Source organism: Giraffa tippelskirchi, chromosome 9 (assembly GCF_054371585.1).
Source record: "Giraffa tippelskirchi isolate mGirTip1 chromosome 9, T2T-mGirTip1v1.2.pri, whole genome shotgun sequence".
Lineage (NCBI taxonomy): Eukaryota > Metazoa > Chordata > Mammalia > Artiodactyla > Giraffidae > Giraffa > Giraffa tippelskirchi.
Genome location: NC_137283.1, coordinates 56,000,376 through 56,282,533, shown reverse-complemented (window position 1 = coordinate 56,282,533; position 282,158 = coordinate 56,000,376). Strand labels below are relative to the sequence as shown.

The 282,158-nt window shown below is 52.2% G+C and overlaps 6 protein-coding genes and 4 long non-coding RNA genes across 26 annotated transcripts; 7 read left to right on the top strand and 3 right to left on the bottom strand.

Annotated features, from left to right (window-relative positions):
* The first annotated feature begins 19,530 nt into the window (after positions 1-19,530).
* Positions 19,531-22,799, top strand: LOC145520394 (uncharacterized). Its single transcript, XR_014064447.1, has 2 exons — positions 19,531-19,965; positions 20,051-22,799. It is a non-coding gene; the product is annotated as an uncharacterized LOC145520394 (long non-coding RNA).
* Positions 22,800-66,721: 43,922 nt separating this feature from the next.
* Positions 66,722-113,130, top strand: LOC145520386 (uncharacterized). Of its 2 annotated transcripts, XR_014064442.1 has the most exons (5): positions 66,722-66,852; positions 70,316-70,542; positions 71,014-71,090; positions 74,057-74,494; positions 75,038-75,449. XR_014064442.1 is itself a non-coding variant. In XM_081526688.1 (4 exons), the coding sequence occupies exons 2-4, from the start codon at positions 74,357-74,359 to the stop codon at positions 112,089-112,091; spliced, it is 339 nt and encodes a 112-aa protein (XP_081382814.1). In that variant the 5' UTR covers positions 66,759-66,852; positions 74,057-74,356; the 3' UTR covers positions 112,092-113,130. The 2 variants fall into 2 exon arrangements, 1 of the variants encoding a protein (XP_081382814.1); XM_081526688.1 differs by lacking the exons at positions 70,316-70,542; positions 71,014-71,090; positions 75,038-75,449 and adding exons at positions 104,313-104,478; positions 112,057-113,130 and having other exon boundaries at positions 66,759-66,852.
* WNT7A (Wnt family member 7A) lies at positions 95,745-160,111 on the bottom strand. Its single transcript, XM_081526687.1, has 4 exons — positions 159,717-160,111; positions 154,953-155,179; positions 137,936-138,207; positions 95,745-96,566 (listed from the first exon to the last, which is right to left on the bottom strand). The coding sequence occupies exons 1-4, from the start codon at positions 159,785-159,787 to the stop codon at positions 96,087-96,089; spliced, it is 1,050 nt and encodes a 349-aa protein (XP_081382813.1). The 5' UTR covers positions 159,788-160,111; the 3' UTR covers positions 95,745-96,086.
* LOC145520387 (uncharacterized) lies at positions 156,249-164,388 on the top strand. The gene is made up of 3 exons (XR_014064443.1): positions 156,249-156,384; positions 156,791-156,862; positions 164,103-164,388. It is a non-coding gene; the product is annotated as an uncharacterized LOC145520387 (long non-coding RNA).
* Positions 164,389-169,878: 5,490 nt separating this feature from the next.
* Positions 169,879-193,206, top strand: LOC145521801 (uncharacterized). The gene is made up of 3 exons (XR_014065705.1): positions 169,879-170,112; positions 184,535-184,614; positions 190,432-193,206. It is a non-coding gene; the product is annotated as an uncharacterized LOC145521801 (long non-coding RNA).
* CHCHD4 (coiled-coil-helix-coiled-coil-helix domain containing 4) lies at positions 190,360-196,989 on the bottom strand. Of its 2 annotated transcripts, XM_081530749.1 has the most exons (4): positions 196,812-196,989; positions 194,397-194,460; positions 192,109-192,207; positions 190,360-191,424 (listed from the first exon to the last, which is right to left on the bottom strand). In XM_081530749.1, exons 2-4 carry the CDS (start codon positions 194,416-194,418, stop codon positions 191,129-191,131), a joined length of 417 nt encoding a protein of 138 aa, XP_081386875.1. In that variant the 5' UTR covers positions 194,419-194,460; positions 196,812-196,989; the 3' UTR covers positions 190,360-191,128. The 2 variants fall into 2 exon arrangements, with proteins under 2 accessions (XP_081386875.1, XP_081386874.1); XM_081530748.1 differs by lacking the exon at positions 194,397-194,460.
* A 160-nt stretch (positions 196,990-197,149) lies between these two features.
* TMEM43 (transmembrane protein 43) lies at positions 197,150-216,441 on the top strand. 11 transcript variants are annotated; one of them, XM_081530747.1, is made up of 13 exons: positions 197,150-197,360; positions 205,702-205,856; positions 206,610-206,759; positions 207,721-207,855; positions 208,382-208,476; positions 208,871-208,920; positions 209,155-209,224; positions 209,953-210,023; positions 210,902-211,023; positions 211,302-211,376; positions 211,807-211,908; positions 212,512-212,629; positions 214,566-216,441. In XM_081530747.1, exons 3-13 carry the CDS (start codon positions 206,703-206,705, stop codon positions 214,766-214,768), a joined length of 1,098 nt encoding a protein of 365 aa, XP_081386873.1. In that variant the 5' UTR covers positions 197,150-197,360; positions 205,702-205,856; positions 206,610-206,702; the 3' UTR covers positions 214,769-216,441. The 11 variants fall into 11 exon arrangements, with proteins under 11 accessions (XP_081386873.1, XP_081386870.1, XP_081386869.1 ...); XM_081530744.1 differs by lacking the exon at positions 205,702-205,856 and having other exon boundaries at positions 211,302-211,373; positions 212,515-212,629; XM_081530743.1 differs by lacking the exon at positions 205,702-205,856 and having other exon boundaries at positions 211,302-211,373.
* Positions 216,442-217,794: 1,353 nt separating this feature from the next.
* Positions 217,795-241,092, bottom strand: XPC (XPC complex subunit, DNA damage recognition and repair factor). Of its 5 annotated transcripts, none has more exons than XM_081530732.1 (16): positions 240,927-241,092; positions 234,606-234,801; positions 232,396-232,514; positions 230,012-230,135; positions 229,048-229,132; positions 228,052-228,209; positions 227,674-227,794; positions 226,003-226,092; positions 224,321-225,196; positions 222,915-223,075; positions 221,692-221,773; positions 220,693-220,827; positions 220,441-220,610; positions 219,851-219,944; positions 219,365-219,454; positions 217,795-218,540 (listed from the first exon to the last, which is right to left on the bottom strand). In XM_081530732.1, the coding sequence occupies exons 1-16, from the start codon at positions 241,012-241,014 to the stop codon at positions 218,334-218,336; spliced, it is 2,796 nt and encodes a 931-aa protein (XP_081386858.1). In that variant the 5' UTR covers positions 241,015-241,092; the 3' UTR covers positions 217,795-218,333. The 5 variants fall into 5 exon arrangements, with proteins under 5 accessions (XP_081386858.1, XP_081386861.1, XP_081386860.1 ...); XM_081530735.1 differs by having other exon boundaries at positions 224,567-225,196; XM_081530734.1 differs by having other exon boundaries at positions 230,012-230,031; positions 232,403-232,514.
* A 211-nt stretch (positions 241,093-241,303) lies between these two features.
* Positions 241,304-249,476, top strand: LSM3 (LSM3 homolog, U6 small nuclear RNA and mRNA degradation associated). The gene is made up of 4 exons (XM_081530750.1): positions 241,304-241,348; positions 242,546-242,656; positions 244,751-244,846; positions 249,071-249,476. The coding sequence occupies exons 1-4, from the start codon at positions 241,328-241,330 to the stop codon at positions 249,149-249,151; spliced, it is 309 nt and encodes a 102-aa protein (XP_081386876.1). The 5' UTR covers positions 241,304-241,327; the 3' UTR covers positions 249,152-249,476.
* Positions 249,477-255,992: 6,516 nt separating this feature from the next.
* LOC145520215 (uncharacterized) lies at positions 255,993-261,437 on the top strand. The gene is made up of 2 exons (XR_014064317.1): positions 255,993-256,095; positions 258,865-261,437. It is a non-coding gene; the product is annotated as an uncharacterized LOC145520215 (long non-coding RNA).
* Positions 261,438-282,158: the final 20,721 nt, after the last annotated feature.

Here is a 282,158-nt window from a genome sequence, read left to right as displayed (position 1 = left end):
AGCTCAGAGAGGTCACTGGCCAAGGTCATGGAGGCTGGAGCTGGTATCCCATTGTGGAAAGCAGCCCCTTTGTCTACCCACTACCCAGCCTTGCCTGTTCTGTTTTTTATATTCATTTTATTAATTGTTTTACTTTTATTTATATTTATTTTCTTTATTTAAAATTTTTATTGAAGTATAGTTGATTTGCAATGTTGTGTGAATTTCTGCTGTACAGCAAAGAAATTCAGCATTTGTTCTTTTTTAATATTCTTTTCCACTGTGGTTTATCAAAGGATATTGAACATATTCCCTGTGCTATACAGTAGGACCTTGTTGTTTATTCATTCTGTGTATAAAAGCTTGCATCTGCTAACCCCAGCCTCCCATTCCATCCCCCCCAGCCTCTATCCCCTTGGTAACCATAAGTCTGATCTCTGTGTCCGTGATTCTCTTTCCATTTCATAGATAGGTTCTTCTGTGTGTTACTTTAAAGTCTTCATATAAGTGATATGATATCTGTCTTTCTCTTTCTGACTTGCTCCAGTCAGTATGATAATTTCTAGTTGCATCCATGTTGCTGCAAGCGCTGTTATTTTGTTCTTTTTCATGCCTGAGTAGTATTCCGTTGTATTTAAGTACCACATCTTTTTATCCATTCATCTGTTGACAGACCTTTAGGTTGTTTTCTTATCTTGGCTTTCATGAATAGTGTTGCTATGAACATAGGGGTGGCATATATCTTCTTGAATTATAGTTTTGTCTGGATATATGCCCAGGGGTGGGATTGCTTTTAACAAATCATATGGTAATTCTACCTTTAGTGTTTTGAGACACCTCCATGTGTTTTCCATGGTGGCTGGACCAATTTACCTTCCCAGCAGCAGTGAAGGAGGGCTCACTTTTCTCCATGCCCTCTCCAGCATTTGTTATTTATAGACTTTTTAATCATGGCCATTCTGACCTGTGTGAGATGGTACCTTATTGTAGTTCTGATTTGCGTTTCTCTAAAAATTAGCGATGTTGAGTATCTTTTCATGTGCCATTTGGCCATTTGTATGTCTTCTTTGGAGAAATGCCTGTTTAGATCTTCCACCCCCCCTTTTTTTTTGATTGGATTGTTTGTTTTTTTGTTATTAGTTGTATGAGCTGTTTGTATATTTTGGAAACCAGGCCCTTGTCAGTCATATCATATACAGATATCTTCTCCCACTCTATAGATTTTTTTTTTGCTTCTTTTGTGGTTTTCTTTGCCGTGCAAAAGCTTGTGAGTCTGATTAGGTCCCATTTATTTTTGTTTTCAAATCTGCAGCCCTGCATGTCCGGCAGTGGGGCCGCCCTCGCAGAGGTGGTGTCTGGTCTGGCCCTTGACGTTCTAGGAGACCTTGGGCGAAGAGCAGGTTCTCCAGAGGCCTGAGTGTCCCCGTCCGACCATGCATGTCAGTGGTTCTTGGGCGAGGAGTAGGGCTGCGACTTCGGGAAGCTTCTGGGGGATGGGGGCGGGGAGCTGCAGCCCTGAGTGTGAGACAAGAGAAAAACAGAGATGGGAAGAGGGAACACTTGGAGGGTGTTGAGAGTCGGGTTCAACTCAGCCCCTCGCCACGAGGACCCTGCCCTGCCCTCTGCTCCCCAGCGCCCAGTGGGCTGTGCCTCTTCTCCAGGGAAAATGCCACCATGTCCTGCCTGTAGCTAAGCCACAGATGGCCCAGAGCCATGGACAGACTCAGGGGTTGGAGTGGTCTTGACATGCTGGGAGGGAGGAATGGATGGGGCAAAGTGAATTAAATTAGAAATGAATGTCAGTTCCAGCACTTGCATCCCCAAAGCAAGTGGCAGGTGGCTAGGATCGGAGGAGCTGGCTTGGCGCTGTCCATGGTGGTCAGGGCTCAGTCCCTGTGCCGTGCAGACAAGCCCCGGGTCACATGACCTAAGGCAGAGAGCCTGGAAGGAGGAAGGTGGTCACTGCCTTCAGCCTGTACTTCACAGAATTCCTCAAATGCTGCAGCTGAGATCCTCGAGAAGAGGACAGGTTTAGGCTTGAGGGGGGTGTCCGGGGGGGGCAGCCAGGCAGCCATCCATCCATCTGTCCATCTGTCTGTCCATCCACCACCCATTCTTTCATCCATCTATCCACCCATCCATCCGTCCTTCTGTCTGTCTGTCTGACCATTCATCTGTCCATCTACTCACCAATCCATCCATCCGATATTTATCCACCCTCCTTGCAGTAGGCAAGTCACAGCAGTGGAAACAGGCTCCCTTTCTGCCCTTGCGAAGCTCACAGTCTGGAGTAAAGACTGAACAGGTAGCAATACCGAGAGGGGTGAGTGTTGGGAGAGGGGGCGCTCTGACCCTGGAGGTGTGAAGGAGGGTGGAGACTGTTTGCTGGGGAGGGGGGATTTAGCTGTCACATGGGAGGTGGGGCAGGATGACCTCGGGGTCTGTGTGTGGGAAAAGGACCTGTTGGCCCCTGATCTCAGGCTGTTGTTGGTGGAACAGACTGCATGGCTGAGCCCCTGAAGCCATGGAAGCATGCTTCTAGGGATCTGGTGGGTCCCTGGATATCCCCGCTGGGATGCTCGGAGCCGAGTAAGGTGATGCATGGACGGGTCCCGGACCTCCCGATTGCTTCCACCAAAGCTACCCGTGCTTTCTCGCACGTTGGGTGTTGAGCACCTGCCTGAGCTGTAGTTTGAAGTCAGGGTTTGTGCTTCCCCGAGCTGGACCCCATGTCTCTCTAGGGTCCTCTGTGGATGTGGTCTTCCCAGCACCCACATTGCCTTCTTGGGGAAGATTTATTGTCTTTGGGGGATAATGTGAGTTGATGGGGGAGTGGATTTGTCACTCCAGGCTGCAGTCTTGAGCGTGAGACTCAGGCCTGGCCAATCAAAGAAGAGCTGGTCTTGACCACACCAACGGGGGCTCAGGGGTGGTCACGTGACACGAGACTCATGAGGTCACATGGCCGCTCCATCAGTGCTGGCGCGGAGATTCTGCCTGGGCGAGGGGTGGCTTCCCGGGACTCTGGCTGGTGGCCGGCATCTTGCCACCGCAGGGGAGACCCTGCCTGAGGACAAGCCACACAGATCAACAGAGTGCTGCCGGGGGTCAAGAGACAGCCCGGAGGACACTTTGGGAAGGTGTCCAGCCTTGCCTGAGTCCGAATCCGTCACTGAGCTTTTCATTTACGTGCGCCAGCATTCTCCACGTCTCCATTTCTCAGTGTTCGTTTATTTTCCCAGCTCTACTGAGGCATAATTGACAAATAAAACTGATGATTTGCTGAACGTGTACATGGCGCCTCCCATCTGGTTGATTGACACACAGTCACCTCACGCGTGTATTGTTTTCTTGTGTGTGTGCTGAGAACATTGAAGTTCTTCGGTCTTAGCAGGTTTCATTTATACAACATAGCATTGTCAGTGCAGCCACCACATGCTTCATGGATAGATCCTTATTCATCTTATGGCTGGAAGTCTGTGCCCGTGGACCCCCGCTCCCTGATGCCCCCAGAAGTCTGTGCCCGTGGACCACCCTCTCCCTGATGCCCCCATGCCCATCTCTAGGCCACTTGTCTGCTTTCTGTTTCTGTGAGTTTGACTTCTTTTTTTTTTTCTTTAAAGATTCCCCATATAAGAGAGATCGTGCAGCATTCGACTTTCTCTGTCTGGTTTATTTCCCTTAGCATAATACCTTCAAGGTCCCTCCATGTTGTTGCAAATGGTAGGATTTCCTTCTTTATCATGGGTAATATTCCGTTGTATGTATGTGTATGTATCTATTAGTTCAGTTCAGTCACTCATTCATTTCTGACTCTTTGCGACCCCCTGGACTGCAGCAGGCCGGGCCTCCCTGTCTATCACCGACTCCTGGAGCTTGCTCAAACTCATGTCCATCGAGTCGGTGATGCCATCCAACCACCTCATCCTCTGTCATCCCCTTCTCCTCCTGCCCTCAATCTTTCCCAGCATCAGGGTCTTTTCCAGTGAGTCGGTTCTTTGTTCATACACCACACCTTCTTTATCTGTTCATCCATTGATGGACACTTACATTGTTTGCATAGCTTGGCTATCCTAAATAATGCTGCAATGAACATGAACTGATAGTATCTCTTTGAGATCCTGTTTCCATGTCTTTTGGATAAATACCCATGTCCACCGCCATTGTACAGGTGGAAAAGCAGGCTCCGGGCAGAGTCAGGACTCTGCCAGGGACCTTCGGGGGTTGGGGCAGCCCTGGCTCAGGACTCTGGTTTCCTGCCTCCTCCTGCAGCCTTGTGCTCCAGGCTTGCTGTGTGACAGCTGCCAGGCTCCATGCCCTCTCTGCGCCTTTGGGATGACGTGGTCTCTAGGAGCTCTCCAGCCTCCTGCTTCGCTGCCCTGGCCGCCTCCCGGGTTCTCCTGTCCTCACGGCCACCTTCAGCAAGGCAGGAAGTTATTTTGTCTTTACGGAAAGGACGGATGAATCAGAGGGTTGATCAGCAAGGGGAGAAATGCAGCACCTCAGCTGGCTTCGTCACTCCTGTGTGCCTTGAATGAAATTCCTCTTCTTTCAGAAAGAAAAAAAAAGAACGTAGGGTAAAGAATTCAGAGAGATGAATTGACCCGATAATATCAAACAGTTCATTTCTGAGCTCATTCCTGTGCTGTCAGGGGTCTGGAAGGCTTTCTGTAAGCCATAAATAACGCATTTTAATAACAGGGACTTTGATTCCTCTCTGGGGGCCAAAACCACACTGTGATTCGGGTGGCGGCTTGTCAGGGTGCCTGGGCAGGGTTTCTCCAGTGCTTATTAAGAGATTACATATTTTGGGCATGTTCGGGTCTTCATGGTCTACTGGAAACCCATCCTGGTGAAAAGCTTTTGACCCAAGAAAAGGGACTTGTGGTGGAAAACATTTCTTTTCCTTTTTTTCCCCCAGCTCTCAAGTTCATTGTTTGCCAGTTGCACCTGATTTTGGCTGAAAGTTATAGTCAATTATTTTCCCCACTCCCCTGACCGTATAGCAGTTGCAGGGCTCAGAGGTGACTCCAGACTGCCACCTCACTGGGACCCATGCATAAGGCTACTATGGATAATGGAATATCAGTGTCTCAGGGAATGAGAAAACCTGCGTTGGACAAACTTCATGGCTGAGATCTGTCCAGACCAGGTTCAGTCTGAAATGTAATCTTGAACAGATCCAGGCTCTAGCCTTTGCCCTGGATTTGCTGTTTGATCTTGGGCAAGGCACTTAACATCTCTGGGCCATGCCTCCTCCTCCATGGACTAATGACTTTAAGCCCAGTGACTGTGTGGTTTGATGTTGCTGAGTTCTGGAGAAGAGCTGCTTCCTCTCCTGTAAAGTGGGGATAATGCCACTTGCATGCAAGAGGTAGTTGGTTCCTCTTCAGGGGACTGAAGACAGAGCTACAGACACAGAGCTTATTGCTACCCTGAAAACTGTAGGGCTCTTACGCTCCATTCCAACCCCTGTATGCTTTTTAATTGTATAAAGGGTGAAAGAGAAAAATATGGATAACCATGACAGATAACTGCCGTGTACCTAACCAATATCCACAGCCCCCTTTTCTCAGTAATCGGACTGTGATTTTGTTCATAGCTGCACTGTGTGTATGTTAAGTTGCTTCAGTAGTGTCCGACTCTGCGACCCCGTGGACTATAGCTCACCAGGCTCCTCTATCCATGGGATTCTCCAGGCAAGAATACTGGAGTGGGTTGCCATTTCCTCCTCCAGGGGATCTTCCCGACCCGGGGATCGAACTTGCATCTCTTTATGACTCCTGCATTAGCAGGTGGGCTCTTTACCACTAGCACCACCTGATTTTGTTCAGAGCTGCACTAGGCCATTGCAAAGAGCTTTGTTTCTGGGCTTCCCTTGCAACTAGGAGTGGTCCTAGGGAACAGTCCTAGCCAGTGGGTTCTAAGCAGGTGGCATTGGGAGGGGCTTCTGGGAAACTCATTTGGCTACTCATCCTCTGGCAACTCTTTTCCTTTCTGCTTGGGATTTGGATGTGATGGCTGGAACTCTACAGCTACCTCGTGAGCATGAGGACAAAGGGCATACCTGAAAGAAGGTAGAGGATAATGTGGGCCTGGTCTGTATACCTCCTGGTTTTTAGTAATAAGCAAGAAAAATAAATCAGCATCATGTTTTAAGCCACAGTTATATTTAGATTTTCTATCAAATGCAGCCCCACAAAGAAAAGCAATGATGACCAAGAACTTCCAGGCAAGACAAAATGAAAACCTGTATGAGCTCAAGTCTGGGAAGAAAGTGAGCTACATGTAGCACAGAATTCTATACAGTTTTAGAGGCTGACCTTAAAATTTGGCTGTGAGCTTCCTAATAGCCAAGCAAAGGAGGGAACACAGACACTGATGTGATCCCCATGGGCCTCTGGCAGCCTCTCTGGGTTACCCCTCTCTTGTGTCTTGAACCCCCCGTCTCTCCTTGCTCACTTCCTTCCCTGGCAGCCTGTTTCTTTTCTCCCTTTCCCCATACTTCCTGAAGGAGTCCTCTATGCCCGCCTCTCCACTCTCCACCCTCATCTTTCTAGATTCCTGGCCGAACTCGGAGAGGACCATAGCAGGCCTCTCACACTTGACCATCTCTCATTCATTCATTCATTCAACAGATTTTCACTGACCACTTACTGTAATCCAGGAGTAACCGCAGTGAAGGGAGCAGACCCTAATTCCCACCCCAACTCTGAGCCGCTGGCCGCAGCAGCACCTAAAGTCTATGCCTGTGTCTGGTGTCCTGCTCACACCCCCAGGGAGTCGGATGACAACCAGGCTGTGGGTGTGTAGTGCTGCAGGAGGGGCTGGATTATATAATATAGGATAGCCAGGGAAGACCTCACCCAAGGGGTGGGGGGAATGATCTCCAGGAAACCTGTTGCCTTAGTGAGCACCACAAGTGCAAAGGCCCGGAGGTAGAAATATGTTTGGCTTGTTCGAGAAACAGCACAGAGGTAGCATGGCTGAAACTCAGGAGAGAGTAGTTGAAGATGAAGCTGGAGAGGGAATGGGGCTGAGGTCTTTGGAGCCTCAAAGGTGCTGTGAACCTCAGAGGGTGTGGAGCAGGGGAGGGGGCGTGACCTGGCTTAGCCTTTGTCAGGAACCCTCTTTGCATTTACCTCCTGCATTTCCTCTGACCTCTTTCTCTTCCCTCTGGGCTGGTTTCCTTCCCATCTCACGTGGTGGAGCCCAGGGGGCTCTGTCCTTGGTTCTCCTCTGCCCCAGCTCCTTCCCCTCACGTCTCCTCAGTCCTTGGATCACCAGGACTGTCTGTTCCTTCTTGCCTCCCTCCTCACCCTCTCACCTCCTGCCACCCTGGCCCTCCCGAGGTCTCACACTCTCTGCCTCCTCCCTGGCCTCTCCGCCTCAAGTCTCTCCCCACCAGCCCATCCCTACCCACAGTTCACCCTGTAACTCAAAACCAACTCTTCCGTAAAAAATGCTCCAATGTTCTGCCTCCCACTTCCCCCCATGACCTTCCCACAGATGGAGACAAAACCCCAGCACGTGGCCCTGTGTGCCAACCCGACGCTTGCCATCTCCGGTATCAGCTCTGGCTACCCCTCCCCCAGGAGACTCCCACTTCCCGGGAGGCAGCCTCCTCTCCCACACCTCTGTGCCCACACACGTCCCGTCCTTTCTGCTCAGAATGTGCTTGTGCATCCAGGTGACCTGGAAAGCTCTGACTCACTTGTGAATGAGAGTCACTCAGGGTGATTCTGACTGCAGGAAAGCTGGCCATCAAGGACACTGATTTTTACCTTATGAGAGTCTGGAGGGGAGGGAGGCAGTGTGTGTTCAAGGGCTCGACACAGACATCAGAGTTCTAGTTTTCTCCACCCTCCCACGTGGACTCCTCTGCATGTTCACTTTCCCTGCAGGGTTGACTCATGGCCCCAAAATGGCTGCCATAGCACCAGCCACACACAATAGATCCAAAGCAGGAAGAGATCAGGGTACCAAGATATTTTCTCCTCATGTGCTAGTCTCTTATCATGAAGGGAACGTTTTCCCAGAAGCCCCCAGCAGACCTCTCCTGATGTCTCATGGCCACTCCTTGACCAGCCACAGGCAAATAATGATAAGAATGTCGTGATTAGCATGGAGCTACCATCCTTTGTTTTCTTGGTCAATGCATTTTAGCAAAAATGAGACTCTTGTTACTAAAGAGAGAGAAGGAATGACGATAGGGTGGGACAACCAACCAGATCTGCCATGTGAAGTTGAGTTTAGATGCCCCCTCCCCTGTCACAGTCTTTCTCCCACCCTCCCCGCCCCACACATCTGGAGTTGCTGAGAACCTAAACTCCAGATCATGTTGCAGTGACTCCTGGCCCTGGAGTCAGTATTTCCTAGGCCCTGTCTCAGATATCTATTTCTCTAAGCTCTATCACCCCCAGTTTACAGAAGAGGAAGCTGAGGCCCGGAGCTGGGAAGGACAGGTAGGTGTTGAGGGTCATGGGGGAGGAGGAACTGGCCTGAGGTCTCACATCAAGTTCCTACTGGAAATCGGCTGGCTAGAGGGGCTCTGCAGGAATGAAGCTGTTACACGTCTGTGCTGGCCAGTGTGGTAGCCACAAGCCACATGGCTCCCGAGAGCTTGATCAGCCACCTGGTGCAGTACTAGAGCCAGGCCTGGATCCTCAGTGCTACTTCAGACGGGAGGTGGGCCGGCCGCAGACAGACGGATGGCCTCACCACGTGTGAGCTGGAGTTAGTCACATCCTGGCCCTCACTGGGGGCTAGGCTCTGTCCCTAGAAATACGATTAGTCTTGAAAAGGTGTGGCAGGGCGAGGAAATCATTCACCCACCCTAATGAGCTCTGGAAATCATTTACCCCAAAGACAAGGAGAAGCAAGGCCCTAAATTTGTTCTGCTCAGAGCATTTGCCTCTGGAGGCCGGTCCATCTCACAAGTGACAGGCGGTGGGCTCCAGGCTCCCACCTAAGACGCTGACTGGTTCATCAGGACCTGAGCTCTGAGCGTTGGGTGGGGGTCTAGAGATGCCATCCAAGCAGCCCCTCATATCCTTACAAGGGAAACCGAGGCCCAGAGACAGGTATGCTAGTGATAGAGGAAGTGGTCGCTAACCCGAGGTCTGTCATAGGGCTGGGCACTTGCCAAGGCCCTCATTGCAGCCACCTCAGCATCCATCCCTTCTTCTTTCCCGCTAACCTGTGGTCATGAGGGGCGAGAGGTCACTGTCTCCACCTTAGCTCTGCCACGGACACTCCAAGGCAGTGGGCACAATCCCACTTTTCTCATAGCGATGAACCAGTAATGAGCGCCTAGGCCAACCAGTGCATGGGGACGAGTCACCTTGAGGGCAAAGTCAGCAACCAAAGGACTGTCCAGAAGAAAGAGTCACAGAGAAACAAACCTGGAGCCTTGATCAAACCATGCCTGAATTCAACGCCTTTCGGGATTTCCATTATGTGATCTAGTAAATCCCCCTTATAGGTTGTTGTTATTCAGTCACTAAGTCACGTCTGATGCTTTGCAACCCCATGCATTGCAGCACACCAGGCTTCTCTGACCTTCACTATCTCCCAGAGTTTGCTCAAACTCATGTCCATTGAGTCAATGGTGCCATCCAACCATCTCATCCTCTGTTGCCCCTTTTTCCTCCTGCCCTCAGTCTTTTCCAGCATCAGGGTCTTTTTCAATCAATCGGCTCTTTGCATCAGGTGGCCTAAGTATTGAAGCTTCAGCATCAGTCCTTCCAAAGACTGTTCTGGGCTGATTTCCTTTAGGATGGACTGGTTGGATCTCCTTGCAGTCCAAGGAACCCTCAAGAGTCTTCTCCAGCACCACAGTTGGAAAGCATCAATTCTTCAGCTCTAAGCTTTATGGTCCAACTCTCACATCTGTATGTGACTAGTTAAAATAGGGTTTTAGGTTACTTGCCACCAAAAGCATTCTTCCTGATGCCACTTCTGACATCCCTTGTCATGCACCCTACCCGTTCTCCTGAGGTAGCAGTGATTAACCCCAAGCTACACGTGAAGAGGTCTGGAAAGTGACAGGCGTTTGTCCCAGGGTACTCAGTCTTTTGGGTCAGTGGACCTGAAAGACAGAAGCTGTGCCATGTCCTGTTCTTTGACTTACTTCTCATAACATGTCTGTGTGTTAGGGGTTGCTGCCCTTCCCAGGTGGCACTAGAGGTAAAGAACCCACCAGCCAGTGCAGGAGACGTAGGAGACCAAGGGTTCGATCCCTGGTTCGGGCACATCCCCTGGAGGAGGGCATGGCAACCCACTCCAGTATTCTTGCCTGGAGAATCCCACGGACAGAGGAGCCTGGCGGGCTGCAGTCCATGGGGTCGCAAAGAGTTGGACACGACTGAAGCGACTTAGCGCACACACAGCCCTGTTTTACAGACAGGGACACTGAAATTCAGAGATGGAAAGAGACTTGCCCAGCTTCTCACGATGACCCTGAAGGGGAGCTGGGACCACATAGCAGTTATTCTGAGCCCCAGTTTAGAGATGTCTTGTGAAGGGCTCTGACGGCACTCTTTTCTTGTGTGAGAATGCTCTAATTGTCTTTGCGAGGCTGCTGTAGAAGTGTGGGCTTCTCTGAGTCTTGGAGAACTTGTACCTAAAGGGCTGGATGGATGCTTTTTAGTTAGGAGCTGCACTGAGGTGACCCTCTGGGTCAGTGATCACCACGTAAGAAACCACCCCAGAAGTTAGCGACCTCAATCCACAGCCGTTTATTCTTGCTGTCCAGTCTGTGGTCAGCTGGTTGCTTCACCTCTAGACCGGGCTCCACTCTGGGTGACTTGAGAGAAGGGAGTTTAAACTGAAGGGCTAGTGGGGCTCACAGAATCACTGGAGTCTGTAGGACCTAGTTTGCAATGTGGGCCAGAACATGTAGGAATGTTGATGATGCACAGACTCTACTCCCGAAGTGACACCCACTTTGAGGGAATTTCTGGCTCGCATTTCTTGGCATTGTGAGATATGGTTGTGCTCTGCCACCCATGGTGAAATTGTATCAGTCAGCTGTTGCTGTGTAACAAAACAACCGCAAACCCATCTGCTGCAAACATAAGCTTGAGCTATTGTTCTGGAGTCTCTGGCTCACCTGGGCAGTTCTGATGTTGTCACATTTTGGAATAATCATATAGCTGTTAAAATGAATGAACTTGAACAACAAATGTCAACACGGATAAGTACAATGTTGCGTCTGAGAAGCCTATGCAGAAAGGATACTTATAATGATACATTTGTATAAAATGCAAGGACAGTGTTTATAAAAGGGGAGGACCCAGAGGACTCTCTGGAGAGCTGGCAGAGACCCTGTGGTCACTTCCTGACCACATGCCTGCCAGCTCTGCTTTGCTCAGACTTTGTCAGCCAGTGGGGGTTCCCTGGGCAAGAGAGGGAGATGCTGGTGGTGAGAGGTGGGCTTTCCCTTCTGCCAAGAGGACCCCCGAAATGGGAAAGGGGAGGCTCTGGAGGACATCTGGGGGCATTAGGGGAGAGTGGACGCTGCCCGCCCCAAACAAGAGCCCTGCCCTCCCCCACACCCAGGTCCTCTCCCCCTCTTGTCTCCATCTAAGCTTTTAACCCTTCTGACCCAGCATCTCTCTCTTCTGGGCTTTTCCGAAGTTCTTTGTCCTCGCTTCCTCCCTTAGGGACCCCAGACTTTTCAGCTGTTTGGTGTGCATCAGATCTGGTGTTGTCAGGATTTGGAAGGTGGAGGGGCTGAAAGATGGTCTGGAAAGAGGGACTGATGGAAGGGGGGAGGGCAGGAGAGGCTGAAAGGCTGAGACTCCTCGGTCGTGTGTTCTCTGCAGCACCCCAGTCCAGAGACGGCTGCCTTGTCTTGGGGACTGGCTGGCCATGGGATTTCTTCGGGGAGATGCTGACCGTCCCCTGAGCTTCCTCCCAACTGTCACCAAATGTCCTTTGACTTGGTGTCTGCTGGCACTCCTGGAGAGTAAATGACGCTGGTCCGTCATCTCTCCTGGGGTGTGTGTGGGATGAGCAAAAATGTTCCTGGCATTTACTTTCTAGTCTTGGGGTGCTTTCTCAGTAGAGGCGTGGCTGTGAGCTGGGGGGCTCACACAGTGGTCAGCAGATGGGTGCTCCCCATTCAGGGGGATCCGGGCTTGGCAGCAGCAGCACCCACGACCTTCGGCCGCAGACTGGGCATCGCATCGCCCAGGGAAGCATGTATCACGGGGGCAGGATGGGGGCGGGAGACCAAGAAGGGGCAGCGGTGTGGTCCAGGTGCGATGGTGGTTTGAACGGCAGTGGTTGCCGTGGCAACTGAGAGCTGGGGCCACATCGCAGACAGACCATCCCAGAGGGCTTGGCGGTGGTTGGCTGTGGGGCCAGGGGAGGTGGGCGGGACAGGTGCTGGCCGGGGTCCTGGGCTGACTCACAAACGAGCAGGTGAGGGTCCTAGAGGGAGCCTCTCCCACAACTGCCCCCTTGGCTGCCGACCATGTCCAGCCCCGCAGGGAGAGCACTCACTGAGCCAGACCAGAGCAGCCGGGCAGCGAGGCTTCACTGTGCCTGGCAGCGGGGGGTGGGCAGCCCGCCTCCAGGGCACAAAGACGCTGAGGCCCGTCCGGGGCCGTGTGGTCAGGCTCAGGGTTTGAGCCGTGACCGCCAACCCTGGGCTCGCCCCCGTGAGCCCGAGAGCCCTGGGATGCCAGGGCTCAGGAGCCAGCCCCTTTCCTCCGCCCTCAAGGCCCTGGGGGCCCCTGGGCTGAGACAAGTGCGCTGACGAGGCCGCCCCCTCCCTGCAGTCCTGACTTCACCTCCTGAGGGGGCTTCTGGGCTCTGTGTCTGGGAGATGAGCCCAGGGCTCTTCCTGCCTGGTGACGTCGCCCAGCCCCTGCCCATCCCTGGAGCTGAGGACCACAGCCCTGGGACGCCCTGTGTGCACGCACTCCGTCGCTCAGCCGTGTCTGACTCTGCGACCCCATGGACTGCACCCCACCAGGATCCTCTGTCCATGGGAGGCTCCAGGCAAGGACACTGGAGCAGGTTGCGGTGCCCTCCTCCAGGGGATCTTCCCGACCCTGGGATCGAACCTGCATCTTTCGCCTCCTGCACTGGCAGACTGGTTCTTTACCACCAGAGCCCCCTGGGAAGTGCCCAGAAGCCCCCTGCCCCTCCCTTTCACACTGCACACTCACACACTCTCATCACTCTCACACGTTATCACACTCACGTTGTCACACGTACCATAGGCGCACACAGCCTCCCACACCTGTGCTCAGGGTCCTGCCCTGCCGGCTGCAGTGCACGCATTACACACACACACACACACACACACACACTCTCACATGCACACCTGCCTTGCTGCACACTGTCCCTCAGACCCACATGCTCACGTGCCAAGGGCCACTCAGGGTCACACACACCATGCTTGCTTCTGCTCCCCCACCCACACATCCACCCATGAGTCCACAGCCCCGAGTCCAAATCTCCATGAGTACCCTTGTGCCCGAGTTCACACCTGCAAATCTGTAGGTCTCCCGTGACCGCCCCCCCTCAGCCGCCAATGGCTCTGAGCCCACAAGAGCCGCCCTAGGGGACTCTGTGGATCTATCTCTGCAAGGAGGAGGTGGCCCATGACCCCAAGCGGGGGCCAGCCCACAGCAGCAGAGGTGGGTGAGCCAGCCCCAAGCCTGTGGCAGAGAGAGCAGCGTATGGGTCGAGCTGGCTGAGTGTGGGAGTGGGCTCCCCATCACAGGAGGTGTGCAAGCAGGGTAGACGCCCCCTCAATGGGCAGAAGGGCCTCAGCCCAGAGACCCTGGGAGGCAGAGGGGCCAGGCTGCGGGCTCCAGGGCGACGGAGGGGCCGGCCGGGGCAGGAAAGGGGCAGGCGGGACCGGAGGGGCACGCAGGGGTGGGGCCGGCCAGCCCAGAGGGTGAGGGCTGTCTCGCTGTGGCCGCCATAACTCAGCTGGGGTGGACAGTTTCCTTTCTGCTGCCTGATTTACTGCCTGCTTCAGAGGGGAGAGGCCCATTCTTTGAACTTCAAAGGGAGCAGGGAGGGAAGCCAGGGCAGCAGTGACAGTCCGCTGAGCCCGGGGGCCTGTACCCAGCTGGCCAGGAGGCCCCCAGGCCTGGGTCTGCCGGCCGCTCGCTAAGCCTTGCCTCCTGGTCCATGAACGCGGGCCCAGAGAGGAGGGAGAAGGGGCCAGTCCTTCCCATGTTTTCAGTGTGGAGGGCGTGACACCGGGGGGTCTCTCCTAGGGTCCCAGGCCCATCAGGGCTGTCCAGAACCGAGGCGGGACCTGCCCTTCTCAGGTTTTTAGCCCATTGCTCCTTTACCACCTTTGCAAAGACAGAGATGAGAAGCAGCATTCTTATTCTTTTTCTTGCCCCATTTTGCAGGTGGATAAATCAAGGCCCAGAGACGTTAGGTGTGCTTGCCAGCCACAAGACGAGGCCTCTGGGCCCAATCCCTGGTGTCTCCCACAAGCTTCCCCGGGGCTCATGCCTGGGTGCGGAGTTGAGCAGCCTTTGTTGGTTGGGTTTTCCGTCTCTCTCACCGAAGGCCTGGCTGCCTGGGCTCAACCACAGTGACTGTGTAACCACAGGCTGCAGTTTCCACTGCTGGGCCCTGGTTTCCTACTGGGAATCCCAGGCTTCGTAGCAGTGGCCTCGGTGCCGGGGTCGGACGAACAGGTGCCTTTGCTCCACTCTGCCCTGTGTTACATCAAACGTTCAGAGCAGGTGTGCGCCAGCCTTCAAAATCGGTTTCTCAGAAGACGTCTGGGTTTCCACCTTCTTTTGAAGAGTCAGAAACTTGGATCATACTGGCATTGCTCCTGCCTGCCTGCTGACCCCCGGCCGGCTGGAGCTGACAGTGACTCCCTTATCCAGCCCTCCACACACCCTTCCAGGCAAGGCCCCTATGGAAATGCTCTGCCACTCCCTGGGACAGCTGGATTGGAGACCCCTAACTCGCCTAAACTGACCTGCTTGGAATCCCTGCCCCCATTTCTTCTCTGCTGTGTGACCTTGGGCAAGTCCCTCAGCCTCTCTGATCCTCAGCCTGAAGCATGTGGCACCTGGAGAGGGCACAGCACAATCGGCACGTCGTCTATGCTTTGGGGGCGCTGTGGCCAACAGCAGCTGAGCTGCTGGGGCAGGTGGGCAAGCTCAGGGCTCCCCGTCAAAGTGCACCCAGGAGGCAAGCAGCAACACCTAAAATGTCAGAGGGAGGTGGTGAGCGTGGGGAACGGCGTGGTTGGGAAGCCAGAGGGACGTGGAGTTGAGTCCTGCCTCCAGCACGTTCCAGCTGTGTGACCCTGAGAAAGTGTCTTAACCTCTCAGAGACTCTTCCCTGGATCCCACCCCTCAGGTTGGATGTGGGGAATTTGGGGGTTGGTGCGAGAAAATGCCTGGCACGTAGCTGGTGTTTGGTGGGTGCTGGGGAGTCGGGCCCCCCAGAGCACTGAGGGGAACCGCAGGCATCAAAAGGACCTCCCGGGAGACCAGGGATTGAGGAGAGTCTGGACAGGAAGATCTGAAGATGGGGTAATGGGAAAGAGAGAGGGGCGTGCCTGAGAAGACTGCAGCTCGACTCAGTGGTCGGGGGGTGGCTGTTGGGGGGCCAGGGGCTGGCAGAAAGCTGAGGACGTGGCCTCACATGCCCAGACCCCTCCAGGGAAGCCCCACAGTTCTTGGGCAAAGGGGGCACCTGCCTCCCTGTGACATCAGCAGTGATATAAATGGATGAACTTGCTCTCGCACCCCTCCCATGAGGGCGGACACCGAGTCTGTCCTCAGAGGTCCTGCCCAGGGCCGTGGAGAGGCTAGGGTCGCTGCAGCCTGGGACTGGGAACTTGGGCTCCAATCCTCGCCTGCCCACCCACCACTCAGCCCCAACCTGGGGCATCGAGCGCTCCCTGAAGACCTGCTGGGGTGAAATGAGCCAGGCCTTTGAGTTCACGTGGTGAGCAGGGGCTGCACCCCAGCTCCACCCCATGTGGCCCTGGCAGGACTCCTTGACTCCTCAAGCCTGGGTTTCCTCATGCATGTAGCTCCAGAATGAAGCTTCTGGAAGCTCACGGTGCCCTTTCAGTATCAAGGGGGAGTGTTTTCATAGAGGAAGGGAAGGACAGGTGCCTCCAGCCCTGTGGGCGCGCGAGAGGCTCGAGCTGGGGTCCTGTTTGTGGGGCCAGTTGGGGTGGGAGACGGGAACTCTAGCACACGGTCCTTTGGCGTGGCCACCTGGCAGACACAGAACAAGACAGACGTTGATTGAGCATTGACTACGTGCAGGGACCTCCCTGGGGCCCCGTCGAGCAGACGCTTCGGGCGGAAAGGCGTGACCAACACCCGGGACGCAGCTGCGTGGGGAGAGAGGCAGGTCGTCCCGAGGAAAACCCTCAGCTGGGAATGTGCGCTGTCTCTCAGGAATGATTTGGGGGCCATAAATTTTCAGTAGCAGAGCAATCTGCGGAGTTTTCATAACGCTGAAGAGTTTAGACTTGTCTCGAGGGGTAACAATTTCACCCGGGTAATACACCAGCTCCAGCTATTTGTTATTGCAAAGGTGGATTTTTTTTTTCCCCTTAAGGTGGAATCCTCCTCAGATTTCATGATCTGCTTTAACTTGTTTTGTTTCACCCGGAATATGAATAAAAATAGCCCAAGAGATGTAGGGCTGAAGGAGGAAGGAAGGACAGAAGGCGTGCTGAGCATTGGCTCTGGGTCGGGCCTGGCGCCGGCCTCCACAGCACCCCCTGTGCCGGGCGGGGCGGGGTGGACCCCCCTTTGGCTCCTTGGTCCTCAGGACAGGTCCCGCAGATGCAGCCCAGTCACAGACCAGGGCAGGGAGCCTCCGGCCGAGCCCCACATGTAGGCCTTGGGGAGCGAGATTCACACTCAGGGCCGTGTGACTTGAAAGTGCATTTTGGGAGCGGAGATCTCTTCGGTGGCCAATCTCTTGAAGCCCTGCTTGTTTCCATGGGCCAAGAAAGCTCTCTCTCTGCGGCTGGAGTGCTGACTTTGAGTGTGGACGAGATCGCAGGGAGAGGATATTTCACATACTTGATTCCTGGCTCCTCGAGCACCCTAGAAGCCCCGTTGCCATGCCGACCTTTGCCATGCTGCTCTCACGGGCGTTTTCATCCACTCACCAGGGCAAGCCCTAAAGCACGCCAAAGCTGCTGCTGCTGCTAAGTCGCTTCAGTCGTGTCTGACTCTGTGCGACCCCATAGACGGCAGCCCACCAGGCTCTGCCGTCCCTGGGATTCTCCAGGCAAGAATACTGGAGTGGGTTGCCATTTCCTTCTCCAGTGCATGAAAGGGAAAAGTGAAAGTGAAGTCGCTCAGTCGTGTCCGACTCTTAGCGACCCCATGGACTGCAGCCTACCAGGCTCCTCCATCCATGGGATTTTCCAGGCAAGAGTACTGGAGTGAGGTGCCATTGCCTTCTCCAAGCACGCCAAAGAGGACATGCCAAAGAAGTGGGTCGTTTGCATGTCGTTTGCATATCATTTGCATGTGCCGTGGTTTCGGGGGTTCTCCCCAGACCCGGGCCAGCTGACCCAGGGAGCGTGTGGTCTCCGGAGCCTGACTTGACAGCATAAAGGGGGGTCAGAGTTCCGCTCTGTGTCGACAGAGGAGCCGAGGCTGAGACGGAGGAGGGCGGACGCAGGGCCCAGTGGTTTATTTTGCGGTGGGATTCCCAGGACCAGGAGTGGGAGACTGGGGTGAGGCTGTCCAAGGGGGCACGCTGAGCTGGCCGCTGCTCTGGGCACCAGGGGCCCATCCTGCCGGGGCTGTGCCCTGAGGGGTGAGGAGGGGCTCCGTGGGGTGGTCTTTGTCCGAGGGCCAGCCTGGTTCTGGGTCGGCCGTGCCCTGCATGGCAGCTTCAGGAAGCCAGGACAGCTCGTGAGGGGCTCCAGCCACACCTGTGTGGAGCTGGGGGTCAGGCCACGTCCCAAGTGGACATGTGGCCAGAGCAGGCGAGGTGGGGGCCGGCAGGCTGACGACATCCTCCAGGCTGGCAAGAAGCTCAACGGATAGAACCACGTGCTTCAGGGAGTCAGTCCCCGCCGACGTCCGTGTTTTTGACCGAGGCTGACAAGTGTGTCTCCTGGGCTGGTCTGTGTGCTGGCCTCCTGGGGATGATGGGGACTTGGGAACACCCCCCAGGGGGCTCATTGAGGATCGGGGAGAAGTGATGCCCTCCACGTCCAGATCTGACCCGGAAGAGGCAGCGGCGTCCACGTGGCTCATGTCCACTCACCGGCTGGATCAGGCCAGGCCGCCTCCAGGTCACCCAGGTGCTCGTGCCCAAGGTGGGTCCCCAGGTGACCGCGTGAAGCTGAGCTCCTCGGCCGACCACAAGGGTGAGAAGAGGTCTTTGTCGTGATGAGACTTCGGGGCTGAGGCTTCGGGGCTGTTGTTTACAGCCGTCGGCCTTCCCTGACCGGGGCAGAGACCGCTCGTCGGAAGCGCAGGGTCAAGAAAAGACCTGGAGGATGGGGCATCGGCGTGGCTGTTGAGTGATAGAGCATGGACACTGACCGGTCTGTGAAATCTGGCGTCCATGTGATGAAGCGATGAGCCCTTTGGGAGCAGCGCTGCAGGGTAACTTGGAAGGCCGAGCACGTGGGCGCTGAGCCTGGAGCTCTGGGGGAAGTGGTTGAAAAGAATTAAGGGATTAGCATGTCTTGGCCACTACTGGCTGCATTTGGCAAGCTGCTGCAGGAAAAGAGGGGAGCTCAGGAGAGGAACAGCTGGCGTGAAGCAGAAACAAAAGGGAACGGAGGGGTGGTTTTCAGCGCTGGGAGAGCCAGCAGCTCGAGGACCTGAAACAGTAGGAAACCAGGCTGAGAAAAAAAACCGTGGGCCGCCTGAAGACTAGCTGAAGCATCTGGCGTTGCCACGCGAATATAGGCCCCAGGATTTGTCCGGACGAAGGGGAGATGGAGGGGCAGGGCAGCACGGAAGCAGTAAATGACCGGGCTCGACAGTCACGTCCAGGAGAGACCTCAGGCCTGATCGTGGGCGCCCAGAAAGTGGCTGGAAGCAGACAGATCAGAAGCTAGGTTCGGAGAGAATTGTACTGCTAAAGAGACATTGATCCTAGACTAAACAGAGGCTCCGACTGAAGCTTAAAATCGCCCGTGTGGCCCCAGCCCTCCTGGAACCCGTGGAAGAAGGTGGACCCTGAGAGCAAAGCTGGGTCTGGGTGGTGGGGGCTGTCCTGCGTGACCCCTGCCCCGCAAGCCCCCCGTAGACCCTCCTGCACCCTTCACTCTGCCCAATCGGAGCTTTCTCTGTTGTCTTAGCCTCACTCATCGCGTATGTGTGGGTGGGGGACAGACACGTTTCCTCTCTAGTTCAGAGGCCACCAGGCTGTGCGGTGACTGGATGGGACCTGGGGTGTCTCCTTGGGGAGAAGGTGAGATTTTTCTCTGTAGAAAGGACACCCATGGACGTATATTGGCTGGGGAGTGGGGAGTGTGGCAGAGACTAAGTGTGTGGAGACATCCGTGTCACTTCCTGTCCCCTGGGGGCTCCGTGAGGTCACCCTCCCTTTTGTGAGCCGAGGTCACATGGCAGAGTTATGGCCGAAGGAGTGTGGGCAGAGGGGTGTGCGCATCCTCTGGGCCTGGCCCCACACCTGCGTTATCCTGTGTCCCGGCCCGGCTGGATGAGGCCAGGGTGACCTTGGGGGTGATGTGTTGAAAGCCGGGAGTGCACAGAAGGAAAGGAACCAGGATTCCCAGGTGACCACACGGAGCCAAGCCCTGGGCCCCTTGCCCGAGCTGACGCCATGGAGAAGGATGTTACTTGGGGGCTGTTTGTTATGAGGCTGACGCATCCTGACTGATACGCACACCCGTGTTTCCCGTCTCCAAACCCGCCTGGTCTACAAAAGCCAACTCTTCTCCTGCGGAAACCTTGGGGATGGTTCTGTTGCTCCCAGGGCCATCATGACCCCTCATTGCAGCCTCTGCATTGGAAGGTGAAGTCTTAACCAGTGGACCACCAGGGAGGTCCCGGGCCCACCCTTGCTTTCCCTGAAACACGCTGTGCTGTCTTCCCCCCAGGCCTTCCTCCGGTGCCTCCTGCCTGGAAAGCCCCAGCCCTGCTTCGGCGTGTTCACATCCCTGCCATCAGGTGGTAGCCCCAAGTCACACCGTCGGGGAAGGGTCCTGGATTCAGTAGCCCCCCGCCATGTCAGTGGTGGATCTGAGTTAAGATCACCCCACAGCTGCCCTGGCTCGGGCAGAAGTGAGATGTTCTGGAAGCTGTCCTAATTAGATGCGGCTAAGCGCCTCCCGGGCCCTCCCTGCCTCCCGCCCTAGAACTGAGCCCCAGTTTGGTTCAGAGGGGCCGTGCACCCTTGTGGCCCCCTTCCCAGACTCTCTGGCCGTGGGTCCCAGTTCTGCCCGATGTGGTATAAGTGGGAGTCTGCGTGGTGGGTTCTTAAAAAGCTGTTGTTTTCCTGCAATTCCCAGCCAGGCCTCCTCCCACCTCCCGTCTTCTTCCTGCCTCCTCGGGGATGGTGGGCAGCGGCGGGCAGGAGTCTGTGCCCTGGGCAACTTCTTCCAGCAGCTACCCCAGCCCCGCCTGCCGCCCTTCGGAGGAACGCAAACCTGTCTAGGTAGGGTGGGGTGTTATTCGCTCAGTCATGTCTGACTCTGTGACCCCGTGGACTGTAGCCCACCAGGCTCCTCTGTCCATGAGACTCTCCAGGAAAGAGTACTGGAGTGGGTTGCCATTTCTTCCTCCGGAGGATCTTCCCGACCCAAGGATCGAACCTGCATCTCCTGGGTCTCCTGCATTGGCAGGCGGGTTCTTTACCCCTGCACCCCCCTGGGATGCTGTCGTACAACATAACGATTCAGTGTTTGTCTGTAGCAAAATGATCCCCACACTCAGTCTAGGTAGCATGCATCACCACAGTTACAAATTATTTTTTCTTTTGATGAGAACTTTGAAGACTTACGCTTTTATCCTCTGTCAAATAGACAATGAACTGTAGTTGCCATGGTGTGCATCACATCTCCGGGACTTCTTTATCTTGTAACTGGAAGTCTGTACCTTTTGATTCCTTCACCCGTTTCCCCCGCCCACTCCCTCCTCCTCCTGGCAATCACCAACCTGTTCTCTGTTTCTGTGGGTTCAGCTGTTTTATTATTCCATATACAAAAAAGGTCATGTGGTAATTGTCTTTCTCTGACTTATTTCCATTAGCCAAGTGCCCTCAGGGTCCATCCATGTTGTCATAAATGGCAAGATGTCATTTTTTGTGGCTAAGTAATACTCCACTGTGTCTGTGTGTCTGTGTGTGTGTGTGTGTATGACAATTTCTTTATCCACTCACTTGTTGACAGACCCTGAGGTTGTTTCTGTGTCTTGGCTGTTGTAAATGATGCTGCAATGAACTTGGGATGCAGGAAGCTTTGTGAGTCAGTGCTTTTGTTTCCTTGAGGTAAATACCCAGAAGTGGAATTGCCGGATCGTATGGTAGTTCTAGTTTTTGTTTTTTGAGGAACCTCCATACTGTTTTGCCTGGAGAATCCCAGGGACGGGAGAGCGTGGTAGGCTGCCGTCTATGGGGTCGCACAGAGTCGGACATGACTGAAGCGACTTAGCAGCAGCTGCAGCCATGCTGTTTTCCACACTGACTGAAGGCACACGGATGCACCTTCCCACCAGCAGTGCACGAGGGTTCCCTTTTCGCCACACCCCCTCCAACATGCTGTTTGTTTTTTGATGATAGTGGTTCTAACCGGTGTGAAGTGATATCTCACTGTGGTTTTCTTTTGCATTTTACTGACAATCAGTGACACTGAACATCTTTTCATGTACCTGTTCATCTTCTTTGGGAGAATACAGATCCTCTGCCGCTTTTTAATCAGGTTGTTCAGTGTTTTGCTGTTGAATTGTTGAGTTCGTACATAGTTTGGATATTAGCCCCTTTTCATGTATGTGATTTGCAAATGTCTCCTCCCATCAGATAGTTTGCCTTTTTATGTCATGGACAGTTCCTTCGCTGTACAGGGGCTTTTGAGTTTGATCTGGGAGCTCACCTTGGATGCCCACCTGCGGCTTGTGCTGCGGCCGTGTTCCTGAGACCACCCCAGGGAACGCTGCTCTCCCTGGCGCTGGCTCTCCTCACTTGCCTGCAGGCCTCCAGACCCCGTCAGCCCCACAGCCTTGTCCAGCTTCCACGCCGAGGTTGAGGCCGCGGGGGGCACTGGATTTGGAGATGGGTTTGCCCGACCCTCCAGTTCTCAGAAGATGAAGTGGGGAGCCGGAATCCAAGGGCGAGGAGGCTGGCGGCGGGGCCTGTGGTCCTCCTGGCCGTGGGTCCCGGCCCTGCAGTGGGCCCCGTGGAAGCAGCAATGCACACGCTTAGGGAGCCAAAGTCGCCGCAGCAGCTCTAACCCTCAGTGGGGTTTCCCCCTTCGGGGTGGCCGGGCCCCCAGCTCTATGTGGGCTGATGGGCCCTCTAGCAGATGGCGCCTAGCCTGCCGCCCCACGGGAGCAGTGGCTGGCAGGGTCTCTGGTGCAGGCAGAGGGCTGGCCTGGCAGGGAGCTGGCACACAGCCGTGCAGGAGAGCTGCTGGCCAGCGGGGCTTGGAGATAGGCCGGGGGTCCTCTCAAGACAGTGCCCGATTGAAGGGTACACATCTCCGGGCTCCGGGGGGTAAAGAGGATGTCCCCACGCTGACTGCGGCTCAGCTTCTGTCAGAGGAGACCTCAGAAATGAATTGGAGATATCGGAAAGTCTTTTCAAAAGTGTCTTGAACCTTGAGGCTGTGGAATAAACGTTATCCAGGCTCTGCACTCAGTTATGTCAAAGATTATTGTCTCATTACTGTTTCTTTTAGGTACAGAAGCAAAATGGGGTTTTGTGTGTGTGTGTGTGTGTGTGTGTGTACACCCCCGTGTGTGCACCTCCCCAGTGAGTGGTGAGTGTGTGGCCTGCACCCAGCCTGGCCGTGCCCAGCCCCCGCCGCCCTCCCTCCCCAGCCCCCAGGACCTGCTTTCTTTCCCACCCTTTCATATTCAAATGCCCGCCTGGCTCCCAGCATCCCGGGATTTATGGGCTGATTGTGTATTGTGAGCAGGGTGACTGGGTGAGCTCATCACTGGCTTGTGATGGTAATTCCTGCCTGAGCTGGAGACTGGGGCCCCCAGCTGCCTCGGAGGGGCCTGCCCACCCCCACCCCCCCATGCCCCTCATTGCCTGGGTGCCGAGCCCGCTTATTCAGCCCAGAAACAGGGAATAAAGCCCCAGAGACAACAGCAACAGCAGCGACGGTTGTTCCTGGGGCTGACGGTGTGGATCAGGGTTCTCGGCCCTGTTAAGGTTCACCTCGCTGTAGCTCCATCTGAATGGAGGAGAGGAAGACACCTTCAGGAGGCCTGGCCTGTGTGGGGGTGGAAAGGGCAGGGCCTCTGAGAAGCTGGGAAGCCTCCTTCCTGCTCCCCTGAGACCCATTTTCCACCGGGAGTCTCTCCCCTTGTCTGCAGCATTCTTCTTCGTCACATGGCTTGCTCTAGCCCGGTCCCTCTCCGGTGTGCGGGACCCTGGCCCAGCCTCGGGTCTGGCCCCTCTGCCTCCTGGAGGTGCCCCCATTCTCAGCTCAGCTGCTGGGATGTCCTTCCTGAAAACCCCCTCCATGGCTGGGCTCCTGCCTTGCGTGCCTCGCCTCTGTGCTGGAGCGAAGCTCAAATTTCTCCTGGCACTCAGAGCCCGCAGGGATCCGGTCCTGCTGGCCAGCTTCCGCAGGGCTGTTCTGGAGCTGGTGGAGCAGGCCGAGGGCAGGGCTAGGGCCGATACTGAGCTCCCCAGTGGGAGAGGCATGTAAGTGGGGCAGTGGCTGGACTTGGCCCTGACCCAGGTGTCCACCTTAGGGGGTGGCCACTCAGGCAGGAGCGAGCAGCTGCCCCCAGCCTCGGCTCTAGGGGGGCTGGGCCAGACCCTGCACACCCTGGGCCTCTCTGAGCACAGATGCCCTCATTCCAGCCCTGCCTGCAGAGGGAGGAGATGGGCTCTCCCCAGGACCAGGCTGTGGGCCACACAGAGGGAGCCAGAGATTCACGGACACGCAGGGCTAGATGGCCTCTTGCCACGGGGTGGGTGGAGGGTGGGGTGGGATGGAGCTTTGGAGTCAAAGTCTCCCGGGTTCCTCTCTCTTCTCTGCCAGCTGCCAAGTCAGGAAACCTCTTGGCTCCTCAGTTTCCCCATCCGAGAAATGGGACAGACCACTGAAACACAGAGTCGCTGCTAACACCAAGGTTTTCACTGGAGAAGGGCTTACGTTTTAGGGCTATTTCTTAATGGCATTCCTACAGCAGGCAGCTTGATCTGTACACTTGAGGGGGTCCCCATTTTTCTCAGTGGAATCTTGGGAAGCTGTCACTTTTTGCCAGTGTATCTCAGGCTCAGTTGTCCCATCCATGAAAAAGGCATAATGATGGCCCCGGCCTCCTTAAAGGGCTCTGAGCATTACCCAGCCAGCCTGCCTGCCTCTCTCTCCTCAACCTGAGGAAAAGACTGAGGATCCTGTTACTGTCGGGCGGGTCTAGCTCCCAGACAATGGGAATCACATTAACCTTGGCCGGGGAGATGGCCATCTGTCCAAACAGTGGGGACTAGGCGGCCCACTGCCCAGGCGTCTGGAGCACCAGGCAGCATCACCCACCCCTCCCAGATTCTGACCCCACACACTTGCCTGGGGCCTGCCCTCCCTGGAGTCGGCCCTCCCTGGAGTCCGCCCTCCCTGAGGTCCAGCCTCCCTGGGGTCCACCCTCCCTGACCTTGGTCCTCCTATCTGCACAAGAGTCTTGATGGATTTGTGCCGGTTTGCAGCCCCAAACAGTTTTGCCCCAGCCAAACAGATCGGATTCTTTACATCTTCATGTGGACCTATTTTCTGCCCATCCAGTGCTCTCAGCTGAGGATCCAGGGCCAGACCCCCAGCCTCTAACCAGAAGTGTTCCCCATCTCATTAGGGAGACAGAAAAGCTGTCACTGACGGTGTGAGGCGGTGAGGGCCGTGATGAGTACAAGGACCATAATTAATAAAATATGATGATGAGAAGTCATGTGTTCACCATATCTGAGGGTGTTTCTAAGCACTTTACATGTACGGTCTCGTGTAATTCTCACAACAGCCCTGGAGAGTCTTGTTTTTCTCATTCCAGATTTGCAGATGAGGAAACTGAGGCACAGAGAGGCTAGGAAACTTTCCTTGGGTCAGAAAGCCAGTCAGTGATGGATCTCAGAGCAGTGAGGGAGCCCAAGAGAAGGGGTTGATGATATCCTTCAGGTGGCAGGAGAAGGTTTTTCTTAGGAGGGGCCATCTGAGCTGGCCTTTGACGGGTGTGTAGGAGTCCACCAGACTGAGAAGCAGTGGGAAACGTGCACAAGCCTGAGGCAACGTGAAGCAGCTGGAGTTGGCCCAAGCAGGGCCATCATTCTAGATCGTTTCCAGAGGTCTGCCTTTTCCACCAGCACAAGAACCATGCAAGGGAGGGAATCACAGCCTGAGAGACAGAAATGGAGGGCCATGCAGGGGGCTGAGAAACCATTCCTGAAAATGAACCCTGGGTTAAGAGGAAAGTCATGGTGGTGAGGGTGCGGGGGGCGGGGATCAGACATACCCCTCCCAGCCACCCCAGGATCCTGGTCCTCGGTGAGGGGCAGCCTGCCCAGGAGAGGCACGGAGGCCAGTGGAGAAGAACAGACAGGGAACCCGGCTTTGGGAGAGCATGGCTCTGTTAGAGTCACTGTGTCTTTATCTAACGTTTTGATTGGGCTTCCCTGCTGGCTTACTTGGTAAAGAATCCACCTGCAATGCAGGAGACCTGGGTTCGATCCCTGGGTCGCAAAGATCCCTGGAGAAGGAAATGGCAACCCACTCCAGTACTCTTGCCTGGAGAATCCTATCGACAGAATCTGGTGGGCTACGGTCCATGGGGTCACAAAGGATCGGACACGACTGAGCATCTGAGCATATTGCTCATATTACTAGAGGGCATGTGTAGTTTTTCCTCTTAACTAGGGCAGTTTGAGCCCAAGTGGGACCCTGTGAATCGTCCCAGGTTGAAGGTGGTCCATCAGGATGCATAATCACACGGCACAGATGTCACCTACCGTGCGCTTTACCACCGTTAATGCATTTCCTTCTCCTGACAAACGTCATAAAGGGGGTTGCTATTACCCACCCCCACTTCATTTTCCAGATGAGGAAACTGAGGTATGGAAAAAAGAGACTCATCTACATTAGCACCCAGTCTGTCTTAGGCCCTGAGCTAGGCCATTTCACAGAAATCTGTGTCACCCTGACGACAGGTAAGTCCAGGACGTTTGGGAACCCCATTTACAGAGGAGGAGACCGAGGCTCTGAGGCCTGACCCGAGTCCAGGAGACCCCCAGTCTCAGCCCCCCTCACTGCCCAGCAGGGTCTCCGTTGCTGCAACCTTCCAGCCCAGATCTCCTGCCTGCTTCTGCCTTTTCTTTTCCATCCCCCACTCCCTCCCTGCACCCCCTCCCGCAGTGGATTGTAGCAGGGGGCTAGGTGTGGCGCCAGCAGAAAAATGCCTACGTTCTTTTAGGTGAGACGGGAACAATGGGGTGGAGGGGCTGTGTGGGCCGGGCTCAGGGTGGAGTGGGGAGTGGACAGTTGGCAGTGGAACTGCTGAGCTGGAAATCTGGGCTCACGCGTGGGGTTGCGTGTGCACGCGCACACACACACACACACACACACACATACACATACACATTCCCCCCCCAAAGGAAGCAGGAGCACAGACAGCAGCCGGGTGGACGAGCCCGTCTTTTCTGCAGGATCCCATCACCCAGGGCTGAGTTCTGACCTCCTGTGTGTCCTGGCCATCGCTGACTCGCTGTGTAACTTTAGGCCGGGTCCCTCCCTCTCTGGGCCTCCTTGTCCCATTTGTACTCCAGGGACTGAGAGTCAAGGCCCTGTTAGAGCCTCAGACTCTGCAGCTGGCTCTGTAGTGGTTAGGATCTCTGGATTCAGGGTTCGGTGGCCTAAGTTCAAATGTGGGCTCTGCCTTTTCAGATGTGTATCCTCAGGTTAGTTATTTAACCTACATCTGTGTGGTCACCTGGAAAACGGGCTGACGGTGATGATGCTAGTAATGACGGTGATGACGCTCTTGATGAAGGTGGTGATACCTTTGACGAAGGTGATGATGCGAGTGATGAAGGTGATGGCGTTGCACTGACTGTGCTGCGGTGCCTGGCACAGGGCAGGGGCAGGGCTGAGTTTGTTATTACTACCTTCTGGGGTGAACTTGAGAACAGAGACTCTGAGGGAGGAGGAGGCTGCCCTGGACAGGATCTCATGTCTAATGTTGACGAGTCGCTGCCCAAGGCTTGGGGGCCTGGGGGTCTGGGCGTACGGACGGGATGGAGTGCCTGCCCAGGACAGGTACAAGCGGACCAGGCTCCGGACAGACAGGACACTGTGCGGTGACGGGAGCCCCGCCGGCTAAGGAGTCTCACCCAGCCCTCCCTCCGGGACCCAGTGCTGGTGGAGGGGGGGCGGGCGGGCTGTGTGCCCGGGATCCTGACCCCACCACCATGCCCAGAGCTAGAGGGGACCGCCACCCCCGGCCAGCCAACCCAGCGACTCTCCAGTCTCAGCCTTGTGGGCGCCACCTTGGAGATTTTTGCCCTGTGAGTGAGCATCACTATAATTTATTTCACGCTTGTCTTAATTTTAAATTTATTTTTACATTTAATTTTGAGGGGGGACCTGAGTTACGCTCACATGGTTCAAAAATCAAAAAGTTTCATGAACGCTTTGGGGCGAGTCTGCCTCCGGTCCCCGTCTCCCGCCACCTGGTCCTTCCCCGTGGGCCAAGGCTATTATTCTACGTCAGGAAATACAATACAAACTATGTATTTGATGTACTTTCCCCATTTTAAAGACAATCCAAAAGCATGCAGTGTACACCATCGTACAGTGTGATTTTTTTTCCTCTTAGATTATTTTCAAAATCAACGTTTCTACGTAAATGAAGTTAAATGAAAAATGCATCCCACCACCTTGCATCAGGAGAAGGTAGCCATGCTAGACGGGGACAGAGCAAGGCTACTAAATCCTGGCATGGCCCTGTTGTTGGTGGGGACGCTGCCCTCGAGACCTACCTGCTTTCTGTTCCAGACAGACCAGCAAATGTTAGAGGGAAGCTGAGACGTCTAGCAGCAGGCTGACACTTTTTTGTGAGTGAGATAATCAAAAGAACTAAAAAGATTTGGATTTCCACCTTGGAATTTGGGAGTCTTTAATGCAGCGTTGTCATCTCATCCATGGTATAAGCTCACATTTTGGGAAAATTTCATCTGGTCCAGTAATGTGGTCATGTGAAACAGGGGTAAACTGAGGCTCAGCAGGTGGGGGAGGACTTAACACGACCCAGCTCATTTGTGGCAAAGCCTGAGAGAGATCAGAGGTCTCCAGGGCTCCATGCACACTCCCTGGGATGGGGGGAATGGGGTTTTCTTGGGAAACCTGTGCCCATTCCCTGCCCCCCTCCAAGTCCTCCACCCCCTGCCCACCTCACAGCATCATTTAGCCAACCTCTGCTGTTTAAGTCATCTCATTTGCTGGTATACAATGATTCATACTATTCCTTTTTATTTCTGTGCGGTTGGTCGGAATGTCCCCTCTTTCATTTCTTTTTTTTTTTTTTAACAGGAGTTCTTAACTTCTAAGTTATGTGTTTATTTACTTCTGGCTGTGCTGGGTTTTCGCTGCTGCACAAAGTCTTTCTTTAGTTGCGGTGAGTGGGGGCTACGCTCTAGGGCTGTGCAGGTTTCTGTTGCTGTGGCGTGTCTTGCTGCAGGATGTGGGCTTTGGGGCGTGCGGGCTTCAGCGGTCGTGGCTCCCAAGCTCTGCTCTAGAGCACAGGCCCAGTGGGATCCTCCTGGACCAAGGGACCGAACCTGCGTCTGCTGCATTGGCAGGCAGATTCTTTTATCACTCAGTCACCAGGGAAGCGCCCCCTCTTTCATTTCTGACTCTAGCAATTGGATCTTTCTCCATTTTTTTTCTGGTCCATCAGTCTAGCAGTTTGTCAATTTTGTTGGTTTTTTTTCTTTCTTTCCAGAGAACCAGCTTTGGTGTCATTGCTTTTCTCTCCTGGTTTTCTGTCCTCTGCTTCATTAATCTCTTTTTTAACCTTTATTATTTCCTTCCTTCTGCCTACTTTGGAAGAGTTTGTTCTTTTATCAGCGTCTTAAGGTCAGTTAGATTATTGATTTGAGACCCTTCCTCTTTCTAAATCTAGACATTCACAGCTCTGAATTTCCTCTCTTGACTTTCAGTCTGTTCAGTCTGATTTTATGGAGCCACTCTAGCTGTCTGGGCTGCTGTTTGTATGGCATATGTATGCCCATCCTTTCTCTTTCAACTTTTTTCTCTCTTTGCATCTAACATTTGTCTCTTGTCAACAGTTAATAATTGGATCTCACCTTTTTATCCAGTCTGACAATCTCTGTCTTTAGATTGGGATGTTTAAACCATTCACGTTTAATATGATGATCAGTATAGTTAGATTCACATTCGCCGTTTTACTGTTTTCCACGTCTCTTATCTTTCTTGTTTCTCTGTCTTCCTTAACTTCTGTCGTTTCTGTTCAATAAATATTTCTTAGTGTATGTTTTTAATTTTTAATTAGGGATTACTAATATGGGATTTTAATATGCATCTTAACTTAAAACAGTCTCCTTCAAATTATTACAGACTTAATACTAGTAAAATATAGATTTGCTCCATTATAACTCTGTTCTCCTCCCCCATAGATATTACATCTATATATGCTGTAAAAGACAACATGAGCTACATGTGCTAATAGAGTCCTTTATTAAATTATATATTTACTATTTCTAGTGTTTTTCTTTTCTTCCCATGGATTTGAATCACTCTGTGGAGTCATTTAGTTTCAGCCTGGAAGACTTCTTTCAGAATTTATTTTAAGATAAGCCGGTCAGTGATGAATTCTGTCAGTTTTTGCTTATCTGGGAATGTCTTAATTTTGCCTTTGTTGTTGAAGGATAGCTTTGCTGGTGATAGTAAATTTTGGCTGACAGCATTTTCCTCTTATCACTCGGAATATGGCATACCACTGCCTCGTGGTTTCCATCATTTCTGGTGAGAAGTCAGCCGTTCATCTTATTGTTACGCCTCCGTACATAACGAGTCGTTTCACTCGTACTGTTTCCAGGATTTTTGCTTTCTCCTTTTCTTTCAGCAGCTTTACTGTGATGTGTCTATGTGTGAATGTTTTTGTGTATTTCCAGCTTGGAGTTTGTTGAGCTTCTCTCCATCTCCACAGTTCGATTTTGATTTTTTTTTTCCCTATAATTCACATCTCCTAATCAGTAACCTTTGTGTTGATTCATTGTCATCATGCTTTCCTTTAGTTCTTTAAATTTGGTTTCTTTGGTTATTTGAACCTGTTTGTAGTAGTTTCTTTCAAGGCGTTTTCTGCTAAAGACAACGTCGCTTGGCACAGAGCGTCTTCCACGTGAGCCAGGGTGAAGGGGGCTCCGTCAGTCTGGAGCTGTGGGTGACGTCTGTGCTGGTGGGCACTGGCAATAGAAGTGATGATCTCAGAACTGAAACAGCAAGAAGGGTCAGGGACTCTGTTGTCCTGAGTTGTGGTTGCTGTTGGGGTAGACATATCCCTGTCTGAGGCTGCACATGTAAAGCATAGAATGGAAAAGGTCCAAGCTAGTCACACACAACTGGCCACCTGATTGGAGGAGACAGGAAATGGCCCAAACACAAAGACCAGCCCGCCTTCTCCTGTTCTCATCTCAACCTCACAGCTTTTCAAACAGAAGAGCTTCCTGCCTTTGGGGCAGTGATCGTGGGTAGGAGAGGCAGGGAAGTAGGTGCCCTTAAAGACCCACATGACCTGGCCTTCCTGGAGGAGAGAATTCCCAGTGATTTGGCTAGAGGGTCCCTCGCTGCCCCTTAGGACCACGGATGACATTGGTGTACCCACAGGGCTGAAACCACAGCTGTGGGAACTGAGGCCCAGGGTGGAGAAGGGGGTGCTGAGCAGGACACAGAACTAGGATGCTGGCTGCTCCCCCAGGGCAGGGACCATCTCCATGGCAACTGTGACCCGTGGCGTCTCTTGGTCCATGAGGAGAGCAGGCGCCCCTCCTCCCTGGCACCTGGCATCCCGCTTCAGCATGGGTGACACTGCCCCTCAGCTCCTTGGGGTCAGTTCTCTGTCTGACCCCACATGTGCTGGGCTTGTCCAGGGCCTCTGCACCTGCCTCTATCGGCCTGGGTGCTCCTGCCCGGACAGCGTCCTGACCACCTGGCATAAAGTGTGTCCCCTCCTGTTCTGCATCCCAAATCTGATTTCTCTTCTTTTTAAGTCTCTTATCCCCACCTGCAGTTACTGAAATTATTGATGCATTTGTTTCTGGTTTGCTTCTCTCTATGAAAGGAATGTCCCTAAGCTCGGGGACCTCACACCCAAGTTGCTGGCACTGGGGCTGGCAAGGAGACAAGTCACACCCGTGGATGTGGGGTGGGCAGGGTGAAGGCTCGGTGGGGAGGGAGCTGCTGAATGCCGTTCCCCCTGGGCACTGTCCTGTGAAACTCCTCTGTGAGGAGTCAGCTGTTCTAAGAGGAGGATGGCAGTGGGGCTGAACCCTGCTGAGAACAGGGAGGCAGCTCCGTGTCTGTGTAAACCCAGGCTATGTTAATTACGCAATGGAGCTCTGCTTACTGGAGGCCTGTAATATGCCAGGAGTGAACAAAACTGATGACCTCTGCTGCCACTCTGTACACGCAGAGTAAATAGCTCCATTATGTAATATCGTTTAATGTCTGATATGATAACTGTTGTTGTTCAGTCACTCGGTGTGTCCAACTCTTTGCAACCCCGTGGACTATGTAGCACACCAGGCTCCTCTGTCCTCCACTGTCTCCTGGAGTTTGCTCAAATTCATGTCCATTGAATCAGCGATGCTATCTAACCCTCTCATTCTCTGCTGCCCACTTTTCCTCCTGCCCTCAATCTTTCCCAGCATCAGGGTCTTTTACAATGAGTCGGCTCTTTGCATCAGGTGGCCAAAGGATTGGAGCTTCAGTTTCAGCATCAGCCCTTCCGATGAATATTCAGGGCTGATTTCCTTTAGGATTGACTGGTTTGATCTCCTTGATAATAACAATTAGAAATAAAACAGGGAGATGGAGAAAGTGTTGGGGGGACCAGCTGCTATTTAAGACAATCTACGTACAGTGAAATACTCTTGAGCCACAAGAAACAGGGGAACCCTGCCATTGCGAGCATGGATGGACCTGGAGGGCTTTATGCTAAGTGAGATAAGCCAGACAGAGAAGGACAGACACTGTGATGTCATTTATATGTGGAATCTAAAAAAGCCTAACTCATAAAAACAGAGTAGAAGGGTGGCTACCAGGGGCTGGAGGTGGGGGAAACGGGAAGATGTTGTTTAAGGCACAAACTTGCAACCAGTGGATAAATAAGACCTGAGAGCTGATACACAGGGAATCTCCTGACCCAGGGATCGAGCCCGGGTCTTCTGCATTGCAGGCAGATTCTGTACTGTCTGAGCCACCAGGGAAGCCCAATGCACAGCCGACTGATGGTTTTAGTCAACATTGTGTATGCGCTAAGTTGCTTCAGTCATGTAAATCTCTTTGTGACCCCATGGACTGTAGCCCGCCAGGCTCCTCTGTCCATGGGATTTTCCAGGCAAGAATACTGGAGTGGGTTGCTGTTTCCTTCTCCAATGTGTTGTGATAGAGGTATTGGCAAAGACCACTACTGATAGAATCCTGCTGCAGAATGGGACTGTACCCAGATCAACACTGGTACATCTCAAACTTACACAGTGTTTATGTACTGTATCCCAACTAAAAGCCGTAAGTTAGGAATTCCCTGGCGCTCCAGTGGTTAAGACTCTGCGCTCTTACTGCCGAGGGCCCGGGTTCGGTCCCTTGTTGGGGAACTAAGATCCCACAAGCTACATGGTGAAGCGAAAAAAAAGAACAAAAGAAACTCATCAGTTAATACCTCCCTGAGGTTATTGCATTCAAATATAGTAATATATAACACATTGTGTACCATGTTTATTCTATCTAATGTTATAAAATGTATTATGTCATATTTATACATGGTACAATGTTGCATCTAGCATATGATACCATATGTGTAATCATAATATGAAATTGTATCATGTGGTAAGTTATATGGTGATTGCACATATGTGATTTTCACATGTAACAATATCGGGTATTGTGTGTAAAGAGTGGTCAGAATTGGAGAGATGGCATAATCGTGACGCAGTTATGTCCCCTCTCACACCTCACCAGAGTCAAACGTCATCAAACTCACTGATCTTATTTCATCCTAAAGTCGAACCTCTGTGTGTGTGTGTATGTGTTGTGGGGGGTTAGGAGTCAGGGGATTACCTGGAATAAGTTCAAGGAAAGAAAATCCCAGACTTTACAGATACGAATTTTAAAAAGTAACCGCAAAACCATTATTGTGTCTGAAGAATGACAGTAATTCCTTAATATTTTCCAACTCAGAGTGTATCCACTGATTCCTGTTCATGTTAGGTGCCTTCCTCTCCCCACACCTCATTTAACCAAACGAGGATCCATACAAGACTCACATATTCCATTTGGTTTATAAGTCTCTTATGGGTCTTTGAATTTGTAACGTATCCCCCCTTTTTATTTCCATGTCTTTTATTTCTGAAACAAACGAGGTCGTTTGTCTGGCAGACCAGTAGTGCTTTGGAATGAATGAGTGAGTTAGTGAATGGTCACTCACGTCCTCTTAGGCACTTTTGCAAAAACAGTGGGAAAGAACTGAATTCAAACTGAGTCTTTGGAGGCTGTGTACACCCCCATGGGCCTTGAATTTACTTATTGATTGTTTTCTCCGGAAATCCTTATTTCCTGAAACTTGTCTAAGCAGCGGCAGACCTCTGGCAGGAAACGTGGAAACAGCAGCGCCTCCCGGAGCATCTGCAGCTCCTGGGAGAGGTGGGGGGTGCTCCCAGGGGCTGGGCGTTATTTATGGAGCCATCCGAGTGACGGGGAGCTTCTGGCCAGGGACTGCCCGTGGTGTCACATCCTTAACCTGCTGACATCGGAACGCCCTGGAGGGAGCATTTCTCCAGGAAAGGATGGCGGCTCAGGAGCCCCCACGGCGTCTTTTCAAAGCGATAATAAAGATATCAGAAGGGCGATCTGTCAGGTGCAGACGGCGGGGAGCGCGGCGGCTGGGCAGGTGGTGCAGGGAGAGGGACTGGGCCTGGAACCAGATGTTCCATTTCCTGAAAATAGACATGTCAGGTCTCCGGGGCTGTCAGGTGCCCCCTCATTAGCCCATCAGCCAGAGCAGAGCCACGGCATGCTGACATCTCACTTAGCCATGGACCTGGGCGGGGGGACCGGAGTCCAGCCTGGGACCCAGGCCCAGCTTTCAGAGAGGCTGGGAATGAACGTAGCGCTCCAACGGCCAGTCCTCTCCCCGGGGGGAAACTGAGGCTGAGACCCGAGCAGAAGACACCGCGGAGCCCGATGGGCCAGGGTTCAGCTCCAGGGACCAGGAGAGACGATTCTCTGTGTGACCGGTGCCCGTGGGTGGGGTGGTTTCCAGTGCCCAGTTTTCCCAGGCTCTGCTGAGTGGTCCCCGAGCTGCCTGGCCCCTCCCCATTTTTGCCATATTCTGGAGCACTTGTCCTTGGACTGACCTTTCTTTACACACACTCACTTTTTTTTTTAACACTTAAACAAGTGGACACTTGATAGACTATCTTAAAAACCCACACAAACCACCCTGGACTCACGTACTAAAAGTGAAAAGTCATGGTAGAAATAAGCTGAGTGAGTCCTACGCGTCCGCGCTGTGTGAGCAAGCAGGTCGGTCCCAGAATGCCTGGCCTGAGATCGCCTCTCTTGGCTCATGGCCATGGAGGGTGCTGAACACAGGCAGGCACCAGGCTCCCCAGGAGCCCTCGGGGGACGCCTAAGAGCCGGGACCCGCCCGCTGTCACCGTCCAGCCGGGAAGCTCCAAGGTCAGCGAGGAGCCCACCCAAGGCCGCAGCCGGCCCTGTGTCCAGGGAGGGCCCCCTGCTTCCTTGCGACCCGCCAGGCTGCTGTGACTGCTCTGTGGCCGTGACTCTGGGAAGACGGCCAGCTCTGGCAGGGCCTCGGTTTCCTCTTCCGCCCAGCAAGAACAGGAGCTCTCCCTTTTCCAGGTTGGGTGTGAGATGTCACTAAGAGGAACCCATTCATTCAGCAGAAACGAACTCAGCATTGTACGTCCAGCACCCAGTAGGCGTTCCATACACCGAACCCCTTCACCTCTTCCAAAGTGACTCTGTGGCACAATAGGAGATCCAACCAGTCCATCCTAAAGGACATCAGTCCTGAATATTCATTGGAAGGACTGATGCTGAAGCTGAAACTCCAATCCTTTGGCCACCTGATGAGAAGAGCTGACTCATTTGAAAAGACCCTGATGCTGAGAAAGATTGAAGGCAGGAGGAGAAGGGGACGACAGAGGATGAGATGGTTGGATGGCATCACCAACTCATGGACATGGGTTTGAGTAGACTCCAGGAGTTGGTGATGGACAGAGAGGCCTGGCATGCTGCAGTCCATGAGGTCGCGAAGAGTCAGACACGACTGAGCGACTGAACTGAACCAGCCCTTGCTTTGGGGCATCCATCACCCACTCTGCACACGGCAGGTATCACATAACCTAAACGGATGAGGAAGCAGAGACTCCCGCCTGGCACAGAGCTGCGCTTAGACCTGGAGAGGCCTGAGCTGCCCACGGCCTTGATGTGAGCATCCAAGGTGCCTGCCAGCGGCTGCAGAGGCAGGTTCTGAATTTCCAGCCCCTGGAGAAGAAGCAGGCCTGTCTCCAGCCCCTTGGGGGAGAAGATGTGTAATTATTTCGGGCAGATTGAATGCTTCTGACAGCAAGGAGGAGGGAGTGCTGAGCCCCGCTTTGCAGGCCGCCGGTATTTCTTTCGCAGCAAGCGCTGCAGCCCGAGACGCTGTAATTAGGCCTGGTAATAACAGGCTCTGTATCTCCTGCACCCTGTCAGGGAGAAGAATCCATCTTATCAGTAATTGTAGGGTTGGCGGTTTCTGAACGTCTCTTTCCGCTAGGCCGGGCCTCTCCCGGGGGGGCGCTGGCAGGGCTTTCTGAGCGAGCACTTGCCTGGGCTGGGGTGCAGGAAGGTGGCAGGGAGAGGGTGAGTCCAGAGGAGCCGGCCCAAGAGCTGAAGCAAGGAGCCCGAAGTGGCCGCCTGCGTCCTGGCCCCGGCCTCCCGGTGCCCACTCTCCCCCAACCCAGCCTCCACCAGCAGCCAGCAGGCCGCTGCCACTGGGAGTCAAAGCACAGCCCTGCTGTGCTCTCCCTGTCCCTGGTTCCTGTCTTCCCTGGAGGCAGCTGCAGAGCCCCTGGGTGGTCTGCAGGCCGGCCTCATCCGGCCCGGCCCTCCCTGCCCCGGGCTCTCTCTGCCCAGGCCAGCTGGCCTGCCCCCTGGGCTCCTGCTCACGGGGTCCTGCCTCAGGGCCTTTGCACCTACCATTCCCTCCGCCCGCAATGCTCTTCCTTCTGAGACTCCCTCCTTGGCCTCCTGCAGGTCCTGGCTTGGATGCTCCTGTCTCAGGAGCATCTGCTCGTGGGCCTCCAGCAGCTCCTGATTTGTATTTCTTCACCCTCTCCATCTCTCCTTACTCTCTTTCCCCCACAAGCCTCTCAGCTCCAGGCGGCCAGGGGTTTTGTCTGGCTGGCTCACTGCTGTGGTCCATGCAGCTGAAACAGTGCCTGCGACACAGCAGCTGCCCAGTGAGTGGTTTGCAGCTGGCTCAGCTTGCATGTCCTCTGCCTCACATGAAGTTTCTTTCCACAGTGGATCTCACATAGCCTCTGGGGTCTGTACATCCCATTTGGGAACAGAATATGCCATGAATGTGTGATGCCACGTACAAGGGAATGAGTGAATGCCCATGAACCACAGCCTTCAAGAGTCAAGGCTCTGGGGTCAGATCGATTGTTTGCCTTCTCCACTTACTAGCTGTGTGTCCTTGGGCAAGTTGCTTAACCTCTCTGAGCCGTAGTTTTCTTATCTATAAAATGGAGATGGACGTAGTCTTGGCTTTGCAGGGCTGTGGTGAGGACTAAATGAGACCCGTCAATATAAAGTGCTTATTAGAACAGGATCTAGTTAGCTATTACTCTTGGGAAAATAATTCTTCCTGTCAATAAGATTGAAAAGGCAGCCAGGGTGAGGAAGTCAAAGACTGAGGACCCTGGAGAGAAAGCTTGTCATCACGTTGTCTCTGCTCTCGGTCTACACTGACGTGAGCTGGAGTTGAAAGCCCTCTTTGCAGCCAGTGTGGGAGGGGAGGGTAGAGACTGAGAAAGGCTCAACTTGTGTGCGGCTGGATTGGGCTCCCGTTGGTACAGTGGGATGGACAGCAGGGTACCACGGCCGAGTGACTTAGTGGGGAGAACGTACTCTGCCAGCTGGAGGAAGATGTACTGGGCTTGGGGAGCCGTCTTTGGCCGAGGATGTTGCGTGTCAGGCTCATAACTCGTTCACGCTCTGCCCAAACCGGCAGCCTCAGTTCCTGGCTTCAGCCCACGTGTGGACAGACTACATCAGCATCCCCTGGTAGATGGTACGTGTATAAACCAGCATGCCTGGTTCTGTCTCAGCCTGGGCCCATTGGAATCGCAGGGGATGGACTCAGAACCCTGTGTTGTTGTTGTTCAGTTGCTCAGTCGTGTCCAATTCTTTGCGACCCCATGGACCGCAGCATGCCAGGCCTCCCTGTCCATCACCAACTCCCAGAGCTTGTTCAAACTCATGTCCATTGAGTTGGTGATACCATCCAACCATCTCATCCTCTTTTGCCCTCTTCTCCTCCTGCCCTCACTCTTTCCCAGCATCAGTGTCTTTTCCAAGGTCAGCTCTTCACATCAGGTGGCCAAAGAAAGTACTGGAGCTTCGGCATCAGGCCTTCCAATTAATATTCAGGACTTATTTCCTTTAGGATGGACTGGTTGGATCTTCTTGCAGTCCAAGGGACTCTCAAGAGTCTTCTCCAGCACCTCAGTTCAAAAGCATCATTTCTTCACGCCCAGCCTTCTGAGCAGAACTCTGTATGGATAACAGATTTCCCAGGATGCTACAACATGGCCAATTTGGAAATGGCTACATTACATAATCTACACTGCCTGTTTTATAATGTCTAAGGGACTCAGAATTTCTCTCTTTGAGGGGCTGTAGACCCCTAGGCAGGATCAGATGGGGCTAGGGTTCAAATTTACCAGCAGTGTGACTTTGGCTGATCTGCTTTGTAACTTAGCCTCAGTTTTCTCATCTGTAAACAGGGATGCTAAGGACACCTGTTTTCAGAGCGTCTAGCAGAGGCTGGCCTGGAAAGTCCTCAGTAAGTAGGAAGCATGATGATTGCTATAATAATAATAAAAATATTACTTTGGATGTAAGTCTATATAAAGTATAATATTATAATTATAAAATGCATGCTAAGTTGCTTCAGTCATGCCTGACTCTTTGTGACCCCATGGGCCATAGCCTGCCAGGCTTCTCCGTCCTTGGGATTCTCCAGGCAAGAATACTGGAGTGGGTAGCCATTCTCTTTTCCAGGGGATCTTCCCGACGCAGGCATCGAACCTGTGTCCCTGACGTCTCCTGCGTTGGCAAGCGAATTCTTTACCACTAATGCCACCAAAATAATTATGTATAACTGCTATAAAGAATTAATTGCTATTATCAGTGCCGCAGAATTGGCCCCTCCTCTGTCTTCAGTCGCCCCTAAGAGTGTAACGTGCTGTATGTGAGTGCCATTCCCCACAAACCATTTCATCTTCTTTTTCGTTAAGAAAATGGCTATGTCCCTAACAGCTGAAGTTGAAAAAATAATGTAGCAGCTTCTTTTCTTTGTTGTTTTTTAATTAATTTATTTTAATTGGAGGTTAATTTCTTTACAATATTGTGGTGGTTTTTGCCGTACATCGACATGAATCAGCCACGGGTGCACAGGCATCCCCGCATCCTGAACCCCCCTCCCACCTCCCTCCCCATCCCATCTCTCTGGGTTGTCCCAGAGCACCAGCTTTGAGTGCCCTGCTTCACGCATCGAACTTACACTGGTCATCTATTTTACATATGGTAATATACGTGCTGCAGTCCATGGGGTCGCAAAAGAGTCGGACATGACTGAGCAACTAAACTGAACTGAACTGAATATATATGTTTCATGGCTGTTCTCTCAAATCATCCCACCCTCACCTTCTCCCATAGAGTCCAAAAAGTCTGTTCTTTACATCTGCGTCTCTTTTACAGTAGAAGGGTAGCTCAGACGGTAAAGTGTCTGCCTACAATGCGGGAGACCTGGGTTCAATCCCTGGGTCGGGAAGATCTCCTGGAGAAGGAAATGGCAACCCACTCCAGTATTCTTGCCTGGAAAATCCCATGGACAGAGGAGCTGGTGGGCTACAGTCCATGGGGTCACAAAGCGTTGGACACAACTGAGCGACTTCACTTTCACTTAAAACACAGACACTTTTCAACGCAAACAGCATTTAAAAATATTCACATTAAAATCTTTGTCTTTAGTTAGTTTAAAAGACAGAAATGCTGGGGCTTCCTTTGTGGTCCAGGGCTGAAGATGCCACGATTCCTATGCCAGGTGTGGGTTCCATCCTTGGTCGGGGAGCTGAGATCTGATGTGCTGCATGTCATGGCCAGCAATGCTCTATAGTTCACACAGTATTTACAAAGCAGTTTAAAAGCCCTCTGATGAGTATGTAATGAAAACAAATTGACTGAAGGAAGGGTAGCAATGACTCCTTTTGCATTAACAATAATATTTGGAGGCTAGGTGGAGAAAATATCAAACAAGAGTGTGGACATTTAAAACTGCTTTTTATCCAGCCTTTCTCTTTTTGCTAAATCTTGTGTGTATTAGAAGATGTATTCGAGATACTCAGCTTCAGTCATACTTCAAATGCCCAAAGGACTTAGGTATCTTTTGATATCTGCAGAGTCATCAGTTGACACGTATAGTAGGGACTCTTAGATGTTTAGGGTTTTGATTGGCTAGAGTCTCTCAGCTGAGGAATCTGGTCTTGTAAAGCTTTTTATGGTCCTCCCTGGCGTGTTATAAATAATGTTTAGTTAGGTAAAAGGGCATCTTACTGTGGGTACCATGATGGCAGTTGTTCATGTTAAAATAAGAATGCACTTAAAAACTGGAACGTATGAGTCAGTATCATTAGAACATGCTAAGCAGACTCAAGGGTGGTTGTGAAGTTACTCCATGTGATTTTTTAAATGTTTCATGCAAAGCAGTCATCCCGAGAGTTCATTTGAAAATTTTCTTGTGCTTTCAAAAGCTAATACATTTGGAATACAATTGTAAATCGAATACTGAGCCCTTGAAATCTTGTTGATGACTGTATTTACAAAATCAAGCACTCAGTGAAAAAAATGCCTTGAAAACCTAGCCTAAGACCAGGGATTTGGCATCTGAGCTTTTCCCCTGGTGAATGCATGGAATTAGATGATGCAAGACATTTCTGTGGGCATTTTATCTTGAAGGGTCTTTGCTGGTTTCTATAGAGAAAGAGCTGCCTTTAATACCAGATGAGATTCAGTATGATCTCAGCTACCCCCGCTGATCATCGGAGGGCCTGGTTTCAAAGAACAGCACGGGAAGGATGTCCAGGGAGAATCCGCAGACATTTCATGATTATTTCTGCTACTGCATTTTTCATCATTCGTGGACTGGTGGCCATTTATGAAAGATATTGGAAGTCAAAAGAGATCTCTGCCACCAACTAGAAGAATTATCAGGGTGTGAGATTAACCAGGATTAAATTGAGCCTTTAGCAACGGAGAAACCAACAGATACCACCTCAGTATGACCTTTTATTAAACCTGAACATCTTTGGACCCTTTTAAAGTGTCTTGAACATTTTAAAATAGAAATAAATTCTGGGCTTAAAGACTTATTGAAAAAAAAAACAACTCACCAAATTCCTGTGACATCATCAAGCTTATCAAAATTTTGACCAAGGGAATTTGGGATGTGTGAAACACAGATTTTAAAAGCTTATTTCCATATCTTTGTGATCCCATGGACTGTAGCCTGTCAGGCTCCTCTGTCCATGGAATTCTCCAGGCAAGAATACTGGCGTGGGTTGCCGTTCCCTTCTCCAGGGGATCTTCCCAACCCAGGGATTGAACCTGGGTCTCCTCCATTACAGTCAAATTCTTTACCATCTGAGCCACCAGGGAGGCCCGTTTCTTAGAAGGGCAACGCTAGTGCTCTTTCAGTGGCCACGATTTCACCAAGTCCTGTCCATCCCTTCAGCAAAATGTCTGTCGACAGTCAACATCCGCGGATCATTTTGTCATCTCAGTTTTTTAAAAGGATTCTAAATCCTTTACTCCTTCAACACGCTGGAAAAAATACGTGTCCTAATTCTTTGCATTTTGAGGAAGTATAGGACGTTTCTCTCTTCCCGAATGATCTTCGGAGGAGTTGCAAGCCTGGACTGAGAAAGATGAACTTGACCAGGGGAGCATCCATCGTCATCACCTTTACAGCGTGGTCCTGACACTTCACACCCCCAGAGACGCTTGGCGCAGGAGGCCACGGACCCCACTTCGAGAAGCAGCTCTTTACAGCTCCTGTCTGGTTTTCCTTTGCTGCTGGGTGTGCCGCTGACAGCATGATTTATCACCTTGTGGGTCACTGGAATGAAAGGCGCACAGACGTCCGTGGAATGTCACTGGCGGTGTTTTCGTGGAGGCTCATCACTAACGTGGTATCGCCGGCGCCAGATCTCAGTGAAACCCCAGGCATCCTGGTCTTGATCGCTGCAGTTCTTAACACATCTGGGTATCCGATAAGGCAGGTCCTTGATCCTCTTCTTCAGGCGTGTCCTGGCCCTTCTTGGGTTCCACGTAATGGGTGTGTGTGCTGTTTGTTCCTTATTTAAATCTATATATAGTTCACATACAATAAAATCCATCATCCTAAAGTGATCAATTCAGGGGCTTTTTTGTTTGTTTGTTTTTAGTCTATTCACAGGGTTATGCTCTCATCACCACTATCTACTTCCAGAATGTACTCAACCTCCAGGTAAACCCTGAGCCCTTTAGCGGTCACTTCTCCTTGCCCCTCCCCCCAGGAAGCCACAAATCCACTTTCTGTCCCTATGGATTTGTCTGTCCTGGACCTTCAATACAAAAGGAATCACACGGTATGTGGCCTTAGTGTCTGACCTCTCTTGCTGAGCCTGAAGTTTTCCAGGTTCATTCCTGTTGTACCAGGTGCCAGGACTTCAGTCCTTTTTATGACTGAATAATATTCCATTGTAAGCATAGACAGCATCTTGTTTATCTATTCATCAGTATGGATGTTTGGGTTGTTTCCACCATCTGACTACTGTGAATAGTGCTTTTATGTACATCCATGTGCAAGGTTTTGTGTGATCATATGTTTTCCGTATATACCCAGGAGTAAAATTGCTGGGACGCATGATAATTTATGTTTAATTTTGTGAGGCCCCTCCAGACTGTCCACCACAGCAGCTGCACCATTGTCCATTCCCACTAGCGGTGTCTCAGGCTTTCAGTCTCTCCACATCCTCACCAGCACTCCTTGTTGTCTGTCTTTTTTTTAATGAGAACTGGCCCAGTGGGTGTGAAGTGGAATCTTCTGGTGGCTTTGATTTACTTTGCCTCATGACTAAGGATGTTGAGCATCTTTTCACATGTGGTTGACCCTCTGTACCTCTTCTGTGGAGTGGGTTCAGTGCATTTATGTCTGGATGTTGGACAAACCTCTCCACAGCTCCCCTTACCTCTTCTCTGCCGAGTGCCTGTCTTCCCCTGTGAAGTTGCTGCCTCTCTAGGAGTCTGCCCCACCCTGGTGCCTTCCACCCTGGCTCCAACCATGGCCAGTGTCAGTCTGTACATCACTGCCCCAGCCACAGTGATTGGATCCTGGGTTATCACATGACTGAGTCCTGGCCAATCAGAAAAACCAGACTCATCTCTGCATTCTCTTGCCCTCAAGGACCTATAAAGCTGGAAGATGGGTGTTGACGCCTCTGCACCCCTCTCTTCACCCCACAGGTGACCTGCCTGGGCAAATAGCCCGTGCATAGGTGACCCTGTGGAGGAGGTGAGAGAAACGGGTACCTGACCCCTGTAGTAAGCTTCACCTGAAGGCCGATCTACTCTTTGCCTTTTCAGTTAGTGAGGAAAAAAGTCCTATTTATGCTTAAGACAGCTTGGGAGCAGCGCCTGACAGTGTCCTAAACCATCGTTACGCCCAGCCTGTGTGACACACAAATTGACATATATTTCTACTTCTGTGTTTAAAAAGAATTGACTCCACAGCTTTGAAATACAGTGCAGCCAGTGCTGAAATCACAAGATAACTTGGCCTCTGACGAGCTTGTGAACACCTTTCTCCGCACCTCAGCTTCTGAAAACCTCTGGGCTGCCTGCTTCAACACCCTCCACACATCCTGAGCCGCAACCAAGCTGTTTCGTGCCAACACTGCCACCCTGTGGCCGAGCCGTATCAGAGCTGTGTCTTTTCACCCTTTTGCTGGGAGGAGTGGCCTCTCCCCCTTGTATCTCCCTTTATTAATGATCAACTCGGATCAATTCGGGCAGCCCCTTCCTGTGCTTCTCCTTGTCCACTCACTTCTGGAAATCACTCTCCAGAAACCAGTGACCTCTCCTTCCATTCCTCCATCCAGTTATGTACCTCCTCTCACCCCAGAGATGGTCTGCTCTCCTGGTTAAGGATCTGGGGGCCTTGAAGATGGTAGTGATACTGGCAGTGCTGTGGTTTGTTTTAGGAGCTCACCACGCCTCCCCCAAGCCCCAAGCCCCTCCCACGCCTGTTCCGTAGACATGAACCGCCTGTGTCATCCCGCCCTCACTCACAGAAGGTCTGACCCAGAGGAGACTAGCAGGGTCTGTCGAGGGAACACGTTGCAAGGCTCTGCCTGAGATCTGTACTGTTGCTTGGAGCTGAGACCCACGGCCTTCCCCTGCCCCACTCACGAGTATGCTGCTGTGGTTCCTCTTCTCTTACAAAATCAGATTCCTAGAGAGCATTACCTACTTGCAACCCATCATCTGAGCAAATCAATACAATGCCCAAGTTGTAATATGAAAGGAGAATCACCTGTCACAGAATGACACGTATGTCAGTACATGAATGCTCAGGCAGGACTGTATATACCAGGAGAGAGGGTCAAGTTCTCAAGTGATTGTACCTACTTGTTTTTTTTTTTAATTTTGGACGTGTTGGGGCTTTGCTGCCGCACGCGGGTGTTCTCAGGCTGTGCCCAGCCAGGGCTACTCTTGGCTGCAGCGTGCAGGCTTCTCACTGCTGTAGCTTCTCTTGTTGCGGAGCACAGGTTCTAGGGTGTGGGCAAAGTACATTTGGCACATGGGCTTAGTTGCCTCACGGCATGTGGGATCTTAGTTCCCAGACCAGGGATCGAACGTGTGCCCCCTGCACTGGCAAGCAAATTCTTAACCACTGGACCACTAGGGAAGTCCCCTTATTTAAAAAATTTTTTTTAATTTATGGCATGGGGGAATCTTAGTTCCCAGACTGGGGATTGAACCTGTGTCCCCTGCAGTGGAAGCACAGACTCTTAACCACTGGGACGCCATGGAAGTCCTTGATGTTACAATGAATGTGTTTAGGTCTGAGAGAAATAGGAGTCTCTATAACTGAAAAATGTGAGGCTAAAACATACATTTATGCACATGGGTAGAATGTACTGTGTATACAACACCCGCAGGTGCAAACTCAACCAGGTGTGGTTTACGGTAACTGGGGGCTGCAGGTGGTGTTATGAAACCGTGAGCAACTCTTGGCAAAGTCCGGGCAGACAGAAAGCATTGCCTTCCTTGATTTACACAGTGTTTCCACCCCTGGCAAGTTCATGTGTATTTAAAAAAATATAAAATAGCCTTGCAAGATATAATAAAACCGTCGTGTATTTAAATGCAAAATGGAGTGAGATTCTAGACTGTGGAGATCACAAACAGGGTGCCGACAGGTCTGCCTGGTGGGACGGACCTGTGTGTTGAGATGTCCAGCTTCTGGGATCCTGTCTGCTGAGTGGGAGTAGCCCCGCCCTCCCAGCTACCGGAATGAACATAAACACCCCGTAAAAGTCCACATGCCCCTGGGGTATAAAACTCCCTTTGAGAAATCTAAGTTTAGAAAGGAGTCTGGCAGCTGCAGGGGCCAGGCTTGGCTTGACTCTGCAGCCTTGGATAAAGGGTTCCCTGAACCTCAGTTTTGTCCTCTATTAAATGGGGCTTTTTGCTGTGAGGTAAGAGGGTGCATTCACACGTGGCAGGCAGCTCTCTCTTCCCTCCCCTGCCGTCCTCGGCCAGACCTCGAAGCCCTCACTCTTCCTCCCACTCGAAGAAGCTGGGCTGCCAGCCCGCTTAGCCCTATTTGCTTCCAGATGCTTCTGTGGGCTGGTCTTGCATTGCATCTGTGATCCCTCACGTTCCTAAAGCCTCTGCCCTCCAGAAGCCTGACTTTCTCTAGGCCTCCGATTCCTTCATGCACATGTTGCTGGGACACCGGCTTGCTGTGGGCATGGGAACACCCGGGGAGGGTGTGAAAGGAGCACAGACTGGGGCGCAGATCTAAGGTGCAGCAGAGAGGGCTTCCTGGAGGAGAGGGTATCTGAGCAGAGCTCGGCAAGTGGGGAGACTTTGGACATGGAGCTCTGAGGACAAGAGCATTGTGAATAGAGTGGGCTGGGGTCAGTGTCTAGGGGCTGGGACGTGGGAGGTGGTCAGATAGTCACTCTGTTGGTCAGGGCTGAGTTCAGGTCCTCTGTGCTCTGCCTTGCACACAGTATCTCCGCTCCCAGGTCTCCCAGCCTCAAGCACACTCCTCTGATCCTTCTGCCAAGAGAAATCTTCCCCAGATTTACCATTAACCTTGTCTAGCCCTGCTCAGATCCTCCGTGGCTTCCGGCTCCCACAGGACATTCAGGTCTTGACGAGTTGGACTGACTTCTATACTTGCTCACACCATCTGGTTTATTTGTTTCTTCACTCAGTATGTACTGAGCACATGCTGTGTACCAGATCCTGCTGAGAGTGCTCAGTCGTGTCCGACTCTTTGCAATCCCGTGGACTGTAGCCCGCCAGGCTGCTATTTCCGTGGGATTTCGCAGGCAAGAATACTGGAGTGGGTTGCCATTTCCTACTCCAGGGGACCATCCCAACCCAGGGATTGAACCCTGGGTGTCTATTGCATCTCCTGCATTGCAGCAACATTCTTTACCATCTGAGCCACCAGGGAAGCCCAGTCCTGCTCTAAAGGCCAGGCAATTAGTAAAACCAAACAGAGAGGTTCCTGGCCGAATGGGGTTAACAATTTGATGAGGAAACAGACAGTAAAGAAAAGACAAAAATGTTAAGATGACAGAGTTAAAAGCATGTCGGGCTTCCAGGTGGCTCAGGGGTAAAGAATCTGCCTGCCAATGCAGGAGAGTCAGGAGACGCAGGCTTGATCCCTGGGTTGGGAAGATCCCCTGGATTAGGAAATGGCAACCCACTCCAGGATTCTTGGCCTGGAGAATCCCATGGACAGAGGAGCCTGGTGAGCTACAGCCCATGGGATTGCAAAGAGTCAGATATGACTGAGCGACTGGGTAGGTAGAAAGAAAAATGGTCAGGGTACAGAGAGCGGGGAAGGAGTTTTCTTAAATATGTATGTTAAACATGTCTTAAATAAATATGTATTAAGGGTTGATCAGATACCATTTTTGTCCTTTCTGGTTTAAAAAAAAAATCCAGAGTTTGTTCCTGTGAAAATTTGTGTGTAATTCTGAGGATGAATTCTGATCAGACTTGGTTGATCTTCACTGTCCCACTTCCTTTGCTCAGGGATTCGGTTGGGGATGGGCACAAGTTCATTTTGGCTATAGTATTTACAGGAACTTCTGTCAGGGACTTCTGGGAACAATTTTCCTAGAAAGAGATGTGTATAGAGAAAGGCTTTTAGCCATAGCTTCCCTTCATTTTTGAGTGAGCTGCTATCATGAGGGGATGTGACATTGGGGCTGTGGCAGCCGTCTTGTGACCATGAGGGGAGATGGCATGGCATGTAAAGAATCACAGAGTGGCAACATAGAAAACCTTGTTACTTCAGTGACATCACTGAGTCCCTGGACAAGAGCAGGACCCTTACCTTGGGGTTTTTTGTTTGGTCAAAACTGATGTCTCAGGCAACACTTTTTTATTTCTGTGTTACTGGTTATAGCTGTGTTGAGTTATGACTTCCCTCAGGCCTGAGGCACATAGAACAGGCTGAGTGGCTGGAGCCCCAGGCTGGTAGCTTCCAACTTCAACAGTGCCTTCTGTTTCCGCAGCAGCTGACCCACACTAACACACTCTGCACACCCTGGAGGGATGGGGCAAAGGTTGGGAAGACTTTCTTGAGGTCCGATAATTCCAGTCCTACTATTGACAACCAAGCCCATCCTCAGTAATCACCCTCTGCTCCAATCGTTTGGAATTACTCATGGTTCCCCAGACATCCCAGGCCCTGTCTAGCTCCATGCTTTTGTACTTGCTGTTCTCTCTGCCTGAATGCCCTTTCTGGCAAACTCCTACTCACCCTTCAAAACCCAGTTTGAGATGAAACGTTGCCTGTGGTGTGAAACTTCTCCAAGCTGCTGCTCCAGTGTCCCCTTTGTGCTTGGTGGGTGGTCTCTCCTGCTGTGGACTGGGCCTTCCACAAGTCCACAGATTCAGTTTCCTTTATACCTATGGTCCCTGTTCCTAAATCAAGGACTGGCGAGACAGTGAGCAAGTGAGTGTTCTCAGCCGGCAGAGCAAGGGCAGGGGTGGTACCGGCACCACGGCTGTTCCGAGGTGACTCTGCGCGAAGGTGGCCGGGGCGGCCTGTGGCTCTCGGGGCAGGTAGAGGCCCGCCTGCCTTTCTCTAATCTCTGCTCTTCTCTGCATCTCGCCAGGTAGCCTCCCAGGGGCTGGTCCCTCCCTTGTCCTCCCTTAGGCCTCTGCCAGCTAAGTTACCCTCTCTGCCATCTCTGGGATTCTGGGAACACCCACCCCACCCCGTCCTTCATGTGTGCTTGGACATCGTAGGGGGGAGGCAGGTGACAGTCCTCCCCACTTTGGGGAAAATTAATTAGGCTGGGTTCTGCGAACCACTTTGAAGGGGGGAGAAAAATAATCCACGTGGTAGTCGCTTATCAGAACAGTTATTACCTGGAGGCTTGCCTCTCCCCTCTGCTGGGGCAGGCTGTGTCCCCATTCCACTACATACCTGTTTTTCTAGAAAATCCAACTTCTGAAAGCCAAGCCACCGAGGAAGCTGAGTTCAGGTTCCCTCTAGGTGGGGCCCTGGCCACTGAGAACCGGTTCCCAGTCGCCCCGAGGATGCTGTGCTTCAGGGAGGAGGTAGGGCTTCCAGGCCAGTGACCCCAGCGGGGCCTCTGCATCTCAGCACAGTGAGGGAGGTGCTTCTGGGTCCCTCGGAACCGGGGCACGACAGGTCCTAAGAGCTCAGAGCTCCCGCCTCTGCTGACTGTCAGGACAGGGCACACGGGGTCTCCACCGCCCCCAGGCAGAGGCTGGGTAGGGATCTGGGCTTGCTTCCCCAGGGACCACCCAGCCCGCTGGCCTGCTATGGGGCAGACTCCAGCTCAGAGCCGCAGAGCCAGCTGGAGGCTGCGAGGATGCCAGCTTCGGTTGGAAAGGCCCTGCCAGGCCATGGGCAGGCAGTGCGGTGAACCCTTGGACCAGCAGAGCTGTCCCCTTGAGATGCCCGACAGGTTCCCTTTGCCCTGTCCTGAGCTGGGAGCAGAGGCTCAGAGGGGTCTGGCCTCTGGTTAACGGACCCCCAGGTGGGCAAGGGGAGGAGGTGGCCGCCGGGCAGGCAGGTGAGGCTTGGCAGAGGGAAGCTCTCTGAGCTTTTATGGGCCTTCAGAAGTTTGGCATGGTGCAGCTCGTGGTGGGCAACGCTTCCTTCTCGGGGCGGGGGGAGGACCCCTCCCTGTCTTGGGTCCTGGCGTACCTGCCAGGCAACAGGTGGGTCTCAGAAGCAGCTCATTGATGGCTCCAGGTGGGTGATGGGGGGGGGCCCCCACTGAGGCCTGCGGGGAGGAGCCTCTGGTTCCAGACGAAAGGCCAGAGGTACCCCTCGTCTCCCCAGCCCCCCACCTGGAGCCCGGGACCCCAGAGCCTTCTGGGAAACCGAAGTGATTTTGTCTCCCTCTGTGTCCCGCCTGCTGCGTCCTCTCAGCCTCGGAAACGGCATCCCAGCTGGGCGTGCCGGGTGCTGTAGGGGCCCCCAGATAGGAGGGCGCCGTTGGTGGGTGTGCTCCCTCACCTCTCTGAGCCTCAGGGTCCCCTTCTATAAAATGGGGGCGAGAACGCACACCCCCCACCCCGGCATCCCGCGAGTGTCTTGGAGGAGAATAAACAAGGTGAGGCACGGCTGAATCAGGGGCTCCCTGGCGCTGGCCCGGCTCGTGCAGACCTTGAGGATGGAGAGAGTGAGCCTGGGGACACCGCGTCCTGAGGGTGGGCGGCAGGCCAGGCCTTGCTGGCGTCTGCCTACCAACAGACTCTGAGCCCGTGTTTGTCCCCCGAGGAACCCTCAAAAGCGAGTGTCGAGGGAGATTGAAGTCCGGGAGGACGCCGGCAGTGGGGTGATGGCAGGGACCAGGTGTCTCGAGGGCTCGCTATGTGCCGGCCCCCCCCACCCATCTCAAATGCTTTACGTGTCCTGACTCATCGAATGCCTGCCCGCCCCATCCAGGAGGCTGGTGTTTTACGGCCGTTATCAACCCGGAGGTGAGGACTTGAAGCCCAGGGAGGTGGAGTCACGGCCTGCGGACGTCGCATGTAGCCACAGAGCACAGCCCAGGGGTCTGAGCTGGCCAAGCTCCGCAGCCACCGCTTCTAACCCCAGGGTCATGCTGCCATCTGGAGCGCAAGCGCTCGGGATCTTTATACCTCACAGAAGCGTAGGATCAACGTTGCAAAGCGGGAGAAAGGAACCTGGGAGATGCCTGCTGTCCTTCCCAAACTCAGCCTTCTGCTCACATGCCATCCATGGCTCCCCAGGGCCTGCGGGACTAATGGAGGGCCCTGGGTCCCCTGACCCTACTTGGTTCTCACCCTCCGCCACCCACGTTGCCGGCCAGCCACGCCTTGTCCAGCCTGGCCCTCCCGGCCCCCTTGCTCCCTGGCACTGTGCCCAGCCCCTCTCCCCCTTTCCACACGCCCAGCTCAAGGCCACCTTGACTCCCAAGTCACCAATCCCCTTACCCCTCCTTGGCTGGGGATTTCCCAGTCCTGCCAGCGAGACACAGTACTGTGGGAGGCTGACACGACTGGGTTTAATACTGTGACCGTCCAGTAGACGCTGAAGGGTCGTAGAAAGTCTGGAGAACGGGAAAACAAAGGCAGCGAAAGGTCTTAGGCAGCTCCCTCCCCGGGAGGTGGGTGCTGTTATTATACACAGGCTCTATTTGGTTTCAGAGCATTTCCTTCAACTTCCACAGAAAGTGGAAAGCCCCACCTTTTCATTTCTTATTTCAGATCTATCCCAGGGGATCAGTAAATCCCCCGTCGAGCCTAAGCCCTTCTCCTGGGGTTCACGATGGGTCCTGTCCTCCAAAGCAGTGGACCCCCCAAGAAGCTGTCATCTTGCGTTGTAGAGGTGGATGAGAAAGAGGGTCTTCACTGGATTCTGGTCAGAAGGGTCAGGGGCTCTGGGCACCCCATAAAATGAGGGGTGTGTGTGTGTGTGTGTGGATAGTGCTCAGGCATGTCTGACTCTTTGCAACCCCTTGGATTGTAGCCCATCAGGTTCTTCTGTCCAGGGATTCTCCAGGCAAGGATACTGGAGTGGGTTGCCATTTCCTTCTCCAGGGGATCTTCCCAACCCAGGGATCAAACCCGGGTCTCTTATGTCTCCTGCACCGTCAGGCAATTCTGTACTGGCACACCACTTGGGCAAAAAATGAAGTTTGCAGGGTCACTAAGTAACCCCGGCAGCCCAGAGGTCCAGCTCCTCGGAGGCGAGTGCCTCTGCCCGTTGGGTACTCCCCGCACCCCATGGGCTGCAGCACGGCTGCTCAGGGCAGGTGCTCTTGCTGGTGAATGAAAGAGGGAAGAAGCGCGGTGTGCAGAGGCAGGAGGATGGAGCAGACCAGGGAGGGCGGAGCCTCACCCACCGTCCAGGCTGGAGCCTTGGGGGGGCCGGGCTGTCCCCCTGGGTCGGGGCCGGGAGAGCCCAGGGCCCAGAGACTGGAGGGGCTCCCTGGCGGCCCCCCAGCCAGCACCGTGGAGGAAGTGGAGGCTACCAAGTCAGAAGGACTGCGGGCAGCCTGGCTTCGGAGCCATTCATCATCTGCAGCAATTCCAAGAATGCGAAGCCAGAGGAGAAGGGAGGCGGCTGGGGTGGGGGGCTGGGATGGGGGTGCTCCGCCTTTCCCCGGGGAAGCAGAGAACGCAGAGAACGCAGAGCCTCGGCATCTGGAGAAGACTCAGACCCACAGGGCAGTGGGGGACGCTCGCTTGTAGGGGATGCCCACTGCCTGCCAGGAGCTGCCGTGAGCCTCATAGCACTGCGTGCTGCCACAGGCCCCACGGTCACACCGCTGGGGCCCAGCAGGGCCAGGACCCACACCCGCGCTCACGCTGATGGGCAGCGCTCTGCGGGAACCTCTGCGGGCAGGCCTGCTGTCTGTTCAGCTCCCCGCGTGGCTCAGAGGAGCTGCCAAGGCCCTCAGAGGGGTCACTTCAGCCTCTCGCTCACTCTCTCCAGCTGCAGGCACGTGCTGCCTCAGGGCCTTTGCACTTGCTGACCCCTCTGCCTGGGATTGATGTTGTTCGGTTGCTCAGTCATGTCCGACTCTGTGTGACCCCATGGACTGCAGCACGCCAGGCCTCCCTGTCTATCACCAGCTCCTGGAGCTTGCTCACACTCACATCCATCGAGTCAGTGATGCCATCCAGCCATTTCATCCTCTGTCACCCCTTCTGCCTGGGATGCTCCTGCTCTATTATCTGCTCGGCTCACTCTGTCTTCCTCCGGAAGAGCCGGTGACTTGGGCAGGAGGTCTGCACAGTTTTTGGGCTGGAGGCAGGGGTCAGGGGGACACACGGGTGGACATGCCCTTGTCCCCACCCTTGAGAGGAGTCTCGAGAATTCCAGTGAAGTGAGGCAGGGGCTGAGGGTGGGCAGAGAGGGGCCATGGGGTTCCAGAGGTGAGCGTGGCCTTGGCCTGCCTTGAGCAGAGGGTTCCTGGGTGAAGTGATGTTTCCTCCTGGCTGGGAGGCTGACTGGGGCCTGAGGGCAGCTGAGCAAATGCGTGGAGGGAGCCTGGTTGTCAGGGGCCCGGGAGCCCTCGAGGGGACCCGGCCTGTTTCCGGGCTCTGTGGCCATGGAGGGTGTGGCGGCTGCTGCTCCGGGTCTGCTCGCAGCCCGACCCGGGGGCCCGGCCTCCCTGCTGAGAGGGTGCCCGGAAGTCAGCCAGCCAGCGGTTCAGCTCCGGTACCGGACAGAAGCTTTGTCCCGTTGCAGCTTACTCACACCCCTCCAGGGTGGCCCATAGCTGGGAAAACCATCTCCTCTCCTCTCCTCGGATATTTTAGGGGGATCTTAGCAGGAGGGGAGAACGCTGAGCTGAGTTACAACTTCTGAGTGTCTTGGTTTTTGAAGAACCATTCCAATCCTCGTGTGTTCAGATGTCTTAGAGCATCCTTGTCTCTACCAACCTGGGACTCGTCTTGGGTCTTTTGTCATTGCTTTTATGTTTTGAGAGCATGCCCGTCAATTACTTTGTTGACTGACCTCCAGGGTGAATCTTTGGAAGAAAGTGCGGCGTTATGGGCCAGGATGTCCCAGACAGCGCTTCTCAGGGCGTTTTATCAGGCGTGTCCCAGGGGGCGGGTCACCGTCCACCTCTGCTCTCCTTTGTTGCTGTTTGGTTGCTCAGTCATGTCCGACTCTCTGCGACCCCATGGGCTGTAGCCCACCTGGCTCCCCTGTCCATGGGGTCTCCCAGGCAGGAGTACTGGAGTGGGTTGCCCTTTCCTCCTCCAGGGGAATGTTCCTGACCCCAGGATCGAGCCCGGGTCTCCTGCCTTGGCTTCTTTACCTCTGAGCCACCGGGGAAGCCCCAGCTGGGCTGCTGTAGTTCCCTACTAACCGCGGGGCACGGATGTACCTGAAGGCGGTCCTGCATCATCAGGTGCTTACCCTGTGGTTCTGCTGTCAGCACCTCAGAAACCTCTGTTTTAGGCATTCCAGGCTGCTTTCCCACTCAGTCCAGTGACAGGGACCAGTCAGACTGTGAAGCGTCTGGTGGGAGAATACGGGGCGTTTCCTGGGGCGGGGGTGTCAGACAGCAGCCTCATAGACCCCACCTGAGCCAGGTTTGACCACAGCTGCCTCAGGGACTGGGGAGGCGGGCTGGGGTCTCCGAAGACTCACTCGGGTCTCTCTCACCCCCCCTGCCCGAGCCCCTGCCGGCTGCCGTCCAGGGAGCCAGGCCAGTTCTGGGCCTGGAGTGAGGGGAGGGCAGTCTGGTGGGGCTGCCAGAGATGCTCTGTCTCTCGGGGATGTGGAAGGGTATGGCGTAGAGAAGGGGCACAGCTGTGCAGGCGGTGGAGGAGACCCGAGGCGCCCTTTCCCTACTTGGTGGGGCGGTGGGGACTCGGGGGTGTGCCTCGGGGGTGCGGGGAAGCCAGTTCCCAGGAAACAGCTTCAGGCCTGTGTGGCCTGACATCCTGGGCAGGTGACGCTCCTGCAAGATGCTCACACGCAGAACCTGCAGGTCAGGCGTCAGGGAGCCCGCCTCTGGGTACCACGTCTGAAACTCATGTTCATCTTCCTCTTCAGCTCCACTGTGGCTCCAACACACCAGGCACCCCAGACACATTACTCGGTTTTGCGGTTGCTCTCCGACTATCGGCTCCAGCCAGACAGGGTTTGGGGGACCTGTTTGTTTATCTAATACATTCACTGCCATCACTTCCGCCGCTCATGCCCCTAGAAGGTTCTCAACAAAGATGGACGGAATGAACTCGTGCCATGCGCTTGGAGTAAGGATGTGGGAAGCTGTGTCTGTCCTCAGCGGGGCGGGGGATGGGAGGACACAGGCACTGGTGATGACCAGCCAGGAGGTGGCAGAGCCTCTGGCCGAAGCCAGCCCAGAGCTCAGAAGAGTCCAGGGGTCACTTGGGCCACCGGCTGGCAGGGGCCAGGGCAGGGGAGTCGGGGGGGGAGCACAACGTGGAAATCTGACATTAATACCGCAGGACCTAATTCATGAAAACATCTAATTACAGGGTGCCGGCGTTTAATTGTAATTTTGGTAATGACCTGCAACTGCATACAAATTATAGGGTAATCGACTAGAAACATGCTTACAGCTGCCGTAAATGCCGTTTAATCTAATGCGGAGCACCCCGGCCAGTGTCTGCGGGGCACGGACAAGGGCACGGTGCTGGGAATGTCCCTCCGTCTGGCTTGTGATGTCCCCGCCAGGGAGGCGAATAGCGTGGAGCTGGGCTGCGAAGGCCAGCTGCTCTGCACCCCCAGCCCCCGGACATGAAGGGGGGCCTGCACACAGGCTCCAGTTTAGACTGCAACAGGAGAGGCTGAGGTCAAACCCAGGCTGATCCAGAAGAGATCGGAGGACGAGCAGGAAGGTTGACCTGCTGGCTGGTCTCGGCAGGTGGGAGCCCTGAGACAAGGGCTTGGCTGTGAAGGCCTCCTTTGTACCTGCAGGGAAGACCAGTTAGAGGTTGGAGTGCCTGCGGGTGTGTTTTATTTGGGCTGCTTCCCAGGTGGCAGTAGTGGTAAAGAACCCGCCTGCCAATGCAGGAAATGTAAGAGACGCGGGTTCAATCCCTGGGTTGGGGAGATCCCCTGGAGGAGGGCATGGCAACCCGCTCCAGTATTCTGGCCTGGAGAATCCCATGGACAGAGGAGCCTGGCGGGGTGCAGTCCATGGGGTCGCAAAGAGTCGGACACGACCGAGGTGACTTCATACGCACAGCGCTCTCAAGGGGCAGACGTGAGCGTCTTGGACCGGGCTCCCACGTTCTCGTAACCACATCCCACCTCACCCCCTGTGGTCGTCCTGCAGTGCCCTGTCTCTCACGCTCACTTGCAACTTTACTGCCTGAATCTTGGCGATACTGAGTCGCCTGCACGTGTCCAGAGGCAGTGCCCCTGCTGAGAGGGAGGTGGGCTTCGGGGCCGATCACCCAAGGACTGAACTCTGCCCACTTGCCTGCTAAGTGGCCTCGGGCGTGAGGTTATGCACGTGCATAGAATGCTCAGCTTGCAGGCTCAGGCAGCATATTCTCCAGCTGCAAGGGTGGCCTAGCATCCTGGGTAAGAACGTGGGCTCTGGAGCCAGCCACCTGGCTTCCCATCCCAGCCCTGGCACCCGTGAGCTTCCTGAACTTGCATCCCCTTGGACAACCCTTGTTTCTCTGTCTGTAAAACTAGGGATGATTGTAAGGACTGCTGCCAAGCTCAGAGAGTCTGTGGAATGAGTTCATAAATAGGAAAGGCTTCAATATAAAGAAATGTCAGCTTTGAGTCTGCACTGTGTGCTGGGAGCTGTGGGTAAATGGGAGGACAAGCTAGCCCATGTTCCTGCACAGGCACACACATCTCCCCTCCCTCTTCTGGATAACTTTCCCTTGCTGATCTGCCTGGCGAACTCTTATTCATCCTTCAAAACCCAGCTGGTTTCCCCCTCTTTGGTCCAATGTTGGCTGCTCTCCTCCTCCTCAGGGGCATCATCTATTTGGTGCGGCCTGTTTTGGTGGCATCATGTTCACAAGGCCATTGGCTTGTTTCTTTCTCCGAGTGGAAGTGTTTAGGGGCACATGGGTGGCTGGCATCATAACTGCGATGGGCGTGGCCACTCAGAAGAACTTCCTAAATGTTGGTTGAACTGATCTGATTGAATTAGCGAGCAAGGAGAGGAGGGACTCGGGGGACTCCGTGCCAAGGTAGACGCTTTTGGATTTTTTGTTTAAAAAAGGAAACATTCATAAGGGGAAATATATATATATAAAGCAGTAAATAATTACGTTGAGTAAAAGTAATATTTTCCTTGTCAACTTCTCGAATCCTCTAGAGGCAGCTACTGTTGATAGTCTCTGGTTCTTCACTGCACACATTTTCTGTGCTTCTCACAATATATACTTCTCTCTACAAATGGGCCCTTGAGACACACTTGTCTGCGTCTCCTCTTTTCATTTGCTAGTGTTTCTTGACCATCCTGCCGCTTCGGAGTTCACAGACCACCCCGCTGGTTTTCGTGGTGCGTGGTGTTCCAAGGCCCGGGTGCCTCATGATTTATTTAGCAGCCCCCCCTCCTCCATGTAGAGACAATGGGCAGTTTCTGGTGTTCATTCCCTCGGGCCAGGCTGCATGAGCATGTCTGTACGACCCCCCGGCATGCATGTCTGCTGGGCAGCAGTGAGGCCCCCCGAGTGGCCGGGCCTGCCCCGCACTGTTGGGCCTTTCCGTTGCTTTCAATCCTTCGCTCTTTCCGCAGATCTTTGAGCGGTTGTTCTGCACTGCTTTAGAGAGTCTAGAAGCCTTACCTATCCCGTGGCTCCCTTCCCAGTTCAGGGCTCTGATGGGAAATGCCATCGAGGGTGAGAAGAGGGACAGATGGGCTTGTCCCTGCCACTTCCACCCCGATTGGCACCAGCCAGCTGGGGCAACGCCACTCCGTCTAGTTTTAGATGGGTATCTTTTACTGCAGATGTGGAGTTTCTCAGCTACAGAACCATGTCTGAAGGCCCTTCTCTCTCCGTGTTCTAGATCCTGGGACACTGAAATCCCGGCAGAGGGGCTTGGAGGGAGAGGCTCTGCCTGGAGTGGGGTGGGGGGGGCGTTTGGGGGCAGCAGTCGACACTCCCTTTCCCCGGGGGGGCCCCCTATTGGGGACCTGGAGCCCCATCCCTCAGCCTAATCCCGTTTTCTGCCCAGCTGAACAGAGGAGAAGGCTTATTTCTCGTCCCATTTTAATGCAAAGGAGGCTGCCAGGCCTGGCTTGTTCTGAGCTCGGTGACAGTGGCCGTGAATGGGGGCCCCAGTAACCGGGACAAAAATGTGACAGGGCCCTCCATCATGGCATTGTCCGATAGCCGGGACATTACGGCTGCTCCCAGAGCCCTCCGGGGGGGTGGGCCGGGGGCCTCCGCCTGGTATGCTAAGCAGACAGGGGCCACCCGGCCTCGGTCCGGTCAGTACTTCCATTGTGTCAGGAGCTTGGACCTGAACAATTCAGACGTCCCCCCATCTGCTCCCCCCCTTCCACCCTCCTCCTGACACAAGGCCTGGACGTGCGGGTGTGGGTAGAGGGGCTCCCAGACCGCCACCCTGGAGAGGCCGCTGCCGCTGCTGGACACCAGGGCGGGCGCTCACCTCTGGGGCTCGGTGACACTTGCACCCCAACAGGAGCATTTGCGAGTGTTCGCCAGGAGCACCTGCCAGGCGGGCCCTGCTCTGAGCCCCACAGTGACCTGGGCTGGACCCGGCACTGCCTCCAGCTTGCGACAGTCACACCACAGGCCAAGTCACCAGGCCTTGGGGGGGCCCAGGAGGCGTGGCGGGGGACTGCGGGGGGTGAGGAGGGCAGCGCTGTCCGGCAGAAACGGGGTGCAGGCCAGGCAGCTCATGATGCGTGTGGCTTCCACGCAGTCACAGTAAAAGAAAGGAAAGGGAAACAGGTGAAATGAATTTCAGGAGTACGGTTCACGGGACTTGCCCGAAATCTCACTTCAGCACATAACCTCTATCGGAAATGCTGTTAACGAGATTTTGTATTTATGAGACATACCAGGCTTTTGAAATCTGGTGGGTGTCGGACCCCGCAACCGCATGTCTCAGTCCTCTTGTATCTGCTGAGGCTCCACACGTGGCTGGTGGCTGTCGGGCTGGGTGGCTCAGGTCCGCAGGGGGCCAGCGGGCACGCCTATCCTCCCTGGTGACCCCAGTGGGCCACTCCCCCTCTCTGGGGATCGGTTCCCCTCTGGAGCTGCCTTCACAGCCTGGTGATGGAGAGGAACAAGGCGATCCCCAGGGCCCTGGTTGGTGGCTCCTCAGGGGTAGGCATGCTAGTAGGGCTTCCCTGGCCCTCCCCGATCGTTCTGCAGCCGCCACCCACCCCAGGGTGTCCCCCAGACCCTGGCCAGGGCAGCCCCTCCTCTCTTCAGGCACCAGCAGAGCCCCCGCAGCTCCTGTCCTGCCCCTCTGGGGGGCTGAGTGGGGGCGCCGGGGTAGTGCAGGTGGGGGTGAACTATATGGGTATCTCCCAAGCCAGGCAGCAGTCCCTTTGCTGGACTTGCCCTTGCTGCACCCATTTTGCAGATGTGAAAACAGAGGCCCGTTCACACAGAGATGCAGAGGGAGGGCGCAGCTGAGCCACTCTCTGACCTGCTCCTCGTCAACATTTAGCTAGGAGAGTCCTCCCCACTGCAGTCTGTTCAAAGATCTGTGAAGCTCCTTCACCTACAAACTGAAAGTGCTACTACCGCCCCAGGAGAGAAAAGCTGGGATGAGGGGCAGCTGGGTGGGGCGGCCTCTGGTACGTGTGTGCTGAGCAGCTGCAGGGAAGTCACTGCCCTCCCCATACAGTTTCCAGCGCGCACGTCCAGGGTCTCTGCACCCACGGCGGCAAGGCGGACACTTGCAAGGTTTGAAGGGCGGTTCCCAGGCCAGGGGTGGGAGAGCAGAGGGGGCGGGTGTGGACACTGCGCCCCTCTCCTCCCCCTGCCACCCTCACCAGACCCCATTGATCACAGGAGGCTCCCGTTCTCAGAGCCACAGGCTCGCCTGCTCAGCCAGCGCATTTGTGACTGGACACCTTCCAGGGCCGGAGTGGGGGCGGCTGGTAATGGACCGCAGACTGAGTTATGCAGCCGCCAGACACGGGGGGTGCGAGCCAGGAGGAGGCGATGGGGGCTGGGACACGCAGGTGTGGGACGCTCCGGCCCTCCGCCTCCCTGCCCCTCTTCTCCCCGACGCCCCAGCCTCTGAGCCTCCCTCCAGCCCCCGTCCGCCACCACTTAGATGGGCCAAGCAGCTCCGTTATGCGGAGTTGGAGACTGAGGCCTGGAGGAGGGAAGGGGCTTGTCCACGGTCACAGAATAAGTGACCTCTAGAGGCCAGGACCCTTTCTCCTGGCCTGGAGGTGCCTGGGGACTGTCCTAGCAGCCTGAGCCACAAGCTGTCATCCACCTGCTCCAGCACTTGGGAGGTCCAGCCTCGAGGCTCCCAAGTCTGCCCTCTCCCTGGCCTTGGATTTGCTCTGCCTGCCGTAGGAGGCAGGGCACACTGCTTCACCTTTACGTGCTCCGTGATGCTAACCCAGTCGATTCCCACTGAGTCTGTTTCCTCATCTATAACATGGAGAGTGAATTTTACAGCTGCTTTCTGGAGAAGGAAATGGCAACCCCCACTCCAGTATTCTTGCCTGGGAAATCCAATGGATAGAGAAGGCTGGCGGGCTACAGTCCATGAATTTGTAAGAGTTGGACATGACTTAGCAACTAAACCAGCACAGAGCAGTTGGGGACCATGTGAGAAAGACCGTTAGAGCCTCAGCCCTTCAGGACACACTTGTCTGACCCTCCACCCTGGGCATCCTAGGTCCTGGCCTGACCGGGAAGACCTAGGGGACAGTGAGGGGTTCCATGCTGGCCTCGTCCAGGGAGACCTTCAAGGACAGGACACGCAGGCAGTGGGAGCCCTGATCTTACCAGGATGGGTGAGACCACCTGGACTCAGACACGGAGAGAGCAGGGAGAATGGGCTCATAGCTGGGCCGACTTGAACCCGGGTCCCATTAATCAAGGTCTATGCCTGGAAGAAGGGAGGTGAAGTTGTGCTTAGGTTGCCCAGCCCCTCTTGGGTCCTGTGCCTGGAGCTGGGTGAGAGGAGCCAAGCAGGTTTGGGAGGTGACTGCACACACCGTTTGGTGAGTGAGGCTGGGGAGATGCCCAGCTCTGTCTGAGGCTCTGCCCGTTGCTCCGGGTAGGGGAGGACCAGGTGGGACTCCGGTGGCCAGCGCACAGAGTCGGGTTCCAGCTCGGTGTGAGGGCGCGTGTCCTCCCAGGCAGGCTTGGCAGGATGGGACGGGCTGGCACCTAGAGGGGAAGCGCCACGTTCAAGGAGCCTCACGTGGAGGGCGATGCATGCAAGTGGGCTCTGGTGTTGAGTGGGGGAGGGACTCCGGGGTCCACAGGGCCCCTCCTGCTCAGAGATGCGGGCCTCCAGCAGGGAACAGTGTTCCCAGGGAGCAGCGGGAACCACTGCTGATTACAAATTGCTCTGTGATTTTTCTGCCGTTACCAGGGTGATGGCAGGCTGAGCATCTTAAGCAGCAGCGGGAGGCAGCCGGATCTTTTAAAGCCGTAGATGGTTTCCCTTCAGGGCTATACACATCCTTTCTCCACCTCTCACCCTCCCTTCCCCTTGCACCTCCTGGTCTCCTTAACACTGTTCCCTCCCTCCCTCCCTCTTTCCTTCTCCCTCTACCTCCCTCTTACCAACCTGTACTCACATGAGGGGTCATGCCTTTTCCCCACACACCTTCAAATACTGTGCCTCATCCCCGCAGTTCAGGGCTTTTTGCTGTCAGATTCTCTGAGCCTCAGTTTCTACATCTGTAGAATGGGAAGGGCACGCGCCTGGGTGATGCCTACCCCATCCTCACAGGGTCATATCAACTCACCCTGCAATTCCAGGGCCAGTGCCTCCTCCTGCAGGAAGTCTCTGGAGGGTTCCAGTTTGCAGCAAACCCTCCTTGATTCATTCATGTTTGCATGCGTTCTTTAACCTGTGCCGTTCTGTGCAGTAGCCAGTGGCCAACGTGTGGCTACTGAGTCCTTAACATGTGGCCAGTACTGTGTTTTAAGACAGTGTTGGGGCTATATTGGGTTAAACAACATATATTATTAGAGATGCTTGCATTGGTTTCTTTTCACTTTAAAAAAATTTTAAGCCAACTGTGGTTTACATTGTATTTCTACTGCAAATGGCATTAAATTAACAGATGTAACCAGGGAGCAGCAATGACAGTGGCAGCTGCTGTGGATGGAGGTGGGGGCTCATTTCACCCGAGCAGAACCCCGTGATGTCATGTCCATACTGTCTGACCACCAGGGAGAAGGAGGCTCAGAGGAGGAAGTTGCTGGCAGACAGCACGCTGTTGGGTGGTTGTGCTGGGACCCTGTCTTGGTGGGTGGGGAGGGGAGCTTGTCTGGAAAACAAAGCCCACAGATGCTGGGGTTTAAGGCAGAGAGCGGGTAGCTTCAGAGCCAAGTGGGGCTGAGCGGGCAGCTGCAGGATGTTCAGGTCGGTGGCAATGCCAGTGGCCGCCCCCACGTCTGGGGTGTCAGGTCGTGGTAAGTGCTGAGATAGTCCTCCCTGAGCCTGGAGCCCCTTGCCCACCTCATCGCCCCAAAACTCTGGCATCATCACCTTGTCTGACTGGATCTAACACCCAGGTCCCACCTGCTGCTGTGTCCCGAACCCACACATGTGCAGCCTCAAAGCGGCTTCTGTGTCTCCCTCATCTGCAAGCTTGGTATATTCAAGCTTGCATATCTAGCACACATATATCCATGGACTGTAGCCTGACAGGCTCCGCTGTCCATGGATGTGTGTGTGTGTGTGTGTGTGTGTGTGTGTGTGTATGGCTTCCCAGGTAGTTCAGTGGAATTTTCCAGGCAAGAATACTGGAGTGGGTTGCCATTTCCTCCTCCAGGGACTCTTCCCGACCCAGGGATCAAACCTGCATATCCTGTAGCTTCTGCATTGGCAGGCAGATTCTTTATCCCTGAGCCACCTGGGAAGCCATAGTCACAGACACACACACACACATATCCACTGTGTGCACACACGTACACGTGTCTACATATAATCACACAGATACCACATGCATGTGCATACACACATCTGTATGCATCCACATAGTAGGCATATAGATACGTATACGTATGTATGCATCTATGTATATAAACTGGTGTTGTCAGGGCATCTTCAGTTTGTAAAAACTGTTAGAAAATGCCAGTTGGATGCCCAGGTGAGGCGGCGTGACGTGGACAGAGGGGGGAGGGCTTTCTGTAGCCTCCAGGGCTTACGTGGGTCACTCTGTGCCCAGCAGGCATCCAGCACAGTGCCCGCAGCCCCCAGGGCAGGAAGACACGTTTAGTAAATGGATGAAGACGCTGCGAGACAGGGGCCCTGCACCCAGGACTCTGCATTATCTCTGTGGCCAGCACCAGGCCTGAACGCTGGGCCTGGCTCCTGGCAGCATGGCGAGCTGGGGACCAACGGGACAGGCGCCTGTGTGCGGGCAGGTCGTGCGCCCTGTGGAGCCCCGGCTTGGCCATCATCCGCTCTGTGCAGACGGCTGGGCTGGCCCTTCTACATCGGGCCCTGCAGACCACCTGGTGGCCCTGCTCCAGGCCCTGGGGGCTGACCCCGGGGCAGCTTCCACAGCCTCCCAGCCACTGGGCAGAGGGTGAGCGGGGCTTCCTGCCCCTCCTGCAGGCTGGCAGCGGGGCAGAGGGCACTGCGTCCACAAGGGCTAGTGGCTCCTGCCTGACAGCCCGCTGCTCCCCAGGCCACTGGTTCCAGGAACAGCTTTTCCGAGCCTCAGACCTCAGAGAGAACATCTCCCCACCTCTGCCGCCTCCCCCCCCGCCCTGCCTGCACCCCTATTTCCTCCTGACTTCTCTAGCCAGCGCCTCTGAAACTGTGTGAATCACCCACCCACGGGGCTGCCCGTTCCCCACCAGGACCCTGTCCGACACACCAGGCAAGTCCTCCTGCATAGTTGAGTCTCGGTTTCTGTGAAATGGGAGTGCTCACAGGCGCCACACCCTGCCGAACAGGTTAAGGGAGAGAATTCGCCCAGCGGCGTGGCCAACCCATCGCCCACGCATGGCAGACAGCCCTTGTTTAACGCGGCAGCGGGGGGCGGGGGCGGAGGGCTCTGCCATGGTCAACAGCTTGGACACTGGAGCTGGACAGTCTGGACTCCCAGATAGCGTCTCGGCTGTGTGGCAGCTGTGTGACCCTGGGCCAGTGACGCAGCCTCTCTGAGCCTCGCCTGTAAATCGGGAGTGGTAGTTACTAGAGCACCTCACACATGAGGACTCCGCACGCTCACCAGCCGGGCTGTCCCTGCCCTTCCCGAGTGGCCACGGATGCCCACGTGTGCGGGGGAGAGCGGGGAGCAACAGGCGCCCCCCCACCCCCCGCATTTGCAGAGTGGAAGCTGACGACCCCAGCACGTGGGGCCTCATCCGCCTCTCCGGTCATCCACCTCGACTTCCTCTGCCACGTGGCTGGTGGGTGGACATGGCCAAGTGCTCCCGGAGGCTGCGTGTGGGTCCTGTCTTCTCGGAGGGAGGGGTGTCGGTCTCGGGGCTCCTGTAGCCTCAGGGTATGCTCCCTTCCTTCTGGGAGGGTGGGGGGGTCACTGCATCCGCCCTTGGGGACACATGGGGCCTCCCGCCAGGCCAGTGGCATCACGGCCCCTCCCGGGATGGGCGTCCCCCACCCCACCCCACTCCAGGCATGTAACCAGAGCCGCGGCGCTGGGAGCCCGGTCGGGCCGATCGCACAGGTATCAGCTGACCGCCTGGGTCCCGTTTCCCTTCACACGAGGGCGGCTAACAATGGCCGACAGTCCCCTCGGGGGGCCCGGCCCCCCCCGCCCAGGGAGAGGCCCCGGCGAGCTATCGGGCCACACGATCTCGCCCCTTGGAGAGGCAGCCCTCCCCTGCCGACAGGGCACACAAACGGGGCCTTCAGCAGCTGCCAGCGCAGGGGAGTGGCCGGACCCGGCCCCCCATGCCAGCCAGGCCACCTCTTCCCCTCCGTGTGAACCTGCCCCCCCACACCCGGGCCTGGGTTACACCCCGTGAAAGCCCTTTGTTCCCGGCCTGGACGAAACTGGGCCGGGTGGGGCGAGGGGCTGCCCTGCCTCTGCCCATGGAGCCCGTTGCCCCCCAAGGCCCCTGAGACCGCTGGCTGGCTGGGGCACCAGGCCCAGGAGGCAGGCAGGCTCGGGGGGTGGGGGGTACCGCTGGGCGAGGGGGACGAGGCTGCTGTCACCTCAGGTGGCCTTGGTTTTGTCTCTTTCCTGCCCCCCTGGAAACCGGGCTCCTTTGCTCTAGAAGCTTCTCTGCAGCGGTGCACGGAAGGCCAGGATTTGTGGTCCAGCAGGGCAGGGCCAGGCCTTCCTGAGGGACCCGGGAGCCTCTCTGGCCCTCGCGGAGCCCTCTCGGCTCTTCACCTGTGGGTCTGAGGTGATGGCGGCCGCTGGCCCCATCGCTACAGGCTGTGGTTTGCCCCAGTGCACGCTGGCATTGGTGGCATCAGGCCGGGCAGTACTATAGCCAGGTGTGAGGGAGTCCCCAAGAGGCCAGGCTACCCTGAGACCTTCCCAGCCACACCTTTCAGGGGCGTGGGGAAGTACCCTGAAGACGTCCAGTTGCAGGCCGAGACTTGGGGTTCTTTTTTTTTTTAATATTTGTTTGTCTGCACCGGGTCTTCATTGTGGCATATAGGGTCTTGGATCTTGGTTGCGTTATCTTTTTAAGTTGCGGCATGCGACCTCTTAGTTGTGGCATGCGGAATCTAGTTCCCTGAGCGGGGAGCACAGAATCTCGGCCACTGAGCCACTAGGGAGGTCCCAGGACTTGGGGTTCTTGAGGGAATTCAGCCCACACAGTGGCCTGTCCCCCCCAAGAAAAGCAGGCTGTGAGTCTGGGCGGGCTAGGTGCTGGGTGAGCCAGACTATCCATGAAGTCGCTGCTTGCCCCGTGCGGTGACTCACATTTGAGAAAGATGAAATAGCATTTCCTCCGTCGCACTGGCCGCATTTCACGTGCTCCTGGCCGGGCGTGGCCATGGCTGCCACACTGTTCCACGTGGAACAGTCTCTGCGCGGTGCGGCCGTCGAGCCTGGGGGCAGTGGGCTAACACACACCTGCCGGGCACCTGCCCGTATGCCAGGCCCCGCCCCAGCTGTCCGTGGGCCGGCGGGTCAGAGGTGCCCTCTGAGCCTCGCTGTTCACTCTCCCCGTGTGCGCGTGTGGGGCGGGCACGCTGCTGGCACCACAGAGAGCAGGGCCCCAGCCAAGCTCACGGCACACGGCAGAGCCTGTGGGGCAATACAGGCCTGGGGGTAATGACCCCCGAGGGAGGTGCAGGCCGGGTGCTGGGAGCTGGTGCGGAGGAGTCCTCCCTCAGCTGGGGCAAGGGATGCTTCTGTTTCTCTGCCCCGAAATGTGCAGGCTGGGCTGAGAGTGAGTGCCAAGGTTTCGGGTCTGAGGTGAGCACCCACGACTCCCACCACCCGGGTTCTGCGTGGACCCGAGATGTGCTTCGTGCATCCGGGGACGGGGAGGGCACTGCCTCCTCTCTAGTAAGACGCAGCCCAACCTGCTAATGGCTGTGGCAGGCAGGATAACGGCCCCCCAAATCACCTGTGTCCTGGTACCTGGAGCCTGAATGTGTTAACCTCAAGTGGCAGAAGGGCTTTGAATATGCAGATAAATTTAGGGTGTTGAGATGGGGGATGAGCCTCAGTTGCACAGATGGCCCTGATGTCATCACCATGGCTTCATGAGGAAGGCAGGATGTGAGGGGCTCCACAGACAGAGGAAGGGGCCAGGAGCCAAGGAGTGCAGGCGGCCGCCAGAAGCTGAAAAAGGCAAAGGCATGAGTCCTCCTCTCAGAGGCCCCAGAAGGGACCAACCCAGCTGGCACCTGCCTCCAGCCCAGGGAAAGTGACTGCAGACTTCTGACCTCCAGAGCTGGAAGCGGTTAAGTCTCTGTTGTTTTCAGCCACTCAGTTTGTGGTCATTTGTTGCAGCAGCAAGAGGAATCTCATACACCAGCACAGTGGGCAGCATCGCCGGATGGAAACAGGTTTGAGTCCCAGCTGCTACCTTTTCTAAGTGCGTAATCTCGGGCAAATGGCTCCATTTCTCTGTGCCTCAGTTTACTTTAGCTGGAAAATGGGTCTCCTAATGACGTCCACCTAATAGGGTTCAGTGCAAGCAGCTTATTCAGAAAACGCCCCCTGTTGGCATCATTGTCAGAATCTCTTGAAAGGCAGTGTGTGGTTTGTGACAGTGTGGTATCCAGGACAGGACCATCTGGGCTGTAGAAGTACTCTGTCCTGCCTCAATATGTTTATGCGTAAAATTGCAGTAGTGATGGAATACTGTGAAGATTAAATGAAATACTCTGCATACCTCACTAAGCATAGAGCCCGGCCCCTGGTAAGCATTTTGTTGTTCAGTCTCCAAGACGTGTCCGACTCTTTGCAGCCCCATGGACTGCAGCACCCCAGACTCCTCTGTCTTCCACCGTCTCCCAGAGACGCTCAAATTCATGTCCATTGAGTCGGTGAAACGATCCCCTTCATGGATCACAGCCTTGTCGTGGTGAAGGGGCCAGTGTAACTCAATGAAGCTATAAGCCATGCCGCGCAGGGCCACCCAAGACGGACGGGTCATAGTGAGGCATTCTGACACAACGTGGTCACTGCAGGAGGAAGTGACAACCCACTCCAGTATTCTTGCCTGGAAAAGCCCATGAACAGTAGGAAAAGACAAAAAGATATGCTGGAAGATGAGGTGCCCCCCCCCCTCCCCAGGTTGGAAGACGTTCAGTGGTAAGCATTTAACCAATGCTAGTTATTATTATGGGCTTCCCTTGTAGCTCAGGTGGTAAAGAATCTGCCTGCAATGCAGGAGACTCGGGTTCGATTCCTGGGTCAGGAAGATCCCCCAGAGAAGGAAATGGAGAAGAAAATAATTATTATTATTATTGATGTTATTGGATACCCAGCCTCAGCGCCCCATCCTGGGAGCCCCACAGTCCCAGCTGAGTGTGTAGCCAGGAGGACTGCCCAGGGTGCCCTGCCCAGGGGATGGGCAGGGTGGGGCGCGCTGGCCTGGCCGGGCCTGGCTCTCTGCATCTCCGTTTGCTCTGCCCCCGCGCCCCTCAAGTTGTCCAAACACAGGCCGGGCGCCCCAGGAGGACCCCAAGCAGCAGCCCTGGGAAGGACCAGTGTCCGCAGTGTGCGGCTGGAGGAAGCGGCCCTTGTTTGCTCTCTCGCAGCCCCCGGGAGCTCCCTTCCCTCTGCATGTTTGCTTAGCTTCCCGGCAGCTGTTGGCTACGGAGGGCCAGCCGCTCGGCGGACCCGGGCCCCGGAGCTCAGTCCCCAACCTCACCTCCCAGACTCGGTTCTTGTCCTCCTGGCCATTGAGAGTCATTAAGGAGCGGCCGAACCCAGCCTTGCCGAGCACTCATTGTGTGCCTGGCCCTCTTCACCGCGGCCCATGGAGGTCGGTTCCTCAAATCTTCCCTGGGACACTTTGAGCTGGTACCCTCTCTCCCCATCAACCAGCCAGGAAACCGAGGCACAGAGCCTCCAGGTAGAGCCCCAAATTCTCGCCACTCCTGGGGGTTAGATCTGATCTCCAGCAACCTCAGCCCAAAGCCACCTGCTCTGTGTGGCCCCCTCGGAAGCTGTCACATAGAATCAGTGGCTCAGAATCGGAGCATTTTAAAGCAGAGTTGGATACAGGAGACCGAAGACAGAAATTCTCAATGGCACTATGAGATCTTACGGGGAAATCAGAGATCCTTATTGTCAGGCTCCTTACGTCTCACTGCCGGGAGCCCCCGAACGTCCTGGGGTCCCCCACCTGTTCAGTCCTTCCTAGGAGGCTAGGAAAGACTGAAGGCAAATGGAAAAGGGGGCGGCAGAGGCTGAGATGGTTGGATGGCATCACCGATGCAATGAACATGAGTTTGATCAAGCTTTGGGTATGGTGATGGACAGGGAAGCCCGGTGTGCTGCAGTCCATGGGATCACAGAGTCAGCCACGACTGAGCGACTGAACAGCAACAAACACGGATGCATGTCCTTGCCCAGCCCCAGCATGGGACTCTCTCGCCTCCCTAACCTGCGCATCCTCCTCGAAGCCCCCTTCCCACTTGCCTGAATAAATTAGCACCCCTGCCTCAGAGCACCTGGTGACAAACAGTGGCACTGATTCTGCAAGGTGGTGTGGTTCTCCTGTGGATTTCACAGGGCCGTCCCGGGGGAGGGCGGGGGAGTGTCAACCCCAGGCTGAGGCGGTTCTACTTCCCTCCGCAGACGGCCCCCTCCCCACCTTCACACCGTGGCTGTGAAGCGACCTCACGCAGATCTCACCCTGGGGGGTGGGAGCGGCTTAAAAATCCCTTGAATTCCTCCTAACAAAGGGAAGCTCACTACCTCAGGGGCTCTCCAGGGCTGAGCCAGAGTCATCCTGGGGGAACACCACCCCCCTTGTGGCGGTCCCATCAAAATGTAAAAGCCACCACCATTTGACCCAGAACCCCCACTTTTAGGAGGCAGGAAAGCTATGACCAACCTAGACAGTGTATTAGAAAAGCAGAGACATCATTTTGCCGGCAAAGGTCCGTCTAGTCAAAGCTGTGGTTTTTCCAGTAGTCACGTGCTGGAATGTGAGAGTTGGACCATAAAGAAGGCTGAGCGCTGAAGAATGGATGCTTTCGAACTCTGGTGCTGGAGAAGACTCTACAGAGTCCCTTGGACTGCAAGGAAATCTCTTCCCTTTTCACAGAGGCTGCCCCCGCTTCATGCAACTGAGGCCGGCTCCTTGCTTTTCCTGAGTCTGCAGAAGGCTCATGGTGGGGCAGGCGGGGGCAGCCTCTGTGGACAGGAACCGGCCCGGAGGGAGTGACAGGCAGAGTCCCCAGGGTGGGGATGAGCACGGCAGGTCAAGCCAGCCTGGAAGTCCCAGCTTAGGCAGCCTGCAGGCCGGTCAGGAGAGGTGGGCTGCAGTAGGAGCCCCTTCCTGGGGCCCCTCTGGCCACGGTAAGGAGTTTGAATTTATTACAGTTTGATGACAAACTGTCACAGTGGCTGAATGAAGGAGGCAAACGAGCAGGTGGGGGTGAGAATGCAGTGAGTCCTGTCCCAGCAGGGAGAGCCAAGCGCAGCCAACCACCTGAATCCAGATGCCCCGCGGACGTGGGACCCCTGCCAGCTTCCTCAGGAGACGATGCCTCGGAGCAGGGAGGTTGGCCAGGCCGGGGACCCGGGAGGGTTTCTCAGGTAGTAGCCACGGTAGAAAGGGAGTCATGGGTGTGAGCAAGCCATTCACAGCAGAGACGGAAAAGGCCCAGATGGGCAAACTCACTGGTGACCAGGGAAGCCCAGGTCTCGCCTGCATCCACTAGACTGGGGAGGATGGGGCTGGGCTGTGCCAGATGTGGACGTGGGCGTGCGGGCCCCCTGGTGCCCTGTGTGGGAACAGTAGCTGGGGGGGCAGTCGGAGGGCCACCTCCGGGGCTCATGCACGTGAAGCGCCCCCTCCCTGGGACTCAGCAATTCTGCTCCTGGAACTGGTCCCCAGACTTGCTCACAGGACCCTGTGAAGCCCCCCACCCTGCAGTGCTCTCTGGGGCAGTGAGCTTACAGGCAGCTGGGTGCCTGTGACTCACAGGCATGTGCCCTTGACCTCATGATTCCACTGCAGAAAGAAGCTCTGTTGTTGTACCCATTGTACAGCCCAGAAGACTGAGGCTCAGCAGGTCAGAGCCCTGGTGCCCGAGGCACCAAGTGTCAGGAGCTGAGGTCTGACCCTGAGGCACATGTCGTGTGTCTTCAGCTCCTGACCCAGTTCCCATCACGGGGGCGGCTTCTGCACAGACAGTGGCCGAGAGGCGGGCAGGAGGTGGGCGTGCAGGCTGCACTCTGTCCATCATCAGGACAAGGGGGCGGCAGAGGCTGAGATCGTTGGATGGCATCTCCGACTCAATGGACATGAGTTTGAGCAAGCCCCGGGAGTTGGTGATGGACAGGGAAGCCTGGAGTGCTGCAGTCCATGGGGTCACAAAGAGTCAGCCACGACTGAGCGAGTGAACAAGATCCCGGTATGAGTCCTGGCTCTGCCATTCAGCAGCCGTACGACTTCAGACGGGTCGCCCCTTTGCTCGGCATCCTCCAGCTTCCCATCTATGAGATGGGCACAGGGAACCCACCTCAGAGGCCTCAGTGAGGTTTCCTGGACCAAACCCTGACACAACTCTTTCTTTTCCTTCTCCCCACTCCCCAGGCACATGGGGGAACTCTCATCACCACCCCAAAATTCAATAAGGAAGCCTTCTCAGAGGGGCAGGGGTCATGGAAACTCGTTTTGCAGACGTTGAACCCAGGCCTTCACTCCGGCTGCCATCCCTCCTGTTAGGCAGACAGTCCAGCAGGGCTGCAGACTCTCTCTACCCAAGCAATGCTGCCTATTAGGGGCCAAGAGTCCTGGGGGCTCTGGATGGAAGAGCCGAGGTAGGTGAGAGGCAGACTCCCCAGGGGAGTGTGGGCAAACCTGTACCTGGAGCTGAGGGCGTGTTGAGGGGTTCGCAGCAACCAGGGGCCCCAGCCCTTTTCTGAGCAGCAGAGCCACACCCACGTAACTGCCTGAGCAAAGACCCTAGAACCTGTCACCCTTGCTCAGCCTGGGCCCAAACCGAGCGGAGAGGCCAGGCCCTGAGCCGACAGGCTTCCTTGGGGTCAAGCTGGCTGCTGGGCTGGGGCGGTTGGAACCTTCCGACCATCAGAGTCAGGGACAGGAACCAGTGGGGCCCAGCTCACAGCCTGCCTACCACCCGGGGCTCCCCGGGCAAGTGTCCTGCCCGCCTGTGCCCCCAGCAGGGCAGCAGTGGCGCCTGGTCACTGGATGGCTGCGCCCGTGCGGCGAGGCGCTCGGGGCATTAGACACACAACACGGATAAGCCCCTGGCTTTGTTATTCCTGCAGATCCTCCAGGGAGCGTGTGGGCCGTGGAATCCCATTCGTCAGGACCATCAAGTCAGGAGAGCCCAAGTTTTGCTGTGGTAACAAAAGCCCCAAATCCCCAGCAGCTTTACTACAACAAAAGTTTCCTTTTCACCCATTCAACATGCCCCAAATGGGCCAGCTGTGACTTTGCTGTGTGCCGTCGAGTCAGGCTGACGGGGCAGCTGGCGTCGGGAACGCTGCCAGTCTCTGTGGCAGAGAGAAGGAAGCAGGGGCTGCTGCTGGCTCCCAGGGTGTCTGCCTGGACACGAGACACATGACTTCCCCTGCAAACTGTCCAGTGCGGGTCACACGGCCAGCCGCAAGGCAGGAGCACGGCCGTGGACGCACCCGAGGGGTGGAGAGGCAGCTTATGTGTGAGCAGTGCCAGTGACCACCTGCCTGCCCACCCAATCTCCTTTATTACTTTTCAGTCACTCAGTTTCGTCCAACTCTTTGTGACCCCATGGACTGCAGCACGCCAGGCTCCTCTGTCCTTCACTATCTCCTGGAGCTTGCTCAAACTCATGTCCATTGAGTGGGTGATGCCATCCAACCACCTCATCCTCTGTCGTCCCCTTTTCCTCCCACCTTCAATCTTTCCCAGCATCAGGGTCTTTTCCAGTGAGTCAGTTCTTCGCATCAGGTGGCCAAAGTATTGGAGTTTCAGCTTCAGCATCAGTCCTTGATTTCCTTTACGATGGACTGGTTGGATCTCTTTGCAGTCCAAGGGACTCTCAAGAGTCTTCTGAAGCAACAGTTTGAAAGCATCCATTCTTCGGTTCTCAGCCTTCTTTATGGTCCAACTCTCACATCCATACATGACTACTGGAAAAACCATGGCTTTGACTAGACAGACCTTTGTTGACAAAGGACTGTTGGCAGTATGACTGGAGTCCTTATGAAAAGAGGAAATTTGGACACAGACATGTGTTGAGGGCAGACAGTGTGGAGAGGGTCATATACAAGCTGAGGAGAGAGGCCTGAGCAGATAGTCTGTCACAGCCACAGAAGGAACCCGCCTGCTGATGCCCTGATTTAGGATTTCCAGCCTCCAGAACTGAGAGGTAATAAATCTCTGTTGCTTAAGCCACCAAGCCTGTGGTACTCATACCAAGGCTGATAAAAGTACTGTCTCATATGGAGAGAAGTACATCAGAGAAAATGTGCAAAGTGCTTAGAAAAGGGCCTCACTCCATCATAGATGAGACAACTAAAACCCAGAGAGGTTAAGCAACTTGCCCTGGATCACACAGCTCCTGGGTGCCTGATCTCTTGATGACCCTACTGAGCTCCAGTCTTAAGTCCCCTCCCGAGGGCGCTTTGCTGGGTTCCTGCCACCCTGGGCCTTCTTTGCCCATGGCTGGGGCTTAACCACACCAACTGATCATCCTTTCAGAGGTCAAGGGAAAAAAACAAAACAGCGGAGAAGGGGGCCAGGCTGGTGGAGGAAGGCTCCTACTCAAGGAAATAATTATGTACTAAGTGGAAGAGTCCACCGGTGTGTTTAGTGATTCAGCATCGCCGAGTCCCTGATGGATATGCCGCCCTGGCTGCCTTCCATTGGCAAGAGATGCGTCAGCATGTCCACCAGTAGTCACCTCTCTGCCACCATCCAGGTGTGCTGGCTGGCAGGGGCCAGAGGCAGTGGACTGAAGGCCGCTCCAGGCAGAAGACCTTCCCCTGGAGAGAGGGCCTGGCGTTTCAGGATGCAGTGGCCTGGCACCTAATTGAGCACTAAATCACAGGCCCTAAGAGCTGAGCCTCAGTTTCTTTGTCTGTAAAATGGGTATCTCTCTGATGTGGAAGCTCCAGGACCTGTGGCCTTTCAAGAACCTGTTGCCGGGTGGCCCCTCCCCAGCCACTCCCTGTGGGAGGTCAGAGAGGGTCAGGGTGAGGCTGCAGAGCGCACAGTCCTTCTGGGGCACCAGGGTGGGGGCAGGGGCGCATTGTGCAACAGTCCTGGGACGACCCCTCCAAGTAGCCCTGACCGGCTTTAGGCGGGGAGACTGGGCAGGTGTGTGGAGTGGGTGAGTGGATGCTGTGGGCACTGAATTTTAGGGGAAAGTTTACTAGAATGAAAAGCACCCGTAATCACTACAATTCTGCTCCCAGCACCCCTCCATCTTGGCCTTGGGGAGGGGGACCATAAGGCAGATCAGAGAGGGGAAGGGACTGCCCCTAGGGTGCACAGCCAGAAAGTGGCCAGGCCATGCTGCCCGGGACGGAGGTCCGGGAGGCAGGGACCCTGAGCACCCAGAGCAGGCCCGGCACAGCTCGAGTCACCAGATTTAGCAAATGAGCATGTAGGACACCAGTTAAATCTGAACTTCAGACAAACGATGAATTAGTCCCATGTCATGCTGGGTACATGCTTGTACTAAATGTTCTGCTTATCTGAAATTCAGAGCTACCTGGGCACCTTGTATCTTATTTGGGACAGGGAGGGGTGGGAGATGGTGGGGTTTCGACTTGGGGTCTCTCAGGCCAGAAGGCCTAAGTTTCAGTTCTGACTCTGCCACTCAGTGGTCCCACAACCCTGTCGGGTTACTCAAGGCTCAGCCTGGGTTTCCTCCTCGGTCTTGACATTACCCCCCACATAAGGCTGGTGTGAGGATTCCCTGAGATGACCTTCTAAAGCCTTCAGCTGGGGCCTGGGCACAGTAAGAACTCAATACGTGCTCCCTGTGTGTGTGACTCACTGAATTTGGGTGCACAGAGGAACTGTAATCAACTCATTAGCCACGTGTCTAAGGCAGCAGGTCTCAAACACTGGGGATCTCAGGACCCCTTAGCATTTAAAAAAATCATTGCAGACCCAGAGCTGTTGTGTATGTGTGTATCAATATTTACAGTGATGGAAATTAAAGCTGAGAAAAAATAGAGATCTTTATGCATTTAAAATGACAACAAACCCACTGTGCTTTCAGAAATAATGCCTTTTTTTTTTTTTTTTTATGAAAAATAGCTCTGCTTTAAAACCAGCAAAGCAGCCCAGAGAGCGGCCTTGTGCTTCACTTTGCAGGTCTCTTGAACGCGAGGTTAACAAGAGGCCAGCTGGGTTCTCACACCTGCCACGGCTTTGAACCTCTCGCGAGATCACGCCTCACGTAGCCTCTGGAAAACTCCATGGAACGCCTGCCTGCGAGAAGCTGAGAGTGAAAAATGCAAATATCTTAGTATCATCAAGCAAGTAGTTTTGACCGTTTGATGTCTGGATCCCCTGAGAGGTTCCGGGACCTCGCTTTGAGAATCACTGTCTGGGACTCCTTTTGGGAAGACGCCGCGCCTCCCCCCGCCGACCCCTGAGCCTCACCCGGCCGCGATGGCGCTGTGGCTGCCTCAGGCCTGGGTGTCAAGGTCTGGGCACTGCCCGCTCCGCGGTGGGCCTTCACAGCTGCTGTCGGCGCTGAAGGCAACGGGTGTCACGCCGGTGCCTGCATCCGTCCAGCCATCTCTCCAGGTAACAGGGGCGAGTGGTTGGAAGCCTGCGTCCTGGGTTCAGAGCCCGGGCTTGGTGGGGGTGAGTTGCAGGGCCGGGGTGGGGGGGTGGGCACTGCCCTGTGAGGGGCAGGGCTCGGGCCTCGGAGGTTGTCTCTCTTTACACACCTGCAGACACACACGCACACACTGTGCACACACTCGCTGGGGGCCTGCACGGCGTGGGCTCCGGGGACCCCAGGTGATGCTGGGGGCCTGGTCCACGTCTGGCCGCTGGGTGGGTGTGCGTCTCGTGAGGGGCGGGGGGCCTCTCGTGGGGGTCGTCTGGGGTCTGGTCTGGGCGGGTGCGTGTGTGCCCTCGCCCTGTGGGCGTCTGTTCTCTCCCTTGATGTGAGCCCCTTCGGTGTGTGCAGGTCCCTCTGGGTGTCTGGCTCATCCCGCGTGTGGCTGCGGGTCTGTGCGTGCCTGCCCACGAGCACGTGTGTGACACTTCCTTTCGTCAGAGGCGGCTTGCCGTCCCGGGGACTGAGCTGGGGGTGACTGCAGGCTCTCCCCTTGTCTCCAGCACATTCTTCTGGGGCCAGGAGCGTCGTCGTGGCAACCAGTGGCCACCTTGTCAATGGAGCAGATGTGCCTGTGACCACGTCCGGGGGCTCCAGCTGTCCCTGCCACCCCCCTGAGCAGCCTCCAGGACAGGCCACCTCTTGTCCCCCAGGCCTGGGCCCCAGAAGCCCACCTGAGCCCTCTGTCCCCCAACCTGGGCCTGGGTAGGGGCCTGGCACATCTGGGACTGGATGCGGGTCTTCGTTCTTTTTTATTCCTGTCTTTATTTTTTTTTTAATTTTTTTTTTATTGAGACAGAGTTGGTATACAATATTATGTAAGTTTCATGTGTACAACATAGTGGTTCACAGGTTTTACAGGTTACAGTCCACTTACAGTTATTATAAAATGCTGGCGATAGTCCCTGTGCTGCACACGGTGTCTTTGTGGCTCATTTATTTTATACCCAGCAGTCAGTCCCTCTTAACCCACAGCCCCTGTCTTGCCCTTCCCCACTCCGCTCTCCCACGAGCCAGCCACCCGCTTGTTCTCTGTATGTGAGAGTGTTTCCTGTTTGTTATATTCACTAGTTGTATTTTTTAGATTCCACGTATGAGTGATATCGTACACTATTTGTCTCTCTCTGACTCATTTCACTGAGGGTAATGCCCTCCAGGTCTCTGACTCATTTCACTGAGGGTAATGCCTTCCAGGTCCATTCATGTTGCTCTGAATGGCAAAATTTCATTCCTTTTTATGACTGAGAAGGATTCCAGTGTGTGTGTGTGTGTGTGTGTGTGTGTGTGTGTGTGTGTGTGTGTGTGTGTGTGTGTGTGTGTGTGTGTGTGTGTGTGTGTGTGTGTGTGTGTGTGTGTGTGTGTGTGTGTGTGTGTGTGTGTGTGTGTGTGTGTGTGTGTGTGTGTGTGTGTGTGTGTGTGTGTGTGTGTACACACATGTATGTACCATGGCTCCTTTATCCATTCATCTATTGATGGACACTTAGGTTGCTCCATATCTTGGCAATTGTAAATAGTGTTGCTATGAACATTGGAGTGTGTGCATCTTTTTTCAATTACTGTTTTCATTTTTTTTGGATGTATACCCAGACGTGGAATTGCTAGGTCGTATGGTAGTTCTGCTTTTAGTTTTTTGAGGAACCTCCATATTATTTTGCAGGGTCTGCACCAATTTACATTCCCACCAAGAGTATACAAGGGCCCTGTTTTCCTGCATCCTCACCAACATTTGTTATTTGCAGTCCTTTTGATGATAGCCATTCTGACAGCTATGAGGTGATAGCTCATTATAGTTTTAATTTGTATTTCTCTGGTGATTAATGATATTGAACATCTTTTTGTGTGCCTGATGGCCACCTGTATATTTTCTTTGGAAAAATGTCTATTCAAGTCTTCTCCCTGTTTTTTTTTTTTAATTAGATCAGTTTTTTTGTTTGTTTGTTTCCAGTACAAGCTGTTTATATACTTTGGATATTAACCCCTTATCAGTCATATTTGCAAATATTTTCTCCCATTCAGTAGATGGTCTTTTCATGTTGCTGATGGTTTTCTTTGCCGTATAAAATTTTTATGTTTAATTAGGTCCCATTTGTTTGTTTTTTGCTTTAGGAGACAGATCCAAAAAACATATTGCTACCATTTATATCAAACAGTGTTCTGCCTGTGTTTTCTTCTAGGAGATTTATGGGTTTTGGTCTTATATTTAAGTCTTTTAATCCATTTTGAGTTTATTTTTGTATATGGTGTGAAAAAATGTCCTCATTTCATTCTTTTACACATAGCTGTCCAATTTTCCCATCACCACTTATTGAAGAGACTGTCTTTCCTCTGTTGTGTAGTCTTGCCTCCTTTGTTGTAGAATAATTGGCCATAAGTGTGTGGTTTTATTTCTGGGCTGTGTATTCTGTTACATTGATATATGCATCTGTTTTTTGCTAGTACCAGACAGCTTTGATTACTGTAGCTTTGTAGTATAGTCTGAAATCAAGAAGCATGATTCCTCCAGTTCTATTCTTCTTTCTCAAATTGTTTTGGCTACTTGGGGTCTCCTATGTTTCCATACAAATATTAAAATTCTTTGCTCTAATTCTGTGAAAAATGCCTTTGGCATTTTGATACACATTTTGATAGGGATTGCCTTGAATCTGTAGATTGCCTTGAGTAGTGTGGTCACCTTAACAGTATATGTATATTTTAAATACTTTAATTTTATTGGAGTAGAGTTGATTTACAATGTTGTGTTAGTTTCAAGTGCACAGCAAAGTGATTCTGTTATACATATACATCTATTCGGGCTTCCTTGGTGACTGAGCAGTAAAAAGAACCTGCCTGCAATGCAGGAGACTTGCAGGAGACTTGCAGGAGGTGCAGGCTTGAGCCCTGGGTGGGAAAGGTCCCCTGGAGAAGAGAATGGCAACCCACTCCAGTAGTCTTGGCCTGGAGAACCCCATGGAGCCTGGTGGGCTACAGTCCATGGAGTCTCAGAGTCGGACTCAACTGAGCAACTAAACAACACCTCCAAATACATATATTCATTATTTTTAAGATTCTTTTCTCATCTCGGTTATCACAGAATATTGAGGAGCGTTCCTGGTTGGTTTTCTCTCTTACATATAGTGGTGTGTATATGTATATCCCAAGCACCTGATGCATCCTTCCCCAGCATGTTCCCCCTTTGGTAACCATAAGTTTGTCTTCTATGTCTTTAAGTCTGTTTCTGTTTTGTAAACAAGTTCATTGGTATCTCTTTTTTAAAAGTTATATTCCGCGTATGGGTGATATCATATGACACTTTAACAATATTAATTCTTCCAGTCCATTGTGTGCCTTCTCATCTGTTTGTGTTGTCTTCGCTTTCTTTCATCAGATTCTTAAAGTTTTCTGAGCACAGGTCTTTTGCCTCCTTAGGTAGCTTTATTGCCATGTACTTTAACCTTTTTGATGCAGTGGTAAATGGGATTATTTCCTTAAATTCTTCCTGTAGTTTGTTGTTAGTGTATAGAAATGCAACAGATTCCTGTATATTAATTTTGTATCCTGCAGCTTTACTGAATTCATTGATTAGCTCCAGTAGTTTTCTGGTGGCGTCTTTCGGATTTTTCTATGTATAGTAGCATGTCATCTGCAAACAGTGAACATTTTACTTCTTTTCCAACTTGAATTTCTTTTATTTTTCTTCTCTGAATGCCATGGCTAGGACCTCCAAAACTATGCTGAATAAAAGTGGTGAGGGTGGATGGGCATGCTTGTCTTGTCTCTGATCTTAGAGGAAATGTCTTCAGTTTTTCAACACTGAGAATGCTGTTTGCTGTGGGTTTGTCATATATGGCCTTTATTATGTTGAGGTATGTTCCCTCTATACCCACTTTCTGAAGAGTTGTTTTTTTTTTAATCATAAATGGATGTTGAACTTTGTCACAAGTTTTTTCTGCATCTAGTAAGATGATCACGTGATTTTAATCCTTCAATTTGTCAATGTGATGTGTCATACCGATTGATTTATGGATACTGAAAAAGCCTTGCATCCCTGGGATAAATCCTACTGATCATGGGGTCTGACCCTTTATTGTTGGATTCGGTTTGCCACATATGTTCATCAATGACATTGGCCTGTAATTTTCTTTTTGTGAGATCTTTGTCTGGTTTGGGTATCAGGGTAATGCTGGCCTCCTAGAATAAGTTCCTTCCTCTGTGAATTTTTTTTTTAATAGTTTGAGAAGGATAGGTGTTCACTCTTCTCTAAATGTTTGGTAGAATTCACTTCTACAGCCATCTAGTCCTGGACTTTTGTGTTTTGGGAGTTTTAAAATTACTGATTCAATTTCATTACTGGTAATTTGTATGTTTATATTTTCTATTTCTTCCTGACTCAGTCTTGGGAGATTGTACACTTTTAGGAGTTTGTCCATTTCTCCTAGGTTGTCCATTTTATCATCATTCATTCTTAGTTAACAAATATTAACCCTCAGCTATGTGCTGGGCACTGGAGACCCGGTGGCCACAAAGACAAAGTCCTGCCCTCAGGAAATTGAATAGCATGTTAATTAAACCTCATGCTTCCTCAGTCCTTATAGTGCACTAGGCCCTGTGTTTTGCAATTTACATGTGTTAGTTCATTCAATCATTGTGATAGTTCTATCACTGCTCCCATTTTATAAATAGAGACAGGCAGGCACAGAGAGGTTATGTTGCTTGCCCTAAACCACACAGCAATAAATAACAGAGGCAGGCTTTAACACAGGGTATCTGGCTCCACAGTCCATGCTTTTAACCACCACTATACTGCACAGGCTCTAGGAAATGAGAAGTAACATTTCAGATCGTGGTACAGGCCATAAAGAGACAAAAATGGAGGATGAGGGGTGCTGGAAGCCAGGGTGGTTGGCGCTGTGTCCTTGAAGTGTTGCCGATTGAACTGAGTCTTATGAACCCGAAAGAGCCAGCCATGCAGAAGTCAGAGGGACGAGCATGTGCAAAGGCCCAGAGGCAGAGCAGAACACGGCATGCTGGGAATGGATTCCCCTGGCTGTAGCTTGGAGGCTGGCTTGACGGAACCTGGGTGGAGGCAGAGAGGCCTGGGAGGAGGCTGTGACTTCCTCGGGGGAGAGATGACAGCAGGTCAGTGAAGAGGGTGGGCAGACAGAGGGGCGCCCAGGGAAGCAGGGGCAGAGCTTGGTGACCTGTCGGAGGCACCTGTTAAGGTGGCTGAATCCACTCTGTCTTCCTTGAGCCTCTTTGGAACTGGAGCGCACTCGGGACCGAGTGTGTGGGCTGACGTGGGACAGCCTCCATCAGAGCCCTCGTCCCCCCTCCTCCTGGTGGTGGGGCCTTGAAGCTGTCAATTCTCATCCCCGAGACTGGCCTCCCCTGACCCTGGGGATGAGCGACTTCCTAGGGGCTCAGGGATCATGTCACCGTTTCTTCTGAAGCTGGAGGGCTCGGCTGCAACTCAGGTGGAGAAAAATGTCTCCCTGGGACTCCCCTGACCCGGGTCTCGCTGAGGGAGTCCCTTGAGTGGAGGGGCAGGGAGTCTGGGAGGATTGGGGTCCCTGGGCCTTCTGCTGGGCACAGCCCATCCCTGTGAGACCTTGGGAAGGCCCAGTTCCTACCCTGGAGAACCTTGAGCTGGTTTTAAACTTAACTGCAGAGGACCTATGAGTGCGTGCACACAGACATGTGCTCATGTATGTACGTCTGAACAACACATGGGAACTTTATCCTCCCAACCTGCATGCGGATGACTCTGCCGCCTCTGGGGTGCCCTGTGTTGGGAAAGGGCTCCCCCAGGAGGCATGAGTTCTGGCCTTGGCGGTCCCTCTGCTGTGTGGTCTGGGGTAGAAGCCCGTGCCTCTCTGGACCTCAGTTTCTCTGTCTTGAAAAGAAGAGATATGGTCCATGTCCCAGGCTGTGTGCTGCTTTACTCCTTCCTCGTGGTGTTTGTCAACATACAGAAAAAGGAGGAGGTTTCACTCTGAAAACCTCAATACTCAGCCCTTCTGGAAAAATCCCACGGTCTGGCCACAGGGTGGCCCACATTCCCACGTGGTCGCAGTGGGCCTGTGCTGAGCCGCTCACTTCCTGCAGGTTTGTTACACGTGGGCCTTCAACACCATAGTCCTGGACTTCCTAATTCTTGATTTGGCCTCTTAGGTTTTGCACCTATTTAGAGTCTGTTTTGTTGAAAAGCCACTTCAGAAATAAACCAAAGAGGGAAAAGATACCTTTGCCCAACACAGAGCCAAGTACTTACTATCCTATGTCATGTTAGGAATCTCATCCTCATGGGAAGAATAGCAATAATAGTAGTAGCAGTGGGTTTTTTTAAGTTTCATTGGAATGTAGGTGCTTTACAATGCTGTGTTGGTTTCTGCCGTACAGCAAAGTGAATCACCTGTACGTATACGTGCACCCCCTTTTTTGGATTTCCTTCCCACTTCGGGCCCCACAGGGCGCTGAATAGAGTTCTCTGTGTAACAGTAGGTTCTCCTTAGTTATCCGTGTCATATGGAGTAGTATTCATGTGCTCATCCTCATCTCCAATCCTTCCCACCTCCCCTTCCTCCCCGCTCTCCGTACGTTTGTTCTCTAACCCTGTGTCTCTGCTTTGCATGTGTGTTCATCTGTACCACTTTTGTAGATGCCATATATATGTGTGTGTGTGTGTGTGTGTGTGTGTTAATGTATGGTATTTGTTTTTCTTCCTGACTTGCTTCACTTTGTATGATAGTCTCTAGGTCCATTCATGTCTCTGCAAATTAACCAGTTTCGTTCCTATTGATGGCTGAGTAATATCCCATTGTATTATGTTCCACATCTTCTTTATCCATTCATCTGCTGATGGACATTTAGGTTTCTTCCACGTCCTGCCTATCATAAAGAGTGCTGCAGTCAACACTGGGCTACGTGTGTCGTTTTGAATTATGGTTTTCTCAGGGTATAACCATCCAGTAGTGGGATTGCTGAGTCAATGGTAGTTTTCTTAATTTTTTCTGGAACCTCCACACTGTTCTCCATAGTGGCTGTATCAATTTACATGTCAACCAGCAGTGAAAGAGGGTTACCTTTTTCTGCAGTAAATCCTCTCCAGCATTTATTGTTCATAAATTTTTGGATGATGGCCATTCTGACTAGTGTGAGGTGATACCTCATTGTGGTTTTGGTTTGCACGTCTGTAATAAAAAGCAATATTGAGCATCTTTTCATGTGCTTGTTGGCCATCTCTGTGTTCTCTTTAGAGAAATGTCTGTTGAGGTCTTCTGTCCTATTTTTGATTGTGTTGTTTGCTGCTGTTGTTACTTTTAAATTGAGCTGCATGAGCTGTTTGTACATTTTGGAGATTAATCCCTGTCAGTTTCTTCATTTGAAAATATTTTCTCCCATTCTGATGGTTGTCTTTTCATCTCTTTTTCAATATAAAATATATTGACTATCTATTGTCTTAAAAAATTATTTTATTTAGTTACTTTTGGCTGTGCTGGGTCTTCACTGCTGCACATGGGCCTTCTCTAGTTGCAGCAAGCAGGAGCTAGTCTCTACTGGTGATGCGTGGACTTCTCGTTGCGGTGGCTTCTGTGGAGCGCGGCTGTGGGGTCCTGTGGAGCATGGATCTCGAGTGCACAGGCTTCACTAGTTATGGCTTGCAGGCTCTAGAGCGTGAGCTCAGTCGCTGTGGCACATGGGCTTAGTTGCTCTGTGGCATGTGGGATCTTCCCAGACCAGGGATCGAACTGGTGTCCCTTGCACTGCAAGGCAGACTCTTAAACCACTGGACCACCAGGGAAGCCCTATTGTCTTTTACAATGTTGTGTTAGTTTCTGCTGTACAACGTCATCAATCAGCTATATGAATACATATGTCCCCTCCTCGTGAATCTCCCTCCCACCCCATCTCACCCCTCTAGGTCAGCATAGAGCACTGAGATGAATTCCTTGTGTTATACAGCAGGTTCGCACTCAGTTCAGTCGCTCAGTCGTGTCTGACTCTTCACAACCCCATGGGCTGCAGCATGCCAGATTTCCCTGTCCATCACCAACTCTCCCGGAGCTTACTCAAATTCATGTCCATTGAGTCAGTGATGCCATCCAACCAATCATCCTCTGCCGTCCCCTTCTCCCGCCTTCAGTTTTTCCCAGCATCAGGGTATTTTCCAATGAGTTAGTTCTTCACATCAGATGGCCAAAATATTGCAGTTTCAGCTTCAGCATCAGTCCTTCCAGTGAACACCCAGGACTGATTTCCTTTAGGATGGACTGGTTGGATCTCCTTGCAGTCCAAGGGACTCTCAAGAGTCTTCTCCACACCGCAGTTCGAAAGCATCAATTCTTCAGTGCTCAGCTTTCTTTATGGTCCAACTCTCACATCCATACATGACTACTGGAAAGACCATAGCTTTAACTAGATGGACCTTTGTTGGCAAAGTAATGTCTCTGCTTTTTAATATGCTGTCTAGGTTGGTCATAGCTTTTCTTCCAAGGAGCAAGTGTCTTTTAATTTCATGGCTGCAGTCACCATCTGCAGTGATTTTGGAGTCCCCACAAATAAAATCTCTCACTGTTTCCATTGTTTTCCCATCTATTTGCCATGAAGTGATGGGACCAGATGCCATGATCTTAGTTTTCTGAATGTTGAGTTCAGAGTGTGAACTCAAAAAGCCAACTTTTTCACTCTCAGAGCTTTTTCACTTTCATCAAGAGGCTCTTTAGTTCTTCTTCACTTTCTGCCATATGGGTGGTGTCATCTGTACATCTGAGGTTATTGATATTTCTCCTGGCAATCTTGATTCCAGCTTGTACTTCATCCAGCCTGGCATTTCACATCATGTACTCTGCATATAAGTTAAATAAGCAGGGTGACAATATATAACCTTGACGTACTCCTTTCCAAGTCTGCCTGCAATGCACGAGACCCCGGTTTGATCTCTGGGTCAAAAGATCCCCTGGAGAAGGAAATGTCAATCCACTCATAGTGGATTCACCCATAGTCATAATGCACTGTTATCTAGAGCATAAAAATGCTTTCCCACTAGCTAGTTCCCCACTAGCTATCTATTTTACACATGGTAGTGTATGGAACCTAGAAAAATGGTACCGATGAACCTATTTGCAGGGTGGGAATAGAGACACAGATGTAGAGAAAGGACTTGAGGACACAGAGCGGGGAAGGAGAGAATGGCATGAATGGAGAGACTAGCACTGACATGCGTAAACTAACATGTAAAACAGACAGCTAGTGAGAAGCTGGTGCACAGCACAGGCGGTTCATCTCAGTGCTCTATGATGACTACAAATGACCCAGTTTTATACCTTTTTATGGCTGCGTAATACTCCACTGTGTATATGTACCACATCTTCTTTATCCACTCATCTGTCGATGGACATCCAGGTTGCTTCTGTGTCCTGGCTGTTGTAAATAGTGCTGCAGTGAACCTTGGGGTACATGTGTCTTTTTCAGTTTTGGTTTCCTCAGGGTATGTGCCTAGGAGTGGGATTGCTGGGTCATGCGGTGATTTTATTTTTAGTTTTTTCAGGAACCTCCATACTGTTCTCCACAGTGCTTGTATCAGTTTACATTTCCACCACCAGTGAAAGAGGGTGCTCTTTTTCTCCAATAAATCCTCTCCAGCATTTATTGTTTGTAAATTTTTGGATGATGGCCATTCTGACCAGTGTGAGGTAATATACCTCATTGTAGTTTTGATTTGTGTTTCTCTAATAATTAGGGATGTTGAGCATCTTTTCATACGGCCATCTGTATGCCTTCTTTAGAGAAGAAGTTTAGGTCTTCTGCCCATTTTTTGATTGAGTTGTTGGTTTTGTTTTTGATATTGAGCTGCATGAACTGTTTGTATATTTTGGAGATTAATTCCTGTCTGTTGCTTCGTTTGCAAATATTTTATCCTATTCAGAGGAGAATATGATGTTTCATCTTAATGGCTTTCTTTGCTGTGAAAAAGCTTTTAAGTTTAAGTCCCATTTGTTTATTTTGTTTTTATTTTCATTACTCTAGGAGGTGGGTCAGAAATATTTTGCTGTGATTTACCTCAAAAAGTGTTCTGCCTATGTTTTCCTCTAAGAATTTTATAGTGTAGTCTTACATTTAGGTCTTTAATCCATTTTGAGTTTATTTTCGTGTATGGTGTTAGGAGGTGTTGTTATTTCATTCTTTTATATGTAGCTGTCCAATTTCCCCAGCACCACTTACTGAAGAGAGTGTCTTGTGTCCATTGTGTATTCTAGCCTCCTCTGTCAGATTAGGTGATTAGAGGTGTGTGGGTTTGTCTCTGGGCTTTCTATCCTGTTCGATAGATCTGTCTGTCTGTTTTTGTGTCAATACCAGACAGTTTTGATGACCGTAGCTTTGTAGTATTGTCTGAAGTCAGGGAGCCTGACTCTCCAGCTCTGTTTTTCTTTCTCAAGATTGTTTGACTATTTGGCATCTTTTGTGTTTCCATACAAAATGTCAGTTTTTAAAATCTAATTCTGTGAAAAATGCCATTAGTAATTTGATAGGGATTACACTGAATCTGTAGATAGCTTTGGGTAGTATAGTCATTTTCACAATATTGATTCTTCCAATCCAGCAACATGATATATCTTGCCATCTGTTTGTGTCTTCATCCATATCTTATAGTTTTCTGAGTTCAGGTCTTTTGCCTCCTTAGGTAGGTTTATTCCTAGGTATCTTTTTTTTTGCAATTGTAAATGGAATTGTTTCCTTAATTTCTCTTTCTGATCTTTCATTGTTAGTGTATAGGAAAGCAAGAGATTTCTGTGCATTAATTTTGTATCCTGCAACTTTACCAGATTCATTGATTAGCACCAGTAGTTCTCTGGTAGCATGTTTGGGATTTTCTACATAAAGTATCATGTCATCTTCAAACAGTGACAGTTTTCTTTTCCAATTTGGATTTCCTTTATTTCTTTTTCTTCTCTGATTGTCATGGCTGGACTTCCAAAACTAAAGTGAATAATAGTGGTGAGAGTGGACATGCTTGTCTTGTTCCTGATCTTAGAGGAAAGGCTTTCAGTTTTTCACCATTGAGAATGATGTTTGCTGTGGGTTTTATTATGTTGAGGTACAGGAGACAGGGATCAACACCATCCCCAAGAAAAAGAAATGCAAAAAAGCAAAATGGCTGTCTGAGGAGGCCTTACAAATAGCTGTGAAAAGAGGAGAAGCAAAAAGCAAAGGAGAAAAGGAAAGATATACCCATTTGAATGCAGAGTTCCAAAGAATAGCAAGGAGAGATAAGAAAGCCTTCCTCAGTGATCAGTGCAAAGAAATAGAGGAAAAATCAATAGAATGGGAAAGACTAGAGATCTCTTCAAGAAAATTAGAGATACCAAGGGAACATTTCACGCAAAGATGGGTTCAATAAAGGACAGAAATGGTATGGACCTAACAGAAGCAGAAGATATTAAGAAGAGGTAGCAAGAATATACAGAAGAACTGTACAAAAAAGATCTTCACGACCCAGATAATCATGATGGTGTGATCACTCTCCTAGAGCCAGACATCCTGGAATGTGAAGTCAAGTGGGCCTTAGGAAGCATGACTATGAACAAAGCTAGTGGAGGTGATGGAATTCCAGTTGAGCTATTGCAGATCCTCAAAGATGGTGCTATGAAAGTGCTGCACTCAATATGCCAGCAAATTTGGAAAACTCAGCAGTGGCCACAGGATTGGAAGAGGTCAGTTTTCACTCCCATCTCAAAGAAAGGCAATGCCAAAGAATGCTCAAACTACCGCACAATTGCACTCATCTCACACGCTAGTAAAGTAACACTCAAAATTCTCCAAGCCAGGCTTCACCAATACGTGAACTGAAATTCCAGATGTTCAAGCTGGTTTTAGAAAAGGCAGAGGAACCAGAGATCAATTGCCAACATCCACTGGATCATTGAAAAAGCAAGAAAGTTCCAGAAAAACATCTATTTCTGCTTTATTGACTATGCCAAAGCCTTTGACTGTGTGGATCACAATAAACTGTTGAAAATTCTGAAAGAAATGGGAATACCAGACCACCTGACCTGCCTTTTGAGAAATCTGTATGCAGGTCAGAAAGCAACAGTTAGAACTGGACATGGAACAACAGACTGGTTCCAAATAGGAAAAGGAGTACGTCAAGGCTATATATTGTCACTCTGCTTATTTAACTTATGCAGAGTACATCATGAGAAACGCTGGGCTGGATGAAGCACAAGCTGGAATCAAGATTGCCAGGAGAAACATCAATAACGTCAGAAATGCAGATGACACCACCCTTATGGCAGAAAGTGAAGAAGAACTAAAGAACCTCTTGATCAAAGTGAAAGAGGCGAGTGAAAAAGTTGGCTTAAAGCTCAACGTTCAGAAAACTAAAATCATGGCATCCAGTTCCATCATTTCGTGGCAAATAGATAGGGAAACAGTGGCTGACTTTATTTTGGGGGGCTCCAAAATCACTGCAGATGGTGACTGTAGCCATGAAATTAAAAGACACTTACTCCTTGTCAGGAAGCAACAGTTAGAACTGGACATGGAACAACAGACTGGTTCCAAATAGGAAAAGGAGTACGTCAATGCTGTATATTGTCACCCTGCTTATTTAACTTATATGCAGAGTACATCATGTGAAATGCTGGGCTGGAAGAAACACAAGCTGGAATCAAGATTGCTGGGAGAAATATCAATAACCTCAGATATGCAGATGACACCACCCTTATGGCAGAAAGTGAAGAAGAACTAAGGAGACTGCTGATGAAAGTGAAAGAGGAGAGTGAAAAATTTGGCTTAAAGCTCAATGTTCAGAAAACTAGGATCATGGCATCTGGTCCCATCACTTCATGGGAAATAGATGGGGAAACAGTGGAAACAGTGTCAGACTTTATTTTGGGGGGCTCCAAAATCACTGCTGATGGTGATTGCAGCCATGAAATTAAAAGACGCTTACTCCTTGGAAGGAAGGTTATGACCAACCTAGATAGCCTATTTATAAGCAGAGACATTACTTTGCCAACAAAGGTCTGTCTAATCAAGGCTATGATTTTTCCAGTGGTCATGTATGGATGTGAGAGTTGGATGGTGAAGAAAGCTGAGCGCCGAAGAATTGATGCTTTTGAACTGTGGTGTTGGAGAAGACTCTTGAGAGTCCCTTGGACTGCAAGGAGATCCAACCAGTCCATCCTAAAGGAGATAGTCCTGGGTGTTCACTGGAAGGACTGATGTTGAAGCTGAAACTCCAATACTTTGGCCACCTCATGTGAAGAGTTGACTCATTGGAAAAGACCCTAATGCTGGGAAGGATTGGGGGCAGGAGGAGAAGGGGACGACAGAGGATGAGATGGTTGGATGGCATCACTGACTCAATGGACATGGGTTTGGGTAAACTCCGAGAGTTGGTGATGGACAGGGAGGCCTGGTGTGCTGCGATTCATGGGGTCGCAAAGAGTCGGACACGACTGAGCGACTGAACTGAACTGAACTGATTCCTTGGAAGAAAAGGTATGACCAACCTAGACAGCATATTAAAAAGTAGAGGCATTACTTTGTCAACAAATGTCCGTCTAGTCAAGGCTATGGTTTTTCCAGTAGTCATGTATGGATGTGAGAGTTGGACCATAAAGAAAGCTGGTGCCAAAGAATTGATGCTTTTGAACTGTGGTGTTGGAGAAGACTCTTGAGAGTCCCTTGGACTGCAAGGAGATCCAACCAGTCCATCCTAAAGGAGATCAGTCCTGGGTGTTCACTGGAAGGACTGATGTTGAAGCTGAAACTCCAAATACTTTGGCCACCTGATGCGAAGAGCTGACTCATTGGAAAAGACCCTGATGCTGGGAAAAATTGAGGGCAGGAGGAGAAGGGGACGACAGAGGATAAGATGGTTGGATGGCATCACCGACTCAATGGACATGAGTTTGGGTAGGCTCCAGGAGTTGGTAATGGACAGGGAGGCCTGGCATGCCGCAGTTCATGGGGTTGCAAAGAGTAGGACACGACTGAATGACTGAACTGAACTGAGTATTGCTACCCCAGGTTTCTTTTGATTTCCATTTGCATGGAATATCTTTTTTCAGTCCCTCGCTTTCAGTCTCTATGTGTCCATAGGTCTGAAGTGGGTGTCTTGTATGGGTCTTATTTTTGTATCCATTCAGCCAGTCCATGTATTTTGGTTGGAGCATTTAATCCATTTACATTTAAGGTAATTATTGATTGTATGTTCATGGGTTTGGGTGGACTCTGGGAGTTGGTGTTGGACAGGGAGGCCTGGTGTGCTGCGGTTCATGGGGTTGCAAAGAGTCGGACACAACTGAGCCACTGACTGAACTGAACTGAACTGATGTTCCTATTACTGTTTTCTTAATTGTTTTAGGTTTGCTTTTGTGGGTCTTTTTCTTCACTTGTGTTTCCCACTGAGAGACGTTCCTTTAGCATTTGTTGTAAAGCTAGTTTGGTGCTGCTGAATTTTTTTTAGCTTTTGCTTGTCTGTAAAGCTTTTGATTTCTCCATGAGATCCAAATGATATCCTTGATGGGTAGAGTAATCTTGGTTTGTAGGTTTTTCCCTTTCATAACTTTAAATATATCTGGCCACTCCCTTCTGGCCTGCAGAGTTTCTGCTGAAAGATCAGCTGATAAACTTTTGGGGATTCCCTTGTGTGTTATTTGTTGCTTTTCCCTTGCTGCTTTTAATATTTTTTGCTTTGAATATAATTTTTGTTAGTTTGATTAATATGTGTCTTGATGAGTTTCTCCCTGGGTTTGTCCTGTGTGGGACTCTCTGTGCCTCCCGGACTTGGGTGACTGCCGTGGGCCTGTGCTGAGAGGCTCACTTCCCTCGGTCTTGTTACACCTGGGCCCCAGCATCTGAGCATTCAACACCATAGTCCTGGATTTTCTAAGTTTTGATTCAGCTTCTTATGATTTTGGCCTTTTTAGAGTCAGTTTTATTGAAAAGCCACATTAGAAATAAGAGGGAAAAAATACCTTTGCCCAACACAGAGCCAAATATTTATTACTCTATACTGTATTTGAAGAATCTCACCCTTATGGGGTGAATAGTAGTAACAGCAATAGTAATAACTAATAATACTAATATTTAGCATTGATCCATTGCTCTGCCGCTGAAAGGGCCATGCAGTTTTTACTGGGAGAGAGAACCTTCAAAACAGCTCTGTGAAGTAGGGATTATTCCCCACTTTTCAGATGAAGAAGCTGGGGCTCAGAGCACAGCTGAGCTGGGCATCTTGGAGAGAAAGCAGGCCCCAGGCTTGGGAATTAACATTATTCTAAGGTGCCACAACTGTGGTGTTGGAGAAGACTCGTGAGAGTCCCTTGGACTGCAAGGAGATCCAACCAGTCCATCCTAAAGGAGATTAGTCCTGGGTGTTCATTGGAACGACTGATGTTGAAGCTGAAACTCCAAATACTTTGGCCACCTGATGCGAAGAGCTGACTCATTTGAAAAGACCCTGATGCTGGGAAAGATTGAGGGCAGGAGGAGAAGGGGATGACAGAGGATGAGATGGTTGGATGGCATCACCGACTCAATGGACATGAGTTTGGGTAAACTCCGGGAGTTGGTGATGGACAGGGAGGCCTGGCGTGCTCCAGTCCATGGGGTCGCTAAAAGTCGGACATGACTGAGCGACTGAACTGAACTGAAGGTGCCACATGAAGGCTGGTATTCTTCTCAAAGGCCTAGTTGTCCTCATGCCAGGCCCATTCCTTATGCAGAGAGAAGGGAAGTCATGGGGTGACTTCTGATATCATCTTGTGTGATTAACATTAAATCATCTGGGGAGTCTGGTCAGAACCTCCCCCTTTCTCAGGTGCTATGAGACCAGGAGCAGAAGAACCGTAGAACTGGGGAGCCTCTACTCACGGTAGATGCTGTAGGTTTTTCAAGGTAGAGATAAAACTGTGACATGGGGTGAGGTGCCAGAAACTTCTGTATGTTTCCTCTCTCTAATCCCATCTATCCACCCACCTACCCACACATTCATCAGTCCATCCACTTACCCTGCCACCCATCAGCTCATTTATCCACCCAGACTCATTCACCCAACCATCTACCTATCCATCCATCCATCCACACATCCATCTACCAACCCACCCTCTCACCCCTCCATCCATTACCCAACCATCTACCTATCCATCCACCCATCCACACATCCATCTACCCACCCACCCTCTCACCCCTCCATCCATTACCCAGCCATCTATCTATCCATCCAGCCATCCACACATCCATCTACCAACCCACCCTCTCACCCCTCCATCCATTACCCAACCATCTACCTATCCATCCACCCATCCACACATCCATCTACCCACTCACCCTCTCACCCCTCCATCCATTACCCAACCATCTATCTATACATCCATCCATCCACACATCCATCTACCAACCTACCCTCTCACCCCTCCATCCATTACCCAACCATCTACCTATCCATCCATCCATCCACACATCCATCTACCAACCCACCCTCTCACCCCTCCATCCATTACCCAACCATCTATCTATCCACTTATCCATCCATCTGTCCACTTATCCATACATCCATCTACCCATTTACTCACCCACCCACTTACCCACTCATCCATTAACATCCATCTGTCCATCAATTGGGCTTCGCAGGTGGCTCAGTGGTAAAGAATGCACCTGCCAAGCAGGAGGCTTGGGTTCAATCCCTGGGTCCATAAGATCCCCTAGAGAAGAAAATGGCAACCCACTCCAGTATTCTTGGCTGGAAAATTCCATGCACAGAGGAGCCTGGCAGGCTATAGTCCATGGAGTCACAAAGTTGGACATGACTTAGTGACTAGCAGCAGCATCTATTTACTTATCCATCCCCCATCTACTGACCCCTTTATCTGCCCATCCATTAGCCATCTATCTGTTCACCCATTCACTCACTCATCTATCCATCCATCTACCTATCCACCCTCCATCCACCCATTCACTGACCCACCCATCCATTATCCATCTATCCATCCACACATCCACCCATCCACTTATCCATCTGCCCACCAACCCATTCACTCACCTAGCCATTATCTGTCCATCTGTTCATCCACTGATCCATCCATCTAGCTACTAATCCATCCATCCAACTACCCACCCACTTACCTATCCATCCATTATCCATCCATTCACCCATCTTCCATCCACTCACTCATCTCTCCACCCACCCATCCATCTACCATTCTAGTGACCCTCCCGCTTACCCACCTATCCATTATCCATCCATCTGTCCATCCACCTATCCACTCCCATCCATCCATCCATCCATCTACCCATCCACTCACCCACCTATCCATTATTTATCCATCTACCCATATACCCATCTACTCACTCATCCATCCATTCATCTTTCTACCCACCCACCCATTAACCACTCACTTATCCATCCACCTAGCTACTAATCCGTTCATTCATCTACCCACCCACTTACCTAACTATCCATTATCCATCCAGTTATTCATCCACCATCCACTCATTCATCCATCCACCCATCCATCTGCCCATGCACCCACCCTCACCCACTTACCCACCCACCCATTATCCATCCACCTATTCATCTACCCACTCATCCATCCATCTAGCCATCCACTGACTCACCCACCTACCCACCCATCATCCATCCACCCATCAACCTACTCATCCATCCCTCCAGCTATCCATCTATCCATCCACCTACCCACCATCCTTTATCCATCCATCCACCCAATTACCCATCCCCACCCATCAGCTCACTCGTCTACCCATTCACTCATCCATCCATCCATCTACCCATCCACCAACCCACCCACTTACCCATATATCCATTATCCAACCATCTAACTATCCATTTATCCATCCACCCATCCACTCACTCATCCATCCATCCATCCATCCATCTACCCACCTACCCACCCATCCATTAACATCCATCTGTCCATCCAATTGGGCTTCCCAGGTGACTCAGTAGTAAAGAATCCACCTGCCAAGCAGGAGATGCAGGTTCAGTCCCTGGGTCTGGAAGATCCCCTGGAGAAGGAAATGGCAACCCACTCCAGTATTCTTGCCTGGAAAATTCCATGCACAGAGGAACCTGACAGGCTTCAATCCATGGAGTCAGAGTCAGACATGACTTAGTGACTAAATAGCAGCAGCATCCATCCATCCACTTATCCATCCAGTCATCAGCTCACTCATCCATCCACCCATCTACCCATCCACCCACTCACCTCTTTCCCACCCATTATCCATCCATCTGTCCATCCACTTACCCATCCATCCATATATCCACCTACCTATCCTTTCATCCACCCATCCATCCACCTATCTATCTACCCATCCAGTGACCTCCCCACTTACCTACCTATCCATTATCCATCCATCTAGCCACTCACTCATCCATCTCCCATCCACCCACCCACTCACTCACCCACCCATTATCCATCCATCCATCCACTTATCCATCCTACTAGCCAATAATACATCCAACTATCTACCCACTCACTTACCTATCCATCCATTATCTATCCACTTACCCATCCTCCATCCACTCACTCATCCCTCCATCCACCCACCTATCCCTTCACCCATCCATGTGCCCATCCAGTGACCCACTTACATACCCACCTATCCATTAGCATCCATCAATCCATCCACCCACCTATCCACTTACTCATCCATCCTTCTATCTACCCATCCAGCCACATACCCACCTATCTACTATTTATCCATTTATCCATCCACCCATCTACTCATTCATCTATTCATCCATCTACTCATCCACCAACTCACTCACTTACCCACCCATTATCCATCCATCTGTCCATCCACCTAGTCACTAAATCCACCCATCCATCTACCTACCCACTTATCTATTCATCCACTTACCCATCTTCCATCCACTTACTCATACCTCCATCTACCTATCCATTCATCCACCTATCCATCCACCCATCCCTCTCCCCATCGAGTGACCACCCATGTACCCACCTATCCATTATCCATGCATCCATCCACCCATCTACTCACTCACCCATCCATCCATCCATCTACCTACCCACTTACCTGTCCATCTACCATCCTCCATCCACTCACTGATTCATCCATTCACCTATCCATCTAGTGACCCACTCACCCACCTATCCATTATTCACCCATCTATACATCCACCTATCTACTCACTCATCCACCACCCACCCACTTACCCACCCATCCATTACCATCCACTTATTCATCCACTTATTCATCCACCCACTCACCCATCCATTACCATCCACTTATTCATCCACCCACTCACCCATCCATCTAACCATTCACTGACCCACCCACCTACCCACCCATCTATTATCCATCCATTTATCCTTCCACTTACCCATCCATCCACCCATCTACCTATTCATCCATCCATCTATTCATTCACCGATCCATCCACCTACCCACTGACCTCCCACCTACCCATCCATCCATTATCCATCTGTCTATCCATCCACTCATCCATCCATCTAGTTATCCATCTACCCATTCACTTACCCACTCATCCATTATCCATCCATCTTTCTATCCACCCATCCACTCATTCATCCGTCCATCCACTCATCCCTTTACATGCCTACACATCCAGACACCCATGTAAAGAAGACAAAAAAGGTCCAAGGGAAGAAGTCAAGCAACTGTCCAGTCATTTTATTTGTCCACGCTGTGATCCAGGCCCGGTGCTAACACTGGGGAGTCTGACACTGCCTATAGACACTGAGGGGGTCCCAGTGTGTGGGGCCAGGGGACTGTTGTCTCAAAGGTATCTGAGTTTCATCAGTGTCTGTGGGCAAACAGTTCAGAGGTGCCATCTCTTGGTGGCTCAACACAATCGCCAAAGGTCCCAGCAACCTGCTTCACACCACAAGCCCTCACCCTCAAGCAGACACCCCCAGGACCAGCAGATCAAGAGGCAGACAGCACCCTGAATCTCCCAGGCACATGGAGAGAGATACACAGATAGCCATGTACATGCAGGAGCGCACAAGACGTACACGTCAGCACCTGGAAGGTGCTCGAGGGGGCGGTCACACAACAGTGCTGAGGGTCCCTAAAGTGTCTCTATCTCTCTCTCTCTCTCTCTCACACACACACACACACACACACACACACACACACACACACACACACACACACACACACACACACACACACACAGGGAAATGCAAACAGACACGCATTAGAACACCCACACCCTCCTGGAGGAGAGACTTCCAGGTTGAGAGGCACTGGACATCGGTGGACCCAGTGCAGAGGCCTCATCCACACCTCTCTGCGCTCTGGGACCGTGCCATCCAGGAAGCCCTGCTGCTTGAGGGAGCCCCTTGCCCAGCTCTGCTGGCCCATAGCTGAGGATGCCCAGCAGCGGCAGGGCATCCCAAGGAGGAGCGGGCTCCCTTAGCTGGCTTCTGCCAGGCGGTTATAACGTGTCCCCGTGACATGAGCCTGCCCTCCACACGGCTCCTCTCGAGGCCACCACTCGGGGGCCCTGCTCAAAAGGCCGGAGCTCAACAGGCCGGGGCCAGGGACCCGCTTCCTTCTCGGGGAAACTGATGCCAGCAGGGCCTTGGCGTCTGGGGCCGCTCCTGCCCACTTGGCCACCAGGGCTGGAGAACCCAGCCATGTAAATCAGGGTCACCCCACACCCAGGCCTGGCCCCTCCTCACCCCAAAGGGAGTACCAGAATTGAGAAGGAGCACAGGCCGTGGGATGATACAGGCAGACTCAATATAAATAAAATATTCATATAAAAATAGTCTCTTACAAAATATTCTCTCTTATCCAGTGGCTCACTTTCCAGAAGGTGGGAACTGCTAGGGGTTTTAGCATTACCTTTCCTCTCTCTCTCTGTTCCAAACTGGACTTTTCTAAAGGGGAGGTTTGAGCTGGGGAGGACTACAGGCTGGGAACCGTATTCTAGAAAACGTGTCCCAATTCCGGACCAGCTTAAATCTCTGGAGAATTAGCAGCAAACAGCAAAAAAGTGTGTGTGTGTGTGTGTCTATATATGCAGAAAGGATGTCTGCCCTTGCACTTGAATATCTAGTGCGGCAAGGGGGTCCTCGCGAAATCAGCTAGTAAAAAGATCTGCCTGAAGAATCACTATGTACACCTCTACTCCACTCCTTGTCCCAGCGGCAGAACCATCCCACAGGGAAAGCCAACGGTCCACGTTGATTGCAGAAAACGGATCCCGACGAGGTGGAAGGGTTCTTTTTTAATTAAATAAATTAATATTATTTTTTTATCAGAATAAATTGTTAAATATTGCTATTACTGTTGAGGCCCCCGGGGTCTGGTGTTTCGGGCGCGCAGGCTCTGCTCCGGCCGAGGGTGGCGTCTGGGTGCGGCGTGGACGACTTGGGGCCCGGGAGGGGCCCCCACAGCAGACAAGACAAGCTCAGCGCGGCTGGGGAGGCCGGGGCCGGGCCCGGGGCGGGGAACGCGAATGGTCCCCCGCCGCCCCGCCGCTCCCTTGCACGTGTAGACCTCCGCCGCACCCCGCGTGCGCCGCCCGGGGACCGCCGTCCGCTCCGCCGCTCACTTGCACGTGTAGACCTCGGTGCGCTCACTGCACGTGTTGCACTTGACGTAGCAGCACCAGTGGAACTTGCAGTTGCACTGCCACACTCGCGCGTACTGGTGGGTGTTGTAGCCACGGCCACAGCACATGAGGTCGCAGCCGCTGGCCTGGGGCGCCGTCTTGTTGCAGGCGCGGCCCTGCGTGCCCACGCTGCCCGTCACCGGGTCCTCCTCGCAGTAGTTGGGCGACTTCTCGATGTACACCAGGTCGGTGTCCATGGGCTTGCGGTAGGACAGTGGCTTCTTGATCTTGAGGAAGGTGGGCCGCTTGTTGCGGCTGGCGCGCACGGGCTCCACGTGGACCGCCTCGTTGTACTTGTCCTTGAGCACGTAGCCCAGCTCTCGGAACTGCGGCAGCGTGGTCCAGCAGGTCTTGGTGGTGCAGGAGCCCGAAACGCCGTGGCATTTGCACTCCAGCTTCATGTTCTCCTCCAGGATCTGCGGGGGCGGAGGGGAGAGCACAGCGTGTCACGGCAGGGCCCCCCTGGGCCCCCGAGCCCCCCCACCCCCACCCCCCCGCCCGGCTGGGTTTGGCCTGCGGTTTTCTTTCTGGGGGGCTTCCCTGGTGGCTCAGCTGGTAAAAAAAGAATCCGCCGGCAATGAGGGAGACCTGGGTTCCATCCCAAGGTTGGGAAGATCCCCTGGAGAAGGGCAAGGCTACCCACTCCAGTACACTGGGCCTGGAGAATTCCAGGGACTATGTAGTCCAGTGGGCCGCAAAGAGGTGGACAGACTGAGTGACTTCCACTTTCACTGTCTTTCTGGTGCCAGAAGCTCAGACCTGGATGTGAAGCCCCGCCCCCGCCCGCTCCCAGGGACTCTCCTGCCCTCCCTGGCTCCCGACCCGCAGGGGCCTCACACCAGTGCTTAGATCCGTTCAGGCGTTCAGGCCCGTCTCAACCACACGTGGGTTCTCTCAGGCTGCACCAGCTTAAAAATCACTTCGGAACCAACGTTTAAAAGCCAGGAGGAGACTTTCAAAGACAGGCTGCCAGGTGTTCTGCCAGGCCAACAGAACAGGTACCTGGCAACTCCGGAGTGATGCTCAAAATTATTTCATAACCAGAGCAGCTGGGCCCTGACCTTCTGGCATGGGAGCTGGCCACAGAGGCCACCACAGCAGTCCAGCTGTGTCTGGCTCACCTCGGCCAGCTCGGCCACCCGGGCAGTGAGACCTGGAGCTGTGCCAGCCTTCACCTCCCTCCCAGGCCTGCAGCCCTCAGCTCACCCCAGTCCTTATTGTTCCCTGGAGCCATAAGGACTGGTTTAAGTCCCAGATCTAACATGAACCTGCTGCGCGCCCTCAGGCAGCTTGCTTGTTTCCCTACGTGCAGAACCAGGGTGATGGTTATACTTCATAATAATCCTCCACTGGGATGCTGGTCAGAAAGAGAGGGTGGACTTCTGAGACACACAGGAAGCTCAGCTAAGATGCAATGTGGCATGGAAGAAGCTGGGTGCAAAAGAGAGTCTACTATGTGAGGGCAGTGACAGGAAGTCCTAGGATAGGCAAAGCTAACGACTGGGTTCCACGTAATCTTTATTTTCAGATACAGGCTGAGATGGCCCATGGCCTGGATTTTGCTGGCCCTTGCTACAGACATGACTGAGCAACTCTTTGCGACCCCATGGACTGCAGCATGCCAGGCTTCCCTATCCTTCCCCGTCTCCCAGAGTTTGTTCAAACTCACATCCATTGAGTTGATGAGGCCATCCAACCATCTCATCCTCCGTCACCTCCTTCCCCTCCTGCCCTCAATCTTTCCCAACATCAGGGCCTCTTCCAATGAGGTGGCTCTTGGAATAGCCCAACAATTAAAGAAGACAGCATTTACCAACCCCCCCCCATAGGACAGGATATTTATATTGCTATCTAGGTTTTCTTTTTCCCCCCAGTCTTTGTCTCCTTCCCTCCCTCCTTCCTTTCTGTTGTTCATTGGTTTAAACTCTGTGTGTGAAGAGGCATCCTTAGAGCTAAAGTGTCTCCTACTTCCAGGTCATCTTCAGCCTGCTGTCATCCTAACAGACCCTTGTAGCTGTGTGCCAGGCACTGGGATGGCAATATGCTGGTGAACATCATTTCTGGGTCATTGTGTGTGAGCATGTTCGTGGTCCTTCATCCACACTGTCACGTTGCTTTTGCCTGTTCCAGTGACAGACTAAGTGAATGAGGGAGTGAATGACCTGGGTACACTCTGGTGCGTTTATGTTGTTGTTTTGTTGCTAAGTTGCGTCCGACTCTTTGCAACTCCACAGACTGCAGCCCATTAGACTCCTCTGTCCGTGGGATCCTCCAGGCAAGCAGACTGGAGTGGGTTGCCATTCCATTCTCCAGGGGATCTTCCCAACCCAGGGATCAAACCTGCGTCTCCTACGCTGGCAGGCGGGTTCTTTACCCCTGAGCCACCAGGGAAGCCCGTGCACTGGCATCTTATTTAACTCTGTGGGGTTAGTAGGGTTCTATTTAACGAGGCAAAAACCAAGGGTCGGCTGACTCCTAGAGTGGGTCTGTGAGGTGCTCGGAGGCCAGGGTCTTATTGCCGAGGGGTGCGAGTCGAGGGCTTTGTGGCTGCTTACTTGCTGTGTCACTCCCCCTCTCTGAGCCTCAGCTGCCTTCAGTGAACATGGAGTGACGGCAGTTCCATCTTCTCTGACAAAAGTTAAGGGGGCTGTGATAGAATCTTGATGTTCCAAAAGCAGCCATTAGTTCTGCCTCTGGGCTGAGCCTGTGTGGGTGCTGGGGACACAGAGGTGACCAGGTCAGAGCCCCGTCTCCAAGGACAGGCCAGGGTCCTCTCGGCCCTAGATGCTCCAAGAGGTGATTGGTCACGATACTCAACAGAAGGGAGGCCCAGTGTCGGCACTCAAACACCCCAGCGAGGCCGGGGCGCCAGAGTGTTCTGGGACTCAGCTGAACGCCTGCTTCCAGGACGACTGGTGCGACAGAGTACGTACTGTGGTGTGACCTCCACGTGGTGCAGCTGGTGGGGGGAGCAGCCCCCCAAGTCACACAGATGTCCCTCACGGTCATCTGTGGGCAGACAGCCCCCAAGGGTCACCTTTCTGTGTTGGCCTAAAAAACAGAGGTGTCGTGTGTGTTGGGGGCAGAGTTCAGCAGGCGTTTCTGAGGCCTGATACCCCAGCCGGTGGGTCTTAGAGCATCAGAGCCTCCCACACGGATGCCTAGGGTGAGGGGCATTCAGAACAGGTGCTGACAGAGTGGGGTGAGGATGCGGAGTGCCTGGAACGCTGACACGCAGAGCTCTGGCTTGGAAGGGTCCCTTCCGAGGTGTTTGCCCTGGAACTCGCATGCTCACAAACAGGTTCAGAGATGTTCCTGCCAGCAGCGTTCGTGACGGCTTTGTGGGCACGATCTGACGTCTGTCCACGGTAAGATGGATAACCGGCAGAGGTCAACCTCGGAACACAGTGGGGAGGGAAGGGGGCAGTCATGGGAGCTTTGCTCGGAATGACTGCGTGTGTATCAAGTTCAGAGGCGGCAAAACTGGACTGCAGAGAAAGGCGGGTCACAGATATACCAAGACAGTGGTTGTCCCTGGGGTAGGAGGCGAGGGACTGGGGCTGGCCAGGGTAACCCAAGGGGGCCCCTGGGGTCCTGGCAGCTTCCTGTTCCTTGATATGGGTGCTTTATCTTTATTCCTTTAAACCCTCGTGGACAATCTGAGAGCTTTTTTTGTACGTAAGCTGTGCTTGCGATTTATAAAAATGCAGCAGGCGCTGGCGCCCATATGCACATGAAGAGACAATGCACATCAGTAGCTCTGGGAAAACAGGAACGAGCACCGCAGTGAGTCAGCACGTGCACCCCACCGGGACGCCGCGGAGGAAATAGGACTGTTGTTGCAGGAGGATGTGGAGAAGTGGGAACCCGCGTATGCTCCTGGGCTGGGGGGATGTGAACGGGCGCAGCCCCCGTGGAAACAGCCTGGCAGCTCCTCCGTGTTAAGCACACAGCTACCAAATGACCCGGGACCGTGCTCCCGGCGTCTGGGTCTCCCCCTCCCCACCCCTCATCTCACAGGTTGAAATCCTAGCCCCCAAAGGGAGAGTAGTGGGGGTCCTTTGGGAGGGTCTTCAGTCACACGTGAAGCCCTCATGAATGCTATTAGTGCCTCGTGAAGGAAGCTCCAGAGAGCCCCTTCCAACCCAGGAGGACAGGGAGAAGGTCCCAGCCATGAGCCAGGAAGTGGGTCCTTATCAGGGCACAAGACGCACCTCAGGCTCCCCGCTCCCAGAACTGGGAGAAGCACATTTCTGTTGTTTTGTTCACGTGCCGCCCAGTCTGGGGCATTATGCTGGAGCTGCTTGGGCACCCCGAGATACCCAGCAATTCTCCCTCTAGGGGTTGGGTTGGCCACAGAGTTCATTTCAGCTTTCCCGTAAGATGTTAGGGCAAGGATAACTAGACATCTGCTTATCACCTGTGTACAACCTGGGTCCATGCTTTTATATGTGGTGTCTTAACTCCACGATTCCACTTAACAAGGCAAAATCTAAGGGTCGGCTGACTCCTAGAGTGGGTCTGTGAGGTGCTCGGAGGCCAGGGTCTTATTGCCGAGGGGTGCGAGTCGAGGGCTTGGTGGCTGCTTATTTGCTGTGTGACCCTGGGGTTGTCATTCCCCCTCTCTGAGCCTCAAGTGCCTTCAGTAAACATGGAGTGACGGCAGTTTGATCTTTTGTGGCAAAAGTTGGGGGGGCTGGGAGAGAATCAGATATTCCAAAAGTTGCCATAGTTCTATCTCTGGGCTGGGCCTCTGTGGGTTCTGGGGCCAGAGAGGTGACCAGATCAGATCCCCAGCTCCAGGGATGCTCCCGTGTCCAGGGTCCTCTCGGCCCCAGATGCTTGGCCTCCAGGAGGAGGTAACCCCGGTGAGTCAATATAGTCAACAGAAGGGACGCTCACAAACACACATCTACATAAAAAAAACTGATTAAAACAATGTTTACAGCAGCATCCTTTACAATAGCCCCAAAGTGGAAACAACCCAAATGACCACCAACGGGTGAACAGATAAAGTGTAGTCCATCCATACAGCAGAAAAATATCCATAAAAAGGGACGAGGTGCCGACCCCTCCCGCACCACAGGTGGGCCCTGACAACGTGGCACTCAGTGACCGAAGCCAGACACTCAGGACCAGGTCTGGGCTGATCGCGTTTACCGGCAACGTCTGGCAGAGGCAGCGCTATGCAGACAGAAGGCAGACCAGAGAAGTGGGGAGTGAGAGCGGAAGGGTGCAGGGCTCTTCTGGGGGTAAGCTGACTGTGGTGATGACTGCACATATATGTGAAGATATCAAACCGTTGAACTGTACCCTTTGAGTGAGGGCCACACCATGGTGTACCCAATAGACTGTAACTAAGTTGGCTTTAAAAAAAAAAAAAGTTCTTGGTCGGTTGTGAGGAAGCACTGGGTGGCACCGAGCGTGTCCTTGGTGGTGGCCCCCTGGGCAGCGAGCCCCATCACCAGGGCCAGACGCCCGGGCGACTGCCTCCAGCTCACTGCCTCCCTCCTCCTCTGGGGCCACCATGGCCTGCGGCCCTGGCAGCATTGTATGGGCCCCGCTCGCATGACACGCAGCCCATTAATTAACCCTGCATGCAGAGTCTGCATTTTGAGACCTCGGTGATTGCACTAAGTCCGCGTTAAGCTGGGCGTAATCACAGCTGCACTGGCCAGGACTGGTCACTCGGACGGGCACCGAGCCCTCTCCCCCAGGCAAGGGGGCACGAGCAGAGGAAATGCGTGTGGGACAAAGCCCCCTCGGCTCCCACCCCTGAGGCCAGGCTGGCTGCCAGCTTCCGAGCCGGCGGGGGGCCTTCCGGGGCCCCTCCCACTTGGAGCCTGGGTTGCAGTTCTGGGTCAGGCAGTCATGGTTCTGCAGGTTCTGGGAACACATGGCTCCGTGCACCTTCCCAGTGGCCTGGCCCACGGCCAGTGCTCTCAGGAGATGGCCAGAGAGAAGTCAGCAACAGGTGCCTTCAAACCCTAGCATAGCTGGTACCCCGGGCTCAAGCACCCAGCCCGAGCGTCTGGTGTCCTGGGGACCCTGCATTGCCGGATGGAGGGGAAGTCAGAGGCTCCGGGGAGGAGCAGTGAGGGGCCTGGAGCTGCCTGAATGGACTGCTGTCAGTAGTTTCTGCCTGTGGCTGCACTTCTGGGTCCTTCCTGGCTTAAAGACCATGCCCCCGAGACTGCCCGGGCGATGCCACATTACCATCCTTGATGCAGAGACCTCTCAGGATGAAAGGAAAGGCCAACGAGAAAGCAGATCACGAGGCCCTCCGAGTTCTCCTCCTGCCCCTCACCCCATCTGTCACCGCTGGTCAGGCAGGGCAGGGACTGGCCTTCATGGAAGCGGCTCTGGGTGAGGACCGGGGACTCACCTGGTGAGTAACATTGAGCCGATGAAGCTGCACCCTTGCAAAGAGCACATGAGGAAGCAGGCCGCAGGCACCCGCCTCATATAATAGAATAAGCGAGACGAAGGTTGCTGGATCAGGGGTGCAGAGCGTGGGGAGTGGGAGGTAGGTGGCCATGTGACACCGCCGGGCAGGGACATTCTCTCTTAAGGAGGGGACGCTCAAGCAGAAGGCAGAGGCCCAGGGCAGGCCAGGAAGGGGCAGCACAGGCCCGCTCCCTCGTTTCGTTCTCCCCTGAAGGATGGACACCGGGGCCAGTGGCTGGAGGGCAGAGGGCCCGAGGCTTCCGCTGAACAGGACCAGGGCCGTGCGGAGCCCAGGCAGCCGGAGGGGGGCATCCCACAGGCTCTGCTGACCACACTAAGGAGGTGTGGCTTGGTTTTTCTGTTTTTAGCGGAACATGATGTGAGTTCCTGGTGTACAGCATCGTCCATCAGCCATACGTACAAAGTGATGTGGGTGAACCTAGAGCCTGTCGCACAGAGGGAAATCAGTCAGAAAAACAAACACGTGTTTACGCACATATATGGAATCTAGAAAAACGGTGCTGATGCACCCCTACGGCAGGGCAGGAATAGAGACGCAGCTGGAAAGAACGGACTTGTGGACACAGTGGGGCAGAGACAGGGTGGGACGAACCACGCGAGTAGCACTGACGTGTATACACTCCCGTGTGCAAAACAGGTGCCTAACTGCCGTACAGCACAGGGAGCTCAGCTCGGAGCTCTGTGATGACCCAGAGGGCTGGGATGGGGGGTGGATGGGTGGGAGGGAGAGAAGCTCAAAGAAGTTCTATGTTTACTGCAGAAGTGTGAAAATAGTACTGAGGGTCCCAGTACATCCTTTACCCCGTTTTGCCTATAACTAACATCTCACCTCAGTACAATGTAAACTTATTAGCACGGTAAATAAATGAATGAACTAAGGGCTTCCCTGGTGGCTCAGCTGGCAAAGCATCTGCCCGCGATGCGGGAGACCTGGGTTCGATCCCTGGGTCGGGAAGACCCCCTGGAGAAGGGAAAGGCTACCCGCTCCAGTATTCTGGCCTGGAGAATCCCATGGACTGTATGGTCCATGGGGTCGCAAAGAGTCGGACACGACTGAGCAACTTTCTTCTTATAATGTTCACTTATTAACTGAAATCCATACTTCCTTCGGATCCCCTGGGTTGGTACCTTCTGTCCCCTTCCTGTTCCAGGAGCCCATCCAGGCCACCCCACAGCATTCAGTCCGCCTGTCTCCCTGGGCCGGGAGATGGGGTTTTATTGTGTGAGGACAGGACAGCCAGTGGCGGCCAGGAGCAGGATTTATGATTTTTAAAAGTCCTCTCATTGGCTGTAACAAAGGCAACACTCACTCCAGTGCCGGGAGACTGTGTGTGTGTGTGTGTGTGAGAGAGAGTCCAGGGGTATTTGGGAAAGTTCTGCACCTTCCGCTCAATTTCACTGTGAACCTTAAACTTGTCTGAAACATAATCGTTAATAAAAAAATCCCAGGAGAGAGGCTGTACGCAGGGAGTATCCCTGGAGTCCAGACTTGTTTGATTCTGCTGCCGACGGGCTGGGGTCCTCCCTGGACCTGGGTTTCCCCATTTCAAACTCAAGGGTTTGAACTAAATGATTCCCAAGGCTGCTTCTGACTCTAAGAATCCTGACCTCGTACCGACACTGCTCTTCAACCCAAAGTGTTTTCGGAGGCCTGACACTTGCTGAGAGATGGGCACTTCCATCCCATTTCACAGGTGAGGAAACTGAGGCTCAGAGAAAGAAAGGGACTCAAGACCACAGCGCAAGCTGCATCTCCTCCATATGTCTGTCTGGAGCACTCCCCACCCTCCACCTCCTACCCCCCGCCCCAGGAGACTGGCCCAGAAGGCTGTACCCCTGAGCTGGCTCTCGTTCTTAGAGGTGAGTGGTCTGGCCCTGAGCACACCTGCCTTGGGATGGTGTGAATGCAGGGGGGTCTGGCCAGTGGAAGGCCCCGAAGGGGGCCCTGGGGGCAGAGCCAAGTCCTGGTACTGATTCCTCCCGTTCCTCCCTGCCGGCCCCATGGGGTGGCCGCGTCCCCCTTGCAAAGGTCACAGGTCACAGCTCCTGCTCCCACGTCCTCTGTGCATCCACTGGGTTCCAGGAGCCCGACCCCCTGACCCATCGGCCTGAGGAGTAACAGACCCCCTGCTGCCAGCCCCAGGGGGCTGCACCCTCCCTCTGGGTTCCCTTACCTGTGTCCTCTGTTCTATTAGCCCCCTCTCTTTTATTGAACAGCTTTCCTGCAGTATAATGCACAAGCCACACAATCCACCCTCTTAAACGTGTATGCGTCAATGGCCTTAGGATATGCAGAGCGTTTCATCACCCGAGAGAAAGCCCATGCTGCCCAGCAGTAGTCACTCCAATTTCTCCCTCCTCTCGGGCCCTGGCAACTGCTCATCTGCTTTCTCTCTTTATAGGTTTTCTTTTTGGCCTGTTCCAGACATTTCGTATAAACAGACTCACACAGTGTGTGGCCTTTTGTGTGTCCAGTTCCCTGAGCTCAGCATAATGCTTTCAAAGCTCACCCACGGTGCAGCAGCTCTCAGCATCCTGCTCCTTTTCATGGCCGAATAATATTCCATTGTCGGGCCGTGCACTGCTCTAGCCTCCCAGTCATCACTCATTGGCCTTCAGGCTCTCTGGTTAAAACTGCCCTGGATTTCCTGATTGGAGCATGTAGGCCACCCGGCCCTGACCCCGGTGCTACACCCTGATTCCTCAAAGCAGGCCCGGGCACGAGCCGCCCCTCGATTCCCAGCCTGCGTGCTCTCCCCTCCCTCCAGCTCTGGGCCCTGCACCTGCCGGCCCTTATCTGGAAGGCCAATCTTTACTGCCATTACGGAGGCTCGACCCAGCAATTCCACTGCAGAATATGTACCCTCTGGGGTAGGCGCATGCATGTGTAAAATGACAGCCTCGGAGAGGCGTTATCTGCAATATCAAAAGGCCGAAAGGCTCTCGGGATCCACCAATGGGACCGGTTCTGCAAATCATGGGGCACCGATAAACTGGAATGTCCTGAGCTGCCAGAGAGGACGAGGCGGCCCTGTGCTTTCCAGTGAGATGCAACGGTGGAGAGAACAGAGGTGCGCAAAGTATGCGGAGCACGAGCTGTTTGTGCGAGAGAGAAAGACCTGTGTGTGTGTGTACTTGAGAGAACAGAGTACATGCCCTGAGGAGCAGGGAGACACTGGGAAGAGTAGCTGCCTCCGGAGAGGGCACCTGGTACCTTCCTTGTCATAGGATTGTTCTTGGTGCCATCTGAATATTCTACCAGGTCAGAAAAACATAACCTCCTCCACAGAGCCTTCCCTGATTGCCAGGGAAGTCATATACTCCCCCATGGTTTCCATCACTGTCCTGAGCTGTTGGGTAATTTTCACTTTGTCCCTCTGGTGACTGTGAGCCAGTTATTAATAGCCTTTGGCATCAGACCAGCAGCTCGCTGCAATAGACATGGAGCTGTGCCACCCAGACCACTTGCCTGTAGTGGTGTGCTGGTAAACCGGCTCCCAAGAGAAGAAAAAGCCCAGTTTGGGATAAATGCTCCCACCATGGCCAATTTTAAGCTACCAATGGTTTAACAATCAGCTTGCACATCTCCAATATTTAATATGGGGTCTTGTGAGTGCTAGGAGCTAGTTCCAGCACCCCACGGGACCGGGAAGCCCCCAGCTGTGAGATCCTGCAGGGTCCGTCCCAGCCCCACATACCTGCCGCCTTCCCTGCAGCCGAGAACAGAGAAAGGCAGGGGTCCCAAGGTCCGGCCGCTCTGACGGGCAGTACCCGCTCTGGAGCTCCCAGCAAGGCTCTGTCGGGCCAGCATTGCAGGAACACTTCTGCCCCTACCCTGTTCCTCTCCACTCCCTTCATGTGTGTGCGCTCAGTAGTGTCTGACTTTTTGTGACCCCACGGACTGTAGCCCACCAGGCTCCTCTGTTCATGGGATTCTCCAGGCAAGGATACTGGAATGGGTTGCCATTTCCTCCTCCAAAGGATCTTCCTGACCCAGGGATTGAACCAGAGTCTCCTGCATTGGCAGGCAGATTCTTTACCACTGAGCCACCTGGGACCTCCCCTTCACTGATTCCTCATGATCAGCTTGGACCAAACTCCATCTCAGCCTCTGCTCCTGGGGCTGAGAGAATGAGGAGACCCCCCCCAGCTGTGACACTCCTCGGGGGGCTGGGGCCAGGATACTCCCCTCCACCCCCAGCCTCGGGCAGAGAGCCTGGTGCGGAGTAGGTGTCGGCAGCCGCAAGGGGAGAGGGGGACTCGCAGGGTGTCTGCTCCCATGTGCGTTTCTTCAGTCCTCACTCGTGCACTGAGCAACTGCTCACCTCTGCTGCAGAGGCCCCGGGGGGACCATGAGACAGACACAGGCCGTCCTGCCCGCCCTGAGCCTGCGGACCCAGACGGAGCAGCCCTGGAATTAACACTGCCCCGCCCCCCCGACCCAGAGCTGGAGAGTGCTGCGAAGGAGCGAGACAAAGAGCAAACAAAACTTGACCCAGGAGGGGCTGCTCTGGGTGTAGCAAGGACCAGAAACGAAGCAGGACACGTTCGAATCCAGCAAACTCAAGACTACACAAAGGAGGAAAGACAGTCCCCTCAGTAAAAGGTTCTGGGAGGACAGCAACGTGAAAAAAAATGAACGCAGAACACTCTTTAACACCACGCACAAAAGTAAACCCAAAATGGATTAAAGATCTAAATGACAGACTGGATACTATAAAAGCCTTAGAGAAAAACATAAGTAGAACACTCTTTGACATAAATTGCAGCCATATCTTTTTGGATCCACCTCCTAGAGTAACAGAAATAAAACAAATGGGACCTAGTTAAACTCAAAAGCTCTTGCACAGCAAAGGAAATCATGAACAAAATGAAAAGACACAGAGAAATGCAAATTAAAGCTACAAAGAGGTATTACCTCACATTGGTCAGAATGGCCATCATCAAAAAAATCTACAGGAATTGCTGGAGAGAGTGTGGAGAAGAGAGAACCCTCCCGCACTGTTAGTAGGAATGTAAATTGGTACGTCCACTATGGAGAACATATGGAGGTTCCGTGACAAACTAAAAATAGAACTTACCATATGACCCAGCAATCCCACTGCTGGGCATATGCTCAGAGAAAACCATAAATCCAAGAGACACATGGACCCCAATCTTCACTGAAGCACTACTTACAACAGGCAGGACATGGAAGCAACCTAGATGTCCATCAACAAAGGAATGGATAAAGAAGATGTGGTACGTATATACAATGGAATATTACTCAGCCATTAAAAGGAACAAAATTGTTCCATTTGCAAAGACATGGGTGGACCTAGAGACTGTCATACAGAGTGAAGTAAAACATCATTTAGTATCACCTATAGGTGGAATGTAGAAAAATGGTTCGTGTGAACTTATTTGCAAAGCAGAGATAAAGACACAGACATAGAGAACAAACGAATGGATACCAAGCGGGTAAGGGGGTGTGGGATGAATTGGGAAATTGGAATTGACAAATACACACCACTACGTATAAAGCAGATGACTAATAAGAACCTACTGTATAGCCCAGGGATCTCTACTCAGTGCTTTGTAGTGACCTAAATGGGAAGGAAGTCCATAGCAGAAAGGATATACGTGTAACTGATTCACCTTGGTGTAAGTAGAAACTAACAGAACACTGGAAAGCAACTAGACTCCAATAAAATTTTTGGAAAAAAACAAAAGGACAACCCACAGAATGGAAGGAAATATTTGCAAACAGTGCAACTGACAAGGGATTCATTTCCAAAACTGACAAACAGCTCATAGGGTTCGATATTAAATAAAACAACCAATGATCCTATCCAAAATTGGGCAGAGAAACCCAATAGACATTTCTCCAAGGAAAACACACAGATGGCCAAGAGGCACATGAAAAGATGCTGAACACAGATGATTATTAAGAGAAATGCCAATCAAAACTACAATGTGGTATCACCTCACACCAGTCAGAATGACCATCATCGAAAAGTCCACAGACAATAAATGCTGGAGAGGGTGTGGAGAGAAGGGAACCCTCCCACACTGTCGGTGGGAATGTAAACCCCTACATCCACTATGGAAAACAGTATGGCGGTTCCTTGAGAAGCTAAAAATAGAGCTACCCTATGACGCAGCCGTCCCACTACTGGGTGTATATCTGGAGAAAACCATAATTCCAAACACACATGCACCCCAGTGTTCCCTGCAGCACTACTTAACAATCGCCAGGACATGGACGCAACCTGGATGTCCACCAACAGATGCATGGATAAACAAGGAGTGGTACATATATACAGTGGAACACTTCCGTTCAGTCGTGTCCGACTCTGCGACCCCATGGACTGCAGCACGCCAGGCCTCCCTGTCCATCACCAACTCCCGGAGTCCACCCAAACCCATGTCCATTGAGTTGGTGATGCCACCCAACCATCTCATCCTCTGTCGTCCCCTTCTCCTCCCGCCCTCAATCTTTCCCAGCATCAGGGTCTTTTCCAGTGAGTCAACTCTTTGCATCAGGTGGCCAAAGTATTGGAGTTTCAGCTTCAACATCAGTCCTTCCAGTGAATATTCAGGACTGATTTCCTTTAGGACTACTACTCAGCCGTAAAAAAATGAAATAATGCTATTTGCAGCAGCATGGATGGACCTGGAGATTATCATACGAAGTGAAGAAAGACAGAGAAAGACAGATACCATATGATACTGCTTATATGTGGAATCTAAAATATGACACAAATGAACTTATTTACAAACAGAAGCAGAACAAACAGATGAATACTGATGAGGAAGGAGGGGGGAGGGACAGATTGGGAGTTTGGGATGGACATGTGCACACTGCTATATTTAAAATAGATAACCAACAAGGACCTACTGTACAGCCCAGGGAACTCTGCTCAAGATTCTGTAATAACCCAAATGGGAAAAGAATTTGAAAAATAGAAACATGTGTATGTTTAGGTGGGTCATTCTGCTATATACCTGAAACGAACAGAACGCTGTGAAGCAAGAACACTTCAATAAAAAGTTTAAAACAGTCGAGCTCAGGGGAGATGGAGGAATGGCAGTTAAGGCCAGGGAACAGCACGTGCCAAAGCCCGGGGGTGGGCGGCGTGTGGACAGCCCCCTGGAGGAGCGGGTGGAGACAGGGCTGCGGCCACGTGTGGGGGCAGCGGGGCTGGGCGCTTAGGGCAGGGGCACTCCTGATGACCTGTGGGCACAGGGGTTCCTGGAAGGGGCCTTCCTGCAGGGAGGGATGAGGTCTGGCTGACACCCTGAGAGACGACTCCAGAGAGAGTGGAAATGAGGTCAGAGAGGCAGGACGGAGGGAAGCCGTCCCCATCACCCAGGCCGGAGACGCTGGAGGCCCCGATGGAGGCGGTGGCAGTAGGGGGAAGGGGTGGTGACACCCAGTGGGGAGGAGCGCGGGGCCCTGGGCTGACTCACGGGCCTCTGATGGACACGGAGGCCGTGCACTGGGACCAGGGACCAGGCCAGGAGCCAGGCTCGGGGAAGGGCAGGTGTCGAGGACATGATGAGGACATTTCAGGCTCGGTGAGCGGTCAGGAAGAGGGGCCTCTGGGGGAGCAGAAATCTGAAATCCAGCCCCGGTCAGCTTGAGTGACCACAGCAGACGATCCCGGTCAGGATTCAGTCACTTCCAAAGACTCGATAAAACGTGGATGAAAACAGCCAGACGTAGGACACCCACCTCTATCATTTTGGGTATTAATAAAAGATTACAAAAGCACAAGAAACAAGAGACTGAGAAAGATGACCGCCAGCTAACTATGAATTAAGAGGCTGCTAAAAAGGCAACCGTCTGAAGCCATATTAACAGAGGTCTGACATTCATAACATAGGAGGAGACAGTCTGGCTGTATGACTTTCAGAACTGGGCTATGCCCCCACCGATGGACAGAACCAGAGAGCACCTGTACGTGAGGGGCTGGAGAGAAGGCAGATTCTGGGGCCCTGGGCAGCACCCCCTACACTCTGCTGGCCTGTCCTCGGGTGGGGCTAATGGGAGGGGCTGTGTGTCCAGGAGTCAGAACCGGGACCCTAGCTGGAGGGGAGTCATGGGCAGCAGATCCCAGCTCTGTGCGAAGCCAGGCGACCCCACCACGCTGACCAGCACTGGAAGGGCGACGGGAGGTGGGGACCTCCTGTCCTGGGAGGTGGGGGGGGCATTCCTGAACCGGGTGGGGCGGGGCTGCTCTTAACCTGCTCCTCTGTCCCCCAGCCCAGCAACCAAACCTGTCTGGAGTAGTAGGAAGGATTTTCTGCACCGCTGGAGGGAGAAAAATCAATCTCTCTCTGACAGGTCCCCCAGGAAGTGCCAACAATGTACCAGGTGCTGCCCAGAGCCCGGAATTACCAGGGCGGGGCTCCCAGGCCTGGGAGGGGCCTCGGGAGAAACTCAGCTCCAGAAAAAATTCCTGATTCATGACACCCAACAGATACTATCGAGGTTGGTCTCCTGGGCCACCCCAGACTTTTGGGGCTGCCTGGATGATCTGGGGGTGGACTTTCTGGAGGAGGAAGGGGTCCTCCGGGGAGGGAGGTCAGGCAGTGACCAAGGGCCTCTGTCACCCTCCACATTGCAGCCCTCGCCTGGGGAAATACGCAGCCCAGGACGATTTCCCCACCTCTCAGTAACCGGCCCTCCTCCAGGAATGCACCTCCATTCATCCCCGCATGGCCAGGCCCAGCCCAGCCCTCCTGGGGCCTCTGCAAATGCCACCTCCTCCACCTCCAAGCGCCCTGCCTCTGCCCCACCCAGCCCAGGAGGACTCCTCCAGCACGGACCTCTCCCACGCCCGACACCCTTCTCTTTGTGCCCCTGTTTACCGCCACCCTGCGTGGCCTCCAAGCTCTGCAAACTTGGACTCCTCGGCAAGGCTTTCTCCAGCCACGGAAACTGAAGTGGCCCCAGCCAGTCCTCACTGCCACTTGCCACCAGTCATCTCTCCAGTTCCCACTGGTCACCGCTAAGTCCGGGCTGGTGACTCAGGCAAGAAGGGACCAATCAGAGGGAGTCCTCGGGGTTCGGCAAGAGACTGAGAAAGATGAACCGCTTTAGACGACCGCTGTGAACTAAGAGGCTGCTAAAAAGGCAACCGTCTGAAGCCATATTAGCAGTGGTCTAATGTTCATAATACAGGAGGAGACGGCCTGGCCGTGTGACTTTCAGAACAAGAACTGTAATTTCCCACCAGAGGAGCAGGAGGGGCTACAGGGGGCAGAGCCACGGATGGGCGTCTCGCAGCCACGTGGTCTAACCAGGAAGACAGAGCTGAGAAAGAGAGGGGGGGGGGGTGTGGACTTGATTCCTGGGAGTATCATTTGTGCCCTGGATCAAGCTGGCCCTGAATCCGCTACCCCAGGACCAGCTGCTTCCGTGAACTAATAAATTCCCTTTTTGTTTTTAAGCTGGCTTGAGTTGGGTTTCTGTCCTTGTGGATTAAAACGTTCTACCTGGCCGAGAGGTCCTTTTGCCTGTGCAGCACGATGCTTCATGTAAACCCCAAAGCCAGTCCCTAGCTGGTGGGTTTGAAGTCACAGCAGGAAGCGGCCCTGAGAGCCTCGGGCATCTCCAGCTTCGGTCCATCTGAGCCCCGCCTCCCCTGTCGGCCCGCCAGGCGGCTCTGCAGGGAGACCTCAGTTCTGGACTGTCTGTACCCCAGCTGGTGAGCAGTGACCCAGGCAATCAGACTCAGTCTCAGCGCAGCAGTACGGTGTGACGAGGGCAGCCTGAAGCAGGGAAGAAGGCACCAGAGCAAGGCAGCCCAAGAACCTGCTTCAAATCCCACCTCCGGCCACCACACGCTGGTGGTGGCAGAAACGCCCACAGGGAACAGGGCACACTGCTTGCCTGTCCAGCCCTCCATGACCTGATCACGGCTGGCCGCTTCTGACCACAAAGGGGAAAATACTGGACCCTCCCTGATAAAGAGAGACCTGAGAACGCAACTTCCATTTTCTATCTTTGGATGCTGTGGTGTGAAAGCGTGATTGCGGGAGCTTAGGCAGCTGCCTTGTGACCCAAAAGCAAGAGAACCAGAGGCCAACAAGGTGACAAGGGCAGACGGAAGGATGGAAACAGCTGGGGCTTCAAAGAGTCTGCAGAGCCTCTGAAAGAAACTGTATCCAGACTTTCATTTTGCAGGAAAAAGCCAACTCCTATCATCGAAGCCACACCTAATAAGGTATTCTGGTACTTGGCACCTCGCACCTTCAGAGATCTGTTCCTTGTCATCAAGCAGGAGCAAGTCTTTCCTCAGAGGAAAAGGTGGAGATTAAGGAGAGAAGGGCGGGGCTTCCCTGGTGACCCGTTGGCTAAGACGCTGAGCTCCCATTGCAGGGGGCCCCGGGTTCGATCTCTGGTGGGGAAAGTAGATCTCACAGGCGGCAACCAAGAGTTCACACACCACAACTACAGATATCTCACGCCACAGGGAAGATCAGAGATCCCGAGTGCAGCCAAATAAATATTTTTTTAAAAAATCTCTTTGAGTTTTCCTTGTTCTGCACAATGAATGCTGGGGTGAGCCGGCATGGAGCTGGAGGGGTGGAGGGCAGGGTTGTGGGGTGGAGGGAGAAGGCAGGCCCAAGTCCTGGTTCTGCCCCTATGTTGCTGTGTGGCTGCTGGCAAGTCCCTTTCCTTCTCTGGGCCCCAGTCTCCTCTGCCTCTACGACGAAGGCACCAGAGGGGACTTCCCAAGAGAGAAGACAGGGACACAGGGGGACAAGACAGGCACGTTCTCCCAGGTGTTTCTGGGGCAGGAGTCAAGCTCTGGGTGGTGCCGGAGCAGATACAGAAGTGAGGGAGTGACCATTCCCCACGGGGTGGGGTGCACTGTGAGTGCCCACTGCAGCCTGTCCCCTCCCTCCGGCCTCCTCCCACACCTGGACACTTCTCCTGTCAGAACCCCATGGCCAGCTCCTGCCCCCTGCCCGGGTGCACCCCCACGATCGCCACCTCCTCCCCGCGCGCCGTCTGCTCCGGCCCCTGCCGCGTCCTTGCCCATCATCCATGTGGACACTGTGCCTCCCACCAGGAGACCTGGTTCCGGAACTTTCTCCAAGCCCCCCCAAGGCGGCTGACCACCTGGGAGAGGCTGCACCAGTCGGGGGGAGCAGAGAGCAGGGGGCAGAGCTGCTGGGCATGGAGGCCTCCTCTCTCAGGGCCAGGCTGGACCGAGGGAGGGGACGTGGGCAGGAGGATGGTCCCCGGGCCCCGGCTGCCTGTCTCCAGGCAGCGCATGACCCACACGGCCAGCTGCAGGGAGGCCAGCACAGGGCCCTCCACCTCTGCATGTGATCCAAGGTGTCCCTCACTGTACATGCTAGGGCCACGCCCTGTGCTGGGCACCCCGTGCCTACTTCCTAAGGAGCCCAACAAGGTGGGGGCCCTGCTGGAGTCAAGGCCAAGGGTCTGGGTGTGCTGGGCACCTCCGTGTCCCCTTCTCCATCCCCCGAGGCCGACCTGTGTATGCTGCACCCACAGATGCCCTGTGCCCAGCCTCCAGCCAGGCCCAGTCGGGGGAGCCTCAGTCGCCAGCATCAGCTCCCCCGAGTCACCAGCCCGGGTGCTGAAGCGCCTTGATGCCACCCGCGCCTGGAAGTAACCCCTTCATTCAACTCCCCTGTGTCACCCCAACTGTGCCGTCCACCAGGCCACCCCCCCGAGCTGGGACCCGGGGTGAGCCGCCCCGCCACAGGCTTCGGTTCTGTCTCTGTGTTCAAGGGGACACGGCCCGTGGTGGCTGCATCAGGACCGGTGACCCACAGCGAGGTGCCGTGTCCAAGGAGCCCTCGGAAGGGCAGCTGTGTTGCCGGGCACTTAGACACGAAGTTCCCATGTCGCCCGAGGGTGAGTGTAGGGGCGACTGCCCACATCAGGGCCCTGCGCCCACTCCATGCCAAGCTGCCCCGCGTCACAACTTCCCATCTGTGCACCGCCCACCCCCCCCGAGGGCAGGCACCACCGTGTCCAACTCCAATCCGAGCTGCTGACAGCATTGGCTGGCATCCTGAGCGCTCAACAGACAGCAACTCACTGAAGCCGCGGGGTAACCCCACCAGGCACATTCATCCTCGTCACCCCCACTTTATAGGGGAGAAAGTGGAGGCACCAGGGCCTCATAGGTGGGCAGCGCTGGGCTGGCGTGAACCCAGGCAGTTGGGCTGCAGGATACAGCTGAACCGAAGGAAGGAAGGCGCGCATGCTGGATCGGCTTTATCCCCCCAGGCCACGGTCACAGGGCTGGACAGTGCAGTGGATACCACGGTGCCCACCCAGGCCCTCTTCCAGGACTGAGCACTCACCAGCCAGCTGCCCAGGGTGTCGGCCTGTGAGGCCCACAGCCTCCTGGAATCATCCTCCCGGAACATCCCCTGGAGGAGGGCATGGCCACCCACTCCAGCACTCCTGCCTGGAGAATCCCTTGGACAGAGGAGCCCAGTGGGCTATGGTCCATGCGGTCGCGAAGAGTCCGACATGACTGATGCAACTCAGCACGCGTAGGAGCCCCCGCACCCGAGCTCATGGCCCCTCGTCAGGGCAGCCGTGGCCAGTGCCTGGTTGATGCTGGGTCCCTGGGTGGGTTCCCTGCCTCCCCCCTGGGATGACGCTAAAGGGACGTTTGGAGCCCAGAGCTGCTCCCAGGACCCACCGGAGCCTCTGCAGCTGCAGCACCCCCGCCTGGCTTCTCCCTCGCTACCCGGGAAATGCCTGGTGGGCCAGTGTCCACGTCGGGGGCCCTTTCCGAGGACCCTGATCTAGGGCACCGTGGAACCCAGTGGGCAGGACGCCACCCCCCAGACATGGGTGGTGCCATAGGTGTGAGCGCCGCCCTGGGAGGGGGCTGCAGGCCCCCCGTCCCCCAACTCCCACACCTTTCTCCACTGCCCCTCCTCCCCGCACGTCCATCCATCATGAGCAGAAAAGCTTCATTTCACTCAGCTGCAGCTGTGTTCCTCTGGGCGACTCAGATGAAAGAGGGGGAAAGACAGCTTTTTTTTGGGGGGGGGTAAACACGTGGAGTATTTTCTCCTTGGTCACATTCTTTGAGTCACTCTGGATGCACTGACTCCAAGCAAGGATTCCTGCCTGCCTCTGGTGGGGATGGCCGGGGAGGCCGAGTTCCACAGAGCAGGGCTGCTGGAATGCGGCCGGGTTGGCCCGAGGAGGGGCGCGGACTCCGGCCAGGGCCTCCGGAACGAGGAGCGTCAGCCCTGTCCCCGAGGGAGACTCTCCCAGGCCTGGACTGGGTCCTTCTGAGATGAGCGTTGGCCGGGTGACGGCCGCTCAGACGCCTGGCTCCCTGTCATCCTGGGGTTGAAGCCTGGGGTCTGGGGCCTGCCAGCCTCTGCCCACGGTGGGGTCTGGGAGGAACTGCTTCTCGGGGACACACGGCCCTCACCCCAGACCCGTCTCTTTCTTGACTTGACTCTCACACACTCAGAGCAGACGTGTTACCACTTCCCGCGCAAGCTCAGTGCCCTGGGGTGTGGACTGTGGACCCCAAGTGAGGCAGTCAGGTACCCCCAACTATAGGGTGAGGGGCAAGGAGGTTGATGGGAGCGAGCGGAGCCACAGAAACACGTTCCTGCCGGCTTCTGACACATCACTGGATTGGCCTTGGCATTCATTCATTCACCCATCATTTAGTCACTGAGCCATTGTTCAACTCTTTGCGACCCCATGGACGGCACCCCACCAGGCTCCTCTGTCCATGGGATTTTCCAGGCAAGAAGGCTGCAGTGGGTTGCCATTTCCTCCTTCAGGGGATCTTCCCGACCCAGGGATCGAACTTGCATCTCCTGCATTGCAGGCAGATTCTTTACTGCTGAGCCACCAGGGAAGCCCATCCATTCTCTCACTCACTCACTCATTTCAACTTCCTACCACATGTTCATTGAATCAGTGCCCCGGGCAGGCCTGAGGTCGGTGACCAGGTGGCAGAAAGAGGCCAGGCCCCTCTCACCAGAAGCTGACGCCCTGGGCGGGGAGGTGGCTGTGCACCCGACTGTCACACGGGCACGAGGCTGACGCTGCCCTCCCCTGCCAGCAGCTCTGAAGAGGGGTGCCTGCGGACCCCCAGCAGTGGCCCCGGCCCCCCCCACAGCCCAACTGGAAAGTGCTTCCAAGACGATGGGAGCAGCTGAGTCAGGTGGGGTGTCACGCGGTATGGAGGGCTGTTCCAGCTGCTCCAGGTTTGGGGGAGCTTGGGGAGGACAGTGGAACCAGGATGATGGCTGCCGGCCAAGTGCTGAGTCTGTGGGTTCCCCATCCGCCGCCTCCACCCCGCGGTCACTGCCACCGCTTTGGCCTCATCCGCACCTCCTCTGTCCACCCTGATCGCTGTAGGTTCCTTGCGGTTCCTCCCACACCCCCAGCATGCTCCTGCCTCAGGGCCTTTGCACAGCCCACTCTCACCACAGCTCCCGCCCTCGCTTCTTGGGGGCCTTAGGCTCAGATCTCACCTCTGCCAGGACTCTCCCTGAGCCCTGCCCTGGTTCGTCCTGCTCCCCGCGGGCATCGGTATCTGACATAGCACACATTGCTGTCCTCTGTTTCTCTTGTTTACCACGAGAACGCCACCTGCCCGAGGGCAGGGACTCAGTCTGTTCACTCCTGCCGCGGCCCCGGCACCCAGACTGGCGTCCAGAGCACGGCCGGTGCTCAGTAACTGAGTGAATGGCTGACCACAGGCCCGGCCGGAGCGAGGGGGGTGAGGAAACAACCCCCGAGCTGAGACGGGACGAGGAGGGCCAGGCTGGGCAGAGAGGAGGAAAGGAATGGCACGGGCGGAAGGGAGCCGGGGAGCCCAGGAATGGGGAGGAAGCCGGTGGTCTAGCTGCAGAGCCACCCACCTCCCGTGGGACGGGGACTTGGCATTGCAGCGGCTCCCTGTGGCCACCACGTGGAGGACAGACCCGAGCGGATGCGGGGAGGAGGAGAACGCGGCTCAGCCAGGGGCAACTGCAGAGGGAAGCCAGGAAGCAGAGATGCTGGACGACCGCTCGCCTCCCTCCAGGGGCAGCCCCCACGGACCCAGCCTGAGTCCACGGCACCTGTCGGGCTGCATGGCCCCGGCCAGCCCCGCAAAGAGGCAGGGCTGGAGCACCCAGGGTACAGGTCCTGCCTGCGTCCATCCAGACCCTTCCTCTCTCTTGACCCAGAGACCTGGGCTCTTTCAGGGACGGCTCCGAAGATGGACTTCAAGGATGTGTGGTGCCTGGGCACAAGGATGGTGCACACTATTCCAGCAGCCAGGAGGCAAACAACCCAAATGGCCATCACTGGGTGAGCAGATAAACAGGACGTGGTCTAGACTGCAGGGGAGCATTACTCAGCCCTACAAAGGGACGGAGTGGAGACCTCCCTGGTGGTCCAGCGGCTGAGACTCTGCACTCCCGATGCAGGAGGCCTGGGTTCGATCTCTGGTCAGGGAACTAGATTCCACATGCTACAACTAAAAGGACCCCTCATGCCACAGTGAAGATAGAAGATCCATGTGCCACCCCTAAGACCCAGCACGGGCAAAAGAATTTAAGAACGGTTTTTTTAAAGGGGTGAAGTGCCCACACCTGCTACAACATGGATGGACCTTGAAAACGTGATGCTCGGTGACAGAAGCCAGACCCCTAAGGTCATTATTGTAACAGTTCCATCTGCACAAAAGGTCCTGACTAGGTGAATCCATAGAGACAAGAAGCAGACTGCTGGCTGCCTCGGACTGAGGGACGGGGAGCAGGGAGTCGCCGCTAAAAGGCACGGGGGTTCCTTTCAAGGCAGTAAAAAGTTCTAGAATGGACTGTGATGATGGCTGTGCGGCTCCAGGAAGCCCTCTGTGTGCATTTCACGTCAGGCCACTCTGAACCACTCCAACCCTTGGGGCTTCGGCACCTGCGGTCCCCTCTGCCTGCGACACCCTTCCTCGGTTCCTCGTCTGTCCTGTTCAGGAGGCATCCAGAGGGGGCCAAGGTGTTCAGCAAGCATTTGCAGAGTGAATGAATAAATGAATGAATGAGTGCATGAATGAGTGAATTAATGCATGAGCGGGTGCATGAGTGAATCAATGAGTGAGTGAATGAATGAAGGCGCCCTGGCTGGGGAGCCTGGATGGCCTTTTCCTTCATGGCTGGGTCTGATAGGCCCCTGACTTAGTCCACAGAAGACCAAGCTGAAGCCCCAGGGAGCAGCTTTGGGACACAGGACACAGGCGCGGACTCCCCAGAGTACTGAGACAGGGCCCAGGTCCTGCTGCCTGGACACCCTCTGTGCCCTTGGTCACCCCCAGATAAAGTGCCTGGACCACTGCGAGGTCCTGCCCGGGTAACTAGGTACGGCTGAAGCCCTCTGAATGCCCTGTCCTGCAGTGGAAGCGCCCTCTGCGTCGGCGTCCAGGCGGGCAGGCGGGCCTGGTCTGCAGCCCCCTGCTGTCCAGCAGCCCGCCCAGGGGACACAGCGCGGGGACACCTCCCCTGAGATAGCCTCTTTCCTGTCCCCGCTGGAGGCAGGTTTTTTTCCAGGCTGACAAGAGGGAAAAACACCCCGGGTTATCTCTGTCCCAGGGCAGTTTCCTGCAGCGGTGGGGGGCTCTCCCCCTGGACAGGGGGCAGGCGTGGTGCAGGGAGAGCCGGCTCCTTACTGCTCTGTGGCGCCAGGTGACCAGGCACGACTGAAGCCCCCCAAATGCCCCGTCCCAGAGCAGAAGCTTCCTTTGTGCTGGTGTCCAGGAGGGCTGTCAGCGCAGGTGGGCGGCCAGGAGGTCCACTGAAACTGTGTCACACCAAAGACCTGGAGCTCTTACAGCAGAGAGGAGAGGCGTCAGCGTCCTGACTTGGAGCCCCAGCTCTGCCGCATCCTGGCCAGGTGATCGGGGGATAACACTTAAAATCCCCGAGCCTGGTTCAACGAGAAGGAACAGCAGCAGAGACCACAGCTGGGGTAGGGCACCGAGGGGCCCGCCCGTAGTGGGGAGCTGGAGGAGGGGACCTCCACACATTTGCAGGACTGTTTATTCCCTGCAGAGGATGCCAACCAGCCTGGGAGAGCAGGGAGTGAGGCTGGGTTCTTCCTGGTTGGCCTGGGGGCAACTCCCCAACTAAGAGCCCGTGAGGATGGAGTGAACGTCCAGGAGGGAGTGAGCACCCTGTCACCAGAGGTATTCAAGCCAGACTGAGATTTGTGTCGTCCAAGAGGGGGGCCACCTGGCACACGAACTGGGGCTAGTCTGAACAGAGATGTGCTCTAAGTGTAAAGTGATGGCCAGATTTCCAAGACTCATTATGGGTAGGGGGCGGGGAAGGAAAGTTGAGTAAACCCTCCCAGTGTTTTCATATTGCATGCGTGCTCAGTCACTTCAGTCGTGTCTGACTGTGCGACCCTCTGAACTGTAGCCCGCCAGGCTCCTCTGTCCATGGCATTCTCCAGGCAAGGATACTGGAGTGGGTTGCCATTTCCTCCTCCAGAGGATCTTCCTGACCCAAGAATCAAACCTGTGTCGTCTCATATGTCTCCTGCACTGATTGGCAGGCGAGTTCTTTACCCCTAGTGCCACCTGGGAAGCCCACTTTCATATTGATAGCATATTAAATAAATGACAGTATTTTGGACATATTAAAGATATTATTAAGTTTAATGTCATCCCCTCTACCTTTTTGATGGGGCTACTAGAAAATTGAAATTACATATGTGGTTCATATTAGTTTCTATTGGACAGCACTGGTCAGAATCCCTGAACTGTACCTTCACACACCCCTCAGGTGATGTGTATGCGAATGAAAATCTGAGAAGCCCTGCAGACGCCTTGACCCAGGGTCTGGGGGACTTGGCTTAGGGGCACTGAGAGTGAACAACCTGAAGTCCAGCCGTGTTCCATGGAATATTAAATAATCGATACCTTGGCCCCTGAGTCACATGCTCGGTCTGCAGTGTCCTTTCTACCAGCTGGCTCTCACCAAGAACAAACACAAACTTTCAAGAGAAAAGGGTAGTTTAGCAGGGACTGGGCTCTCCTCGAGACAAACCATGTCCCAAATCCACCATTCGCTGGCATCCTGTAACTTGGTGAAAAAGTTACTCAGTCGTGTCCGACTCTTTGTGACCCCATGGACTATACAGTCCATGGAATTCTCCAGGCCAGGATACTGGAGTGGGTAGCCTTTCCCTTCTCCAGGGGATCTTCCCAACCCAGGGATCGAACTCAGGTCTCCTGCATTGCAGGTGGATTCTATACCAACTGAGCTACCAGGGAAGCCCTGTAATTTGGTAAAGGCTGGGAAATAATCTCAGAAAACAACTGAAAAATGGATCTGCATGTTTAAAAAAAAAACACAGGTAACCAACTCTCCCTAAATTCCTCCTCCTCTTTCTCTCTGAAAACTTGGCCCCGAGGTGTTCAACAGCACTAAATATAGAGCTGGTGAGCGAGTGAATCACTCGAGGGGCCGTGGCCCAGGGCTGTTTCACGGTTGAGCTGTAAACCACTGAGCGCTGGGCGCTGGAATCAAAATGCCGACAGGCCTCCCGACGGTGAACAAGCCGGGGGTGCGGGGGAGCAGGGCTGGGACCTGCCAGGGGAATAGGCAGGGCGGGGCCTCTCTACACGCAAAGCAGCCCAGGTTCAGAGTCTGCCCTTGGTTTTCCAAGACAGAAGCCGTGCCACACACACTCCTTCCAGGGCCCAGGAGGTGATCTGCCCATCTCGCCCACCCCAGACCCCAAACCCACCATCTGGGACCTCATCTCCTGTCTCCCTCAGTCAGTGAGCGACACTGGCGTCCTGGCCTCAAGCTCTTACACTTGCCGTTCCCTCTGTGTGGGATGCTGTTCCCCACGCGGCTTGCCTCCTGACCTCCCATTCAGCAGAGGCCTCCCCTGACTCCCTAATAGAAAATGCTCCCCCCACCTCCGGTCATCTCTGCCCTCTCACCCGGCTTTCCCTTCTCATCACAGCACTGATTACACTCTGACAGTCAAGTCTATATACATGTGATTATTTGTTTGTCCCCTGCTTGCTCTCTGGAATGTCAGCTCCATAAAGGCAAGTACCATTTAATCCCAGAGCTTACAACAGTACCAGACACAGAAATAGGTGCTTGATAAACATTTGTTGAAAGAGTGAATGCATGGATTTCCATCCCTTTCTTTCAGCTGGTCTTGTGATCTCACTGGGATAATGTCCAACTTGCCAGCCATGAGCTCAGCTTTTCACCCGTCCACTCAACACAGCCTTCTTCTGAATATCTATCCATCCATCCATCCAACTGTCTATCCATATAACTGTTCATCCAAACATCCTTCCAAATACTTCCTATATATCTTACCTTCCCTGGTGGCTCAGTGGTAAAGAATCCACCTGCAATGCAGGAGATGCAGGTTCGATCCCTGGGTCAGGAAGATCCCCTGGAGAAGGAAATGGCAACCCACTCCAGTGTTCTTGCCTGGAAAATCTCATGGACAGAGGGGCCTGGCAGGCTGCATGGGGTGGCAGAGTCAAACTTGACTGAGTGACAAAACAACAACAACCTACCCTTCCAAATATCTGTCCGTCCATCCACGTATCCATCCACCTGACCACTTTCTAATATCTATCCATCTAATCATAAATATAGGACTGGGGAGCAAGTGAACCACTCCGAGGTGCTGTGGTTATTATTCATCCATACCTATATCCATGCCGTGCCTATATTATTCATCCATCCAACCAACCATTCGACCATCCACCTAACCATCTTTTAATACCTGTCCATCTAATCACACATCCGTCCATCCATATAACCATTCATCTGACCATCCTTCCAAATACAACCCATCATCTATTTATCCATCCAACTATCCACATATAGAATGGATGCTTTTGAACTGTGGTGCTGGAGAAGACTCTTGAGAGTCCGTTGGACTGAAGGGAGCTCAAACCAGTCCATCCTAAAGGAAATCAGTCCTGAATATTCATTGGCAGGACTGAGGTTGAAGTTGAAACTCTAATACTTTGGCCACCTGATGCAAAGAACTGACTCACTGGAAAAGACCCTGATGCTGGGAAAGATTGAAGGCGGGAGGAGAAGGGGACAACAGAGGATGAGATGGTTGGATGGCATCACCGACTCAATGGACATGAGTTTGAGTTGATGAGCTTGAATTTGAGCTCCGGGAGTTGGTGATGGACAGGGAGGCCTGGTGTGCTGCAGTCCATGGGGTCGCAAAGAGTCAGACAGGACTGAATGACTGAACTGAACTGATCCACAAATCCACCTGCCCAACTACTCAGTCACCCGCCCACCCAAACCAGCCCCAGATGCTGGGACCTCCTACTGTCAGGTCCCACAGCCTCCCACCCTGTCCTTTACCGAGTTCAGGTCATGCTGCCATGAGTCCATGCAGTAACTCACTCTTTCCCTCTGCTATTAGAATGTCAGCACCTTGGAAGCACACACTGTGTCTTACCTCTGATCTCCAGTGCCTAACAGACGGCTGGCATTTAGTAGACATCAGTGAACATTTGCTGAATGGGTATATTTTTCTTTTCCCCGTATTTATTTGTTTTGCACTTTCTACTAGACTGTGAGCTCCCTGATGGCCGAGACCATTTTCTAGTCATCTGCTGCTCTCTAAAATCTCACACCTGACGCAAAGAATACTCACCCATACTGAATGAATGAGTCAATGAAGGCACACGAGAGAATTATGGCAAGAGTAGAGATTCTGGAGCCATACTTTCTGGAGGCAGATCCTGGCTATTTTTTTTTTTTTTAAGCGGTATGACCTTGGGTGAGTTAATGAAACTCTCTGTGTCTCAGTGTCCTTATTTGTAAAAGGGAGATCACAGTACTTCCTTCCTAAGTCAGAAGGAGAAAGACAAACACCGCGTGACATCACCTATACGTGCAATCTAAAATAGGACACGTGAACCCGTCTACGAAACAGAGACGGACTCGCGGACAGAGAGCAGACGTGGCTGCCAAGCGTTGGGGGAGGGAAGGATTGGGAGTTTGGGATTAACAGACACAGACTGTTATATATAGGATGGAGAGACAAAAAGGCCCTACTGTGTAGCACAGGGAACTATGTTCAATGTCCTGTGATAAACCATAGTGGAAAAGAATACGAAAAAGACTGTGTGTATATACAAGTTAATGACTCTGCTATGCAGCAGAAATTAACACAACATTGTAAATCAACTACAGTATTTTTAAATATAGTACTTCACTAGGCTCTTATGAGATTTGTATGACTTAATATACATCAAGTACTTAGAACAGAGACTGGAGTAAGATAAGGGTGGGCTTCCCAGGTGGTGCTAGTGGTAAAGAACCTGCCTGCCAATGCAGAGATGCAGGAGATGAGGGTTTGATCCCTGGGCCGGGAAGATCCCCTGGAGGAGGGCATGGCAACCCGCTCCAAGATTCTAGCCTGGAGACTCCCATGGACAGGGGAACCTGGCAGGCTACAGTCCACAGGGTCACAAAGAGTCGAACACGACTGAAGTGACTTAGCACACACAAGCACTCACACAGGCAGAACAGAGTGAGCAAAGGGAAAGAGGAGATGAGGTCAGAGGGTCCCTGGGGTCCGGGTCGCAAATAGCCTTGCCGGCCCTTGTGAAAACTTCAGCTTCTGCTCTGAGTGAGTTGGGGGCTGATGTAAGGTTGGGAGTGGAGAGTAGATAAGGTAACTTACATTTGAAGGGCTTCCCTGGTGGTCCAGCGGTTTAAGAGTGTGCCTTGCAATGCCAGGGACGCTGGTTCAATCCCTAGTCCGAGAAGACCACACATGCCACGGAGCAACTGAACCCGTGCACCACAACTGCTGAGCGCTCCCTCCGGAGCCCGTGAGCCCCAAGGATGGAGGCCCATGTGCGCCTGGAGCCGCGCTCTGCAGCAAGAGAAGCCACCGCAGTGAGAATCCTGCGCACCCCAACTGGAGAGTGGCCTCTGCTTGCTGCAACTAGAGGAAGCCCACGCACAGCAACGGAGACCCAGCACAGCCCCAAATAAATCAATAAATGTTAAAAAAAAAAAAAAAAAAAAAAAACCAACACCTTCCATTTGAAGAGGCTGCTGGGGCATGGTGGCAGCAGGGAGATGCGTTAGGAGGCTGCTGTACTACGCCAGGGAGGAGGTGGTGGGGTGTGGACAGTGAATGCCACGCGCGAAGGCAGAACCTGACATGCCGGATGTAGGGAGTGACAGGGGTCAGGATCCAGCCCGGGTCTGGGGAGGACGGGGCTGCTCCCCACCGAGCTGGCGGGCGGATGGAGGCAGGGGCGTGTCTGTGGGAGAAGGAGCAGCAGTGAGGGTTGAGGCAGGTGGGCTCCGGGCCAGCAGACCCCCTGGAGCAGGGAGGGGGAGCTGAGGCTCAAGTCTGGGCAGACATCTGTGCAGGACACTGGACTCCATGGACAGCTCTGCAGGTCCCGGGATGTGGTGGGTGCCTGGGTACCTCTGGGTGGGCTAGGAAAGGCCTGGGCAGAGCTCTCTCCTGGCTACTCTGACACTCCTGAGAGATCCAGGGGGACCTCACCTGCCATGGAGGGGGAGGGCCCGTGCCATGGGCTCTGAGCCTAGTGACCCCCACTCCTCGGTCCAGTGAAGTGACCAATCTCCACGAGTTCCCGCACACTCCTCCCCAAGTCCCCGGCGGGCCACACAAATGGTCCATGGGAAACACGGAGCTTCAGAGCTAGAAAGAGCCTAAGGAATTTCGAATATAGGAATTAAAACCCAACTGGGGCTTTAAAATGACCACTGCTGCTACCACCACTGATCATGGGAAAAACAATGTTCATGACAGCGTCGCTGTCTTCCGAGCGCCCGTCACAGCAGAGCATGGGACTCATCCTCACTCCACACGACGGCTCCGGGGTGCAGGTTATCACTGCCTCTCTCCCGGAGAGGAAACCAAGGCTGAGGCGGGGAGACCACCCAAGGTCACGTGGCGAACCGCAAAGTCGGGATCTTCCGACTTCTTTCCTCAGCCTGTGATTCCCACCTCCCAGTGCAGAACAGAAGCCCAGTGTCCCCTCTTGGGTCAAGAGCTTGGTGTGGTGAGGAGCCTTTGACCTGCCCCTGACCCAGGACTCGATGCCCTGCAGAACTGCCCAGCCCGCAGGGCAGAGCCTCAAGTAGGTCGCCTGCAAAATGGGCACAGTTACTCCACTCGCTTGGAGGAAAACTGAGGCTTGACCAAGGAAACGTGTTAGAAAGTTCAGTTGCTCAGTCGTGTCCGACTCTTTGTGACCCCATGGACTGCAGCCCACCAGGCCCCTCCATCCATGGGATTCTCCAGGCAAGAATACTGGAGTGGGTTGCCATTTCCTTCTCCAGGGGGTCTTCCCAACCCAGGGATCGAACCCAAGTCTCCTGCACTGCAGGGGGATTCTTTACTGCCTGAGCCACCAGGAGGCTTTGCAAATTATAAAGTGTTTTACAAACGTTGTTAGAATCATTATTATTTCAAAATACTACCAATCCTTCCAGGTCTAAAATACACACACAGAGACACACACACACACACACACACACTCTCTCTCTCTCACTCTCTCGGGCTAAGAAGAGATCCAGAGAGGATGGGCAGAGCATGGGCTGCAGAGGCAGGTGGCTGAGAGGGAAGCTTGCTTCCATGTTTTCTGCCTGGGCAACCTCAGTCCATCCCTTAATCACCTGTGCCTCCACTCTCCCCATCTGTAAAATGGGACCAACACCACCTTCCCCGGGGGGCGGGGGCTCATTTATGGACACCAGTGGCACTAGGGCAATACACGTTGCGACAGACCTTGGATGAGGCGCGCTGAGCAGGAGGCTGGGCTGGCCCTGTCCACCACCAGGGGCCCTGCTTGGTCCGTGCCCTCCCCACAACGTCCCGGGGTGGCCCTGAGGTCAGGTGAGCCCCCGACCTGTGGCAGCCCTCCAGCCAGGGCCTCAGCTGCCCATCTGCGAAATGGAGCTCACGAGGACCCCCCAAGGTGGTCAAGCCAGTGAAACAGACCCCCTCGTGTAGACAGAGCACAGGTTTCATGTCTGAAAGCACGTTGCAGAGTGAGGACTTGAAGAAGCCCTTTGTCAGGCCAGGGGTCCTTTTGGGGAGACACGACAGCACCTTGATTGCTCCTCAAAGGACACACAAGTGTCAGGATCAGGGCAAGTGACACTGCCGCCCGGGTGCCAAGTCCTCCACCCCCCACCACCCCGCTCCCCCTCCCCTGCCTGGGCAGATTTGATAACACCCGGAGTCCTACTCCCCCCGCAGAGCACAAAGGTGGCAATTGTCCCCAGTGGGCGCCTTTTGACTTGGTCTCGCCGTGCGGAAACCAAGCCCCCTCTGTTGCGCCCCACCTGGGAGGCCTCACGGGGCCTTGCCAGGCCGCCCCCTCCCACCTCAGCCGGTTTCAAATGCGTGTTGTACCCTCCACCCAGTGCCCCCAGAGGGCCCGCAGCCACGCTGGGGACTCCTCCCAAGAGAACCGCCACGCACGGCCCCTCTGCGAGGCCCTGTCCTGGGCGGGCCGGGGCCCAGGGAGGCAGCAGGATTGTGCTCCTCACTGCCAGACCTTTCCAGGTCTCCAGGGAAGTGACACTGAGGTGTGAGCCCAGCGCCCGCCGCCCCAAGCCAGCCTGTCCACCGGGCCTTCCTGCCTGAGTCACAAGCCATGTGGCTGCCTAGCCCTGGAAATGTGGACTGAGGGACATGCTTCATCTTATTCACTGACAATTAATTCAAACTTCAACAGCCACAGGGAGCCAGTGGCAACCACGCAGGACAGCAGGGCTATGAGCACTTTCAATTCCTCTGCTCTTTCAACCCTCAATATGAAGCGATCATCCTCTCCGTGTTGCAGGTGGAGACACTGTGGCACAGAGAGGCATGTTAAGATGCCCAAGGTCACACAGCCCGGAAACAGGAAAGCTGGGCACCATCTCCAGAGCCCACCCCTCACACCAGGACAAGCCAGCCTCAGCCCACCCCCTCCGCTACACGGCTGTGCACAGGAAGGCAGGGGACAGGCACTTGCAACCCCCGAGCCCCCCAGGACCCCTTCTGGACATCGGGCCTGACACTCAGGTCACCCTACCTCACTGAGCACACCCACTGGGTGCCGGCCTCCAGGGTGGGCTCCAGGAGGTGCTGAGGTGGCTCTCACGCCCACTCGGAGGGACGAGAGGAGTCAGCAGGGGGACAGGATGGGGGTCCCCGGCCAGCTTCCCTAGGCTGAGCCAGCCCAGAGGTCCCACGACGGCAGGAGGTGTGCTGAGTCCCGGCACGGGCCTGGGCACCCCTGGGCACCTCCTTGTCCAGCTCCTGTACCCCTGGGATGGCCCAGGCCCCTCTCCCACTGGCGGTGGACAACGGGCACAACTTCCTCTCCACATGGTCCAGCTCCCTCCTGACCCATTAGAGTCCTCTCCCAGGATGAGGGCAGGGCTGCCCCAGGGCTGCAGTGACCAGGACAGGAGAGGACAAGGGGTGCCCGAATAACCTATGATCCCCAAACCACAGACACTGGGGCCTTCTGGGGGGGCGGGGGACTCCAGAGCCTCCGAAGTGCCTCAAATAGGGGACTGGAGAATCTCAGGACAATGTCTTGGAACCATGGGATGGAAGAACTGGGGAGAAACATGTCTGGGTCCAAGAGGTCCTGGGGTGGGAGAAGCTGTCAGAGGTTAAGAGCCGGGTCTGGAGCCGGACTGCTCAGATCCAGAGCCAAGGCAGCGCCTGCCTGCTGTGTGGCCTGGCTCGTGTCTTGACCTCTCTGGGCCTCTGTTTTCCCATTTGTAAGATGGAGACGACAACGGAGAATGGCAGCCTCACGGACTCATGGGGATGAAGTCAGCGAGAACGCAGAACCCAGCCCCCATCTTCTCCCAGCAACCAGGCACCTGCCCTTTGGCTCATCCCATCATCAGAGCTGCGACCAGCCTCTTCCCAGCCTCCTCTGCCCTGTGGTCCTCCCGGCTGCCTCCCCACGTCACCACCCCGGGCCCCTCGCTGACCAGGGGACAGTGACAGCCTCCCCGAGGTCACCCTCCTGAGGCTGAGGTCCTAAGCTCCTCCCAAGACCTCTGGGCCTGCCTGTGCCCACCCATGGGAAGGCGTCTCAGCAACCCAGAGCTAAGCGGGGTGCTGAGGACCAGGCCCCGTGGAGCTGGGGGCCCAGAGACATCTCCCTTCTCCAGGGAAGGGCTGTGGCTGCCCCCCGCCCCCCCATCGCCTCCCCTGCCCCTCCCACTGCTATCGCCAGGGCAGCATCGCCCACGGGACCTGACTGTGCCCTGCCCTTGCTGTGTCATCACAGAGAACTGGAAAAAAGCCCTCAGGCCTCCCAGGCATCCCCCCTCCCCCGGCCCCCTGGCGGGTTCCGCTCCAGCCCCTCCTCGCAGCTTCCGCTCCGGACCTGCCTGACTCCTTCCTCTGGGCCTGCACATCCCAGCCTGGCCATCCCAGCGGGCTGTCCCCGGGGCCTCCCAGCCCCATGGCAGCACCCCATCCAGCCCACCCCCCGCGTTGGCCGGTCACGGTGAGGGGTGGGGGTCAGCAGAGCAAGGCGGGGCTGAGCTGGGAGCTGGCCTGGGTGCACATCCTGCCCCCACCCCTGCTGTGTGTGGCCTCCGCCGGGTCTCTGTGATGAGGACCGTCTCCCATCTATTAAATGGGCACAGTTCTCAGCACCATCTGGAGACCAGGGCAGTAGAGGCTGAGGACCAAAGTAGGGGCTTTGGTTTTTGAGTTTTACTTCGTAACAGATACGTTATGAAAATACTTAAAATTATGTGTGTACGTTAAATCGCTCAGTCGTGTCCAACTCTTTGCAACCCCATGGACTGTAGCCCACTAGCCTCCTCTGTCCATGGAATTTCCCAGGCTAGAAACCTGGAGTAGAAACCCCTTCTCCAGGGTATCTTCCCAACCCAGGGATCGAACCCAGGTCTCCTGCATTGCAAGGCAGATTCTTCACCATCTGAGCCCACCAGGGAAGGCCCCCCAAAAGGCAGATTCAAATGTAAAACTACAAAGCTTTTAGAGATAAAAAACACAAGGTAAAACTTCCAGGACCGAGGGCTCAGCCGAGAGTTCTCAGTACAAAAGCACTATTTGTAAAAGGGAGAACTGATAAATCGCACCTTATTAAAATTGAAAACTTTTGCTCTGCCAAAGAATCTGTGAAAAGGAGGAAAGGACAGGCATAAACTGCAGCAGGGGGCACTGCAAACCGCGTGTCAACAGAAGACTAGCATCCAGAACATACAAGGAATTCTCAAAACTCAGCAGTCAAAAACCTAATCGAATCAGAAAATGGCACAAGGCACGAAGAGACATTCCCTGGAAGAGGATGTGCATTTGGCAAATACACACGTGGAAAGATGGTCCACGTCACTAGCTATGAAGGAAACAGTTGTTCAAACCACAGTGAGAAACCGCACACACCTCTCAGAAGGGCAAAACCGAAAGACAGTGACAACTCCCAATGCTGGAGAGGAGGCAGTCAAACAGGTTCCCTTGTACACCGCTGGCTGTAACCTAAGATGACACAGCTGTTCTGCAAAAGTGTAGCCCTTCTTCACAAAGCTCAACAGACAACTACGGCACGACCCAGCGGGTAAGCTCTTGGGCACTGACCGCAGAGACCTGGAACCTTGTGTTCACACCAAACCCTGCCCACCCATGTGCACAGCCGCCTCGTGGGTCATAGCCCCCACCCGGAAACTACCCAGACAGCCTTCAACAGGGGAAGGGTTCCATATCGTGAAACCACCCTCCGTCATAAAAAGGAACAAACTCTCCATCGACGCAACAAGTTGAATGAATCATGAGGTGATTATGCTGAGCCAAAAAAGCCGATCCCAATTGGTTACCTACTGTGCAACTCCATTTATGTAACAATCTTGAAATGATAAAATGCGGAAATGGACAAGAGATTAGTGGCTGCCAGGGCCTAGGAAGGCCATAAAGAAGGCTGAGCACCAAAGAATTGATGCTTTTGAACTGTGGTGTTGGAGAAGACTCTTGAGTGTTCCTTGGACTGCAAAGGGATCCAACCAGTCCATCCTAAAGGAGATCAACCCTGAATATTCATTGGAAGGACTGATGCTGAAGCTCCAATCTTCTGGCCACCTGATGCGAAGAGCTGACTCACTGGGAAAGACTCTGATGCTGGGAAAGACTGAAGGCGGGAGAAGAGGGAGACAGAGGATGAGATGGTTGGATGGCGTCATTGACTCCACGGACATGAGCTTGAGCAAACTCTGGACAGTTGAAGACAAGGAAGGCTGGTGTGCTACAGTCCACTCTTTGTTCATGGCAAAGACAGGGACATGACTGAGTGACTGAACAACCACCACAAGGGCTGAGGAGGGTATATGGAGGGAGGGAAGCATATCCGGCTGCCAAAGGGAAGCACAGGAATCCACAGGAATCCTCGCCACGGAACGTTCCGTGTCCTGACTGTGCTGACCCACACCCGGCTGGGATGCCGTGTTAGATAATTTTATGAGCTGCCAGGGAACAGCAAGCAAAGGGCACACAGGAGCCCTCTGAATTCTTACAACCGCACATGGGTTGACATCTCAACATAAACATTTTAATTTAAAAACGCAAGAAATCCATTGAAGTTTTAATGTGAGATACGCAACGAATACATATTTGCTTTAAGTATGCCCCACACAATACTGGAGACACATCTGTACTAAAAAACCATTCGTTATCTCGAATAGGACTGGGAGGCCTGTTCTTTATCTGGCAACCCTACGCCTGGGAAATTCTCCCAGGTGAGAGGAGACACCTGGCATGTCACTCATCGGTCCACAAATATTGGTTGAGCACTTACTATGTGCCAGGCCCCGTTCTAGGCATGGAGGACACAGCTGCAAACTCAGGCCACCCCATCCCTCGTGGTGCTGATGCTGGAGCAGGAGGAGACGGGGAACAGAGACATGAACTGTGTGCTTAGTCAGTCAGCCGTGTCCGACTCTTTGCACACCTCTGGACCATAGCTCCCCAGGCTCCTCTGTCCATGGGATTCTCCAGGCAAGAATACTGGCATGGGTAGCCATTTCCTCCTCCAGGGGATCTTCCCAACCCAGGGGATCAAACCCGTGTCTCCCGTGTCTCCTGCGTTGCAGGCAGATTCTTTACCCACTGAGCCATTCAGGGAAGCCCTGCACAGAGACGTAGAGAGCTGTGTAAATAAGATGATTTCATGCGGCGGTAAGTGTGACAAAGAAAATAAGCAGGTCGGTGTACAGAGCTGAGCTGGACAGATGGGTGGAAAGTCAAGGAGGGATTCACCAGGAAGGGGACCTCTGAGCAGAGACCAGCAGGAATCAGCAACGCAGACATTTGAGGGAAGGGCATTCCAGCCCGGGGAAGCAGCATGCGCAAAGGTCCTGAGGCAGGAACACAAGCTTGGCGGACTCCCGGAGCATACGGCCAGGGACACGGCCGGTGTCCAGTCTGTGCTGAGCACCTTGTACTCCCCCCATCCCCTCACGTCAAAACTAGAAGACCCTTCTGACACTCAAGGTCCCGCCATGGAAGACATGGAGGCCCTGGAGGGTCGGGGTTCGCCCATAGCCACCCTTGGTCCACGTCCCTCAAGTTGCAGTTGGAAGCCGTCGCATCTGGAAAGGGAAGAACCCACATGGGCGCCAGACCCGGAGCTGGGAGGAAGGACACAGCGGCCCTCGGAGGCGTCCCCAGAGCCCAGCCTGGGCGGCCGGCCGGCTCCGGGGCTGGCGGGACCTGGCCGCTCAGGCCCTCGGCGTGCCACCTGACCACTCCATCCGATCAAATATGCAAGTGGCCCTCAGGACGGCAGAGGGGAGCATAGCTGAGCAGCCTTATCTGGGCCCCGCCCCAGCTGCCGGAGGCCAGCGCCCTGCTTTCCCCGGACTCCCCGGCCTCAGGGCAGGGTGGGAAGCCCGCTCCCGGGAGCACCCAGACCAGACAGGGCAGGGCAGGAAGGGACAAGACCGGCACCCTCAGCGGGCAGGGACTGGGAGGTGACTCCCCTTCGGGTGGAATTCCATCTCCCTGAGCTCACCTCCCTTGGAGCAAGCGGCACATTCCAGTGAGACCAGCCCCGTCCCGGCTGGGCCCCCATCCTCAGGGCTGCCTCCGTGGGGCTCAGGCACCGCGCACCCAGGAAGGGCCCCCAGAGCTCCTGCACGCATGGCCCCTAGGGTCCAGCGAGGCCTCGAAGGCACGCCTGGCCTGGTGCAGGAGCATCACGGAGGCACAGAGACTGACCCCCAGGCCCCCAGCAGAAAGCCGGCTCCAAGTGCAGTGATCAGGGACCATCCACAAGGCCCACCTCCCCACCTTCTGCGGCCCATACGTTCCTGTGCCAGTGCCCGTTTCCCCGGGGCTGAGCCCAGCTCTGGGCCTTCTCAGTACAATCTTCAGGCTAGCCTATCCTGCTAAAACCCCAGCGCGTCGGCTCTAGCCTCCTGTTGGTGGCTCAGAAGTGGCTCCAACCAATACCTCCCTCCAGGCACCCACGGCCCTGGGCTTCCCCACCTGCTGCTCATGGGGTCCCCCATTTCCATGCCCAAGAGCACCCTCATAACCATCACCCCTCATGTCCAGTCTCCCCCCGCCCCAGTGCCTGACCCCAGGGAGGTGGGGCTCCCACCCATCCATCCCAGATGCAACCCGAGGTGGGTTCCCGCCCATTATGCCCCCTAAACAGCAGTTCCTCCTGCCCACCCGTGGGCCCTGCGGGGCTGGGGCACCGGCTGCCACCCTGCCGCCTGTACTGTGTTTTCCACCTGGTCCCAGAGACCTGCCCCCCGGCACCCCTCCTGCAAAGCCTCTGCAAGAACCGCCAGCCCAAGGGGGATGCCCACTCCTGGGCCTGCACTTGACCCCAGCCCCTCTGCAGCCCCGTCACCCATGGGCCCCTTTCCCCATGTGTACGCAGTCTGCGCCCACGTTCCCATGCTTCTGTAGGACTTCATGCCCCTGTAGAGCTTTCCTGGTGGCTCGGACAGTAAAGAATCTGCCTGCAACTCAGGAGACCCGGGTCTGATCCCTGGAGGAGGGCATGGCAACTCACTCTAGTATTCTTGCCTGGAGAATCCCATGGACAGAGGAGCCTGGCGGGCTACAGTCCATGGGGTCGTAAAGAGTCGGTATGACTGAGCAACAAACACCATGCTTTTACAGTGGCCGTGACTTCTCTCCGAACTCCCTCCCTCCCACCTGCCTTGTCCACGTGGAGGACTCCTACGTATCCTTCAAAGCCCTGCTCAAGGGTCCCTCCTTTTTGCCCCAGAGGTGTCCGGACTTCGAGAAGAAACTGCTCCTGCCTCTGAGCCCTTATGAGCCTCCTGAACAGCTGCGTGTCTCCTGCGCCGTTCAGTCCCGAATCATCATCTTTGCTCCTCTACCCACCTGTCTCACTGGACTGAGCACCTTGAGGGCAAAAAGAGTGGTGAGCTCATCCCCTCACTGCCCAAAAGGCGGGAAAGAGATAACACAAAGCCACAAAGATCCCAACACCATTCAGAGATTCCAACCCACCGCTTCGGACGCGGACGCCTCTCTCCCTCCCAAAGACCTTGATTTCAAACCCAAAGTGTGAGGGTGTAAACATTAACATTCTACAGCCCCAACCTCAACAGTCTGTGATTTCAATCCCAAAATACGGTGACCCTAAAATTTCAAAATATCGTGACCTGGTGCTAGGAAAACTTGAAGGCAAGAGGAGAAGGGGACAACAGAGGATGAGATGGTTGGATGGCATCACCGACTTGATGGACATGAGTTTGAGTAAACTCCGGGAGATAGTGAAGGACAGGGAAGCCTGGCGTGCTGCAGTCCATGGGGTCGCAGAGATTCAGACACGACTTAACGACTGAACAACAACAAAATCCCAATAGCGACTCTGATTGGAACATCACATCCCCAAAGGATCTGCTGGCTGTGTCTTCTCTGACCCCTCTGATTCGACACTGCTGACCACACGATTGCCCGAGACAGCGGGACACGGGAGGCAGGGGTGCCCCCCCCCCAACAGCGCAGCCCCTCGGACACATCTGCAGGTGAAAGCCTGGCTCAGCGCCCCTCGGACCAAGCTGGAGACCCATGGGGACAGGGTGCTCCCCGCGTGTTATTCTTCCTCGTCAGCTGGGTCGGGGGCGTCCCTGCAGCCCCAGGGGCCACCCCTTGTCAGGTCTGCCACCGCCCCGGCCCCCGGGACGCACACCCTGCCCCCCTTCCCCTTTTCTCTCGCACCAGCCGCCAGCAAGCCTAGAGCCCGTGGTCAGGTTGAGTCTTGTCTCCTCTCAGCAGGGGGAGGGAGCCGGTGATAAACACATCTGTGCCTCCTTCCAAGACGCTCAGCAGGACTTCCAGCTCCACTGCACCTGGGGCCCACGGAAGCCTGGGGTGGGCAGAGTTTCTGGCTCAGGGTCCCATGCCTGCAGGCTGCAGGGTCCTGGGGGTCCCCCAACTGCGCCCCTGCCAGGCCCCGAACAAACGGAGGCTCATTGTACCGTTGGACAGATGAGGAAACCAAGGCCCCCAGAGGGGTGGGCCTCAGCTGCCCAGGGTTAGGCGCTGCTCCTGGCCGCTTGGATCTGGGTCCGGGCACTTGGGGTGCCTCGGTTCTGGGGGTGAGGCGCTGGGCAGGGAGACCCCCTTTCTGCGGTGCTCTGACTGAGTGGCGTGGCCACTGCCCTGGGTAGCTGAAGGCTAGTCAGGACCCACTCCGGGCCTCGCTTGCACCCCCCAAACCGCAAAGCGGCTGCACTGGTAGTTAATCTGTGTACACTGGGGAGTCCCAGATTCTACCTCTTGGCTCTGGAAAATACAGCATCTGGGTGAACGGCCATCCAGGAAGCCACCCTCAAGTGTCCTCTCAAACCAGAGTGGAGCTGGGGGGGGAGTGGAGGGGGGTGGATATGGGGATGCAGAGGGCACCCCTGAGCTGGGACAACCATTCCTGCTAGGAAGTGTCAAGTCAGGCCCAACCCGCACTCTGCCAAGATGCCCAGATCCCACTCCTGACCCCAGCCCAAGGCCTTAGTCTCTGTGATTCTGCCCTCCCCTGCTCTGGAACCATCAGGGGCTCCCCAGGGGCCGTCGGGGACCTACCCCTTCACGCCAGATGGACACAAAGCCCCTCTGTCCACCAGGCCCTGGGGCGCAGCTGCGAACGTGACACACGAGGTCTCTGACCTCAAGCCTGGGGTCTGGAGGGGAGAAGGCCCCAGAACGAGGCACTGTGCAGGAAAAGGCCAGGAAGGGGCTGAAAGGGAAGCCTCTCTGAAGAGGGCACAGCTGAGCTGTCCAATAAGGGTGGAGCAGCTACAAGAGGAAACCCACCGCTCTCACCTCCCTGGCCTGCAAGGCGACCACGCACCCTCCCGGCTGCTGTTACCCACTCAGGGACCCACCAACCAGCCAGACTGGGCCCCTGAGCTGACCCCAAGCCCCTTCCTCTGGGCCTTTGACCATGATCTCTCCACACGAGACCTGGCTTGCCTCCATCTCTCTTCTCTGCTGAGCCAAACCTCACTTGCTTCCTGGGGTTCACCTACTCCAGGGAGCCCCCTGAGGTTGATCTCATGATGTCAGACGGCTCCGGTCCGCTGCCTCACCCCGGAGCCACTCTGAAGAGCACGCACAGCCGTCTCACCTGCTGGAGCTGGCGGCTCAGGGAACCATCTCCAGCTGCCTTCCGCCAGGCGAGCCACTCTCTCCTTTCGCCCTCACCATGGCCAGACCAGGTAGCCACACAGGAGGAAACGGGAGTTGGAGGGAAGCCACTTTGCCTTCTCCTGTCCACCCCCCAGGGATGGGAGCATCAAGGTTAGGAGGGAGCCCATGACCTGTGACCTCAGCCCTAAGAAGTGCTCTGACCGTAGCAAGTGGGAGGGATAGACTGCCCTGGGCAGGTGCTCCCGGCACAGGGCTGGACCAGAAGGGCCTTCAATCTAACCCCCCACCCCACCATCATCACCGGGACAGACCAGCTGAGCGCCTGCCCCTGTGACTCACCAAGGCCAGCCAGGAGGCTCTGACACAGCGGATGTGGCCGAAGACTTCAGCAGGAGGGAGGGAGGGTCGCTGGTACCTCTTCCTTGTCTGCCTGCAGGGAGCCCAGCTCCCCTCTGAGACGGGCGGGCCACCCCCAACATCGGTACCAGACAGCTCCCTCCTACGCAACACATACGCACAGTCTGCAGTCACACCCACCCCGTGCTGAGGACCAGCCGTGTGCCAGGCCCTGGGAAGGGCTCCCCTGCCCCCTCCCCGTCCCTCCTCGCCCTAGACCGAGGACACTCCCGCCAGCTCCGCTTCCTTCCAGGGAGGAAGAGAGTGGCAAAGGCCATGATCAGAACCCAGGGGGCCCACTGCCAGCCCACGCTGTGCAGAGGATGCCAATCCGTGAGCCAGACTCCAGGCTTCACATTCTGGCTTTGACCCTGAAGAGCACGTCAGTCAACCCTTCTGTGCCTCAATCTCTTCACCTGCAAAATGGGGTGACAGTGCTACCGTTCACAGGGACGCCTTGAGGAGGGAGGGAGAAGACCGCTGGCCCCTAGACACGCTCGAGCAAAGCAAGGCGCCCTGGCACCCAAACGGGCAGCGCCAGGCCACCCTCGCCAAGACATGTGTTTGAGCCCCTGGAGTAATCTTCTTTCTCTTTTCCCCCTTGCACATTTTTCAAGAGTCACTGGTGACGACCAGTTTTAAAAACAAACAGTGAAAAAATGAAGTGCTTGTGCATGAAAATCTGGGTCTAAAAACCAAAGGATGTGGCCACCTTGGGACACCCCGGACCATCTTCCAAGCCGAGCCCAGACTCTCGCAGGACGTGAGGAGGCAGTGAAGAGAGAGTGGTCACCTCCATCATTTTGAGCTCCAGATCTTGGTTAAGATGACCAAGGATGTGTTACTAGCGCCAGCAACTACCCCACGGGGATGACTTCTACTGAACTCAACCTCGACTCCCGAGCACCCCCCACCCCACAGTCTGAGTTTTTATAGCTGATTTTGTGGATCCCAGGATGAGAATTCATATCCGCCCCTAGTTGCATCTTGCTGAGTTACAGTCAATGTTCTAACAGGGACACAATTGCTCAGCCTTGTCGGTAACTGACAAGCATCATCCCACACAGAACCCCCGACCGGCAGCGAATCGACCACAGGCTCCAGCTGAACGAGGCTAAGGGCAGAGCCCGGTGGCCCATCACTGGACACCCAACCCCAGCCACCCAGCCCCAGCCGTTAATAAAGAAGCCGTTTCACGGCATCTGCGCCAGAGCCGCCCGGCTCCCCTCCCTGGCTGCCTACCTTTCGGCCTGCCTCGTTATTGTGTAAGTTCATGAGAGTCCGGGCATTCTGCTTGATCTCCCGGGCATCCACAAAGACCTTGGCGAAGCCGATGCCGTAGCGGATGTCGGCAGAGCAGCCACCCCACTTCCAGCCCTCGTCCCGGTGGTACTGGCCTTGCTTCTCCTTGTCGCAGCCGCAGTCGCTCAGGTTGCCCTGGGTGCAGGCTGCCGTGATGGCATGGGCCACGCCCGCGGCAATGATGGCATAAGTGAAGGCGGCCTCCCGGCTCCCTGCGGGGACAAGAGCGGAAACACTGGGCTCAGGTCTGGGCGTCTGGGGTGACGAGGAAGGCTGAGCTCTGCTGGGGTCTGCCAAGACTGACACAGCGCCCATCCCTCGCCCCCGGGCCCCCCCATCACGTGCACCCCCATTCAATCCCCAGTCACTGAAGGCCCTGGGGGGTGGACGGGGGCAGCGGAGGAGGGGGGCACCTAGTTGCCTGGCCCCTGTGATGTCAGAGGAGGGACCCCCCCACCATACCGATTACCACCCACTCTCCACACTGATGTGGCTGCGTCCACGGCATGCACACACACGCACACAGAGGACCTGGTGACCGTCAAGCAGCACTTTGAACACCCACAGTGTGCAAAGGCTCTGGAGCCACAGGCCTGGGCTGAAACCCCAGAACATCAGTCTCTGCTCTGTCACTTTCAGCTGCCGCCACCCCTTCCCTCGGTCTCGGCTTCCCCCCCACCATAAAGTGGGGGCCCAGCCACAGTGCCTTTCTCATGGAGACCCCAGGGAATAAGAGGCCAGAGTTTATTACCAGTGTCTGACGGTGGAGAACACCTGCTATGAGATTGATTCGAGCCTGCGAAAGTGAACTGAGAGTGACGACTCGATGCCACTTTGAGCCTTCAGGTAACGGACAGAAGGACCTCTTGCAAAATGTGGTGTGCAAATTTATACTTATGCTTCAATATATATTTTGTTATTTTTTGAACAATAATGTTTAAATAGAACTACTTAATAACTCAACCAAATATAATACAAGCAAAATTTTCAGTCAATAAATAAGTAATCTAAGGATTCAAAGAAGAGAGAGAGAGAGAGATTAGAGTGTGTCCGCAGCTCTGGGCGCCCACCTGGCCTGCGGCACCTGCCTGAACAGCAGCTCCTATGCTTGGGGTCTTGCTCCTGCTGCTACTGGGTCACCTGTGGTCCAGAGGTCCAGCCCACGAGCAGACAAGGCTGGGACCTGCATCCTCAGCCTCCATCTGATGTGGACATCAGGGCTGGGGGAGGGGAGAGGGACCGCCCGCAGGGACGGGAGGACAGGCTGGCTTTGGGAAGCGGGGTCCTGGGGACCCCGCTCAAAGTGGCATTGAGTCCTCACTCTCAGTTCACTTTCACAGGCTCGAATCAATCCCGTAGCAGGTGTGCTCCACCGTCAGACACTGGTCTAAACTCTGACCTCTTATTCCCTGGGGTCCCCACCTTACGGGGGAGGCCGGGACCCAGTGCTGAGGGGTCGCTTCCCCACACGCTTTCCCAGCTACGTGGAGATGGGGCCTGGCTGGAGGGTGGCTGGAGACCCCATGGAAGGAGGTACACAAGCCCAGCAGGAGGGTGCTGGGGTGGTCAGCGGGGCGCAAGGGTCCTGCGTAGCTGGCGGGCAGGAGACAGAACCCAGGGAGGGGAGTCACTCGGGCTGGTGACTCAGCCTCCCGGCCCCTCTGGGTCTGAGAGCAGCACCGACTGCCCAGGAAGGAGAGGAACCCAGGCCCCGTGTGCGGTGTGGGCGCTCAGAGCCAGGATGGGTGGGGGTCAGGGAAGCCCCCTGGAGGAAGAGGCCCTGGGGGCAGAGAAGCATTTCAGGAACCAGGGGGTGGGGGGTGGTAGCTGAAGTGGGGGGCTGGGGAGGTGGAGGAGGCAGCGACCTCCAAGCTGCTTCAAGTCCCAGGTCACTGTCACCTGACTCAGGTAGACCTTTTCTCACATCCACCCCGCACCTTCACTGCACAGCCCCCTCGCCCAGGCTGCCAGGACATGAGCACCCTGCCCCCCCAGCCACCTTCCTCCGCCGGCCCCCGCTCCCCCCAACCCTCCAGACACGCAGGCCTGTCCACCTGCCAGACCCTGACATTCCACGACAGCCCTGCTCACACTGGGGCTCCGGAGCCCAAACCCCAGCTTGGCCACAGAGTGATCGCAACGCGGGCAAGTTCCTCCTCATCCTGAGGCTCAAGCTCCAGCTCCTGCTACTGAGCATCAGACCCAGAAGGAAACGACACACGGGAGCAGACAGACGACACACAGGCAGCAGAGAATCACCAGGTGGAGGGAACACAGAGAATAAGATGGGGGAAAGCCCCGTTCCGCCACTTTCTGGCTGTGTGACCTCAGCCAGGTCACCTAACTGCCCTGTGCTCCAGTGCCTCCACTACAAAATAGGAGAAAGACCACCCACTTTGTCAGGGAGGTTGAGAAGACTTGGCAGAATTAACAAAGAATTTAGCAAAGAGCCTGGCATGAGAAAGTGTGTGTTAGTCGCATTTGACTCTTTGCGGCCCCGTGGGCTGCAGCCCACCAGGCTCCTCTGTCCATGGGATTCTCCAGGCAAGAATACTGCAGTGGGTTGCCATTTCCTTCTCCAGGGGATCTTCTCAACCCAGGGATCGAACTCAGCTCTCCTGCGTTGCAGGCAGACCCTTTACCATCTGAGCCACCAGGGAAGCCCTGCATGAGAAAGTGACCCCAGGAATCAGATTGATTACAATTTTTACTGATGATGGTAGTTAACAGTTTCTTAGGAGAAGGCTGTGAGGTAAGGAGTAGGAGTCTTCATTTGTTGAAGAAACCAGGGCCGAGAGAAAAGTCTGGCTCGTTCAGGCCACCCAACTGGTGGGGCGGCAGTGCTGAGCTGTGCAGACCAGGAACTGTCCCTGGTGATCAAATGACCGCAAAGTGCGGAGGCCCGGCTGGTGAACGTTCACTATGTCTCCTTTATCAGCCCCAGAGGAGAGCAGCAAATTGAGGAGGGGTGGGGGCCTGGCCTGCCACTTGAGACTTGCCTGCCCCCCAGGGGTGGGGTGGGGCTGGGGACAGTGGGCGGGGCTGGGGACAGGGGCGGGGCTCTCCCACTCAGTGGGCGGGGTCCCGGGTCTCTGAGGCCCCTGTGCAACACAGGGCAACTCAGACGCTCAGGGAAGACATGTTCCCAAAACCAACAGCGATGCTGATGGCTTCCGTTCCCACCCAGATCCCCTAGCATATCCCAGAGGGGTGGGAGAAGGGCGGCTACCCCTGTACACACACAGCTCCCCTGAGTTCAAGGTTACACCCTGACCAGGATGAAGTCTATCACGGGCCATGGCCCCCACCCCCAAGCTGGCCCTCACCTCTGCACCCACTGCCCCCAGGAAACAAAGTGACCATTACTCTTAGCTTCCAAGCCCCCAGGACCCAGGTACTGGCTGCTCAAGTCCAGATGCGGAAGGGCTGCTGCTGACTCCTGCCGTTGACCTTGACCTAGACCTTGCCCACCAGTGTGAGACTAGGACTGCCCAGTCCCCCTGCTTCCCTCTCGTCACTGACCACCAGGGAAGCTGCCTTGGGCAGGGGGCTGGCCGTGTAACTCCTGTCAAGCCTGTTCACCTGTCGAGGCCTCTATTGCTCCCTCTGTGAAATGGGTGTAAGAGTATCTGTGAGTCATGAGATGGCAAGTAGCTGACTCACTGCACCCGGCACAGAGCGACTGTTTCGTAAACAGTTGACATTGCCGCTGTGACTATTATTAAAGCTCTTTCTTAAAAGAATATACGTATTTGGCTGTGCTGGGTTTCAGCTGAAGCATGCGGAAACTGTAGCTGTGGCATGTGAACTCTAAGTTGCAGTGGGATCTTAGTTCTCTGACCAGGGATCGAACCCGGGCCTCCTTCATTGGGAGGGCCGAGTCTCAGCCACTGGACCACCAGGGCTGAAGAACACGGCCGCCTCATGCGGAGGCCGGTGTGTGGGAATGACCCAGCGTCAGGCTGCCCGGCCAGACTTGGGGTTCCCTGCCTGTTTGGCACCCACTGTTGACAGCCCCCACGACAGCGTGTGAGGGCTGAATGAACAAGCAGCTCCACCCTGCCAGAAGCTGGGTGACCCTGGGCAAGTCGCTGAGCCTCTCTGAACCTCTGTTTCCGTATCTGTGAATCTCACCCACCTGGCCCGTGGCCAGCGCATGTATAAGCGGGGGCGAGTATTATGATAATTGTAACAGATGGAATCCCAGGCCTCCCAGGAAGAACGGAGAGAAACTTCCCCGACTCGGCATTCTCCATCGCCCTCCTGCCGTGTTAGGCTTGGCTGTTGCTCACACCGCACCGACCACTCCTGCTATCTCTGAGCTTCACCCCCTGGAAGGCAGCGCCGTCTCGTGTCCCAGGGGGCTATCGTGGAGCAGGTGCTCAGGACGTCATCTGTTTAATGAAATGAATGAATGAAGGCAGGCTCCAAACAGTGGCCAAAAACCGAGGGAGCTCCGTCAAGTGCTTATTATCGGCTCGGCGCTTTGGGGAAGAGCTCTGCTCAGCTGTGGGTGGGGAACCCAGCCGACCGGGGTCCAGAGAGGCTCTGACCCGGCAGGTGCAGGGCAGAGATGGGCCGCACCTGCTTGCCACGACCTCCAGGTCCCCCCACTCGGGGTGTCGGCACAGAGTCTGCCCGAGGCCTGGGGTTTGGGGGCTTTGGGGGATCGAGGGAGAGGCTAGAAGGAAAGGGACCTTGGTGAAGCACCTGCTCTGTTCCAGAGCTACACTTGAGGGTGTTTCCCAATGGCCCTGCGGGAGGCCACCATTCTCCACAATGTTACCAAGGAGGAGGAGACCGAGGCTCTGAGAAGCAAACTGGCTTCCTGAGGCCACCGATCCAGAAACCAGCCCGGACTGGGATTCTGGGGCCTGGACAGTCGGCAGGGTCCTCCCTCAGTCCCAGCCCCCACCTCCCTTCCTGGCTCCTCACTGCGTGGGAAAGCCCACGGTTGAGAGAGATTCTTTTCGCATAAGGCATCAACCCTGATCAAAATGCCTTTATTTCTGCCATTCAGTGGTTATCGGCTAAAACATCAATAAATCACTTATAAGACCCATTCAAATGGGATGGGCTGCTGAGAACAGGGTTGACGGCAGAAAGGAGGTAGACAAGGATCCCAAAATCTTAAAATCTTAGACTCTCCACGTGAGAGGCCACCTTAAACACCGCCCGCCCACGCCCCCTCCGCCCGCCCCAGGTGAACAGCAATTCCTGATTGTGTCTGTGGGTAACTGGGGCTCGGGGAGGGGACTTGCCCAGGGGGAGCCAGGATGCCATCCCGGAGGTCACGGGCCACCTCGAAGGACGCCCCCGACCCCGACCACATGCGCACTCCCAGGACCATCCCTCTCTCAGCCTGGGGAAGGCCCTCCAGTGGGGCGGTTCCTGAAGCTGTGTACGTGTGTCTCACTGCACGTCTGTGAGGGGTCCTGGGGTGACGGCTTTACTGCTGCAGAAACAGGACGAGGCGGTGACCCAACGGCACCCGCTTCATAAGAAGAAAAGCAAAGTCATGAAACCCTTACTATCTGCCAGGCTCTTTCCTAAACGCTCGATACAGATCAACTTCCCTCATTCTGGCAAGAACCCCAGGAGGTGTGCAATGTCGTTATCTCCACTTGACAGATGTGAACACTGAGGTCCAGAAGCGTGGTGTGCCCTGACAAGGACCCAAACCCGGTCAGCCTGGTCCCAGAGTCTGACCCTCTCTCCTGCCTTGAGGTCAGGACACTCACTCCAGTCCTACCGACCCCCGGCCAGGCTCTTTCCGGATTCTTCCTCGTGGGGCCAGTGAGCAGACGACACTGGGCTTGGCCATCGCTGACCGTCTCCTCCAGGGGCGGACCCGGCCCCCTCTCGCCTTGACCACCTCCCTCTCCCTCCGGTCCCTGAGCAGAGGAAGAGCCTCCGTCTGCCCCGCCTCACCTCGCCCCCCCCGACCAAGCCAAGTGCCCGTTCCTTCACTCAACACCTATTTCCTGAGCACCTCCTGGGTGAGGGTTACTATGCTGGGGACTGAGGAACCTGACAGGAGGGATCCAGGTATAGCTTTGACTTCCGGGGGGACAGACAGCAAGATCGCATCACTCAGTGGCAGCCCAGGACCCTGCAGAGTGTAGGACAGGGAGGTGACAGGGGCAGGGACCTCTGGGGCAGGGCTTCTGCACAGGAAGAGAAGGCTCCCGGCCACCAGGGTCAGGTGGCCCTGCCCTGGTGTGGGCAGTGGTGGGAGCAGGCATGGGAGGAGGTCCTGCCAGCCTCACCGCCCAGTCCGGGCAGACGGCCCTCTGTCTTCAGAACCAGAGAAAAGTACCCAGCACCACAGACATAAAGCCTAGGGTTCCTCCTGGACCCAGAGCTTCACAGAGGCTGGGAGACTTGTCCAGGTCACCAGTGACTCAGCAAGACCTGAGGGTTAGGACCAGGGTCTCCTGGCTACCAGCAGGAGTCCTGCCCTCACCTCCGCCTCTGGCTCCTCCACTAGGCCACCTGCATCTCCAGGTAATTTTCCACCCAGAAGCCCAGGTGGCCTCAGCTCTGAACTTGGCCACGATGGAGCCTCTGCATCCCTCCTACCTGCTCCCTACTCAGCGGGGTGACCCTCAGCAAGGACTCTGGCTCCCCAGCCTCAGCTTCCCAGTCAGGGAAGTGGGAACCGCCCAGAGGACATGATCCAGCTGCCCTGAAGATGAAACGGAACCTCTGTGTTCAGAGAGGCCCAGTTCCCTGGGAGGCTCTTCGTAAAGACTGGAGTTATCAGGGAGATGAACCCGGGGAGCCCGGCTGACGCCCTCCCCGCATTCCAGCTCCCTAATGATCCCGGCGGGGACAGAGGAAATGAACTGGTGTCCAAGCCTGCCCGAAAGATTCCATTCCACCGCCCTGCGCAGCCGCTGCAAATGGTCTGCACCGGAATATTATCTGGGTGTATTTACGGTATCTTACTGGAAACCACAAAGTGCACTGTATTTTTTTTTCTCTTTTGCTATTTAAAGCCGACAGGTCAGAAAGTGAGCAATCTGCAGTGACACCAGCCGAAATATATGATGATTTGGAAAACATACAGATGGAAAAAGCTGGCCTCTACCAGCCCCGTGGCATGGCGCTCACAGCCCTCCCTGGGCTCAGAATGCCACACCTGGCTGTCTCCGAGCTGAGGAACTGGGGGGGGCCTCTGGATGAACGGAAGAGTGGGGGCTTCAGCAGCATGTGTCTTGGCTGAGCCCGGCTGAAGGGACAGGCCCACAGAGCTGATCTCTGGTCCCCAGCCTCCGCCCTTCTCTCCTGCCTCCACTGCAGCATCTCTTCCCAGTGAGCAAGGCTGGAGCGCACTGCTGCCGCTGGTCAAGGGTCAACAACAAACCTGCAGAAGATTATCCAAACACCTGAGGGTTTTTTTTTTAATACTTGTACAGTGCAGTAAATAGGCCCATAGATGTATCAGAATCTAATTCAAAATAGCCATACGATTGACTGATACTGGCTCAGATGGTAAAGAATCTGCCTGCAATGCAGGAATTCCTGGGTTGGGAAGATCCCCTGGAGAAGGAATTGGCAACCCACTCCAGTATTCTTGCCTGGAGAATCCCATGGACAGAGGAGCCTGGTGGCTACAGAGTCTCACAGAGTCGGACATGACAGAGCAGTTAACACACACATGCGTACTATATCTTCCTATGATTTAACTGTAAATACATTTATAAAACAAAGCAACGCTCATGGCATCCCTCCTCCTCCAGACTTTCTGCCTTCAGTCTGCAGATACCCTTCCTCTCCCCCCGACTCAGTAAGAGGCCGAGTCGCCGAGGGGTCTCAGAGCAGGGCTGGGGCAGGGCAGGGCCGATCCAGCTGGGTTGACATCCCAGCTCCACTTCCTAGGGGTGGGGCCTGGGGTGAGTTGTCTGACCTCTCAAGGCCTCAGTTTCCTCCTCTGTGGAATGGGAATAATAAAGCACCTGCCTCCTAAGGCTGTTAGGAAGATGAAACAAGCCAAGGCACCAGCCAGGAAACCAAGAGCGCGCCTGGGAGGGGTGGGTGAGCAGTGGCGCTTCCTAGGAGGGTTAGTGGTTACCATCTCCCTCAAGGCGCAGCTTGGGGTCCCCTCCGAGCGGCCTGCCTGACATCCCCTCCATGGCTTGCGGCTCAGCACCTTCACCATCCTTATTCTGTGTTGAATTCAAAGATCAGTTCAACACATAGGACCCAGATTACTCATCTGCGACGCCTTGGCAGTTGAATGAATGAACGTGCGTGTAAAGGCGTGCGAGAGGGTGAGAGTGTGTCTGTCGACCAGAGGAAAGCTGGCAAGAGAACGTTTTAACAAAAGAGTCATCTCAAAGAATAGTGTCAGGAGAGCTAAAACCCAGGATGAACTGAGGCTTGCAAAAAAAAAAAAAAAGATGCACACGAGACAAAAAGTCCTTTGTTAGCTGCGTTCTAAACAAGAATAGGGAAAGAATAGGTCTTTTGCTCTGGCAAGATGGCGTATTGTTAAGAAATGGCAGAGAGAAAGTGGAGCTGGCCTGCCCCTTGCTTCTGTCTGTCTCTCTGGAAAGGTCTTCAAATCACCCCTCCAAGCAGTCATCCACTCACCAGACATGGGCTCCATCCACCCTCCCAGCCTGAGATGGGGGGAAAGACGGAGCCATTGTGCAAGGCATGCGGATTCCCAGACCCAGGATCCTGGGCCCAGCCGGTCACCCTGGGGAGAGGGGCAAGCTACTCTAGACCACCAGGGAGGAGAAGCAGTGAAACAGGACAGGAGCAGAAGCCCTGTCCACGTTGCCCGGCTGGTAGGCAGAGGAGGGTGGCCCCCAGCGCCTGAGGCCTAGGTCACCGCTGCCCTTCCCTGGAAAAATTCCGCAGGGGCGTACCAAACAGGAGGTCGTGAGTATTTGAAAAAGAATGCAGCCGTCCCCAGGAGCGCATGTCAGGAAATCACCATTTCTCTGTTGACGATAATGCTGGACGCCTAGCAGATTTCTGTATGTGCTAAGAATCTGATCGTTCCCACATCCTGTCTCTTCCCTGGACACAGAGGAGAGAGGGTCTTCAGAGAGCTCTCTGCACCCCCTTCCCCTGGCAGGCCCTGCGGGAAGGATCCATCCCCACCCCCGTCCCCCAGTGTCCAGCTGGTGCCCAGGTCAGTCTGCCCCCTTCTCCCCCGCCCTCCGCTCTGGCCGGGGTCACACCTGCAGGCCTCCTGTGACTGCCCCTCCCCACCACGCCCTTCCTCTCCCAGGTTGCAGCGGCCCATTTTAGGTGACCCAGCGGGCAGCCTTCCACGCTCCAGTCCAGTGCCATCCGCCCGGTGCCCAGCCCTCTTCTGGCAGACTCCCAGGGCACACTCCAGCCCCAACTTCGCTGTCTGTCCCCAGCAGATGGTGGGCACCCTGAGGGCAGGCCCAGTGGCCGATTCATCAGCCGTTTATCACACGGAAGACTCCAGTAAATATCTGTGGGGCCAATGAATGAATGAGTGGGTGGACACAAGGGGCAGGGGAGACCCACGAGCACTTAACTCACATGAATTCAACCAAATGCACCTAAAATAAAGTTAGCATACTGTACGGGTGGGACTGTTACCTGGTGCAGCCGCTATGGAAAAAGAGTGTGGAGAGTCCTCAGAAAACTAAAAATAGGGACTTCCTGGTGGTCCAGCGGCTAAGACACAGTGCTCCCAAGACAGAGGGCCTGAGTTCCATCCCTGGTCAGGGAACCAGATCCGTAGGATGCAACTAAGCATTCACACACCACAACTAGGGACCCTGCATCATGCCACAACCAAGACCCGGCTGCTGCTGCTGCTGCTAAGTCGCGGCAGTCGTGTCCGACTCTGTGCGACCCCATAGACGGCAGCCCACCAGGCTCCCCCGTCCCTGGGATTCTCCAGGCAAGAGTACTGGAGTGGGTTGCCATTTCCTTCTCCAGGGCATGAAAGTGAAAAGTGAAAGTGGAGTCGCTCAGTCGTGTCCGACTCAGTGACCCCATGGACTGCAGCCCGCCAGGCTCCTCCGTTCATGGGATTTTCCAGGCAAGAGTACTGGAGTGGGGTGCCATTGCCTTCTCCAAAGACCCGGCACAGCCAAATAAATAGATAAATATGTTTTTAAAAAATTAAAAATAGAACCAGCATATAGCAATTCTACTTCTGGGTATATAGCCAAAGAAAATGAAAGTGCTAACTCAAAAATATTTGTACCCTCAAGTTCATCACAGCATTATTTACAATAGCCAAGACATGCAAATATCCTGAGAATCTATTGACAGACGAATGGATAAAGAAGTGATACATACATACAGGTAGGGGTGTGTGTGTGTGTGTGTGTGTGTGTGTGTGTGTGTGTGTGTGTGTGTGTGTGTGTGTGTGTGTGTGTGTGTGTGTGTGTGTGTACGCGTGTGCGCACATGAAAAGAAGTGAAGGTGTTTGTCACTTAGTCGTGTCTGACTCTTTTGCGACCCTATGGACCAAGAATACTGGAGTGGGTTGCCATTCTCTCCTCCATGGGATCTTCCAACCCAGGGATCAAACCCGAGTCTCCTGCACTGCAGGCAGATTCTTTACTATCTGAGCCACCAGGGGAGCCCATACATATACATATATAAATATACATATACATACACACACGTGTATACATACAACAGAATATTATTCAGCCACAAAAAAGAAGGAAATCCTGCCATCTGCAACATCATGGATGGACCATGAGGGCAGAGAAAGACAAATACGATATGATCTCACTTATATATGGAATTGTAAAAAAATATGAAAAAAATACTGTGTGAATACTTTGCAGACAGCACATCTTCATTCTATCTGCTGTACACAAGTTACACACGCACAGAAATGTTTTCCTGTACTTGTATAAAGAACCAGGTATTCTGAATGTTATGGCTGATTTAAGGGACTTTGGAGACTGATGCTGATGGAATGGATCTCACCGTCCACGTCCACATCAGACACTGGAGCGTGGCCCTGCTGTGTCCTTGGGAAAGGATGCTGGACTTGCAGGCGGGTGAATACACTTTTGGTGGATTCCCGGTTAGTCTGAAAGCCCTGGGACAAGCATGGCCCATCTATGAGGGTCCCCAGAGCACCGTTTTCTGGGGTGGGTGCCTTGGAAAAGCAGTTCCAGCAGACTGCCAGTGAGCCCGAGGTCTGGGGTGAGGGGACCCCCCAGGGAAGCCTGCTCCAGGTGCTCTCTTGTCTGCAGGACTCCTCAGAGCCTCTAATGCAGGGAGCACAGCATGCTGAGTTCCCAAACTGATCATCCAGGGAGCCCTCCTTCTCACCCCAGGGGGAAGGGCTAGAGATCTGTGTTCCCCCGAACAGATGGAGTAACTGGTCCTCCTGAGTCGCACCTTGGTGGGGGGCACTCTCCCCTAGGCAGTGACCTAGACAACACTCATTCTACTTGAAGCAATGCAAACGTGGGAAGAGAGCTAACAGAAAGCTGGGCTAAGACAGGTCAGAACGACCACGTGCAGGAATGAACAATCAGGGTTGTATTTTGGGTCAGAAACGGAAACCATTCGCTCAAAGAGGACAGAGCGCGTCCCCGTGTGCGGTGCACCCAGACCTGGGGCGGGAAGACGAGCAAGACCCTCGAGGGCTCAGAGCGGCTGGAGGTGGAGGGCAGTGTGGAGAGGGCCTGCCTGGGAAGCAAGCATGTCTCCACGTGTTTCCTGAGCACCTACTGTGTCCCAGGCCTTGGGGGTCACAGAGAGAAGATGGTTGACAGGTCCATGCTTCCAGGGTCGGGGACTGATGTCAGACACACACCGCCTCGCCAAAGCACGCAGTCACTTCTGAAAGTGGTAAGTGCTGTGAAGACAACAGCACGAGTGACCTGCGGGGGAGGCTGTCATGACCAGGTGGTCAAAGAAGGCCTCCTGGAGGAGGTGGCATCTGGGTGGAGGGCTGCACAGCGCTGGGCTATGCGAGGTCCCCACCATCGCTCAGCAGCTTGGCCCTGTCGCCCTTCTGCTCTGACTCCTCTTCCAGGAGGAACTGGGGGGGCGTCTGCACAGGTACCCCGGCGGGCCCCCACATCCACTGAGTTGCCCTGGAGTAGCAAGTGATGCGAAGAAAACCACGGAAGGCGAGGGGCAACTAGGGACGGGCAGTCTACACTACACAGCAGGTCCTGGCGAGCAGCGGGCACGCGAGCTGAGGGTGGAAGGACCAGAGGGCGTCCAGGTTGAGGACCAGCCGGGGCAAAGGCTCCGAGGGGGGAAGGACTTGTTACGCGTGAGGGTAGGGGGTGGGGAGACAGGGTCAGGATGCAAGTCACGGAGGTCAGCAAAGGACCAGGGGAGGGTCAGCATCTTGTTCCCAGAGTAACAGGGAGGGTTTTCCAAAGGGAGACACCGTGGTCAAAGCAACAGAGAGGAGAGGCTTTGCTGGGAGCCGTGTGGTTGGGGGTGGGGGCAGCGTATTAGGGGCTGATGGAGTTGGGTGACATCTCTGAAGATGGAGATTCGAACCAGGAGGTGATGGTGGAGGTGGGGAGAAGGAGACAGACTGGGGGATATGCTTCGTAGGATCAAAACGATGAGCTCAGGTTAGAAACGGGAGCAACAGCCTCTCCCCTTTCTATTCCACATCTTCTTTTTCTGGAATAACCAGGAATAAAATCCAGAGCACCCCCAGTTCCTTGAGTTTGTCTTCATATCAGAGAGGCACGGGGGCCTCCTGGGAGGGTGAAGGGACGCCCCCCAAGGGCCCACACCCTTTGGGTGCCAGGGCTTTACGTCCAGGGGGTGCTGCCGCCTGCCACCTGGCAAGGTGGGCCATGGGACGTGGACGCCAGCTCATTTGGACACCCCACGGCCCACTGGCACAACCAGCCTGTTGGATACACGGCGGCCTCGAGAGTCGTACAGTCTGTTAGGACCACACAAACAAGAATCTCTGCAGCTACAGGAAACTCGTCACCCATCTCAGTCTTGCCATAAAACAGCCACATGACATGGTCAGCCTCCACCTGGTGCTGCGCTGAGATGCAGATGCAAGAAGCCAACAAGGTGATGGGTGAGGAAGGGCTGCCTTGACTCTGCCCACCCCCCCCCACCCCCATCAAGGCTCAACGAGAAGATGAAAGACGGGGGTGAGGCCCCAGGTGACCCACCCTCCCTGGGGCCCTATGCAGGGACTGGGATGCAGCCCTCACCCCCTACCTACGACATGACACGACCACGTACAACCTGACGGAAAATGGGCAACAAGAATGAATGGGCAACTCACCCAAGACTAAACCTGCTCAGCCAGCAAATACAGGAAGAGATTTCAACCCCGTGACTTCAAGGACATGCAAATCACGATAATGGTGAGAAAGCATTTCACATCACCCCGCAGGCAACAAGGAAGACCTCTGGACAATCCTTAGTGCTGGAGAGGCCACGGGTCAACACTGCGGGCTGGGGGAGTGGCACGTGGCGCAATCACTGGGGCAAGCAGGCTTGTCCTCACCCGCTGCCACCAGCAACTCCACAGCTCATTATAGACGCCAAAGACACACACAGGGGCCCGGGACATGCGCACAGGGAGGCCTGCAGGGGCCCTGTTAGTAACAGCCAGACACCCCCCAGCCAGCGTGTGGGCGCACAGACGGGGTCTATTCACCATGGCTGTCATGAATCAACCACAGCAACAAACGGGACTTCCCTGGTGGTCCAGCGGTTAAGAATCCGCCTTGCAATGCAGGGGACGCAGGTTTGAACCCTGGTCAGGGGAACTAAGATCCCACATGCCATGGAGCAGCTAAGCCTGCACACCACAGCTACTGAGCCCTAGTACTCTGCAGCCCGAGCACAAGTAGAAGCGTCACATACAGCAACGAAAGATCCCGATGCCGCAACTAAGACCCGATGCAGCCAAATAAAAAATATGTTTTTAAAAAGACAGCTACAAGGAACAACACATACGAGCTTTGTTAATGGTGATGGGGAAAAAAAGTAAATTCCAAAAGACCGCATATTATGTGATGCCTTTCCTCTGTAAAATTAACCACAACTCAAAATAATGTGCTTCCGGGGAATCTATCAGGATAAATCAGACATCAAGATTCAGGAGAGACAAAGTGTGACTTGGGAGGCAGAGACAGAAGTCGCCTGAGAAATGCTCACAAGAGGTATAAACTGAACTTGCTCTCCTTGTCATCTTGGTGGATTCGAGGGGGAGTTCATCCTTTTATTTAAGCAGAGAAAAAGCCTGGAGTGAGGGCTGAATGCCTTCTTGGGTCCCCCAGGGCCACACTGTTGATAAACCTGATGAGGGGTCACGTAATGCCTGGCACGTAAGGCCCTTGATAGCTGGCCTGTGGTCTCACCTGAGGCTACTGACCCCTTGCCTCCTGAGGCCGCAGACCCCCGCTGCCCCCCTCCCTTAGCAATCACACGTCCATGTCTTTTCCCCACTCTTCCCTCCGCCTGGGATCCCATTCACTGACCAGTGAAATTCCTCCCACCCTTCAAGACCCAGAGCAAGCCCATCTCCACTGTCCAGTCTGCTCTTTCCACCTGGGCGTCTCGCCTCTGAGCACCCAGCACTCCTCACATGCTTTTCCCTAAAGTGCAGACCATCCTGCTGTCTGGGTTGCTTGTTAAGGGCTCCACTGGGTCCCCCAAACTTCATACGCTCAGCCCTAACCCCCAGGGCCTCAGAACATGTCTGTATTTGGAGGCATGGCCTGTAAAGAGGGGGTTGAGTTACAAGGAGGCCACTAGGCTGAGCCGTCCTCCAACCTGACCGGTGTCCTTAGAAGAGGAGATTAGGGCAGAGACATCAGGGCACCTGCAAAGACCAAGTGAGCTCACAGGAAGACGGCGACCACCTACACACCAAGCACAGGGGCCTCAGAAGAAGCCGAGCCTGCCTGCGCCCTGATCGCAGCCTCCATCCCCAGGATGTGCGTGGAACCTGCCCAGTCTGCGGCCCTTATACGCCGCCCAAGCTGCCCCCCTCCCTGGAAGATGGTCGGAGTGCGGCTCCCAGGCCTGTACAACATCAGCCCTGTTGCCTGTGGTCCCTGTGATGGTTTGGGATGGACGTTCGCTCCCGAGTCAGGCCCCAGATTCCACCAGAGTGAGCCCCAGGCCGCTCGCAGGCCTGTCGCTCTCAAACTGCAATCCCAGGGTTTTTCTTGGAGCCTCTGTTTGCTTAAAACCCCTGAGGCCACCTCTCCTACTGGAGCCTCCTCTGCAAGAATGCTCCTTGCCCCAGGCCTCTGCTCCTGCTGGGAATATACTGGTAGTATAAAGGAGAAATGCAGACTGATGGTATTCCCCCACCCCTGCCGCCTCAGCCTGCAACAGACCCCTCAATTCCGCAGCTCTGGGCAGCTGGGGAGCCGCTGGCCAGCAGGGCCTCCTTCGTTCCGGGGCTCCCTACACTGGAGCCCCACTTTTGCACCATGCCTGGCACTATCACAATGCCACCAACGGGCTAGCTATTCCAAGACTATCAGTGAGACTGGGATCAGCCCAGCCCCAGAAGACCATGCCACTCACTGTTGCTGACCTTGGGCAAGTCCCCCTGAGCCTTAGTTTCCCCATACGTAACACCTCACTTGTTAACAAAGATCCAGCTAAAATGCCAGCACCCAGGCCTGGGTCCCCAAAACAGAGGGTAGAGACATGGGCAAGAGAAGGCGAGAAAAGCACGAGGGACCACGAGCAAGAGCTCAGAAGACGGTGGGAGAGGAGGCGAGGCGCAAGGGATGTGTGGTACCAAGGCCCCTGAGCAGGACCCAGGGAACAGGGTGAAGCTGGGTGGGCGAGAGGATGAGAAGGTGGGAACAGATGAGGACAGGGGGCCGCGGTAGACGGAGAAGCAGGTGGGATTTCATTCTGAGGCCGGGAGAGCCTCCCAAGGAGGTTAAGCGGGAGACAAGGGATTCCGGTTTCCATTTACAAGGGTCAGTCCCGCCCATAGGAGGTCTTCAGGGCGGCCGGGGGCAGGTAGGGGGCTGGGGGTGCCTGGGGAGCCCTGAGGTGCTCCCAAAGGCTGGGGTGAGGACATGGAGCAGTGGGCAGATCCGGGTGGATCTTTCCGACATGAACTAGATTTGCTGCTGTCAGGGCCACGGGACATGGAGAACCCAGGGGTGTCCCTAGAGCAGTCGAGCGGGCTGGGGTGAACCACTGCGGCCCAGGGACCCCAAGCTGACCTCACTTCCAGAGAAGTGCCCCGCTTCTCGGCTCAGCAGTGGGCCTGCATGGTTCCCGGCCCCCCAGGTCCAGACGCACACAAGCGAGAAGACACACAACACGGCCTTCCCCACCCGGTGCGGGCCTCCCGGCCACCAACACTGCTCCGATGCCCTTTCCACCAGGCTTCCTTATCGCCTTGGAGACCAGATGTGTGGCCCGGTACTGTGTGTGTGTCTGTGTGTGTTTAACTGCACAATGCACCATTCCCATAAAACAGGGGCTGGAAATCCGAATGCCCACAGAGGCCAGGCAGGTCGTATCAGGGCAGCGGATGGACATGCGTAGGGGCGGGCCCTGTGGCAGTGACTGGGCTGCCCAGGCTCCATCGGCAGGGCGCTGCATTCTCAGCTGCAGCCCATCACTAGCTCAGTGGACACAGGTATAAGCTATCAGTAGCTCTTCCAAGTTTTGCAAAAGAAGCCAGAAGTTCATGTTTTTAGGTGAAACGGATAACTTGAAAATTCGGGCGTCAACTTACAGACCGGTATCAGTGCTCTATCAGCCAGTTAGCCTTTGGGCCCCTGGTCTGCAGCTCCACCGTGAACAGATGGTGGCTGGATTCAAACCAGAGAGCTGACTCCCCTACCCCCTCACCGGACCTGAATTCTGCACCTGCAGGATCCCAGAGCTGGGGCGTTCCAACCTGGGGCAGGGGAAGGGGGTCCCGGAGCACTCCCGAGGCCTCCTGGTCTCCCCACGGCTTGTCAGACCCCGCTCAGGGCGCCTGGGTAGCACATACCCACTTTGAGCTCCTTGCCGAAGACGGTGCGCTCCCCCAGCGCTGAGCAGTTCCAGCGGCCATTGCGGAATTGAAACTGACACTCGTCCAGGCCCATTTGCGAGCCTTCTCCTATGACGATGATGGCGTCGGGCCGGCTCTGGCAGATCGCCCGCTGTCTGGGAGCCAGGCCTGGGATCTTGTTACAGATGATGCTTGCGCCCAGAGCTACCACCGAGGAGAAGCCACTGGAGCAGGGGACACAGAGAGACGGAGCGTTAGGCCAGCAAGGTGGAGGGGCAGGGCCCAGCCTGCAGACCCTCCCTGGGTGTCCAGCCCTGCCTCCCCCCACCACCACTCCCATCACGGGTCTCTCAGCTTCTGATACTGCACGCCCAACCCATGTTCGCGCATTTATCATCCCCATCAGCACCTGGGTATGTTCAATATTAGGAGTAATTTCCTTTTTAGACACAAAGAAAGATGACGCTGGTCACAAACATACTGCCACACGAACTCAGCCAGCTTCCTCTGTATCTTTGGGAGGTTTCAATCGAGATGAAGTTTAGAATCATGCAAAATGGAACTGATAACTGTTTAGGGATCATCTCTGTGTGATGAAACTGCAAAGGTAACCCCTCAGTTCCACAAAGCAGTTGCCTCTAAAAAGGCAGCGGGTGCACAGATATTCGTTAAAGAAAAAAACATTTAGATGTGTTATATATGTATTGTGGATGTACGTGTTTCATTATAAACACATCTTTAAAAAGCAACTCTAAAGAGAAAAAAAGAATGAAAAAGAAACAAATAAGAAAAAAACAGGAAAAACATTTTTTAATGGGAGAAAAAGAAAAAAATAGGAAAAACAGAAAACAATAAAAAGCAATTGTGAATAAAAGTTGCAGTCTTTCCTTCCTGCAAGCCCATGGAGTATGTGGATCCCCCTCCGGACACAAGTGGCCTAGAGGATGCTCACGACCAGGGCAGCGAGGTTCCTGTCTTCCTCACTCACTCGCTGCACGGGTCCATACCAGACACCTGTCAGGGCACCAGGCTCAGACAGGCGAGGCCCTGCCCTCGAGGGAGCCACCAAAGGACACAATGTACACACCAGATAAACTCAACAGGCCATTCAGTGATGCACACTACTAAGAAAATAAGGGAAGATGCTGTGACAGCAAGTAGGGGAGGGGAGGGGTGGGGCCGCTTCAGCTGGAGTGATCAAGGAGGGCCTCCCTGAGGAGGTGACAGTGCAGCGGAACCCTGAAGGGTTGGGAACCAGCCGTGGGAAGGTCTGAGGCAGAGTATTCCGGGCGGGGGTGGGGGGGCGTGGCGGGAACAAAAGATGCGAAGTTCCGGGAGGGGGACAAACTTGGGATCTCCAAGGAACAGAAAGAAGCCACAGAAGCCAGCTGGGAACCAGGGCTCAGGGAAGGGGAGAGCCTGGAGAGAGGTGACGGCTGGCGGTGGGGGCATTGCCAAGCACGGGAGGGCTGGAAGCTGGTCACTGGCAGGGTCCCCCCACCTCCAGCCCTAGGCAGGAGAGCACTGTGGGACTCCAGGACGAGGGCAGGGAACGTGGGCAGGCCAGAGGTGGCAGTGGCTTGGCCTTGGTGGCAGCAGTGCGGGGTGGCTGCGGATGGAGTGATCCAACGCTGCCAGTGGGCTCGGGCAAGGGCACAGGGAAAGACAGGCGATGGTGTGAGCCATGGGCATCTGGCCTGAGCGTGGGGCCGCTTCCTAGCATCAAGGTAACCCCAGAGAGGCTCCGATGGCAGTGCTGACCGTGGAGCCAGCCCTCTCCTTACACAAAGATGGCCCACTTGTCTGAGGGTCTTGTTGTGTGTAATCCTTGAAAGGTCATCAAGCATCCTCTGAACAAGAAGACCTCTCTCGGGTTGTAGTAACAAGCTCCGGTGGACACGGCCAAGGTCAGTGCCCTCGCCGAGCTGAGCGCCTCATCCTTCCTGCCCAGGCTCAGCTGTGGGAAGTCGGTCCAGGATTGGGATTCGCCAAGGGGAGGGGCCCCCACTGCTCTCCAAGCGTGTAACAAACCACCCCTGCCCTCTTTCCCACCACCCCTGCCACACACCAGCCCTCCTCCTTCCGCCTCGGGTCCTTGATCCTCGCCGGCCCCTTTCCCGGGAAGCTCTCGCCCCCTGAGCTTTCCGTGCATGGCCTCTTGCCATCAGCCATGTGACCTTGAGGGTCCCCTCCCTGACCATCCCGCTTAAAGGAGCCTGCCTCCCCACTCCATCCCTCCTAACTTTCCATCCCAATCGTGAGCTTCAGAAATGTCCCTCAGGCTGCGTGCCTGCCACACAGAGGCACCCCAGCTATGCCTTGGACGCATCCGTGAGCTTTGCAGGATGCCTACTATATACACAAAGGCAGTGTGGCCAGTGCCGCCACACACACTGGCCCACTAGGTCTTTCTGAACAGCCCTCCTGGGCAGGGACCATCGCGTTCATTTCACGTGTCCACTCTGCACAGCTGAAAGAGGCTCACAGAGGGTGAGACCTGGAGACTGGCAAGTGCTCTCGGTCATTTGCCTCAGCCACTAAAACACAGAGCTAGAAGGTTTGCACTATTTGAGAGAGAGGCAGCATAAAAAGAGTAAGTCAAGTGGCGATGCTCTGGCCACAAGATGGGAGAGACCTCTGAACACCTAGCTGACCACCAGGAAACCCCCTCCACCGGCAGAGAGTGAAATTATATATTTGGGTAAAAAAAAAAATTCACAGGCACAAATAGTCTCAAAGCTAAGCGTTCAGGCCTAGGGTGCCACCGAAGCTTCCTTCACCTAGAAGCTGTGTGACCTTGGGCAGGTTATATTTCCTCTCTGCCCTTCGGTTTCCGCATTGCTAAAATGAGGGTATTAACTAGACCTCGTCTCAAAGGGCGGCTGAAAAATTTAACATGGGAAGTGCTCCAAAGGTGTCAGGCACACAGTGAGCACTCAATAAATGAGCGGCTGTAGTAGTTACTGTTATAGGGTCTGACTGTTACAAAAGGTTTGTGCCTGAGTCACCAGAACTATCCAGATAAGAATACACAGGTGCCTTGCCATCCATCGGAACCGGAGGGCCTCTCCCGCCGAGAGAGCCGTCAAACTTCACCCTTCGTGCCCATTTTACAGATGGATAAGCCGAGGTGCAGAGAGCAGCAGGGCCTGGCCCCAAACCACCCTGCCACTCCCCGCCTGACCCGGCCCTCTCTCCCCACCCCAAAGGGCGGCCGCCCGACGGAAGGCGGGCGCCCTCCCTGGCTCCAGCGCTCCCTCCCTCCGTCCCTCTGGGCAGCTGGATCCCTGCGGGGACGGTGAGGTCTCGGCGCCGGCGGCGGGAGGTCGGGCGGGCGGGGCGGCCAGGGGAGGTTATTTTCTGTTTTCCCTTTCTCTCTCCCCTCCCGGCTCCCTCCGCCCCGCTTCTAATTAAAAAGGAGATAAAGCCGCACGCGGCCAGCGCCAATCAGCCCCACCGGCTTCCTGGATGCGCGCGGGGCGGCGGGGCGCGGGCCAAGATGAAGATTAAAGCAGGGGGGAAAAAAAAGCCACCCAGACGCGGGCGAATCAATAACACTTAAAACAGCCGCAGGCAGGCAGCGCGCGAGCCCCGCAGCCGCCTCCCGGCCCGCGGTCACGGCTGGCAGCCGCCCGGGCCGCTCCGTGCGCACCTGCTGGCCGCCTCGGCCGGTCAACTTGCGAGATCGCCGGAGCCGCGGGGCGGGGAGGCGGGGGAAGCCAGTGACAAAACACAAAGGATCCATCTCACACACACACACACACACACCGCCGCAGACCCTGCAGTCCGCCCCCTCCCCAAGCGGAGCTGGGGGCGCCGCTCGTGTGAAACCTGCCAAGGTGGCCCCGGCGCGTCGGAACCCCCTATCCATCCCTGGAGCCCCCGCCCCCACGCTTCACGCGCAGTATCTCCGAAGTACAAAGGGTGACTGGCCCTGCAAACGCAGCTCCGAGACGCGTCCCGGGCCGCCCCCTCCCACCTTCCAGCCCGAGCGCCGCCCCCGGCCCACCTCCTAGAAACGCCGGGGTGAGGCGGGGAAGGCCGCTCGGCGGATGCGCCGGCCGCCTCGGGTGCCCAGCTTTAGGGGGCGGGCTGTCCCGCCTCTCGCCGGCGCTGGCTCGCGAGCTGGCGTCCCTGGGTGTCTAGGGCCAGCTCCAGCTCTACCCTTGTGTGCGTCTGCTCGGGTGGCTGGCGCTGTCCCCTCGGCCTGGGGGTCTGAGGGTCCCTGGAAACGCGTGGTGCCCAGGCCTCTCTCTGTGCTTTGGCCCAGCGAACGTCCCTCCCTCCGGGTACCTGTTCCCTGCTCGCAGACCCGCCCCGCCTGCCACCCGGGGACTGCCCTGCACTAGGAGCGGCTGTGCCCGCCCCTCTGTGGACACTTTCTCTCGGGCTCTGGGGGCTGAGCTCCCTGGAAGTGGCTGTGGTCCTGGCTGGTGTTCCCATGCCCCGGTCTGAGTGTGCCTGAGAGGCGCTGACCCTTTGCAGCGGGGGACCCTCTTCAGAGTCCTTGGCTCGGAGGTGGGGGGCTTCCTCCTCGGGCATTCCCAGGACTGCCGGTCCCCCTGCCCGCGTCTCCGGAGCTGTGCGCGCCCCTGGGGCTCGAGTCTGCGGGGGCCCTTTGTGCGCCCACCGCTCCCGCACCTCACCCCCTCGGCCTCTCTGCGGAGCCAAGGAAGTTGGCGGCCGGCGGCGGCTCAACCCCTCCCCGAGACACGCCAACTTTGCCGGGACGCGCGTGCAGGGGGTGCGAGCGGCCCTTACCCGATCCGGAGGTAGACCATGCCCAGGCTGAGAAAGAGGTGGCCCAGGCAGCGCCGCGCTTTCCGATTCATAGTCCCCGCTGGCCGCCGGGGCCGCGGGCCGGGCCGGGCTGATCCCGCGGGCCGGCCCTGGCGGGGCAATCCACATAGCCCGCCCTGGAGGAGCGGGCCGAGGCTTCCCGAGGCCGTCTGTCGTGCGCCCGTCCGCGCGCTCGGCGCCGGAGCCTCACCGGGAGCGCGGGAGCCACCGAGCCCCGGGGAGGAGGGAGGAGCGAGCGCGGCGCGGGGCGACGCCGGGCTGCGCGCGAGCGGCCCGGGCGAGTGTGCGAGGCGCGGGGCGTGCGGGGGCGCTCCAGCCGCCCGCCCCCGCCCCTCCCACCGTCCCCCGCCCCCTCCCCCCCCGCCTCCCCGGAGCGCCCGCCCCGCGCCCCCGCGCCCGCGGGACCGGGCCGCCTGCTCCGAGCGCGCTCGCGCTTGCCCCACGCGCTCCCGCGGCGCCCCCTCCCGGCTCCGGGGCGCCCAGCCGGGTTGGGGGCAACGGGAGTCGGCACAAGCCGCCCCTCCGGCGCCAACTCGCGAACTGCGGGGCGAACGGACCCGCGGGGACAGCCCTCGGGTTGGGGGCGAATCGGGGTTCGGCCGAGAACCCTCGCTCGCGCCCGGGCCTGCCTCCCCGTCCCGCCTAGTGCTCGGAGCTGGGGGGTCGTGGAGAGCTCACCCCGGTCCCACCCTCTCCCCAGCTTCGGGGGAGGGCGCCCCCTTTCGCAGGGATAGTGGCGGAGGCGGATGACTTGGCTCAGCGTATGCCTCCTCACCCCCGTCTATTCCAGGCGGGGCGGCAGGTGGGTGCCCAGGTGAGACAGCCTCCGCTGGGATCCCGCTCCTGAGGACAGTCAGAGTCAGGTGGAGGCCTGGGCGCCCCGCTCGCAACCGCCCGAGGGCTCTGGGCGCAGCCGGCGGCTCAGCGCGCGCTCGCGGCGACACCTGGCGGGCGGTGCAGGTCGGCCTGGCTCGCTCGCGGGGACAGCGTCCAAGAGGTGCTGACCCCTTCCCGTGATACACAGCCCAGTCCAGTGAGCTAGGGGCTTTGGGACTCAGATTGCAACGAAAGAAATCGAGGCTGAGGGCAGCGAAGGTGTTTTCCCAAAGACACCAGCTGGTGGAGTGACCGAGCCAGATTGCAAACAAGGCGTGCGTGATTCTAGTGAACAGCTCCCGGCTCTCCAGGGTTATTACTTCTGAATGGCTTTTCTAAATCACACAAGGTCCATGAAAACCACTATTTTAGCGTCCATTCCCGTTGCACAGATGTCTGTGCCACGCCCCCGGAGGGGGGTGGCGCCGCGGATATTTTAGGGAATAAGTACAACATCCTCTCCCAGCTGGTGGGGGAGGCAGACCCGAAGTAAACAAGTGCATAATTGGAGACGTCAGAGGGGCAGGTGCAGATGTTAAGACAGAGTGATGGGGAGAGACAGCACTGGGGCTGGAGGGTTGATTTTAGACGTGAGACCTGAAGGGCAGGGAGGAGAGGGTCCAGCAGTGCAGGAAGCAGGAAGGCAGGACAGAGGTTCACGGGTGGGCAGGAGCCCCAGGAGGGGAGGAGGGCTGTGCTCCAGAGAGAAGGAAGGTCAGCGAGGCGGGAGGGGGGAAATGGCGTAGGGACCCCATGGAGCTCCCTGGGCAGGCGAGCAGCCATCCCCCTCCTGTCTCTCCCAGCCCTGAGCAGCCTGCCTCCAGAAGGTCACTCAAATGTGCTCTTTCTTTTCTACACGCACTGTCATTCTTAGACCAAAGACACACTCAGGTCACAAATATTAGGGGACATTCACAACCAAGGACTGGTTCACAGCCAGGACGTTGGGGCAGGTAGATCAAATAAATCATTCAGTGTCTGTCCTCCAGAAGCAAGTAGTTTGAGGACCAGTTTAATCATCACATAGGTAGCACGTGCTGCATGCCAGGTGTGATAATTAAGAACTTTACAGCATATTAACTCATTTAGTCCTCTCAGGATACTATGGTGTTACTCTTCTTGCTAATATGAATGGAGTGTTGAAGGGAATGGGGTGGGGAGGGCTGCAGAGATGAGGCCCAAGAGGAGGTCTGGGGATAAATTCAGGGTACAAGCTCTGCGAGATGGTGAGGGACAGGGAAGCCTGGTGTGCTGCAATCCGTGGGGTTTGAAAGAGTCAGAATGGCTCAGCGACTGAACAAGGAAAGTGCATAAGTATGGGCCTTCTCCGGAAGAGAAGCGGGGGTGTGACAGCCTCCGATTTGTGCTTCAGAAGGCACATGGCAGCTGTTATGGGACCAGTAGAGGGAGGCAGGACAGGAGGTGGGAGGTCATTGAGGGGAGAGAAGGCTCAGGTTGGACAAGGCTCAAGGAGACCAGTGGATGGAGACAGTCTGAAGGCAGGGGAGACGGGGTGAAGAGGCCCCAGGATGGGATTCTGCCCTGGGAGACAGGGTGGTTGATGAGGACAACATGGAGCGGGCACAGGAGAAGCTGGTCTGAGGCCCATGAACTTGGTTTTGGAGGTAATGAGTTTGATGTGCCTGTAGACCACTGATCGGACAGGTGAACGTGTGTGCCGGGAGTGAGGGTGTGAGCTTCCGAGGGTGACTGAGGTCTCTGCAGCTAGCAGTGGGCAGTCAGTTAAGCCAAGGCGGGGATGGGACGCTGCCTTGGGAGGCAGAGAGGCTGAAAGTGAAAGTGTTAGTCCGACTCTTTGCCGCCCCATAGACTGCAGCCCACCAGGCTCCTCTGTCCATGGAATCCTCCAGGCAAGAACACTGGAGTGGACTGCCGTTCCCTTCTCCAGGGGATCTTCCCAACCCAGGGATCGAACTCAGGTCTCCTGCGTTGCAGGCAGATTCCTTACTGTTTGAGGCACAAGGGAAGCCCCCAAAGAGAGGCTGAGTATGATGGAAAGAACCAGCTGGGAGCGGGAGCAGCTGGAGTGGCTTGGAAGTCACTGAGAGAGCCGGGAAGGAGCAAGGAGCTTGCAGGGTCAGACTCTGCAGGGGAGGTGAGGGCATTTGGCATTTAGAGACCCTCTCTTGAGCCACTTCCCACGGGCCTGGGGCGGGGCTGGGGGCTTTGGCGCCCCCTGCTGGAGTCAGAGGCTGCTTGGTTCCCAAGGCTTGCAGTAATGGGTCCTAACCTGGTGGGGTGGTTGCCAGACTAACTCTTAAGTGTGGGCTCTTAGAGGGGGTCAAAGCCTGGCTCCACATTTGTCTCTGTGACCTTGGGAAAGGTCCTCACATCTCTTCTTGGCGTGTCTGTAAACTAGGGGTGGCAACAGGTTCTACCTCCGAGCATCGTGAGGTTTGAGCACCTCACATAAGGTGCTCAGAAGGCGGCCTGGAGCACGGTAAGGGCCGTGGACGCATTTGGGATGTTAAATCAATGGAGGTGGCCACAGACGCCACTTGGTGACACCACTAATCATGAAAGGACATTGTGTGTAAGACAGTCCCTACCTTCATTTGTGCTTACAAGAAAAATGTCAGCAATGCAAACCAGAGGCGAAGCTTTCATCACTAAAGTATTTGGAGGGCGTGGAGATTCCCAAGAGCCAGGCTCCCAGTGACCTGCTGCCTGGGGCATCCTGTGGGGGCAAGTTGGGCCCTTTCCAGCACGAGGAGCACAGAGCCGTGGGGCATGGAGCAGAGCGCTCTTGTGGGAGCCAGGAGGATGACATTCTCCTTGGTCACTACTCTGCGTGGCTCCGAGGAAGTCACTGCATGTCACCTCCTCTGCAAACTGGGGTGAGGATGATAACGCTCCCTCATGAATTATATGCAGTCCTGTATGTGAGCATTTAGCAGAGCGTCTGGTAGATATCATGCACGCAGCATGTGATAGCTACTTGATGCTGATGAAGATGATTTCGGTGATAATATTGTATATTGGGATCCAGCCCTTTCAGGCCTTCAGGAATCTTAAAGGTCATCTAGATCAGTGTTTTTCAAACTTCCAGGTGCAACAGAATGACTTGGTTACCAAAAAAAAGTGCCCAGGTCCTCTCCTGGATTTCCTGGTGGAGGTGGGCATCGCTTCTCTGCTTATAACCAGCTCCCAAGGTACCAGCCAAGTCTGGCTTCATTGGAGCCCAGGCCTCACACAGAGCCTATCCCCCTTTGGACCTTTCCTGGCTGAGTGGTGGCCACTGTGCCCGGAGCTCTCAGCAGGAGGCAGCTCACTTCGATTCAGGTAAGGGAAGAGCAGGTCTCCACCATCTCTGGGCCTTGATGTCTCCAGCTCAGACACGGCTGCCCTATGTCTGCATCTCCCCCAAAGGAACTTCTGCAGACCCTTAGTTTTCCAGAGACAAGCTCAAGGGTCCAAGAGGGAGAATTTTAAAATTGTCTTTTATTTCAGTGCAACGTGAATAGAACATCCACGGATCTTGGACGATTGGGGATGACAGCTTTCTGACTGAAGGCCACCCTCTGCTGACTACCCTGCTTGAGTTTATCTCTGTGTTGACTGCCATTGACTATATTTAATCTTTAACTTGCTGACTTTAGAAGAGCCTATACTTCGTTTTATAACAGTATATGCTAAACAATGTAATACAGGCAGACCTCTGAGTTATCGTGGGTTTGGTTCCAGACCACCAGTGATCCAGACAGTAATGCAAATATCTCAATAAAGCAAGTCACAAGAATTTTTTGGTTTCCCAGTGCATATAAAGCTATGTTTATACTGTACTATATGATAGTCTGTTACATGTGCAATAGCATTATGTCCAAAAAAAGTACACACTTTAATTTAAAAATACTTTGCTGCTAAAAAATGCTAACCATCATCTGACCCTTCAGTGAGCTGTGGCCTTTTTGCAACAGTAATGTAATGCCCACCCATCAGAGACCACCTTAGCAAATATAATAATGTTGAAAAAGTTGAAATATTTCGAGAATTACCAGAATGTGGCACAGAGACCCAAAGCAAGCAAATGCCATTGGAAAATGGGTGTTGATAGATTTACTGAACACAGGGTTGCCACAAACCTTCAATTTGTAAAAAAAAATCTTTGAACCACACTACAGCGAGGTATGTCTGTAACAAAAATTGGTCAAATGGACATTTGGTGCAGAGGAGGAGCACAAAGCCTTCTCAAGCTTAAGAAACCCTGTCCATGTTTGTTTCCAAGGACTGTCATGGTTTGTGAGCCCATAGGTGGATCCTCACATGGGATTTTCCACTGACCTTGGGGTTAAAGTCATTACAAGGCCATTGTACACTAACTGTAGTGTGTGGGAGGGGATGGGGAGCTTGGAGCTTGGTGGTACCAGAATCCCCTTTGTCCCTTCTGGACTCCATCCTTCCCGTTTGTACGTTGAGCAGTTTGGACAAGTCTAGTGCATCTTCCAGAGGCAAGTATAAGACCTGACACCTGGTTTGCCATGAGGAGTCTACAGCCAGTGGTTTTATCTGTGAGGCTTCACATCCAGGCCAGAGTGCCAAGAACAGGAGGAGCTGGTGGGGACAGATGAAAAAGCCAAGTCCCCCTTCAGAGCCCATTTCTACCCGCGTGACCTTGAACGAGCGACTCATCCCCAAGGCCCTGTTTTCTCATCTTCCTGCCATAGGCACTCATCCTTCTGCCATAAGGTCCCTGAGAAGCCCCTTCTGGAAAGCACCTAGAGCTATTCTTACACACAACTGAGTGCTCCAGCCACATGAGCCTCACTGACTGCTGGCAGCTCACGTGGGCTTCTGGTCACCTTGGGAGGAAGGTGCTTATCACAATTCCGCCCCCAAGGTCTTCCTCAGGATAATCTGTCCCTGGTGATTCATCTCGTGGGCTGGGTCCTTCCTATTGGGCCTGAAATATCTCCCTCCCTGCACCATTCCTGGGTCAGGCCTGTGACCCCCCCCCCATGTGACTTCCTCCAGGGACTGGCCATGGGCCCCTGCCCACCAGCCAGTCCTCCAGTCCCTGGCTGGGGACCCATTTTGGGCCTGACATATCCGACAGGGCTCAGTCGGGGCGGAGGAAACCCACAGCGTGTTGTGCTGGGGAAAAAGTGCATTCCTGTGTCCAGCCCCCACCCTGGTCCAGCCGCACCTCTGCTTTCAGTGGGCTGGGCTTCCGCTGCACATCCTGGCCCAGCCCAGCCCTTTATCACCCGGCTGCCACGTGGTGCCCTACCCCTCGGGCACACACATCTCCAGGGAGGCTTCTGGGCTGGCTGGGGCAGAGGGCTTGGCCAGTGTGGTAGCTTCCCCCCAAGTTTGTGGAAGCAATCTTTTTCTGGAGCCAAGGACAGCTCTTTGGAGAAGGTCAGGAGAGGGGCACGCACCTCCCAGCTCCACTGAGAACTTGTTCTGTGACTTTGGGAAAGTGAGTCTACCTCTCTGGATCTTAGCTTCCCCAATTTTAAATAGAGAGAAAATACCATCTCCAGTTGCTGTGAGACTAAAGAAGGTAATACAAGTACACTGATGCCCAGGTTCTACCTCCAACCAGTAAATCAGCATTTCTGAGGGGTAGGTCCCAGGCATTGAACACAGGGTGGGATGGAAAAAATGGTGAATAGCCAAAGCTTTAAAGCAGACCAACATGGGTTTGAATTCTGGCTCTGTTATATGACGGTGCCTTGAATAGATCATTAGCATCTCAGAGCCTCCGCTGACTTGTCCATCAGATGGGAAACTAGTACTCACTTCCCAGTGCTGTTAGGAGAATTAAAGGGAGTGACTGCTACCAGCTGCTTAGCACTTAGGGAGCACTCAAGTGACCCTGTGAGGACAGCCCCTTTTCGAGTCGCCACTAAACATCCAGCAAGTCTGTGCCTGACCCACAGCTGGCACTTCAAACAAACATCTATGAGTGAATGATGAGGCTGTTGTGACTATAGATTAAAAAGTGATGAAGAAATACAAGTTACCATTGAAGATGAAGCTTCTGTCTTTTGACTTAAACCGCATTTCCCGGCATCGTCCGCAGAGCGCCCTTCTGCCCAGAGACTCAGGTGCACGTCTCCAGGCTCCTAGTTCCTCAGGTTCCTCCTCGTTTGCCGACCTCTGGCTACCATTCTGAGAAGGATGGCAGTCTGGAAAACAAGAAGCGTCGGGGGATATGGTCAAGCTGCCATTGCAGCTCAGGCTGCCCAACTCTGGGCTTTATTATTTTCCCCCAAGTGAAAGAAACTTGTCATTGTTTAGACCCCGGTTGCGGATTTTTGTTTCTACAATAGGAAAGGAGATGCTTCCCTCATTGTCCTACTTTCGGTCCACAGTTCTCAGCCTCCGGGTAAGTCTAGGACAAGACTAGCAGCCTGTGTCACTCATTCCCTCCTCAGACCTCTGGGGCTGGGTTAGAGGCACCACAGGGAATGTGCCCAGCTCTGAAACTGAGCCCTGGGGCAGAATTAGCTGTGTGTCTTGTCCAGCCCCCTCTGGCCTCCCCAGAAGGTTCCCCCTCCCCTTCCCCAGATGCCAACCTCGTACCAAAGCTCCTGTCTCCTGGGTAGTCTTTGGAGTTAGGAAAATCTAACTCAGAATCTTGACTCCTCCACTGATCTGCCACAGGCAACATGTCTTTCAACAAACCTCGAGGTTCACATTCGTCAGTTGAGGCTATGCCCACCAAGAGATAAAACTAAACATGGAACTCAGAGGGGGGAAAGCCAAGGTAATAGGGCTAGAGGTGAGTAATGCTCCCAAATAAACCCAGAACTAGCACTAAATATCCAAGGGAAGGGATGTGGCAGAGTAAATGTAATATTGAAGACCTTGGCATTACGAAAACAATAGCCCAACAGCAGAATGTTGGGTGTAGGCATGAAGAAAGTGTGAGGAACTTACTTTTTTCATCCTTCATAGTAGGGAAAAGGGCTCCCCTGGTGGCTCAGAGGGTAAAGCGTCTGCCTGCAATGCGGGAGACCTGGGTTCGATCCCTAGGTCGGAAAGATTCCCCTGGAGAAAGAAATGGCAACCCACTCCAGTACTTTTGCCTGGAAAATGCCATGGACAGAGGAGCCTGGTAGAGTACAGTCAATGGGACTTTCATAGTCAGGAAAAATTGAGCCAAGAGCAAAACGTGTAACTTAAAGAGAACCAATAACCCCCAACTTCTCAATGTTCTTTATAATCTTGGGTGGGGAGTCTTGTAGGAAATATCTGTCATGGTAGCAAACAATAAATCAAATTAGCAACTGCTTTTATTTCATTTATATTCTTTTTATTTTGTTAAATTCAAGTATAATAAGCTTCATATATTTTATTTTAAAATTTAACAAATAGTGTGATCCCCCTTCACAGAATTCTTTCTTTGATTCCTTTTGCCCTCCCTCCCTTCCATCCAACCTCCCTCCAGTCTTTTCTCCTTCTTGCCTCCTGCCATATATAGGCCTACAAAGATATCTGTGATGATGTTTCTAATATTAATCTTGGACATTTGGGGTACTAGAATTTGCTATGATTACCCCTACCCCCATCCCCAAATTTTGCAGCATTTTGCTATCTAGCTTGAATTCTTTAGAAAAGCATTTAGCAATTTTATGAAGAAGATAAAATCATGCCCCCCCCCAAATTAACCGCACTTAGTTCGTAGGGTTTGTGAGCATTGAATAAGATGACCAGGAAAGCACCTGGCATAGTGTGGCCCCCAGATCCCTGCCCTGTCATAACATGTCCTGTCCCTGCTCCTCCTACATGGAAGCCCCATTCTTCTCCCTTTGGCAAACTTCTATTCATCCTTCAAAATGGATTCCAAAGTGAAGAATTTCCTGACACCTATGTCCCATTAATCAGATCCTCTACTCTGGACACAGTCCACGTAGTGACAGCTCAGCCTCCAGGGGTTCAGAGGTCTTGGGTACGGAGACCACCTGGGGCAGCCCAGCTCCTGTTTTACTGACTTCTACTGTTTTTTGGCCTTCAGGCCTCCCTTAATTCCCCAATCTTTCAGTATATCCTTTCAAACAATTGTTTTCATTTAAATTCCTAAATCCAGTTTCTGCAGCTTGCAATTCAAGTACCCACCTGTTGCCCTGCCTCCCTAGCTCTGAGTTCCAGGCTAGGAAACGTTTGTGGATGAATCTCATTGGAGGCCGTGGACTATCCTTTCCTCAACCCAACCTTCTGAAGGACACGGAATGGGACTGACACCTGTGCAACCTCATTCTTCCAGGTCCTGGGCAGGGGCGCCCACAGAGAGTTCTTGCTTGTAAAGGAACTGGTCCTTTACTGAGAGGAAACTGGGCGACTTGCTGGAAGACACACAGCTATGGACGGACAGGCAGCGGGCCGGGTCTCCAGGCATGTCTCCGCACTCAGGGCCGGACCCTAGCTGTCCTGTCCCCGGCTCTCCCCTGCGTCCAACCTCCGTCTAGCTCACAGAGCGACACGCGCTCCCCAGCTCCTCAGCCCCGCCACGAGCCCCGGGACGACGGGGTTATCAGCAGCTCCAGTCTGCAGATGCAGAGACCGAGACTCGGCGGGGAGGGGTCGGCCCCAAGGTCCTCCGGTTGCAATGTGGGGGCCTGGACACGAGACGAGGCCGCGACGGTCCAAAACCCAGGGGCTGCCCCTCAGCCCGCGTGGCCTCTGCGACGCGGAAACCCGGGCGGACCCTGCGGGGTGGTGTACGACCGGCTCCCTCAGAGCGGCCCGGCCGCTGACCGGTGGGCAGGGGCAGGGGGAGGGGGCTCCTCGGGTGACCGGAGAAGGCGACAAGGCTGCGGGTGGAGACGGCTGTGAGGGACACAAGCCGAAGGGGGGCCGAATAGGGCTGAGCTGGACCCGTCAAGGACTGTACCGCCCAGCCAGGGAGCGCGCGGATCGCGATTGTTCCACGGGTCGATAGCGGCAGAGCAGGTGGGCCGAGCGGAGCCGAGCGGAGCCGAGCAGGTGGACAGAGCCCGTCGGGTAGAGCCGAGCGGGGCCGAGTGGGGCCGACGGAGCCGAGCGGGGCCGGGCGGGGCTGAGAAGAGCCGAGCGGAGCCGAGCAGGTGGACAGAGCCCGTCGGGTAGAGCCGAACGGAGCCGAGTGGAGCCGAGCGGGGCTGAGGAGAGCCGAGCGGAGCCGAGCAGGTGGACAGAGCCCGTCGGGTAGAGCCGAGCAGGGCCGAGCGGAGCCGAGCGGGGCTGAGGAGAGCCGAGCGGAGCCGAGCAGGTGGACAGAGCCTGTCGGGTAGAGCCGAGCGGAGCCGAGTGGAGCCGAGCGGGACTGAGGAGAGCCGAGCGGAGCCGAGCAGGTGGACAGAGCCTGTCGGGTAGAGCCGAGTGGGGCCGAGAGGGGCTGAGGAGAGCCGAGCGGAGCCGAGCAGGTGGACAGAGCCTGTCGGGTAGAGCGGAGCGAGGCGAGCGGAGCCGAGCGGAGCTGAGGAGAGCCAAGCGGAGCCGAACGGGGCCGAGCTAGTCCCCGCGAGCGGAGCAGGTGACCGCAGGGTGATTGAGTGGGTCCCGCCTAGTGGAGGCGGTGGCGGAACTTGGTAGGGGTGAAGCTGCTCTGGAAGTCCTGTGGTCCTTCGCGTTTAGACCCCGCCTTTTCAGGCTAAACAGGGGAAGCGGGGCGTTTCGTTCGCCAGGCCCGTGAGGTAACGTCAGAGGAGTCTTTTCCTGTGGCGGCTTCGGTTTCTCCGTTTGCACAGCTCGGGCGGTGGATGGTGGAGACCTTGTGCCCTGTCTGCTGGGACTGGGTGTCACCTCTCTGGGTTGGGGCCCTCGGGTCCGGTTAACCTGGGAGGGGTTCTGAGGGATAGGTCTCCTGGGGCTGAAATTGCCCGTCAGGTTGTTCGGAAAAGCGCGTCTCCGCCTCGTCGGCTGGTGGATGTGTCCCCGGTCCGGAGCGGGGGTGGGACGGACAGACGACCCCAGCCGAGCCTGGGCTGCGCCGGCGTTTGGACCTGAGGCGGGAGGCGCTCCCTAGGCTCCGGGCGGTGAAGGAGTCCGGAGTCGGAGGATGGCCTTGGCCCGGGCGGGGGACGGCCTCACTGAGCCCGGTTGTCACTTGTGAGATGGGGGGGACACGCCCGCCTCTCGGAATGTTCAGAAAGGGGCTTGGGGGATGCTTGGGGTAAGGACTTCGGCAGTATTATCCTGTGGTCTTTATGTGGTAAGATGTCACCCCTTTTAATTCCTAATAAAAAGTGTTATGTGCAAGGCACTGTTTAAGCCGGGGGTTGGGCGGGGCGGGGGGGTGGGGAGGCGAGGCTTAGACACGAACATATAACCCAGTAATCCCTGCTTGTATTCTGGTAGGAAGCAGCTATTCCTGTGATCTGGCCCCAAAATTCAGGCAGAAGCACAGCTTGGACCAGCTGTCCACGTGGCCATCTGATCCCTTCTCACAGTCCGTGCCTGTATTCCTAGGATGGTTTGTTCTAAAACACACATTTGATCGTGTCACTTAGGTGCTAAGAGCCCTTCAGTGCCAATGAGATAAAGGCCCCCCTCAGAGCTGGCCCCAGCCTGCCTTTCCAGACGCATCTCCTTTCCCTCCCCAGATTTTCAGGAACGCTTAGCTACATCCCTCTGCTCTTTGCTCCCCCCCGCCCCTCTTGTTTAGAATATTTAGAAGTGCTCGGCTCAGTGTTGACACGAGATGGCGCCAGAACTGTGCGCAAGGCTTTCTCTAGCGCCCGCTGAACATGGGAACTGGCTCGGTTGTTGGGCTTTTTGCTGCTAAGTCGCTTCAGTCGTGTCCGACTCTGTGCGACCCCATAGACGGCAGCCCACCAGGCTCCGCCATCCCTGGGATTCTCCAGGAAAGAATACTGGAGTGGGTTGCCATTTCCTTCTCCAGTGCATGAACGGGAAAAGTGAAAGTGAAGTTGCTCAGTCGTGTCCGACTCTTAGCGACCCCATGGACTGTAGCCTACCAGGCTCCTCCGTCCATGGGATTTTCCAGGCAAGAGTACTGGAGTGGGGTGCCATTGCCTTCTCCGTTGGGCTTTTTAGAAAGCCGCTTAAAACTTGTTTTATTAGCAGCTTGTATCTTTTTAGCACACCTCTCAATGAAGTTTATGTATCTAACTAATTTTCCAGATATAAACATAAATGGGCTTCCCAGATGGCGCTAGTGGTAAAGAACCTGCCTGCCAATGCAGAAGACTTAAGAGATGCAGGTTGGATTCCTGGGTCGGGAAGATCCCCTAGAGGAGGAAATGGCAACCCACTCCGGTATTCTTGCTTGGAGAATCCCATAGACAGAGGAGCCTAGAGGTCTACAGTCCATGAGGTCACAAAGAGTCAGACACGAATGAATGGACATAGCGTGCATGCACGCCCAGGCTTGAACACATATTAGTTTATTCTCTCACAGCTCAGCAAATAAACCTGAAGCTGAAAAACAGGTGTAGTTGAGGTTAGTTCCTCGTGAAGGTTCTGAGGGGTCTGTCCCATGCCTCTTTCCCAGCCTTCCGGATCACCGGTAACCTTCAGCTTCCTTCCTTGGTGTTGTTCTTCCTTATGTGTCTGTGTGTCCTCTTGCTTCTTTTAAGGAAACCAGTCAGTGGAGTTAGGACCCACCCTTGTCTAGTACGACTTTATCGTAAATAATTATATCTTCAAAGACTTCATTTCCAAATAGGATAACCTTCTGAAGTTCTGGGTGAATTTTGGAGGTTACTGTTTAACCAACTATAAAACCTCTGAATTTGAAGGGGACACCATTCAATCCATTAAACTATGAACGTAGTAAATGTGGGAAATCCTTCAGCTATAGCCCAACTCTTTTTCAGCAGTTGTAAGAACTCTGTTGGGTGCAGACAGTGTAGGAAAGTCTTCAACTCTAAATGATCCTCATTAGGAATTGGAAAATTCATCCTGGAGGGAAATCATCTATACCTGCAATTAATGGGGAAAAACTTTTCAAAATAAATTCTCCCTTATTCAATAAGAAAAATTCATAATGTATATAAATCTTCTGAATGTAATCAATGTTTAAAAGCTTTCAGATGCCTCATTAACCACAGAGAATGCACTCTGGACAGAAATCCCAAGAGTATAATGTCAACAAAACCTTAGCTGGAAAGTGAAGCTCATTTACCTCAAAGATTTCATACTTATTAATATAGTTTTATGTTTATACTGAGGTAAAATTAGCATATAACATATTACTTTCAGGTGCACAACATAATGGTCTGTTATCCGTATATATTGCAAAATAAGTTTAGGTAACATCTGCTACCATACATAGTTACAAATGCTTTGTTTTCTTGTGATAAGGACTTTGAAGATTTACTCTTTTAACAGCAGTCAAATTGCAATACAGCATTATTAACTATAGTCACCATGCTCTACATTATATCCCCCGGACTTATTTATTTCATAACTGGAAATTTATGCCCTTTGACCCCCTTCACCCATTTTGCCCCCCAACCCTCACTTCTGATAATCACATCTGTTCTCTGTAGAGAGCTGGGGTGTTGGGGGTTGTTTTGTTTCTTTGTTTTTTTTTTTTAGATTCCACATATAAGTGAAACTACATAGTATTTGTACAATCCTTCTCTGTCTGACTTATTTTACTTAGCATAATGCCATCAAGGTCCATCTATGTCACGAAGACAAGATTTAATTCCTTATTATGACTGGATAATATTTCATTATATATATTTCATATATATATCACATTTTAAAAATCTGTTCATGTATAGGTGGAGACAGGGTTTTTTCCTATATCTTGGCTATTGTAAATAATGCTGCAGTGGACATGGAGGTACAGATATCTTTTCAAATTAGTGTTTTTGTTTTCTTCGAGTGAATACCCAGAAGTGGAATTGCTGGATCATATGGTAGTTCTATTTTAATTTTTTGAGGAACCTCCTTGCTGTTTTCTATAATGGCTGCATTTTTTACCACTTGAGACACCTGGGAAGCCACACTACCCTTACTAATGTACTAAATTTATCAGAATGTGTGCAAGCACCTAAGTTCCTTACCATGCAAGAACTCATGCATGTGAATAAAAAAAAGGTGAGATGCATGTAGGTGGAAAAACCAGTCTGGGAAAATCATCTGGAAATGAAATCTCTTTGTGCATCACTAAATTTCTTTTGTGTACAAACCTAATTATTTTATTAATTTGGAAAATGTGAAACTCATATAAACATATTCAAAAGTTGATATTGTTTGATACCAAACTAAAGAGAAAAACTTATAAGACGATGAGCCTTCAGGATAAAGTTTATAATTTTTTCCATGTTAAATAATTCAGGTAACAGAGTAAAAATTCCATATATTTGAATGGAATAGGAATATAATAGGATATAACTTCAGTTATATTTTTCAGTGATAACTGGAAGTTATAACTTTCAGTATCTTCACTTTTAAACAGCAAATTTAAAGAGATGTATTTTTATAAGGGTCATGTACCGCATATTATCAAACTAGAATTGCTACATATTTTAAGAAATAACATGATTTTATGTATCACTAAGACTTTTAAAAAAAATTTTCCCAATTAAGCTGTGTCAGTTCAATGATTATAAGATCCAACATGATTCAGAGATGTTGAGATGTGGGTCATAAGTGAGTCACAGAGTCGCTCATCTACATGGCAATTCCGTAATATTTCCTTACATATAGAGAGAAAGAGCATTGAATTTGAGCCCTAATTCACAAAATGAAGTCTTTCTCATTCTACCAAAAATCTGGAATAGTGCTGAAATGTGAATTGGACTTCTTTCTGTAATTTCGTGCTTTTCATTAAATCCATTTTTGAAATCTGATCTTCTGATATAACAAATGTCTAATATTTTCAGCATCTGTATGGTGAAGGTTTGGCATCCACTGATCATGTTTATCCCATAAAATTGGTCACATTATCCTGATTCTTTGTATAGTGAATAACTTTAAATTATATTTAGACATTTTGAATGTTGTATTGTATTTTCAGTCCTGTTCTCTCCCTCTTGAGATGTTTTGCTGTAGAAGGCAGTTAGCCTGGTGTGGTTCAACCTATGTGTCTAGTTCAGCTTCTGTGTGTTGGACCCACTAGCTCTTGTTGTGGGTGTGAGCTGTGTGTTCAGGGTTAGGCTGAGACACCTGCAGGCACATACACGGAATTAGGACCCCTCTGTGGGTCCTCCCCTCTGGAATTCCCTCCCATATTCTCTGGCCCTCAATGGCATCTCTTCTGTATCCTCCGGCCAGATGGATATGGTTCCTATTACTACTTCCAGGCCAATTCATGGGTGAAAAAAAATCCATGAGACAGAAGAAATGGGAACCTTACTTATTTTTATGTATTTTTAAAGTCTTTTGACCTCTGCTCATGTTTTAATTCCCGTACTTACTTCTTTAATGTTTTTTATGCTTATGTTACATACATGATCGTTACAGGATCTATACTTTTAGAGATATATAGTTCTTTCCTCTTTAATTTCAACAGCTATTTGATTTTTCTGTGTACTGAAATTTTAGTTTTTTTCTCTCATATATAGCTCATCTTCCCCTGGAGAATGTTTTATGATTGAATTGTTATTTGCTTCTTTCTTGCTCTGGAGGACTAACAACTAGAGAATATATATTCTTTATCACATACGTTTGTTAATCTGAAGTCAAAAATAACATAAAGGAAAACTTTCATCACTACCAGATCCACATGATAATTCTAGAAATTAAATGAAAAGTTAAAAAACTGAAGTGAAAATGCAGTGGAAAAGTTTCACTTGTGCTATGGTGAAACCCACTGCTCTTGCTAATTGCAGATAAAAATCTTTGGACAAAGTATAAAAGACAACTCTGAAAAACTCTGAAAAGTAAACAAAAGTGGGCCAGTTATGGAGGGAGCGCTATGGAGATGCACACTGCATGAGGGTGAGTTTCCCATTTCTTTTCTCTCATGAAGTGATAACAGAAACCGTGTGTTCTGACAAAGAGCAAACAAGAGGAGGGGCCTCTGAGAGTCGGAAGGAAATTCTGATTCCTGCTGCAGTGAGGATGAGCCTTGAGGACGTTGTGATGAGTGACATAAGCCAGACACAAAAGGACGAATACTGAGTGATTCCACTTACATGAGGACCTAGAGTAGTGAATGTCATAGAGACAGAAAGTACTGATAGGATGGTGGGTGCCAGGAGTTGAGGAAGTGGATAGGAAATTGTGTTTAATGGGGACAGAGCTTCAGTTATTCAAAGCGCAGAGAGTTCTGGAGATGGGTGGTGTGTATGCTTGCACAGCAATATGTCTGTACTTAATGCCTCTATACTATATATTTAAACATGGTGAACATGTTACATTTTTTGTTTTGTGTATTTTATCCCAGTTTTTAAAAAGTAAATGCATTGACCCTATGTTTATTTTGCCTGACATTAAAAAGAAACTTCTCCTGCTCACTCTTTATGTGGTATCTGTCTCACTCTGTATTAAAGTGTTCCTATCTTAGGATACAGATAATATGGACTTCCAAAAATCATTCTTCATCTTTGCATTTATTTGGATGCTTTAGATGATCTTAACATTTTGGGATCTATCATTTTTTATGTGTTTTCTATTTTTCTCCTCTGTTTATTTTTCTCTCTCCTCTGCTTTCTTTTGAATATTTGAATAATATATGTTTTTAATTTTTTTTTTGGCTGCACCGTGTGCATGAGGCATCTTAGTCCCCTGACCGGGAACCAAACCTTTTCCCCTTGCATTGAAAGCACAGAGTCTTAACCACTGGATCGCTGGGGAAGTCCCTATTTGAACAATATTAATATTCTATTAACAAATGACATTTTGGCAATATGTCTTTGAACATTTTTATTTGCTGTAGCCCAGGGTATTACAATATACATATTTAATTTTTCCAATCAGTTTAGAATTAACATAGTAGCACTTCATGTAATTTCTCAAAACCTCAATACCCTATAGGTTTATCACAGCACCATTGCTGTTACATTTATTACACATAGTGAAACTCCCACTAGTCTGTGTTACATGTTTTGCTTTAAACTGTTCTGTGTATTTGAATGAAAATCTAAGAAGAGATAAAAGTAATCTTTCCTAGGCACCCAGGTGTTTACCATTTCTGCGCTCTCCTTTAATTTCTGAGGTACCATGTTTCCCTTCGGCATGAAGTTCTTCAGCATTCCTCCAGGAGCCGATTGGTTGGCAAATCCTCTCAGTTGTACTTTGAGAATTAATTCATTTTACTGTTGTTCCTGAAGTATATTGTTTCTGGGTATGAAACAGGGTTTTTCGTCTTCTTTTTTTCCCTTGTGGCTCTTAAAAATATCTTCTGCTGCCTTTTGATGTCTGTTATTGCTGAGGAGAAATCTATGGTCATTTGAATCATTGTTTCCCAATATGTATCTATTATTTTTATCTTTAGTTTAATCATGATCTGCCCAGGGATGGTTTTCTTTGAATTTTTCCTGCTTGAAGTTTGCTGAAATTCCATATTTGTAATCACATTTGGGTAGTTTTATGATGATCATCTATTTATTTTTAAAAATATAGTAAGAGTAAGTTATTTATTATGTTTACTCTTTACATTTTGCAAGTCTTCCAATATCTTTTCTTTTCTTTCAGTTTTTTGAGATATAATTGACACACAGCACTATAAAAATTTAAGGTGTACAGCAAATGATTTCAGTTACATACATCATGAAATGATGACCACAGTAAGTTTAGTGAACATCCATCATTTCATACACTACAAAGTTAAAGAAATGGAAAAAATGTTTCCCTTCTGATGGGAACTCTTCTTACTCTCTTAACAACTTTCCTATATAACATACAGCAGCATTAATTATATTATCATGTCGTACATTACATCTCAAGTACTTACCTGTCTTATAACTGAAATTTTATACCTTTTAACTACCTTCATCCCATTCACACTTCCCCTCCTCCCACTCACCTCTGATAACCACAGATCTCATCTCTTGTTCCATGCGTTTGTTTGTTTAGTTTTGAAGTACAGTTGGCCTACAGCACTATGTTAGTTCCAGATGCACAACACAGTGACTTTATATTTCTATACATTTCAAAATGATCACCACAATAATCTAGTTACCATCTGTCAACATACCAAGATATTATGTAATTATTGACTATAATCTCTACACTTTACATTTCATCCCTATGACTCATTTATTTTGTAACTGCAAGCTTGTACCTCTAATTTCCCTCACTTATTTCTCTCTTTTCCCCCACCCCTTCCCCTCTGGCAAGCACCTGTTTGTTCCCCGTGTCTATGATTCTGCTTCTGTTTTGTTAGGTTTGTTCATCTGTTTTGTTTTTTAGGTTCCACATATAACTGAAATCATACAGTATTTGATTTTCTCTGATTTATTTCCCCTTACCCTCTTGGTACAACCATGCCTTGTAAATGGCAAGATTTCATTCTTATTTTATGGCTGAGTAAAACTCTGTTGTGTATATATAAACCACATGGGCACTTGGGTTACTTCCATATCTTGGTTATTATGAAAATAATGCTGCAATGAACATAAAGTGCATATATCTTTTCTAATTAGTGTTTGTGTCTTCTTTGGATAAATATCTCAGAGTGGAATTGCTGGGTCATATGGCAGTTGTCTTTTTAGTTTTTTGAGGAACCTCCTTACTGTTTTCCACAGTGGCTGCAGCAATTTACATTCCCACCATGAGGGTTCCCTTTTCTCCACATCATCACCAACACTTTTTATTTATTGTGTTTTTGACAGTAGCCAGGTGTGAAATATCTTATGGTTTTGATTTGCCTTTGCCTTACAATGAGGATGTTGACTATCTTTCATTGTGCCTGTTGGCCATTTGTATGTCTTCTTTGGGAAAATGTCTATTCAGTTCCTCTGCCCATTTTTTAACTGGTTTGTTTATTTTTTGATGTTGAGTTGTATGAGTTCTTTGTATATTTGGGGCATTAACCTGTTATCTGATATGGCACTGGCAAATATTTTCTCCTATTCAATAAGTGGTCTCTTTGGGTTTTTGCACAGAATATTTTTAGTTTGTAGTCCTATTTGTTTACTTTTGCTTTAGTTTCCCTTACCTGAGGAGATATATATATATATATATATATATATTTTTTTTTTTTTTTTTGCTGAGACTTTCACTTTTCACTTTCATGCACTGGAGGAGGAAATGGCAACCCACTCCAATATTCTTGCCTGGAGAATCCCAGGGAGGGAGGAGCCTGGTGGGCTCCCGTCTATGGGGTTGCACAGAGTCGGACACGACTGACGCAACTTAGCAGCAGCAGCAGCTAAGACCAATATCAAAGAGTATACTGCTTGTGTTTTCTTCAAGAAGTTTTGTGATTTCAGGTCTTATATTTAAGTCTATAATCCATTTTGAGTTTACTTTTGTATATGTTGGGAGAAAATGTTCCAATTTCATTCTTTTAGATGTAGCTGTCCAGTTTCCCAAGCACCATTTATTGAGGAGACTGTCTTTTCCCCATTGAGTATTCTTGCCTCCTTGTCCTAGACTAACTGACTATAGGTGTATGGGTTTATTTCTGAGCTCTCTGTGATATGTATGTCTGTTTTTGTCCCTGTACCAGGCAGTTTTGTTTACTATAGCTTTGTAGTATAGTTCGAAGTCAGAGAGCATGGTATCGTCAGCTTTCTTTTTTTCCCTAAGTTTGCTTTGGCCATGCAGGGTCTTTTGTGGTTCAATATACATTAAAATCCTAAAGGCTTACTTGTTTTAATTCTGCAAACAAAAATATCATGAGTATTTTGATAAGAATGGTATTAAACCTGTAGATTCTTTTGGGTAGTATGAACATTTTAACAATATGATTTCTTCCAATTCGTTAAGACAGAACATCTTTCCGCTTCTTTGTCATCATCTTCAGTTCCCTTCATCAGTGTCTTACCATTGCCAATGTATAGGTGTTTCACCTCCTCGGGTATGTTTATTTCTAGGCATTTTCTCTTTTTTTTTTTTTTTTTGATGTAATTTTAAATGGCATTGTTTTCTTGCTCTCTCTTCCTATAGTTCATTATTGTGTATAGAAAAACAACAGATTTTGTATGTTAATCTTGTATCCTGCAACTTTACCAATTCATTCATTAGTTCTAATAGTTTTTTGATGGAAACTCTAGTGTGTTCTCTAGATAGTATCATGTCATCAGAAAATAGTGACTTTTTTACTTCTTCCCTTTCTAATCTGAGTGCTTTTTATTTCTTGTCTGATTACTGTGCCTGGAACTTCTAATACTATGTTAAATACAAGCAGCAGGTGTAACCATCCTTGTCTTGTTTCTAATTTTAAAGAAAAAGATTTCGGCTTTTCACCATTGAGTATGCTGATAACTGTGGGTTTGTCATAACCTTTATTTTATTGAGGTTTGTTCCCTCTATACCCAGTTTGATAGGAGAGTTTATTATGAATGGATGTTGAATTTTGTCTAATGATTTTTCTGCATCTATTGAGATGATTGTGTGATTTTTTTTCCTGTCCTTTTGTTAATGTGGTGTCCTACATTGATTGATTTCTGAAATATCGAACCATTCTTACATCCCTGGGAAAATAATCCTCCTTGATCATGGTGCGTGATTTTTTTTTTAATGTAATGTTGAATTTGGTTTGCTAATATTTTGTTGAGGATTTTTATATCTCTATTTATCAGAGATATTGGTCTGCAATTTTCTTTTTTTGTAATCTCTTTGTCTGCTTTCGGTAACAACATAATAATGGTGGCCTTGTAGAATGAATTTGGGAGTGTTCCCTCCTCCCAAATAGTTTCGAATCATTTGAAAAGAATAGGTAGTAGCTCCTCATTAAAAGTTTGGTGGAAGTTCCCTGTGAAGCATCCTGGTCTCGGACATTGTTAGGAGTGTTTTGATTACTATAATTACTATATAATAGTAATCGGTCTTTTCAGATTTTCTATTTGTCCTGATTCAGTGTTGGAAGATTATCTATTTCTAGGAATCTATTTCTTTTTGATTGTCCAATTTATTGTCATATGACTATTTATAGAGTTCTCTTATGACTCTTTGTGTTTCTGTGATATTAGTTATAACTTTTCCTTTATCATGTATTATTCCATTTATTTGGGTCCTCCTTCTTTTTTTTAAATGAGGGTGCCTAAAAGCTTACCAATCCCAAAGAATGGCAATGCCAAAGAATGTTCAGACTACCGCACAGCTGCACTCATCTCACATGCTAGTAAAGTAATGCTCAAAATTCTCCAAGCCATGCTTCAACAGAACGTGAACCGTGAACTTCCAGATGTTCAAGCTGGGTTTAGAAAAGGCAGAGGAACTAGAGATCAAATTGCCAACATCCGCTGGATCATTAAAAAGCAAGAGTTCCAGAAAAACATCTACTTCTGCTTTATTGATTATGCCAAAGCCTTTGACTGTGTAGATCACAACAAACTGTGGAAAATTCTTAAAGAGATGGGAATACCAGACCACCTTACCTGCCTCCTGAGAGATCTGTATGCAGATCAAGAACCAACAGTTAGAACTGGACATGGAACAACAGACTGGTTACAAATGGGGAAAGGAGAACGTCAAGGCTGTATATTGTCACCCTGCTTGTTTAACTTATACTCAGAGTACATCATGCGAAATGCTGGGCTGAATGAAGCACAAGCTGGAATCAAGATTGCCGGGAGAAATATTAATAACCTCAGATATGCAGATGACATCACCCTTATGGCAGAAAGCGAAGAGGAACTAAAGAGCCTCTTGATGAAAGTAAAAGAGGAAAGTGAAAAAGCTGGCTTAAAACTCAACATTCAAAAAACAAAGATCATGGCATCCGGTCCCATCATTCCACGGCAAATAGATGGAAAGACAATGGAAACAGTGACAGACTTTATTTTGGGGGGCTCCAAAATCACTGCAGATGGTGACTACAGCCATGAAATTTAAAGACACTTGCTCCTTGGAAGAAGAGCTATGACCAACCTAGACAGCATATTAAAAAGCAGAGACATTAGTTTTCCAACAAAAGTCCATCTAGTCAAAGCTATGGTTTTTCCAGTAGTCACGTATGGATGTGAGTTTGACTATAAAGAAAGCTGAGCACCGAAGAATTGATGCTTTTGAACTGTGGTGTTGGAGAAGACTCTTGAGAGACCCTTGGGCAGCAAGGAGATCCAACCAGTCCATCCTAAAGGAAATCAGTCCTGAATATTCATTGGAAGGACCGATGCTGAAGCTGAAGTTTCAACACTTGGCCACCTGATGCAAAAAACTGACTCATTAGAAAAGATGCTGATGGTGGGGAAGATTGAAGGCAGAAGAAGGGGACGACAGAGGATGAGATTGTTGGATGGCATCACCGACTCAATGTATATGAGTTTGAGTAAGCTCCGGGAGATAGTGAAGAACAGGGAAGCCTAGTGTGCTGCAGTCCATGGGGTTGCAAAGAGTTGGACACGACTGAGTGACTGAAATAACTGAACTGAACTAAATTCTGTGTTTGCCCCTCACAAGTCTTGGTACAACTGGGTACACACACTGGACAGACCTGAACCAACACAGCTGAGACTGGAACAGACCAAAGAGAAGATGAAGCAGAACTTTCAGTTTTCCTCTAAAACAAAAGCATAAACATTCCCCAGAGGATTGTAACAGGACTGAAAACATAGTACAATATTCAGAAGTCCAAAACACAATTCAAAATTACTCAACATATAAAGAAACAGGAAAATGTGACCAATATACTAAGGCACAATAAATACATAGATGCCAAAACCAAGATAACACAGATATTGATGTTACAGACTCAAAGAAGCTCTCAGAAGTTATAAGTAAAATAACACAATTTGTTCATGCATTCACTACTTAAAGGACACTGTAATTTGAATATTGTTTCCTCTACACAAAATGCATAGTTTTCCCCTGATAGACTTCAAAATATTTTCTTTGCCTTTAGTTTTAAGAAGTTTGTTTGTTAAGTATTTGTCCTGTATGGGATTCACTGAGCTTTCTAAACTGGTGCTTGCTAAAGGCGAGGGTGTGGGTGGGCAAAATGGGTGAAGGGCATCAAAAGATACAAATTTCCAGTTATAAAGTAGATGCAGGAGATGTAATGTAGAGTATGGTGACTATAGTTAATAATACTGTATTACGTATTTGATGAAAGTTGCTCAGAGTAGATCTTAAAACTTAAAATCACAAGAAAAAAATGTGTAACAATTATGGATATGGGTGTTAAGTAAACTCACTGTGGTGATCGTTTCACAGTATATTCATATATCAAATCATTATGTCGTACACCTGAAACTAACATAATGTTGCATGTATGCATGCTCAGTCACTCAGTCGTGTCCAACTCTTTGCGACCCCATGGACTGTAGCCCACCAGGCTCCTCTCTCCATGGGATTCTTCAGGCAACAGTACTGGAGTGGGTTGCCATTCCCTCCTCCAGGGGATCTTCCTGACCCAGGGATGGAACCTGTGTCTCCTGGAGCTCCTTCACTGCAGGCATATTCTTTACCACTGAGCCACCAGGGAAGCCCGACCTAATGTTATATGTCAATTATATCTCTATAAAAAATAACGTATATTAAATATAGCAGATTTAGGAGAATTCCCGGCTTGGCCATGCACAACTTGAGGACCAGCTCTTGTTCAGTGAACACAGGTGACTGTATAGAGCCTTGGTTACCTGCACAAACTCCGCCTTCCTTTTAGTTTCCGTTTGAGGTCTTGCTGGCCCTTTCCAATCATCAGGTCAACCAAATCCATTTTTACAGTTTACACTCTAGTTTTAGTCAGTAAGTAGTGTCTGTCTCTTTGCAGCCCCATGGACTGTAGCTTGCCAGAATCCTCTGTCCATGAGATTTCCCAGGCAAGAATACTGGAGTGGGTTGCCATTTCTTCCTCCAGGGGATCTTCCTGACCAAGGAATCAAACACTGGCAGGAGGGTTCTTTACCACTGCGCTACCTGGGAAGCTGGGCTAGCCATTAGCTTCCCTTACTTTTGTTTTTGCCAGTGTTAACAGGTAAGTGAAAGTTACTCAGTCATGTCTGACTCATTGCGACCCCATGGACTATACAGTACATGGAATTCTCCAGGCCAGAATACTGGAGTGGGTAGCCTTTCCCTTCTCCAGGAAATCTTCCCAACCCAGGGATCAAACCCAACCCAGGGATCAAACCCAGGGATCAAACCCAGCAGGTGGATTCTTTACCAGCTGAGCCACCAGGGAAGTAAAGATGCTGTCTTATGCTGTGACTATGCTGGTAGGGAGAGTCTCAGGTGACTGGCATCCAGTGTTGTCACATCCCCTCTGGGCTAATTTGGAGTCTCCAGGAGCTGGTGAATTTCTTTCAAAGAACAAAGTTGGCTGATGTAATTTCCATAATGGTTTTTCTCTTTAATAATGAAAAAATATCAGCTAATTACTATAATCAACCTCCTCTATCTTCTGGAAGAAGATAAAACAATTAAAGCTCTAGCTAAAGCCTTAATTGGATCAAGTTAAACCCTTTCAGCAATAATGCTTCATGGAGGCCGTGCCTTATACCAGGAATCCACCTGGAGTCTGGGGCTGGGGTTGCCCTGCTGAGGGCAGCAGTCAAAGCTGGCCACTCCCTTTGCAGCTGTCCACACACCTTGCAGTGCCCGAGGTTCTAAAATCACTTACTGGAGAATATTCCATGATGGTCCCCTGATGAGAAACCCACATTCATACGGCCTTGGACACTGAGAACTATACACAAAAAAGTTTTCATCTACATGTTGCTTCTGTATCATTTTCTGAGGATGAAAGAAGTCTTTTACTTTGGGGACTCCCTCCTTCCCTGTGACATGACAGGTACTGTCAGACTTTTGATGCAACAGCAAAATTACTGGTCTGTGGAGAGATGAGCTAAAGCCATCTTTCCATATAAGCACACCTGGTGGCCTCAACGCAGAGAGATCCAGCTGAGTGTCTCTTGATTTTTCAGATTTGGAAAATCTAAGTGGAAGAGGAAGCAGAGGAGGCATCCTAAATTCTGACTTTCACTGAATCAGAACCTGGACATAGGTATTTATCTCTAAATGCACCATGGAATGTCTTTGAACTTTGATAGAATTAGTATTTAGTGAAGCTTGTCTTAGATGAGTGACTCTTCTTGAATAAAGGCTCACGTAAGTAAAACCATTTCAAAAAGCCAGGAATTCCTAGGCTTACATTCATTTCTATGACGTAAAACTTTTCATATCCTGTTTTGGTAATTCACAAGTTAAGAGAGAAACCTGAATACTAGAAATGCTATTAATGTAACCTGATTTTCTGTATAGAATGTATTTCCATGAAACTGACATTGCATTCTCATAAAATGTTTTTGGCTTCTCTATATTAGAATGATTTCATCTTCCTTTTCACTGGTTTATTTGCTAAGTTGTGTCCAACTCTTTGCAATCCCTTGGACTGTAGCCCACCAGGCTCTTCTGTCGATGAGATTTTCCAGGCAAGAATACTGGAGTGGGTTGCCATTTCCTTCTCCAGGAGATCTTCCTGACCATGGAATCAAACCTGGGTCTCCGGCACTGCAGGCATATTCTTTACCAATTGAGCTACCAGGGAAGGCTTTTCACTACCACGCAGATATTTTTTTAAACTTAGGCCAGGCACATATTACGCTTTTTAAAACATTCCAGGATGTAAGGAGATGCTAAAATGGTAGATTAAGTTTAAATTTGTGGGTAAAATAAAGCATGGTGTTTTTCATGGTTCAGCATAGGAATATTATCATAGATAAGCACAGGGGTCCATCTATCTAACTACATTTTATATGTCCTTAGGGAAATTTTTCCTTGATATCTGGGGCTTCCCAGTGGTAAAAATTCCTCCTGCCAATGCAGGAGATGCAAGAGACTCAGGTTCGATCCCTGGGTTGGGAAGATTCCCTGGAGAAGGGAATGGCACCCCCTCCAATATTCTTGCCTGTAAAACCCCATGGACAGAGGAGCCTGGTGGGCTACAGGCCATGGGTCGCAGAGTCAGACACGACTGGGTGACTGAGCACACAAACACACAGCATCTTCTCTTAGCTGATCTGTTAACCTTAGAGTTATTCTTTACTAACTCATCAGCATGGAGGAGAGGGTATTGAATTTAACTCCAGATACTATTTAAAAGATTTCATTACGTTAAATTTATTAAAGCCTCTAGAACTAAGAAATTTCTTTGTTGTAGTCTCACTGAATTTTCTGTAATAAATAAGAAAATTTATTGTAGTTTAGACAAGCTTATTTTATCTCTTGCTCAATAATAGTTTATCTTCTAAAGGATTTTTCACTGCTCCTTCCCCCCAAATGTTAAGTGATGATGTTCTCACTGAGAGCTTTCTTCCCAAAATATTAGCTAAGTAGAATTTTAATCCAGTCATTGAATTATCACAGATTTCAAATTTGGGGTACATGAATCAGGTAAATTAAGTATATTTTCCATTAAGTGATTTTGAAGGAGAAGAAAATGACTCAGTAGTCCCACTCTGAAGTGGATGGGGAAAGATATATGCCAAGGCCCCCAGTGGATACCTCAAATGTCCTCTACCTATACTACGCTTTTTCCTATACAAACATAACTATGAAGATGTTAAATTTATAAATTAGACATAGTAAGACAATATCCAATTTGCCAGAGTATCACTACTCTTGCACTTTGGGGACATTGTTAAGTAAAATAAGGGTTACTTGAACACAAACATTGTGATACCGTGGATCTGATAACAGAGACTGCTAGGTAACCAGCATGGATGTGCTGGACAGAGGAATGATTCACTTCCTGGGCAGGAGGGAACAGGATGGTACAAAACTTCATCATGCTGTTCAGAACTGTGCACAGTTTAAAACTTATGAATAAGTTTTTTATTTGTGGAATTTTTTAATTTAATATTTTTGGACTGAGATTGACAGTGGTAACTAAAAGCAAAAAGTGAAATTTCAGATAAGGAGGAATCACTATAATGTGTCATCATAATGGAAAGTCTTCCCTTCTTGGTTCCAAATATCTGACCATATAAATTGGCAGAGCAACTTTATAGGGAAATTCAGAAAATCAAATAAAATAGGAATGTGTACATTCTACAACTGAGTACTTCTGTCTCTGAAGAGGTATCTGTGCACAGGGAGACTGTACAGGGCTGTCCCCACCAGCATGACTTTCAATAGGTTAGAAATAAGTCAGAAACTATCTAAAGCCATCGAGAGAATAAATGCATAAAATTTAAAAGATATATTAAAATTTTAATAAGGTATACTTACCTTATGTTGTAAGAATGCCATCAAAAGTCAAAGTGTTAGTCACTCAGTCATGTTTGACTCTTTACGACCCCATGGACTGTAGGCCACTAGGCTACTCTGTCTATGGGATTTCCCAGGCAAGAATCCCCAGGGACTCTTCCCGACCCAGGAGTAGAACCCAGGTCTCCTGCACTGCAGGCAGATTCTTTACCACCTGAGCCACCAGAGAAGACCAGAAGAATGCCATATGTTACTCAAAATGACCTAGCAGTACACAGACTTTACAAATAATGTGAATGACAAAAGTTGGCTCTAAGACATTGATTGTGTCTAGCGTGTTAGTGTCAAATTTTTAAAAATTTAGTATTGGTGACAGATATGTTAAAAATAGATTGGAAGGTGGACATGGCAGCACTAGAACGGCAGCACTGTTCACAGAAGCCGAAAGGTGGGAACAACCCAAGTGTCCGTGTGACAGCATGGATGAACCTGGAGGACGTTATGCCAAGTGAGATAAGCCAGTCACAGAAAGACAAACGTTATGTGACCCCACTCATGTGAGGTCCCTAGAGGAGTCCAAGCCATAGTCATAGACAGTGGGAGGGGCAGGGAGAGGAGCTGCTGTTTAATGGGGACAGGGCTTCAGTTTGGGAAGGTGAAACAGCCCTGGAGATGAATAGTGATGTCGGCTACACAGTGTGAGTGGACTTAATGCCACAGACTTGAAAAAGGTGAAAATGACAAACTTTCTGTTACGTTTATTTTTCCACAGCTTTTTAAAAAGCAGAAAAATAGGGACTTTCCTGGTGGTCCAGTGGTTAAGAGCTGCTTGCTTTTGCTTTTCTGTATAAACTTTTGATTTCTCTATCAAATCTGAACAGGAGACTTGTTGGGTAGAGTATTCTTGGTTGTAGGTTTTTCCCTTGCATCACTGTAAATATATCATGCCACTCCCTTCTGTCAGATTTCTCTGGTGGCTCAGTGGGAAAGAATCTGCCTGCCAAGGCAGGAAATGGGGTTTCGATCCCTGGGCCGGAAAGATCCCCTGGAGAAGGAAATGACAACCCACTCCAGTATTCCTGCCTGGGAAATCTCACGGACAGAGGAGCCTGACGGCTACAGTCCATGGAGTCGCAAAGAGCTGGACACAACTGAGCAAGTAAACAACAACAACACTCCCTTCTAGCCTGAGTTTCTGCTGAAAAACCAGTTGTTAACCTTATAGGTATTCTCTTGTATGTTCTTTTTCCTTTGTTGCTTTTAATATTTTTCTCTTTGTCATGAATTTTTATTAATAGCAATTTATTACTATGTGTCTTGGAGTGTTCCTCCTTGGGTTTATCCTGCCTGGGATTAACTGTACTTCCTAGACTTGGGTGACTATTTCCTTTCCCAGTTAGGGAAGTTTCTAGCTATTATCTGTTCTGAGTATTTTCTCAGGCTCTTTCTCTCTCTCTTCTCCTTCTGGGACCCCTATAATGTGAACGCTGGTGCATTCAATGTTGTCCCAGAGGGCTCTTAAACTGTCCTCATTTCATTTTTTTTCTTTTATTCTGTTCCATAGCAGTGATTGCCACTATTGTCTTCCAGCTCACTTTTCCATCCTGCTGCCTCATTTATTCTATTGATTCCTTCTGCTGTATTTTTCATTGCAGTTATTGTTCAGTTCTGTTTGTTCTTTAAATCTTCTAGCTCACTGTTAAACGTTTCATGTATCTTCTTAGTCTGGGCTTCCATTCTTTTTGTGAGATCTTAGATCATCTTTACTATCATTACTCTGAATTCTCTTTCAGGTAGATTGTCTATCTGCACTGTATTTAGTCATTCTTCTGGGGTTTTATCTTGTTCTATCGTCTGACACATATTCCTCTGCCATCTTATTTTGTCTAATCCTCTGTGTTTGAGGTCTCCATTCTGCAGCCTGCAAGATAGTAGTTCCTCTTGCTTCAGGTGTCTGCCCTCTGGTGGGTGAGGCTAGTCAGAGAAGCTTGTGCAGGCTTCCTGGTGGGAGGGACTGGTGCTTGCCCACTGGTGGGCAGAGCTGGGTCTTGACTCCCCTGGTGGACAGCGTCATGTCAAGGATTGTTTAGAGGTGGCTGAGGGCTCAGGAAGACTTGAAGCAGTCTGCCTGCTGACGGCTGGGGCTGTGATCCCACTCTGTTGGTTGTTTGGCCTGAGGCAACCCAGCACTTGAGCCTAAGGGCTGATGGGTGGGGTTAGGTCTCAGTGCCAAAATGGTGACCTCCAGGGCAGCTCACACCAATGATTACTCCCCAGTACCTGTGTCACTAGTGTCCTCATCCCTGCAGTGAGCCACACCACCTCCCGCCTCCCAGAAGACCCTCTGGGACCAGCAGGTAGGTCTGGCCCAGGCTCCTATGAAGTCAGTTTTTCCCCCAGGTCCCAGTGTGCACGAGACTTGTGTGTGCCCTCTAAGAGTGGCATTTGTTACCTCCAGTCCTATGGAGTTCTTGTGATCAAGCCCTACTGGCCCTCAAAGCCAAATGTTCTTGGGGCTCCTCCTCCCAATGCCAGACCCCCAGGCTCTCAGAACTCTAACTCCTGTGGGAGAACCTCTGCGATATATTCCAGTTTGTAAGTCACTCAGTGGAGAAGGAAATGGCAACCCACTCCAGTATTCTTGCCTGGAGAATCCCAGGGACTGGGGAGCCTGGTGGGCTGCCATCTATGGGGTCGCACAGAGTCAGACACGACTGAAGCGACTTAGCAGTGGGTGTGATACTTGATTATATTGTGAATGCACCCCTCCCTACCATCTTGCAGTGGCTTCATTTTCTTTGGACATAGACTATCCTTTTTCGTCAAAGGTTGTTCAGCAGTTATTTGTGATTTTGGTGTTTTCATGAGAGAAGGTGAGCTCAGGTCCTTCTACTTGGACATTTTGTCCTAACCCCCGGGATCTGCGTTTCTCCTTACTTTTCTGCTTTTAAGTAAATGCTGACCCCTGGCTAGACTGTATCTTCATGCAGTTGGGGACAAGATGGGTCACCTTCCTGTATCCCTAGGACATGGACCGTAGAGGTTCCCTGAATGCATGCAATCCGAGACATGGTCACAGATCAGTGACGTCTTGGTCAAAATGTTTCCAGAAAAAGTATGACTGTTAAACGTGCAAGGCTCTGCCTGCGGTTCAAAGAAGTCCCAGGGCTTCTGCAGGTGTCACGGCTTCCAAACCTGGCCACTCCAGCTTCCTGCCCCCACGCCCTCGCCCTGAGCTGGGCCTGCAGGCTTACTCTCTGGTGTCAGAGGCAGCCTCCTGTGCTGTGTCTCCATGTCCCTTGGGCACTGTGGGCTGTGACTCACTTCTGACAAATACAACAGAAACGTTGACGGCAATGCCCATGTGAGAGCATCTGTTCACAGACAAAATCACCTGAGCTTTGTTTGAATGCAATACAGAAAACTTGACTCAAACTGACCTACCGGTGTCTTCAGAGAATTTCAATTGAGTTTTTCACAATTCCCATTTCCTTGTATCAGAAATACTTTTAATTAGTAAAAACAGAGGACACACTCACAGTCAGGTAGAAACCATGTTTTCCTTTTAATCGATACTGTTTCCTCTCTTGCCTCCTACTCTGGTGATGATTAGGTCCCCACCTCTCAGGAGCACTGCATCTGAACAGGCTGAGACAGAACCAGTGTCAACACGGTCCCGGAGCAGAGCTTTTGGAATAATAAGAACATCAAAAATCAGCCTTTATTTCCACTTACAAAAGGGATTCACTCAGAGGGTCCAAAGCTCTGCTTTCTAACCACAGAAAACCTGGAGCTCAAGGCAAACCTGGAAACCAGAAGGAACCGGAAATGAAGCATAGTGCCTCCTCAAATACTCGGGGTCTGATCATCTCACCTCTGCTACAAGGAATGGCCCCACTCCAGCATTTGTAAGGGAAAACGTTTTGTTTCTATTTCACTTTCCAACTGGGTATAAAATCTACTAAAAGGAACACAAAGAATCAAAACAAATCAGCTTACTCACAAGAGTCACTCCCAGATAGTGATTTCTGGTTGCTGAGATTATTCAGCACATTATTTTCAAGTGGCAAAATTCAGGACAATCTGAGAACTCAAAAGTGGCAGCTACATTCACCAATAGGTTCATGTGAGATACACATACATACAGCCCCATTTTCCAGTGTATATATGGCAAGGGGCCAAGACCCCCAATCAGCACAATAACTTATTTTGTACATTACAGTGCACAGAACAACGGAGGGGAAAGACACTTTCTTGGAGAGGTTCGTCTGGGCTCTGAAGGCAGCTGGAGCCCAGTGCCCCAGCCATCATTAGCTCGACGCCTCCTCCTCTTTGGTTGCGCTGGCCTCGGAGGCAGCTGCTTCCTGTAAGGGACCTGCTGGCTTCTCCTCCTCCTCCTCTTCTTCCTGGGGGTAGAGGTCTGGGTACTTCTGCATGCACTCCTGCATGGCCCGGAACTGGTCCACACAGTCCGATCCCTTGACATCCTCCTTGCTGTAGTGGAAGCAGGAAAAGGCCGCCTTGAACTGTTCCCCGCACGGGCCACTGGCCATTCCCCCAAGGCATGGGCAGTTCCAGTTGATGTCTCCATTTGGCAGGATCAGTCCTGGGACAGGAAGATGGGCAAGGAAGTGAGACAGGTTTCAAAAAAAGCAAACCCAAGCCCAGGCCTCATAGGAAATAACAGTAAGACGAACTGCTGCCTGGCCGGCACTGGCTGGTGGCCCTGCTTCTCCCTCGGGATGGGGTTTAAACTCCCGGCACAAACCCACCGAGTGTTCTCGGCTCAGTCGGAGAGAAGTCACTGTGGGAGACTTTCTCCAGGTACAGCACTGACAGGTGTGCTAAGCTGCCTCCCAGGGCTGTGGTCGTGCCTGTGCTCAGGACTACACGGGGGAAACCGTTTAGTCCAAGGGCTTGAAGGAGGAGTCCTGGTCTTCCCCTTCCACACAGATGGGTCAGGACCCCCCACGCCCTCCCTTCCAACCCCTCCTGCTCCTCGGCTGCTCTCAGCTCAGGACAGCGTGAGGACTGGAAAAGCAAGGCTGGATGGTGTCCAAGGGGCAGTGGGCATGTCAGAGCACTGAGGCTCCTCCATTTTGTCAAAGTGGAAAACTGTTCAAAACTCAGAAGCAACTCCTAGGTTTGGCCTGATGGCCAGGTCCGTGCATGGCCCCTCCCACCCGAGGGAGACGCACTTGTGTCCTGGGAGCAGTGGTGGCTGAGGCGGACACCCAGCCGTGGCCAGGAACATCGGACTGCCACCCCCGACCCTGGCCCCCGCGCTCACCATGCTCCTCGTACGGATCATTGGGGTCATCGGCCACCAGCTCTGCGTTGCTTGGAGTCTCATGGTCTTCTTTGGTCACAAATATGATTCGATCCTTCCCTAGAGTTTGGAGAACAGAGAGAGCCACGTTTCACCAGGAGCTGTGACTCAGCCTGAACCCAAGCAGCCATGGAAGCCTCGTGTGAAGCCTGTCCCACCTGAAACCTTGATGCGCTCCCCTCGGGACCCGCTCACTGCCGACCTGGGGGACAGTCTAGCGGCCACCAGTGCACCACGCGCCTGTGGCTGGAATAGGGAGGAGGGAGACGGGACCTATCGGTGCCACTGTGCATCCTCAGGTGGGAGACGAGACGCCCCAACCCCTCAAATGCAGCTTCCCCCAGTCTCCACGTCTGCTGACATCTAACAGGCGGTCTTGCCCTGCTCAGAACTCCCATGGCTCCCACAGCTTTGTTCCTTCCCGTCGCCTATGAGCACCACGTCCAGGCCCCGAGGGACCTGCCAGCAGGCGCCTTCAGATGACACTCCGCCCACCGGGCTCCTCCGGCAGAGGCTTGGGAAGAGCACCAGGGTGACCGTATGAAGCTCAGAGAGGCGTGCGGGTGGGGACAGCGGGAAGGTGTGGGGGTGGTACAGCCTCCCCTCACAGTCTCCCAGGCAGGGGACAGCGATGACAGCTGACACTCCGCACACACAGGACCACGGCCCGCTCCAGAACACTTGGGGTTTCTGCTCCAGCACCCCACATTTGACCTCAGAGAAGGCGTCTTGTCCCATATGGCCTGGGAGAGGATTGGGGCCAGGCAGCCAGGGCACGCTGAAGAACCTAAAGACCTCGGTGATCCCGGCTAGAGTTCAGAACACTCGAAAGCAGTCCACAAAAGTGCTGTGCTAAGCAGAAGACATACACTGACACAACTGCTCAGCTCAGCTCTGACAGTTTTGTTTACCAAGGTCTCAGCCAGGCCCAGCCCAGTGCGGAAGCTGGTGTTAGGCCCAGAGCCAAGGGGTCCAAGCCTGGGCAGTGACTTATCTTTGTATCTCCAGCCCTGGTACCCGATGGTCATGCTGGTTGAATAGACCAGTTAACAGTCAGGGCTCGACACCATCTGCAGGAAGACCACAAGCACGGCCCGGTGCAGGCGAGGTAAGGCCAGTGTGGGGGGTCCTGGCTCCCGGTGCCAGCCGTATCCCAGAGGCTCAGGACTGGGGTTCAAGTCCGGGTTCAAGCACACAACAGCTGTGTGATCTCAGGTACCTCCCAGCTCAACCCACTTCCCTCCCTCGTTAGGGCAAGGGTCAAGAGACTTCGGGGAAAACAAGGAGGTGAAGTGAGTTTCTACTTGCACCTGAAATTCCGCTCAAAACACAGTAACTTTTTCAGCGGCATCAAATGACAAACATCTCTGGGAAGAGAGAAGGGGGGGGCGGAGATGTCAGGAAGGATTGGAAGTGGGAAAACGGGTAGAGAAGTGCTCTTGCCTGAAAGACTGAAGAAAGGTGCCCGCAGAGTCCCCAGAAGGGGCAGTCCCCACCCAGAGCCTGGAAGCGCTGGGAGTCGGAGGCCCTGGGGGTTCTCAAAGCAGGAGCTCAGGGGTGGCTGAGGACAGAGGAAGGACGGAGTGGTGAGACAGGCAACACCCCGGATCTGCAGCTGTATTCTGTGCCTTCAAGTCCATCCACAAAGACCCACATCCCTCACCTGCAGGACACCACCATCCCCACCCGCTCCCTCCATTCAGCATTTCCTTGCTTCTACTCTACTTGAAGACGCTGAGCACACGCCTACCTCGGGGACCTGCCAGGCCATTCTGTTGTCCAGGAGCGTATTCAGATACCTCACAGCCACCTCTCCCTGACTTCAGACCTCCTGTTTAGGTGGCATCTTCCTTCATTTCTCCCCATTGCCCTTACCCCACCTTTTCTCACCCACAATTTCGTATCTGTTTACCACCCATCTCCCCAGCTGAAATGTCAGCTCCTCAGGGGCAAGGATGTGTCTGTTCCATTCACTGCAGTCCCTCAGAGCCTAGTACAGTGCCCGAGACATAGTGAGTAATCAGTATTTGTTGGAAAAGTGAATGGGGAAATGAACTCTGAGTTCAGACATGAAGACCCCAGACCCGGCAAAGTATGGAGGATAGATGGCTATCACCATGAAGTAGGTTACAGGAAAAAAAATAAAACCTTTCTTGGGTGGTCTCAATTCCCCTAGAACACATCATCTCTCGGCACATCCAACCTGCCCCCTCCACTGCCTCCACCATGCCACAGGGCAGACTACCCACCTGTGCCAACTGCCTCTGCCATGTGATCAGGGATGGCACATCACAGGTGCTCAGTAACTGTTTGCTGACAGAAGAAGAAAGAGCAGGACCAGCATTAGAAAAGGAGGAACAAAGACGGAAGCAGTGTGGCCCTGGGCCAGGGAGCCAGCCTGAGTCCATGCTGCCCAACACCTTGAATGACCAACTATGGCCTTCAGGGGGCGGACCCCTGAAGACAAGTGCACGGGCAAGTGATTCCCTCAGAACAGAGGGCAGCAGTGTGTCCCGGTTCACTGGGTAATGCTGCCAGGGATGTGGCCCATCTAATGCTCTCAGCCTGCTGCAACACAAACAAGCCGAAAGAGGACAAAAATACACCAGATAACTTCAGAGAGTTTAGGATGTGGAAGACACAAAGGCCAGGGAGGACCTCACTGAGGAGGTGGCATCTGCACTGAATCTTAAAGGATGAGGGAGCAGCCGTGAGAAGAGCTGGGGGAGGGATGCACCAGCCAAAGGGGACAGCCAGAGGCCAGCCTGGCTGGACAGGGACAGGTGCGCAGAGACTGGCAGGAGCCAGATCAGGCCTCCATCACATAAGCCTTAATCAGGAAGGAGCTGGGATCCATTCTCTAGTCCCATGGGAAGCATAAAGAATCTGTGGGTAGAAAAACAAGAAGTTGGGGACAGAAGGGAAAGCGGCATGGATAGATAAAAACTAGACAAGGCCTAAAGTAAGTGCTTTTAATTCTTATTCCCAAAGAAAGAAAGAGATCTTTGATCCAGGAAAAGATACGGGTCTGAACACTTACCTCTACTTCCCAGATAACATGTGACTGTTAGAAACCCACAAGAATGAGGATTATAGCCTCATTATACCCAAAAGGCTAAAAAAAATTTGCTACATAAAGGAGTAAATTAGACTCAGAAGGATGAAATCAAAAACAAGAGACCTACTCTAACAAAACTGGTGAGGGCAGAGGACTTCTGCTCATGGCAGAGTTCAATATCAATTAATGGAAACTACTTCTCAGAGACATCACTGAGTATTATGGCTTTGCGACCCAGGGAAGGAGGGTTCCAGAAGCAGAATGGGGTACTGGGAAATTGTTTGGTCGCTGAGTCGTGTCTGACTCTTTGCAACCCCATGGACTGTTGCTCTGTCCATGGGATTTTCCAGGCAGGAATACTGGAGTGGGTTGCCATTTATTAGAATTCCATGGACTGTATAGTCCATGCGGTCCCAAAGAGTTGGACAGGACTGAGCGACTTTCACTTTCCTCCTCCAGGAGATCTTCCCCACCCAGGGATGGAACTCCAGTCTCCTGCACTGGCATCTGAGCCACCAGGGGAGGCCACTGGTAAAAGGCTTAGCATTTTAAATTGAGCCGTGAGCTGAAGCTTGACACGCTTCTCCTAACTGAAGCATGACCTTGGGCAGGTCACCTCCATCTCTGGGCTTAGGATTTCCTGAAATAACTGAGGGAGCTACAGTATTCACTAGAGAATTTCCGGGGAGTTCCACTTCTCTGGAACTTCAGTCTCAGATATCCACCCCGCCCCCGCCACACACACCTGGCATGGAGACGGTATTTCATGAATATCTGCGGAATGAATGAAGACTAACTTCTCATTTTACAAGACTGGACAACTGGGCCCTGGAGGGTTTGGGTGTCAGCTCAGGGACAGTTCGTGGTTGCGCGGGGAGGCCTTCGGCCTGGAGACTTCCTAGGTTGAGAGACCGTAGGCGGGGACCAACTTTTGTTTTTTTTCTGCGGGATGTCTTCCCAGCGGAGGGCTCCCTGGAGTCCACTGGGCACCAGACGGGGAAGCTCTGGAATCAGACCGCGGGGCTCCAAGCCCAGCTCCGCGAGTAGCCGGCCGCGTGGCTCAGCCAAGTCACCTCTGGGTCTTGGTTTACTCTCGGGTAAGAGCAGAGCCTGACTTAGGAAAGTCGCTGCGAGACAGGCCACTCAAGGCTCCTGGAGCAGGGCCTGATCCGTGCCCTCCGGCGGCACTCCACCGCCAGCGCCGCGCCCACCGAGGGGCGACCTTTCCGGACGGTTAGAGGCGGTGCAAAAGGGAACACGTGGTGTGTGGCGAGCGGCGTAACAACATAATTAGTAATCAACACACTTCCCGTTACCAGCCACAGGCAGCGCGCTCGCGCCGCCCTAATCCCCGGGCCTAGTTTACGAGTGCCCCCCACGTGCTGTTCCCTCCGAAGTCCGGGTTCGAGGCTCTCGGGGACCCCAGACAGCCTTGCTCCTCCGCGGGCCTCGGTATTCTCATCCGAAAAGTGGGGCTGGCGACCCCGCCGCCAACCCGCACCCTCCTCCCGAGAACTTGTGCCCCGCGCCCTCAGTGGGGGGCTGCACGGACCGCGTGTCCCCTGCAGGCCCTCGGAGGCCGTCTCCACGCAGCCCGCCATCCTACCTTCCTGCCGGCAGTAGGCCATGATGCAGCCCGGCGTTCCGACCTAGCGGCGATCGCGGCGGCGGCCTCACGCCGTGACCTCTCCGCGGCGGGGCGGGTGGCTCGGAGGCCCGCGCGGACCCGCCCCCCAGGCCTGCCCGCCGCGCGCCTGCCTCGGCGCTTCCAGTTCGGCGCTCTCAGCCGGTAACTACATTTCCCGGCAGGCTGCACGCCTCGCGGCCACGCCTCAGGCAGTAGGAACTACATTTCCCAGAATGGCTTGCAGTGCGCGGGCGCGTCAGTGAGGTGTCGGTAGGTTGCAACTTTCGGAAAGCACCCGACGCAGAACTACGTTTCCCAGGAGGCAGTGCGGCACGGCGAGCGAGAGCCAAAAAAGCTTGGGCTCCCTGGGCGGTAGCTCTGTGGCGCGTCCCGGGCGCTGGGCTTGCGCCGCTCTCTGCCGCTTTCGGGCGGGCGAGAGGTCGCGGACTCAGGGCTGCGGGCGTAAACCCTACTCCGCGCTGAGCCGAGCGAGACGGGCGGCGACCAAGCCCCACCATGGCCGCGAACGTGAGTGTCTCCTGGCCCGCCGGCCACACCCAGGCCTCCCGGTCCTCCGGCCCCCTCTTCCCGCGGGCGTGTCGCGGCCCCCTGCCCGGTGGTCCCCTCCGTCCGGCCCGCCCGCCTCCCTCTCACACCCGTGTCCGCGCCTTCCGGCAGCTGTGCTGTCTGTCTTGCTCAGCCCGGCCCGACTCCTTGGGTCCCGCCGTGTTGGGGACCGGGCCTCTGGTCCCGTGGTTCCGGCTCGGGGTCCCCTGGTGCGCGGCCCCTCCCCGCAGCCCTTCCCTTCGTTCCTGGTTCCCTCCTGGACCCTCGGGGTTGTCACGTGTGCGGACTTGCAGGGCCAGACGGGGCGGCAGAGAGGTGGCCAGTCCACGGGGGCGGTGGGGAAGCCGATCCGCCCGGGTGGAGCTGTCCAGCGACGCGCTGTCCGGGGAGGGCGGTGAGCTGCTTGCCCAGCGGGGTATGTAAAACCAGTGCTGTGATGATGCACAGGGGCGCAGGCCAGGTGGGGAGCGGAAAATTCAGGGCGGCGGGCAGAAGGGGGCATTTCCCTACGGCTGGGCGCTCGTCCTCCTAGCAGGGATTTAGTTGCAGAGACCCTCGCTGAAGGTGGTGCCCCTGGAAAGGCTGCTGGCTTCCTCCCAGCAGCCAGCCTTTCTCAGGAACCTTTCTATTTAAGCCAAACATTCATTCAACAAACCGAGGGGCACCTCCCACCAGGGTGTTGGGCGAAAAAGGAGCTGGTGACTCAGGCTCCGCTTCTCGGTGAAAGTGTCTGGAGCCAGCTCGGAGCCCTGCCAGCCTGGGCACTCCCTCCCTCTTGCTTTGGTTGAGTGTCCTAGCCATTCTCCGCTGCTAGGAGAATGCCGGTGTAACAACACCCTTTCCAGGCTCCTCCTCTGTCCCCAAGCGTCCTTTCTGCCTCCCACACCCCCCCGAGAAGCCAGGGCTTTCGTCACTCACAGCCCCAGCACACTCTGTTTGGTTTAGAGTTGTTTGGGAGGCCGAGAAGCCTTAAGTGGTGCACCTAGAGGTGGTCCCCCAGATGCAGGGTCTGCCAGGGGAGGCCTGGGCTGTGTCAGGGGACAGGCGTGCCCCCATACCACCACCACGATATCTTACAAATGGGAACTTCCCAACAGAGGAATGCACTTGCCCAGGGCCTCACAGCCAGCTTGGCAGGTCATGGGAAGGTGTGGCAGGCTTTGGAGTCAGGCCCACCTGCGGAAAGATCCAGATTCTTCCCCAGTAGCTATGTGGCCTTAATTTCTTGGAATTTTTGTTTCCTCATGGGCTCAGTTACTGTGAAGTTTAAGGAAGACCTAAGGTTTAAGGTACACAGTGCCTGGTGTACCATAGGTACTTAATACATTAAAACACAGTTTATCTTCAGTCCTGATGGGCAGAGAACCTCTTGGATAAGTAGGGTCCTGATCTTTGCCAAGGAGTGTAGATGAATTTGGGTATCCTCTGCCACCAAACCTTCGTTGATTCACCCAGTAGTGGGGTGCGCATTTACAGAGACCGAGAGGCCCCATGCTGAAGAAAGATCTGAAGATGCTGGGCTGGAGCAGGAAGGACACAGGGTTCTTAATCACTGGAACCTCCCTCCAGTAATGGAGTTAGTGTGGCCATCTGTGCTCTATAAATGAATAAACAGGATCAGAGGGGTAGAGCAGCTTACCCAGGGTTACACAGGAAGTGATTTTCAGGACCTGTAGGTCAGCCCCTATCCCGCCACGCACTGCTCATTGCTTCTAAGCCTGGAGTAGGGGAGTGGGCAGGGAGGAAATCACCACCACCATCCTTGTTTACTGGGAATTTGGTCTAGAGTGTGGGCCGGGTGTGTTACGCCAGCCTGAGGACCACCTTCTTTCTTCTCTTCAAGGCCATCTTTGAGCCCCTTGTCTCGATGTTGGCTCTTAGGGCGGCCGGGGGGAGGCCCAGGAGGAAGCCAGGCCTTCCCGTGCCCAAGTTGGGGACTGGCTTCTTCTCCTGTCCTGCGTGACTCGGGCTCCCAGCGTTCAGCTCCTGTTGTGGCCCCAGGCGTGAGGAAGGCAGTCCGGAGTAGAGGGGTAGAGCGTGGCCCCCAGGCTGCCCGGATATGAGTCCTGAATCCACCTCTTAGAGGCTGTGTGATGTGGACTGGTGGTGTTGTAACTGCTGACCCCGTTTTCCCATCTGTGAAATAAGGTCGTGATAGTGCCCACCTCCGCGGGCTTGTGCAGGACTGGCTTCTGATGGACTGGGAGTGTTTGCCATCGCCATCATCATCATGGCTGATGGTCACCTATCTTCCTGTAGCAAATTGCTCCCCTGACGTTTCCAAATGGCCTAGAAAGTCAAGACCATTGGTGATGCTTGTGTTAGAGGAAGCTGGGTGTAGAAACAGGGGTCGACGTCCATTCAGGTGGAGGGGCCTTTTCAAAATGAGACTTGAATCCATGAATTAATGTTCAATTTGGCTGAGCAGAGATAAGTTAACAACAGATAAGGCACCTATGTCTGTCGTGGTTGCAAAGAATCATTTATTTGATGTCCTTTCCAGTAGACAAAATTTCTGTTATAATCCATGATCGGTAGGGTTTTCTGGAAGCTGACTGTAAAAAGAACTTGTTACCAGTTTTTTTTTAAGTGTCTCAATAAGACCCTGACAGTAATGTAATGTTTCCCTTGAACCACTGTGGGGGAAAGTTTCCAAAAATACTGTTTTCCCCCATGAACCATTTTCTCAGGTGCACAGTGAGTTAAAGGAGATACACGCTGGAGTAATGGCAGTTGTGCTCCAGGCATGAGGCTGGTGTGTTGTCTGGTTTTTAAATCAGGTCTAAACCGTATTTGTGTGGCAGAGTCAAACTTCCCCTTTTTGTGGCCGTGTCTGTTTCTGTTCTTTAGTGTCCGTTTCTTGAGCCTGTGGAAGGAACGCTTCCGCTGGGTTAGGAGCGGTACCTGAGAGCAGCGGACACTCTGGAGGGTGGACAGCTCGGGGATTTAAATCTTCACACGAAGATGGGGTGGCATCGTGGCCTCAGCGAGCTGATGGCCTTTAGCTTCCGTAGCGGTGAAGTTAGAATGCCTAGTGTTTTCAGTAGTTACTAACTGTTTTGGCGGTGGTATAACAATAACTCTTCTATTTGTTTTTTTATTAGGTTGTCCTGAAGAGGTTAAACACCTCACTGTTTCCATAGCATTCCAGAGTCGTGTGTCACTCCAGAGGCACAGCGACTGTCAGTGTAAATATGTGTCACCGGGTCGTTAGCTAGAGTTAAGGCAGTTCATTCAGCTGTGCTTTGTGTCTGGTAAATAAAAGCTTTTAATAATGTCCACTGTGGGCGTTACTGCATATCCATCTTGGTAATGTCCCTGCTCATCCCTTAACTAGGACCATCTGTAAATTAAATTAGATCGGCATTTTTGATATGGGCCTCCCGGAAACAAGACGATGATCTAACCGGTTCACAAAATGCAGTCGTGGCTGGTTTTTTCCTGTGGTGCTAGAAGCAGAGCTGCAGGTTAGGGTTATTCCATGGAACCCAGGGAGCACAAAGCGGCAACACCTCACAGGAGACAGCTCACAGGACAGCGCTGAGGCTGCGGAGAGTTCAGAAGAGACTCGCCCGAGTGCGGGATGCAAACCGAGAAAGGAGACCTGTTCCTGCTGCTTCAGTGGCCTTACGGGAGAGCTGGGGCTGAAATAGCCCTTGGACAGGAGGAAGTCCTTTGGCTACCGAGTCTAGTTTAGTTTGAGACCCTAAAGCAAGTCATGAAACAGTTGTGTAAAAGCGTCAGTTACTGTGTAGACATAACTGTGTATAAATGACAAAAGACTTAAAATTTTGGTTAAAGACTTGATTACAATACAGTTATCAAGGAAACTGACTATTTCTATAGCATACAACGTTTTAAGAGAGTAGCTAGAATCATGACTGACACATACCAGGAGATTTCAAATTATAGGAACTTCCTACAGTTTCTAGAATGTTTATATTAATATATTTATCCATATAATATGACCTAAGAATTTCTCATTACTCAGTGTTTGCCATGTAATGTAACATACCAAATGAGCCCAATTAGTTTAATATTTCTCTTTGAGATGTTTAGGGGTTTTCTGAAGCATCCCAGAGTTAGCTGGACGTCAGAAAAGCTTCATTAAGAATTTGATTTGAGGAAGTTTGTGAAAGATAGCAAAAGGTTTTAAATGTTTGACTAAGGAGGATCATAAGTCACTGTGAAACTATTTATTCACTTAACCAAAGTGATAATAAAAAGATTTCAAAAGGAAATAACAGAAAGCTACAGCAGATAAGTTAAAAGGTAAAGAAACTTTATAATCTGTTACCAAAAACAGATTACTATTTCGAGAACGCTTTGTCCTCTACACAGAAGAAAAAGTTGGTTTTCACCATTTTACCTTTATTATTAAAATTCATTCATTTAATTAAATTCAGTCTGATCTTAGTAAGTCCTGGCCACGTACAAAACTTTTCTCAGGGTTCCCTTTTTAAAATTAATGTTTAAAAGTATATGTTACTTCATCGTTCAGTCCTTGAGTAAAGCGCAGAGTATATTTATTAAGAGTCTCAAACATGTTTAGGTTCTGTGTGTGGGTAGGTTGCTCAGTTGTGTCCTCCTCTCTGCAACCCTGTGGACTGCAGCCCGCCAGTCCCCCCCCGTCCATGGGGTTCTCCAGGCAAGAACACTGGAGTGGGGTGCCATAAAAGTAGGTAATTAAAGACTTATTTAGCAATTAATCTTTCAGTATTTTCTTATTAAGAAAATCATCTAGACATTCAATGAATTCCATCATTTGACTTAATTTAGCAGAACTCTAACTCTAAAATTTCAAATCCCCCCAAATTGGGAGAAACTGTTTTTAGTTGTGAAAGTGACAGTCACTTGGTTGTGTCTGACTCTTTGTGACCCCATGGACTATACGTTCCATGGAATTCTCTAGGCCAGAATACTGGAGTGGGTAGCCTTTCCCTTCTCCAGGGGATCTTCCCAACTCAGGAATCAAACCAGGGTCTCCTGCATTATAGGCGAATTCTTTAGCAACTGAGCTCTCAGGGAAGCCCGTTTTTAGGTACACATACCCTAAAACAAAATTATTCTTAAAGAATTCACCCCAAAACTTATTCGTTATTTATGAAAATATTACCATACCAAGTTAATTTTCTTGTTGACACATTTATAACCATGATAACGTGAGCATATTAACTTTCAGGAAACCTGGGTACAGTTAAAGTACTACACTTAATGATGACTGTAAAGCCATGTCTGTATGAATTAGACCATCAATTTTAACTTGTTTTCTTCCATTAAAGATTAATCCTAGATTATGTGATTCTTTGACAATTTGGGCTAGTTTAAGTGAAATATTTGATTTGTAAACATTTACTTTTAAATCAATTAAGTAGAACCCTTTTACAGTAATGTTGTTAGTAACCTCTGAAGTTAGAGATGGATCATACGTGTATATACAGACATACATACATCCAGATACACACAGAAATAGCTGTCCTGCTTGAGTTTTACAAAGATCTGTTTTCACACACACATACACACACCCTTTTTTTTTCTTTCAAGTCTACTAATTAAGCCAAATAGACTCTAAAACTGGAAAGAAGAAAAAAAGGTCAATCTTTTTTCCCAAAAAGGTCAATCCCAGTTCCCAAGAAGAAAAGGACTAAAGAATATTCAGACTATTGGATGATTGCACTCACTTCCAGTGCTAGTAAGGTTATGCTGAAAATACTTTAAGCCAGGCTTCAGAAGTACTTGAATTGAGGACTTCCAGATGTACCAGCTTAGAAAAGGCAGAAGAACCAGAGATCAAATTGACAACATTCACTGGATCATAGAGAAAGCAAGGGAATTCCAGAAAAACATCTACTTCTGTTTCATTGACTACATTTAAAGCCTTTGACTGTGTGGATCATAACAAACTGTGACAAACTCTGAAAAAAAATGGGAATATCAGGCCATCTTACTCGTCTGTTGAGAAACTTGTATGCAGGTCAAGAAGCAATAGTTAGAACCTTATATGGAACAACTGACTGGTTCAAAATTGAGAAAGGAGTATGACAAGGCTGTTTACCGTTACCCTGCTTATTTAACTTATGTACAGAGTACACCACACGAAATGCCGGGCTAAATGAGTTACAAGCCGGAATCAATATTGCTAGGAGAAATATCAACAACCTCAGATACACAGATAATACCACTCTTTACCAGCTGAGCCACAAGGGAAGCCCCCAGATGATACCACTCTAATGGCAGAAAGCAAAGAGGAACTAAAGAGCCTCTTGATGAGGGTGAAAGAGGAGAGTGAAAAAGCTGGTTTAATACTTTGGCCATCTGATGCGAAGAGCCGACTCATTGGAAAAGACCCTGGTGCCGGGAAAGATTGAAGACGGGAGGAGAAGGGGATGACAGAGGATGAGATGGTTGGATGGCATCATCGACTCAATGGACATGAGTTTGAGTAAGCTCCGGGAGCTGGTGATGGACAGGGAAATCTGGTGTGCTGCCGTCCATGGGATCACAAAGAGTTAGACGTGACTGAGCAACTAAACTGACTGAAAGCTCAATATTAAAGAAACTAAGATCATAGCATCAGTCCCATCACTTCATGGCAAATGGAGGGGTAGGAAAGGTGGAAGCCGTGACAGATTTCCTCTTCTCAGGCTCTAAAATCACTGTGGATGGTGACTGCAGCCATGAAATTAGGAGACAATTTCTTCTTGGAAGGAAAGCTGTGACAAACCTAGATAGTGTTTTAAAAAGCAAAGACGTCACTTTGCTGACAAAGGTCCATATAGCCAAAGCTATGGTCTTTCTAGTAGTTATGTACAGATGTGAGAGTTGGATCATAAAGAAGGCAGAGTGCCAAGGAATTGATGCCTTTGAACTGTGGTGCTGGAGAAGACTCTTGAGAGTCCCTTGGACTGCAAGGAGATCCGACCAGTCAATCTGAAAGGAAATCAACCCTGAATACTCATTGGAAGGACTGCTGTTGAAGCTGAAACTCCAGTACTTTGGCCACCTGATGTGAAGAGCCGACTCACTGGAAAAGACCCTGATGCTGGGAAAGATTGAAGGCAGGAGGAGAAGGGGGCAACAGAGGATGAGATGTCTGGATGGCATCACTGACTCAATGGACATGAACTTGGGCAAACTCCAGGAGATGGAGAAGGACAGAGAGGCCTGGCACGCTTTAGTCCACGGGGTTGCAAGGAGTCGGACACGACTTGGCAACTGAACCACAACAATTAAGCCAAGACTATAGACTCAAGGCAGTGTGGGCGGTGTTTACATTTCAAGAACATAATAAGGGTTATAACTTCAGGCTTTCTCCTAGGAATACTTCTGTTCCCTCAAGGTCTGAATTTGGAAAAGATGTTTTATCAAGCCAGCTTTCTCTACAGTGTTGGAACATCTAAGGAGCTCCTTCCTGGCCATTTAAGAGTTAAAGTGTTGGCAGGCATTGGTTTTGTCATGAAGCCAGCCAGGAGGCCTTTCGGCCTTTGAGGGATGGTTTCCCATTATTACTTTGGCAGCCCAATTCAGATAGGATCTCAGCAACTTTCTGAGGGCCCTGTGATGGAACGAATGTGCGTCTGGCTCCCTAAGGGGTTCCCCTTGGGTTGGCTTGACTCTTCCTGTGTCTCGACTTCTCCCTCCAACGGTTAAAACTGCCGTCGGTGCTGGGAGTGCTGGGTGGTCAGCCGTTACGGTGCTCCCCAGCGAGCAGAGTTTACTTAGTGGTTGTAGCGGGGCTCCCTGTGGGCCCGCTGCACGTCTCGAGGATTGATGCTCAGGCACCTCCACTAGGCTCTCAGCCGCCGGAGAACTGCTCCTGGCTGAAGGAGCAAGCATCCCTTGACTGTGGAGCTGCGCAGGCTCAGTCTCTCATTCCACTGGCAGTTTGTTCACACCATATATACAACAGTCTTTCCAGTTTAAGTCAGTCTGTTAAGAAAGACCAGTGAGCCCCGTTCACTCCAAAGCGCATCCCAGGTCTCTGCCTAGGAGACAGTCCAGTAACCCCTTTAAGACTCCAAGACCCAAGAGGAACAGCTTGAGTAAAACTCAGAGTGGGATTTAAAGCAATGATGTCCAGGTGTCGGGAGAACTCGGGAGAACTCACTGAAGCACCGAAGGAATACAGAGAAGCAGGTGGCGCTCCAGGGGCCCATGCTGGTACCGGGGAACTGGTTTGGGGTGGACTCCAGGTGTCCTCTGGTGGATGACAGCCCCCCAATTACGCCAATCAGATGTGGATGAAAGTTTAGTTAACAATCAAATCAAGAATATAAAAGGGTATTTTGTTTGAGCCAAACAGGATTATAACCCTGGAGACAGCCTCTCAGAAGCTCTGAGAACTTTCACCTGCTAGAAGTTGAAGACACAGTTGTGTGCATTTGTGGGACAAAGGATCATACATGAAAATGGCATACGGATGTTTTACATACGGTTCACCAGGGATACATAGTCCAGGTGGGCATGTGTACACAGCGAGCAGTGAGTCCCCATGGCCCCTTGCAGAGCTGTGAAAGAACGCTGCTCTTTTAAGAAGTTTCATTGCTGGTGTCAGAAGAAAGGGGAAAAGGTCCTTACGGTTGAGCAGGCACTCCCATCTTGAGAAGGTCTGGTCAGTAACGCAGATGCAGGCTAGATGTTAGGGAGGGACGGGCACAGAATTTTATGTTCAAATTTTCATGTCCTGCCCTCAGATGTAAATTAACATTTCACCAACTTGTAAATGCGTGTTCACAGAAGCATTGTTCGTAATCGCTAGGAACTGGAAATATCCAAAGTATCCATCGACTGGTGAGTAAACTGACAGGTGTGGAATGCTACTCGGCCATAAAAAGAAGCAGACTACTGATACCATGACATAGATGACCCCAAAGCGTTACACTGAGTCCGAGAATCTGTACAGAAGGAGCTCATGCTGTGTCATGATCCCTTCGTACCACGTTCTGGAAGAGGCAGAACTGAATCGTAGTGATACAGATTCAGATCACTGTTACCTCTAGACAGTAGGGAGACAGAGTATTGGCAGGGAGAGGGCACAGGGAGCTTTCGGCTGAGAGATGTGGTTTGTGTGTTGACGAACACAGCTATGCACTTCTCAAAACTGGACACTCTGTCTGTGCATTTTTAATATATAGAATTAAAACTCAGTAAGAACAGAGTGTAAATGCAATTTGTTTTTTGAAAACCAGTTTTCTTTTTGTGTTTTTTCAGTATTCCAGTACGAGTAACAAAAAAGATCACGTCAGAATCACAAACAAGTCCCAGCCGGGCTTCTTGGAGCGGCTAAGCGAGACCTCGGGAGGAATGTTTGTGGGGCTCATGACCTTCCTGGTCTCCTTCTACTTAATCTTCACCAATGAGGTATGATGTTCGGGGTCCCTCTGTGCAGAGTGAGGGTCCCTGCGGTATCTCAGTGCAGAGGCTGGATGTGGTAATAAGGGTAAAGATTTTATGGGGATGAGGGTTGAATTAGTCAATTCTTTCTGTTGTGCCCCGCCTCACGACTAACATAAGCAGAAAGGGAAATGGATCAGTTCACATACCTGAAATGGGGGGGCGAAAGAAAAAGTGAAAGTCGCTCAGTCGTGTTTGACTCTTTGCAACCCCACGGACTATACAGTCCATGGAATTCTCCCGGCCAGAATACCGGAGTGAGTAGCCTATCCCTTCTCCAGCAGATCTTCCCTACCTGGGAGTTAAACCAGGGTCTCCTGCTTTGCAGGTGCATTCTTTACCACCTGAGCTATCAGGGAAGCCCCGAAGTGGGGATAGCATCAGCTTCAGGCATGGTTGGATCCAGGCATTCATACTGGGTCACCAGGAACCTCTGTTTCTCCATGTGTTGCCCATTTTTCTCTGTTGTTCAGCAGGCTCTTCCCCTGTGGTGGCAAAGGTGGCCCAGCAACTCTCCTGTCACATCCAAGCAGCTTAGCAACCCCAGAGGAAAGAGGAAGCATCTCTGTTTCTAAATCAGTTTAGCCAGAGTCAAGGGAGATCTCTGAGCGTCCTCAGTCCTCTCTGAGCCACTCCTTGTGGCCAGTGGACACAGGATGCGGTTGGCGAGGCCTGGGTCACATCTGAACAGCTGCACGATCAGCGCTAGTGAAGCACATGGATGTAGGGAAGGGGAGGGGAGGGGAGGCGGAGGGAGAGAAAAATAGGGGAGAGGTGCAGGGCAGAGGCAGCCGCTGTCCTTCCTGGCACGGCTGGTGCTGCGTGGGGTGCGGGGAGGCATGGAGGGTGGGCGTCCTGGGTTCTCCTTGCCCAGGGCAGCAGGTGCTGCTGTGTCCAGCAGCTAAAATCCTCTCTCCGACACGCACAGGGCCGCGCGTTGAGGACGGCGACCTCGCTGGCCGAGGGGCTCTCGCTGGTGGTGTCTCCCAGCAGCATCCACAGCGTGGCTCCGGAGAACGAGGGGAGGCTGGTGCACATTGTTGGGGCCCTGCGGACGTCCAAGGTAGGCTGGCAGCGCTCGCTGACTGCGGCGCTCGGGGCACCTCGTGGGCGTCGTCTGAGGCCCGGGCCTCAGAAGCAGAGACTCAGTGTGAGTCCCACTGCTCCGCTCGGCAGCTGTGGACCTGCCTCTCCCGAGCCTCGGAGGCTTCGTCTGTCAAACAACCTGAGTGGGCTCTGCAGATCGGCCCGGATTCAGGAGCTCCCCTCCTGGCACAATAGCCCTTGGCCTGAGCCTCACACAGAGGCGCTTTAACGGTGATGATGGCGTGCGTGCCTGGGGCAGAGTCTCCTGTCTGAACACCCCACGTGCTGCCCAGCCCTGCACCCCCAGGCCTCGCAGCCTGAGCCGTGCGTGCAGCTTGGGTCACAGGCTTAGCTCTTGGGGCCGGTGGCTCCCCTTGGCTCCCATGCGAGCAGCGCAGAGTTCTCCAGGCTGTCCTGCCCTCTGGACCTGTTTCTCCCCAGCCTGGCTTCCCCTGAGCTGAGCGTTCTTGTCCTTTGTTTTCCTGGTCTGTTTCTCTGTGAAGCTCTTGTCTGATCCTAACTATGGGGTCCACCTCCCGGCTGTGAAGCTGCGGCGGCACGTGGAGATGTATCAGTGGGTGGAGACTGAGGAGTCCAGGTGAGGGGCCGGCTGGGGCTGCGGGAGGCACGGGGTTAGGGTGACTGCGGGAGGCACGGGGTTAGGGTGACGCGCCGCAGGCTTTCGCTGCGGCACTGCTGAAGGTTACCATGGGAACTCTTCCTTTCGAAGGAATGTCAGATTATCCCCCAGGGGTTGGCCCATGGTGTCGTTTGGAGGTGGCAGGGGTCTCCTGCAGAGTGCCTGGGGGAAGAAAGTGGCGCTGGGCTGGCTCCCGGGGATCGCCCCGTGTCTGGGCTGGTGTGGACGAAACCTGCTCTGTGTAGGGAGTCTGGCCTGGGAGTCCTGAGGCTGCTTCAGGCCGGAGACGCTTCGAGGTGGGGCCTCCTCGGGAATGGTGGGCTGACTCGGGCCTCCTGTGTTTTCCCCGCAGGGAGTACAGCGAGGACGGGCAGGTGAAGACGGAGAGGAAGTACACCTACAGTGAGTCGCGGGCCCCTCGCTGCTCCCCAGCGGCCTCTCTCCTTCCTTAGCCAGCATCGGGCTCCCGGCGTGCTGCTCCTCAGAGCCCTGCTCCCCCGTCTGTCCAGCGAGGCTCCAGGAGCTGCCCCTTGCTCCCTCGGGTGGTCCCGGGCTTGGATAAGAGGACATGGGGCCAGTGGGCCTCAAACCTGAGGGTTACCGTGGTTTCCGCATTGTTCCCTCTGCTCCAAACAGGCACAGAGTGGAGGTCGGAGATCGTCAACAGCAGGAACTTTGACCGAGAGATTGGCCACAAAAACCCCAGGTGAGAACCAGCCCTTTGCAGGTTCCCAGCCTCAGCGTCCTTGTCTGAGTAACAGGGTTGAGTTGCTTGTCTTGAGGGCTGATGAAATGTGGGACAGGGCCCGAGGCCCGCTCCAGGGCGGGGCCTGACGCCCTTGGCCCTAGGCGACCATCCCTCCGACAAGATGTGGGGATGAGGCTGGGCCGAGTGCCCGAAGGGGTGGTCAGTGGTGGGCGTGGGGAGATGGTCAGCAGGGCGTTCAGGAGCAACCGCACTTGACGCCCCCCTTCGGGGGTCCAGCAGAGGACGATTAGCTCAGGGGCAGGGGTGAAGGTGTGGAGACGGGCGTGACTGTAGGCAGGGCCCATGTAGGCTGTGTGCTGTGACGAGCTGGGCGGGGCCAGGAAGGGCTTTGAACATTCCCAGTGAGGCTTGGATGCCGGTGGCCAGGAAGGGTCTGGAGGGGAGGATGTGAAGCCCATGGCCCGGCTGTCTGACGGCTGACGGGCAGGGTGGGACAGGCTGGCAGGGGTCCAGGCAAGATCGTAAGAAGCTCTGGGGGATGGGAAGCCAGTGGAAGCTGCCCTTCCCCGGCAGGGGATGGGGTTGGGGGAAGACAAGACTGCAGGGCCGGGCCAGGCTGGGCTTGCAGGAGCCCCCTGGGTGCAGACCTGGCACAGCACCTCCCCTGGGACCGAGGCAGCTCCCCCGGCGTCCCACATCGCCAACAGCTCCCCCTCTCTCCCCAGCGCGATGGCTGTGGAGTCGTTCACCGCAACAGCCCCCTTCGTCCAGATCGGCAGGTTTTTCCTCTCGGCGGGTGAGTCTCAGGCCGTTGGATGAGGCACCTTGGACCCAGAACTCTGCCTTCCAGTCGCCTCCCGGGAGCCGGGGCCCTGCCCTCAGCCTTTGGGTGGTTAAGGGGTCTCCCACTGCCCTGGGCAGGGGCCAGAGGGCAGGTGTGTCCCCAGGAAGGGGGACCTTTGTGGAACCCCCCGAAACCTGTTCCAGGGAGCAGCTGCCAGGTGTTGGTCCTCGCTGGGCTGGGCAGGCGGAGCTGAGAGCCCTTGCTCAGGCAGCCCTGGAGGGCAGCGCACACAAGACCCGAGGCTCCACTCCTGATCCCCGCGGGCCCCCAGCCCTGAGCCAGACCCCGAAGGGCCTCCAACAGAGAGGGGCTTGCAGGGGACAGTGTGGCTGGGAGACTGCCATCGAAACTCCTAGGGCTTGTCCCTGAGACAGACCTGAGGAGGGAGAGAGGACACTTAGGGTCAGAGCGTCGGGGGGCAGGGGAGAGACCGTGTGAGCAGGGCCGGCCTGTCTGCCGTGGGCTCTGGCCCTCAGTTGGTGCCAGCCATGCCAGCCAGCCCGGCCTCATGCTGTGGGGCAGCAGGGAGCCAGGCCAGGATGCAGGTGACTGGACCTCAGCCGCAGGGCTGAGGCACTCCGGGGCTGTGGTCACTGCCTGATGGGGTCAGCTTCCTGGAGGTGCTGGAGGCTGAAGGGGCTGGCACTGTGGACGGATGGAGCTGGAGGGAGGGACTCTGGGTGGAAGAGCGGGCGTGCAGAGGCCCCAGGGAGCGAACCGGCAGGTGGCTGCGTGGCTGGGCTTGTGGGGCTGATTGGGAAGGCCGTCAGGCTGCGGGTTTGCAGACAGGCTGCGCAGACACGCACTACTTCTAACCACCCGCCTCTCAGGGCTCATCGACAAAGTGGACAACTTCAAGACGTTGAGCCTGTCTAAGCTGGAGGACCCACACGTGGACATCATTCGCCGGGGGGACTATTTCTACCACAGTGAAAATCCCAAGTACCCCGAGGTACCCAGCGGGTTTGGGCGCTCAGATGGCAGAGGTCGGGGCCCTGGAGCCCCGCCCCTGACAGCATGCGAGACTCCGAGCCCCGCTTCAGCTCTGATCCGGTTCCATGAATTGTGGCTGCACTCGGCTGGCGCCAGCGAGGGTGGAGGGGGGGGCTCTTTGCGCAATGGAGCTGCCTGGGCACGGGTGGGGGTGGTGTGACCCCCTTGTGGGTGGGTGGGCGCCCTGGGCCCCAGCTCAGACTCCTGCCTCCCTCACTCACCTATCTTCCATCCCAGGTTGGAGATCTGCGTGTCTCCTTCTCCTACGCGGGGCTGAGCGGCGATGACCCTGACCTGGGCCCAGCTCACGTGGTAAGCTGCCCCCCAGGCAGACAAGGGGGGCCTTCCTGGGTGCAGACACCCGGGCCCGAGTGAATGCTTAGGGCACACCCCTCCCCCTTGTGTGTGCCCATCCACGGGCCCCAGGCAGAGGAGTGGCCCTGGAGGGTCTCAGCGCTGTGCCTGAAGAGGTTCTTCCAGTCCTGTGCAGCCGCTCTCCCTGAGCACTGACCTCTGCTCTGGAAACGCTTGGTCCTGCACTCCTGACCCTGTTCCCCCCTCCCCGCCCCCACCAGGTCCTCCCTGGGGTTGTGGAGGGAGCAGCTTAGCAGGAGTGCCTCCCCCAGGCCCACGTAGGGGTGGAGCGGGGGGCCTGGGGCTCCCTGCTGCCTTGGTGCACAGCCAGGAGGGCGCTGGCCCGGGCAGATGGCCCCGTAGCTCTGAGCCGGGGTTCTCTGACCAGGTCACCGTGATTGCCCGGCAGCGGGGCGACCAGCTGGTCCCCTACTCCACCAAGTCCGGGGACACCCTGCTTCTCCTGCACCACGGGGACTTCTCAGCGGAGGTGAGTGGCCGTGGTGCGCCTGTGTGCTGTGCTTCAGTGCTCTGGTTACCAGCCGGCCCCACGGAGGCAGAGCCAGGGCTGCGAGGCAAGAGAAGGCGTGAGGTGTCCTTGTGTGTGCGGCCCGACCGCCGTCCGAGAGGGAGCAGTGAGCAAAGCAGAGAATCCCCCGGACCCCGCTTGGAGGTGACAGACATGGTAACAGGAGCCTCCTATGGCAGCGGGTGGCGAGCGACATCTTTGCTGAGTCCCAAGTAAAGAGCCGGGGTGGGTCAGTCGTTGTTGCAGCCCAGGGCCCCCTTGCCCGGGCCAGGACACTGTATGGCCCTGTGCATGGAGGGGCAGGCAGAGGCCCCTCAGGGCTGAGTGTGAGCTCGGGTGAAAGGGTGAGCTGTGCAGGACCAGGTGAGTGAGGGCGAGCGCCCCCAGAGAGACCTGGGTACCCCCATCTATAACATACGGTCAGGCCTCACCCACACCCTGAGGACAAGGGTGCAGAGAGGTGCCTCTCCTCCAGCGGCTGCCTGAGACTGCCTGAGACATTAGGCGGGCTGGCGACCCCTCAGGGTGGGGTGTGACCACGTCCCCTCCCTGCTTGTCCTGCAGGAGGTGTTTCGTCGGGAACATAAGAGCAACTCGCTGAAGACATGGGGCCTGCGGGCGGCCGGCTGGGTGGCCATGTTCATGGGCCTCAACCTCATGACGCGGATCCTCTACACGCTGGGTAGGTGGGCAGAGGAGGCCTCTTTGGCCCCTTACCGCTGCTCTGTCTTTCCAGCCCACTGGGTGCACTCAGCCCCTCCTGTGACCTCAGGGCCTTGGGACGGGTGAGCCGGGGAAGCAGGACAGGGTCACGGTGCTCCTAGGATGCAGGGGGTGGACGCTGCCCCCGAGGCTGTGGTCTCCCTGCTCTGCCCACTGCCCATCCCCTCAGCCTTCACCCCTTCACCCCCAGCTAAGGAGCCATGCTGAGGGGCTGGCCGGCCGGGGGAGCTCCAGGTTCCTTTCCTGCCCCAGCCTCAGTTTCCTCACACCTAACTTGCTGAGTTGTGTGAAGAGCTTGGCAAACAGGAAATACTCAAGAGCTGTCATCCTTTACACCTGGCCCCCCCCAAACCCTGAACTAGACTTGAGGCAGCAGCAGCAGGCCTGGGACGCAGGGCAGGCTATGCCGGGCTGCTCATGGGCCCGGGTTGGCCTGCTTGAGCCCAGGCGCTCGGCTCAGGACCCAACCCCAGGGTGACTGACTGGCGCTGGGCCTGGCTTTTGTATGGGAGGATGGGGCTTCTTGGGGGACTGAGCTGTGTCTGGTCAGGTGGTTATGGTTCTTGGAAACCCCTCCCCCGCTTAGCCTTTCCAGCTGGGAGAGTCTGGCTGCAGCCCCCAGACAATCAGCCCATTTTACAGGCGGGAAGACTGAGGAGCAGGGAGAGGGGGGAGGCTGCTTCCCCCGGATGGCTGAGCCGCACCCAGGAACGCAACCCCAGGATGGGTCACTAGGCCCATCGTGGCCACGACCTCGGGTAGGCCCTTTTCTCTCAGGGCCCAGTCCCCCCTCGTCAGGTCTGTCTCGGGGGGCTGCCCTTTGACTCTGACAGGTTCACTCCACGCCAGAGGCTGGGCCTCCAGGGTCAGGATGGAGTGAGCATACAGAGGGACTCAGTGCGGAGGGGTACGTGGGAAGCTGCCAGGCAGGGCGCCTGTCCACCACCACCCCCTGCCCCTGCCCTCCGAACCTGTTCGAGCACTTTCTGAGAGCCTGCTGCGTGAGGACGGGCTGTGGGCCCTGGAGGCCGTGCTGCCAGTAGGACGGGCAGGGTGCCCGTGCTCTGGGCTCAGCGCGGTAGCCAAGAGCGGAGGCTCTGCACTCAGACAGCCTGGAGCTTAAATTGTGGTTTTGGCACCTTCTGGCTGTAAACCTCACTGCCAGGCCTCGGCGATCTTGTGGGTGAACCGAGGTTAGGAACAGCACCGGCCTACAGAAGGGTGGGGTTGATGAGATGCATGGTCCCCCGACCAGCGCCCACACATGAGCCCTGCTTGTTGCGGGGGCTGTCGAGCTCGCGTGGGGCTGGACCCAGATGGGCCCCCAGGCGGCCTGTGGGCCACTGCGTCACGGTGGGCACCAGACCCCCAGCCTCCTGGTAACTGAGTGCAGGTCCCCCCAGTGTGTGCCGGCCACGGAAGGCCTGCGTCAGAGGTCTGCAGGCCAAGGACGGGGTGACTGCAGAAGGGCTGATGGATCCCACGTTGGGTGCAGCCTGCGGGGGTCTCTGGGTGGGCGGCTCCTCCGGTCCATCAAGCCCTCACAGGTCCTCCCTGGAGCTGGGCACACAGGTGACTGGTAACAGCTTAGGTGAGCGACAGGCTTCTCCGGGCAGGGCTGAGCAGCCCGAACAGGCCCGCGGGGGGTTCAGCCCTGCTGCTTTGTTGGGCAGCAGAGAGGTGCTCGCCAGCATCTCTCATCTGCCCCAGAGCTGGCTGCACGATGGGGCTGGGCTGGGCCGAGCCGCGGCTGGGCGCGGGGCTCTTCCTCGTGTGTCCCACCGCTGCCTCGCCCTCCTCACCTTGTCCAGAGACCCGCGGGCTGCCAGTTGGGGGGGGGGGCGGAGGAGCCTAGCTGGGGGCCTGGGAACCCTGACTGCTCTCTCTCCCCACAGTGGACTGGTTCCCCGTCTTCCGAGACTTGGTCAACATCGGCCTGAAGGCCTTTGCCTTCTGTGTGGCCACCTCGCTGACCTTGCTGACCGTGGCCGCCGGCTGGCTCTTCTACCGGCCCCTGTGGGCACTTGGCATCGCTGGCCTGGCCCTGGTGCCCATCATCATTGCTCGGACTCGGGTGCCAGCCAAGAAGCTGGAGTGAGCGGGTGCAGCACCCTCAGACACCTCCGCGCCTCGGACCCGGGCCGCCCTCCCCCGAGCTGCCTGGGTCTTGGATTCCACACGCGCCCCGCCCTGGCGGCAGCCTCGGCCGTGCACACGGGTGGCGGGTTGGTGTCCGTCAGTTAGCCTTTCACGCCCCTTCTCGCCAGCGGGCAGCTTTGCTGGCAGGGGGCAGCTCCTGCCTGGCAGCGTGACCTCCGCCCTCCTGCTTGTCTCCTTTCCTTCTCTGGGCACTGTGTGGCCGCCTGTGTCTCTTAGCTGATGTCTGCAGAGGTGGTGGCACTCAGACCCGGAGACGGTGCCAGGCTCCACCACAGCCACCGCCACCCCGGAGTCCAGGACATGGCGGCATGGGCACCACAAACCCACTCTGTGCGCGCAACTCAGCTCGGTACTCAGAGGACCACGGGGCGTCTCGATAATGATGGTGGATGTTTGTCAGACTTGGCATGCATGTTACAGTTTGGCAGAATCCTTTTGGTGTGCAGGACCTTCCAAAGGTCTGCTTACTTAACGTTTCTTATCGCTTCACGTCTCTGCATGCAACTCCCTGATCTACCATAAGAGGGGGTTGTTTCAAGACTTAAAAAACAAAACCCCTCCTGAATGATTCTTATCTCAGACTGTTACACAAAAGCCCTCTGTGATCTGTCTGTTGAAGTCAGTTCAGAGCACACAAAGTTCGGTGGGCCTGTGACTTAACCTGGTTGAGGAAGTTACCCGTCCGTATTGTGGGTCCCTGGGAAGGTTTTCAAAGCTTCAGGGGCTTTGAAACCAGTGTTAGCAGGCTTGTTTTCCCTCTGAGAAGAGACGGGGGTCTCTGTTTCTGAGAGAAAGGCATTTCCTGTCTTCTCTGGCATCAAAACGCAGTGTTTTCTTGAAGATGATTTTGCGTTTTTCAGCTAACCCAAGTGCGTTCCTTCCTTCATGGTGACCCCCCTTGCACACACACACCCAGATCGATCACATTCAGGCATCAGAGGCTGCATGTTGGAAACCTCTTGCCTGGCTCTGTTCACCACACGCTTTACCATTAGCACCAGGCCCCAAGAGGCTGCTTCTGGGTACTTGATGTGTTCAGTGTCCACAGCTTTATTCCTGACTGAAATCCACCCACACTTAATTCACAGAGTTTCTAAGTTTCCTCACTGCTTTCACACCCTTTGAAAGCTGAAGTATGTGGTTACATCAATGTCTTAAAAGATGGTACGTCCTTTGACTATTTGGAAATTGCTATGCCTTGCTGGGGTGGCTGCTTTAGTGAATGAGTAAAGAATCTCTCTCGGTGTCCTAGGGGACTTGTGTAAATTGAGATTTTTCATGTTCAAAACAGCCAGCCCCAGGGATGAGTTATCTGGGTTTAAGAATTGAAATAGTGTTCACTATTCCTTGTTAAATCAATGGTTTCTTTGACTCTCTCAACTCCTAAAGGTGCATTTGGAAAGCACAGCAACAAAATGATGGCTAAATAGAAAATCCTTGACATTTGTGTAACTTTTTTCTAGTACAGATTTTAAATTACTGCCAATTTCAAGTGTTCTTAAAGAACAAAAGAATGTTAAGAAATATTTCAAGCATTTGGAAAATCATAATGAAACTTGTATTTGTATTTTTGATAAAAATTCAAAATAAATTTCTAAATATCTTTCGATATAGGAGCTTGCCATATCGCCTTTTTTTGTATTCTTTCTGAAATTTCTATCTCGTAAGAATTCAGCCATAGAGTTTATTTAGAACCTATGAATTCTTGCAACTTATGTATTGCTTTTAGTAGTTAAAACTGGTTTAAATTTTTTTAAAAAGGCACCTCAATATTCCTAGCACTTGGAAACCTACTTTGTTCTGTGCGGACTTAGTGTGGCTCTCGTGGCACCCAGCTGCAGATGGTTCTAGGAGGTGGGCCGGAGTGAGCGGGACCCAGCGCAGAAGGCGTCCCCTGCCTCGGCCAGTGAGCTGTGTGGTGCCGGCCACGACGGTGACCTAAGCCCAAGCTTCCTCACCTGTGACGTGGGGGGTGTCTCCACCCCACGGGTGGTGGTGGGCACAGAGCGAGAGAAAGCCCACGAGCCCCGGTTCTGAAGCAGCGGATGGCCGCCAAGCGTCCACCCTGCAGTTTGAACTTCTTTTACCCTTATTACAGGATTTGAGGCAGGTGAGTGGTAACTTTTCAGAACCTGAGGTTTGGCTCCATTTCCACGATGTGTCCCCAGGAGCTGCCTGCCGTCTGCCTGAAGAACAGGTTATTCCTGCAGAAACCAGGCAGTGCTCGACTCCACTCCCAGAAAACAGACTCCACTCCCAGAAAACAGCGCGCTCACCTGCAGGAGGGAGACCAAGCTCTGATGAAGAAAGTGCCAGAGCCAGCAGTTTCCATGACAACCCCCGTGTTTCTCAACAAGAGCCTTCCTGCCAGTTCTTGCGACATGAGTCACACTCCAAAGGGTTTTGTTTGTTTCCCTTGGATAAAACGGACTCTGATTTTTAATGGCTACTGTCAAGATTAAGTAATACCTCCTCAACTAAACAGAAAAATATTCCTCTCTCTGTAACGCTAAGTTCTCAGCCTGCGGGAAAACAAACTCTGATCTTGAATGTAGTCCTGATCTGTATACCCGATTCATGGACCAGACCTGTGGAGCTGTGAGCCACGCCAGTCAGTCCTAAAGGAAATCAACCCTGAAGAGTCATTAGAAGGACTGATGCTGAAGCTCCAAGACTCTGGCCACCTGATGCAAAGAGCCAACTCACTGGATAAGACCCTGATGCTGGGAAAGATTGAAGGCAAAAGAAGGGGGCAATGGAGGATGCGATGGTTGGATGGCATCACCGACTCAATGGACAAGAGTTTGAGCAAGCTCCAGGAGATAGTGAAGGACGGGAGCCTGGCGTGCTGTAGTCCGTGGGGTCACAAAGAGATGACTGAGCGACAACACAACCTGTGTACACATGTGTCACCCAGGTGTTCTTAGCCGATGTAAAATCTGAAAGAAAATGTAGAACCAAGCCTTTTTAGATAAATGCTTTATTTTTTTCTCAAAATGTTATAAAAGTTATTTCTCCTAAATATCTACAGTGTATAGGGCTTTATAAATGTATCCAGTAATGAATAAAGTCTAGTTAAACACTGATCCATTCTTCCTAACTTTTAAGTCGCGCCCTCCTCCAGGGGACCTTCTTGACCCGAGGATCAAACCCGTGTCTCTTTCGTCTGCTGCACTGGCAGGCGGCTTCTTTGCCACCAGTGCCACCTGGGAAGCCTCTTAGTAATGTGTAAGTCTCCTTGTTTTTCCTTATTGTAGCTCTTTGTTCTAGTCCTCTGCCACCCTGAAGTGTTCCTGGCAAAGCAGGGAGCAGTATCACCTGAGGGGGCCTGCGCTGACCCGCTCCGCCTGCATGCAGCGTCAGGAGCCGCCTGGGAACAGCAAAGGGGCCCCCAAGGCTGGGCCTGAGCCCATGTGCAGCGGCTCGAGTGCGGACGCAGGAGGACTCTGCCCGGGAGCAAGGTCTGGGGCACAGCCGAGCCGCCGAGGAGGAGAGTGCTCGCGTCACAGCTTCTCAAACGGGAACAGGTGGGCAGCCGCTTCCTTCTTCTCCCTCCTGGTCCTCCTGGGGTACCTCGGCTTCTCGGCCTCTCGGTTTTGGGGCCAGGAGGCCGCTAGGATCCTGGCTGCTTCCGCTTGAGAGCTGGTTCCCTCCTCCTCGTCTGATGAGAGCCCACCTCCCGTGTCCATGTAGGGAGCAGCCGCCTCACTCTGGGGGGGTGGGCCAGGGTGGGGAAGACAGTGGAAGAAGCGGAGTCAGGAAACCCCGGGTGTGACCCAGAGGACCGCGGGTCCCGGAGCGCGGCCGTGGGACATGGGCTAAGGCCGAGGGACTGCCCACAGGGAGCCGCGACCAACCCAGGAGGTGACTGAGTGGCGCCCTGCACTTATTTCCTGGGTTTTGAACCAGAAAAGTGCCCAAACACTTAGCACTAACACTCAGTGTCGGATGCTCTGAGGGGGCAGCCCTGGAGGCCTTGAGTCTGGAGAGGCAGGGGCGGAAAGCTGGGGTAGGAGGAAGGAGCCTGTGGGAACATGGAGCCAGGGGAGGGGGCGTCAGGGATCTGAGGAGGGAGCAGATGCAGGTGTGGAGCGGTCAGATGCTCCCAGAGCACGTTTCCACGTCTGTGACCCAGTACTGACCGACTACTCCGTGTGGCTGTGCCTGGGGGCATCTGTGCCCCCGACGGGAGCCCTTAGGGGCCGCAGTGCTGCAGAAGGGCCTGAATGAGCCCGGGGGGGTGGGCAGGCCTGGGGGGGGGTGTCGCAGCCCAAGGGGCAGTACGAGGCCAGGAGGTGCAGAAACCTGTCCCCAAGTGGGCTCAGCACCAGGCCCAGCCCACGGCGGGCACACTTGTGCAGACGGGGCAGGGCCCACAGCCTGACTCCGGGACACCTTTCTCGACACAGGACGCAGGGCCAGGGAGACGCAGGTCTGCGGCACCAGAGCAGAGCAGCCTTGAGCTCTGGGCAGAAGCGGCCTGTGGTTCCCGAGCCCTCCCCAGGGTGCATCGTCCTCCGGGGGCCACACTGACCTGGGCCCCGTAGCGAAGCTTCAGCCGCTCCCGGATCAGCAGCCCTTTGACCAGTAGCTTCCAGTTCCCCAGAGCCCGCTTCTCCCTCTTCTGCAGAGGCGGACAGAGAACGGGAGACGCTGAGCACGGCCGTTCAGGAACAGATACGGGGCACGGCGGGTCGGCAGTCGCTCGGCCTATGACTCATGAAGTGACACATGGGAGAGGCACCGAAACCAAACACCTCTCCGTAACTCGTCCCAGCTCTGAGGGTGGGGAGGGCCCTGGACCACAGCAAATCCCTTTAGGAGGCAGGTGTCGGCAGCGAGGCTGAGACCGGGTTCTGAGGGGCAGGCGGGCAGGTCGCTGCCCAGTGCCCGCTGCCCCCAGGGAGGCAGGTGGAGCCAGAAATCGCGCTGGGCCTGGCCCCCCTCTCCTTGCAGCCGTGGTGCGAGGCGGCCTGGGGGGGCAGCCCCACCCTGTGTGCCCCCGGCCCCGCCCGCTCACCTCCTTCTCCTTCTTCTCTATGAGCGCCTGCTCGTTCTCCCAGGCGGTCAGGAGCACGTCTCTGTACTCCTCGCAGACTACGTAGCCGTCGGTTCTGCAGGGTCAGCACATGCGGTCCTTGAGCCCGCGCCCACTCTGGCCTCTCTGCTCCCCGCCGCGGGGGACAGCCGGCCGTCCCTAAGCACTCGGGCCCTGAAGGGCTTCCTGGCTGGCGGTCCACCGTCCCGGCCAGGGCAGCTGGCAGACACCACCCGTGCGGAAGGCGAGGCGGTGGACCCTCCCCTCCTCCACCGCGGGAGCGGGCCAAGGCCATCAGCCAGGAAGCATGCCAATGCTGCTCGGTCACCCTGACCGCCCCCAGGACAGTGTTTAATCTGGCGCCTCAGGGTGCTGGTTTCACTGGCTTTGCCGTCTCTGGATGGAAGCCAGAGGGAAAGAGTGAAAAGGTCGAGGATCGAGGCTAATCCTGCAAACCCAGAGGAAAACCCTGAAAGTAAGAGCCGGGGGCCTCGACCCCATGCGAGCCTCTCGCCTCTTCTCCAGAACCTGCCGCCCCGCCTTGCGGCCTCGGCGGAACACCGCTCACGCACATGGGATGGCAGTAGCCTTTATGGAAATCGAAGCCGGTGACGGCCTGTGCGCAGTCGATGTTCAGCTTCCGGGCCACGCGCTGAAGGTTGGGCAGGTTCAGCTGGACACAGCCGACAGGCATCATGCTGGGCAGGAAGAGGTACACGTTCCCAAACTCGTTCCGGGGGACCTGCGGAGGGAGGCGCCCGGGTCCAGCCAGCCGCAGAGGGAGGTGGCCCGGTCCAGGCCCCCGCGGACGCGGCCCTCCTTACCTTCCCGTCCACAGCCACCGGCGGCTGGTACTCCTCTGTCTGCCACCTGCCAAACAGGCCCAGGTCGTTGTGGTCGTGCAGCTGCGGCTCGGCCTGGCGGGCTCTCCGGGCCCGGTTGGAGAAGCCTTTCACCATCTACACCGGAGGGAGTAGCCACCGTTCACACCACGCGCTCCCAGCACCCTGGGTACTGTTCTCAGTGCAGCCTTTCCAGCAGCCCCGGAGGTGGGCTGCCATCATTAGTATCCCCTCCATCTTAACAGGTGAGCAATCTAGGAGGTGTGAGCAATTCACCCCGTCATGGCCTTAAAGGGCTATGCTGGGTCCCGGGTCCATCCTGAAGGGGAAACGACCCGAGATGTTCCCATGGCCGATGAGCGACAGGCCTGCTTTGGGCCGTGACCAGCTCCTGTGCCTCAATCCCTTCCCACGAACCAGAGGCCCCCTACCCAGCCCAGCTCCCCAGGTCTCAACAACCCAAAGGGCTCCTCCCAGGGATCTCACAGAAGCACCCGTGGCTCACGACTGGCCACTGTCCTCTGCTGGCTGAGCGGGGCCCCGTGTCCCGTCCCAGCCTTGCGGTCTGTGCTGAATTCACGTGTCTCTGGGCAGCTGACTGACCCCGTTAGCACCGAGGGCAGGGCAGGGCCCTGGGGCCGCTATCTCACTAGCTCAGGCCTCGGACAAGTTGCCCTTTCTCAGCTCCTGCTTTCCTGTCTGTAAAATTCATGCGTGATGCCAACTCCAAGCAGAGACCACAGAGAGCTGGTGTGGGCATGTCCTCTCTGCGGCCTCTCCGAACACGCAAGGGACAGATCTGAGCCCCAGGGCCTCAGGCATACCCCGGGGGGTCAGAGGGCTGCTTTCTGGCCTGGCTCTCCTGCGTGCCCAGGAACGCCTGTCTCTCACAGAGTCCTCGGTGCAGACAGATAGCGTGTCCACGCTCTTCCCCTCTGGCTCCCTGGGGCGCATGGCCGCCCTCCGCCCCTCGGCTCTTACCTTGTAGGGCGCTTCTCCAAGCCGCACCACGCGCGCTTGTTTCAGCCACGTGTCCCTGGAGTGCAGGGTGTGAACGCAGTCCCTAAGGAGCCAATAGGAGACAGAGGACTGCTCACACCCACCGGGCCCCGCTGCCTCGCACAGGGCGCCGGGGAGACCCCCGTCAGGCCCACGGCCAACAAGCACCCTGCCGTCTTGTGGGGGCCATGTCCACTCACAGCCCCCAACCCCAACGGCTGCAGGCGGTGCCCCCCTGCCACGGGGAGGTGCCAGCAGCCGGGTCGGGGGCAGAGAGCCCTAGCAGTGCAGGTGAGGCGCGTCCCCCTGCCTTAGGGTTTAGTTGGCTGCTGAACACCAGAAGAGAGAGAGGAACGAGTGTCCAGGCGGCGGCTGGGGCCCCTGACCAGGCAGGGGACAGGGAGCTCCCACACAGACCCTAACCAGAGGGTCGGGGTGACACTGTCACCCACAGGAAGTAGCTCCCAGGCAGGGGACTTGAACCACCTACTCCTGTGCGTTTCCCGAAGTTTCCTCTTTTGTCTTTCTTTTCCCATTTACCAAGAACATCCTCTAGTTTTTGGTCTTGCAGGTCAATGTTTTTAAAAAGTCTCTAATATTTTCTATTACCATTTCTTAAATTTCTTCTGGTTGTTAAGTTTTACTCATGTTATTAAAAACCTTGTTCAGTTTTAACTATATTTTTTGTTCATTTTCCATGTTTATTTCTCCTTCCTCTCTTTGGCAATTTCTCTTTACTGTAGAAAAGATACACATAACATAGAATTTACCACCTGAATCATTTTCAGGTCTATAGCTCAACGGCAATGTTACATAACCATCACCACCATCATCTCCACCACCAACTTCTCATCTTCCCAGGCTGAAACTCTCTACCCGTTAAAATATCCAGTCATTTTAATTTTCACTATGAAATCCTTTATTCCTTCCTTTTATGTGTTTGTTTGACTTCAGTTTTTTGGGGTGTGTGTTTTTTTTTTTTAATTGCCCATATAAACCTTACCTGACCTACTTCTTTTTCCTCCTGTAAGATCAACCTGCCCCCAATCTCCTAATACCTGTGGTTTTAACTTTCAGGCTTTAAGCTCTGTTACACACTCCCCCACGCCCCACCCCTGCAGCTGCACACAGCAGGCACACGCGGTCAAGCTTGTCTCCCGGCCCACGGAAGGCTGCGCACCCCTGGCTGCCCGGCGTCTCCGCACCTGGAGTAGACGGCCTCCCCGCGGCAGTACCCGAGGACGGCGGCCGTCTCGGGGTAGATGGCCTCGTACTTGAGGAGGTGCCTCTTGAGGGCATAGAGAGGGTGGTTCTTATACGTGCCAATGACGGTGGGCAGAGGCTGGTCCAGGTGCTTCGCCTGAAACTGCAAAGGCCAGAGAGACAGTGCCAGGTGTGCTACATGGGTGCTCAGCCGTGTCTGACTCTGCAACTCCATGGACTGTAGCCTGCCAGGGTCCTCTGTCCATGGGCTTCTCCAGGCAAGAATACTGGAGCAGGTTACTGTTTCCTTCTCCAGGGGATCTTCCCAACCCAGGGATCAAACCCACGTCTTCTATATTGCAGGCCAGTTCTTTAACACTGAGCCACTGGGGAAGGCCCAGGTTCGGTGGGGGTGACCCTCAAACAACTCGCTCGGGTAGCAGATGGTAGCATGGGGCTTTCGGGGCCCCAGGGCTGCTGCCCTGTGCTGTGCCCTGGCGCTCTGCTCTACAGACGCAGATGTGTTGAAAGCTCTGCACAGTCTGGCGGCTTTGCAGCTCCTGGCACTGGAAAAGTCACCCCTGCCCTCTGACAGTGCGGCCGGCCCGAGCAGAGCCTTTCTCGGGAGGAGGCCGCACCGTGACACCACGATTCTGTGATGCAGGTTCCGGGGCCCGGCTCCCGCAGAGACCAGGACGACACCCACAGCTTCTCCGTCCGCTTCGACCCACGCCTGTCCTCTCCGCAGCTTCCAGGGCAACCCCACTGCCCTCACCCTCATCCCTCTCTGCGGCTCTCCTGGGCTTGCCCGCAGCGTCTCTTCAAGACCCTGACAGACAGGGAAGACCAGCACATGGGGAGGCAGGGGGGATCCCACGTGGCCAGCTTCTGAGCAAGCCCATGAACTAGGTGAGTCACGACAGGCTCCACACGAACGCCGCAACCCTATCACCTCGGAGCCACACCCTAAGCAAGCTCCCCCGCGCGCCCCGCACCCAACAAGGTGCCTCCTCAGCCCTCCTAGCTCCTCCTGGGAGCTGAGAGTCCAGGGTTGCGGCAGGGATGCTGGGCTGCACGCCTGTGCGCAGCCGCACGCTGAGTTGGGGAGGGGGGAATGGTTACACTGAGTGTTTTTCTCTTTTACTCGGGATGAGTTACCTGACTTATGTCAAGCTCTGCATTTCTAACCAGGCAGTAACTGCAAGTACACAGGCTTTGGAACCAGAGCAACCTGGGTTCCAATACCAAGTCAGCTCATCTCTTGGGGCCTAAATGTGTAGCTGGTGAAATCAAGGCTGCAATTACCCCAGCTTGATTTTAATCACCGGAGCGCCCCAGCTGCTCTGACAGTTAACTGAGCCAACCACCAAACCCCCCAGCGCAGGGCCGACGAGCCTCTGGTCCTCACCTCCTGGTCCTCCCGCTGCTCCCTGTCCACCAGCGGGCTCCGGTAGGGGCGCAGGGTCTCGGCCCACCACGTGGCGTCCACACGGCTCTTGCGGGTTGCCGTCATCCAGGCGGGGTCATACCTCTGTGTGACGTCGCGCACGCAGCCGCCGCCGTCGATGCCCACGACGTAGGTCACGGGCTTGGTGGCGTACTGGTAGCAGGTCAGGGGCTGGCCCACCACGCCGTGCACGCAGTCCACACACACCCACTTCTCCTCGCGTTCCAAGAACACCTCCAGCCACTGGTCCACGCCAGCCGCTCCCTGTCCGCCTGCCTTCCCGCCATCCCCCGACGGCTTCTTGCCTCTCTTCGGCTTACTGCCCGCAGTGCTCGCCGATGCTTCTGCGAAGCCAGGGGGTAGACGGCGGCTTCCCTGCTGGGACCTGGACCTGCTCTTGGACCCCGCCTTCGTCGTCCGAGGGGCGGGGGCCCTCCGCGGCCTCGGCAGGCCAGGCTCAGAATCATCGGACGGGAGGTGGCTGTCCCCGCTGGAAGGCTCAAAGTCAGAGCCGCTGCTGGCTGCGTCACTCCCGCTCTCCTCCTTGTAGGACACCCTGGCGGCTGCCCGCCGCCTCCGGGCCTGCGCGCGCCTCTGGGTCCCCCGCCTCTGCCCCCGAGCCTGGCCTGCGTCCTCCCCGCTGGACGGGGACGCCCCCCGTGGCCTCCTGCCTGCGGCCGCCTTGCCCCCCTTCCCTCTGGCACGGGCCCCACCAGCGCCCTCAGAAGACGTGTCCTCTCCTCGGCTTCCTCCGCTGGGCTTTCCAGGAGCGTGGCTGGAAGCTTCTGAGGAGCCCCCAGGTTCCTCTGTGGATCTTTCCTTGCAAGGTTTCTTTCCCTAAACAGAACAGGAAATTTCTGCTTTTTTCTTTTTTAACTAATGATATGATAAAGATTCTGCCATCTAACAGGGCTAAGTCCCATTGGAGCACCAGCGTACATGAGATGTCCCCAGCTCAGTGACGGGCTGGCTACCCTCCAGCGGGTGTGAGAGAGCGTTCACTAAATTCCACAGCACCCGAGAGAAGCCCACAGTCTGATTCTTCTCATCGTAAAGTGAGCACAGGATGTGGGAACAGACAAACCCGGGTTCAAATTCCACTTCTGCGTCTTCGTTTTATCTGATTTAGATAAATCACGTCACTGCTGAATCTCAGTCTCCTCAGCAGGAGTACCCATCTTGCACATAAGGCACTTTGCAAGCAAAGTCGTGTTATTAAGAATTCAGATTAATTATTATAAACTTGACTTCTGGACCGAATTTCAGACAGTGCCAGCACCCTCAAGGAGCAGTGTTCATCCCCCTTCCTGGATGATGGCGGAGTTCAGAGGCTCCCCATCCTCACCTCACACCGCTGAGGAAGACGAGCACCTCTTTGTTGTACCATCCACAGACCAGAAACCAGAGCACCAAGGAGCACGGCCTGCAGGCCCCTCTGCACACGCAAAGCCCAGGCTGCTAGATTCCCACCCCCGCACCCAGCTTCCCTGCACAGCACCTGAGCCAGACCTGCTCCGAGGAAGCCTGCTCCGTCAAGACTGCCTTTAAAAGTAGTCTAATGAGCAGGTCTGTTAAAGCCTGAGGTAATTTCTCACTCCTCCCTGACCACCCACCCTTTTCTCTGGAAGGCCCGGGAATCTCACCTTTGCTGCTGATAACTTCAGCGGAATTGGCTGCAGAGACAGTACAAGGCGGGTAGGGAGCTGCAGGGCCCGGAGAAGTAGCAAAAATATCTAGAATGAGAAAGAACGTGCTTATCCTTAGAAAAGATATAAGGATTGGAGTGATTCTGTGTGGTGAGTGAACCCTGAAGACTTGGCAAGTCAAAGAAGCCGGACATAGAAGGTCACGGAGTTGTCCCTCAGCGATCTGCAAGGACTGCTGCCAGGACCCGCTTGGGTTCCCGAATCCGTGATGCCCCCCACAGCAGGGTGCAGCAGCCCACCCTCCGTACCCTCGGGTCCCGCCTCTGCGGGCTCCACGCCTGCAGAGAGACGTCCGATCAGCAGTCAGCTGAGTCTGTGAACGCGGAGGTGGCAGACAATGAGCGCTGACTGTACTGTGCTGTCTTTCATGTGAAGGCTCCAAACTACGTAAATCCACAGAGACAGAACACAGGTCGGTGGCTGCCCGCTACCGGGGAGGCGGGAGGCGGGAGAAGGGAGTAACTATGTCGTGGGCACAGGGCTCCCTTCTGGGGCGGCAGACGGCATTTGGGAACAGGCAGTGGTGGTACAGCACTGTGAATGGAACCACTCACTTTTTTTTTTTTTTAATAAAAAACAACTGTTGTTTTTGCTTAATAAAACTGCAGGAAGAAAACGTGTACACAGATACACAGGAACAAAGTCTGGGAGGGCAATACTGAAATACCACTGTTCTCCTCTGCCTAGTGGTTTAACAGCACGATTCCTGGCCAGATATGCAGATGTTTTCGAGCCAAATCGGAAGAGAAAGTAAAGATGCCGGTCATATGGTCTCGAAAGATACAAAATGTCACACAAAAAAAAGATACAAAATGTCTGCGTCTTTCCCGAAACAGAATCTGAGGCTCGGACATAAGTATGTGCATTGACAGGAATCTTCGAATCTGAGGCTCGGACACAAGTATGTGCATTGACAGGAATCTTCGAGGACAAACCATGTCTCTCCCTGTCTCACTGAGATGGAGCTTTACCTGAGGGCATTTTGAGCGTGTGACAAACCGCGTCTGCACAGAAGCTCTTAGCTACGGCTCCTGGACAGAACCCTCCTCGGCACATAGCCATCTGCCAGGTCACTGCCCAACGTGGAAGGTAAGGAAACACCCTCTTAAGGATTTCTGCAGCCAACATTAGGCCTTTTTTTTTTAATGTTTATTTATTATGGCTGCACTCGGTCTTACTTGTGGCATCTGGGATCTAGGTCCCAGACCAGGGATCGAACCCAAGCCCGCTTCACTGGGAGCATGGAGTCTTAGCCACTGCACCACCAGGGAAGTCCCTCCTTGGGACTTTTAAACCCCACTTTGGAATCCTGTAAACAACTGTAGGGCACCGGACCAAAACTGAGTGCTTTACTACTGCAGGATGCCGAGGAGAGACAGCAGAGGGGCAGCTTTTAGCTCTCAGGCTGGTCCCAATCCTGACTCTAATGCTTAGACTGAATGGCCCTAAGGAAGCGATTCCGCTTCTCTGAGCTCCGGTACCTGTTTTTATCTTATGAGAGCTGAGCAAGGAAGTCTATGTAAAATGGCCTGACTGGTACGTGGCGCGTGACTGCCACTGTCGTTGGCTCTCAGACCCATAGCACGGTGCTGCTGGGGCGTGACTCACGTGGACCAGCTCCTCGTCATCTCTTGCCGAGTAAATAGCAAATCTCCGCTCCAGCGTCGTCTGCAGGCCGTCCTGCTCATTGGTCGAGAGGTCCGCGTTCACTGTAAACGTTCCGATGAACCTGGAGAGAAACCAGGAACTTCTCTGTGTCCAGGGCAAAGAGGAACCCTGTCCTCCTTCGGCCAGAATTCACAGGAGGAGCCTCGAGAGGGGCTCAGGAGCCCCCTGGCCATGCTCCTCTTCCCAGCCTGTCTGACCGACTCCTGAAGACCCAGCTCAGACCTTCCCCTTGAGGAGGATCTATGGGACTGACCTGCAACCAGCCTCTGAGACCCAAATCCTGCCCTACGCTCTGCAGGACAGGCCGGAGGGCCCTACCATTTCACCAGGTTGGACAGGTAGGAGACGTCCACATCTCGGGGTGGCACTTTGGTGAAGCGCACTGGGATGATGGAGAGGCCAATGGCTCGCAGGTCTGGCTGGTTGCAGATGCTGTTTCGGTAGAAGCCGTTTGCCAGCAGACACAGCAGGTGAACCTGGGAAGAGGGAAATGGGAAGCCTGAAAACCAGAGGGATTTTGGCTGCCGAATTCAAAGACGTTTGGAGGACAGGAAATACCTGCTGTCATTTCTATATACAAAACAGTAGAGCTCCTAGCACTGCCATTTCCCAAGGCTCTGTCTTTCACCCCGCTCTTCTCTCTAGATGCTCCTTCCCTCAGAGAAACAATCAAGTCTCAAAGCTGCAAAATACAAACTTCCTTTTTCTAAGAGGTCTTGCCTTTTGGAGGTGCATCCTGAAGGATCTGCGGATGAAATGTTACGAAGCCTGGGGTCTAAAGGACCTGACGTCGGCCTCTCGGCCTCTCCCCTCGCTGTCCTCCTCCTGACCTGCCCCGACCCCTCTCCTAAACGAGGCCTTCCTCGGCTACTGAGGCCCACACTGATCTCCCCTCGTTCTGCATCTTGAGTCTCCCTGTTCTGAGGTCTCTGCTGTTCCGTCTGTGAGACAGAAGGTCCTGAATGGTAGGAGACAAGCTTCATGCAAGTCTCTCTCCCCGCAACGCCAGGCTCCTTACGAAGCCTCAGTGTGTCCAGTAAGTGCCAGCTGAAGTCAGGAGCCACCGCGCCTCCAGTTGAGTCAGACCCAGTGTTACTGAACAGCTGAGTGAAGGGAGGGGAAGGGAGTGCTGAGCTGACGCCTTACGCGTCCTCCCCACTCACGCCTCAGGCCCCCTCCCAGGCAGACGCCGTTATCACCCCTTTATCACCCCCACTTCCCTTCAGGAGAGTCGGAGGCGTGGCTGACGCCAGTGCCCCGCACGCCACCCTCCTCATCGGAGAGGGTCCGTCCGCCCCTCCGGCCCGGCCGTACCTTGTGCGTGTCCTCGTGGACTTCCTTATTGAAACGTTTCATCATCCTCCGAAGATACGTCTCAAACTCCATTTTGATCTTTTCACTGCAACGCACATTGAAAAATCCCAAAGTGGAGGGGGAAGCCTGACCCCACTCGCCCATCCCCGTCGATGCCTTTCGGGGGCAATGACTCAGGCCGTGCTACCCAGCAGACTTGCCACTGGCCGGTCCTACCCTCCTCACCTGCAAACCTTGGCCCAGGACATTCCCTCCCCTGACCCGCACCTGCCACGCCTCCCGAGCGGGTGCCCCAGGACGTCCCTTCTGACCACCCCCAGCTGTCCCACCTCCTGGGGCCCCACTGCCTTGACGTGAGGTCAGCACACGGCGCTTGTTAGTACAATGCTGTTCTGCTGTAAAATCCCTCTTGTCTCTGTCCCAAGCCCCTTTAAGAAAATCTCTTGAACGACTTCTCATATCTCCCTCCTTGACGCCTGATAAAGTGCCCATCGCTGGTCCCATTGGGGCCAGTTAACTACCAGGAGATGCGCTGCGTGCGGCCAGGCTACCAGGGGCTGCAGAGGGACCGGGGACCCCAGAAGGACTGCCGCAGGCCCCACAGCAATGCCGCAGGACGCAAGCCAGAGGGTCGGGTCAGCTTGACAGACACAGATTGGGGCTCCTCCACTCACAGCGGAAACATTCCTTAGCCTCTGAGTCTCCGGGCCCTCATTCACACACTGTGCTGAAGAGTCAGTATGGTAACAGGCGACCTGCAGAGTCCTTGGCACGTCTGAGCTCGCCTGGACACAAAGGTTTTGCCTTCTAGTCCTCAAGGTGAGCCCAGGGCTCTCTCGCCTACGGCTCCTGACAACCTAGACACTCAGCCCGCGTCTCCTATGTGTTTTTCAAAAGCTTTCATGGGGAGCAGCTGCCGATGGTGAGATGTGATGGAAATCTAGAAGCAAGTGCTTAATCGTACCTTCTTTCTCTGGCCTTCACCTGCTCCGGTGTCTCAATCTCTATCTCCACTGGCTTCACGGGCAGAGCAGATGCGGAGAAGGCTGTGCTTTCCCCCACGTCACCCGGCACGGGCTCACTAACTTCTAGCAACAGTAATTTTTTAAATCAATGATAACAATTATTGTTATAAGAGGCAGTGTACTGAACAACAATGAGGTTCTGCTGGGGTGGAGGAAGTGAGGCAGGAAACCGTCGAGACCCCTGCTGTGAGTTCCTAAGAGAGGCCCTGAGCGCTCACGTCTAAGGGTCCCATTAGCCTGCACGAGCGCCCAGAGCAGCAGCCCTGGGGGAAAGCCCCTCAGACACAGGGACAGGGAGGTGAGTTAGACACAGGCTCCTGGTGCCGTGGGGCCGATGCTCGGGAGCAGGGTCCTGCTCTCCGCATTGCTATAGTAAAGCTCCCCACAGTTGGCTTTGTAGGGGCATGACTTCCAGACGCGACTGTAAACGTGCACATGGCAAGGCATGCATCTTTTTCATCTCCTTCTCTGCTACGCTGCTTGTAAACACTGGCTGAAATTAACTCTGCTGAACTGGATGTGACGGTGAACTTCATTAGCTAAGGTCCTTTCAAAGCGGCTCTGGGCCTAGAAGCAATGACCACCACCGGTGTTGAGACCCTGGTTTCTGTGTGCCAATTCCAGCTCTGCCGCAATGTGGGTGCAGGGAGACCCTGGAACGTCTTACTGTGCCAAAGAACAAAAACATTCTCAGAAACTACTGAGGCCACGTCAGACACCACGGCGTGGCTACTTAAAGGGGCTCCTGCTCGCCAAATGTGGGGGCAATCTGAAGGTCAAAAGGATACAGAGAATAACTGCTGACATAGTTGAATTTTTACACCCACAGTGATACCCAAGCTAAATGACTAAATAAAAACAGTCCTTAAAGGGGAGACCTCTGCTTTACAGATCAAAGTCAGCTAATAATTATACGTGAAATGACAATCAAAATATTGCCACTTTGCAATGCTCACTATAACAATCTTTGATTCAGTCAAGATCACACCAATACCATTAAGTAGAAAGTGGGGCACAGGATATTCACAGAGAATCAGATGGAAAATCTACCTTTACACTGGCACAGTCAGGCAGTACCACAGACACGGTGGAGCTTAGCATCACCAGCAGGACCAGCTGCCATCAGGTGCCCCTTAGTGGATGCACCACAAAGTATAGAGCTCAATGATAATATTGAGTATTGCCATTGGCAGTATTCCTGCCAAAGAACGTTTACTCTAAAGGCAACCAAGTCTTTGGACTCACAGTTCATAGGACATGCAGGGTGGCATTCAAACAAACTAACCACCATTACAAACCAGAACATGAGACATTCTACAGAACAAGAGGCCAGGAATCTGCCAAAATGAAAAAAAAAAGACAGTGCTATGAATTGACGCAAACTTCAGGAGACGGTGGCGGACAGGAGAACCTGGCGTGCTGCTGTCTGTGGGGTCACAAAGAGTCGGACATGACTTAATGACTGAAAAACAATGAAAAGCAAAAAAAAAAAAGAAAAAGAAGGTGGTGGGTGGAGTCTCTGCTCTAGATTAGAGAGACCAAATACCTTGATTAGATCCTGCACTGGGGGGGGGGGGGAAAGACAAGAAAAAAAGGCAGCTATAATGGATCATCTCACAGTAATCAGGGCCTTAATGAGGTGATGACAATATTTCATCAGGTAGGACAATGCCTTACTCTCAGGAGATAAATGCTGAAGTATTTATGCGTGAAGAGTCAGGATGTCTGTGACTTACTTTCACGTAGTCCCACAAGCAGAGTTACAGAAAGAGAGACGTGTTCAGTATAGCACAATGGTCTGGTCAGGGCATCTAGGCGAAGAGAGCCTGGACTCCAGGCTGCATTTCTTTGCAGGTTTGAACATTTTCAAAAGGAAAAGCCATGCTAGGTACAAGGGTTCAAAGCTGGTTACCCTGGCCGCTGTTTACTGTGAGTACAGGATGCGCCAGGCCCGTCACACTTGCCCACAACCACCTGGCTTACAGGGACTGCGCAGTGTTTACCGACTGTCCGGAAAAAAAGCTCAGCTTGTACCACTGGACGCCCTCACCCACGGGGCTGCACGAGGGGCAAAGCTGGACCCGAGGCGCGCGTGAGCATGCATCTCTATCTCGCTGAGTGCCTCCAGAGGAAGAGAAGGCACGGCCCTCTGGGGTGCCCTGGTCGTGAACTGTGCCTTACATCAAAACAAGTCCCTACTGTGACCGTATCTTTGTCTTCCTAGTTTTCCAGGAAAAGGACAGGACTGCAGTGACATGACTCCAAACAGAACCAAGCAGGAGAACAGGATGAACCCGTTCTGAGAGCAGAGGGGGTCACTTACCTTCCACTTCCTCCCAGTCCTCCTCACTGTCTTCCTCGTCCTCCCCCTGGCAGCCGCCTTTGTCCGCAGCGGCCTCTCTTTCTGGGGGCTGGCCCTTCCTTCGGGCGCTTGGTGAGTCCCTGCGCAGAGATCACAGAGGAAGGGGAAGAAAGCTCGCACGTCCCGGTGCTATGTGGAAGCTAAGCTCCCCTTTCAAGGCTCCTTCTGTTTATTGTGACTCTGCTGCCGTTAGCTGAAGATGGTTTGGGAGCTCTTGAGGCTCACGCCCTCCATTAGCCCGAGTCTCGGGTTCCCACCAGGATGGGCTCTGATCAGGGGTCTAATACTAGATGTTTCTTTGGAAGAGGAGGAGCGTGATGAACCCGCACCCCGAGGCTGTGTGAAGGGAAACAGCTGTCTGCAAACAGACGGGAAAGGGAAACGAGACCACGAAGAGAATGCAGGTCCCAGAAGGAAAAGCTGTGATGTCTGTGCGCACGTGTGCAGCCAGACACCAGCAAGAAAGAGGGAAGGATTCACACTTGCTGATCTGAGAGGTAAGATGAAAGGTGACTGAGGCTGGTAGAATTTAACTCCTAGGTACGTGGGGGTGTGTCGTAAGGAACACAGGCGGCTGGAGGGGAGGCACAGAACTGTGTAGACATGCAGCTGGCTACACACTGGCTCAGGACTCAGGGGTTGGTCACCTGCGATGTATTAATATTTCTGCAAATTCACACATAAAACATCTTTAGAGACCCGAGTTACTTTTAGCTTTTGTAAGAGTTGACACATGGTGTCCAGTGAGACTATTACCCAAAATTTTAGCACAGATACTTAAATTAACAAGCTTCAGACTTCAGCTCTAAAAAGACAAGACACTCCCTTTTTAGCCTGCCGCTTCCTTTCAAAAGCACAGAAACAAAAATATCCCCTTAAGAGAACATGTGGGAGAAATGTCACTTCCCAGCCTAGAGGCAAAAAGGGGAGCCGGGCCTTCCCTGGCAGCATCCTGGCTGATCTGTACGTGGATTTCTCTGTAGAAAGAATCCAGCAGGTGGGAGCGGGAAGCTCAAAGCTCAGTGGTGTTCCAAGGAAGAGTCTTAGGGAAGAGGAGGTAGTGAATGACGGTGGTGAGGCCACGTGCCTCCCGTGCTCCTTCCCACAGCTGCCCTGTCCTGGGCTACCTCCCGAGCCAGGACTGGGGGCTGCTGGGAGAGCCAACACTGAGAGTGAGGCTTATCTTTGACGTGAAGCAGGAACTGCGGCCTCTCTGTTGGTCCTCTTCCCCGCACCCCCCACTCCCTCCTGCAACATTCCCCGGAGGCAGATGACCAAGTGGTCACGAGGTTTACATGCATTGTTCACCACATTATCAATATATTCAGTCACTGTAAGAGGCCCTGCCCTAGATGCCACGGGGCATACAGGGATGAGCCGGCATGGTTCCAGCTGTCTGAGAGCTCACAGGGGTGTGCAGCATGGACACAAGTAAGTGTAACAGCCGTCTGCGCACTCACAGGAGTGCATGGCGGAGACACAAGTAAGTGTAACAGCCGTCTGTGCACTCACAGGAGGGTTTGATGGAAACACAAGGAAGTGTTAACAGCCATCTGAGAGCTCACAGGGGTGTGTGGCATGGACACAAGCAAGTGTAACACAAGGCAGGTGAGTTACACTCTTAAGAGATGCAACAAGAAGCCAGAGGGGGAGAGGGGGAGGAATCAGTTGGGACCGAGGGGCAGACGAGTTCTGCTCTGCATCGTCAAGGTGGCAGAAGGCTTCTGGGCTGCAGGCAGACCGTGAGCACGTGTCGAGTGAAGGGGGGCATCCAGCTGGGCAGGAGCGGAGCGAACCCGAGGGGAGCAGGACGTCCTGGCTGGGACGTTGGGGAAACGCCTCGTTTACATAGTGTCTGTGTGGTAGAAACAGCACTGGGCCAGGAGCTGAAGACCTGGGTCTCATCCTGGTCTCTGCTACCATCTAGCTGTGTAGCCACGAATAACTCACTTTCTGCAAGCTGTGGTCCTCATCTGCAGAGGCTGCGAGGTCAACTATACAGTCAGCACCACTCTTCCAGGCTTACCAGTGGCCCGAGCGCTACCTAGGCTGTTTAAAGATCCCACCTTTTCCACAGACCCCAGGGACGAGCAACAAGAGCAGGTTTTCTTAGTCGTACTTCCCTGATGGGAACAACCAAGGCCTGGCCGAGGCGTTTTCCGCCATCTCACCTGAAATCTTCCCCATCGCCGAGGGCTTCGTCCTTTATAACCTGCGGCTCTTCAGATTTCACCGACACCTTGGCCACTTTCCTTCTCCCTGGACCGTCTGCTGAGCCCCCAGGATCACCGCAGCCCCTCTTCCTCTTTCCTCGGGAAACTTTTGTGGGAGGGCTCTTCTTTAGCGGCTTCTCATCTTCGAAGACATCTAGATGACCACACGGAACATGAGAGGAGGGGCATAGGAAAAGCGGAGACACTGCAGGTTCGTGGGCAGGGTCACAGAAGTCCTCTCTGGGAACCTCTCTCCAGACGTCCATCACCATCCTATGTTTGGTCAACAACCAGCGTTCAGCCCCTTCCACCTCCAGCTGGTCTACACAGTACACACTTCCTTCATCAGTTACTCTGTTCTACCTCCTAAGGCTATAGAGACACCAGCACACGACCCATAAAACCTAACTGCAAACCTTAAATTTTAGCTAATATCCAGCAAGGAAAACACATCAATCCATTAATTAACACCTTGCTTATTACTACCTGCTGAGACTAATTATTTTAGAGATAATCCACTCCTACTAAGTGAAAAGCTTCAAGTTTATAAACATGTCTGAGTGTGAACGACAGGGAAGCCTGGCATGCTGCAGTCCATGGGGTGGCAAAGAGACATGAGTGAATGATTGCACGACAATGATTTCCCCTAATCTAAGCTTCTGCCGTCTTTTAAAACCAAACGCTACTCAAAACACATACTTTATGAAATCTATCCAATCTAACCCAAATGTCACTCATACAAGCTTGCGTGTATGCTAAGTCATTTCAGTCATGTCCAACTCTGTGCAACCCCATGGACTATAGCTTGCCAGGCTCCTCTGTCCATGGCATCTTCCGAACAAGAATACTGGAGCAGGTTGCCATGGCCTCCTCCAGGGGATCTTCCTGACCCAGAGATCGAACCTCTGTCTCTTACATCTCCTGTCTTGGCAGGTGGGCTCTTTACCACTAGCACCACCTGGGAAGCCCCTCGGCAAGCTTAGGGTTGGAATAAGTCAGCAGTAATTGAAAAACAACTTTATTTTAATAACTAACCATTATTAATAATTAATAAATAAAATAATAAACAAAATTTTGTTAAAAGGAAATATAAAAAATGCATACACTATTCATTTTAGTTCAACTAGGGTATCTAAAAGCATGGTCTCTTAACATATAACTATATTACATATGTTGTATTAATACAACAGGGGAAAATATTTTCCTATTACAAATATAGTCCCACAAATTATCTTAAATCTGAAATAAATCATCTTCTTTTTTCCTCTGCACAACTCTGCTTCAATTAATATTGGAAAACAAAAATACTCTAACCTTTATTGAGGTTCCAAAAGGAGCTGCGATATTAACCTAAAATATCAAATTAATTCACTCCTTTCATTTATGGTTTGTACTGCTAACTCCCTGGATACGTATTTTAAGTCCCCAAGAATACAATTTTGCATGGAAGAAAAAGACTGTCCCTTTTGAGCTAAAAAAAAAAAAAAAAATCATAACTAAATTTTAATAAATTTCACCTTATAGCAGCATTTGTTTTAATGCTGGCTAAAATCACTGATTCAGTTCTGTTTCTTCAGATTTCTTATTTCAAGGCCAAAAGTTTTATTTATGACCTGACAATTTGGTAGGGCATACTGAAAACCAGGATTTCTAGATCTTACAGTTACAGTGGTTTTTAGCCCTCTGTTAATAAGATGCTAAATAGTTTACTAATCTAAAGATGCAGGTGGGAAGTTGCTTCAGAAGTACTGTTTCTTCCTCTCTAAACTTACTTGGTTGGTTAAAAGGTAGAGGCATGCATTTCTGTGCTTTGAATAGAAAAATAGAGGAGTTAAAAGTGAGAACAAGGGAAACAAACTGTGAATCAAAAGAAAGTTCATAGTGTCATCATTCATAGTATCCAAAATTTTAAAAATCTGAATGCCCATCCACTAAATGGACATTAATTAAATCATTAATTATGGTATAGTCACACAATGATATATAATTCAGTTATCTTTTAGGACAAAGGAAAAAGATATATGATAAAATGCTAAGAATGCAAAGCTGTTTATATAGTTTCTACTACACAAAAAGGCACAAACTAGAAGAAAATATAGTCTTATTCAGTGGTGGCGGTTTCTGGATGGTAGACACATGGATAACATTTTTTTCCCTTTATTCTTTCTTTGTGTGTGTTTTGTGTGTGCACCAGAGTATCAAGGGGCTATTATCTAGATATTCCATGCAAATGGAAGCTAAAATATAGCTCAGACAGCAATAATCATATCAGACAAGATAGACTATAAAACAAAGTCTGCAATAATACACAAAGACATTATATAATGATAAAGGGGCCAATACAAGAAGATGATATCATTTATAAACATATATGTATCTAACATAGGAGCACCTGAATATATACAGAAAATATTAACAGAAACAAAGGAAGATAATACAGTAATAATTGTAGGCGACTTCAACGCCCCCTTACATCAATGGACAGATCATTCGGACAGAAAATCAATACGGTAACAGTGACCTTAAATGACACATTGGACCAGATGAACTTAATAGATAACTTCAAGATACTGTGTCCAAAACAGCAGAATACACAGTCTTTTCAAGTGCACATAGAACATTTTCCAGCACAGATCACATGCAAGCCACAAAACAAGTCCCAACAAATTCAAGACTGAAAATGTATTAAGTATCTTTTCCAATGACAACAGTATGAAACTAGAAATCAATTACAGGAGAAAAATGAAACACAAACACACGGAGACTAAATCGGATGCTACAAAAAACAACCAACCAATGGATGACTCATGATACTGTAGAGAAAATCAGAAAATACCTTAAGACAGTGAAAATAAAAAACACAATTTTACAAAATCTACAGCACACAGCGAAAGCAGTTTTAAGAGGAAAGCTTATAACAATACAGGCCCACCTCAAGAAACAGGAAAAGTCGCAAACAACCTAACCTACCATCTAAAGAAATCAGAAATATCAGTCATAAAAGAGAAATCTTGCCATCTGCAACAACATGGAGGATATTATGCTTGGTGAAATAAGAGAAAGACAAATACCATGTTTTCCCTTATATACAGAATCTAAAAAATAAAACAAATGAACAAATAAAACAAAAACACTCACAGATACAGAGAACAAATAAGTGGCTACCAGTGGGGAAAGGCGTAGGGGGAGAGACAAGATAGGGGAAGAGGATTAAGAGGTACAAAGTGGTAGGTATAAAATCAGTAAATTACAAGGATGTAATGCACAGCGCAGGGATATGGTCAATACTTTGTAGTAACTTTTTATGGAGTATTAAGTGTGAAAGTGTTAGTCGCTCAGTCATGTCTGATTTGTGACCCCATGGACTATAGCCTGTCAGGCTTCTCTGTCCATAGAATTCTCCAGGCAAGAATACTGGAGTGGGTGGCCATTCCATTCTCCAGGAGATCTTCCTGACCCAGGGATTGAACCGAGGTCTCCTGCATTGCAGGCGAATTCTTTACTGTTTGAGCCACCAGGGGAGCCCCTATATGGAATATAATCCAATATCCAATACCAAATCACTGTTGTACATCTGAACTAATGCATAATAAGCCAACTATAATTTTAAAAAAGGCCATTTTCCAAGACTCTCCAAGATCTAGAGCTGTCTGCTACAGTCAGCCCTCTGTTCTGTATCCCCTGGTTCCAAATCTGTGAATTTAACCAACCTTGGATTGAACTTTGCTTGAATCCACAGATGTGCAACCTGTGGAGGGCCGACTGTACTACACTGTTACATAACCTGGTTATTTCAGCAGGGCATGAATTAACCACGGGGCTTGCTCGGCCAGCTACTAATTTAACGACAACCAAAAAACCCCACCTGCTTAGAACTGCCGGCAGCACCTCAGAGCACTAAGAATAAAATACAAACTCCTGAGTCTGGTCTCCAACCTAAGGTTCCTACTTACTTCTCTCACCTCAATTCTAAAACATTCCTTTCTAAGAGTTTTAAACTTACTGATTCCTCTGCCCAGAGCTCTCTTTGCCCACATCCTACAAAAGCCCCCTTCATTACAGCCAGTAATTGGCTGAAAGCACCATGTCCTCGGACAGGACTTCTCGACCACTGATTCTGACTGCTGCTTTTTCCCTGTGCCCATGTCAGTTTTATTACAGAGACCTACTCTGCCTTCTTCATAGCTCCTAATACCATGGGAATTTGTTTTTTAACTTATTTGTCCTACCTCCGCTTCCCCACAGATTACAAGCATCATGAGAGCAGAACCTTGCCTGTCCTGTTCACTGCTACCCTTCCAGTGCCTATAGCTGGGCCTGAAAATAGCCAGGTGCTCAGTAAGTATCTGCTGAAGGAGTTAATGAGGAAGGAGTAAATCGATGAAGGAATGTTGAGATTCAGTATGTAGAAACTAGAGGGGCCCTAATAGAAACAAAGATATAATGGGAAGACAAATAGTTGGCTGTTGAAAGCAGCCAAGGGTCACTTATTTGCATGCACTGTGGTGCTGTTATACGCTACAGTGACAAGTCACCAAATCAATTTCAGCTGCAGCCAAAACCACAGCCAAACTGTTCCTCCACCAACCACAGCAAAGACAACAGCTCTTCCCGGAAGCTGCCTTGGAAACTTACCATAGCTCCACTGGCTCGCACAGTGCGAGTGAGGCTTGAGTGCACCCCTTGCCTACGCATAGTTTGAATGATATGAGTTAGTCCATCTGATCACCTCACCCGGACCAGACCTGGAGCCTTATGTGCTACCTCACTGAAAACTCACAACCACCCTGCAGAATCACAGAATTACCCAATCTAGTGTCATAGGGGGCCTTACTGGTGATTTGGTCCAATCGTCTACTCAGTTATATGAGGTACCGCAGAAATTCCTCCTACTGCATGCATTATACAGTTATTTATACTATTTATTGAGCACTTAGTATATGCAGGGAAGTGGAGAGGACAAGATGAGATACAGCAAAAAATAAGATGTTTTCATAAGCTTACCTGGTTAAGACAGGTCAAAAAGGAAGCAAATAAATTACCAAGATCCTCTGTGATGAGGTGTACCTGGGAAAGACCACCTTAGGCAAGACACTCAAGGAGTGCCTGGGTTGAGACCAGAAGGAATAGAAGGCAGCCATGGCAAAAGCCACGAAGAACATTCGAGGGAGAAGGGACCATCAAAGGCAAAGGCTCAGGTGAGAAATAACGTGGAGTGCCTGAGGAACCAAAAGGAGGCCAACAGGGAGATTATCTGGGGAAGAGAGCAGCAGCAGACAACACAAGCAGTAGCAGCAGCGAAATCATGTAGGGCCTTGCAGGCTATGTGAGGAATCTAGATCTTATGCCAAGAGCAATGGGAAGCCAGAGCGTTTGAAGTAGGAGCGTGGCAAGACCTCATTTATTTTTTTCCTTGAGATCACTCGCTGCCGCATGGAGAACTCTTGCGAGTAGATGAAAGGAAGTACAGAGACCAGTAAACAGATGACTGCAGTCCTTCATCTGAAAAGTGAAGGTGGCTCGGACAGGGGGTGTGGCCAGGAAAATAAACAGAAGTGGAGAGATCTGAGAGGGTTCTGAGGTTGAACTGACAGAACCTGCTGAAGGATTGGAGGTGTGCAGTGTAAAGAAAAGGGGTTTGTTCTAACAAGTGATGAAGGGATCAATGAGATGGGGTAAGTGCGCAAGGGGCAGGTTTATTTAGTTTGCCCAGGACAAATATAAGAAACCTATTCGATATGCACGTGAGAAGTCGGCTGGGATCCGAAATCTGGGGCTCTAGGGTGGGATTTAGCTGAAGGTACCGTTAAGGAAGCCTGGCTTGCTTTAGGCCATGGGGTCGCAAAGTGTCGGGCACGACGTAGCGACTGTACAACTACTATTCAGGAGATCAGCACACTCCCGCACTCTTAAGTACGGGTCCGCTGGTCCCGTGGGGGCACAAAACAAGTGCCCTTTTGACTATTCACCCTCTGCATCTGCCAGGAGACCGGACTTGACCCTGCGGGCGGCAGGGCGCAGGAAGAGACCGCGCAGGCGAGCTCGCGGTCCGGCCAGGATCGGCGGAACCGCTCAGGGCGCAGCGACGTCTGGGTGGCCCGGGGCGGGCGCACGCCGCCTGCCTCCCGCGGTCACCCGGACGCGGTCTCCTCCGCGCAGGTGGGAGCAGGATTGCCTTCCCGCACCCGCGGGAGGCCGGCCTCGCCCTCCCCGCGCCCGGCCTGCCTCCTGCCCTCCTCCAGCCTCTCCCCGCCAAGCCCGGCTCGGCCTCGCTCTCACCCGCCTCCTCCTCCTCGCGCCGGGCTTTGGTCTCGCCCTTGGCCGTCTGGCCGCGGGGACCCCGGCCAGCCGTGCGTTTCCGAGCCATCTCTGCCCGGGCAAGACTCGCCTGGCAAGGGAAGCACCGCGCCGGCGCCGGACGCTCCCCGCGAGCTGACTGCGCCCCGAGGCGGGGCGAGCGCTGCCCCGCCCTCTCGCAGAGGCCACACCCCCACCCCGTGCTCCCGATGAAGCTCCGCCCTAGCCCCGAAATACCAATGCCAACGGCCGGAAGGCAGAAGCCGCAAAACCCGTTTCTTTCTACTTCCGGTGCATTGCGTTCTCGCGTTTCCAGAGGCCGGAGGCGGGGGTGGGGTTCTGGTGCTCTCGCGAGAGGCGGGAAAGAGCGCAGGGTTTGAAAGATGGCGGACGACGTGGACCAGGTGAGTGTCTGCTGAAGCTCCAGCTCGGAAGCGGCTTGTTTATTTCCGGGCCTGGTTCTGCTCGGGTTTGCCTGCCAAGGTTGCTTTTTACAGTCTCACGGGAAGGTGGCCAATTATGCCGCCTCTTTCTGGGTCTTCACGGCCTCAAATCTGCCTTCTGGCTAACCGCGCCCCCTCCGAATTTTACGTCAGGCCTTGAGATCTTTTTCTGTTCGAAACCCGCTGAAAACTAATTATTCCTCACTCTCGTCACTTCCGTTCTCTTGAGTATGTTTCTATTTGCCAGATACTATTTAAAATACATCAAGTTAATACATTAGCCTTTTTTTACTCCTCACAATAATCATGAAGGGAGGATGGTGCTAAGTCGTGTCCAACTCCTGCGACCCCGTGGACTGCAGCCCTCCAGGCTCTTCTGTCCATGGGGTTTCTCAGGCAAGAATACTGGAGTGGGTTGCCATTTCCTCCTCCAGGGGATTCTTCCCGATTCCGGGATCGAACTCGCGTCTCCTGAATTGCCAGGCGGATTATTTACCAGTTATTTGTAAACAGGGAAACAGAGAATTAGAGATGGCACGATTTTTAATCCCAGTTCATAAGTGTCCGAGTCAGGAGTTGAGCCCACACTCCAAGAGTCACAGGCAGTGCTTTCACCCAGTATTCTATACTACCTGCTAAATACTAATATATTCATCCTACTGGCCAAATGGCTCCCTAAACTCAGCCTGCCCTGTACAGAATTCATAATCCTCCCTCAAACATTGATCTCTACTTAGCATTCTCTCGTACGTGGTAGTCATTAAATGTATGGTCCTCGGGCTACTAAATGATAGTTGAAATAAAGGTGAAGTCCCTGAGAGAGTGACTCCCTCCACCCTGAAATGGGGTCAGATAGTTCGGATTTTGAGGGAGCAGAGTCATGATTATTTTGTCCTAACTCCTGTCTGTCTTCTTTGAACATTTCAACCCCCATTTATCCAGCACTTACATGTTATGCACTGTTCTACACCTTCATATACTGTCCTTTAAGCCTCACAACAACGGTATTAAGTAGGCACTGTTGATACACACATTTTACAGATTAGGAGACTGAGGCATAGAGGGGTTAAGTGACTTTCCCACAGTCGCGCAGGGGGCGGAGGGTTCAGTCCCTTCACTCTAGTCCTGTAGTGTCACTCAACCTGTTTCTTTTATCAGCAACAAACGACCAACACTGTGGAAGAGCCCCTGGATCTCATCCGGCTCAGCCTGGACGAGCGCATCTATGTGAAGATGAGAAACGACAGAGAGCTTCGAGGCAGGTTACATGTGAGTAAGCTGTCTGCTTGAGATGATTTCCCTCCCCCTCCTCCTTTGAAAGATGGAAACTGTCCACTCTGGAAGAGCATGTTGACTGTTGACCAGAAGGAGGTGAAAAGTCACCTATATTTCTAAAGTCCAAATGCGATGGTATTTTATTCATATTTTTAACATTTTTTCCTCTTAATGGAAATGGTGTATTTATTAAAGAACACTTTCATTTCTTTCATTTTTTCCTTTCTGTTTTTTTTGTAAATAACATTTACTTGTTCTCCATTCTCATTGAAGTGTTCTTTAAACTGCTGACATATATATATATATTAATTTGTGTTTTGTTGTGAAAAATTTTAGATAGCACAGATGTACATAGAGTAAAAAGTAGAATGCCATTTCTTCTACCGGTAGCAATTCCTTCTATTGGGTCTATAGTCTTTCAGGTCTTTTCTGTATATTTACATACATGAATATGTGTCTGTGTGCATATATTTGCACTGTATACACCACTTCTAAAAAAATTAATGGCATCTTTCTATACCTTTTGGGAGAACCTTTCTTTTCCACTTAATCTTTCTTGGAAATTATTGATCATGAGTACATGTTAAACCTTCTTTATTAGTATTTTTTAATGACTTTGCAGAATTCTTTATGTGGTAGTAGTGATACCAATATCATTTTCCACTTCTTGCTGCTAAAAGTAATGCTGCAATAAGCATTTTTATACATAGACCTTTGTTTATATCTGCAAATATCAATATTTCTATAGGATTGGTCCCTTGAGGTGGTTCCATTTATTCATAGAGTATATTAAAGGTTTTGTCTCTTCTTGGTAACTTATTACTTTGCTGAGTGTGTTCTTTTTATTATTGCCATTCTACCCTAAAGTGATTAAAAATAGCTAGTTTTTATCCAGCACTAAACCAGGTACTGTTATTCAAAGTGTTTTGCCTGTAATATCTCATTTAATCTCTATGACAACTCTATGAGTGTAGATACTCATTATCCACATTTTGCATTTGGAGAAGCTCAGGCTCAAAGGTAAAGTTAACTTGATTAAGGTGACACAACCAGTAGAAAGGAAGGCCAGACTAGAAACCTAGGTCGTCTGACTTCTGCTCTCTCTTCAGTACCATGATTCTACCTAATATGAAACATAAAGATAAAGAACCTCCTGTGCTTGGAAAGGAAGTGGAGGCCTAAATCTTAAATTGCAGAAAGAAAGATGAGCCCCAGGACATGGAATAGTGGCAACTTTGCAGAGAAAAATAGAACTGAGCTTAATTACCTGGGCCAGTGGCACATAGACAGGCCCTTCTGGACAGACATGTTGCCTTAACTCTTGGAGGCTTCTTCAGTTCCCTGTGTAGACTCAGTTCCCTCTGCACTGAGTTAACCTCCAGCCTTTTGTTTGGGGACCCTCATCTGTGGATCTTTGCTCTTGTTTGTGTACTTTGCCTGGCACTTCCCTGTGTTGCTAATTGGCTACTTTTATTTTGATGTGAGCTGGTGAACCATTTAACACTTGACTAGAAGTAACTAAAGTGGGCTCTAAAGAAGACCCTCTGCCCCCTGCTCTGGAGGTTCACCATTTGGTCAAATGCATGAGCTTTGGAGCTTAGATTGAGGACATCCCTGAATATCTGAGTTGCACTATTGGTTGATCATGCTGAGCAGTTAATTTTGGCAAGGCTGTAAAATGTGCTGGGTGCTGCTCTACTTGAGGTTACTTTGTGATGTTTAGTCTGGGACAGGGAGGTTTGAGTGACAGTGTCTTGTGCCTTTAGGAGACTAGTGCTGTCATCTTAGCAGTTAAAGAATTTGTTTTCCTTTACTATATATAACTTCAAATTATTTTGAGTAAATTCATCTTTGACCATAAACAGTTTTATATTTGTGTTAGGTCAGTTAAGTAATCATGGGAGATGATCTGCAAAGAAACAGTGTATTAGTACAGCAAGGTTATTTTTTATTTGCGTGTAAAAGTTTGTGGTGTAAGTATTAATGTTATGTGTTACTTGTAATTGAGCCATTTGCATATTGTAAGCCCTGTTTATTTTTTCCTAATTTGCTTATTAAATTTCTTGGTCCCTCACCTTCCCATTTCAGGCTTATGATCAACATTTAAATATGATATTGGGCGATGTGGAAGAAACTGTGACAACTATAGAAATTGATGAAGAAACATATGAAGAGATATATAAAGTGAGTCATGCAGTTCTAGTCATCACCTTCAAAATGTCAATTCTCAGATTACAACAACTCGGTGCTTATTTATGGAATGCCTTTCATGTTTTGATACCTATTCATGGGCTCAGTGGAATGTAACAATTAAAAGCAAAGGCTTTGGAGTTGGACGGACCTGGGTTTCCAGTGTTGGCTTGGCCACTTCCTACCTGGGGTATGTTGGGCAGGAAGTACCTTTGCAGATGTAACTTCCTCACTGGTGGGCAGGAATACTGGTCACTTCAGTTTGGCTTGCCAGGATGCATTGAGATCTGGCTGTGTAAGAAGCCGCTGTTTGCTGTGTATAACAGTAATACAGGACAATGTTTTGTTTGATATGAATTTATCTATCAGTACTTGTTGGAAACTAAAACTGAGAAATTTAAAAAATATTGACTCATTAAAAATAATAAACCTATTGCATGTTGACGTAAGTAACATTCTTACGAATACTAACTATATTTTCTGAAACAAAATATTTAGTGAGAAGTGTCTTTGTTTAATGTTTTGCAAATGCTTGACTTAATAGACAACATTTAATTACATCTTTTCGTCTGCATTTAATCTATTGTGCTACGTTATGGTTGAATGTCACACAGATAGCTTAACGGGAAAAGAGAGGAGTATTTTTTGTGGATACTTGCCTTTGATGCTACATCCAAACTCAGCAAGCAGTAGTTCCTTAAAGATTAGTTGTAGTGTGGAATCTAAAACTACATCAGTGAACTTTCCGTATTGTTATATGTAAGTTCATTGGTACCTTGCACTTGGAATGGATCTTGTATATATGCATAATTTTGTTACATCAGACTCTGGTCATTTGGAGAATATTAGTTCACTGAACTATGCAGATCTTCCATATATTGGCACATTTTATTCTTCAGTCTTGTAAGTATTGAGAAGCCCGTCTCTGACCCTCCTCCAGTGTCATGCTTTACTGCGTAGGCTCAGGCCACAGGGCCACCTGGATTCATGTCTTGACTGTTGCTTACCAGCTCTATAATTTTATCAGTTACCCAACTTGTCTGTGACTGAGTTTCCGTGCTTGTAAAATAGGGATGGTAATAATGACTCACTTCATACTACCTTTGAGGATTCATTGAGAGAGTTCATGAAAAGCCTTCAGATGGCGACAGGCACATACTGAAGTGTTCAGATGTTAGCCTTTGTTGGTTTTTGTGCTTCTGCTTTATCCCGGCTCTCCTTCTCTTTTCAGGCACTCTTGACTCCTTGGCTAGTTTTCTTTTTCCTTCTGAACATGGATGTTTTTTTGTTTTAATATGCATTTTTCCCTCTCACGTGTTAATTGGTAGTCACTGTTTGTTATAAGCCATCAGTCTGTAATGATAGTATAGCAGAAAAGCTTGAGCCCTGGGTGAACAGATCTTGGTTCACATCCTGGGTGCTGCTGATTAGTTTTGTAACCTTGGGCAAATTCTAGAAATTTTCTAAGCCTCGAGGACCTCCGCAATAAAATGCTAATAACAGTAACTGTGCCTTCCAAGATACACTGAATTTGTTGCTTGTAAAGCTGGCAGCAGGTGATGGTTGGTGGCCATTATGATTATGGATAAATCTGTGTCTTTTCTGAGCATCACTCTTTTCTAATATTCTTACTGCATAAATACCCACTTTGGATGTTATCTCAAACTCAGTACATCTAAAACTAAACTCCTGGTGTTTTTCACCTTCAAAATGAGGTCATTGTCAATTCCTTGTTTCCGGTCGTGACTTTCTTAGTTATTTGGACCCTTTATCTCAGAATTTTGTGTAACAAGTCAGACAAAACCTTAGTGTCTTAAAAGCACACCCACTTACTAGCTCGCAGTTTCTGGGAGTCAGGTGTCCAGACTCAGCTGGGTCTTCTGTGTTAGGGTCTCTCACGAGGCTGCACAGGGTCTGCGGTCTTATCTGAAGACTACAGTTGGGAAGGTTCCACTGCTAAGCTCACTTTGATGGTTGTTAGGAGGATTAATTTCCTCAAGGGTTTTGAAATATGGGCAGACCTAGAGCTTGTTAGAAATGCAGGTTCACAGGCTCCACCCTGGCCTATGGAGTGAGGATCTCTGGGCATGGAGCCAGGAAACAGGCTTAAAAGCTGTTAAACAGGTGATCTTATGCACAGTAAAACTTGAGAACCCCGAGAGGTACAAAGAGTTAGATACATTCATGACTGACAGATATGTATACTCAATTTAACATACTAAATTTATAGGTATTATTTGAATTTACTGTTCAGGGTTCTCTTTTTATGTTCCAGTACCTAAGAAGCTCATAAAACATAGTTTTTACATGTTAAAAAAGTTCTAGCTATTACCAATACTTTCTGCCTGGCACAGAAACAGTTCTCTGTCAGAGCTACATGTGGTCAGTTGTAGAGATTCCTGTAAGCTAAGAAGGATGGATTGTCACTGCCCCTCCCGCCTGCACTGTAGCAGAGCAGGGACAGGATCTCCACCGCCATGAACACTCCCTTTCAGAAAACGGAAGGGCGAGGGCGCTGAGCAGTCACTGGTCCTTCAATGACGGATCCCCCGGGAGGCGTGAGTAGTAAAAGAAACCGTGGTTAGGTCAAGGATGACCTGTGCGATATTTGGGACATACTTACACTAAAAAAAATTATTCTTTCTTTGTATAGAACTGTTTATTGGTTACCTGTATTTTTATTTATTAAATATGGAAGCTGCAGAGTGTTGACAGAAACACTCAACTTATGCTGGGATACTCAGTTTGTCAAAGGCTTTTGTTAGCCGGTCGCTGGGTTCTTTGTCACGGCCATTTCTTTAAAACTTACGACTTCTTGTGTTTCCTGTCTTGTTTACTTACAACCAGTTCTTTGGCCCAGTAACCTCAAAGTCCTTTTCTAAATGAAACTTGCAGATGCCTTTGTTTCTTTAGTTACTCACCTCTAACATGTGTAAGTTCCTCTCCTACAAATTAGTGTTGGCTACCCTGGGTCACTTGCTAATGTAAACTTGAATGGGAAAGCAACACCCTTAATCTCATCTTCCCCTGAGTTTAATCTCATCTTCCCCTGGGCTGAGTTTGTTCAACTGAGAACATGACAGGGGTGCTTTGTGCCACAGAGCTGTTTTTCTTGCTTTTTGTCCACAGTTTGGAGTCTAAAACAGTTGGCTTTTCTGACCTTGAGTGAGTGAAGTCGCTCAGTCGTGTCCGACTCTTTGCAACCCCATGGGGTGTAGCCCACCAGGCTCCTCTGTCCATGGGATTCTCCAGGCAAGAATACTGGAGTGGGTTGCCATTTCCTTCTCCAGGGGATCTTCCCGACCCCAGGATTGAACCCAGGTCTCCTGTATTGGAGGCAGGTGCTTTAACCTCTGAGCCACCAGGACCTTATTAATGCTAATTCTTATCATCACTGCTTGAAAACCTAGTTCTCGCCTAAGCTCATCTTTTCCTTACACTGCCCTGCCCAGTGCATCAGGTTAACAAACACTACCAATGTTTGGCTTTTTCCAGCCTTTTCCCCAGAACCTAGGTTTGGGAAGTCTTTGGGCTACTTTCTAGGCATCAGTTTTACTGAAGCATGAGAAGGTTTCAGACCTTCCATATCTGTTTCTTTACTGCCTAAGGCTTGTCCCCTGGGCTCACACAAAAGATACCCATTCCATATATGAGTGGATTAGTGCCACATTGAAGCAGCATGTGGGGGCTTAGCATGGGAGGATTTTATTTGTGCCCACATGACAGTCTTTAGAGAGGTTTTAGCTTGGTGCACTGACTTTCCTCCTTGTGCTCAGTCAGGGATCCAGGCTTACTGGCTATGCCATCCCCGGGGTTGTCTATAATGTGAGTCCGTGTGGTAGGGGGAGACCACAGAGGGGTCTCTGTGGGAGGTTTAGGATCAGCCGTCACTTCTGTTCACTTGTCATTGGTTAAAACCCAGTCCATGGCGCCATGTGGTTGGCAGGGAGTGTGAGAAATGTCTAGCTGTGTGCCGGGAAGAGGGGAGAACAGGCTGGGTGGATGGCTGCAGCCTCTCCCCCGATTGTGTTCCAGGAAAAGAAACACTTAGGAGATGGTTCTTTGTGTCACAAAGGTAAGTGACCCAGGTTTTAAAGCCATTTGTTTGTGTTGTGATGAATCTGTGGGTTTCGTTTTCAAATCTCTCTCTCAAAAAATGAATACTACTACTACAAATTTGTATAAATGGATTCTGTGTTTTTTTTTTTCCTCTTCTAGTCAACAAAACGGAATATTCCGATGCTCTTTGTACGGGGAGACGGTGTTGTGCTAGTTGCCCCGCCATTGAGAGTTGGCTGAAACGGAGAATTTATCCCGTGTGGAAGATGGGCTATACAGTGTGAGTGCCTCTTTGAATGTGGAAGATATTCAAAAGAGAGACCAACGTACATCTTGATACTAAGAAATAACCAAGAATTCTTCCACTCCTGAAATAAGTTGATTTGTAGATAACTCACAAATTCTTCAGCTAAACAGCATTTTTATTTTTCTCCAACCCTTCCAATAAATGTGATCGCCGCGATACAGAGCTTTTTCAGGAGTTGATTTGCTCCAGTGTTTTTTTGGACAGTTTCTGGGTTTCTTCCTTTAAATTAAATGTGTCGTTTCCTTTTTTGGTTTTTAATGCGGTCTCCTGTCTTGTGAATTCTTTAAAATAAGTACGTCTTCCATTCACTTGTACACTTCTTTTGCGTCTGCTGTGTTTGCGGCACCAAGTTGAGTCCTGGGAACTGCAGTTTTGTGGATTTGCATCCCTCCCTGGACTCTTCCGGGAAGGCACTTGTTGAGGCGCAGTGACTGCAAGGCAGTGAGGGCAGTGCTGATGATGGGATACGTGTACAGGATGCCGTGAGCACGCAGAGACGAGCGCCCAAGCCAGAACCACCTGGCCGGGCGGGTTTGGTGGTGGTGATGACGTCTCGTCGTAAACACTAGCACTGCGGTGAACGGTGAACCCCAGTGCTGTTACTTCTGTCTGGCCTGATTTTCTAAGGTCGGGCTTCAGTGGTTGTTAATCCATTATCTGGCACACTGTGCTTAACATGCAGTGTTTTAAGCCACGTGCAAGAAAGATGCTTTCGTTAGACATTGTATAAAGTGGTTTCATTTTCTTTATTGTGCCTGTTCCTGCAAGTTAATGGAGAAGAGGAAAACAGGTGTGGGCAAGCTGACAGAGGCTCTGTCTACCTTAGTAGACAGGAGACAACCCTTCTCTTCTACCACTCGCACACTTGGTCCAGGCTTTAGGAAGTCCCAAGATGGAACCTGCTTACAGCAGCCTCTTCACTATTGAAGAAGTGGGACTGTGTTTCTCATGGTGGCGAGTGGTTGATCCTTTGGATCATCCTTCCTGAACAGAACACTTGTTTCAGAGCCGCTGTTGTTGATACATGTAATAATTGCCATCTTTTGTCAGAGTACACCGAGCAGAGGCATTTTGTACCCATCTTCTGTGACATCCCTGTGACAGCTCTCCTGGAGGACGTTACGAGGAACTGAAGCTCTGTGAGCTCTCAGTTCTTGCCTGTAGGTCCCAGGCAGTCCCCGTGTGAGCATGTGGGCAGCCCTGGCTCCTGGTGTCCACCACAGGCTGGCGTGATGGCCACTCTGATTCTCTCCCTGTGGCATTTGATATCTGTGCTTAATTCTTGAGTACTTTCTCTATTCTTTTTTTGGTCATCTTTCTGTTTTTTCTCCTAGAATGGATAGGTTACATAGAACTATTTTTGGTTGTGAGGACTATTGTCTACACACAATATGTTTCTGAAAACCATGAACTTTACAATCTGACACAGTTGCCATTGTGTGCACATAAAACCCAGCTGCTCTATACAAACGTCTGCTTAGTCCTGGCTGCTGAGATACAGGGGATGGGGACTTCCCTGAGGGTCCGGTGGCTGGGACTCTGTGATCCCAGTTCAGGGGTTGTGGGTTAGATCCCTGATCAGGGAGCTAGGTCCCACATCCCACAACTAAAGATCCTGCATGCCACAGCGAAGATTGAAGATCCTGAGTGCTCAACTAAGACCTGGCACAGCCAAATACATATTTAAAAAGTGTACCTGCAGGATAATCATCTGCATGTCACCAGATGGGGGTTTTGTGAGCCCTCATGGAGTTCAGGCTGCCTGCCTGGAGGGTTGGAGCTGGGGCCCAACCCACAGTAAGGGCCATTCAAGCAGTGTCCTGCCACAGTCCCCCCTCCAGGCTGCCTTTCCAGGCCTGCAGGGTTGCTGCCTTCTGAGAGGGTGCAGTCAGAGGGCCCCGGAGCCATGCCTCGGATTTCCAGTGCTGCACAGCACACCGAGCTTCAGCCAGCTGGACGGCCCGATGTCACCGGAGCTGGTGACAGGTAGTTTCTGTGGCATGGTATCACATAACTCAAGGGGCAGCCTCTCAAGCAAATGCCATACTTGGATCCCCGTGTTGGTGGCATATAGTCCTGACTTGTCATGGTTTCCCACGAACAAGGATGGACAGACAAAATGTGCAGCTACATACTCAGCTTTGAGATGACATGTGCCCCAATTGAAACCTGAGTAACTTGAGCATCCCAAGTAAGACTAAAAGCATCAGCTGCAAATAGGCATTCTTCACACATTTTAAATAGTGGTTTTTAAAGATCTGCCCAAACTAGGCTGTTTTCACACATCCTTCTGTGACAGATGCAGGCACACCGTGGAGCTATTGCAGGTTTGGTTCCAGACCCCCACAATAAAGCGAGTATCCCTGGTCACAGATCACCATAACAATGAAAAAGTTTGAAATTGTACAGGTATTATGAAAATGTGACGCAGAGACATGAAGTGAGCAAATGCTGTTGGAAAAAACGCTCCAGTAAAAACTTAATGCAGGCTTGCACATTCAATTTGTTAAAAAAAAAATAAGAGCAATAAAGTGAAACACAATCAATGAGGAATGCCTGTAATACAGACCTACATTTTAGCCAGCAGTCAGAGGGGAGGAATGTTCCATTGGGCAAGCAGTTGCCAGCTGTGAGCAATGCTCACCTGCACTGGATGGAAAGTCACTGAAAATTCCAGGAGTCGCCCTGGCAGGCTCCAGAGGCTCAATGATGTTTGTGTCCCTGGGCTCTGGTGAGCTTCATGGATTTCATTCTTGGGCAGGCCCTGCCCAGTAGCAGATCCAGGATTACAGCCTACCTGCTTGCCAGCTACCGTGCTTTCATTCTCGACTGGCTCACCTGCTGGTACCTGCCTAGCCATCATAGCAAGGGGAACCCAATATATGTTAGGATCAGAAGAGCAATGGCCCCTGAATGACTCACTCAACTATTACGTGGTCTCACAGTTATAAGCGTTTTGCACAAGAGCAAGGAAAAGAGAAAAGATACCACATGTAGAGGGCTTCCCCAGTGGCTCAGCGGTGAAGAATCTGCCTGCAATGCAGGAGCCGCAGGAGACCCGAGTTCGATCCCTGGGTCGAGAAGATCCCCTGGAGGAGGGCATGGCAACCTGCTCCAGTATTCTTGCTTAGAGGATCCCATGGACAGAGTTGCCTGGTGGGCTACAGTCCATAGGGTCACAAAGAATTGGACACAACTGAAGTGACTTAGCATGCACGCACCATATATAGAGGCCTTTATGCTATTGCATCAGGAGAAAAAGGAGTCAGAGGACTACCACCTTACAGTGCAGAGGTCTGAGAGAAAACCCAATGGGGTACCTGGACAAAACTTTAAAATTCCTGAGATAAAAACCAACTAAAGGTCCATCAGAGTTTCTGGAAAGGATTTATCAAGTTTATAGGTGCTACACAGATACAGAGCCTGAGGCCCCTGAGAATGTAAGGATGATAAATATGACCTCATCAGGCAAAGTGCCCCAGAGGTTAAAAAATTATAGAAGTTAGATGGTGTATGTGAAATGGACCCTTCTCAATTAGTAGACGTTGTTTTTAAAGTATTCAACAACCGGGAACAATGGCAGAAGCAAGGAGAGGAGAAACAGAACGCAGCTCTGGTAGCAGCACTGAAAGCGAGTAACCTAGAGGATGGCTTCCCAGGTGACTCAGTGGTAAAGAATGTCCCCGCCAACGTAGGAGACGCGGACTCGATCCTGAAGTCGGGAAGATCCCCTGGAGAAGGAAGTGGCAGCCCACTCCAGTATTCTTGCCTGGAGAATCCCATGGATGGAGGAGCCTGGCAGGCTACAGTCCATGGAGTGCCAAGGAGTCGGACACAACTGAGCGACTGAGCACACTGATTGGTTGGGGCTGAGCCACATGCCCATCATGGAACTAAGGGTCAGATTATCCCTACCTAGGAAGAGGGTGGGTGGGAGCTGGAGACAAAGAGTGCCTGTTATGTAAGAATAACTTGCCGTCTCCCCTAAGTTACACAAAAATAAACCCTTCTGATTATTAGTGGATTATTAGTGACAAAGTTTTTGGAACACACTTCATAGCAGAGATGTTGTGATTTGAAGTCATTGCTCTGGAATTTAGTAAGAGGCCCTCGAGCACCCTGGGGGCAGGGAGGTGGTCATTGTGGATGGAGCTTAGACGTGCTTCATGACTGGGCCTGACAGTAGCTGGAGCCCCCTTGCCAGGCTGAGCTGGAGGGCCTGCAACACAAGTGTATTGGGCTGAAAGTAAGTATCGGGGTCCTCGGAGCTGTGAGGAGGGTGGGTTACTTGCATGATGTGAGTGAGAACGAGTCCCACCCAATGAGTGGCTTCTTGTTAGCTGGTACCATCGTCTCAACCCCTGGGCCCAGGGCCTGGCCAAGAGTGTGTCCCCAGTAAATGCTGAATGACTGAGCAGTTAAACAATAAGAAAGCCAGTGACAGCCCTACAGTTGGAAAGAGTAAATGGTACTTTTTTTTCCCCCCAGCTTTATTGAAGTGAAATTGACAAAATTGTGAGATATTTCAAGTGGGCATTGTAATGATTTGATGTATGTATACATTGTGAAGGGATTCCCACCTTCTGGTTATTAATGCATCCATCACCTCATGTTCATCTTTGTGTGTGTGTGTGTGTGTGTGTGTGTGTGGTGAGAACTTTCTATCAGTGTGGTCAACTTAGTCACCATGGTTTACACTGAATCGTCAGATTTTACTCATACCTGAAAGTCTGTTCTCTTTTACCACCATCTGTATTTCCCCCATCCTCCAAACCTAGAAACCATTTTTCTAAGAGTTTGACCTTTTGCTTTTTTTTTTTAGATTCCACATACAGTACATGCAGTGTTTGTCTGGCTTATTCCACTTAGCATAATGTCCTCAAGGTTTGTCTATATTGTTGCAAATGGCAGAATTTCTTCTTTCCTCATGGCTGAGTAACACTCCATCATATACATATATGTTATATCACTACTTTATCTATTCAGGGCAAATGTTTCTTTCACAGGTGAACTTGGCATACTGTTTTCCAGACACTTGTGATGTCTTGCCCACAAGTGGACACTTGCCCTTCTAGCCATCTTGTCCCATTACCATTTACCTGAGAACCACAGCGTATGCCAAGAGTAGAGACCTCACTAGTTACCAATTTACACGGAAAACTAACACCAAGAAAATAAAGAAGCCAAGTGTTATAAATTCATTTTAGATCCATTGCCCAATTTTAGTACCTGGAACATGTAGATTCTTATTTTCTTGACTGCTTCTAGAAGTCTCCTGGGTGTGGAAGTAGCGTGCCCCACTGTAATTTCTGATATTGATTGTTGTTGTTGTTGTTGAGCCCCCAAGTCGTATCCGATTCTTTTGTGACCCCATGGACTGTAGCCCGCCAAGCTCCTCTGTCCATGGGATTTCCCAAGCAAGAATACTGGAGTGGGTTGCCATTTCCTTCCCCAGGGGATCTTCCCACCCCAGGGATTGAACCCACGTCTCCTGCATTGGCAGGCGGATTCTCTACTGCTGAGCCACCAGGGAAGCCCCGAGTCAGATAAACCTGGCTTCAAATCCCAGCTGGGCCACAGACCAGCTGGGCCAATTACTCACACCCTAACATCAGCCTGTAAGGGCTGGAAAGCATTTCTGTCAAGAAGCTGGGACAGAGCTTAGAATGTCGCTGCCACCTCACGGACCCTGGGTTTGGAAGTCACAGAAGGGGAGGCAGTGCTGGGAGGCCCATTCAGTTTGCTCAGGTCACTCATTCACGGAATTCCAACTATCCCCAGTTTTTTTTTTCCCTCCCCAGATAGGTTTCAGGAGGACCATGAATGTGAAAAAAATTAACTCAATTAAAATTTATTCTCAAATGGGTTCTCAGCGCCAGGCTTTGCCAGTGGAGGACTGACAAACTGAGTGCCCAGTGCTGGCGCCCCGCGGGATGTGGTGGGTGAGGTGATGGGGCTGAGCAGGTGGTGATGGAAGTGGGTCAGGTTTGAGCTGTCTTCTGAGCAGCAGGAAGGAGCGTTAGTCCAGGGCCCGCTGAGACTCTGAGGCCTGAGTTTTTGCCTGGTCAGGGGTCTGCAGGGTGCTCTTTCCTCCTCCCTCCCTTTCCTCTCCCCTTTTTCTGGTACTCAGCACGTGTTTGTCGGTGGCTCCCCACGCATCCTGGCTCAGCGTGGTTTCGGTGGCGCCTCCGTCTGGAAGCCCGGCTTTCCCGCCGTGGCCCGGTGAGGGCAGGGGAGAGGCCAACGCGCAAAACCGCCGCGTGCGCGGCCCCAGTCCGTGATTTCCCGGCGATCCGGGGCACCTCTGGGCATCTCCCACCCGCGGGTGAGGCAAGCCCCGCGGCGCTCCTCCTGTGCGTCCTCGTCCCTCCTGGGGAGAGACCCGCGCCAGAGGCCCGTTCTCTCCGTGAGGCGGCGTCGCCACCACAAAGCGCCCACCCTCCTCAGAGGGCGGGGAGCCTCCCCCTGAGGCGGGGTCGGCTGCGAGGAACAGCGTCGGAAACCAGCTCTCGCGTCCGCGCTGTGTGAGTTTGGGCGAAAAGCTCAGCGTCCAGCTTCCGGCCTCAGCGCCTCACCTGGCGGGAGGAGCGAGGAGGACCGCACCCCGGGCTCGCGCTCCGCCCGGCTTCCGGGCCCGGGCTCGCCTCACGGCCGCCTCAGCTGTCGGCAGCAGGTGGCGCTGCGCTCCGTGCCTTTCGCCGCCGCCGCTCTCGGTTCGCACCCAGCCTCTTTCTGCATTGGCCAGCCACGGCTGTCATTTATTTCCTTAAACCCAGACAGCGTGTGGAGCTCCAGCCTAACAGTTATCTGTCGCTACCAGGAGCAAAGAAGGAAAGAAACTCGCGAGCTGTTCAGGCCCCAGGGAGCAAGTCTTCGGGTAAAACGCCCTGCATGCCCACATACTGCTGAGTTAAAACGAGACCGACCGACGGCCCGGTCACATCCCAGACAAGGTCACATCCCAGACAAGATGCGTTGGGTCAGCACTCTGTCCTGAGCGCGCCTGTAGTCGGCGGGCAGGCGGAGCGCCCTCCTCGGGGTTTGAGTCAGGAGGCTGCCACCGTTTAAGGGATGTTTTTTCCCCTCGTGGCCGGGGCCTCCAGCCGTGCACTGGCCTTTCAGCTTAAGCCCTGTGTGTTGCGGGAAGGCCTGCGGTCACTCTGTTACTGATTAACAGAGCCTGGTTTGGAGTTCTTGAAAAAACTCTCGGTGATAGTATTTGCAAGTCAGCAGTGTGTGCTCGGCGAGATTTGGAGCCCGGAGGCCTTGTGTTTCTTTCCCAGCAAGACTGCTTAGCGGCCCAGCCTCTGAGCCTCAGTTTCCTCCTCCCTGACCTGAGGGTGGTAGCTGCGCTCACCTCAGGAGGAGGCTGAGCCTTCACCGACATCCACGCAGGATGTGGCTCAGGGCCGGCATGCAGTCGGAGCTCAGAGTATCTCTTGTTTTCCTAATTAAACCAGTGGTTCCATGCCATGTGCTCCCTGACTCCTGACTGTCTTTCAGGCCTCTGTGGTTCGTCCAGAGCACAAAAGACCACTTGTAAACTCTTCTCTGTCTTATAATAAGGATCAGAGCTCTTCTTTATGAGGTCATAGTTTCCACCTGGCTGAGTCTACTACGACGTTATTTAAAAAGTAATAATCACACTGATATCGGCCATGGTTTTTCCTTTAAGACTTTCCCAGGCTGAGGACTGCTAGCAAGTGGGTTGGATAAAAGTTAATCATGATGAGGATTTGGAAATCAGATGAAGGGCAGGGGGCTTCCCTTGTGCAGAGTTTTGACCCCCCTCCCTCCGTGGTTCTCGGCGGTGTTTTTCTCACTACAACTTTAGGATCCAGGGGAAACGAGTGGAACCAGCTCTTTGAACAAGGTCACCCAGCAACATCACGAGGTGATGACGCCATTGTCAGCTCTTGCCCAGGAAAAACCTAGGGCTCAAATAACCGAGGGAGAGGACAGGTCATCTCCATGGCAGGTTGGCAGAGCTGGTTGCAGGCCACCATCAAACATTAGGCCCGGAGTGTTGTTAAAATGACCCTGGGCTACGCCTGCCTCTGCTCAGTCTGCCTTGAGTGGCCTCACTGTCCTTACTTCCTCAGGACGACTGAATATCACCAACGGGTGGCTTTTTTGGTTGTTCCATTTCCTAGAAGAAAGGTTACCAAGTGCCAGAATCAAAATAGAATGTGGATGGTGTCCCAGGAATCCTGTGCAATCCAAGCACACTCATATTGTGCAACGGCCTGGAGGGGACCGAGCAGATAAGCGAAATCACAAAGTTATTATCGCTCTGTTGGAAGTGACATCACGGAAGGCCTCTGGTCAGCCTCTCCCAGCTGGTCATGTTTCCGCCAGGCTGCGTGTCAAGTGAATCCTAGTGTTGGTGCCCTAGAGGGACGCTGGTGCAAAATCCCTTACCTAAGGAATCCTTTTGTTAAAATGAGTGGTTACGCCCAACTTTACCCATTTCCCAAGTTCATGGTTTATGCATTTTATTTTTTTTTATCCTTGGCTTAAATTCTTTATTATTCTTAATGGTATAATAGAGTTTTCCAAATGGTAGTGAAATACCCATGATAGCTTGCCTGAAGAACAAAAAACAAAAATTAAATTGAAGAATTCAGAGCTTTGTAGATCTGTCTTTCACATATATGGTGGATATTATCTCTTTTTTAATTGTAAAAAACCAGTGTAAAATTTACTGTCTTAACCACTTCTAAGTGCATGGTTCAGCAATGTTAGGTATGTTCACATTGTGCCACACACATTGTGTTTTCTTAAAGCGAAGCACTCCTGAACGTCTTTATCCACAGAGACATTCCCTATCTGTAATATTTTTCTCCCCTGACATAATACTTTATTACTGTGCCTAAACTTACTTCCCCAGGATTTCAAAGCCTCAGAAACTAGTTCTAAACAAAGTCCATGGGCAGTACTTAAAGTATAGGGAGCACTAACAGAATGCTGTGGAGCTTCATCCTCAATTCATCACAGTCCAGACTCACTTGGGTAGAAAGCCTCTGTACCTGCATAAAGAAAGCTGGCCTCGGGACTGGCCAGTGAGGCTCATGGTCAAGGCATTCAGGTCACAGCATCCTTGCCTAAAGCCTCCCGTGGCTTTCCATCTCACCAGAGTAACCTTTCACGCCCGACCCATCTCATCCCCTCCCCACCCCACCCTGGCCCACCTCTCGGATCTCATTTCCTTTTGGCCTTCACACTGGCCTCCTCACTGGCCCTCAAAAATGGCAAGCTCGTGCTCGCTTCGGCAGCACATATACTAAAAAAAATGGCAAGCTCACTCCCTCTCAAAGGCCTTTGTATTTACTTCTACCTCTTTCTAGAATAATCTTCTCAACTTGTAATGAGCAATAGAAACCCTTATGAAACTCATAGCATTCTCAATGCCCAAGCCACATTCTGTACTAGTTAAATCATCATCTATGGGGTGTAAAAAAAAAAAAAATTCCCCAAGAATTCCAATATAACCACATTCCAAAATCAGTGTCCTGGTTCAGTGGGTCTCAAAGTGTGATTCTAAATCAGAAATAGTAGCATCACCTGGGAACCCCAACCCTAAACTTACTGAATTGGAAACTTTAAAAGTAGAACCTGAGAATATGTATTTTAACAAACCCTCCAGGTCCCGGTGTGTGCCGAGGCTTGAGAACCATTGTCCCACATGCTCAGTACTCAAGAGGTGGCTTGCGGGCCAGCAGCATCAGCATCCCTTGGAGGCTTGTTAAAAAAGCAAAATCTGACACCGGCTGGTGAACCCAACTCGCTGAACCAGAAGCTGCACTTACCGTACTGGCGCCTCCTGCACATTCCCATTTGAGAAGCTGTCTAGCTCTGTGCCCCGGGAGACCCAAAGAGCAGTAACGCGCTGGGAGCAGGAGCCCACCAAGCACCTAGAGCTCGAGTTCTGAATGTAACACCCAGAGGCTTGGAGGAAAGGCTGCTTCTGGCAGTGGTGGGTTATAACCTGCTGGATAAAATCAAAACCGACGAATTTGTCATGCTGCAAGGAAATAACAGAGAGTGAGATGGTTGGATGGCATCATCGACTCAATGGACATGAGTTTGACAAACGCTAAGAGACAGTGAAGGACAGGGAAGCCTGGCATGCTGCAGTTCATGGGGCCACAAAGAGTCGGACACAACTGAGTGACTGGACAACAAAGGAAATACACGATTGTATGAATATGAAAGAGAAGGGAAAACTCTTCCTTGTAGTAGAATGCCAGCTAATAAGCATAGAAGGAAAGATGGAGTAAGAAAATCACCCGCAAATGCTAAAACTGATGGTGAAAATTTGAGGAACAGAATGTTTCTATTCCAAAAGTGCCTCCCCACACATGATTTATTAATTGCAAAGTGGACAATAATAACTTTTTAGTGGAGAAACCTGGCAACAACCCCCTTCATCCGGCAATCTTAGTTAGCATCGCCCACCATGGGACAGCCTGGCACCACCTGCCTCCTGCTGCGAGGGGCCGAGGAGGGCGCAGTGTCCCTTCCATGGCATTCCTTCCTCAGGAAGCATCAGGAAATCCAAATAAAGCAACAGGTCACAGAGTAACTAGCCTGCATGCTTAAAAAATGCCAAGGTCAAGACAGACAAAGAATGGCCAGGGAACTGTTCCAGATTGAAGAAAACTAAAGACACGTCAGGACCCAATGCAGAATGAGATCCCGGACCTGGAAAAACATGTCGTTTTAAAAGAAGCAACAGACAAAATTTAAATATGGACTGTGGTTGTGTAAGAGAATGTTTTTATCTTAGAAATTATAGGGTAATGGGGCGGGATGTTTGCAGTATTTACTCTCAAATGGTCTGAAAAAAACTATATGTGCATGAGTGAGTGTGTATACGTGTGTAATGTGTGCTATATATGTAGAGAGGGACAGAAGACAGAGAAGAGGGCAGAACACTAACAGCTGGTGGTGAATCTTTTTGTACTATTCCAGAACTTTTCTGTGAGTTTAAAATTATATCAGAAAAAAAGTCATGTCCCCTCCCCTCCCCACAGGAAAAGACCTGTGAGAACAGACACCAAAGCAAAGCGAGGACGCAGCAGCGATCCAGAGCACCCGGGCCTCCGAGTTTAGTCTGACGGCCTCCCGCTTGTTCAGGTCTCCTCCACTGGATCGCTCCGTCTAATGCAGCCCCAGCCACCGCTGTCAGTCAGACCCTCTCTAGAGTTTCACCTGCACTCCTATCCTCATAGCACTTCGTTGGCATGTAGAATCATCCTTGTTCATACACCTGTTCACTGTCTCTTTCCCCTTGGATGTGAGCTTCATCAGCATAGAGATTGTATCTGTCTTGATATACCCCCAGCACAGTGCCTAACAGCTCAGAGGCACCTCCTGTGTGTGTTCAATGAATGAACAGACACCAGACCGTAGTCCCCTCGACCTGAGGATGAGGGAGGCGCTGCTCTACAGTGCAACACCAGACCCTTTCCCAGCCCTGACACTGACAGAAGGAGTCTGGCAACGTATGAACGGCTATTTAAAAAGCATCTGAACTCTCCTAGGCTTTTATTTGCATGCTGTGCATGCTAAGTCACATCAGTTGTGTCCGACTCTCTGCAACCCCGTGGACTGTAGTCTGCCAGGCTCCTCTGTCATTTTCCAGGCAAGAATACTGGAGCGGGTTGCCATGCCCTCCTCCAGGGGATCTTCCCTACCCAGGGATCAAACCCGTGTCTCTTACATCTCCTGCATTGGCAGGCAGATTCTTTACCACGAGCACCACCTGGGAAGCCCTTTTATTTACAATCTCTCATTTAATCTTCACTATGACCCTTTTTCATTCACCCATTTAGCAGATAACGTATTGAGTACCTGTTCCTCACTAGGCACTAAGAAAAACACAAATTATTACGACAGGCACAGCCCTTACCCCCATGGAACTAGCCTGATTAGCCAGAGCTGGCTGAGAAAACCAGGACTCAGAGAGGTTGCCCAGCTTGCTGAAGTCACACAGCAGGCTCAGGACGGAGATGGGAAGGTAACCAGCGGCTCAACCCAAAGCCCGTGCTCTGCAGTGCTGGGACTCTGCCGCCCCTAAGGAGCTCCTGTTGCTGCAAGCTGGCCCACTCCTCGGACTCCCCCAGGGCTCCTCCAGCCCCCCTGTCTCCCGCGACCTCGACTCTCACCCTCACAGTGCCCCTTTCCTCGGAAAGAAATAGAGCGTGCTGTATCTTAGCCATTTCTGATTGTGTTTTTTATTATTCCACGGCTTCTTGGTGCCATTTGCTTCAGATAAGCAAGAGTCTGTTCTGCCTCACTAGGCAAAGGTTAAGTTCAGTGTAACCTAAGAAATACTCTAAGCAGGAGATACAATCAAACAACCTTACCAGAAAAAAATAACTGAAAAAGCAAAAACCAAGAAACAAAACAGAAACCCACTTCAGAAATGTTTAATGAAGAGACTGAGCATGAGGAATTAAAACAATGTAAGCGAGGGGGGAATTTCCTAAAAGATGTCTGATTTTTCTTCAGCCCATTGATCTTTCTCCTCCTTGAAAGCTTTCTCCACCAATTAATCACTCTACTTATTACCCGGCCCTGTTTCCCTGTTTATAATTTTGAGCCTCAGGAATCCCTGTGAAAAGACCACAATAAATCTCACTGGTCAGCAAGAAAAACATTTATCTTAAAGGATCAATTACTGCGCTGGGAGGTCTCGGATTCCTGGGGTTTGGTGCATGCCTCCACCCTTGACTTGTTGGCTGACCTTTGCCTCTCTGTGCCTGGGTTTCTGAAGCTGCACAAGGAAAACTGTTACCCCCTGAGTTGTGTTCTGAAAGTTCCCTGGGTCCCCTGTTGGAAAATAGAAGAGGGTATTTGGCTAAGGATATGATTTATCTATGCCCATGAATGCCTCTCCTCCTCTTTCTGGAAGCCAGCTAATTATGTTCAGAGTTGGAATGCATTCTCTGTGGGCACCTAAAGTAGATTCCTTGCGGGAATGTCTAGTGAGTGGGTGCATAGAAGAGACACATTAACAGAGTCTTGTCATTCTAGAGAAAAATGTCCGATCTCCTTTTCGGTGGCCACAAAGTTCAAAGTTAGGGAGGGGGGTGAACAGGAAAACAGTGTTGTTCTTTGGAACCACAATTTCACAGATGATTTACCCACAAGGAGCTTTTTGTCGCCATGGGGCGACACGTTTTTTCAAGCAAGCCAGGCAGCTAACTGGCAACCAGGTGGGTGATGAGACGACCACCTTTGTATTTAGTGAGTTCTCCATCACTGGAGGTAACTAAGGATAGGTCCAAAGGAGCCCTCCGCAGAGGGTGGAGCAGAAAAAGTTCAAGCACCAGAAGAGAGTTTCAGCTCAGTGCCATTCATCCCCTCTAACCCTGAGATTCGGGAATTCTAGTCCCTTTCCGTGTCCCATGCTCTTCTGAACAGACAGTCTAAGCTCCGCAGCTGCATGTGGGACAAAGGGTGGTGAAGGGTAAGATCATAGGACAATTTGAGATTCAAATCTTGCAGAGAAAGATGACTTTATATCTGCTACAAAGCATGAACCAGAATTAGAATTCCAGAAGGAGAGGGTGAGTAAGGCATTGTGTATTTGAGGGCACGTCACATGTGTTTGAGGACACACCTTTCAATAGAAAGTGTTGCCTGGAACCATGGATGCGCAGCCTAAAAGGAATTCGAGGCAGCCGCTGGGATACCTCTGGATGTAGCTTTCAGCGATAGAAGCCCCATCTCTGATTACAGACAGAAGGAACCCCAGCCTCCGAGACCCAGAGATGGTGAGCACGGTGGTGGAGATTGGCAATGGTGTCAGCTGTTAATCAGGCACTTATTTTAGAGTAAATAACAGCCACAGTAATAATAGGAGCTGCCAGTTCTCTGCATCTCCTCTGATCATCTACTATGTGCAGGTATGAGGCATGATCTGCCTCACTTACCTCTACAGTTCTTCGAGGTAGATGCCATATGCCTATTTCATAGATGAAGAAACACAGGCTTCCAGAGAGTAGAAGTGATTTGTCTTGCAAATGGTGACGCCAGTGTTCACACTCAAGTCTGTCTGACTCAGCATTCATGTTCTCTCCACTGTGTCAACAGTCTTGGTTGAAGACTAGGGATTATTAACCCCAATTTGGCAGATAGAAAAACAGCTCTGAAAGTGGAAGTATCAGGGAAAACTGAGTTTTGACTAATTCCCTATCTCTGCCAGATGTCCTGTGAGAAGAACCTTGTAGAGCCTCAGAGCTGGGCGGCACCTGCAGGGCGGTTTGGCCAGTCCCTTCAGTCTGCAGAGGAGACCTCGGCTCGGGGTGGGGTGGAAGCGAGCAACTCGAGGGCATGAGGCAGGATGGCGGCTGGCCAGGCAGGACGTGTGGGTGAATGGCCTTCGAGTGGAGTGGGATGGGTCTGCGCTGACCACCTCCTCCCAGGTGCCTTTGGGCTGGCAGGGATGCCCAGCCCTGAGGCTGCGGGAGGTCTCTCTGTGACCTTAAAGAGCATCCATGGGGTGGGGGCCGTGGGGGCTGAACTTCTGGCAGGAAAGCTGGCTCCCTGCGTGAGGACATGAACCAGCAGACCGGGCCCCGGGGTCAAGGTGTCACCAGCCCGGCAGCTGTCCATGTCGCAAACCTGGGGAAAGGCAGAGGACACGAGTGGGGCTTTCTTTGGGGAGGCGGGTCGTTATTCCCAGATGCCCCAGCTCATTCTGCACCTTCTTCAGAGGATCTGGGGGTAGTATGAGGCCTCCCCGCATCCATCTGAGCTCCCTTCTCCCCCTTTGGCTGCAAGAGCCACAATCCTGACTGCCCTCTTTAGAAGCCATTCAGGTGCCAGGCCCTAGGCTTGCTACTCCACGTGCAAAATCTAACATAAAGCTTTCCCAGCAATCCTGTGGCCATGCCCTAGTGAGCTAAGGCTCAGAGACAGTGAGTGACTTGCCCAAGCTCACACAGCTAATGTCACAGAGCCAGGATGGCAGCTCTATCAGGGTAGGGATTTCCGACTCCTTTGATTTTTGCGGCTGTGTTCCTGGTGCATGGCACAGAGCGGCCACCCAATGCGTATTCCTCGAGTCAGTGTCTGATGTCAGTGTGGCTCCTGTTGCCCCACATCTCGCTGCCTCTCAAAAACCCCATGATGAGAGAATTCAGTTTTGAGTGAAAGTAGATTTAGAGGACGTCAGTCAAGAATGAATCCATGAAGTCCTTTCCTTTGAGTATTTTTTATACTCAGTAAAATATAACAGTGAAGAAAGCTCCCTGGATTGAATGTAAGTTGCATTGTGTGTTTTTATAATTAGTAATCAGGGCTGCCGCAGAATTAATTTCTTCCCCAAGCAGGTTCAGCAAGATGCCTGTTGGTTCATTTTGCTTTTTTGCTTCCCTGCAGACAACATGCACGCTAATAGGCAGTTGTTTTTCCTCTCTGAAATGGTTCAAAGTCCTTTGATTTTACAGCTCAGAGTCTCTAAGTCACTTTCTTCAAGCCACAGATTTGTGACTTTATATATTCCCAGACTCTGGTAGTACAGAAAGGGTAGCCTGTATATTCTCAAATTTCCAAAGAGGAAACTTGTATCAAGTTCGGCTTACAATATAGCTCCCTCTGTTGAATGGCATGGTCCAAGTTCATTGAATGTTCTGTTTATTGGATCATAACCCTCCATTCACTCTCAGGCTCTCTCATTTTCAGCAACTGGAATTCTATAAATTACAACTGAGTGCACCTAAACTTTGCTGACTATAATTATTTCTCTTCTTTCATGCTTCAGCATGTCATTTAGCATATCACAGAGCCCTAGGCCAAAATAGAGAATTTCGAATGAAAACTTCTCAGAGTTGAAAGGGATCCTGCCCATCCCCTAATCTAATTTTTCCAAAATTCTGTTTCACAAAACAACTTTCCCATAAGATAGTGTAGCCAGAAACATTTCCTCTGTCAAGTAAGTTTGGTAACTGCTGTGTCCTCTGCCTTCCTGTCTAAGAGTCACAATGCATAGGAGCAGCTGAAGTTTCTAAGAAGTCCAACAGCAAATATATTGTTGTTTAACTTTGTCCCACCCAGTGTCCCCAGAATTACTGGACAGGGGTGGGGGGAAGGCTTGGAGGATTTTTTTTTTAACTTCTGAAAACTTCCTACTAGAAAACCCTTTGGGTAATACCGGACTCTAGTCAGACTACACACACACACACACACACCTACCAACCTTACAGATGTGGAAAGTGAGGTTCAGAGAGGGGAAGAAAGTGGCTTGAAGATGTGCATGACTGATGGCAGAGCTAGGCCTGGAACCTACACATCTTAACTCCCAGGTTCATAGTTCATATCACCTATAATGCCCAGGTAAGATAGGTAGAACAGAGACAGCCAGGTAATAAAATATGGATTGGCCCAGCTTTTATTGTACTAAATAAGCAAGTTTTAAAAATTTTGTTGAAGTATACTTGACTTACAGTATTGTGTTAGTTTCAGGTATACAGCAATGTGATTGAGTTGTGTTATACATATACATATATTTGGGTTTCCCAGGTAGCATTAGTGGTAAAGAACCTACTTGCCAGTGCAGGGGATGTAAGAGACGCGGGTTCTATCCCTGGGTCAGGAAGATCCCCTGAAGGTGGGTATGGCAACCTTCTCCAGTATTCTTGCCTGAAGAATCCCACGGACAGAGGAGCCTGGTGGGCTACAGTCCACGATGTCGAAAAGAGTCGGACATGATTGAAGTGACTTAGCACACACACACATACATATGTTTGTTCTTTTCCAGATTCTTTTCTCATATAGAATCACAGAATATTGAGTAGAGTTCCCTGTGCTATACAGTAAGACCCTGTTGGTTATCTCTCTTATGTACAGTAGTGTATATATGTTAATCCCAAATTCCTAATTTATCCCTCTCCCCTGCATTTCCCCTTTGGTAATCATAGGTTTTTGCTATCTGTAAGTCTATTTCTATTTTGTAAATAAGTTCATTTGTATAATTTTTTAAAAGTTAGATTCCACACATGAGTAATATTGTATGGTGTTTGTCTTTCTCCGACTTCCTTCAGTACGATAATCTCTAGGTCCATCCATGTTGCTGCAAATGGCATTATTTCCTTCTTTTTATGGCTGAGTAATATTCCATTGTGTATATACATATACATATACCACATTTTCTTTATCCATTCCACTGTCGAACATTTCACTTTCTTCTGGGTCTCGGCTATTATAAATAGTGCTGCTCTGAGCATTGGGCTGCATGTATCTTTTTGAATCATGGTTTTCTCTGAATACATGCCCAGATAAACTGGTTTTTTGAAGCTTATCATATTGAAAAAGATAGCTGTGGAACAAGGAAACTTTGTGTCCACCCCAGGTGACTTTCTCCATTCTGGAGTACGGGTCTTCACATGGCTACTTTACCTCTTATCCAGCAGTAGATTATTTCTTATAAAGCAAACTGGAGTAGTGGGAAGATGGAGCGGGGCCAGCAACCAGGCCTTCATGTGGCAGTGCCCGATTGTCATTGTTAGTAACAAGCGTCACAGCCACTTACTGACTGGGGACAGGGTGCTTCAGCGTGAACAGAGCTCGGGAGCCACACACCCTAGGTATGAGTCCTGGTCCAAACACGAAATAACTGTGTGATCTTGGGCAAGAAATTTAATCTCCCAGGGCCCCTGTTCCCCATGCGAAAATGCGGATAATAATAGCACCTATATTTTCCTGGCGCTGCGGTCTCAGAGGATTTTGTGTCACAGTTTCTTCACTGGGAACACTGAGTAACAAACACAGTAGTTCCTGTCTTAGAAGAAGGAGGTTTTCCAAAAGATGCACAGAGGCTCATGAGGCAGCTGTGTCATAAACCTGGTGGCGCTGAGCAGGGAGCCCAGGAAGGGCCTGTAGGTTGGCATGCAGCAGTCGTAGGGAGGCAGGGGTAGTGATCCGGGCAAAGATGAGAGGAGAGATGCTCCATCCACACAGAAGATAAAGGCATATTTTCTAACAATAATTGAGGCAAAAAACAGCTTTGGAAGACAAATAGATCGTCTTTACCAGAATGTTTTCATTGACAGTTGACAAATAAATGGCTCCAACTTCCTGAGGAAAAAGACAGGAACTGGAGAGCTGACCAGACACGGCTGTGTCCAGGGGCAAGAGCCATGTCAGCATGAACCTGTCTCGCTCCATCCTTTGGCTCTGCATTGCTTCTGCTGACTCAGCTCTCAGCCCGGCCCACCCTTCATGCTGGCTGAACGGCCACTGCAGCACCAAGGGGACATTCCATGGCCTAGCCGTCCTGCCCCTTTCCCAAATTTTCACACAAAGTCCCAGGATTCCTTATGCTGGGCGTGGCCCAGGGCACATGCCCCTTTCAGTTGCTGGGTCTCATTGCCTGAGTCACTTGTTTCCTCCTGGAAGTGAAACAGACATGGGGCTGGGACCCTCACCTTCTGCCTTCATTTCCTCCCATTTCTTTCAGTTTCCTGACCCTTGTCTCTGTCTTCAGTTGACAGACTGCTTCCCAGGCTTCATGACCACACCTCATCTGGCCCCAGAAAAAAAGTGGCCACCCTCCTAGAGGAGTCTTCTGGATTGAGTTGGGCCTTTCTGTTGGCTGGAAGTAGGTTTGGGGGATGCCAGTTCAGATAAACAGAGGCAGTGTGGTGTGTGACGCTAGCACAGCCGAGTTTTCCTCCCAAGTGCCAACTAAGATTTCGAGTGGCTGCCTCCCAGAGGATGGTAAAGCTGAGCGCAGACTCAGAGGGAAAGGAAGCCATGACTGATTAATAATGTCTGCCAGGGGCACTGGAGTGGGTGACGGTGGCAGACCTGCCGTGTATTTCCCAAGCCTCATTAAAGAAACAGCATGGATCATGGAGTATAACAGCCCTGTTCGTGGTTGCCTCCACCTCTTGGTCTTGTGATCACAGGGCAGTGACTCAGCCTTACAGGCAACAGTTCCTCGACTTGCACAATGAGGACATTCACCCTCAAGAGCATCTAAAAGAATCCATGGAGGGTGTACGCAGGTGCTAACCATGTTGCACCATAAATGGAGCTTTGTTTTTTGATAGAAATAGAAAGACATCTCATTTCTCCAGGGGCCCCTCCCTGAAATGCTAACATTGCCTTGCCTAGGCTGCCTCAGGTAGGAAGATTTTCACGGAAATCTTAGAACTTCTCTTTTGATAAATGCACTGTTGGTTCCTCACCCTCATCCCATCAGACCTTTATAGTACATTGAATCCAGAGCCAGCTTCCGGCAGGGCAGCCGGCGTCTGCTTCTCATCACCTCTCCTGCCAGCAGTGCCACAGCCAGCACCACCATCTGAGCACTCACAGAGGGTCTGCCTTATCTCCATAAGATCCCACATCACCAAAGAAAGTGCGATGGTTAGTCTCACAGTCACGTCTGACTCTACGATCCTGTGGACTGTAGCCCACCAGGCTCCTCTGTCCATGGAATTCTCCAGGCAAGAATACTGAAGTGGGTTGCCATTTCCTTATCCAGGGGATCTTTCCGACTCAGGGATCAAACCCAGGTCTCCAGCATTGCAGGCAGGTTCTTTACCACTGAGCCACCAGAGAAGTCCCACATCACCAAGGGACCCACTTAAAGACAAAGGATGTGTGACAATGGGCACATGATCCAGGACCCACTGATCTCTGCAGGAATGCATCACCAGAAGCTACCGTTGGCCCTCTAGAATGTTGGAAAAGCCTCCTAGAAGCAAAGTTAAGATTCAAGCCTAGGGGTGATAGGCTAAAGGATTGGAGTGCAACCTAAAAAAAGTACTCTTTTATCATTATATAATGTCTTTATCTCTTGTTATAATTTATGTCTTAAAGTCTATTTTGTCTGCTTCAGTATCTGGTTTAGTCACATGCAAGAGTCGTGTCTGACTCTTGCAACCCCGTGGACTCCTCCATCCATGGGATTCTCCAGGCAAGAATACTGGAGTGGGTTGCCATTTCCTTCTTCAGGGGATCTTCCTGACCCAGGAATTGAACCTGAGTCTCCTGCATTGCAGGCAGATTCTTTACCAACTGAGCTTCAAGGGAAGCCAATATCAGTATCAGTTCAGTTCAGTTCAGTTGCTCAGTCGTGTCTGACTCTTTGCGACCCCATGAATTGCAACACACCAGGCCTCTCTGTCCATCACCAACTCCCAGAGTCTACCCAAACCCATGTCCATTGAGTCGGTGATGCCATCCAACCATCTCATCCTCTGTCGTCCCCTTCTCCTCCCGCCCCCAATCCTACCCAGCATTAGGGTCTTTTCCAATGAGTCAACCCTTCGCATGAGGTGCCCAAAGTATTGGAGTTTCAGCTTCAACATCAGACCTTCCAATGAACACCCAGGATTGATCTCTTTTAGGATGGATTGATTGGATCTCCTTGCAGTCCAAGGGACTCTCAAGAGTCTTCTCCAACACCACAATTCAAAAGCATCAATTCTTCGGCGCTCAGCTTTCTTCATCATCCAACTCTCACATCCATACATGACCACTGGAAAAACTATAGCCTTGACTAGACGGACTTTTGTTGGCAAAGTAATGTCTCTGCTTTTAAATATGCTATCTAGGTTGGCCATAACCTTCCTTCCAAGGAGTAAGCGTCTTTTAATTTCATGGCTGCAGTCACCATCAGCAGTGATTTTGGAGCCCAAAAAAATAAAGTCTGACACTGTTTTCACTGTTTCCCCATCTATTTCCCATGAAGTGATGGGACCAGATGCCATGATCTTAGTTTTCTGAACGTTGAGCTTTAAGCCAACTTTTTCACTCTCCTCTTTCACCTTCATCAAGAGGCTCTTTAGTTCTTCTTCACTTTCTGCCATAAGGGTGGTGTCATCCGCATATCTGAGGTTATTGATATTTCTCCCAGCAATCTTGATTCCAGCTTGTGTTTCTTCCAGCCCAGCGTTTCTCATGATGTACTCTGCATATAAGTTAAATAAGCAGGGTGACAATATACAGCCTTGACGTACTCCTTTTCCTAATTGGAACCAGTCTGTTGTTCCATGTCCAGTTCTAAGTGTTGCTTCCTAACCTGCATACAGGTTTCTCAAGAGACAGATCAGATGGTCTGGTATTCCCATCTCTTTCAGAATTTTCCACAGTTTATTGTGATCCACACAGTCAAAGGCTTTGGCATAGTCAATAAAGCAGAAATAGATGTTTTTCTGGAACTCTCTTGCTTTTTCGATGATCCAGCGGATATTGGCAATTTGATCTCTGGTTCCTCTGCCTTTTCTAAAACCAGCTTGAACATCTGGAAGTTCACGGTTCACGTATTGCTGAAGACTGGCTTGGAGAATTTTGAGCATTGCTTTACTAGCATGTGAGATGAGTGCAATTGTGCAGTGGTTTGAGCATTCTTTGGCATTGCCTTTCTTTGGGATTGGAACGAAAATTGACCTTTTCCAGTCCTGTGGCCACTGCTGAGTTTTCCAAATTTGCTGGCATATCGAGTGCAGCACTTTCACAGCATCACCTTTGAGGATTTGAAATAGCTCAACTGGAATTCCATCACCTCCACTAGCTTTGTTCGTAGTGATGCTTTCTAAGGCCCTCTTGACTTCACATTCCAGGATGTCTGGCTCTAGGTGAGTGATCACACCATCGTGATTATCTGGGTCGTGAAGATCTTTTTTGTACAGTTCTTCTGTGTATTCTTGCCACCTCTTCTTAATATCTTCTGCTTCTGTTAGGTCCATACCATTTCTGTCCTTTATCGAGCCTATCTTTGCATGAAATATTCCTTTGGTATCTCTAATCTTCTTGAAGAGATCTCTAGTCTTTCCCAATCTGTTGTTTTCCTCTATTTGTTTGCATTGATCGCTGAGGAAGGCTTTCTTATCTCTCCTTGCTATTCTTTGGAACTCTGCATTCAGATGGGAATATCTTTCCTTTTCTCCTTTGCTTTTTGTTTCTCTTCTCTTCCCAGCTATCTGTAAGGCCTCCTCAGACAGCCATTTTGCTTTTTTGCATTTCTTTTCCATGGGGATTTTCTTGATCCCTGTCTCCTGTACAATGTCACGAACCTCTGTCCATAGTTCATCAGGCATTCTGTCTACCAGGTCTAGTCCCTTAAATCTATTTGTCACTTCCACTGTAGAGCAATATTGCATAGGAACCTGGAATGTTAGGTCCATGAATCAAGGCAAATTGGAAGTGGTCAAACAGGAGATGGCAAGAGTGAACGTCGACATTCTAGGAATCAGCGAACTAAGATAGACTGGAATGGGTGAATTTAACTCAGATGACCATTATGTCTACTACTGTGGGAAAGAATCCCTTAGAAGAAATGGAGTAGCCATCATGGTCAACAAAAGAGTCCAAAATTCAGTACTTGGATGCAATCTCAAAACAATAGAATGATCTCTGTTAGTTTCCAAGGCAAACGATTCTGCATCACAGTAATCCAAGTCTATGCCCTGACCAGTAACACCGAAGAAGCTGAAGTTGAACAGTTCTATGAAGACCTACAAGACCTTCTAGAACTAACACCAAAAAAAGATGTCCTTTTCATTATAGGGGACTGGAATGCAAAAGTAGGAAGTCAAGAAACACCTGGCGTAACAGGCAAGTTTGGCCTTGGAGTACAGAATGAAGCAGGGCAAAGGCTAATAGAGTTGCCACGAGAACGCACTGATCATAGCAAACACCCTATTCCAACAACACAAGAGAAGACTGTACACGTGGACATCACCAGATGGTCAACACCGAAATCAGATTGATTATATTCTTTGCAGCCAAAGATGGAGAAGCTCTATACAGTCAGCAAAAACAAGACCAGGAGCAGACTGTGGCTCAGATCATGAACTCCTTATTGCCAAATTGAGACTTAAATTGAAGAAAGTAGGGAAAACCACTAGTCCATTCAGGTATGACCTAGATCAAATCCCTTATGAGTATACAGTGGAATATCAGTATAGCCACTCCAATTCTTTAAGTTACCATTTACATGGAATATCTTTTTCCATCCTTTCACTTTCAACCTGTTTGTGTCTTTGGATCCAAAGTAGGTCTCTGTAGACAGCATATAGATATTGTTATTGTCACAAATTACATCTTTATACACTGTGTGCCCACTAATATATTTAAAATTGTTGTTTTATGTAGTTGTCCTTTAAATTATACAGGAAAAAAAGAGGAGTTACAGACCACAAATGCTTTAAAATTGACTTTTACATTTACTTATCAGATTACTATTACTGCTGTTCTATTTTTCTTCTGCAGATTCAAGTCACCATTTATTGTTCTTTCACTTAGCCTGAAGGATCTCCTTTAGCATTTCTTGTAGGGTAGGTCTACAGGCAATAAACTCTCTGTCTGTTTATCTGAAAGTCTTAATTTCTCTTTCATGTTTGAAGGATAGTTCCCCTGGGTATAGAAATCTTGGTTGACCATTTTATTCTTTCAGCACTTTGAATATATCTTCCTACTACCTTCTGGCCTTCATGATTCCTGAAGTGAAATTAGCAATTAATCTCATTTAGAATTTTGTACATGTTGAGTCATCTCTTGCTGCTGCCTTTAGGATTCTGCCCTTGGCTTTCAACAGTTTGGTTACAGTGTGTCTCAGTGAGGATCTTGAGATTCATTGAGATTCTTGGATGTTTATGAAATATATATTGGATGTATGTGAAACATATATTCATGTTTCATCAAATCTGCAGCATTTTTGGCCATTATTATTTCAGATATTCTTTCTGCTCCTTTCTTTCTCTGCTCTCCTTCTGAGATTTACATACACATGTTTGTATGCTTAATGCTGTACTACAAGTCTCTTAGGCTCTCTTCATTTTTCTTTATTTTTTTTTTTTCTGCTGCTCAGACTAGGTGATCTCAATCAATCACCCTAAATCTTTAAGTTTGCTGAATCTTGCTTCTGCCTGCTCCAACATGCTGTTTACCTCTCTAATAAAATTTTCATTGTAGTTATTGTACTTTTCAACTTCAGAATTTCTCTCTAGTTTCCCATATAGCTTCTGTCTCTGTATTGATAGCTTCTATTTATTGACACATTATTCTCAGTGTTTCTTTTAATTTTTTTTGAACATGTTTTTAAATAGTTGGCTTATAGTCTTTTTTTAAGTGAGTTCAATGTCTTGGCTTCCTCACAGAACATCTCTATTCATTTCTTTTTTCCTGTGTATGAAGCATACTTTCTTGTATCTTTGCATGCCACCTAATTTTTTGTTGAAAACTGGACATTTTAAAAGATTTATTGATTTATTTATGGCTGCACTGGGCATTGATTGTATGTGAGGGCCTTCTCTAGTTGCACTGAGCAGGGGCTATGCTCTAGTTGTGATGCACAGGCTTCTCCTGTTATGGAGCATGGGCTCTATGGCACGCAGGCTTCAGTAATTGTGGCACACGGGCTTAGTTGTCCCATGGCATGTGGGATCTTCCTGGACCAGGGATCAAACCCATGTCCCCTGCATTAACAGGTGGATTCTTCACCACTGAGCCACCAGAGAAGACCCGAAAACTGGACATTTTTAATATAATGTGGCAACTCTAGAAATCGTATTCTCTCCCTCTCTAGAGTTTACTGTTGCTGTTGTCATTGTTGTTGTTTGTGTGCTTGGCTCTCTTTTCTGAATTAAATTTGTGAAGTCTATATTCCTTGTATACAGCCACTGAAGTCTCTGTTCTGCTAGACAATGATCAGCTAATGATTTGACAAATTTCAATAGCCTTACATGACAAAAAACATAAATTTGTATTCTTTGCTTATAACAACAACAAAATCTCCCAGTTTATGCAAATAGACTTCATGTATGTGTTGGGCCATACCTTCAGATCTCAGCCAGGCTTTTCACAATTATGCCTTAATCTTTGCCTCCTGATTGTGGAGAGCTTCAAGGTCAGCCAGAGGTGAGGGTGAAAGAGGAGAATGAAAAAGCTGAGTTAAAACTCAACATTCAAATAACTAAGATCATGGCATCTGGTCCCATTCCTTCATGGCAAATAGATGGGGGAAAAGTGGAAACAGTGACAGATTTTATGTTCTTGGGCTACAAAATCACTGCAGACAATGACTACAGCCATGAAAATAAAAGATGCTTGCTCCTTGGAAGAAAAACTATGACAAACCTTGACAGCGTATTAAAAAGCAGACATCACTTTGCCAACAAAGGTCAGTGTAGTAAGAGCTATGGTTTTCCCAGTAGTCATGTATGGATGTGAGAGTTGGACCGTAAAGAAGGCTGAGCACTGAAGAATTGATGCTTTTGAAATGTGGTGCTGAAGAAGATGCTTGAGAGTCCCTTGGACAGTAAGGAGATCCAACCAGTCCATCCTAAAGGAAATCAACCCTGAATATTCATTGGAAGGACTGATGCTGAAGCTCCGATAATTTGGCCACCTGATGTGAAGAGCTGAATCATTGGAAAAGAGCTTGATGCTGGGAAAGATTGAGGGCAGGAGGAGAAGGATGACAGAGGATAAGATGGTTGGATGGCATTATTGACTCAATGACCATGAGTTTGAGCAAACTCTGGAATAGTGAAAGACAGGGAAGCCTGGTATGCTACAGTCTGTGAGGTCACAAAGAGGTGGACATGACTTGTGACTGAACAGCAATAATGACAGGTCTTTCCTGAGCTTACATCCATTCCTGGGCATGCAGGTGATCTTCGAGATTCCCAGCTTTTAAAACCCTTCCCTAAAATGTCTCAGTCTGTAGTCTTTCCTCCTAAGCCTTTTGATTTATCCATAGTTTGTCCCAACTATTATCCTTTGCCTAAAGTGGCAGCAGTTAATACATTTACCTTTAAATATTTTTGACAAGTGCCCCGTGGATAACTGCCGCAGTCCTTGGAGAGCTTGGTGGTAGCTAGAATAAAGAATTGGTCGTTTAGGGAGCCACAAGACAGGTCAAAGTGAACAACTACAATTCTTTGGGAATTAGATTTATTCTGTTCCATTATATACTAGACACTATACCAGGAAAGTAGGTTGTTGTTTTCAAGGCCACTGCTGAGTCAGGGTAAGTCAGAACACCACAAGGCTCTATTATCAAGATTCTGGCGTTTTTTTCCCCATGATTAAGCATTCTCCTGGTTGCTGTGAACTTTTCATTAGTTTCTCAAGTTCCAATACATTTGGTTCTCTTGCCAATTTATTTGCTCCTTTTGTGAAATAATGAAATTTTATAGTTCCCTACTCTGCCATTTTCAATCTGGAATGCTGTCTTTTAAGAAGCAGTGTGCAATAAAAAAAAAAAAAGATTCAGTGTGTACTTTAAAACAGTGGCCATTATATGGGAACCAAGTATTAGGAGCAGAAGAGGCCCTGTCTGTCCCCATTTCCTCAAGGAAGCTTCATGTCTTGGTTCTGACTGTTTTCCTTTCTTTTCAAGCGTAAAATAGTGAGCGCTTAGATGGACATACTGGTTTGCTCATTGAGTGGCTGCCCATACTACCTGGAATGAAAAATAAAACCCAAAGCCTTCTCTAACAGTCTGCAGGACCCTGCAAAACCTGACCCCAGCCTCCCTCCAGCCTCCCAAAGACCCTGTCCTCCCAGTCTTCCTCCAGTTTTGTATCTTTCAATGCTGCGTCTCACCTCAGAGCCTTTGCACATGCGTTTCCACTGCAGTGGTCTTCCCATCATTTGTTGCATGGTGGATTCTTACTTATATTTTAGCTTTAAAGCCACTTCCTGAGAAAGGCTTTCTTCAAGACTTCTAATATAATCATTTTTCTCCATTATTCTCTTTCAGAGGACACTTTGTCCATTTTGTGCTTACAGTAAGTTGTCTTGGTACCTTTAATGTATACTATACACATTATTAATATCTCTCTTTTGACAACCACACAGCAATGTTGCAATGGGTCCTGACTGTCTCCAGAGCAGATGGGTGGCAGTGGGGAGGCTCTGAGGGTTGGATGGGAGGGAGGAGGCCTTGCTAGGAGCACTCCGAGCTGGAGCCTGGTTTCTCTCCTGGCCATGGGGATGTGGGATCCGGGGGGCGGGGGAAGCTGTATTTCCAGGAACGTTGAGAGCTGTCTCCTGTCTTGACCCTGTACCCTAGTGCTAACCCTAGATAGCAAAAGTCTTCAAAACACTTGTCCTCACCTTCTGTCTCCAGGTGGTGAGGACCTACTCTCCTCCTGACCTTAAAGTCAGGGCTCTGTACCTGTTACTTCACTGAGACTGTCCACCAGGGCCAGCAGTGGCTTCCAAGTCGCTGACTCCCGTGGCCGATGGTCCCTCCTCATTCTTTCCTGACCACTCAGCTGCAGCGGACGCAGCTTTGACTCTCTCCTTGAGGTGCTCTCTCCCCCAGCTCCTCTGCTCTGGCCACACTCTCTCCCTTGGTCATTTCATCATATCGCCTTTTAGAAGGTTTTGTTGTATCTTGTAGAAGGCTTTAAACGCCTCCTGTAGGTCAGCAACCCCCAAATTAGTATTATCAGCTTGGGTCTCCTCCCTGGCACTGCACACTGTATTCAAGCTCACTCCTGCCTCAGGCCCTTTGCACTCTTTCTTTCCTGCTTGCACGACTCCCCACAGTGCCCCCAAAGCTTGCTTCTTTATTTCTTCAGATTTCTGCTCAAACGTCAGCTTCTCTGCAGTACCTCCCTTGGCCACCCCGTATCAACAACAACCCACGTCCTCCAAACTTTCTGTGCCTTTAATCTGCTTTATAATTTTTTTTTCAAAGCACCTATTATCATCCGAAATTCTATTTCCTCTACATTCTCTGTTCTTATTTGCTTATAGTTCTGTGAGTGGGACCTGGACATCTGGTTCACCTCCACAATGCTTAGAGCAGGGCTGCTGCAGGAATGGGTGGGCGCGCTCAGTACACAGTTATAGACGGATCAGTGGCCACAGATAGGTGTCTTCCTTCCGCATGGATCTCAGGGATAGTTGAGGAACTCATCTAGTCATTAGAGTTGTGAAGTGAGAATTTTTTGTTTTTGTTTTCACCATTTATCATGAAACTCTAACATAGTTACTCCAAGTATGGGGCTATACAAACCTTCATATATTTAATATTGCAACTTATTTGGAGACAATTATGAAGTCTGCGTATACCATGATCAATTCTACTCATTAGAATAGAGGGCTTCACTGATAGCCCAGTTGGTAAAGAATCCACCCGCAATGCAATTCTGTTTAGTAGAACGTTGTTTTATCATAATTCTGTGTACAAATAAAATTTTTATACATGTTATCACCTCAAAAACAGATGATTTTTTTTTCTCTAGAGTTGCACTTTAAATGTACAGTAGCCTTCACAATACTGTCACACATATCATCTTTGGCTGAATGAACGTCAATGAATTGGATCGGATTTTTTAAAAAACCAACGTCAGTGGAATTAACTCAGTTTTCCGTTTGAATCATGCAGTGCCATTGACATAACAACTATCGTCACTTAATAGTTCTCAGTGAGCCTCTTCTAATGTCATTTTATTTTTATATGTACACAAGAAAATCTGAAAACAAGTGAAGTTATCATTTTTTAAATATAAAGTCTGCGTTTGTGTATTCATTCATCTCTGGCTGCGCTGGGTCTCTGTTGCCGTGCGGGCTTCTCTCCAGTTGCTGAGCGTCCAGGCTACCCCTTGTTGCAGTGCACAGGCTCTCACTGCGGTGGCTTCTCTTGTGCGGAGCACGGGCCCCAGAGAGCAAGCGCAGTGGTTGTGACCCGCGGGCTTGGTTGCTCCAAGGCATGTGGGATCTTCCCGGACTGGTGATCAAAGCCCTGTCCCCTGCACTGGCAGGTAGGTTCTTTACCACTGGACCACCAGGGAAGTCCTGAATGAAATTATTTTTAAAATACAGACACTTGATGGGAATGAAAAGTCCTGCTTCGAGTGGGATTCTTAAGAAACAGCTCTCTCCTGACTTCCTGCTGACCTCTCTATGTTTTTAAAGGCAGAAAAGCAAGGCATTCACACCCTCAAACCTCCTGCTCCTCCTTGGAAGCCTGATGCTGCTTGCAGAGGGCAGCGGGGCTCTTCTTCTGCAGACCTGAGTCTCTGACTTGACCTCCCTGCAGGACCTTGGGCAAGACCTGTCCTTGCGCTGGGTCTCCTTTCTCCCTCTGCGAAGCCTCCCCGGGCATCTGGCTCTGGCCCTCTGTGGTTTGTTTCCACCAGGGGAGACGGCATGGCGCTGGTGTCTGACCTCACTGGGAAAGCACGCCAGATAAGCAGGCCCGCTGTCTCCACAGCCTTCATCTGCACCTCCACTCCTTCACATGAGCCACGCCAGAGCTCCTGGAACAGCGGCCCTCATTGATAAAGTGTCCCAAAACTTCTCAATGAGCCCACACACTGTAACCGCAGCGATAACAGGCTATATCTGGCTCACTCGGAGCCCTGCCCGTGTTCCACATGGGGCCATGGCCGCGGTTATCTGCTGAGCATGAATGGCCAGAGGCAGAACAAGCACAGGAGCCTGTGCCGGTGAGAAAGGGAAGTGATGAACTTATGTCGCAGGCTCCAGTGCCGGTCCCAGCAAGTGAGAGGCAGAATGGATGTTGACAGCCGCCTCGGAGCTCACACCCGGCATCAGCACCCTGCAGGAAACAGATGGCTTCAGGGCCGCTCTCAAGCCTTTCGACAGCTCGTGTTCTCTGAGAGTGTTGTCAGAGAATGACAAGGACAGTCCCAGGAAGTCAGCATTTCCTGGCCTTGAGGGTGCTCTGGCGGAGGAGGGTGACGGAGGGATGGTCCTTGTGGAGGAGGTGCAGGCGCTCGGGGTGGGGAGACCGTGTCTGTCCCTTTAGCACTGCCCGCCTCCTCCCTGCTCCAGGGGCTCGGGGCCCGGCTTACCCACCAGCAGTGAGGGGTGAGCAAGCGAGGCCACGCCAGAGAAGGAGAGCCAGGACCCCAGAGTCAGGACGGGCCAAATCTGGAGACCATCAGAAAGGGGGAGGTGCTCGGGGCAGGAGATAAGAATTCACGATAGAGGAGGAGAGGTCAAGTGAAAGCAAGTGGAAACCAAGTAGGCTCAGCGGTCAGAGACAGGAAGTAGTCACTCAGAAGCCTGGCAGGCGTGATGCCCCGTACACCGGCTTTAACAACGCCCCAGAGTGGGCTCTCTGTTGACACTGCATGATGAGCATCAGCTCAGAAGAGCAGATGCTTCAGGGTCACTCCCCAGCACACACCTGAAATGGAAGTGCCTTTATCATATTCTTCTCACACCGAGTACCTATGTTATCCAGCATCCGAGAGCAGGTCGGTGCTACTTTTAGCCACTTTGATGTTACTCTCTAGGCTGGTTGGAGAAGAAGTGCTAAAGCGGCAGCTTTCTAGTCTCTCACCTCACCGCAGCCAATCCATAGGCTATACCCAACCCGTGCAGGCCACCCACACGGCCTCATCTCTGCGCTCCAGTGTCGTTGAGTACAGCAGCAGAGGACACAGTGAGGTCTACCCAGTGCGGTCTACACAGTGCGGTCAACACAGTGAGGTCTACACAGTGCGGTCTACACAGTGCCATCTACCCAGTGTGGTCAACACAGTGAGGTCTACACAGTGAGGTCTACACAGTGCCACCTACCCAGTGCGGTCAACACAGTGGGGTCTACACAGTGAGGTCTACACAGTGCGGTCTACACAGTGTGGTCAACACAGTGAGGTCTACACAGTGCCACCTACCCAGTGCGGTCAACACAGTGGGGTCTACACAGTGCGGTCTACACAGTGCCATCTACACAGTGCAGTCTACCCAGTGCGGTCCACACAGTGCGGTCTACACAGTGAGATCCACACAGTGCGGTCTACACAGTGTGGTCTACGCAGTGAGGTCTACACAGTGAGGTCTACACAGTGCCGTCTACACAGTGAGGTCTACACAGTGCCGTCTACACAGTGCGGTCAACACAGTGAGGTCTACACAGTGAGGTCTACACAGTGTCGTCTACACAGTGAGGTCTACACAGTGTCGTCTACACAGTGCGGTCTACACAATGAGGTCTACACAGTGAGGTCTACACAGTGAGGTCTACACAGTGAGGTCTACACAGTGTCGTCTACACAGTGAGGTCTACACAGTGAGGTCTACACAGTGTCGTCTACACAGTGAGGTCTACACAGTGAGGTCTACACAGTGTCGTCTACACAGTGCGGTCTACACAGTGAGGTCTACACAGTGCGGTCTACACAGTGCCATCTACACAGTGCGGTCTACACAGTGAGGTCTACACAGTGCGGTCTACACAGTGTCATCTACACAGTGAGGTCTACACAGTGTCGTCTACACAGTGCCGTCTACACAGTGAGGTCTACACAGTGCGGTCTACACAGTGCGTTCTACACAGTGCCGTCTACACAGTGAGGTCTACACAGTGCCGTCTACAGAGTGAGGTCTACACAGTGCGGTCTACAGAGTGAGGTCTACACAGTGAGGTCTACACAGTGCCGTCTACAGAGTGAGGTCTACACAGTGCGGTCTACAGAGTGAGGTCTACACAGTGCAGTCTACACAGTGCCATCTACACAGTGCGGTCTACACAGTGCCGTCTACACTGTCGTCAACATAGTGCAGTCTACACTGTCATCAACACAGTGAGGTCTACACAGTGAGGTCTACACAGTGCCGTCTACACAGTGAGTTCTACACAGTGCGGTCTACACAGTGCGGTCTACACAGTGCCGTCTACACAGCACGGTCTACACAGTGAGGTCTACACAGTGCCATCTACACAGTGCCGTCTACACTGTCGTCAACACAGTGAGGTCTACACAGTGCGGTCTACACAGTGAGGTCTACACAGTGCGGTCTACACAGTGAGGTCTACACAGTGCCGTCTACACAGTGAGGTCTACACAGTGCCGTCTACACAGTGAGGTCTACACAGTGCGGTCTACACAGTGCAGTCTACACAGTGAGGTCTACACAGTGCAGTCCACACAGTGCTGTCTACACAGGGCGGTCTACACTGTCGTCAACACAGTGCCATCTACACTCTCGTCAACCCGGTGCGGTCTACACTGTCATCAACACAGTGAGGTTTACACAGTGTGGTCAACACAGTGCGGTCTACACAGTGCCGTCTACACTGTCGTCAGCATAGTGCCATCTACACTGTCATCAACACAGTGAGGTCTACACAGTGTGGTCTACACAGTGAGGTCTACACAGCTACAAAGGTGGCTCACAGCGCCAGGCTGCCACTCTGTCCCTATTCCCCTGACAGTCAGGCCAGAAACAGCGCTGAAAGCAGTACGTTCCACACCCCACCCGCCTCCACTGCCAACCCCACCAGGCTTTGGCGTCAGTCTAAAGAGATCACATTCTCTCTTTCTGCCTGGAGTGGGTCACCATGAGAGCCTGATCTGGGCCAGGTGACTGGAGGAAACTGGATGGGTTCCCGGCCTCTCGTGAATCAGGTGTTCATAGCCTCATCCTTTTGTTCAAAGTGAATTCCTGGAACATAACCTGTTTTCTGATCATGCAAAAACACCTCCACTGCCACGTGGTGTCCTTTGGGATCACGTCAGTGGACCCTCAGGGCAGCCTGTCTTCAGAACACGAGTGGGTGGGGAGAGACAGGCAGCTGTCCGCTAGGGCAGGGCCTCAGGGCAGCGGAGGAGCTTGGACTTTGAACAATGGGGAGTCACTAGAGGGTTTCAAGCAGTGGCAGGGGGTGATCAGACAGTCGTTGTAAAAGAAAGATAGCTCTGTCAGCACAGGGCTGTGGAATCCTGGGAATGGGAGGATGAGGGAAGCGGCCTGGGAGGCTACTGGGTTGCCTGTCCATCCACTCATTTATTCATTCTCCCCAGAGCACTGCCCTCCAACCCTGTGTGCAGACATGCTGGACCTCAGGTTCCCTCCCCTCCCCCAGCTTACGGGAGAAGGACTACAGGAAGGTGAACAAAGAGGAGAGATCATTCCAGAGTTCCCGGATGGCCTAGTGGTCCAGGGCCTGAGCTCAGCCACAGCCTGGGCTCAGTCTTTGGG

Coding starts and splice junctions, on each gene's coding strand:
- XPC (XM_081530732.1), bottom strand. CDS start 241,014: ATGGCTCGGAAACGCACGGCTGGCCGGGGTCCCCGCGGCCAGACGGCC. Junction 230,136..232,395: donor GGACTGGGAGGAAGTGGAAG/GTAAGTGACCCC, acceptor TACTGTTGCTAG/AAGTTAGTGAGCCCGTGCCG. Junction 220,611..220,692: donor CGGTGGCTGTGGACGGGAAG/GTAAGGAGGGCC, acceptor CTCCCTCCGCAG/GTCCCCCGGAACGAGTTTGG.
- WNT7A (XM_081526687.1), bottom strand. CDS start 159,787: ATGAATCGGAAAGCGCGGCGCTGCCTGGGCCACCTCTTTCTCAGCCTG. Junction 138,208..154,952: donor CGGCAAGGAGCTCAAAGTGG/GTATGTGCTACC, acceptor TTGTCCCCGCAG/GGAGCCGGGAGGCCGCCTTC. Junction 96,567..137,935: donor ATAACGAGGCAGGCCGAAAG/GTAGGCAGCCAG, acceptor CCGCCCCCGCAG/ATCCTGGAGGAGAACATGAA.
- TMEM43 (XM_081530737.1), top strand. Junction 208,921..209,154: donor GGAGAGGAAGTACACCTACA/GTGAGTCGCGGG, acceptor TGCTCCAAACAG/GCACAGAGTGGAGGTCGGAG. Junction 210,024..210,901: donor CAGGTTTTTCCTCTCGGCGG/GTGAGTCTCAGG, acceptor CCCGCCTCTCAG/GGCTCATCGACAAAGTGGAC.
- LSM3 (XM_081530750.1), top strand. CDS start 241,328: ATGGCGGACGACGTGGACCAG. Junction 241,349..242,545: donor TGGCGGACGACGTGGACCAG/GTGAGTGTCTGC, acceptor TTCTTTTATCAG/CAACAAACGACCAACACTGT. Junction 244,847..249,070: donor CATATGAAGAGATATATAAA/GTGAGTCATGCA, acceptor TTCCTCTTCTAG/TCAACAAAACGGAATATTCC.
- CHCHD4 (XM_081530749.1), bottom strand. CDS start 194,418: ATGGCAGAGGCAGTTGGCACAG. Junction 192,208..194,396: donor GGCAGAGGCAGTTGGCACAG/GTGGGTAGTCTG, acceptor TCCAAACTCTAG/GGAAGGATCGAATCATATTT. Junction 191,425..192,108: donor TGATCCGTACGAGGAGCATG/GTGAGCGCGGGG, acceptor TTCCTGTCCCAG/GACTGATCCTGCCAAATGGA.
- LOC145520386 (XM_081526688.1), top strand. CDS start 74,357: ATGGCGCTGTGGCTGCCTCAGGCCTGGGTGTCAAGGTCTGGGCACTGC. Junction 74,495..104,312: donor CCGTCCAGCCATCTCTCCAG/GTAACAGGGGCG, acceptor CCCATTTCACAG/GTGAGGAAACTGAGGCTCAG. Junction 104,479..112,056: donor GCTGGCTCTCGTTCTTAGAG/GTGAGTGGTCTG, acceptor TTTGTTTTTAAG/CTGGCTTGAGTTGGGTTTCT.